At 37.5% G+C, this 288,358-nt stretch overlaps 12 protein-coding genes and 2 pseudogenes across 18 annotated transcripts in view; 6 read left to right on the plus strand and 8 right to left on the minus strand.

The window, feature by feature from the left end:
• Window positions 1–2,834: 2,834 nt before the first annotated feature.
• Window positions 2,835–4,814, minus strand: LOC149028236 (arogenate dehydratase 1 pseudogene; annotated as a pseudogene).
• Window positions 4,815–17,968: 13,154 nt separating this feature from the next.
• LOC149028237 (putative phytosulfokines 6) lies at window positions 17,969–18,800 on the plus strand. Its single transcript, XM_089148008.1, has 3 exons — window positions 17,969–18,200; window positions 18,310–18,389; window positions 18,503–18,800. The coding sequence occupies exons 1-3, from the start codon at window positions 18,098–18,100 to the stop codon at window positions 18,608–18,610; spliced, it is 291 nt and encodes a 96-aa protein (XP_089004134.1). The 5' UTR covers window positions 17,969–18,097; the 3' UTR covers window positions 18,611–18,800.
• Window positions 18,801–20,811: 2,011 nt separating this feature from the next.
• LOC149028238 (O-Glycosyl hydrolases family 17 protein) lies at window positions 20,812–23,374 on the plus strand. The gene is made up of 2 exons (XM_089148022.1): window positions 20,812–21,185; window positions 22,273–23,374. The coding sequence occupies exons 1-2, from the start codon at window positions 20,812–20,814 to the stop codon at window positions 23,372–23,374; spliced, it is 1,476 nt and encodes a 491-aa protein (XP_089004148.1).
• A 9,684-nt stretch (window positions 23,375–33,058) lies between these two features.
• On the minus strand, window positions 33,059–71,990 carry LOC149028239 (polyadenylation and cleavage factor homolog 4-like). Its single transcript, XM_089169528.1, has 6 exons — window positions 71,163–71,990; window positions 68,016–68,117; window positions 67,177–67,437; window positions 38,087–38,515; window positions 35,042–36,880; window positions 33,059–34,092 (listed from the first exon to the last, which is right to left on the minus strand). Exons 1-5 carry the CDS (start codon window positions 71,568–71,570, stop codon window positions 35,063–35,065), a joined length of 3,018 nt encoding a protein of 1,005 aa, XP_089025654.1. The 5' UTR covers window positions 71,571–71,990; the 3' UTR covers window positions 33,059–34,092; window positions 35,042–35,062.
• A 5,032-nt stretch (window positions 71,991–77,022) lies between these two features.
• Window positions 77,023–80,178, minus strand: LOC149028240 (heat stress transcription factor A-3-like). The gene is made up of 2 exons (XM_089148034.1): window positions 79,488–80,178; window positions 77,023–78,578 (listed from the first exon to the last, which is right to left on the minus strand). Exons 1-2 carry the CDS (start codon window positions 80,088–80,090, stop codon window positions 77,577–77,579), a joined length of 1,605 nt encoding a protein of 534 aa, XP_089004160.1. The 5' UTR covers window positions 80,091–80,178; the 3' UTR covers window positions 77,023–77,576.
• Window positions 80,179–89,747: 9,569 nt separating this feature from the next.
• LOC149028241 (serine/threonine-protein kinase CTR1-like) lies at window positions 89,748–127,575 on the minus strand. Of its 3 annotated transcripts, none has more exons than XR_016175693.1 (16): window positions 126,743–127,575; window positions 125,886–126,187; window positions 125,650–125,794; window positions 124,906–125,009; window positions 114,375–114,583; window positions 113,048–113,461; window positions 112,880–112,920; window positions 103,087–103,155; window positions 102,841–102,941; window positions 102,594–102,678; window positions 101,738–101,836; window positions 100,135–100,203; window positions 99,906–100,037; window positions 92,013–92,107; window positions 91,718–91,926; window positions 89,748–91,323 (listed from the first exon to the last, which is right to left on the minus strand). XR_016175693.1 is itself a non-coding variant. In XM_089169540.1 (15 exons), the coding sequence occupies exons 1-15, from the start codon at window positions 127,325–127,327 to the stop codon at window positions 91,818–91,820; spliced, it is 2,559 nt and encodes an 852-aa protein (XP_089025666.1). In that variant the 5' UTR covers window positions 127,328–127,575; the 3' UTR covers window positions 89,748–91,817. The 3 variants fall into 3 exon arrangements, 1 of the variants encoding a protein (XP_089025666.1); XR_016175691.1 differs by having other exon boundaries at window positions 89,750–91,379; XM_089169540.1 differs by having other exon boundaries at window positions 89,748–91,926.
• A 22,621-nt stretch (window positions 127,576–150,196) lies between these two features.
• Window positions 150,197–161,290, plus strand: LOC149028242 (transcriptional activator DEMETER-like). Of its 4 annotated transcripts, none has more exons than XM_089169561.1 (20): window positions 150,197–150,439; window positions 150,843–151,544; window positions 151,756–153,618; window positions 153,742–154,149; window positions 155,257–155,347; window positions 155,418–156,945; window positions 157,032–157,111; window positions 157,230–157,314; window positions 157,429–157,520; window positions 157,598–157,666; window positions 157,789–157,825; window positions 157,962–158,044; window positions 158,212–158,784; window positions 159,147–159,183; window positions 159,263–159,320; window positions 159,580–159,719; window positions 159,801–159,866; window positions 159,984–160,098; window positions 160,187–160,225; window positions 160,598–161,290. In XM_089169561.1, the coding sequence occupies exons 2-20, from the start codon at window positions 151,037–151,039 to the stop codon at window positions 160,720–160,722; spliced, it is 5,997 nt and encodes a 1,998-aa protein (XP_089025687.1). In that variant the 5' UTR covers window positions 150,197–150,439; window positions 150,843–151,036; the 3' UTR covers window positions 160,723–161,290. The 4 variants fall into 4 exon arrangements, with proteins under 4 accessions (XP_089025687.1, XP_089025692.1, XP_089025697.1 ...); XM_089169566.1 differs by having other exon boundaries at window positions 151,007–151,544; XM_089169571.1 differs by having other exon boundaries at window positions 151,052–151,544.
• Window positions 161,291–201,593: 40,303 nt separating this feature from the next.
• LOC149028243 (uncharacterized) lies at window positions 201,594–202,421 on the minus strand (annotated as a pseudogene).
• Window positions 202,422–207,212: 4,791 nt separating this feature from the next.
• LOC149028244 (large ribosomal subunit protein eL14z-like) lies at window positions 207,213–209,597 on the plus strand. The gene is made up of 5 exons (XM_089169581.1): window positions 207,213–207,313; window positions 207,410–207,511; window positions 208,541–208,670; window positions 208,876–208,988; window positions 209,245–209,597. Exons 1-5 carry the CDS (start codon window positions 207,311–207,313, stop codon window positions 209,296–209,298), a joined length of 402 nt encoding a protein of 133 aa, XP_089025707.1. The 5' UTR covers window positions 207,213–207,310; the 3' UTR covers window positions 209,299–209,597.
• Window positions 209,598–210,630: 1,033 nt separating this feature from the next.
• Window positions 210,631–221,138, minus strand: LOC149028245 (endoribonuclease). 2 transcript variants are annotated; one of them, XR_016175709.1, is made up of 13 exons: window positions 220,821–221,138; window positions 220,630–220,701; window positions 219,962–220,041; window positions 218,999–219,224; window positions 218,850–218,882; window positions 216,448–216,530; window positions 216,282–216,354; window positions 215,648–215,990; window positions 215,056–215,387; window positions 213,481–213,818; window positions 212,407–212,746; window positions 211,232–211,514; window positions 210,631–211,121 (listed from the first exon to the last, which is right to left on the minus strand). XR_016175709.1 is itself a non-coding variant. In XM_089169590.1 (12 exons), the coding sequence occupies exons 1-12, from the start codon at window positions 220,896–220,898 to the stop codon at window positions 211,299–211,301; spliced, it is 2,214 nt and encodes a 737-aa protein (XP_089025716.1). In that variant the 5' UTR covers window positions 220,899–221,138; the 3' UTR covers window positions 210,631–211,298. The 2 variants fall into 2 exon arrangements, 1 of the variants encoding a protein (XP_089025716.1); XM_089169590.1 differs by having other exon boundaries at window positions 210,631–211,514.
• A 1,871-nt stretch (window positions 221,139–223,009) lies between these two features.
• Window positions 223,010–225,815, plus strand: LOC149028246 (Protein phosphatase 2C family protein). The gene is made up of 6 exons (XM_089169615.1): window positions 223,010–223,282; window positions 223,477–223,587; window positions 223,982–224,260; window positions 224,375–224,636; window positions 224,980–225,128; window positions 225,607–225,815. The coding sequence occupies exons 2-6, from the start codon at window positions 223,549–223,551 to the stop codon at window positions 225,742–225,744; spliced, it is 867 nt and encodes a 288-aa protein (XP_089025741.1). The 5' UTR covers window positions 223,010–223,282; window positions 223,477–223,548; the 3' UTR covers window positions 225,745–225,815.
• Window positions 225,816–226,317: 502 nt separating this feature from the next.
• On the minus strand, window positions 226,318–237,567 carry LOC149028247 (COP1-interacting protein 7-like). The gene is given in 14 exon segments (XM_089169604.1): window positions 226,318–227,182; window positions 227,316–227,381; window positions 227,710–228,109; window positions 228,862–229,797; window positions 229,968–230,561; window positions 230,563–231,590; window positions 232,213–232,472; window positions 232,616–232,768; window positions 233,858–233,913; window positions 233,995–234,047; window positions 234,330–234,369; window positions 234,458–234,578; window positions 236,139–236,318; window positions 237,095–237,567. Coding segments are annotated over 14 exon segments (4,017 nt in total). The 5' UTR covers window positions 237,154–237,567; the 3' UTR covers window positions 226,318–227,111.
• Window positions 237,568–247,770: 10,203 nt separating this feature from the next.
• Window positions 247,771–273,417, minus strand: LOC149028248 (serine/threonine protein phosphatase 2A regulatory subunit B''beta-like). The gene is made up of 13 exons (XM_089169624.1): window positions 272,704–273,417; window positions 270,135–270,377; window positions 269,869–269,974; window positions 269,252–269,351; window positions 269,001–269,106; window positions 268,738–268,828; window positions 261,189–261,330; window positions 256,053–256,200; window positions 255,804–255,913; window positions 251,296–251,452; window positions 251,075–251,200; window positions 250,795–250,945; window positions 247,771–248,610 (listed from the first exon to the last, which is right to left on the minus strand). The coding sequence occupies exons 1-12, from the start codon at window positions 272,854–272,856 to the stop codon at window positions 250,805–250,807; spliced, it is 1,623 nt and encodes a 540-aa protein (XP_089025750.1). The 5' UTR covers window positions 272,857–273,417; the 3' UTR covers window positions 247,771–248,610; window positions 250,795–250,804.
• Window positions 273,418–282,203: 8,786 nt separating this feature from the next.
• LOC149028249 (vacuolar protein sorting-associated protein 2 homolog 3-like) overlaps window positions 282,204–288,358 on the plus strand; it is a 7,142-nt gene continuing 987 nt past the window's right edge. The window contains exons 1-10 of the mRNA XM_089169636.1: window positions 282,204–282,422; window positions 282,650–282,694; window positions 283,791–283,825; window positions 283,902–283,952; window positions 284,069–284,173; window positions 284,264–284,335; window positions 284,535–284,606; window positions 284,718–284,798; window positions 285,296–285,331; window positions 285,443–285,498. Of these exons, the coding sequence (XP_089025762.1) occupies window positions 282,389–282,422; window positions 282,650–282,694; window positions 283,791–283,825; window positions 283,902–283,952; window positions 284,069–284,173; window positions 284,264–284,335; window positions 284,535–284,606; window positions 284,718–284,798; window positions 285,296–285,331; window positions 285,443–285,498 (587 nt within the window). The 5' untranslated portion in view covers window positions 282,204–282,388. The remainder of the gene's footprint in view (window positions 282,423–282,649; window positions 282,695–283,790; window positions 283,826–283,901; window positions 283,953–284,068; window positions 284,174–284,263; window positions 284,336–284,534; window positions 284,607–284,717; window positions 284,799–285,295; window positions 285,332–285,442; window positions 285,499–288,358) is intronic.

The following is a 288,358-nucleotide window of genomic DNA, read 5'->3' on the forward strand; positions in this document are numbered from 1 at the left end:
TGAAGCAAGGTCCCATCCTCCCACTCTGGGTTTGACACAATGGGCAAGCTCACGTGTGAGAATGGGGGGATGAGAGTCCAGGTGGTTGGGTGGAGAGAATTTGAATTCAGATTTGCATAACGATGAGTGTAAATACCCGATTTATGAGGTAGAGATCTATATTTCCCTCACTTTTTTTATATTAAACAATACACATAGAAAACCCAAAGCCAACGGAAGAAATGAAACAACAACCTATGAATGAAAAGGTCAGTAAAGAGACTGGCAGAGGATGCTGACCACACAAACCCACCTACCCACCCAACCCCACCCCAGCTCACCTCACCTCAGTTCACCTCGTGCTCTCATACAGTCATGCTCATGCACCCACTCGGTCATACGCTACCCACACTTTTTTCCCTCTCACCAACCCCCTCATACACCTATATCTCTCAAGTCACTTTTTGATGACACACCATCATCAAAGTGTCAAAACCCATCCACCAGTCCTTCCAACACTAGCTAACTCGAGTCCGGATCCTCACCTCGTCGGGGGAGGACAGACTGCTCCCTGACGACCCCTGACGACTTCCCAACCACACAAACACGTGGGGCCCACAAGTGAAAATTTGAAGTTTTTTTTTTTAATTTTTTTCAAAAAGTATTTTTCATCTGTGGGCTCCACGTATTTGTTTGGTTGAAAAGCGATCGGAGAGCAGTCTGTACTCCCCCGACGGGATGAGGATCGGGACTCAGCTAACTCGGCTTCCTCCCCTTTCACCAACTTTCCACTCAAATCTTTTCCACTCAAATCTCTTTCTAATTTATTTTCTATACACTTTCAACTTAAATATTATTTTTAAATTATTTAGTTGCACGTAATCACCTACTTTTTTATTTTATTTTATATAAATGAGTATGATTAATTCTTTTTGTAAAAAAAATATTAAATTGTTTTTATATTTAAATATAAGAAAGTGCTTATTTAGGACCACAATGAGAGTACCTGTAATTTTCAAAATAATTCACGAAAAGGTCTGTATTTGGATACGTAAAGACGAGAATAGATCTTAACCATCGATGAAATGAAGATCTCATATTTCATATGTATATACGAGATCAATCACAACATATATTCATGTAGGTGATGACTCTAAGCTCATCCATCAACCTCTCCTCTCATGCATTATTTTCTTCTTTCACTCTTTTGGGCTTTTTAAAATGAAAAGTTAAAAATAATACTAATGCCATACATCATTCATAAAAGGCCTGATTTTGGTTATGTTAGTTGAGCTAATTGTGCTTCATGCCTATTTTATTTTTATTTTTATTTTTATCTAAGGTTTATCCGGGCCAGTTTACGCGCACCACGACTACATCCTTAAGGGAGCTTTTATATAATTAATATAGGCGACGCTTCTCCCCTAGCCCCGAGAGGATTCGAACTCTGACCTCCTATGTGGAAGCATTGGATTTTTGCCAACTGAGTCACTCCTCGGGGTTGCTTCATGCCTATTTTATACGGTTTCAAGATGCCAGGAGATTCACGTCTTCATCTATAGTTCTATACTATACTGTATTAATAAATATTGCAAAATTAACTCAAACTTATTCAGTAAAAAAGAAAAACTCAAAATTTTAATATATTAACTTGTTGCATTTATTTGAAAAAAGAAAATTTGTCGTATGGAGGAAAGCAGAATCCCATGAGAAGCTTGATTCCTAAATTATTTGAATCAAATTCAGTTTTATTTATTAAGTTAACGTGAAAATTGAATGAATAAAATCAAATAAATAAATGGTGGTTAAAGAAGTTAGATTGTATTTTATTTAATTTCCTAAAAAAACACGCTATTGCCTTTAGTTGAACATTTGTAAGCAGTAACATGTAAATTAATTTCGAGGGGTGGCTTAGTTGGTAAAAAACCAACGCTTTCACATGGGAGTTAGAGTTCAAATCCTCTCGAGGCCAAAGACAAAGCCTTTGTCTATATTAATTATATAAAAACTCCTCTAAGGATGTAATCGTGATGCGGACAAGCTGTCCCGGATGAACCTCAAATCAAAGCGCTATTTATTTATGTTCGATGATACCAGATTTGATTCCAAAGAGACGACTGACTAGACACACAATGAGCATTCAATCTCATTTTTCTATTTTTTTCTTTCTTGAAAGAGAGGATCCTCATTAGGTATCAGGTAGCTTTACATATAATTTAAATAAACAATAGAACTCCATCCAAACACGAAGAGATATAAACTCTAGTCTTATATTATGAGACCTTAGTCTTTGCCAGCTGACCCAACTCCTTGAGATTTATCAACCCATTCAACCCATTAAGTATGTATATTATCGTAGCTCATTGGCCGAACTTCTCATTGGGATCAAAAGGAAAGAACTTACAAAATTTATTTTAAAAAAAAGTTTTTATTTATACAATTTCTTGCACTCTTACAACACTAACTAATTATATAGTTATACTAATACCTTGTTCTAAAAATATTTTCATTAAACAAAAATAAATTTAAATAAATGATTTTTATTTTTTTTGTTTGCCAACCCCGGTTTTTTATAAACTGGTGTTCGATCCCGTGTCGCACACCTGGCTGTGGTGGGTGAGCCTCCCAGCGGGAATTTTTTGCATCCACAAGGATTCGATACCCGAACATTGCTTAAGCGAACCAAGCTACTTACCACTTGGACCAACCCCCATTAGTAAATAAATGATTTTTTGCTATCAATTCTTCATGTATAAATTAGAATTATTATTGTTAATTTTTTTTCTTCTTTCTTTTAGGATGTAATAGTGATCCATTTAATTTGAAAAAGAAATAAAAAGTTTCATTATCATCCATACAAAATTACAAATATATTTTTTTGGAAAATACAAAATATATAATACAACGTAGGGGATACAATAAGTTAGGTAAGCCCAAGTAGAAATGTTGATGTAAGAATATTTACATCTTCTACAAAGCTACTCAAGAGTAATAATAATATTTCTCCATTGATTCCCTTCTTTTTATTATAAATTTTTTTTAAACACAGAAAATAAAATAAATTAATAAAAAGAAAAGAATGTGAGAGAAAAGTACCACTCAGGTCCTCCCTCACCTCTCAAATCTAATCCCCCTGTTCCCCTGATTTCTGGAATCTGGAGGATAGATTGGTTTCCCATATTTTCTTTTCTAACTCTAACGTCTAAACATCGAAAAATATATATAAAGGATATTGAAAAAAAGAAAAAAAAAAAACATACAGAGAAGTAACTTCAATGCAATTGAACCCAATCCAATCTAGGCCACTCAAAGAGAATCCGAAGTAGAAGGGGTCCAAGGAGTCATATCCATGGGATAACTCCCCAGCACCCTAAGGAAGGACGTGAATTCCTGCACTTCCGCCAAAGCATTCTGGGCTCGCACGTCGGCCATTGACGCATCAAAATCAACGTAGAACATGTACTCAAAATGCTTTGCGGTCCCCACATTAGCAGAATCGACCAATCTAATCGGACGGTTACGATGTGGCCTGCTCTCAATCTTGGTCAAGCTGATGTTCCTGAAAGCAAACGCCGACAGCACCTTGAACAACACCGAGGTACCTTTATCATGAGCAAACACGATACTGGTCTTGAAAGGCCGGTCCGTCCGGGGAATGATCGGTTCACGAGCCAGCATCACGAACCGGGTCACGTTCCCCGAGTCATCTTGTATTCCATCCGCCAAGATCTGCATTCCGTAAAGCTCCGCCGCACGCGCACTCGCAATCGCCGCCGTATCTCTCAAGTTCTTGGCCGCCACGAACTCCGCCGCGCCTGCGGTGTCGTCGACGGCTTCACGCACCACCTTCAAACCCATCTTGGTGAGGGTGTGCTCGCACTGGGCCAAGGCCTGCGGGTGGCTGATGACACGTGTCAGGTACTCCTTCCTTACTCCGGGCAAGGCTAAGAGGCAGTGGTGAACTGGAAGCTGAACCTCTCCGACGATGTGGAGACGGTGGCGGAGGAGGAGGTCGTAGTTGCGGTGGATGCTACCACCGAGAGAGTTCTCGACGGGGAGAACAGCTCTATCTGCAATCCAAAGCTCGACTGCTTGGAAAGCAACTTCGAATTGATCACAAGGGATGGCCTCACAGTTTGGGTAGGCTTTACCGGCGGCGGCTTCGCTGTAAGCACCCGGAACACCCTGGTAAGCGACGCGGAGCGTGGAACCGTGCAAGGGTGCAGGAGAGAGATCGGTGATGGTCAAGGGCTTGGGGAGATTACCGAGAGGAACCAGATCTAAGCTGGTATGTCCGTTAACGGTGGTGATTTCGGTGGTGGTGGTAGTGGTGGTGGTGGTGGGGGTGTCGTCGTTGTTTTTCTGTTGAGAAACAACTTTGCTGGCGAGAATAGCGCAGGCGCTCTGCCAGTCGGCGCGTCTAGTTGGGGTAGTGGATGAACCATCAGTACTGCCGGAGAAGTTGTTGTGGTGGTGGATGCATTGGATGATATTGAAACGTGTTGCTGTTGATGTTGTTGTTGCAAAGAGCTTGATGGTGGGGGGTTGTGCCCTTAAAGACCTTAAGGGGTTGTTGTGATGATGATCCCCAAAGAGTGATTTGAGGGAAGTGCTGCTGGAAGATGGTGCAATTGTCGCCTGCATTCTTGCAATGATCCTTTTAATTTTTGTTGTTAATTTTGTGATTCTCTTCTTCCTTTCCTTTCCTTTCCTTTCCTTTGGAGTAGTAGGTGGTGGTGGTGGGTGGAAGGGGATGAAATGAAATAAAAGCGAAGAAGAAGAAAGCTTGTAGTTCGCCAAGAAAAGGGAACCGCAAGCTGAGAAGAATTGGTGGATTGAATGGGGTTTATATATGATTAGGTGAGAAGATGATTGGTGGGAGCTGAAGAGAAAGTTAAAAGTTATGACTCATAACGCCGTGAGTGCGGGTGGGAATGGTGCGGTGCGTGTGTGAGGGTTTGAGCAGGCATGGTTCAATCTCACACCTACCCCTTGTTTGGCTTCTCTCTCTCTCTCACGCGCGCTTGTAATTTTAGACAAATCCATGGAGTCTACGAGAGCCAAGAGGGTACCTTTCCTGTATTCTTGGTTGAAATCGTCACGAAAGAGAGATGTGGAAGAAAGAAACTCCTCTTGGTCCTGTAGACTCCCAAGTCCCAAGTCCACCCACAGAACACACATGTCCACCTACCTTATTTTATCTTATTTATTTATTTTAAGAATTAATATAAATTCATAAGATGTAATCAACATCAACATATTTATTTTATGTCCAAAGGCCTATCAAATGGTGGTCATAACCAAACTATTCAAATTCCTAGTCCTCAATAAGAAAATGGTGTGACCTCATCCACTCGCTTATCTTCACTACTTTTTTTCTCTATTAAGCTCAATGGCAGTCTGTACCTTTGGTTCTTTGGCTCCTGAGGACTACGACAAGGATGCCCTCTCAGCCTTTATCTCTTCATCCTAAGTATGGAGATCCTTTCTAGATTGCTAAATGAGTATAGATCCCTCAACCACGTCAAAGGGATTAAGGTTGCGAGAAGGGCCCTGAAATTTCCCACCTTTTTTTTTGTTGACGATATTCTCCTTTTTTGCCTTGTAGAAAAAGAAGACTCGCTGACCCTAAAAATAATTTTAGACTTATTTTTTGATACTACTGGTCAAGAAATAAACTTTGTCGAAAGCGAAGCCTTTTCCAGTAGAAATGTCTTGCAACAACATAAGCAATCTCTCCTTTCTATCCTTGGCATCAAGGAGATGAATAAAGATGCGACCTATTCCATCCAGATAATAATTTTGGAAAACTGGGCTATTTTTATAGTATGTCTCTTTAAAGTTAAAGTGGAATTCATCCTTTGTTTTTTTCGTTTCCATTCACTCGGATCTCTTCCATTTCATCTATTTTGTTCGGATCCTCATTTTCTTCAAAACAAAGGGGAGGGTAAGGGTCTTCTTCGATGGATCCCTCTTGTTCCTGTTTAGTCCCCTTCGTTTCGGAAGTTTTTTCTATTTCTACATTTGTTTCCTTATGCAACACGACTAGAGCAGTTGTGGTCGAACCCTTGTCAAATTAAAAGGTAACAACTTATCTATATTAACCAAACTTGTATGACCAACTGATAGGCAAGATTTATGAAGTTCTATCGGCAATCCAGTTGTATGTAGGTGGGTCGGCCCCAGTAAAGGCTTCTAGCCAAAGGAACAAATCTTTTTCCTGGAAGAGCAAAATCTAAATCCTTACAATTCATCCTCCATAAAATGCGGAAAAAATGGCTTCCTGAAAAGCGACAAATTTGTCATATGCCAGCAGGGGAGTACTAATTCAATCAGTTCTCCACTCAAAACCCCTTTACCATATGCAATTTTTAAATTTTCTCACTACGTTTTGCAGGAAAATTGACTCATTGTGTCAAAATATTTGGCTTAGGCATCCTAACAAGCAAAAACAACTCACACTCATATCATAGAACCAATGCTATCTCCCTAAAGAGCATGGAGGCCTGGGATTCAAAAGAATGGAAGATGTCAATACTGCACTTCTCCTGAAACAATGATGGAGAATTCTTACCAACCAAGAAGCAACGTGGGTCCAAACTCTCAAGGCTAGATACTCTCTGAATATCTCTTTATTCAACGCTAAAGCAAGGAAAGAAATCTCGCTGGGATTCACCAATTCACCACCTGGTGAACCAGGCGAATCGGCAAAATCTCGGCGAGATTTCGCCGATAAATACTTGGCTATCACCTCGTTTTCTCTTCCAACTACGGCGGTGCTATTGCTACTACTTCCTTGCAAGCAATATAAGCCCTTCTCTGGCATGGGAAAAGAAGCGAACTCTAGAAGCCCCCAACCGAAAGTAGCTTTTGGTTCTATTTCTTTCTCTTTCTCTCTTTCTTTCTTTCTTCTCCTTCAACGATCCGGTGACATTTCGCCGGAGTCGTGGATCTCTAGGTAGTCGTAAGCCTCCTTCTTCTTCTCTTCTTCTTCTTCTATGTATCTCCTCTTTCCTCTTTCATTCAAGAATTGGATTTTATAGAGATCTCTAGTTCAGTCAATCGAGTTTGATTCTAATTTCCCTTTCCCATGGCTTCCGCCGGGAATCCAAATCAACAACCTGCAAATGTCAACATGCAACAGTTCTTCAAACCCTCGATAAACCCTTCTTCCCCTAACCCTAGTAATCCAAACTTATCGCAATTCCCAACGTCTTCTTATCCTCCGCCTTCTTGTCCTTTCTCGTACCCACCTCAGAGCACAGAGTAATAAAGCATAAGAAGATAAAAGGGGTTTTGAAGTTTTTTTTCCAGAAAATCGAGATTTTTCGGCGAAGTTTTGAAGTTTCGCCGGAAAATTGACGATTTTCGGGCGAAGTTTTGAAATCTCAGTTTCGATTACTTTTTTATTTCACCCATTGGTGAAATTCGCTGATATGTTTCCATGCCCGGAAGTACAGTAAAAAAAAGGGTTTATGGACTTGGAACAACATCTACAGCATCTTACCATTCCTAAATAAAATGGTGGCAAGAAAAGTCGGCAATGGAAGAGAAACATCCTTTTGGTTTAACTCATGGATACAACCTCATAGCAATCAAGAAATCTTCACATCAATCCAGGAGCCACATGACTATGGTGACTGGGCAAGAAATGCTATGATTGCGCAAGTCACAAGTTCGGATCGACTAAGGGAGTATCTTCTTACCCATAATCAATCTTACCTAACTTTTCTTACATCTCTGCATCTTACTTTGAGAAATGATTTCCGCCTTCACTCCTTTCCTGCAATGGAAGCTTTTCTGCCAAATTAGTAGCAAAGGAGTTGGCAAAACAAAGAATCCTTGACCAAAATGGCTCCCTGTGCCCCTGGTGGAAATTCTTTTGGAAGTAACCCCTACACCCTAAATTTAAAAGCTTCTTTTGGTGGCTGTTACAAGAAGAACTTCCAACCAAATTGGTTCTTGCACAATGGAAATCATCACAACTTAAATGTGCCCTCTGTGAGAAGGATGTAGAAACACCTTGGCACTTCTTCATCTCCTATGAATGGGCCAAACAAATTTGGGCTGCTAGCTCGCTTGGGCTACGTTTGGATGAATTCATAAACAACCCTTTTCACAATTATGCATCTCTTTCCTTTCTATCCCTACCCTTGATAAGGGGTCTAAAAAGTGGTTAATATCTGTGTTTGTATGGCAGGAGAGGAATCAAAAAAATCTTTCAAAATCAACATCTCAACCCACAAAAAATCACACATAGCATCTCTTTCTGGATTGGAACCCTTCAAATGCCTTTATGAATCCTTGAAATACCCTTAAATAATGTTGGCATAATAGATGTAATGCCTGCGCTCACTTGTTTTTATCACAATATGTGCATCACTAATGAACTTCAATCGCCTCTTTTACTATGTGCAGGGGTAATTAACCCACAACTAAACACTGTTGAATGGAGTGTACGTATTTTTTTGGAAGAACAACTTAAATATGTTAGCACGGGAAGTATAGACAGAGGTGACATCCTTGAAGCTACTATGATTGGACTTCATACAAGAGTAGATCAAGCCCACTCTTCACTTGTCAAGCTTGCAAACATCTGGTGTAACTTACAACAAACAGTGGACCTTTTTCGACAACCAATGAAGCACAAGCAGTGGCCAATTGCTTATGTCCCCATTTTGGAACATCTAACTTCTTGTACTAACAATAGAAGTATTAGTATTTTCCAGAACCCCAATCTTGAACTATGGTTTACTACTTTAGCTTATAGGTCATCAATGGTCTTAAAAAACACTTGGACTACTATAGATGTATCTCAGCTGTGTAACTGTCATTTGAGTAATTTTTATAGACTTTATTTCTATTAAAAAAAAAAAAAGGAGGAAAAAAAAAGAAGAAAAAGAAGATGTAATTAGCTACTAAAATCTTCCCTATTACCACCTTTCTTCAAAAGAGGAAATTGTGGACTGTTGAAACGTTGTTGAGGAATCTGCAAATATACTTGAACGCTTGGACTACTATAGATGTATCTCAACTGTGTAACTGTCATTTGAGTAATTTTTATAGACTTTATTTCTATTAAAAAAAAAAAAGAAGAAAAAGAAGATGTAATTAGCTACTAAAATCTCCCCTATTACCACCTTTCTTCAAAAGAGGAATTTGTGAACTAGTATTTAGACACCCCGATTTGTGCAATACGGGTTCTACAGTGTCTTCACCCCAAGATCAGTCAGCACGTACCAGAGGTACTTTCTGTAAGGTATTTATACACCCCGATTTGTGCAATACGGGTTCTACAGTCAGCACGTACCAGATGTACTTTCTGTAAGGTATTTAGACACCTCGATTTGTGCAATACGGGTTCTACAGTTAGCAAGTACCAGAGGTACTTTCTGCAAGGTATTTAGACACCCCGATTTGTGCAATACGGGTTCTACAGTCAGCACGTAGCAGAGGTACTTTCTGTAAGGTATTTAGACACCCCGATTTGTGCAATACGGGTTCTACAGTGTCTTCACCCCAAGATCAGTCAGCCCAATCTTTAAGGTTGCACCCCAGAAAGGTTATTACCCCAAGATCAGTCAGCCCAATCTTTAAGGTTGCACCCCATAAAGGTTATTTCAGGTGTATCAGGTACTTAATGTCTTTAAGGTTGCACCCCAGAAAGGTTATTTCAGGTGTATCAGGTAATGTTCACTGCTTGACAGAACAACAGGGAGAGAGAGACATAAAGAGGAGGAAATTCACTACTTAGAATGAACTCGAAAAAGGCTTTATATAGAGCTCCAAAGGCTGTGGGTGAAAGAGTAAGGTCACTTCTCTTTGTTGAGGGTACCTATTCAGCTGATGACCTCCCTACTGGAGAGTGCCTCTCTAATGGCATCTCTACGTAATCACCCAGCAGCGGACTTTCCAGAATAGGGCCTTCCGGATCAAAGCCCACGACCCATGTCATATAGATATTATTAATTTATATATATATACATGGGCCCTTACTATATATAAACCATATAATAAGATCCTCTCAACCCGATGTGGGACTAAATAAAACAATGGATAAAAGACACAATTAAAACAAATATTTATATAAAATAAGTTTTAAACATATTTAGAACATGGACTACTTAAAAAATGGGAATCTTTTCTCTTTCTGAAATAAAACATTATTTATTAATTTTGTCTTATTCCGAGAATTGATTATGTTAAATTTTCCAAATCAATTGAAACCTATCAGTGTTTATACGGTGATCATCAAGCAAAAATCATGAGGGAAAATTTGGGAGGAGTGCTGGATTCCTTGATAGATTAGTCTCAATTGGTGCTTTTCTCAATTAAATTCAACATGAAAAAAACGTATGATCGAGTTAATTGGACATTTCTTGAGAAATTATTTTTGAAACTTGGTTTCAATGTTGCTTGGACCAATCTTATCATGTTAGGTATTGAATTGATCTCCTATGATATTCTCTCCAAACAAGGGAAAATCAAGTCTAGTATTAGAGGGTTCCACCAAGGAGACCTTTTGTCTAGGATAATTTTATTTATTTGTGTTCAAGTCCTTTCCTCTATAAATGAAGGTACCATTTTGATGAATGATATTTGAGGAATTAATAAAAAAAATAAAAAATAAAAAATAAAGAAAAAAAAGAAAAAGAAAAAGAGAGGAGATCAATTTATACATTTTCTCTTTGCAGATGATTGCCAAATTTTCTGTAGAACCCGTATTGATGAGTTTTTTTTTTTTTTAAGATAACTTCAATTAGATAAACGTATTGATGAGGTTGTAAATTGGAAAGCTTGCTTACATTGTAGGGCTTTAGGATAGGAAATAAGTTTGAAAAAATTGTACATATATACTCTAGTCCCAATACTCACCCTAAAATCAAGAGACGGCTTTCTAGGGTTTTAAAGATTTTCTTTGGTGAGGAGCTACCAAAGTATATGAACCTTCCACTAACTTTGAAATTTCAAAAAGGATCTTTTAAGTTTTTAACAATGTCAAAGAAAGAGAAGAAAGAAAATGACAAAGGTGGACAATGCTTTCCCTTCTTCAGCCAGAAAAGAAATCCTTTTGAAATCTTTGGCTTTATCTTCTTTGAATTATGAAACGGAGCTCTCACTCTAAATTGCCAAATCCCTATTGCTTCATAACAAAAGTGATATAGCCTCCTCCATCCCCCCTCCCCCACCATAAAACTAAATAAATAAATCTCATCCCTAACCCTAATCCATTCATGATTTAGTGGTTGAAACTTATTTACTAAGTATATATTGTCCTCATATTCTATAGTGTTGGCAACCAGATAAGTGGGGGATAATTAATTTTTAATTAGGTATTTGTCTTCTAATTAATGTTTAGCAACTTGACCTAAAATGCAAAATTTAATTATGTGATATATTGTTAAGTAATTGACTGAAGCCAACTAAAATCATAGCAACCATTTTCATATCACATGTAGAAGAATATAGATTGGAAATCTTGAATATTTATTCCTCTACTCCCCATCACAAACCCTAGATTCTTTTTTTCTTTTTTCTTTTTTTTCTTCCTTTCCAAGGAAAGGTCTCTTTGAAAAATATATCATGCCCTTGTTTCTAGAGGAGAAGAAGTTGACTTGAAGCCATGACCAATCATTCAACAACTGAATATTTGATTAATACATCAATCATATACTTAAATATGGGAGCTTTGAGCACTGGTAGGACCGTGTAGGAGTCTTTTATGATATACTTTTGTCAATTATTAATCACTTGATCTATTTCCTACGAAATGAAAGTCTCTAGCTTGAGCAGTTCCAAGGGTAACTAACCCCTTAGCTCCTATATATCCAACTCCAAGAAGGCAAAATTTGATCTCAAGTTTTGCTAAGACCAACACTTCCATCACAGAAATATATCTTGATGAATTAGGTGGGTCTTTTAACTTTTAAGACTTTTAAGGACAAGGTAACAACCGGTTACAGAAAGACTACTGCACCAACAGGTCTTCTGGAGCTTTCAATAATTCTGAAACTTTTCATCATCAGTTGATAAAAATTACAACCCTGCAATAATGTGTCATCTTCAAGCAAGAGCCAACTAAACTAGTAAACTCTTGTAGGAATTGTAGATAATTAAAGATATAATTAAAGTAGAGTTTCTAAATTAGTCATCATAGTTAGATTGAAGGGGTTGGGTAGGTAAGAAGATGCATGAAACTGCCATAGTTTTGACATATTCAAACCCAGTCGTCAAAGACGAAAAAAGAAATAGAAAATTTCTCTGAGGAACGAGAAAAAAATGTTAGTTAGCTAGCTAGCTTTGCTTGGATTATCATAAATATTTTCTTAATAACTAACCTCCATTTCTAAAGGTTTTCTCCGTATACGTATGTGTTGAAATCTGCTAGTCTTCTTCCAAGAACCCAACGCTAGCTTTTCAGACTCAACGCGCTATCGACTAAGCAAACCAACCTTCTAAAATAATATAAATTCCAGACAAACGAACCCAACCCATCCACCAAGAAATCTACACGATATCAACTCCAAGTCTCAAGAGTTAAGATTGAAAGAAATTCATTGAAGCAATCTAATTAAATATAATGAAAACTAGCTTTCAAATCTCACAATTCTCACCTACTCGTGTTAGAAACTAATATGTCATGTAGATTGCTTTCTGCATAAGGAAATTCAGATAAGAGATTTTCAACTGGAAAACTATTTACGATTCTCACCTACTCGTGTTAGAAACTAATATGGTATGTAGATTCCTTTCTGAATAAGGAAATTCAGATAAGAGATTATCAACTCGTTGTGCAAGTTTTATACAAATGTAGGGTCAATGATAATGCAACAAGGGGATCTTCTGTGAGTTTGTCACATATGATGGAGCAGAAAAGCTGTTGTTTATGATCATCAAAGGGTTGATGTAGTTGACAATGACCCACACTTCTAGCTAATGATCCCGTTTATGTTTGTGGGTACAAATTAAGCAATAAAATTCGAACTCTGATCTCATATTGTTCATCAACTCAATTTAAAAGAAACACAACTCAAAACTTGCCAATTGCCATTTGGTGACTAGGGCATCCCCTCTAGCTTTCCATAAAATGTTAATCCTCTGGCCTTTGTATGTTTGGGCCCAACCCAAGACATAAAATATATAATAAGCTATCTCTGGCTATGATTAAGCCCAACCCATTAACCTCAGTTTAGCTCATCAGGAAGCTAGAGCCACAAAAAAAAAAAAAAAAGCATGGGTTGGGCCAAAATTTTCACAATTTTATATAAAACTTCAACCTGCTAATGGGCTCACGAAGTCATCACTAAATGACACCTTTCAATAAAGCCCAAGCCCAAAACTCGAGCTTCCTTTGGTTTTCCAAATTCAAGTTGCAAGCCCTCCTAGCCCTCTTTCTTGGTAGTAGGGGTGTCAACGGTGTGGTTTGGGGCGGTTTCGGGCTGAAAAACACATAACCCAAACACGGGCCCATTAGCAAAATAACGGTTTCGGGCTAGTTTCGGTTTGGTGCGGTTTGGGTTCAGGCTAACTAACTGTTTGGGCTAACGGTTTAGATTCGGGTTGACTAACGGTTTATGGTGTGTAAGAAAAAAGAACAAGAATAAACAATTGAGCATCCTACAACAAAAGCGAAAATTATATGAAAAGCAAAGTTGCTATTGGTCAATTTCCATTAAAAAAAACCCATCCATTCTATAGAAATCAAGAACCTAGATATTAAGTAGTAAAATGACTATTTGATATTTGAATTCATGCTTAATATTTTTTAATTGTCTATGCCAACTACTTAGTGGTAATATGATGATTCAAATACTATTTAATGTAAAATTACAAAATGGGTTATAACGGGTTGCGGTTTGGTTTTGGGTTGGTGCGGGTTCCACAACCCTTAGTCCAATTACGGCCCATTAAGGTTCGGTTTTGGGACTGTTCAGGCTATAATAGGCCAGTGTGGTTCGGTTTTAACGGTTCGGGCTATAAATTGACACCCCCTACTTGGTTGTGTGGACTGTGGACTCAAGGTTTGAAGATAGCATCATTTTTTATTTTCTATTATTATTATTTTTTGTACGGGCTCTTTTTTTTAAATAATGGAATTGAAATGCCGTCTGCAAGGGTCGAACACAACCTCTTTATTGAGAAGTATGGATCTTACCACTCAACCAACCCTGTATTGAAGACAACATCATTGCTCCTCCAAAGAGATTCAAATCCTCTGCAGCCATAAACTCAGCGGCGATCCAGTGACATTCAACCTAGGAATGCCACATGTCCTCTTTTAATTTTAACCGTTAGATCTTTATAATCTCTAAGTAAGTTTTAAATTCACTTAACTAATGCTCATAACTCAGATCAAATCAGGCATCAAACCAACCCCTAAACCTTCTTGTTCTTGAAAGCTTTCATTTAGCGCATCCCACTTGCAGCGAGTTTTCTTAATAGTTTGCTTTTCCCGTTACAGATCTACAAGTTCTCTTGAGTTTTTGTCTTTGTGAAGTCTTCAAATCCGCTCCGATTTGGTGTTGTGGTTCTATTTTTTATATGCTCTGCTTGATCCTTCGTTTCTTTGTTTCAAAATTGGATCTCTTGTTCGATCTGTTTTTCTTGCTTCAGATGTTGAATTGTTATTCTATTTCTTGAAGAACTTTGTTTGATTCTTGATTCTTGTTCTTTTGTTTCTTGAAGGAACACGTATAAGTAAAAATAGTTAATTCTTTCAAACAAATAGTTGTAATCCATAAAAGCAACTTCTATTGGGAATCGAAAGCAGCTTCGGATACCAAAACAAGTATTCGAGATACCTGTTGAGAGAAAGAATGGGGACGAAGCGAGTGAAAAGTGAAAACCTATTTACGGTTTGGCTTGGTTTGATCTGAGTTATGAGCATTAGTTAAGCCGATTTAAAATTTAATTAGAGATTGTAAAGATCTAACAGTTAAAATTTAAAGAGGGCAAGTGACATACCTAGGTTGATTGTTGTTGGATCGTTGCTGAGTTCATGGCCGCAGAAGACTAGAACCCCCTGCGGAGACTATTGCACCTAAAACCGATCTCTTACCCTAATTATCAGTATTTATGATAAATTATCATCAAAGACTTGGCTTAGTTTGTAATGACCAACACCTCTTCCTCATGGTAAATGTAATAACCTTGACCCCTAATATATATATAAAATTGCGAAGTTTCATGATAAAAAGAAATAAGAGAAAATCTTATTTGCTGAATGACGTGAGACGATTTAGCTTAATTTGTAGCCACAATCTACTTTCTTTGGCAAGAGAGAAATAATCGTGTCTTTTGTCAATCAGTCAATCAATCCTCTCGAGTGAACATGATGTCTTTTGTATTGTGACCAAGATGACTCGCTTGCTTTTTCATTTCTCAAACTAGAAAGTAGCGGATTGCCCGGTATCGCCATTTCTTCTCAAACTAGGGTATTGGTATTGTCCTTCACCTATAGTAGGACCACCACCCACCATTGGCAACCTCCTCCATGGGGTCGGATTCTCCTCAACTGTGATAGATCATAGATCCCTACGTGGTAATATTGGTGGTTACAATGTTTTGATGCAAAACTGCAGCGGCAACATCGTCTTTGCCTGTGCCAGTGCATGCTCAAATGTTGGTGTTGTTCAGGTTGAATTCTTGGCCTTTCGGTGCGGCCTTCAACAAGCTCGGCAGCATGGTTGCACCAAAGTTTTGGTGCAATTGGTCTCTCAAGTGGCAATACAGACTCTTCTGGGTGTTTACCGTCCTCATTGGGGGACCTTGCACATCATAGAGGAAATCCTCGATTTGATGAACCTTTTTGTAGAATGCATTTTTTGTCGCAGTTAGGAAGGCAAATAGCTGTGTGGACTACTTAGCTAGTTTGGCTTTAATGGACCAAGAACTGATGTTGGACCCTCTGTCCTTACTTGATCAGCTCTTGCATTTTGTAGCTGAGGAGTGGCACGGTCCTAGGTTCGTTCTTTAGAAACTAATTTTGTAGCATATCTTATGTACCATATCCTTTACTATTAATACAAAGTCTCCCTTTATCAAAAAAAAAAAAAAAAGAAAGAAAGAGAGAGAGAGAGAAAATATTTATGATGAACCTAATTAACAATAATGCAAGATCAGAAGTTGCATTCCCTATTTTCTTTTGTGGAAAAGAAGTTGCCAAATTAAAGTAAACAGTGATGTGGAGGTGCAACCAACACCAAAGCACCCCATTATATTTATGGATGATGGATGACCCAGACCTGACCTTCAACCTAACCCTTACATTGTAAAATGCCATAATGTGTCAATTACTCCACAACCCACATAAAAGTAGGAAAACATTCATGAAATTCAAAACTAGTCCTACAGAAAAGACTGATTAAAAAGGGGAAGCTGAGACTATTGGAGTGGATTCGCATTGTTGTTAGAAGAGATTCCCTTAGATAAAGACTATATGGGTGGCAGAAATGACAAAACCCTAAAGCAAAATCAAAGGGTGCATGATGAGTTGGAAAGAGTGGTTCTTCTTTCCCTATTCTGGCCTGAAATCCCTTCCACTCATTCCCCCCCAAAATATCAAATCCCATTAAGGTGAAGTCCCCATCCCCAACTCAATGAGAATGAAGTAATGGTGTGAAAGATTCTTCATTCCTACATTTCTAAGCCCTATTAAATTCCTCTCAAACTCTTGGCTGATAAGACCAATTATTGAGTGTCAAATCTCTTCTGCAAGTGTTCTTCTTATTATTTTTTTTTATCTGTAATAACATGCATTAACCATTGTGACTTTGAAGCTTTGCTAAGAACTTTTATAGGCACAGCTTATAAGATCAGTAAATAGTGTATTTCCCTTTACCTTATCGGTCCCCCACCTCCTTTCCAAAACTAGCCCCAGAAAGAGAGAATCATTCAAATTTACTAGCCCCCAAAAGAGAAGTTCATCAGGGCTTTTTCAAAGCACTTTTAATGTTTTTGTTGACAAAAACATGGAGTAAAAGAAAGTTTCTACTTTCTACTGCAAAGTAGACTATTGAATAGTGTCACTGTTTACAAGTGATAAACCATAAGGAAAGCCCTGACAAAATTGAATTATTAAATAATGAGATTTGTCTATGATGAGCAGACATGACCTGCTGCCATTATTATTCCTTCCAAGCTCATCTCTTAAAGAGATTCAGAAAATATATTGTTGTAAGGACAGAATATTCTCCACAGAACCCAACTGAAAAAGGAGGGATTTTTATATTGATCAGTTAATGGAGGAGAATATATAAGTATAACCCAAGCACCCCTAAAGAGAAGCATGTGTTCAAATCTTTCTGGTTTATCTCAACAGATACCCTAATCTGTTCATAAATAACACCATTCTTGTTTTCCACTACAAGTTACGCAAAACACGAATTAAACATGGATGCATGAGAATGGAGAAAAGCAGAGGGTTCAAAACTGAGGAGATCGAAGCATATGATTCCTCCATGATGGATGTTGTACATTTCTTTATGTCTCTGTCGATGTTCGGGTTTCTATATACGTACGTATGCTCTTGGTGGGTATTTGACCATTGGTAAGAATTTGGTTAGTGGTGATCGGTATCTTTTCTGCTGTCTTGAGGTTCCTCCACAAGGGAAGGCCACTTTGGATCCGTGTTTGTGACTACAACCAAGAAAAACGCCTGTTGTTGGCAACAGCTGTCAGCACTAAGGTCATTCGGTTGACTACTGGGTACTGAACGCTGTTAAATAAGAACTACATAAGAAAGTCAGAAAACGCTCTCTCTTTATCTCTGTGACATTTCCTCAAACATAAAGTGGAGACCCGCGTTGGCAACACATTGTCCTTTTTCACATGCATAACAGCATAAGCAATGGTGGTCTGGTGGGTTTAGGTCATAGGGGGTGGTGGGTTAGGCCCATTATCACCATTACCTTTCAGTGGGCGTACCTCTAACCACCTCCTCTTCCTTCCTTCAGGGGTGCCTATCTCATTGCATGTATTTATATCTGCCACCTACACCCTCCACAATCACCATTATCTTTGCCATCCTCTCTCTCTCTCTCTCTCTCTCTCTCTCTCTCTTTGTTTCTCCATCCGTCTATCACTGAGAACTATCTCCTTGGAGGGTGAAGCTGAAACGATGGGGCAAAGGTCTAATTCTTATCTCCACCTCTCCCTCATCTTCCTATTTCTCCTTTTCTCCTACTCAACAGTAGCTACTCGCCTCTTGATAGCAAAAGAAGGTAACCAATTATCTGTCTCTGTCTACCACTCTACCCATCAATACATCTTCCTCCCTCTAGAAGTATTTATGTGGTTTTTCTTTTTATCTGGATTGATTTTGGTTAATAGGTGAGGAAGGGGTAAAGGTTGATAAGCTTGTTGAGAGTGGTCCTCTGAGAACAGAAGAAATGGATGATACATGGAATAAGGTCAGTTTAGAATTACCTATGCATCTACCATGTATATATATATATATATATATAATCTTTTCTGTTATTTTTTTGTCTGAATCTGTAACTCATGGGTTTGTGTAACTTCACAGGTAATGGGTATGGAACACTGTGGTAACGGAGATGAAGAATGCTTGAAGAGAAGAATGGTTTCAGAGGCCCACTTGGACTACATCTATACCCAGCACCATAAGCCTTAGGGTGTTTCAGAGCAAGAAATGTAGGCATAGTGATTTTATATAGTAGCATAGCATCTCTTACTACTAATCTCATGTCTCCTTGTAGTCTATGATTAAACTTGTGTGAAGCCCTAGAGACTTTCTTACTCTTGCTGTAAAAGAACAGACTAGTTCATCAAATAAAGAAGAACTCCGTTTGTCTTTTGGCTTCTTTTTACTTTTTCCACTCTTTTATGTATTGAAACGCACTGGCATGGACCTTAACTGCATTAATTTTCTGCATTAATACGAGAACAGGGGTGAAGACTTCAGAACCTTTAAGCTTGTAAACAGATATTTCTGATGCAAAGAAGTAAAGAGTCAGCCATGGAGTTCAGCATATAGCTGTCCATCTAGTTAAATTTAATGTATATTGGCACAGAAAAAGAAACCCAAGCAGGCAAATTCCTTACTCCTAAGACTCTCCGGAGAGAGAGAGAGAGAGAGAGAGAGAGAGAGAGAGAGAGAGAGAGAGAGAGAAGAAGAAGAAGAAGAATAGTCTCAAAACACACCAGAGTTCCTGCAACGCCTTGTACAGCTTCACCTCCTGACGAGCAGAGATGGATGGAGCAGGAAATTCTGTCGATCAATAAAAAGAAGAGAAAAGAAAGAAAGAGGGCAATAACCTCTGTCGATCAGTTTGAGTCATCCATGACTCTTTTGAGTAGGTGGTGACTAGGAATGGGGGACCGCCACCTTTGTGGCGCACTGGGTGGATCACCCAGAAGAGAGAGGAAGAATCTTGCCTGGGGTTTTCCCAATGGGTTTATCGGTTAATGGTCTCAGAAGGGTCAAATTCAGAACTGGTCCCAGAACAAGTATCCCTTCTTCTTCAATAACGGAATAATCTAGCTAGCTAGCTAGCTCCAATCCAGAATCATCTGGGCTATATCTTAAGAATTTTCACATCAGCTGTAATTCACTCTAATCATTCCAAACTATTTATGACACATAGGAACTTCTGGTTACGCCTCTCTATTTCATCCATTCCATTCATCTTTTTCTTTCTTCACTTCTATTTGAAGCATCGTTGTTTCTACTTTCTTTGTCTCTATTAGTCCCCAAACACTTAAAAAATAGTCATAGTGGGTATCTCTCTCCCCTCAATTGTCACTAATTCAATCATCTATCTGCGTGCTACAAGTTACGTATCTTTGCATCTTTTTTCAGTAATTCAATCATCTTTATCTTTTGCATCTTTATCAAATCGTTAATTCTTACTTCGTCTCATGCATCCACCAAAAGAGTAGTATATATAGACAGAGCATGCATACACAATCACAACCCCCTCCTTATAGTCAGTAAGCCACACAATCACACAATCCCCCAACTGAAGGCTTAGCTTCACATTCTCTTGTCCTCAAAGCCTGTAGAGGTCCACATGGTTTTTGGGTCTCAAAGTTTCTTCGCAGTTCAGACTTGGACTCATAAATAGCTGTTGTCGTTTGTCGTCTAAAATTGTAATTGTGAAACTTAATGCACTGATCAGGGAACCTTGACTAGTCCTGCCATGACCATTTTAACGTTAATTACTGCCCTTACTTAAATAAGTAAAACGTTTTGGATTAGCCTAAAATACTCAGATTTGACTTGTTTGACCGTTTTGCTTTTCCTCTTGACTTAGGTACATTTGTACGGGTAGGAGGAAATTAAGAGGGTGTTGGGACGGTGGAGTTCATTCTTCCAGCGAAGAAGAAGACAGGAGAAGGACGCGAGTACTGATCGAGTAGCATTTGTAAAATTAAATTGGAAAAAAAATGGAGAAAATAAGAGTCATGAACCTTAAATGTCGAGGAACTCTACATATATGTGGAGCTCATGATCTGGGCTAGTTTTTAAAGACCACGAGGCACTCTCCTTCCATCTCGTCCATTCAATATTGTTTGTGTGCGTGTGACTTTAATTTGTTATGTCCAGAAGATCCGGAGGATTGGTTGATAGAGATTATGAATTCGTTTCAGCTTGTCTTAATATGGAAATTGGATTAATGGGTCTCAGAAATCCTTCCTCTGTTTCTTGTAGAATATAGATTCTTCATGTGTGTGTGTTTTTTTATTTATATGACAGAAATAGATAACAGATAATAGAAACAGAAGAGAGAATTGAAAACTTTTGTGTTCTGTTTTTGCGTTCCATCCTCCAAATCGTACGTGTTCTCCATCTGTAAGGAACGAGCTCGAACCATGATTCGAGTTCGGACCATTAATTACAGGAATGAAGAACTGAGGAGATGGGTTGTGGTGGTGGTGGTGGCAATGGTGGTGGTTTGGGGTGGTGTTGCAGATGGTATAGGTGTGAACTGGGGAACGATGATGGCTCAACCTGTGGATCCTAAAGTGGTGGTTAACATGCTAAAGGACAATGGCATCAAACATGTGAAGCTGTTCGATGCAGATTCCTGGGTTTTGAATTCGTTAGCAGGTAGTGGGATTCAAGTCATGGTTGCCATACCAAACGGTGAGCTTTCGAGATTCAGCGATGATTATGGGAATGCTAAAGATTGGGTCAAGGAGAATATTACTGCATATTTGAGCGACAAGGGAGGGGTTGATATAAGGTAATTAATTCCATTATCAATTCTAACCCAAAAAAATTCCATTATCAAGACTCAATATTTTCTTCCCTTCTCCTACTGCATCACTTCGATTTGTTCGATTTATAATCATATGTATTCTTCTCTGTTATCTTTTTAGAAATGGGAAAAAGTGTTTTTTTTCTTCCACCCTATGACGTAGGAGAATGTAATCGCATGCATGAGAGATATAACAACAACAACGACAATAACAGCCCTGTCCCAATGAAATAGGGTTGGCTTCTGCTTTTCAATTAGCTTTGTTTGAGACCATGCTAAATACAATGCCTAAACTATACATATCTTCTTTCACCACTTCTTTTAAGGTTATCTTAGGTTTGTTCTTAGTTCTTGTACATCATTCAATATGAAGTATATTAGTTTTCTGTACAGGGGCAATTAAAAGGCTCTCTTGAATATGATCATACCACTTTAAATGATTTTCTCGTAACTTATCATTTATTGGAGTTACTCTCAGATTAACTCTAATATGCATGAAAGATACCTAATCTTATCTCCACCATTTGTTAAGGGTGGAGGAAAATTATGGAAACAAATGGAATGAGGGGCAATCATCTAACATGTCTGAGTAGTTCCATCTCACAGAATCTGGATCAGTGACCTGATGGGGAGCACTTTGAGCTCCTCGGACGCTTGCCGACCACGAATACGGGGAATACCATTGTGTTCCCATCTCTCTTAAATTGTTTTGTTATTTTTAATTTGTGAGTCTAACATAATTTTGTAGTCGAGAAGTGTAAAGAGTGGAGGAGGGGGAGATGATCCGGACTCCATCTCACAAATATACATTAAATGACCATTGCATACCTTTCAAACCTCATAACTGACCAAGTGTGTGAAAGTCCTTTTTTTGTTTTTCTTCCTATGGAGGGTGGCATTCTCAATATTGAAATGTACGTTTTTCGTATTTCCACTAATAAATAATGGCAAAAATAGCACAAGGTGAATTCCCTTTGATCACTGTTACATGCTGAAGAACTAGATCAGTTCATCTGCTTCAGCCTTTTTGAATGCATGCATATATGCTGAACAAAGGCAATGTGAAAAACAGGTATGTAGCAGTGGGGAATGAACCCTTCTTGAAGAGTTACAATGGAAGCAATATGAAGACCGTGTTTCCTACCCTAAAGAACATACAGAAGGCCCTTGATGAAGCTGGGGTTGGTGACAAGATCAAAGCCACCATCCCCTCCAATGCCGATGTCTATGAATCTTCTTCTTCCAAGCCTTCCACCGGCGACTTCCGTAAAGATATAAGAAAACTCATGGTTGATATTTCCAAGTTCCTTCATGCCAATAAAGCACCTTTCTTGGTAAATATCTACCCTTTCCTCAGTCTCTTCCAAGATCCAAATTTTCCGGTGGATTTCGCCTTTATGAATGGAGGTGGCAAGTCTATCCAAGACGGTAACCTCCAATACACCAATGTGTTCGACGCCAACTATGATACATTGGTTTGGTCCTTGAAGAAGCACGGCATGGGTGACATGAAGATAATCGTCGGAGAAATTGGATGGCCTACCGATTGCCACAAGCATGCCAATGTCAAGGAAGCACAGAAGTTCTACGACGGCTTCTTCAAGAAGAGGTCGAATGGTGAAGGTACACCCCTGAGAAAGAATGCTTATCAAGATGTCTTCCTCTTTGGCTTGTTCGATGAGAACACCAAGAGTGTGGCACCAGGTGCCTTTGAGAGGCATTGGGGTATATTCAAGGCTGATGGGCAACCCAAGTTTCCAATGGATATCACAGGTAAAGGGGCCGATAAAATGCCGAAGGGTGCTAAGGGTGTGGTGTACCTTGAGAAGCAATGGTGTGCCTATGACAAAACCATTAGCCAGGACAAGAAGAAACTGTTGCCTGACAATGTTGGTTTTGCTTGCGCCATGGCTGATTGCACTCCACTGGGTAATGGATCCTCATGCAGCGACTTGGATGCTGATGACCATATCTCTTATGCTTACAATATCTACTTCCAAATGCAAGCACAAGATGTGCGAGCTTGTGACTTCAAGGGAACAGCAAAGATCACCAAACACAATGCTTCTGTCGGTTCTTGCCTATTTCCAATACAAATTGATAGTAGCGGCCACAGGTTGCAGCTGTTGTTCCCTGTCGTGTTCTTCTTCTTTTTCCTCACTCTTATATTTTAATTTCTTACCTTTTTTTTTTTTTTGTTTTGTTTTTAAAATAATAAACCCTTTTGAAATCATAGAGTAGATATGAGGAAGTAGAATGAGATTCATTCTAGTTTTAATTCCTCGTGTGTGTGATTCAGAAAGTTGCAGAGGCTTTACATTAATGTATACTTGTCGAGTTCAGAACCAAAATCAACTACAAAGATACTCTTTAATGCAATTGCTTACTCTGTCATGTATGATCATGCACCTGGCCCCATTAAACTTCTGCATAACTTTTTGTAATCCAAGAGCTTTACGATTTGATTTTCCATTATCATTGGGAGAACTACCTCACATGTATGAAAATGCAATGTGCTATAGGCCGAACTGTAGGAAATCACAAGATGGGTAGAAAGTATTAAGAATATAGAATAATGACATAAAACTGATTTAGTGGAACACATATCTTCGTAGTAGTTAACGAGAAAATCGATAACATCACTATGCATCCGTATGTCGCAGAAGAAACAATACAATAGCAGCAACAAGGACTCAAACACAATGAGTTGAGGCGTACATATCAATACTTTTCCTTAAGGTATTTGAACGTCCCCTACAGTGCAGATTGGATTTGACCTTGACGTCCTCACCTCCAAAATACAACAACTCCTTAGTTCCAATGGCAAGCACTCCACAGGAATCCACTTGCAAAGAATGTCTGAAGGTAGTACTCACGAACCCATCGATAAAACACACTTCGAAAAAGAACAAGAGACTATTATCGTTTTTTTTAATTATTCGAGTATAGAAGAGGAAGAGACACCTATAAAGGGGCATCTCTACAAGGTACCTCCGAAACCATGTTTTTTCCCTTACATTTTGTTTGTTAGCCATTCAAACAAGACTTTCCATAAACTACTCATTGGCTATTTAGGTATCTAAAGGGAATAACATCACCTCTAACCCTTCATTATAAAATGCATAAAATATTTTGAATCACATAATTTAAAAATAAATTAAAATTCCAACAATTATTGTTAGAACCAGAATACCAGAGGGGACCTGTTTAGTACTACTATTATTTTGCTCGTTCTGGTTAGATGGTAAAGTAGTACCACTACAATGTAAGAGGTTGAGCAATGGGCTCTTAATTAGCCCAATCCTACGAAACATGGGGTGTGTTAACTATAGTGCACATCGGTTAACTTAAATGAGTGTAAAGGGTGTGGCTGCCCTTGAGAAGAGTCTTAAAGCGAACTCTTTAACACTCAAGTGACCAAGGGGATAGGACCTAGAATCTCACATTGATATAATTCAAGAGATGCGGACGTCTACTAGTGGGACATGGATAGTGAGCTAGCTGGCTACGATGAAGAGGAAAAGTTTAAGAAGTCTGACTTCACCCATATTTTGTAGTGTAATTCATCAGACCTAGTGTAGGTTTAAGTCCAGAAGAAAACTCCAACGATGTGTCTTGCTAAGTCAAAATTTATACAACACTCTTTCTCATTTTACTGATATTTTGAAACTTGTGGGGGATTGTTGGATTTTGGTTTTTAAAAAACAAAATAAAACAATTATATTATTTATATAAGTTTCAACAATGTTAAAATTCTATCTCCTTAGTGTTGTTTTAGGACTCTTGCTTGATACTTACCTCTATAGGACTTGTCTGGATGTGAAGATTCCGATTGTTGGATTTTGGCAATTCGGCATTTACAAGGTAACCTAATTTACCATATTTGTTTAGTCTCACATCGGATGGAGCTAATGATAGTTGAGATTCCCTTCCCTATTTTAGTGGTGAAACCAACACCTTTTAGTGAAGTGGTCATGGGTTCGACTCTTGCTAAGGTATATTTATATCCCCATCTCCAGCTTAATTAGCCCCTTTGTACAAAATTTTTTTTTACTCAATTGATAACCCACTATATTTCTATGTGGGTTAAGACAACTATGAAAACATAAAACTTTATGGATTCCCATGTAACAACTACACAAACCATGTAAGTATATTTCTATCACACATGTCATTCATGGCATTTATTCCAATGAATTAAACACATAAATCCCCTATCAATTCATTATGATTAACGAATCAGTTGATTAGTGGCCAATTAATCAAAAGCATTAAGAACAAAAGGAAAAACTCAATCAAAGAAAACAATAATCAAAATTATATTGATGAATTCAGGAGTGAAAATTCAAAGATAGGAGAATTAAATTAGTTTATTCTAAAAATTAAAAACATCATAGAAGAATCTAAGAACATTGAAAGAAGATGAAGAAAAACTTATTCTCAAGCTCCAAGTCTCCAAAGTCAACCAATGTCTCCAAAATTTGTCCTCTATCCTCCTCCAAAGCTCCAAAAATGTTTTTCCTACAGTCTTCTTTCCTATTTATAGGCTAGTCTCTGTTTGATACAATTCTAGTTTCCTAATCTGACTCAACCAAGGAGGGTTTTGGCGTACAAATCGTACTGACTTAGAGAGCTCAAATGCATAATTACACCATTGGATTTGAAGATCAAGAAGTCTTGAAGCTCTCCTCAAAAAATTAATTCGATTGGACACCGTAGGGTGCAACAGCGGTTGGAGCGGTCGAGCTGGGCTAAGGTCGGGCTGAAAACCCCCAGCCCAAACACACCCATTAAAAGATAACGGTCGGTGCGGTTTCAGTTGGTGCGGTTTGGGTTCGGGTTGGTTAGCGGTTTGGGCTAACGGTTTGGATTCGGTTTGGGCTAACGGTTTGGACCAAATTAAAAATCAATATTGAAACTTATTTTTATTTTTCCTCAACTCTTCACACAAAAAACTACGATAGAGAGAGGAAGAAGACTCCAAGTAAATCTAGTGATGGCATTAGCTGATGCCTTGATCCAAACACCCCCAACCCCAAAAAATAAAAAATTTAGATTCTTCTATCATGTGTAGGTCAACCCACAATCTTCACCCAATGAAATAGATTTATATGAAGGCTCAACTAAAATTACGTGATAAGAAATAGATTTGCAGAGTGGTAAAAGTGAAAGAGGAACAGATAAAGTAAAAGTGAAAACCACGAAACAGGAAAGAAACCGCAACAAAAGTGAAACCGAAGGCGAAACGGTAAGGATTAACCGATTAAGGAATTAAGGCATTAGGTTCTTTTTGTTTTTGGTAGAAAACTAAGGCGGTAGGTTTCAAAATTAAATGAAATAGCCAAATAGGGTTTGCTACCGTTTTGGTAAAATTTAAAAATTAAAATAAAGAAAATTATGAAATTTAAAATTTAAATTCTCAAGAATATGAAACGTGGGGTGGGTTGAAGTTGAACAATGAGTTAATGCGCCATAACCGTAAGGAATAAGGGTTTTTTAAAAAAAAAATTTTATTTATTCAAACGGATTAACAGGCTGGGGTTCGGGCTAGCGGGCCGCACACGCCCCGGCCCAGCCCGAAACCGTTCGGGCTGAGGGTCTTCAGCCCAAACACAGCCCATTAAGGTTCGGTTCGGTCCGGTTCGGACTATAACGGACCGGTTCGGTCCGGTTTCAACGGTTCGGGTTGAAAATTGACACCCCTAGGACACCGTATGACCATCTGATGAAGGGCTTGATCGAAACTGGATAAAGACACTCAAAAACAAGATTTTTCTCTCTTCCTTCTTTGAATATGATTATTTTTTTTCTCTTTTTCCTTCTTTGATCTAGTCCCAAATATGAAATAAAATCCTGAAGCATGCAAGGAATCCTTATCTTCATGTTTGTGACTTGATGAAGGTTTTAGAGTGCATTGTAACTTGATGAACAAGACTTTCCTTTCTGGAGTACAATAAAATCCAGCTTGGTTCCATTAAGACTCTCTCTCTTCACAAAATTTTCCAATAATACCCCTCCAGATTTGATTGATAATTTGTACAAACAAAAGTAATAAATCTTAATTAGGATTTGATAGGAAATATATAAAATCACCAAAATATAGAAATTAAAGGAAAGGGTGCAACATATTCATTTTCATATAATATTAGGGTAAATTGATATAAAACAAATATAAACACATGGGAATATAGCAATTAATCATTTAAAATAGGGATAATTACTATTGCCCCCTGTACTTTGATTTTATTACTAATGTATCCCCTGTATTTTGCAAAATTACTAATCCAACCTTTAACTTTGTCTATAATTACTAATGCCCCCCTTCTGTTAAGTTCCGTTAGTTTACTGATGATGTGGCATCTCCATATTTTTTAGAAATCCCAAAATACCCTTTTACTTATCTCTTTACTTATTTACCCTTTTGTCAAGTTACAGTAATACCCTTAATTAATTGTAGAGAAAAAAATAATCATAATCTGTTTTACTCTTAAAAAAAATCACCAAAATAAAGAAATAATAATTGAATAAAATTAAAATAGAAACCGAAGAGGAGGGAAGATAGAATTCAACTCAAATTTGGAAACTGAATATCACCTACTTCGTTAATTCCTTCTCTGGCAAGATTTTGTGGTTTCGTCAATGGTGGGTTAGTAAAGCGGTTAAAAGTCTAAACTCCCATGGGGAGGTGTTACGTTTCGCTTCCAATATTAAAAAGCACCAGTCCCAAAAAAAAAAAAAAATTGTGGTTTCCTTCCCTACGTATGCTAGAGGAGAAGGTGGGAAACCAAATCGAATGAATTTTGTCAATTTCTTTAATTCAAAATAACTATGTTTAGTGAAGGTGGAAAACCAATATTTTTAAATTCAAAATAAATGAAGTTAGGGTAAAATTGACATTTAATCTGGTTTATAAATGGGGTAGTATCGCTTGATTCGAATTTTAATGAAGGACAAAATGGACATACATATTCAAACTTAACGGCTACTTAACACCGTTATAAGGAAGGGGGAGAATTTTGTAAAGAGGGTCTTATTAGTAATAAAATCAAAGAGGGGGGGAAAATATTAATACTTAAAAAAAAAAAAAAGGAAAAAAAACAAATTATTAGTTGCTGTGGGGGGGGGGGTGGGGGGGAGAGAAAAAAAAAGGGTGGGGGGGGGGGGGGGGGGGGGGGGGGGGGGCTTGGCTAAGGCCATGGTCCCTGGATCTTAGTCCAACCAGGTCATGGGACATATATAATATTAATTAATTAATATTTTTTTTGGTAAACTTAATTAATTAATATTAAATGTTTATGATGGGACTTGGGACTTGGGACTTGGAGACGTAGGTTATGGTCTAGAAAACCCATTTTTGGGTTTTGCTGTGGGGATGTGACTGAATGATCAGTCACAACTCTTTCGCTTCAAAGATGACCTTACGAATAGATCCAACTCTCTTATATAGATGTCCATACTAGTTTAGGAGTATATATGAGAAATTAAAAACAAAAGTTTACTCTCTGCTTTTTGGAGTAGAAAAATTCGTGTTTTGAAAAGTGAAATTTCTTGTTTTTGCTTTCTTTCCTTCCTGTATTGTATACTATCTTTGTATCTCCTTTGCAATTAGAATCTGTTGGAGTGCTAGCTTTCATATCTAAAGGAAGTTGTTGTATCTTATAAGTTAGAAGTGAGGACGCCAAGGTCAAACCCGGTTTGCACTTAAAGAGGCGTTCAAATACCTTAAGGAAAAGTACTGTTTGTACGCCTCAACTCACCCTGTCAGAGTTTGTGTTGTTTTATTTTTGCTTCTTCTATTTCATACGGATAAGTGCTTTTGATATAAGATTATACTACTTTGCGATTCCGTGTCTTATTGTTTGATATTGGTCTGTCTATACAGTGCCTCTGGTATTTTGGTTCAATGCCACAAACCTGTATTTTTAATTCTTACCCAAAAAACACTTGTATCTTTAATTTTGCAACGGAAAATAAGAGAAGGAAAGAGATCGGTGACCAAATAATAAAAGCGTCTTTCTATCTCAGGCTCCACTTACATTAATTTTTTTTCATAGGATTTACAATCTAATGTTCTCAATACTGTAACTTAATTGTTACCTCATCTTTTATGCTCTTTTTTTTTTTTTTTTTTTTTTTTTTTTTGTCCAAAAGAAGATTTATATAAAGCTCCCCAAGTGAAAATCCCTAGAGGCAATAAAAGAGTTTTGTAACATAAAGTACGGGGGGTAGTTCCACCAGATTCTAGAGATTTTAAATGTTATAGCCCCATGAGCAATAAAATCTGCATGATATTGAATGTAATCTAGGTCAAGGCGCAAAGCTAGCTTGAGCCGCAGGAACTTTTGCAAAAATAATGAAGGAACCAACACCACAATGTCTTGTTTGGACCTACTGGTAAAAGTAAACAACACAGACTCAATAAAGTGAATCCTAAGTCTCAAAATCTCATCAACCATACAACATATCCAATCTAAGGAATGACTCCGGCCATTGAGGGCCTCAATTGCACCTTTGCAGTCTGAGAACATAACTAGCTTGGTAATGTGAAGTGATTGCGCCAATAAAATCCCATCCCGTATCGCCTCTAATTCCACTATAGCTACTGACATACTAAGACCAAAGTGTGCATTTGCTGTTAGGAAATCTCCATGCTAGTCCCAAATAATACAGCTTCGTCCTCCCTTCTTACTTTGATTGTCCCAAGAACCATCCACATAAATCTGAAAATGGTAATCAACATCTAGTGAGTTGGAGCCAGAAATTGTGTGGTTAATCCCTTAATGTACATGAGAGGTTCAAGTGTGCACAAAGCATTTTACTATATAATGCCCAAAAACAATTCATCAATCCTTCTAACGAAGGTTGTTTCCCTTCAAAAACAAATTCATTTCGAGCTTTCCATATAAGCCAACATAGTGTACTCCAAATCGTATCCACCAATTCATTCGTGTGTTTATATTTGGAGTGTATAAAGTTAATCCAGTCATGCATAGATAGCCCAAGAATTCAGATATATCAATTCTAAGGGGAGAAACCTCCCAACAAGTTTGTGCAAAAGGACAGAAAACAACAGCATGCTTTTTAAAATTACCAATTCAACCTTAAACTTCGTCTAAATTACTAATGATTTCTTCTGTTATGCTCCGTTAGCTAACTGATGACATGGTATTCTTATTATACTTTTCAAAAAACCCAAATTTATTTATCTCATTAAGATTCAACTCTTTAAATCCAAAATGATAAAGATATAAGAACAAAAATATTTATATTGAATATGATGTTTCTAAAGGTGAGTAATATTTAGACAAAATAAATATTACACATCTAACCTTAACACCTCCTTTAACACTGTTAAAACTAAAGAGAGTTCAATTGGGGTTGGTTTTTTTTTTTTTTTTTTTGGTAGAGTTCAATTGGTAATTACACTATATTATAAGGTGCAACTGTAGTTATTCTTTTTTCCATGTGTTTCTAACTCCCAAATTAATATCTTTGTAAGGATCTTTAAAGCCACCGTTAGAGAGCAATGACATTTCCCTCAGCGTGGGGTCACCCTCTAAGAACTCTCTCCTTGTCCCTTCTACTACATGATATCACTTGAGACAAGACCAAAGTAATGCACCAATGTATGTATCCACAAGGAATGGATCCGATGCTGGAATAAACACACAACTCAAAGGCAATTGACAAGAGTAGATTTTAAGAAATAAAACGAAATCATACATTGTTATGTTTCATCCCAAAAAAAGATAATGCGAATTATGTGGTTGACTTTCGACCAATTAGTCTGTGTAATGTCATTTATAAAGTTCTTGCTAAGCTTTAGCTCATAGACTCAAACCCTTGTTGGCAAAGTTTGTCTCACCTCTTCAGGGAGCTTTTGTTCCTAAAAGACAAATTACAAAAAATATTTTTATTGCTCATGAAATCTTCCATTTTATGGAGAAAAACAAAAGAGAGGAGAAAACGAGGGTTCATAGCTTTCAAATTGAATATGTCCAAAGCCTACAATAGAACAAAGTAGAAGGTAATCTCTAACATTTTTTTTTTAGGTTTCAACCAACATTGGTGAAATCTGATTTTAAAGCTTATTAGTTCTATTACCTATTCCATCGAAATGAATGGATGCCCTTTCAAATGGTTCTCGGGTTCATGTGGGTTGCGTCAAGGATGTCCCCTAAGTCCATTGATTTTTCTTCTTATCATGGAAGTCTTATCGAGACTTGTGGGAGTATAGACATTTGAACCTGTTTAAGGGCATAAAATTGCCCCCTTTACTCTTGAAATATTGCATCTATTTTTTGCGGATGACACTTTTCTCTTATGTCGAGTGAAAGTTGAGGATGTTCTCGTAATAAAGGTTGCATTGGAGTTGTTCTCCGATGTAATAAGGCAGAAAATTAATTTTGAAAAAAGTGGTGCTTTTTTCAGTTGAAACATGGATGCCTTTGCTAAAATCCTAATCATGTCGATCTTGAGTATTTTGGAAATGAAACAAGATGCTTTGTATTTGTGCACCAGTTTGTTTCACAACAACGCTAGGACTAAGAATTTAATTTTTTTATTACAAAAAGATCCGTATACATTTTGCTGGTTGGAAAGATTTTTCCCTTTCCTATGCAAGCCAAGAGGTTCTCATTTAATCTATTATGCCAACCTTTATCGGTTTATCATATGCAATGCTTCCACTACCCAAAAAGTTTCTGCAGAAAACTTGATTCTTTTTGCCAAAGATTTTGGCATGGTAATCCCCTTAAAGCTAAGCATCTTAATCTCATTAGCTGGGATAAATGTTGTCAACCCAAGTCTGCTGGAGGACTGGACCTTAAAAGAATGGAGGATGTTAATATGGCGTTGCTCCACAAACAGGGGTGGCGACTCCTCAATGAGTCCAACAGTCTCTGGGGATTGACTCTGAAGGCTAGATATTTTCGACTTCCCTGTTCAACCCCAAAGTGTGAAAGAAAGCAAGCTCTTGGCCTTGGTCCAATATCTGCAATATAATTCCTCAACTTGAGGAATGGTTCAAAAGCACATTGGGAATGGAACTAATTCTTCTTTTTGGTTTTGGAACATGGGCACCAAAAACCACGGTTGCACAAATGCTACAAAACATTGAATTTAACAGGGAATTTCTCTCAACTTTTAATTTTCCTTCTTCCGTTCTCTCTCATATTTCGCTAACATCCTCTAATGATAAGTGGGTATCAAAAGTCTCTTCCAATGGTGAGTTCTCTACTAAGTTGGGGTGGTGAGCATTGCAAAGACAAAAATACTCAATCAGTTGCAACACTTTAAACATTGGTGGAAATTCTATTGAAAGCTCCCGCTCCACCAAAAGTTTAAATATTTATTTTGGTGTCTATTGAATGCAGGATTGCCAATTAAGTCTATCTCATCCCAATGGCCGAACATGGACACTGTTTGTGAACTATGCGGAGATCAGGCAGAGACACTATGGCATAGTTTCTCACCTTGAGAATGGACCAAGAGGATATGGGTGGTAGGACTTTTGGGACTCAGAACTCAACACTTAACCAAAGAATCTCTCTTCCACTTCTGTGCTTCTTTCCTAGCTAATACACAGCTAGACAAAGAAGCTACTCGTTGGTTTTTTTCTTGTTTTAGGATCACTTGTTATTTCTTATTTAGAGAAAAGTTAATAAACAACTCCCCCACGAGATTAGAGTCCTAAATAATATTTGCTTTTGGGTAACTGAGCTTCACTTAGCATGTTCAAATTCTTACATGCGTGAAGAAACTCAACAATCGTTTACTAACCAGTTCACTTTGGAGCAACAAGTATACTTCATTTCCAAAGATTTATTCATGATTCACTCACCAGTTTTATTTTGTGCAAGGGTATTTAATGAATCTCTAACGATAACAGGATGAAGTGCAAGTGTAGGTGTAAATGGCAGATTAGTTACAGTGGAGGTATGATGTGTGGACGTACGTTACAGGACTAGAGTCGCGCTTTTTGCAATCAACATCGGACTAGAATTAGCAAAGAAGGAAAGCATACCCCTTACACAAATTTGGTGCAGCAATGACAGAATCACGTCTCTCTTACCAAAATCCTCGAAGACAGTGTGGCCTTTACAATACTTTGACAACTCTCCTAGATATAGTAACAAACTACATGCTCTACTTTTCAATCCCCCACTCATTTAACTTTTTTGTTAAATCGGCAGACATGGAAGTAAACAAAGCCAATGGACAAGTTAGGACTAACTTAGAATCTCCAGATATGAATTCTGGTAGAGTCATAGAGTAAATTCCCTAAGACTGGTAGATGTAATCCTTACGATGGCCTTTAATTTAACTTTTGTTTTCTTCTCATAAAAAAAATAATAATAAATAACACGAAATCATACTAGAAAAGACTTTCAATGAACCATGTGTGTATGGATTTTGTATTATATCTTTTAAGAATATGAGAATATAAAATGATGAACCAAGAAGAAAAGAGAGAAAAAGAGGGGAGGGAGGTGATGCAGCTCAGCTTGACCCCAATCCGATTTTCTAGCACTAGCCAAATTCTTTTTTTCTTTTTTTTCTTTTTGGGGTGGGGGAGGGGGGCTTGACTTCAGTGCTACGAACAGTTGAGAACGAGATCTCAACCAGTTGTTTCATGGAAGTGTGAAAACGTACTTTTTGAAAATAGACGGTTGAAATGTCGATCTCAACCGTTCGTTGTAGGTGCTGCACATTTATTGCGTAGCACCCAAGCAACGTCCCCTGAGGGTGGGAGGGGTGGTTAATTAAACACGAGCCAAATTGCTTGATGAACAAAGGGTAAAAAATGGATATCCTGCGACAATTTATTCACCATACCCTAGTTACAATGAATCGAATTCGTCACTTTGAAACATCATTCATCTGGCTGTTCCTGCAAGACAAAACCAAACACAAGACCATCAACATCTGGGATATAAGATTCGCCCAAGAAGCAAGCAGCTCATCCCCATGGGATGAAGAAATTGGAGGGACATGCATTACAACTACCCATGAAGTAAGAGAATACCAACACGAGTACCTATTGCAGCCAAAGCAGCATTACTTAATCTCTTGTTTTCAAGACCAACAAACAAAAATAGAAACAACTAGCTGGAACCTGATCAGTGTCCGTAGCAGTATTATTGTTCACAGCATTATAATGAAAATTTCTAGTTTATCACTCTTGGCACACGGTAATAATTTAGACAACAGTTCCATAAGAAAAGTATGAGCAACAGGAGAGAAAAAAATGACAACCATGAAGATTCTAACCATAACTGACTTTTAATGAAGCTTTATCCTGACTGGCTGACTGATTGGGTCGAAGGTAATGAGTCTTGTCCCCAATCTATTGAAGGCTTTCCCTGGACAGTATGGAAGCAATCTAAATTTCTATCCCTCCAAGGACCATAATCTAGCCTCCCAAAAATTAAACACGAGAGAATTGTCCACACATAGTAAGAGATTATCAAATAACAGCTACAACAATTTTATAGAAAGACATTCTGGGGCAGATGATGGGAATGGATTAATGAAAAAAGGGCATTTAACTAAGTTCATTACCCAAAAGAAAAGCAACATTGCACCCTCATCTGAACCGAGACCTACAGAGACTTAATGGTTAAGACAGATGATCAGGAACTTGAATACATGGGACCCAACAGAACAAGCTTGGTTAACTCCTAGGGATTAAAAAGTACAGGTAGATGGATTAAAATTATCCAGTAGGATGAGATATTCTTGTGCACCACTGAAAATGAAGTACACCACACCCATGAAACACAACTACATCAAGAAAGGTCAGATATATCGATACCTCTTTCCAAGGAATAGAACCTTACCAGTTTCACACGCTCAGTCCATCACAAATCATGTGCACTTTGTGAAATACAGTTCGCGTGCACAATGGGACACTGAGCAGAACTCTCATCAGTAGTTCCTCCTTCGGCCTTTGTAGCTGGGAGGGTCATATACACTGCTCCTTTGAACATCCATTCATCTCTTAAAAAATTGTAATAATCCTCAAAAGGCTCCCCACATAATACACACACACATTGGCTTTCATCAGCGGGGATTGCTTGTTCACTCTCCTCCAATGCCTTTGCTGAAACTTCAGTTGAAGCAGCTGATGTAGGTCCAGATGTTTCCCCTCTGTTCCTGGCAACCCAGTCACCCAAATTTGCATACCATTTCCTTGAAACCATGCCACAACTACCTAGTTCAGTTTTCTTTGACGCATGCCACTCCTTATGTTCATTGAATCTCTCCTGAAGTTTAATTTGAAGACCACAGATCTCACAATGGTAGGGGAAGTCATTGAAGAGGCCACTGATAACTGATGGATGTGATACTCGGAGAATCTCTGGCTTGAACTCAACACCTATAAGGCACTTGGACCCAGTTGTGGTGCCCTGAGACAAGCTAGTTGTGGTCTTCAAGCAAGATTCTGTAACAGGAAGCTCATTTCCAGTAGATGAAAGGATGTCTGCAGCAGCTGGACCCGAGGAAACGAGCATGGAGCTACTGATGATTGGGCCAGTGCTCAGGTTCTGAGTTTGCTTTTGACTCAGAGATTGGGTAGCAGAGACAGTTGGTGACTCTGTTGTTGCAGCAGATATTAATCCTTTGGAAACTAGTGAACTCAAAAGACATGAGAGAGACTTAGGAGCAGCATGAGTTACACTTGAAATCTGGACTAATGTGCTACCTCCAATAGATGAAGACAGAGATGGCTTTACAGTTGTCTTCTGAGGGTGTGTTGATATACTTGATGCATTCCCATGGGCAGCCGAAGCCAATAGAGAAGCTTCTGAGACCATGGGAATTGACGATGCAGCATGCTGTACAACGGGAGGTCCAACTGGATAAGATGGCTGTATATTCCTATTTAATGGCAATGATCCCAGCTCCTGCAAGTTAAGGTTGGGGAGCTCACAGGTACCTAAGTTCTTTGCGAGTAATCCATTTCTCAAAATTTCACTCAATAAACTGCTAGGGTCTAGTTCTCCAACTCGATCAGCAGTGCAAGACCCAGTTGTTAGAGTTTGGTCTTCATGCACTTGCTTGTGTGACTGACCAGAAAACTGAGACAGCATTGGACCTGCCTGTGGCTGCTGTAATGAAGGGGTAGGAGGCTTTAGTTGAGGAAAAGGAATCACAGAAGATGGCGTTCGTAGATCTTGGGGAGGAGTTGATTTATTTAACTGTAAGTTTAGAGAATTTCCGATCTGATTAATGGGTATATGGGAAGACTCTTGAGGTACTTGATTCAATAATCCTGCAAGCTGAGATAGTACCTGCAGACGGTCTTGCTCAGACAAATTACGTGATTGGGGATACTGGTGAATTGAAGACTGTCTGGAAGGGGATGCAGCACCTGGAGAAAGACGCTGTTGCTGCCCTAAAACTCCAGTAGATGCTGACAATGGAACCATCTGGGAACAAAGCCCGGCTCTGGTCAAAGATGAACTTATCTGAGAATCTGAAGCACCTGAAACCATTGAAAATTGGCTTGTATTGGTATCAAAGAGGTATGATTCTTGCAATGACCATGCTGGAGATTCTCGATGTCCTGATGTTGCTTGCCCTCTTTGTGTAACGGATTTTGAGTCCGAGGTAGCTTCTCTATTAACCCTAGACCCAATATCATGATCACGAGGTCGTGGAAGGTGTTCTGCCTCCTGCACATGGAAAGGGTGATTCAATAAGCAAGGTCATGTAAAGACATTCTGCACATGAAAATGTGATTCAATAAAGCAATACTATACAACGAAATAGCTAACAATCAATAACTATATCCTATTATCTCAAAATTTCAAGACATGGCAATGGCTGATCTATATTAAAGACGACATCACGGAGAAAAACAACATGCATGTCACTAGAATATTGCAATGGGTTCTTATTAATCCTTGGTATGTTTTTAGATACACCATTCAACATTGGCAGTAATCTACTAATGTTTACACAATTAGTGCTTCAAATGAAAAGATATATATATCTTAAAAATGGAATGGCTATATCCAGGTGTGTCAATTACGGGTGCACATCGACACTGATCCAATATGCATACCCATTTTTGTCATGTCAGCTGGGCTCAAGGTGTTTGCCAGGAGGCAAGCTAGGCAGGGACTAATTGGTCAAATGTGTATAAAACATGTTTAATTTAGGGATACCATACATTAAAACAGCTTATGATAATCTTTAGTCTACCAAGAGATCCGATACGATAGAGACTGAAAAGGAGAGATAAAGCCTTCACCAATCAACAAGAACGATACAACTCATTAAGACAAGCAAAACGTAATCAAAGAAGTATCCATTTCCAATTACAACAACTTTTGGGATTAACTACACTTAGTTTTTCAATTTTAACCACCTAATGGTAAAATAAACTGCAATAAATTGAACAATAATAGCATTAAAAAAAATTAAACACAACTGATGTGACTGCCAAGTGGAAAAAAAGTAGGTGAATGAACACCTTGCCCATTCTGGAAGGCCTCTAGGCTTAGGTACCTGTAACATCTATGTCATTGACATACTTACTCAAGGGATACATGAGTCCCATGTCATGCGCACTTCAGGCCCTTGTCCCAACAAGCACACCGTCTGGAACACAAGTTGGCACTATCACCAACCACCCCCACCCAAAAAAAAACCCAAAATAAATAAATAAATAAATAACAACTAACAAACAACAAAATAAATAAATAAGAGACTACAGGGTGGATGCAAAAGCAACAAGAGTTCAGCTCCAAAAGTGAGAATAACATATGACAACAGACATCAGAGGGTTATCATCAGCATCAACCCAGTTCCAAAGGTCCCCCCCCCCCTAAACCTCTTTTTTTTTCTTTTCCTTTTTCCAACCTTTGCAAGCTTACCAGCTTTTCTGAATCATTGGACGTATTATCACAGGCTCCATGATCCATTATTCTGAAGTTCATATCATCCCACGTGTATTCTTCTTCCTCAGAGCATTTCCAATTTCTAGCTACCCCTCTGCTATTTTTCTTTGCAGTGCTCAGTGTCGGTGGTAGCTGAGCAACAGCTTGAGCAGATTTAGATGCTCGGTAATTTGCAGATCCACGCTCTGCATCAGACCCACTTCTTTGGTCAACAACTGAGTCCATGCCAGTGCTTCCAACTCCATACCAAGTCTTGTCGAGTTCCAGCTCGCTAAGTTTATCACTCCCTGTTCCCATGTCTGAACTCTTCAAAATATCAGAACCATATTCATACTCTCCATTCACTGCACTAGTTTTCCTTTGAACAGGCTTACTTGACACTTCTCTTTGGGAACGCTGAGAGTTCTGCAAAAAAAGGGGGTCAGTTATTGTCAGGTAGAAAATATACAAAGCATTGCAACAATCATAATTAAGCATTGCATAAACCATAACAATCTCTCCATGGCCTTCCACTACCAACAGTATTCACATATAGCTATGCTACATCCCCAGCAGAGAAATCATCAGAAGTTTTGGCACAACATTATTATGCATCGCAGGCTTAGATCTCATCAGAATTCACAGCTCCAGACTGGACCAAAAGCTAGGTAGTACCGATCAATTGGTTTGTTAGACTCTCCATCTAGCTTGACTTGACAAATATAATAGCAAACATAATGACACAAAAGAATAAAAAAGTTATATCAGAAATACCCAGTTTTCAATCAACTCAAATCAGTGACTTCCCAGCTAACTGGGGTCACCTTCATGGATTTTTTCTTCTCCAACAGCTCTTTTTAAAGTAATACTTGTCACTCATTCTACGCGATGCAAGACTTCCTCACAACTTATCCCAGAGACATTTTAGGCTTATCCTTGACTCCTTTAGCTCCTTTCAATCTGAGTCAAATCACCCCTCAGCACTGGGGCATTGACAAGCCTCCATTGCACATGTCCGTGCGACCTCAATCGAAGTCCTCAGAACTTTTATCCTGTTTACAAGCTACTCTTATATTGACTCAAATTTGTGGATTCCATGTTTATCTTTTTCAGCTTAACCACATCCAATTCCACCATCATTATCTCGTCTACATTAACTTTGTATGATGTTTAGTCACTGCTAAACATTCAATTGTTGACTGTATAATTGCTCCATATAATTTCCTGAAGTTTTAAGTGAATAGACTGACAACACAACACCCCAAATGCAAGCTCCAGTTCACCCATCCTTTTATTCTTGTGCAATATCATCCTCTATTTCTCCTTCTTCATATATGATTAACTGAGGTGACTAGAAGTTTCACCTTGTGGTGTCTCTCATCAATTGTCACCTCACTTCCGATCCTATTATTACTAAAATTGCACATGTAATCTGTTTTTGTTCTACTAATCTTAAAACACTTCAATTCCAAAGTTGATCTCCATAATTCCAACTTTACTTCAGTAGTTCAGTCCCATCTCTTGTTTCATCCACCAAAACAATATCATCAACAAAACGCATACACATCGGGGTTTGTTCTTGAAAACCTCTAGTCAACTCATCTGTGATTAGTCTAAATAAAAATGAACTTAAAGCAGATCCTTGATATAATCCAAACAAAATAGAAAATTTACTACCTTGTCCCCCAACTAGTAACTACACCATTATATGTATATTTTTTTCCATATATTTACTGAAACACACTTTTTTCCTCTAATAATTGCCAAGCTAATTCTCTAAAGACTCAAATCATAAGGTTTAAGTCTATAAAAACCATATTATGATCCTTCTTACATACTAAATCTTCCCATTAATCTCCTAAGTGAATGACGAACTATTTGATTTGATCTTTTTGGCATAAAAACATTGGGTCTTAGTTACTCCTGCGACAAAACTTATTAAGAATGCTTATTTAATGTGTTTTTTTGCTGTATCCGGACGTTTTTTTTCAATAGTACATTCTATTGCTGCACACTACCATATAAAACGTTAAATGTTTGCTTTCTGTGATAACTGATTTTTAACTCGTATTAAATGCAAATTGTTTGCCAAGAATTCTTTTAGTAAGGGAATTTTTGTTAAACGGTAAAAAAAAACATAAAACTTGAAGGGAAATTTAATTTCAACTTCTTCATCTTCTCGAGCCACCGACTTTCATGGTTTCACCCCCCCCCCCCCAAAAAAAAAATGCTGCTGATGGATCTCTCATCCTTCTTCTCTATCTCTGATGATCTCGTCCACCGGAATCAGCTTGTTGCAGCTGTTGATCTCTTCTCCATCTTCTTTGGCTTGACAATTAGTCGTCTATTGGTGATGGGATTGTGAGATGCAATGCAATCAAGGCCAGGAAATTATTGGTTTTTTTCTTAGGTTTTCCTATGGTCATTATATTCCCTCTGTTTTCATCCTTTTCCCTGAATTTATCAGATGAGTGTTTCTCCTCATAGGGATTCATCTACATCATTATATATTTTTGTCTTACTCAATTGAAAATAATCAATCTCATCTTTGGGTACGTTAAAGACAGAGGACAAGCCTTTGCTTGTATCATTCCATCTAATATATATGAGAGAGAGGAGAGATGGGTATTTTCCAAATTCAGCGGCAGCCTTAGTGTTCTTCTAATTAGTAAAGGTGGGTGTTTTCTATTTTACTTCTTCAATTAGTTCTTATACGTGCAAATCCTGTTGCAATGTCAGAAATTTAGTAGAACCATGAGAACCTATGGCTTGAGCTTTGCCACATCAGTCCCAGCAAAAAAGGAAGCTTCACATCCCCTTTGTGCCATTGCTATTGATGAGCACATTTATGTGTGAAATCTTAGGGCATAAAGCATGCACTTTACACACTTAGAGTGGAGCTACCTTGGGTTTTATGTTGTTTTTGCAGATTTTTGGACTTTTCAAGATTTAAGCAAATATTTGGAGTTTTTGGTATGAATCATGCAATTTTACACGTCAAGAGGTCCATTCAAATTCTCAAATGCGAAAATAGGCCTAATCTGGAGCATGATGGACTAGAGGTGTGATTATGGGCCAACTCCGAAGTATTTAAGAGATAAAAAAGGCAAATTTGATCTACAGCTGAGATTACAAATTATCAATCAAATCTACAAAGATATTATTGAGAGAGTCCAAATGGAGAAAAGAGTCCTTGCATACTTCAATATCTTATTTCCTATTTGGGACTTTATCAAAGAAAAAAAAGAGGAAAAAGAATTATATTAAGAGAAGGAAGAGGGAAAAACCCCGTTTTTGAATGTCTCTGTTCAATTTCGATCAAGCCCTTCATCGAACGGTCATCCGGTGTCCGATCGAGATGCTTTTTGGAGGAGAGCTTCAGGACTTCTTGATCCTCAAATCCAACGGTGGAATTGTGCATTTGATCTCTCTAAGTCAGTCCGATTAGTACGCCAAAACCCTAATTGGTTAAGTCAGATAGGAACTCCGATTATGATTCAAATTCTATCAAAATTCATATCCCATGTAAACTCTATAAAAGGAGAGCATACTCCATCAAGGGAGAATGTGTTTTAGAGCTTAGTAGAAGCACTATTTCTTTTCTCTTTAGTTTATTTAGGCTTTCTCTAGTTTTCTTTGCTTGCTTTCGTGAGATTCTAATTTCTAGATTGAATGTTTAGGTTTAATTTTTCTATGTAATGTAATGCAATTTCAAGTTCAAGTTCAAGTTCAAGTTCAAGTTTCAAGATTCGTTTTTCTCTAGGTCTAGCAATTGCAGATCTAAGATCATTCTAGATCTAGATCTGGTTGTTAGGGTTGGTTGATATTCAAATCGTTTGTTCAATTCTTTTTTATTATTTGAAGTTCAAAGATGCGAGTAACATTCTTCAATAATCTTCTCTCCCCCCTCCATTCCCGCTTCTATCTACCCCTCCATATTCTTAATTTAGGATTTACTTTCAGCATTTATTTTTTGTTCTCCCTTCCCCTGGGTCCTTGATCAGAGATGCCTACAGTCGTGCCTCTCTTTGGCTAAGGTTTCCCTTTTCCTTTTATTACTCTATTATTTACTTTCTGCAATTTACTTTCAGCACTTATTTATTGTTCTCCCTTCCCCTGGGTCCTTGATCAGAGATGCATAAAGTCGTGCCTCTCTTTGGTTAAGGTTTTCCTTTTCCTTTTATTGCTTTGATTATTTCCTTTCTGCAATTTTTTTTTCTCTAATATTCGTTCCCCCGATCGGTGGATTGTAAGCTACGGCAAAGGGTCCACGGTCAAAGTCATTATATTTATACTCCCCTTCCCTAGATCCAGAGCTGACACTCTGATCACTTCCCTTTTATTTTTATTTATTATTGTTCGCATTTTTTTTCTGCCTTTTATTAATTATGCGTTGGTTATGTTTGCTTTATTTTTCGTCTCAATTCGATTGCATTAGATGTATGGATTAGGACTGCTCGTTTAATTTAATTAATAAGTTAAAATCTTTGAACCATTGCACTCTCGCATTATCATTAAGAGGTTAATTCTAAAGTGGCATATCTCTTTGAGATCGACCCGTTAGCTACACGATACCGTGCGCTTGCAGTTATTTTAATTTTACATAAACAATTATCTTCTAACATTTGTACTCATCATCAGTACCCACCAGAAGTGGTACAGGCTGTTAAACATTGTTGCAAATATTGATTTGAACAAAAGCTGCTTCTCAGTCAACTTGTTGGATCAAGTCGCAATTCTGTCATGTTACTGTTGGCTGCACCGCGAGTCTTGTAACTGTTGTTCTTAGCTGCTAGCACATTATAATACTCCGCAGAATCTGCCAGAGACTACTATTATTTTGTTTATTAGGTTGTGAATACCTGTTATATAGGTCCGTATTATTGTTTACAGAACAACCGTATCAAATTCATGTTAAACACATATGTATCATTGCCATACATAATGTAATTCTGCCACGTTTTTGTATAGGTATAACTGCCATCTAGCTGTTTAATTCCCTACATATCCATACCCATATTGTTGCCATTTCCAAACTTACTAAGTAACAAACCCAAGATCAATAAACAGTACCAGCAAGTAGTGAGAGAAACAAGAGAAGTTAGATCAATTGAACAAAGAATGGGATTGCACTAAAAACAGCAGCCGATGGGTTTAGCTTCCTCACTCCATTATGTATGTGTGTGCACAAGCCACAAGAGAGCAAGGGCCAGAAGCATTGCAAAAACAGGAAAGAGAAATATTCCTAGCAATAATAGGAAACAAAGATTTAAAATAATAAAGTAATTCTAGCCTACGCTAAACATAAGTTACACAACTACCATGTTAAGGACACCACCCCTATTGTGGTACACGTCTAAACAATGCCCCACCCCCCTTTCAAGCTGGAGCATACATCTATCAAAAGCAGGCTCAAATGTGGACCAATAAGAATAGATATTAAAAGTGACAACAGTCTTGAATAGTTGCAAATGCCAATTAGCACAGAGGGAGAGACAACCATCAGTTATGTAGCAATATCAATTATCAACTTAAGCTCAAAAATCTTCAGCAGCATCAATATTGATAACCATCATGTCAAACAAATCCAATCAGCAACAAGCAAAATAGGCAATAGTGAACATTAACAGCCAGTTCAGGAGAAGGCCAGTGATAATCTCATCTTCTCAAAGAAAGATAAAAAGTGCAACATCCAACATCTACATCGAAAGCCCTTCCCAAGAAAAGCAGGTACCAAATAGTATTCTGCTCAACAAAGGCAGAGATAAACCAACAAACAGACATCTCAGATAAAAAAAACAATGCTAGGTAGACAGTCAAGGTTACCACAGTTAGACTAGAGAATTTCAGGCTTGTAGAGAAGATAAACAGTATAGGTTACCACAGTTAGACTAGACAATTTCAGGGCTGTAGAAAAGATAAACAGTATAGGTTACTAACATAGAATCCCCCAAAAAAATGAAAAAAAAAAAAAGAAATGTCGCCCCACCAACCCCCCAAAAAGCCCCCCACGGGGCGGGGGGGGGGGGGGCCCCCCAAAAATCTTTTTGGAGGGGGAAAAAAAGAAGAACGCACTCTCTTTTCCTTTGCGGTCGGGCGGGGTGTGCGCCCCCCCCCCTTGTGGGTCGGGTTTTTCTTATAAAAAAAAGGGCGGGGGGGGCGCGGGGCGCGGGGGGGGGGGGAGGGGGGGGATCCAAATTTTTTTTTTTTTTGTTTTTTGTTTTTTTTTCTTCTTTTTTTTTTTTTTTCCTCCCCCCCCCCCCTATCAAGAGTCTATATTCGACAAGGAAAGCACTCCCAAGGAAACGATTGACAGTTTGAAGAGTGAAGAGAGTCCTGTCGTTTTCAGCGAGTCCTAGTGCATTCAGCGACGGGCAAATTTGAAGCATGAAGAGTCCTTCGCGTTAAGGTTATTAGAATTAGATTTAGAGAGTCAAGAGTCATAATACATCTAGGTTAGAGTTACATTACAGTTAGGTTTCTTTTGAAGAGTCCTACTCGAAGTAGGCTGATTTTGTTAATTAATTCGATAGGAATGTAATTGCTATAAATAGGGGGGAGGATGAGTAGAAAGGATATAGAGAGAAGTTTATGTGAGAGCCATTGCTCTTGGGTAGCCGTAGGAATCACCTACGCTGGTAGATTATATTGTTTCTTATTCAACTTTTATTCAAAGTCTCGTTTTTCTTCTTGAGTTATTCCACCTTGTTAAGTAACCTCATTCGGTAAAAAAGAGAGCAGATTCTAGGGGAAGGCAAGAGGAATGGAGCAGAGGGAGAGGAATTGGAAAGTATGTGAAAGAGATTCAAGGTCAAGTGGGACTCCAGCACAAAACATAGAGAAAGGAGAAAAGGAAGAGAGTTAGAGATGAATTAAGGTCATGTATGAAGGAAAAAGAGAGAGCAACAAGGGAGGGACAGAAGAGGAGTAGAACAGACAAGGAAAGAAGAGAAAAGAGACTCTCCAGACACGAGATGCAATTACGGGGAAGATCCGAGGGATGGAGAGAGCGAAAGGTACGAGACAAAGGAGAAGAGAAAGAAGAAGTGAAGGGAGATAGGATGGAAGGAGAAAGCGCATTGTCATCAGGAGAAACGAAAGAATCAATGATCATCGATTAACCAGACAGGAAGACTCAAGAAGAGAAACACAAGAAAGTGGAACGGAGCATATAGAGAAGGGGAGAAATTAGAGGAGGGAGCGGAGATGGAGAATGGATGAAGGGGGGGGGAAAGAAGAAGAAGGGCGAAGTGATTATTTGGGCCACCAATTTGGGCCAAAAAGGAGGCCCAAGGTGGAGGACAAAAATGGAGTGGGAAAATAAGAAACCTGGAAAAAGAAAACTAACCAGGTAAACCAGCCCACCAACACAATATAAAGGAACCAAAGGAGGGAACGGAATGAACAAAGCTAAGGAGGGCCAAACCAAATAAGGAAGCTCACAAGAGAAAAGGAGGGGAGGGAGCAGGGTTACGGAAGAAACAAAGATAAAAGGACAAAGGGGAGTTGGGGACGGCCCAACCCAAAGGAGAGCCCGAAGAACTAAGGGGAAGAGAGATAGGAAGGCAGCAGCGGAAGGAGTGATCAAGAGAGATAGGAGGGGGAGAGGAATCTGCATACCTCTTTGGTGGGGAGATCACCACACACAGAAAAACGGACAAATAAATGGCAGAAGTCACAGATGATGGGAGCAACGAAAGGCAAGAGTTGGGGAGCCGGGGATGGAAATCCAGAAAACAAAATTCAGGTGCTGGGGATGGGAGATAGCAAAGGAGGGGAGGAGAGAAGCTAGGGGGAGGGGAAAATTTTTACCTAATTTGGGAGCAGATATAATCTGGGCGAGAAGGGAGAACAGGGGAAGAGAGAAGGCGGAGAAAGAGCGAGGGGGGAGAGGAAAAAATGGGGAAAGGATTAGAAACAACAGAAGAGGGAAAGGCAAGCGGGGTGATGGATATAGGCTACAACCAGAGATCCGTCGGAGATGATATAGAGGTACAAGAGAGTACAAAGCAGTGTCAATTTATTAAGACGAATTATTTGTGAACCAAGAAGCCGCCAAGAAGGAAGCAAGACCAAGAAGGTAGGAGAGGAGAACCCACTAATAGACCCTATCGTTACACATTCTCAAAAGAACGAGGTGAAAGATGGTACAGAAATGTAACAGCAGGATTGGTACGACCTAGTGTGAGTCCTTACCCACAAGACGGGCGAAAGAAGGATGGGGATGGCGCGGGGACTAGTGGAATAAACTCACAGCGACAAGTTTCCATGCAAGAGAAGTTGGATGAGCTAGGCGGAGCCACGGTGTTTACCAAGCTGATTTGAAAGCAGGATACCACCAAATAGAATGACGGAAGGTGATGAAGAAAAGACGGTTTTCGACACATAATGGGCATTACGAGTTGGTGATGCCGTTGGGCTCTCGAATGCTCCAGCCACATTCAATCACTAATGCAGAGGTATTTGAGAACACTTGGAAAATATTTTGGTGTTCTGACGATATTTTGGTGTATAGCAAGACCATGGAGGAACATGTGGCATTGGAACCACCTATACTCTACACAGACCACCTGAGTCAACGAAAAAATGCATGTTTGGGGTTGTACACGGAGTATTAGGACATATCATATCTAAAGACGGAGTCACGGGACCCACGGAAGATTAAGTGCATGGTGGAGTGGAACTGAATCTTAAAGCCTTGCGAGGGTTTTTAGGATTAACCGGGTATTACGCAGATGCCGAAATATGGTAAAATTGCCGCTCCACTCACAAACTTATTGAAGAAAGATGCATTCGGGGGGAACGAGGCAACGGCGGGAATGCCCCAAGACAGCAGACAACGCTAGAGGGACGCGATTTCACGAAAGAGTTTTGTAGAGACGATGCTTCAGGTTTTGGGCGGGTGCGGTTGATGCAAGAGGGCCATCCCATTGCCTACCGGAGCCAAGTGTTGTCCTGCGAAAACCAAGTCTGAGAGAAAGAACTAATGGCAATAGTACTTGCCATTCAAAAATGGCGCATTACTTGATGGGGAGACATTTCAAAGTACGAACGGATCGAAAAGTCGAAATATGGGAACAGCAGGGCACCGATCAACAAAAGTGGGTCTTGAAACTTTTGGGATTTGATTTGAGATATGTATCGTCGGTAGGAAAACAAAGGGAGAGCCTCGCGAAGGTCGCAGGATGATAAGCAGCTTTATTGATGACAACAAGAACTGGCAGAAAGTGAGGGACTAGATACAGGGACACGCCGGAGCTACCGAAGATCGTCAAGCCCGAAGGGATCAGACACACTACCGCTCAAAAGGGCACCTTACTCTATAAGAATCGGTTAGTCATCCCCGATGGGTCACCATTAATTCCCAAATTACTTTCGAGTATCATTCTACCCCATTCGGTGGGCATTCGGGTTTTGAGGACTTACAAGGATTAGCACTGTGGTATACCGGGTAGGAATGAAGGTGCTGTCCCGAATTTGTGGCTAGTTGTGATGCTTGTGGCGAGTAAATATCAAGCCAGAAACCCAGGACTCCTTCAACCACTACCAATCCAGATCGCATTGGGAAGACATTAGCATGGATTTTATTGGTGGGTTACCCGGGACTAAGAGTGGAGATACCGTGCTTGTTGTAGTTGACCGGCTATCCAAGTACGCGCATTTCATCGCTCTTTCACACCCTTATTCCGCCAAGGATGTGGCTATCTCGCTCAGCAAGGAGGTTATCCGCTTGCATGGGTTCCCTCGAACCATCGTCTCCGATCGAGATCATGTCTTCCTTAGTAATTTTTGGATGGAGCTTTTTAAATTAGCGGGTACCAACCTCAAGTTCAGAGTGCCTACCATCCTCAAACGGATGGTCAAACAGAGGTGGTAAATCGCAGCCTTGAAATTTACCTACGATGTTTTTGCGCTCGCCAACCAAAGGACTGGATTAATTGGTTACCGTGGGCCGAATATTGGTTCAATACGACGTTTCATTCAGCCACAAAAATGACTCCCTTTCGGGTTGTGTATGGACGAGACCCCCCTCTCTTCGTGTTGGGAGGATGGTCGATCTAAAGTGGATGAGGTTGATGTGTTCCTCCGAAAGCGCAATCAGGTGTTGGAGGATCTCAAAACAAATCTGCGGGTGGCCCAAGATAGGATGTGCAATTCCGCGGATTCAAAGCGTAGGAAGTGCATTATCAAGTGGGGGATGAAGTTTTTCTTAAGCTACAACCTTATCGCTCTCGAAACTCGCCAAACGGCCCAATGAGAAACTCACCATCGCTACTATGGGCCGTACCGGATCATTGAGCCGGTGGGACCAGCCGCCTATCGTCTACGTTTACCCGATGATTCACGGATCCACCCGGTGTTTCACGCTTCACGTTGAAGGCGCACGGGGCAGCACATTAAGCCGCAGCCGCTTCCAACTTGTTTGCAGGAAAATGGCGAGTTGCAGCTCACACCCGAAGCCTTGCTCAACATTCGTTTCTCTACTCAAGGGTTGCTGGAGGTTTTGATTCAATGGAAAGGACTGCCGCCTTGTGAAAATACTTGGGAATCTTATGCTGAAATACAGCCCCACTTTCCAGATTTTCACCTCGAGGACAAGGTGAAACTTTTGGAGGGGAGTATTGATAAGCCCCTGATATCAAGAGTCTATATTCGACAAGGAAAGCACTCCCAAGGAAACGATTGACAGTTTGAAGAGTGAAGAGAGTCCTGTCGTTTTCAGCAGAGTCCTAGTGCATTCAGGCGACTGGCAAATTTGAAGCATGAAGAGTCCTTCTGCGTTAAGGTTATTAGAATTAGATTTAGAGAGTCAAGAGTCATAATACATCTAGGTTAGAGTTACATTACAGTTAGGTTTCTTTTGAAGAGTCCTACTCGAAGTAGGCTGATTTTGTTAATTAATTCGATAGGAATGTAATTGCTATAAATAGGGGGGAGGATGAGTAGAAAGGATATAGAGAGAAGTTTATGTGAGAGCCATTGCTCTTGGGTAGCCGTAGGAATCACCTACTGCTGGTAGATTATATTGTTTCTTATTCAACTTTTATTCAAAGTCTCGTTTTTCTTCTTGAGTTATTCCACCTTGTTAAGTAACCTCATTCAGGTACCTAACAGTTTCCAATTTTTTTTTTTGTTGGGGGAAAGAAAAAAAAACGGCGGGGGTTGGGGGGGGGGGGGGGTGGGGCAATCTCTGTGGGGGGGGGGGGGGGGGGGGGTGAGACTTTCAACAAAGTTCCTTCTCACTACCAACTACACTCACTCAGGACTGGGCACCATTCTGCTGGCTGGTCTTATTTTCTGAGTTACTAAATGTGAAGTTTGTTGCTATTTTGATATTCTTCCGCAACCTACCATTGATCCTACAGCAGAATAGTTCTTAGGTGATCCTCTTCTATTACAAACGATATAGGCAATACAGGTTATCACAGATCAAACGGGCAGTATAAGTTACTCTAAACCAGATAGCAGTATGGGTTAATGGGACCCAGACAACATCAGGTTGTTGTAGGCTAAATAAATACATCATCTTCATATAAAATTGTTGACGAGGATATGAACAAATGCACAATATTAATCCTCCTATAAAAGTAGTCTTTGAACTGATGACTTCAGCTGATAAGAAATAAGAATCTTCAATCTCCCAGACTTTTCCACACTTGTGGTGAATAATTTAGAAGCAAGTACCAGTCATCAAACCAACATCATACAAAATGAGCTTTCCTTTCTATATCCCCTGTTTCTCTCTGCTTTCCTTGATTTACCAGGCTCAATATCCCCTCCCTGCTTTTCTGTCTCTGGCCCTTATGAGCTAGACAGTGGCTAGGGAATGTCAGTAACGGAGATCCCAGAAGGGTAAGGTAACACACATACACACACGCTGCTGGGTTGAGAATTTCGGAAGAAGAACTGATTGAGCCTCTGATGGCCCCTAATGATGCCTTTCAGCTACAGTGACTACTAACGACCATATTAAATCTTCTGGTATTTTTTTCTGGTTTTCAAAGTTCTTCTGCAGGGCATTAACTTCTTCAGCCGAAAGTTTTCTGCAGAATAGCAGTATGAAGCCAGGATATACTTACCCAGATCTTTCAAAGTGCTGTTTGTCGGCTCGTTTTGAGGCCTTTACACACAATCCCTGTTTCCTTTCCTGGTGCAACCGTGACTGCTTGTTTTGGTCTCTTGCCTCTTTTGGCTTTCCTCTCCCAATCTCCATCTCACCTGGATCTGAGTTCCAATGGTGCACCTAGGCAGAAATATGAAAGTCAGAGGTCACCGTTCTCTGCACAACCCACCTGTGGGGCATAACCTCGGCATGGAAGGGAGCAACCGATCTCGGTTCATCGAAGAACACAGGGGAAATGCATCGTTTAAGGCCTTGAAGGAGTCGAGTCCTTCTCAGGTTATGCAACGAAGCACGGCTTCAAGAATGATATTCGGGAAGATTCTCGGGGACAAACCTGAACCTATCTCAGAGGTTTGCAGGTATCTGATGGAGTTATGGGTGCCGATAGGAGTCATAGACATTTCTCTTCATGGCAGGGACAGTTTCAGAGCAATTTTTGCGATGGAGAATGATAGAAACAAGGTAATATCGAGAGCTCCTTGGTGGGTTAGGAAGGGGGTGTTGCAGCTGGCTTTAAAGCCCTTCCCAGAGGCGAGAGGTGATGCCGGACCTCCGCTCCCTGTCTGGGTTCAGTTACAAGGAATAAGGTACGACTGCTTCGAGTATGGGCTGATTTTGAGAGCAGCAAGCGAACTGGGAAAGGTGATAGACGTTCAACTAGAAGTAGAAGGTATGAATCTACCGGAGGGTTCAGCAAGGGTGAAGGTTATGATAAATCTAATTCATCCGGTGAAGTTTTTCGCTCAAATTAAAAGTAGAGGAGACGAAAGGGTGCATGTCCAGGTAAAATACAAAGTGCTGATGTTTGCGAAAATTGTGGGAAGATAACACACTCGGCTGGTAGATGCTCTTTTTTCGGTGCTGCAGGTAACTCTACAGCGGGAACAGTGGAGAAGATTTACAGGAACCTCGTTACGCCTCCAATTCGGTATGGGAAAGGCCGATTGCTTTCTACAAAAACGCTGGAGGATCTTCTTACTCTTCCTTTGCTGGTGAGAAGATCCGGAACAGGGAGCCGTTGGTCTGTGAAGCTAGATGCCGATGGCAACCGACGGGAGGGCGATCCTACAAATATGGAAACGGTTACACTGGGAAAAAATCAAGGAAAAAATCAAGAAAGTCAAGAAAATCTTTATCTTCATAAAGGCGCGACAAAGATGGGAACCAGAAGTCATGAAAAGGATGAGAAGGGTTATAAACAGAAACTCAAGGGACAAGAGAATATGGAGAATATGGAGAAAGCTATGTGTCGTATCAAAAAAGAGAAAGAAATAACAAATTTTAACACAGGGGACAAGAGCCCTGCGTTGTTAAAAAAAACCGGTGAAGGGACCTTCCCTGGCGACCTACGCGACGAGAAGAGTGATGGGAACAGTGTCTCGAAGGAAGCGCAACCATGGTCGAAGGAAGTGCAGCCAGTTTTAGAGGGGGAGGGTAAGGTCTCAGATGAAGGAAAAGGCTTAGAAGAAGGAAAGGAAATTGATGATGCAGGTCGTGATCTCTCAGAAGTGGTTATTTCTGAAAAACAAAAACAAAAAATCAAATTGAAAGGAAAAAGTGTGATGTTGGCAGAACTACAGATAGAGAAAGGCTTTGAAAGTGGAAATAAAAGGGAAATTAAGATTCAAGGAGTCAGCAGGGAAATCGCAGAAGGGGTTGAAGAACTGAAGTAGGGTGAAGAGCTTGATGATTCTGAAATTTTAAAAAGGGTTCTCAAGGCTGTGGAGAGAATTGAAAATTTCGAACGGGTCACCATTAAAACTCTCCAAACCCAATCGGTATCCTTTGTGTCAAAATGCGATTGCCCAAAGATGGAAAAAAAAATTAAGCGACAATTTGTACATTCCCCCCGAAAACCCATGATGCCGGTACCCAGACCGAGGAGACTGCCCCACAGGAGGTGGAAGCAACGAATACTGATGAACTTATTATCTCTCCCTACAGAAAACGCCAAAGGAACTCACCCGATACCTCAAATCACAACTACAACCCATTGAGCGTTTCAACCCTTTTTTCGAGACTCTGTTAACGGATCATCAGGACCCTAAAAACTTGTTTGGGGAGGCATGGGGGTCCATGGAGACTCGCTATCTTCTCAATCCTCATTCAGGGATACCTATGCAGCAAATGGCACAGGATCAGCCGATGACACACGGTGTGTTTCCCAACCCGATGGAGGATCCGAACGCTGGCATTCCCCAGGGCTTCCCTCAGGTCTTTCCATATCACAAGTATTCTGAATTCTTCGATTTTTGCATAGTGTTATTTATTTAAATTCTTGCTGTGTTTAATCTTTGGAGGAAAATGCTTGATCCAAAATCTAGGAATAGATTCTTTGCCTAAATTTGATATCTTTATTATTATTCATGTGTAACTGCCCCATATGAGTGCCTAGCTGGAGGTTATTGTGCCTCTCTTCCTTTGTTTTGCCTTTCTGGTACTTTCTGCTTTATGCAATTTTAGACATTATATCTCTTTTTCAATGTGTTTTGTGGGGATATAGAAAGTGGGAACTTATTTGTGATCTCTGGGTTTTCGGTTTTCGGTTTCTTGATTTCATCATGAAGTTCTTGATTTGGAATGTTAGGGGTTTAAATGGATCCTTTACTCAGCAATGCCTTCAAAAAAATTTGAAAAAACATAAACCAGACATGGTTTTTCTGTGTGAAACAAAATGTCGGGATCACATCAGCTTGGTGGAGATGAAAAAGGGTTTGTTCAAACACTACTCAGTGATTGGCCATGAAGATAGTAAGGGCTCTAAAGGGTTGAAGGGTGGACTATTAGTCCTGAACTCCCTCAACCACAAAGCGGAAGTAATCTTTAGGGATAATTCTATGTTTTTTGTCCGATTTGGGTTGAGGGGAGGATCCATGTGGCATGTTTCATTTATGCTCCACTGAATTACTCGGATCAAAAAATGTTCTAGGAGACCCTGAGCGATAACTTGAAGGGTTTATTTGAACCCTTCGTTATCTTGGGAGACTTTAACGAACTCATGGATGCTAACGATAAGATTGGGGGGGTGTTTTGACCTTCTGGTGCTTTGCTAGGTCTGAAAAAGATTATCAACGATGAAAATCTAACGGAGATTCAGGCGCCTGGTTGCTCATTCACTTGGACGAAGAAGCAAAAACCACCCAACTTGATCAAGGAAAAATTTGATAGGATTTTTTCCTCCCCTAGGTGGTTAAGTCTTTTTCCAAAACCGCAGGTAGAAAAATTACCTGCCGCTAGCTCCGATCATAATCCATTGATTCTCAAACCCCTTGGAGCAACCAAATTTAATCGCAAGTTATTCCACTTTCAAAATGCTTGGTTCTCCCATCCCTTATTCCAAAAAGATTTACACAGTGTTTGGTTAGAAAATATGAACCTCCCTTTCAATGAAAAGCTAGCTTTGATGTCTAGATTTTTACAAAGTGGAACCAGTCTGTGTTTGGTTTAGTTGATAACATCTTCCATAGCTCGGCCAAGGAAATTGAATTGTTAGAGCAACAACAATGTTCAAATGGGAGATTATCCTGGACAAGAAAAAAAGGATGACTTGGGCTTTGGAGGCAGAAGAAATGTTTTGGTTTCAGAAGTCGAGGAGCTTGTACATCAAGGATGGGGATAAGATCACAAGGTTCTACCACTTAACCAACAAAATCAATCTGCACAAAAGGGGGTTGGCTGTTGTTTATGATGAAGGTCGTTGTTTTTCAAAGCTGGGAGATATCGCTGGAGTGTTTGCTAAATATATGCAAAAGCTCTACCAATCTCCGGAGACCCTTGACCCAGATTTCATCGAATGCCTATTCCCTAATGCAAACCTGGGCGGAATTTCTATTTCTGAGACACCCAACTTGATGGAAGTCAAAGAGGCGGTCTTTTCGATTGGACCACACAAAGCACCAGGGTTTGATGGCTTTAATGGGTATTTTTTTCAAAAAGCGTGGGATTTAGTAGTGAGGATGTTTTCAAATTTGTCACCAATTTCTTTGATAGAGAAACATTACCCTCGAGGGTCAACCATACCCTTTTGTGTTTCATCCCAAAGAAAGAAAATGCCAAGGTTGTCTTAGATTTTAGACCAATTAGCCTTTGTAACGTGTCCTACAAAATCATAGTCAAAATCCTGGCTAGAAGATTAAAAGGGCTATTACCTAGTCTCATTTCACCCTACCAAGGGGCCTTTGTGGCCCAAAGACAGATAACGGACAATATTATGGTGGCCCAAATCTTTCATTACATGCGTAAAACACATAGTAAGAAAGGTTTCATTGCCTTAAAATTGGATATGTCAAAAGCCTATGATAGAGTTGATAGAGGTATCTTAATTAAGCTCTTCCAATTCTTAGGGTTTGATGGAAAATGGTGCAGGCTCATTAACGAGTTAATCTCCTCCCCCACTTTTTCCGTCAAGGTTAGTGGCTCTCCTCACTCCTGGTTTGCGCGAGCGAGAGGATTGAGACATGGATGCCCACTCAACCCCTACCTTTTCTTATTCATAATGGAGATTTTGTCCCGTCTTCTAGATGAATATAAATCATTGAAATTGCTTAGTGGAATTAAGGTTGGAAGGGGGGCTCCAGAGATTTCTCACCTGTTTTTTGTTGATGACACTTTTTTATTCTGCAAAGCATATAGAGAAGAGGTCATGGCTCTTAAAGCAGTTCTAGAATTGTTTATGGACTTAACAGGGCAGGAGATAAACTTTGAGAAAAGTGGAGTCTTTTCCAGTCGTAATGTTCCGAAGGAAGAAAGAAATCTAATAATGTCAATTTTGAGGGTTTCTAAAATCAAGGGCGAAACAATGTACCTAGGATCCAATCTAATGCACGGAAAGGCGAAATCAAAAACATTGCAAACCGTGGTGGATCGAATGACGAAGAAAATGGCAATGTGAAGGCAACTAATTTGTCTTTTACAGGAAGGGGGGTACTAATGCAAGCATCAATCCAATCAATGACACTATATCAGATGCAATTCCTGAGATTCCCAAAGATCACGTGCAAAAAAATTGATGCTATCTGTCAAAGATTCTGGAATGGACAACCAAACAAAAGCAAGCAACTGAACTTGATAGCATGGGGAAGATTTTGTCAACCAAAAAATATAGGAGGTATGGGTTTCAAAAAAATGGAGGACTACAATACGACACTTTTACTGAAACAAGGATGGCGGATCCTCTCAAATCCAGAAGCGATTTGGGTAAAAGTTCACAGAGCCAAATATTTCAAAGACAAAAGTTTCTTTGATCCTAAGGTGACAAGGAAAAAAGGCTCATGGGTTTGGAACAGTATCACAAGCACTATCCCGATTCTAAAAACCATGGTGAGAAGAGAAGTCGGGAATGGACAAAGAAAGTCTTTCTGGTTTGACCCCTGGGAACGCGATCAAGAACAAAGCTTAACAAGAGAACACATCTTCACAAGATGGCCCCGACAGTCAACCGTGGCGTATGTGGTAAATGAATTACAGAATCAACAGGAGGAGAGTGGGCCAACAACAAACTTCCCAATACCGCTATCGGACCGCGAAGATTCCTGGTCCTCTTTTACATCACCAAATGGAGAATTTACGGTCAAGGGGGCGTTCCGGGAAATTCTGAAACAATGGTTCGCGAACCAAGATTACCAATATGCACAATGGTGGACCCAAATGTGGAAATTTCAAATTCGTCCAAAATTTAAAATTTTTTTCTAGCGTTTGTTAAATGCAGGTTTACCAGTACGTTAAAAAATAGCAGCATGGTCGCAATCTCAGCCAGAGTGTGCAATATGCGGGAAAGAAGAAGAAACTACGTGGCATATCTTCATTTCTTGCGAATGGGCAAAGAGAGTCCACGCAGCGGGACCATTGGGGCTACGCACAGAAAACTGGAGTGACACATCCTTTTTAAATTAGTGCCATAATATGTGTCTCCAATTAACAAAGGATAACTTTAGATGGTTTATGTCTATTTTCATTATAGCATGTTATTTCATATGGAAAGAAAGGAATGAAAAAGTGTTTAACCTAAGAACACCCAACCCCGTGACGGTGATAAGGAATACCCAGAAATGGGTGAATGACTTACACCTACAGAAAGGGGAAGAAAACCTTGTTCTACCTACACATATTAATAATGCAAATCATAGCAATATAAGTATGAATTGGTGTAGAATAATAGATCAACCTAACAAAAATATTTTCATGTGTGCAGGGGTACTTAACCAACAGTTAGGGGCTGTCGGATGGAGCACTAGAGCATACACAGATGGACATCTGCGGTTCATCAATTTTGGAAGAGAAAATAAATCAAAGATCCTGGAGGCCATGTTGAGGAGTCTACAATTGGGGATTGCAAAAGCGGAGGAAGAAGGGCTAAAGATACACGAAATTTGGACAAATAATCAACAGATTGCAAAAATTCTACCATGGCCATCAAGACAAAAATGGACTCTTCAGGGATTACCTATGCTAATGGAGTTAGCGAAATCAACAAAACTTATGGAATATAAAACATTTCAAAACCCAGTGCTCCGGAACTTTTTTGAGGGGCATGCCATTACGGCAGCCACTTCACAGGATGACTGTAATAGAACAATATCTAGTACCTATAGTTGTTTTGAATCTTAATTTTAATACTATTTTCTTTTCTATCAAAAAAAAAAAAAGTACCAGTCATCAAAATATCATAAATCCCGAACTGATGTGATCAAGATCGGAGCAAAGCAAGAATATAGCAAACGAGGACTCAAGGGAAATTACTGCATGCAATCCCCAAGTGAATCCAGACCCAGGCCAAAATACCCAATTGGTTTTGATGTGGACCCACCAAGTATGTAATAAACAATATAACAAGGGTTAGTGGTAGGATCAAAATTAGTAAGGAAGTCCAAGATGTACTAGTAGGTAAAGAGTGCAATCAGGTAAATAACAGCTATTCTGTGACATATCAAAAAGGCAGTAGTAAATGGCACTCCAATAATAAAGAAGCAATTGGATATGAAGGGGCATGGGGCCTTGTGTGGGGCTGCTTTTTCAAAAATCTTATGGATTCATCCGGTGGAGCAAGATTATCTCCCAATGCTGCTAGAGTTTAGTTTCTATTTTAGAATGTATATTTTATTTCAACCCCTTGGTTTTGCACCACCATCTTCACTTTTATTTTATAATTTTAAGGTTGTTTTCAACTTCCATCCCTTAGCATTTAAATAGTAAAACTATCTTCCTATCCATTTGCTTTCTTATTTTAAGTTGGTATCCAATTTACCCCTATTCTTTTATCATTGTTTTGCTTTTCGTTGTCTTACTAGTTACTACTACATCTACCCCTACCCAGCAGCTCAAAAATGCTTTGAATAAAATCTTCAAGATAGGGAACTTTCTATTCAAAAAATTCAGTTAGGATACCAAATATGTGGTCAACTTTGATATTATCAATTCTGTCCACTGGGTCATCTATAGTTGTGTCTACAACCTTCTCCACCTCCAACTGAAGCTCTTCAAGTTCTTCCTTATCTTTCATAGTCTCCTCAGTTATCTTCTTGTTGGGAACCATAATCTCATCCGCTGTCCATTCCTTGGTGTCTTCAATGTAGACCTCCTTGGTAGGATCCTTGATATGTTATCAGTCTAACATCTTCCATTAGCATAGTAGCTTTGAAAGGAAGTGAGTGGACATTTGAATAGCATCAGCCTTAAATCTTGGAATGTTCTTTTCATTAATGTAAACGTTTCAAACCATCTGCCATATACTTAAAACAAGATCATCATGGCTGCAATTAATCTCCCACTAATTTGCACAGTTTGAGATTGACTTTTGCATTATTTAACATCAGAGCTACAGAGGAGTGTCCTAACAACCCTTCTAAAGAATAACTGAACTTTTTCTTGCTTAATTCTCCTTATGTATGAAAGAAGAAACATAAAAGGATAAGAAAGAGAAAAGGGGATGGGAAAATAGGCTATCTCAATTCTCAGCATTGGGCCTCTCATTTACAACTATCTCAGCTGTTGAAAAAAAATCTTCCTCAGACCAAACACTTGCAAGCAAGCAACAAAAATTCGATTAATCAAGTCGTAATTTTAGAGCAGCTGATGGTGCCTATTAATAGCTTGGCCTAGGCTTCACAAAATAGAATTCTCAAAATTAGAAACCTCAAGAATACAGCTACTGAATAAAAGCTAAGCACTAAATTAGAAACTTCCTACAAGTCTAACTGTCAAATATAAAAATGGAAATCCTATGGAAACAAAAACAGTAACGAACTGAATGGAAACTACTTAAGATTCTATTACAATGATATAATTATACTTTCTAAAGCCATAGTTCAAAATCTCATTGCTATCTCAGTGAGCTCACCAAAAGATTCTATAAAAATCATAAAAATTTCAACACTCAACAATTCAATCAAGATCTCAACCAAGATTTAAAGATAACATCTCATCTCATGAGTTATCAAATTCAGTCAAAACCAGTATACAAAGGCTGAGACTTGAACTCGAGGTTCAAAGTTTCCACATCCTTGGCAGTGGAGTTGCTGTTTTGGTCTAGAGGAGGGGGGAAACTTACTTCTCACTTTTTGGCCACATTTCCACTCAAGGTAACTACATTCCTTTGAAAGGGTCAATTGCTACCTCTTCCTCAGGATTTGTATACATTCAACCACTTCAGTTAAGATTGCTATCCCCAAGGATTGGTTATATGCAGTATGTAGATGATACCATTCAAAAAGCAGCTATGGGGGAAAACCCTAGTTTCTTCTCTAATAGAATGGCATGGTGTTCATGTATCATTCACACAGAGAACAGTGCAGAGTACCTCCAGAGTGAACGTGATCCACACTCAATAGTTCAAACCAGTAGGAAGTTCCTTGTTCCGGAGTTGGAAACTTGAAAGACTTGGGACATTGAAGACTAGGGTTTCTATGACTTATGTACCACTGTTCACTATCCTCCAATGATTCAGTAGAATTGTGTCAATGACTATGAAAGTATAACATAACGTAATATTGACTTATAGTTCATTGTAGTTTCGCTTCGTTGTTTGTAATACAAACAAGGGTGGAGCCAGCATTAAACATTAGGGGGGGCGACTAATAAGTCCAAATCACCTCCCCGTCGGGCAAACATTAACAACACCACACATACTGTGTGGGCCCATGTGGGACCCACTACTGGATTATTTTTTCATTTTTTAGTTCAATTACTTCAATAAAAAAATTTAATAGAAGAATTACTTCAATAATTAGTTCAATACAACTATACAAATATATAATGCTAGAAAAAATAATTAATTCAATAATTAAATTAAAAAATTCAATTAGGTAGTTGTTTTCTAAAAAGAATAACAGAAAAAAATTATACATATATATGAGAGAGAGAGAGAGAGAATACCTATTACTTAAATAATTAGTTCAATATAATGTTAGAAAAAACAATTAGTTTAGCAATTAAACTGAAAAAAAAATTCAATTAGTTCATGCCTTCGTGGTTTTCTAAGGTTTTTTGAAAGAATGCTAAAAAAATTGAGAGAGAGGGAGAGAGAAAAAAAAATATTTGAGAAAGAGAGTGAATACTTGATAATTGTGGAGATGATTTAGGAAAACTCCAACCTCTGCTAGCTTTTTCAAATTTTCCCTAACTACCTAAGCTGTTTGTGAGAGGTGTGAGGAAAGGAGAGAAAAAATAGGGAATAAAAGAGGAAACTCAAGAGAGAATAAATAAGAATAGAAATACGAGAGAATAAATAGGGAGAAATTTATGGATAGTAAGTTAGTTTCTAATTAAGTGTTGGATTCTATTAGGAGTCTAATAAGAGTTTGTATAGGAGTTAAATTAGAGTTTGTATTCATGTAAAATTCTATTCCTTGTAATAGTATACTTTCCACTTAATTATAAATAGAGGGCTTGAGATCATTGATCAATAAGTCATTCTACCAATTTCATATTTCTCAACATGGCATTAGAGCATAAGTTCGATTAGGGAAGAAAAAGATAAAAAATTCTCGGTGAGGAAAACCTACCTCCATTACCAAGACGTCTCTCCAAGCAGCCATCGCCTTTTTTTTCATCTTTGAAAAAGAAAAAAAGAAGAGAAGAAGAACCATCACAGCTGCAATTATACCATCACCGCTGCATCTCTTGTCGAGCCTGAAGCCATCTCTGATTTTTTTTTCAAAAAAACCCATCGTTTTTTTCTGGCAGTTCTGTTTTTTTCAGTTCTTCAGTTCCGCTGCAAACCCTCGCAAACCCATCGCAACCCATCTCCTTTTTTCTCTGTTCTTCAGTTCCCACTGCACTACAGTGGGTTCGATTAGGAAAGACCAAGAAGAAAAGGAAAGCAGAAGAGAAGAAAGAGAAGAAACACCATCGCCGCTGCTCATCGTTACTTGCTGCATCTACCGCCTCAATTCAAGAAGAACAAAAAAAAAAAAAAAAAAAAAAAAAAGGTAGAAAAGAAACCTGCTGCACCAAGCCACCATCGCCTTCCTTTCTCGTCGTCATTCCGGCTTTTGGGAATTAAGGAAGAAGAAGAAGAGAAAACAAATCAGACAGCCCAATGGGTGAACCAGGTAGCCAATAAATCAGACAGCCCTTTTTGGTTTTCTCCAAATTTAGCAAACCGTATTTAAACCATCTTTTGGTTCTCTCCAAAATTTAGACAAAACCATATTTTGGTTCTCTCCATTTAAACCAAACCAGACCATTGCATATTTGGCCGAACCAATTTTTTTTTTTCTTTCTTTCTTCTAATCTACTATTCTATTAGAGAGAGAGAGAGAGAAAAGAAGAAGATCTGTTTGAGTTGTTTGGCTATTGCATTCTGCGACATTTCTGTTACTTCGAAAGGGTGAAGACTGAAGAACTGCAAATAATTTTGTCAACATGACAACTTTTGATGATACTCCTGCTTCCACTGGCTCCGAATTACCCCACTCTTCATCTCTTTCCGTGAGATTTGATGGAACAAATTATTTGACCTGGTCTCGCTCTGCTTACCTGACTATTGCTGGAAGAGGACTAGTTTGATACATTACGGGCACCACTATCAAACCCACTACCACAAGTGTTTTACAGGATAAATGGATATCAAATGACTCCCTTATTATGTCATTCCTTTTGAATTCCATGCATCCAAATATTGCCCAGGGTTACCTATTACTTGATACTGCAGCCCAAATCTGGAAAGCTACTACTGAAACCTATGGACAGTTGGGGAATGATGCACAGGTTTATGAGTTACGAAAGAAGCTTCATGAGACTACCCAAAAAGAACTGACTGTGGCCCACTATTATGCTGAGTTGCGCTCTCTTTGGCAGGAGTTGGATCATTATGGGGATTATCATCCCACTAACCCAGATGATGTGACTACTTATAAGAAGCACATTGATAAGATTCCGGTATATGACTTCTTAAATGTGGAGTACGATTAGATCAGAGTGCAAGTCTTAAGTTGTTCTCCCTTTCCTACACTAGAACAGTTTTATGGTCTTGTTCAGTGTGAGGAAAGTCGTCAATTAGCCATGCTTCATACTCCTATTATGGAGAAATCAGCCTTACAGTCTATTCACACTAAATCTGATCCGACTAAGGAGATTGTCAAGTGTGAGCACTGTCACAAACCATTTCATACCAAGGCAAATTGTTGGAAACTGCACGGAAAACCTGCTGATTTTGAGAAAAAACAAGCACAAAGAAAGGGAAAACCAAAGGCTAATCTCTCTGAGACAGTTTCCACCACACGCTCTGCAGACGTTGGTTTTTCACAAGAGGAGTTCGCTACTCTGCAACGTATTATGCAGTCTTCTACCGCCAGTACAGCTTCGAACACTGCTTCCTCTACTACCCATACCAACTCCTGCCTTGCTACTTCGGGTAAAACTTTTACAGGCTTTCAAGCTTCTTCGGTTTCTACTCCTTGGATCATTGATACAGGAGCCACAGATCATATGACAGGTTTATCCACCTCTTTCTTTCAATATTCTCCAACTTCTGAAAAGGATAAAGTTCGCATTGCTGATGGCTCCTATTCTTCCATTGCTGGAAAAGGGACCATTCAGCATTCTCCATCACTTTCTTTGTCTAAAGTTTTACATGCTCCCTCTTTCTCTACTAACTTGCTCTCTATCAGTAGTCTTACATATGACTTGAATTGTAAAGTGACATTTTTCCCATCTTACTATGTCTTCCAGGATCTGGTCACGGGGAAGGAGATTGGATGTGGTAAACTAAACAATGGACTTTATTTGCTCGAGCCGATTGGAGGATCTACTTTGCTTTGACAACATCTTCTAATCCGGTCCATTCGGTAATATCAGACCTTCATCAGTGGCATCGTAGGCTAGGTCATCCCCCTCTAGGAACTCTTAAGAAAATATTTCCTGATTTGGTTTCTTCTTGTAATAAGGATAATTTTTTTTGTGAAGCCTGCATTTTTGCGAAGCATACTCGTTCTACCTATTTGCCTTCTCTTCATAATAGAAAACCTGTTCGTTTTATGCTAATTCATACTGATGTGTGGGGTCCCTGTCGACGTGTGCCTATTACTGGCCATAGGTACTTTGTTACTTTTATTGATTGTCACTCTCATTCTACATGGATTTATCTTTTAAAACAAAAAAATGAGGTTTTCCGATGTTTTCGTGATTTTCATAATATGATTAAAACTCAGTTCAATGCCACTGTGAAGATCCTTCACAGTGACAATGGCACAGAGTATATTGAGGTGAATTTCAAAGATATCTCTTTGACTCTAGCATAATACATCAAACCAGTTGCGTTGATACGGCTGCGCAAAATGGGGTTGCCGAAAGGAAGAATCGGCATCTCTTAGAGATAGCTCGTTCCATTATGATTGCTATGAATGTACCTAACCAATACTGGAGTGATGCTATACTCACTGCTTCTTACCTTATGAATAGGATGCCCAGTAGGATACTTGGTTTTAAATGTCCTAATAAGATTCTTCAAGGAGCCTCTTCTTTTGTTATTCCCCCAAAGGTTTTTGGATGTGTGTGTTATGCCAGAATCACAGCCCACCAGAGTAAGCTGGCTCCCCGCAGCCTACGATGCATATTTTTGGGGTATTCTGCTACTCAAAAAGGGCACAAATGTTATCATCCTCTTTCCAGGAAAACCATTGTATCCATGGATGTAATTTTTCATGAGTTTTGCCCTTACTATACACCTCTCCAGGGGGAGAGTCCTAGAGGAGAGGTGTTCTTTCCAACTCTAGATCTTCCTATCACACGCCAACACAACTTAAGAGTCTCAGAAGAGTTTCCTGACCAGGGGGAGACTTTGGCCAGTATACCTGAGGACTCTAATCCTCCCCCTTCGATTTCTGAACCATGTGAAGAACCTAGCCAGGGGGAGACCACTCCTGTGAGACACAAAGTTGGGGTCTTTCAAAACCAAATTGACCAGAATAAGAAGGTACAGACTTATCAGAGGAAGAAATACAACCGGCTAAAGCAGGTGGAGAAAGGTGATACGTTACCACTTCAGTCTCTTGCTCCAGAATCAGATTCTACTGAGGTATCTTCTTCTGATCTTCCTATTGCTGTTAGAAAAGGGGTCAAATCTTGTACTCAACATCCCATAGCTAAATATGTTTCTTATAACTCTTTGTCTGACTCCTTCCGTGCTTTTATATCCTCTCTGTCATCTGTATCTGTTCCTAAAAGTTGGCAGGAAACCTATGCTGATAAGAGATGGAAGGCCTCTATGGTAAAGGAAATGCAGGCAATGAAGAAAAATGACACTTGGGAGCTGATTACACTTCCTCCAGAAAAAAACCAATGGGCTGCAAATGGGTATTTGTGGTTAAACAAAATATGGATGGATCAATCAACAAGTTGAAAGCTAGACTAGTTGCAAAGGGGTTTACCCAGACCTATGGGATTGATTATCAGGAGACCTTTGCCCCTGTTGCGAAACTAAACACTGTCAAAGTTCTGTTGTCTGTAGCTGTGAACAAAGACTGGAACTTGCACCAACTAGACGTAAAAATACCTTCTTACATAGGGAGTTAGCAGAAGAGGTCTATATGGAAATCCCACATGGTTTCTCCGATGACAATACTGCAGGGAAAGTTTGTCGATTGAAGAGGTCACTTTATGGGTTAAAACAGTCTCCTAGATGCTGGTTTGGACACCTCCTGAAGGCAATGACTTCTATTGGGTACAAGCAAAGCAATGCTAATCATACCTATTTGTCAAGAAGTCAAGTACTAACATCACATTTCTCATTGTCTATGTAGACGATATTGTCATCACAGGGAATGATGGTGAAGAAATTCAAAAGTTGAAGGACTTTCTTGGCAGAGAGTTTGAAATTAAAGATCTAGAGAAGTTACAGTATTTCTTAGGGATTGAGGTGGCTCGATCAAATAAAGGTATATTCCTATCCCAAAGAAAGTATGTCCTAGATCTATTATCAGAAGTGGGAATGTTGGGGTGTAAAGCAGTTGATACCCCTATTGAAGCTGGAGCTAAACTTAAAGAAAAAGAAGGAGAACCAATGGACAAAGGAAGATACCAAAGGCTAGTAGGGAAGCTTATTTACTTGTTCCACACCAGGCCAGACATCGCTTATGCTATAGGTATAGTGAGTCAATTCGTGCATGATCCATATTTAGCTCATATGAAGGCTGTTATCAGAATACTACAGTATTTGAAGGGAACTCCTAGAAAAGGAATACTTTTGTCACCCACTGATAATCTAAAAGTAGAAGCATACACTGATGCAGACTGGGCTGGATCTCCAGACAAGAAGTCAATTTCAGGTTATTGTACCTTTATTGGAGGTAATCTAGTTACTTGGAGGAATAAGAAACAGAATGTGGTAGCTTTATCTAGTACTGAAGCTGAATATAGAGCTATGGTTCGTGGAGTTTGTGAGCTGCTATGGTTGAAAGGCTTGCTACAAGATATTGGAGTCCAAGTTCCAAACCCTATGATGTTATATTGTGACAACAAGGCTGCTATTAGTATTGCTAATAATCCGGTGCAACATGATCGAACTAAGCACATTGAAATTGACAGATTCTTTGTCAAAGGAAAGTTGGAACAAGGGCTTATCTGCATGCCTTTTGTAATTTCTGGAGACCAAGTAGCAGATGTTTTCACTAAGGGTTTGAAAGAAAGAGATTTCCTTCCTATTGTAGGCAAGTTGGGCATGACTAATATCTATGCCTCAACTTGAGGGGGAGTGTTGGATTCTATTAGGAGTCTAATAAGAGTTTGTATAGGAGTTAAATTAAAGTTTGAATTCATGTCAAATTCTATTCCTTGTATTAGTATACTTTCCACTTAATTATAAATAGAGGGCTTGAGATCATTGATCAATAAGCCATTCTACCAATTTCATATTTCTCAACATTAAGATTTAACTTTTTGTTCCTTAAAAGTAGGGTTTTAATGGTAACCATTGGATAATGATTAAGAATGACATCTATGCCCGTCATCTTTATCTTAAAATTTTATTTTCAATATTGGGGTGGGGGCAAATAGTGGTATTTCACATGTGGAGCGAGAAAAATAAAGGAAGTAATCAAATCTTAAAAAAAGAGGGTGGGGAGGCATGCCCCAGCCCCCATGTGGCTCCGCCACTGAATACAAACTTCCACATCTTCAATTCATGTTTCACCTGTTATCAGTGCCTACTTTACAAGATATTATGTCCCATATCATTTACAAATTATTATGTATAAAATGTGCAATGTAACATATTAAGGGTTCAGTCCTGATTGCCAACAAAAGGTGCAAAACTCAAATAACTAAGTTGTGTGTGTTTTTCCAATTTCATAGGCTAGATATGTTTATTAATATTAGTACAAGCTTCCCTTAAAAGTTTCAGAGCTAATCATGTCCATTTGCTTTCCAAAACAGCAATTTGAAACACCACCCCAGGAAAGAAAAATCTTGCTAAGATCTCAAGATGGCAAATCAAGACTACTTTTTGAACCTTGTCTAAAACTGAAAATAGAAACTAAACTATGGCAGCATTAGTATGGAATCTTTTTCCACTTGATGGGCCCACAAGATATTTCAAAGGAAAGTATGAGGCTGTGACATTGTTTGCGTGAACAGTGTTTTGGGCTTTTTTCTTCACATCTCAATGTACATTACAAGGAAGACACTTACGTTCAATCATTAGAGTAAGAACTATCCAGTAGCCTAATATTGATAGAATCAGATAATTCACTGGCAAACTAACAGGGATTAGATTTTCATCTAGCAGCCAATGGTTCAAAAGTAATGCACTAGACAACGTAACTTTCACCTGATTATCAAAATGACACTCCAATCATGTGCTTGACAACAAATGACTACTGAAAAGCCTTGACAAAAATGCAGATGAAACAACAGCTAGTTTACTCGTGTTCCAAAGATTTACAATAAGCTAAGCATCATCCACTCTTCTCAACATAATTGGGTCTCATTACAAGCTGAATTAGACAACCCATAGAATAGCTTTCACTGCAGAGGGCCATCCTTTGGCAATGATTATAAAAGTTTAGGATCCAAGCATGCAGGGATGGATTCAAATCTTAGTAGCCATTTTGTGCAAAAAATGTCAAAGGTTAGGACGATCTCCAGACCGTTCCTACTACTTTTCTGGACTGGAACACTGAGAATCATGATTTGCATCAGATTGTGGCCCTTCTTTTAGAGCAAACGTACTCTCTTATTCTCAAACCAGGCATCACTTCAAGCTATGTGGGACCAGACAGACTAGTGAATGCTTCATACAACTACATGGCCCACTAAACCTGAGTATAATGCAGCTGAATGGCAGTTACCATAGGGCCAATCCTGAGGCACAAATGGAATACTGATTTGAGGCCAAAGGCATTTATATGAACCTGAATGTGGCAGTCAGTCTTCCAGCAAATAGTATACAGAAACAATCAGAACACAAAAGGATAAGCATGCAAAGACATACTCCAGAAAAGAAAAACGATTTAGTAGTTACTCAGCTCACCCTGTTTGACTGTTGAAGGCGCTGCCTCGCCTCTAGATACTTAGGATTAACATGAATGCTATGTGGTGGGTGTTGTGACTGAGAATCAGACTTGGATACTGGGGTACCAGAAGATGAACGATTCATGGCAGGGGGAAAACCAAGTTCTTTCTCTATTATTTGAAGAGTGGCAAGGGGAAATACACCTTTCCAAGTCCCAAAAAGATGCCGCATACCAGAATGAGTTGAAGAATCAACCTGTGTATAGGCCTTACAGAACACCTAGAAAAATAATCATGTTGGCAATTAGTTATGATAGTATATGGCCCATAAGAGACAGAAAACAGTTAGAAAAGAAGTTCAAAATAATTCTAGTAATGGTATGGTAAAGCTGCCTTCAGTAAAACTTCAATAAATCATCAGGCAGTTCATAAATCTAACCTCTTAGCTTTTTATTGATAAGAATATCATACCAATAAAGAACAATGTCTACAAGGGCAGTGTGAGGAGTTTACCTCTCTATGTCAGTAAGGATAAGAGCCTAGGAAATCAAATCATCCATATGGGTCCCACATGGTCAAAAATAGGAGAGAGTGCATTATGTGAAAAGGAATACGAGAGAATAAAGGTATCTGTGGACGGCACATGCTTCCTTTACCATCATTTTATAATTCCTTCCGAAACACACAAAATTGGTTATGACTTTTCTGAAAAATTAATACAAAGCTACAATACTTTTCTGAAAAATTAATACAAAGCTACAATACTTGGCGAATAGATGGAAGAATCTAACCTAGCATTTCGCTCGTGGGGATCATTAAACAAACTAAACAATAGACAAACAGACTGAAGAATCTAACCTCAGGTAGTCTGGTTGCGAAGTATCTGATGTAATCTTTTCCAATGTTCTTTACAATACTATCTAAAAGGTAGAGAGATGGCAGCTTTTTCTCAGCGGGTACCTGCAAATTATTCATATAATGAGATGATATGGAAGATCATCAAAATCCTCAAACCAACTAATGTGTCAAAAAATTCATAATGATGGATTTCATGGCAGGGTCAATAAGTGAAGATCTTAAGAAACAGCTACAGCATTAGTCATCTTTAGTCTACCAGCCTTTAAGCCCAATCAGAAAAATCACCAAAGCAACCATCACATTCAAGATATGATACTGTGAACTCAAGATATTACTCAGCTAGCATTGTGGGCTGGAAAAGGTGAGACTTGGATGCAAGGATGAAATAAAAGTTGCAGCAAGCAAAGAATCATTATTCAATTACATGAAGCAACCAATGCAAGCAGCAACATAATGTTGCAGCACTATCAAATACATGATTATGAATCCAATTCGTGCTATGCCATATATGAACATTAAGATGCATTGCAAATAAGGCACGTTTTACACGAGTACACTTCAAGATTGGACAGCTGACCCCTAGACATCTAAGAAAGAGTGAAAACCAGTTAAAATCCTAGTAAAATGGCATGTTCCTTGGGAAATACATAATCCAATATTTGTGGAAATTGGTGAACACTTGGACATTATAATCTCTAAAAGGGTTAATACCTCAATGAATATATCATTATTATTCAATCGAATCCCCAAGGTAACCCAAAAACAGGATTTATATACAATTTTCTGGGGGAGTAAACTATAGGGGGTCTAACAAGAACCTCAATCAAATACAGACAAATTGTCCTATTAAAAAAAAAGAAGAGCAAATTGCACTGGCACCCCAAAATGGAGGCATTAAAGCACTAACACCCCCACTTTATGTTTAAAAAACACAAAGACCCAAAATTGGATTTTTATTGATATATTTGTCCAATTTATCATTGAAAACAGTTAAATCAGTGTTTATTTTGTTTCAACTCCAAAAATATCCCTGTAATAAACAGTATCTGGACTGTTTTCAGTGATAAATTGGACAAATATATCCAATGAAAATCCAATTCTGGGGCCTTTGTGTTTTAACATAAAGTGGGGTGTCAGTGCTTTAAGGCCTCCATTTTGGGGTACCAGTGCAATTTGCTCAAAAAAGAATGAACAAAAGTGAGAAAAAATATGCAGCCCAATGAAGACAGAAAACACTTCAACTAGAAACTAATAGAATTTTGCAGTGAATCATTGGCCGCATCATTCTTAGGGGACTTCTGATGTAAACCCCCAGAAGCCCCCTAGTAGGAGCTGCAAGAAAAACTAGGGCAGCAGCTCTCTTCCCACAACTGCAGTAAGGATGCGCACCACCCAGGGGTAGTTTGGTCATTTCCCAAATGCCCCATCCAATTTTGTCTTACCCTAGGAGTCTTAATCTGAAAAGGACTCTTACAGTCAAAGAGTCCTAGTAGTCGTTAGCAGTGCTTATACTTGTTCAGTTGTAAGTAGTAGTTGCTAAGTCAAGCTGAGTAGGAGGGAAAGTTAGAATAGAAGTCTTAAAGAGTAACTCTCTTTTTAATTGAACTCCCTACGTGTCGAGTTCTAGAGGGAGTTCCTTTAGTTGGCTATAAATTCAAAGCCTGGGAATGTAACAAATCAGTTTTGATCATTCATAAAATTTGCTCAGAATTATAGCCAAGGTCCCAAGGAGATTCGGTGGGTTGAGGTAGGGCTTCCAAGGAGGAAACCCTGCAACAGCCCTTGTGTGACTGTTCTCTTCATATTTCCAGCACTCAAAGCAGCAGAAGCATTGTTCCTTGACTCCCTCTTCAAGACACAGCATGTAAGCACCAATCCCCATCCCCAAACCCTAACCCTAACCCTAACGCCAAGGCCTCCCCAGCCCTCGCTCTCTTCTCCCTTCCCTACGGCAAATTTCTGGAAGCTTGCCAACCCTAGAAAACCTAAAACCTTGCTGTCCTTCATTCTAAACCCTAAACTACAGTAGGAATAACTCCTAAACCACATCATTAACCTTCGGCTACAACCAGTAGCATTCCCCCACCCTTCTAAACCCTAGAAATTATTCCTTTCCCCTGCACAACCCTAACCCTAAGTTATGAAACAAAATTTGCAGAAAATAAATAAAGTACAGAATTGGATCAAAGCCCTAGACCTGTAAAATTCAATTGTTTGAACCTATTCCCTTTGACGCTACCTGAACCTAAGGCCAAGAAACCCTAGCCAATGTTATACCTCCCAATGAATAAATCACAGTCCAATCACCCCAAAAACACCACATTATATGGGTCGAATCAGATTAATTCTTACCAGCCAAAACAGTATATTTATTGTACGAGGCATGTCCAGAGGAAAAGCTCGCTTCGACAAGCTGATGCTATTTATTGATGTGTCAACTTCAAAATGCAGACTCTTGTAGCTCATCATCAGTGTGTACCCAGTGCAGGAAGCTCCTATCATCACCGGGGCTGCGGATGGTTACTATGTATACATCCTTTCAACCTCTGGTTTTAAAGAGGCTGTTTCTAGATTCAAACCCTTGCCCACTTAGTCATAATGGAATAACTTTACCAATACACCAACACCCACCCTAATATGTCAGTGCAAATCACATCAATACCCACACAGCAACTCGTTGCAGATTGCATCGTGTTCATAGATTACTCAACAAAGTACCAAATTTAGGTGGACTAGACCTTGCCAAAATCAAGAAACAAGAAAATGCAATCCTAAGAAACTAACATTTCAATATAACCAACGGGGTCTTGAGTTGATTCCTTCCTAATAGACCGTAATTAGTTTTAATTGCATTGGTTCATTACTTTAAAACCTAATTATGTGTAAGACAATATGGCCAAATTCCATTTGTTGGCTTTCTAGTATTTGTGAACTAGAAGTTATTGCTTGTACACATTCAAATGATCAGTAAAAGGCACACAGATCAGATAGTTTATTCTGTAAATAGTCTAGTTTTTTTTTTTTTTTTCGTTGTTTTATTTTAGAGCTCAAACATCGCCATGCACCAGAACCAGCAGACAATTCCATATTTAACAAAGAAATAGATACAGTCGTGACAGTAAGCAAGAACGTCATAAACCAGTTCACCTCAATAATGTTCGCGCAGATTACAGCAGCGATTCCCTTGGCAGCATGGACGTTCTCCCCCGCGATAATAGTCAGATTAGTGATGACAGGCTTAGAATTGAATATCAGTTCTGAAAGAGCTGTCTTATACTGACTGACAAGCTCTTGATGCTGCCTTTGTTGATAAACTCCTCGAACGGACTCGTCTCTCTCCGCATTCTTGTCCTTCTCGTTCGTTCTAAACCTTGAAAGTAAGGACCCAGCTCCACGGCCGCTTCCTACGGTAGAAACTCTCTGCTGAAACGATCGATCACGATTGACTACACCGTTCAATCCACGATCTTGTTCGACCTCTTCGGGCAACCTAGGTTTCTTCAAAATTGGTCCTCTAGACCTGTCAATGGACCTACGAGAACTCTCCATTTCCATATCCAAAACAAAGCCGAACAAGGAAAGACCAACGTAAAATTAAATAAGGAAAATCCCTAGTCCTAACCTTCCTTACGTACCCAGATTTATAAGAAAAAGGAAGAACGAAAAAATTGAACCTTTCTTCAATCTAAAGCCCATCGAGAATGAATTTCAGGAATCGAAAAGCCGGAATATCCAACTACAGAAGAGTTAAAAGAAAAACAAAAAAACATGGTTATGGAAACAAAGGCGATAGCTTCTCGAAAGAATGGTTAAGCTCCGTAATTTGCAGAGCAGAGGTACGGCATTTGATTCTAACAGAGCATAGAATGAGAGAGAAGAAAGAACTTCCGCGGACGAAGCTCGTTGGCTCCAATAAATGCATCTTTGAACCTGAAAGGAGAAAGGAAGATAGAGGATCAAGCGACGCTGCGTCTGAGTATTACGCAAGCGAAACGAAACCAAACGAAACGAAACGTGTTTACAAAAAAAAAAAGAAACGAAACGAGTTTCCGCTTTCTTTCTCGTTCTAAATTTTCACTCTCCTGTTTGGACCGCGAATGGTTCGGTTTGGTTTTTGCAATTGGTCCGGTTGGATCTCGTTTTTCTTTCAATTTCCTCTTATCAGGCCATTATCGGTTTGCTTGGGAAAATCCAGATCTGCTAACCCCATAGGGAAGAAGTTGAAGTCTTCTATGCACATGCGGAGGAAAATGAAATTTTCTTATATCACATGATTAAATCATTGACACATGTATGAACTCAAAACAGAATTTTCATCTTTTATGTTATGTTGATTAATAATGTAAGTGTTATAAAAATAAAAAAAATTTAATAATGTTAATTAATTTCTATTTTAACTAATTTATCAAAAAAATGTAATTTTCATGGACCCTGAGGTATGGTCCAAGTCACTTTTAGTCCATTTTAAGTTTCTTTTTGCATATGGCTTCCCAGTTGTTTCAAGAAATGATTAAATAAGGATAAGCTTAACTATTAATTTAATAAATTTTTTCACAAAATTTCCTTTGTATCCTTCGGATTTTTTTTAATTTTAGTTTTAATCTACTAAAAAGTCCAAAAGTCACAAGGGTATTTTTGTCACAAAATTTATTAATCTAACATTTTTGTTAAACTTGTCTTTATTTAATCATTTCTTAAAACCACAGGGGAGCGATCCATATGCAAAAGAAAATTTAAACTGGATTAAAAATGACTTAACCAAACCTTACGGGTCCAGATGAAAATTACCCAAAGAAAATTCATGCTTCAAAATTGAACACGTGTTAATAATTAAACTATATAGATCGAAAGTATCACTAAAATCAACCCTATACAAATTAAAATTTCTATGGACCTCTAAGAGGTAAGAGCTTTAAATACTATATTGACACTTGTCCAAACTCAAAAGCATAATCTGTTGTATTATTTTTAATATAATAAAATAATATATGTTTTAATATTATTGGATTTATAAGTGCGGAAGACTTTCATTTAATTTATTTTAGGAAAATGTCTTTTATATAGTCACACATTGGAAACCGAGATGTCGGAATCCAAGTTAATTAATAGGTATTGCCTATTAACTTTGATTAATAACAATGAGACACGCCATTGCGTGTGCAGTATACGAGCACGGCGTGGGCAGTGGGCGTTTTCTGGCGCATGCACTTAGCACTTAGCATGCTTCAAGCGAGATCAAATCTGAACCGTGCATTGTTTTAATCAACGGCAGATCTAAGGCGATGGAAGTAAATCCATAAATGTATATTCGATGGTTCAATATGGTTCGTCAGATCGTGCAACCAAACGATTTGACGGCACATATCTGAAAGCAGGCATTTGCAACCCTATAGAAAGGTGCACCCTTACGAACAGAGTCATGAACTGTTCAGTAGAGGTACCTCAAGGCTTACAAATAGCCTCAAGTTTCTTAACAACAATATATACGAAAATCACGAAGTCTTCTATGTTCTTGAGTTTTGTTAGTGCTTAGTAAAACTTGGGAGATTCAACTCAAGTTGTGATTCTTTGTATCCTAGGAGACGGTTCGCAGTACCTTATAGCATCTTGATGTGAGGGCGAATTACGTCTTAAAGATAACGACATTGTAACGCGCCTAGAAGTTCCTACTTCCATTATGTGATCTCTTGTTCTGTTTATTTTACAGGATCTTGCTTTTATGTTAGGTTGGTTAATATTATTAAGTTTTATTTTAACTAATTTATAATAAAAATATAAAAGTAAAATTAAAAAAAATATATATATATATATTTTGAGATTGAACACTCGTCAATAATCCAACTAATTGTATTGAAATTTTTTTGCTGAAATCAACCTAGTACAAGTTAAAATTCCTATGAACCTCTTAGAGGCAAGCATTTTTTTTAAATTTTTTTTGTACAAAGGGGCTTTATTGAGCCGAGGGATGGGAACATTAATATGCCTCATTGAAAGTCGAACCCATGTCATATTCATTAAGAGGTGTTGGTTTCAACCCACGTCCTCTCCATTAGAAGCAAGAGCTTTAAAATACTGTAGATATGTTTGTTTTTTTGTGTGAATGCTTTTTTTGTATGTATGTGTGAAAGCATTTCAAATATATCAACAGCACTTCTTGTTTCCCAGTTAGAAGTCACGAATAGTACTTAAAAACTTTTAAATTTTAAAATTTTCTAAAGTTAATAATTGTAAATTTTATTTTGACAGAAAAAAAAAAAGAAAAACTCAACACAGACCGAACCAAATTGATAAAAATAAAAAAATAAAACTAAATTGAATAGTTTACAAACCCTTTAATGAAAACCGGAACCAAATCAAAACCGAAACGGGAAAGAAATCCTATAATGGTTTGATTTGGATTCCTAGGAACTCACACTAAAATCAATGAGATTGCATTACACTGCTGACGGATTTTTATTTGCTAGGATTAAACCACATAAGAAAAAAGAAATCAGACGGTTGTAACTGTAAATGTAAATTTTGAATTTTACATTTAAAAGTTTAAAGGTTTTTGAATTTACAAAACACATCCCTGCCTCTATTCGACCCAATTGCTCTATACTCGTCCGCTTCATCTTCACGTCATTCCACCACCGTCACCTGCAAACCTTCGCTGCCAATTCCAACCAACCCTTTCTATGAGTTCGTCTCTTCACTCTTTTATGAATCAACAATGAAAAAGATAATAAAAATAATTGTCTAAGGTGAGGTTTGTACTTGCTACTGTACCGTGTCTAGTTGAGTTTCAAGCGCTTTCAAAGTTTGAAGCAAAGGTAACTACATGAATTCTTCGTCTCAGCTTTCCATCTTCTCAAGCAGGATTAAAGTTCTCAATGGCAATCGACGGGAGTTTTAGTCTGCAACACGAATTGGATAGATTTCTTGCTCGTTGTCCTAAGCTTCGATGCGTTCCCAGATTACAATCACTCTCAGAGAAAGTACTCTTCTTTCATTTTATTTTGGGTTTTAAATAAAAGTTTGTGGCTTTATTTCTAATTCATTCATTTTATGTACAAACTCAGGGAGAAAACTTGACGGAAGAAAATGTCGTGAACTCAGCCAAGCTGTTTCTGCAACACGAATTGGATGTGTTTTGTAAATTCGAAAACCTTTAAACTTTTAAATGTAAAAATCAAATTTTGCTTTTACAGTTATAACCTTCTGATTTTTTTTTCTTATGTGGCTTAATCATAGACATGTAAACGGATAGGATTAGGCTCGGATACACCAGTCTCCGAATCCGATTAGCAAATCCGCTATTCGAATCCGAAACTTTATTGGATATCCGATAATAATCCGATCCAATAAACTATCCGATTATTGATTGATAATTGTCACTTTTTTATATTTTTTATTATAAATTTCTAATTTCCAATTACCGAATACATCTATCCAAATTCAATTACCGGTATCCGAATCCGATTATCATCCATTTTTAAAGAAAAAATGTTAAATATTTTACTCTAATTGGATATTATCCGATCCGATAAGCAATTATTCGAATCCGAATCCGGTTGCTTAGCATATACGGATATTTTCAGGTAAAGAAAAATTATGGATACAGATACCCTTAAACGAATACGAATGTGAATTTGGAGGTGGATTTCAGCTATCCATTTGCAGGTCTCCTTAATCCTAGCCATCGGCAACAGCTGCTGCCGCAAATAAAAATCCCACCGCTGACATCTCTTTTAATTGGGCATGAAGAATCACTTGCATACCAATGACCATTAGTAGAGTTTGACTTAATTGCTGCGCAAACTATGCTGCGAACTCTCAACCATCTATTTCCCAAAAAATGTACATTTTTAAGGAACGGACGGTCGACCTGTAGATTTTGCCGCATTAATTGCACAACACCCAAGCAATCCTGAATAATATGAGATCATTTGTCAATGTTTCTTTCCCATGAACCATATTACTAAACAATTGCAATCAATAGACAAAGTCTAGAATTGTGCTCATCCAAACAGCCAATTCTTTACTAGGTTTCGCACTTTAGCTTTTAGGGATTAGCTACGTTCAGTTTATATGGGATTGGAGTTCGGTTTATGATTTGGTTCGGTTGGATTTGAACCTCTTTATGAGTTGGTTATCTGGAAACCCATTGGCTAAAACTAAACAGAACCGAACCCAATTGCTTGTAAAATCAAAACTGACCAAAATCAATGAGAACCTGGTTCGATTAGATTAAATATCTATGATCTGACTCGTATTCCCAGTAACAAATCAGAATTTGTCTACTGCAAACCAATGATCATCACTATTATCATGATTTTTTGCTATATAACAGCTCTAATATGAATGGTTGCAGTAAAAAGAGGTTGAGCTTCAAGCCCCTGGATCAAGCATTAAGGAGTTCCTTTTGGAATGTCTGGGTTTGAAACAGTTTATGACAGGTCAAGAAGGAAACCCATTAGAGACACTGCCTGTTCAAATCAGATGAATAATAATACATCGATTATACCTTACAAGAGCTCTCAGGGCTCAGGGGTTTGGGGGTGTCTCAAATTTATGTTCACTGGTATTTATTTTTCTATTTTCACCTTTTTCTTATTCCTAAGACCCAAAATAAGCTAGGCAAATCAATAAAAACCGCATTGCTTACCACCCTCACCAGGTTGATCTTCATTGGAGCCTCTAGTTTTAGCAACCAAAATCAGGTCAATGACATGAACTGTATGCCAATGATGTTGGTGCAGTAAGAGGTGTACAAGAAGAATGTAAGGTAGCATTAACATCTTTAAAAGCTGCCCTGCAGTGAGATTACATTTGCTCAATCCATTGAATAAACAGGACAGAGAAAACCATATGCAGTGTCTTCTTAGAGCAACAAGTACCTCATTCATCTAAGTAATACAAATGCCATACTATTTTGAATGGCTTTAAATATAAACCAGAAAATGAAATCAAGCATGTTCTCAGCTCATTGAATAAACAAGACTGTCAAAATCATATACACAACATCTTCTTAAAGCAACAAGTACCTCGCTCTTCGAAGCTAATACAAATGCCATATCTATCTTGAATGGCTTTAACTATATAAACCAGAAAGCAGAATCAATCACCTTTGCTTCATACAAGGAAAGAATCACATACAAATGCAAGATGTTTCTTTAAATCTCCAGCTTTCAGTTTTTTCTATGGATCAATGCTAATCATAAAACCTAGTCACACCCTGTTTTTGTTAGCAGATCAAAATCTACAAGAACCAAATCTTCCAATAAATTTATGGCAATAGCCACACTAGAATTTACCAACTTTTCGATCAGAGGCTGGCAGTTTGACACCTTAGGATTACACAATCTCTCTGTTAAGTATACCCCAGGTATCATACTGTTTTTATTGGCAGAATCCAAATCTACAACAATAAAATCTTCCAATAAATTATGGAAAGGGCCAGCACCAGGATTTACGGATTCCCTGATGTGAGGCCGACAGTACATCATCTTAGGAAAACAGATTTAATACCTGAGGCCCTATACTCTTATAGGGATAATCTTTAAGATGTTCATCTTCCTTTTAAAAATCATCCATTGCAGATTCATCATCCAGCAATTTGCCAATTCCTGAAAACCCCATGTCCCAAATATATGATGATCCAAAATTATCCAAGACATCTTGGCTAGAAGTATATGCATCAATGCTGGCATCAAAACCCATGCTCCACACATCCACTGGTTTTAACATGCTTTCAGTCTGTGGAAACATATAGTTTGGATATGTCTTTTCTCTAGCCAATACATGGTACTCGGTACCAACTTCTAGCGGGGGGCTCACCACATTCTTTCCTTTGATGAAGGCATCCTCAGAACCCATGAGTCCCAAGTCTAATGTTGCCACACCCATCTGTTCCGAAGACTGAACAGACTCTTGATACATTTCACTTGAAGGAATATTGCAACTTTGAACCTGTGTGTCTGATACACCAACACCAAGGTTCCCCTCGATACCTTCTAAGGGAGAATCAGGTTCCTGTTTTTCCACAACTGGCTCTAAATCTCGTGTTGCCAAATATTTTGGAGTGCTACTGCTATGAGGTCCGTATTTCAATACTTGACCTCCCGTGGATGAATCTACTTGAACCTGGTCTGATTGTTGCTGCTTGATGAACTTCCTCCTAACCCTTTGAGAACCACTCTCTTTGAGTTCGGCCTTTTGCTGAAGACGAGCCAAGAACACTGGATTCTGAAGCAGTTTTGCCAAAAATGAAACCATCTGCTTTTGTTTCTGTTCTGCTGACTGGATCTTCTGCTTCATAGCCTCTATTTTCTGAGCTGTTCCCTCATGCTCTTGCCGTATTCTCAGAACTTCTTGCACCATCAGAGTATTCTCATTCTTCAGCATCCCCATCTCACTTTCCAGCCCAGCATTCTTTGCTTCAATAGAAGATTCAGAATAGCTGCTAATCTGCTGCAGTTGGGTAGACTTGCGCCTATGGATGTTCCTTAATAAATGTTTCTTACCCCGTACAAATTCTTCATTGGCAAATTCCCAGCGATCAGTGTGAATCTTGCGGAACCCCTGGATTTATCAACCAAAGACATCAAAATGAATGGGAAGTAAAAAAGAATGGATTCTATGGAAGAACTTTACATGATAGGCAATTCCAATGATCCAAGACAAACTGAAATCCCCAGGATCACGCAAAAGGGCAAGTCAGAGATCCACACAGGAAATCTGTAAACCAGTAAAAAGCAGCTTCTTCCTCAAAAGAAAACACGAGTTAGACTAAACCGTGCAGTATATGTGGAAGGTTGATGATATTATAAATACACACAATCCTCTCATAACCTGAAAATACTACCTGTAAAGAGACTCCACAACTCATCAAATGAGGAAAGAAAAAGTCCCTGGTGGATATGAAGAAAATTCTCCTGAGGTAGCCTTTCAGGAAGAGGTTTCTACATTTTGTTATGACCCACAATACAATAACTAAATGCAGACAGAAGATGGCTAAAACAGAAACCGCAAAACAGCAGAACAAATTAGGTAGTTCCTTAGCAAGAAGAAATTACCAAATTCAATTGCGTACCTATATCCATCTCTGTACAATCAGAATTACCCAGAACTGCAGACAGGGTAACCAAACACAACCATTTTCTACGAAAAATAGCTCTAATTATACATTACCACAACCAACCACAAGTAGAAGCAAAAGCAGATTCAACAGCAAATCCTCCGACTTTCCACAAGGTTTGCATTACAAATCTCAGTTCTACAAACAGGTCTCAATGACAATCTACAGAAGATAAAAGGATACATCACACTGGGGCACCTACTTGTCCCTCATTCAAATAAAATTACAGTTCAGTGACAATAAATGAGTTAGTACAGAAGGACTTAAAAACAGAACAGAAGAGAAAGGACCCAAAAAATAAATTACATACAAAGAAAACCAGCCGACACAGGATGTGTATCAGCAATACCCACATAAGTATTTAGCTGTCGAACAAAACTGGAGAAATTGCTGTGCTTGAAATTCCGGGGAAGAACGACCCTTGCGAACTCTATGTGATCCCAAACCACGAAACTCTCACCACCAGATGCCCAAGATATAATCGGGTCCAGAGACCGATCTTCGACTAAATCGTAAGTCTTGGAGAGGAATGGAGGAACAGGATTCTCATGAAGACATTCAAGAGGCTGAGGAGTCCCAATAAACTCCCTCTCTCTCTCATCACCCTTTACCGATATAGAGTGTCCTCCCTGTCCTCCAAGCTCAGGACTCGAGCAAGGAGACAGTGAAAGCGAACCATTAGATTCCCTCTCCGTATGAAGAGAGGATTCCGTAACAGAACACCCCGTAATCTCTGTGGACGGAGAAACAGAAGAAAACCCTTGCAATTCCATAGAAGAAGAAGAAGAAGAGGAAGAAGAAGGCGAGGAAGACCAAAGCGAGCTTTGATTTAAGTGGAATCTCGAGCCAAATGCAGCGGAAGTAGTTTGGGTCGTAGATTGCCATGGCGGCGGTGGCAGAGCAGAAGATGGAGAAGATTTCGTCAGATAACGATTCTGATTCTCTCCTGAGTCCATTGATACAACAAGTGAAGAAGAAGGTGATTGTGAAAATGAAGAAGTGGCTTCGTGGGAGTGGGTATTTGTAGAGGAGGGAGGGTGATCATCACTGTGAGTGAGAGCGTTGATGGTTCGCCGACAAAGTGTTTGATATTATTACCAGAAAGGAAAGTCGGTGGAAGTTAGAGTTTGGATATTTTGGTGGCCTGGTGGGGTGTGTGGTGGTGTGGTCTCCTCCTGCCTCCCTGCTCGATATGGTTGGCAGGCAGTCGCTGTTGCAGTGGTGTTCGCGGACGCGGAGAAGAGGGCAGGTCCCCTACAAAAGGACAACTACACCATCCAAACGGCCAAACCGACCATTTTCGCACGATTCCTTTAGGATTTTTTATTTTTTATTTTTGAGCAAATTGCACTGGCACCCCAAAAAGGATGTTTAAAAGCACTGACACCCCACTTTATGTTTAAAAAACACTGACACCCCAATTCATTAAACATGTTAGTCTACTCTATTAGTGAAACCATTAGCCCACTGTTTATTTTTCCTTAAATCCAAAAATACCCTTATCAAAATCTGAGAATAAAAACAAAATAAACCATTAGATGTTTGACACATGTGTTATTCTAATCCTGTGCTCATTATTCTACCAATACTTAGCCATACTTTCATCCCCCAATCTATTCTCTCTCCTCACTCAGCTCTCCACCTTCAGCTCCGGCAGCACCCGTCGACACCGCCTCCGTCTTCCTCTTCCTGTTTTTTTTCCTCTTCTGTTCACACCGCCTTCGTTCCCTTTCCTAAATCTGATTTAGTTCCTGGTTTCCGTGGTTATCAAAGCTTACGAACTAAGATTTGAGAGCTCGATGGAGAAATGGAACTGAAAATTTACATTGATGATGGAAATATTAAGGAAACCAAATTAGAGAAGAGACTCCGATCACGAATCAACACAAATCTTGCACAAATCTGGGCGGAAATTTGGGCGGTACATTGATTCTTGCACAGATCTCGGTTGCTATCCCCTCAATCCCATTATGGTTACATCATCTATTAGGGCTACCTCCGAACTCCCATGAATCAACACCTCTGGGTTCTTACTTTTCAATTCTGAATCACTATCTCACAATGGTGTTGGTTTAGTTTTCTCTGGTTTCTTCTTTTTCGTTTACCATGATTTCTCCTTTTTTTCTTCTTTCTTTAATTCGGGAAAAGGGACATAAAACAAATAAAAAAAACAGGTGAACTACATTGCTGAATCAGTTCTATGTTGGGTTCACTTTGATGGTTTTATCCCCATAAATGAATGATGGATTTCCAGTAAGCTACTATTCTTCAAGCAACCACAGCAGGTGACGATGGTGACAGATTCAACTCTGGAGACCCTATTTTAGTGAGCAACTACCTTGAAAGAAATGCAGCAGAGCCTTAGTTTGATGAAACATTTTGTTCAGATTATTTTCCTTTGAATGAGCTGCTGGAGTTGAAGACGAAGAAGGTTGGTGGTCGGTGGTCGGTGCCGAAGATAGAGAAGGTGAAGGAGAGGAGGGCCGAGTGAGGAGAGAGAATCGGTAGAGGGATGAAATGGCTGAGAAGGGTATAATAGTCTTTAAGATTGTACAACTAACTATTTTAACGGAATAGGACCCGTATGTTTTTTAAACATAAAGTGGGGTGTCAGTGTTTTTAGGCCTCTATTTTGGGGTGCCAGTGCAATTTGCTCTTTATTTTTTTATTCTAGGACAGGGTGGCAATTGTTTACTGTTCAATCACACGTTTAAAATTCGTTACGGTATGTACCAAAATTGAATTAAAAATTTGAGTTCGGTACGGTACCGGTTTTGATGGAATCAATACCTCGGTATGTTTCGAAATCGTATCGAATTTGTATAAAATAGTATGGTACTGTATAAAATTGTATACCATATCAAAAAAGGCAAAAAAAAACGGGGAAAAGCGGACAAGCGGGACGGGGGCACGAGTGTTCCCCGACGGGTTTACCACCACAAATTCGGTGGGACCCAGCGGTTTGGGTGATGGGAGTGCTCCCCAACGGGTAGTTGATCCGGACTCTGTATGAAATGCGATTTTATGTTTTTACCCTTTATAAAATCATTTGAAAATCTTGTGTGAAATTATCAATATAGCATAACGTTATTCCTTTCACTTCTCTTTTCTTGTTTTCTTCCACATGACCACCACTAGTTTTGATTTTTTTTTCCTTCTTCCATTTCCATCTCCAACAATGACACCTATGAACTAAACCCCCACCTCCAGTCTCCCATGAGATCTCCCTAAAATATAATATAACACCTCTTCCTTCATTTTTCTAAGCCTCAAAGTCATGGTTACCGTTCTTCATGCTGTTTGCTTACACAGAATTACTAAGAAAATATTTAGGAAAGAATGCATGGTTCTCTGGAACAAAGTGGAGACTTCAATATCTGATCTTAGAAATTAAAAAGAAAACAACTGGTTAGATATCAATATTTTTGTAAAACTGCCGAGCACAGAAAACTATTTCTCAGTGTATCGAGAATAAAGTTGTTCATAGAATTAAAAAAATAATAATAAATAAATAAATAAAGTTGTTCATAGAATTCCATTTTAGAACCAAAAAGTGAAAATAAGCTAAATGATGAGGAACAAGTATCAAATCTGGTACCTAGATGGAAACTCTCATACAATAAATACACAAATCTCTTGTTAGTCATATTGCCATGTAAATGTAACTTATGCATTAACTAGGATCCTATGAAAGGAGAGATACAGTTCTTTTAATTTCTTTACATTAATATAAAAACCATATATATATATATATATATATATATATATATATATATATATATATATATATATATATATATATATATATATATATATATATATATATATATATACTAGTAAAGTAAGACACGTGCAAATCCACGTGGTCATATGAGAGAGAAAAGATATCGAGTCAAAAAAATAGAAAGAAAATTTTTATATTAAGAAAGAAGACAATTGAAATAAACAATCAAGTTTTGGGGTGAGGGAATAATCAGTGAAACTTTTGAGAGTGAGAGTAAGTATATGGAAAATAAGTACTGGAAATAGTATTCAAAATTTTAAAAACAAAAAGAGATAAAGATGATTATTATTAAAGTAAATATATCTCAATTTTGCACATAAATAGGATTCCAATTATTGTTTTTATTAGTTTTATGTTTTTTCTTTCCCCAAAACTATGTTATGCAATGAATGCCAATTTCTTTTGATTTAGAATATATTTAGCATCAAAGTTTTATACACAAATATTCATTTCGTGCAATTTTTAATTTAGTTGTTTGCTTATTTATGTCCTTATCAACTTTTATTATTTTATTTTTTGGGTCATTATCAACCAATTATAGTGACTGGCCCCATAGGTTCTCTGGGGGAAGGGAAAGATGTGATAGGGGCAGAAGTTTGAACTCAATTATAAGTTTAATATTATTTTTTTGGAATTTTACAGCATAAAGGCAAACTTCTTTTATGTTATTGTTTACTAATGTTTGAGAATGACAAAATCAGGGTATTTGGATTGGGATGATTTGTAGAACTGCAATGCAAACATTGGTATTGGCTATCATCACCATTTGTTGTAATTGGGATAATGAGGTGAGATCAAAATTAACCAATTTTTTCATAATTTAATTTCTTCAGGAAATTACTGAACTCTCTGTCCTTATTTTCTGGTTTGCCTTTTTTTCCTTCTCATAAATAGGCTAGGAAAGCAACCCAACAAGTAAAAAAAATGGCGATACCAGGAGGTGCTACAGATGGTGAAAACCAAATCACAGAAAAATGAGAGTTGATCGAAAGGGAAATCCATAACTTAAAAGCTTGATTATCTGGGAAACATCAGCCATTGATCGAAGTTGGAAGAAATGCCCTGCGTGGTTTCCCATCACTGATGATTCAAAGATTGATCCATTGATGTAGCACTTGATGAAGAAGTGTGCCAAATACTTATATCTGTCTACATTAGGAGACCCAGAAAAGACCAGAGGTCTAATTTGAGGGTTTAATTCTAATGCTAGCTCCTTACTATGGTTCTCCTGGAGGTTGGTAAAGCCTTAATCGGTTTGGCTTACCAAGATAAAGCATGATTCATAAAAAATGGAAGCTTCATTATTTGTTAATCGAATAATGTTATATTTACACTATTGGGTTTTTTCTTCAAAAAAAAAAAAAAAAAAAAAAAGAAAAAAAAGAGAAATGACATTATTGGTTTTTGTTTACAAGGATTTTAATTTCAATTTTCAAGTATGTTGCCTTGTTCTCTTTCTTTAACTTTACTATTTACTGGTAATATTCAATTGTGCAACAGTCAATTGTGTATATTTATTATGGTGTCTACAGCAGATAGCTCAGTTGTTGGCTCCCAAGAGACAAGCTAGGTCACCTCTTCAATTCCCACCTCACTACAATATTTTTAATGAAAGTTGCCTTCGTGCTATTCCTTTTATCTCCAAAGATGTATAATATGATCTTTAAATATACACTACTTAATTTTCGGTATTTGAAAGCTTGATAATTGGCACTAATTCTGCTGTCAAATGTTTATTTAATTGTTCCTGAGCGGTGCTAATCTTTGCAGAAAATGAGAGTAGCTTCTCCAAAGCTAGTACAACCACCACTTTCTTAAAATCAAACTACTCTTCCTGCATCACCACACCTATCACGAAAAAAATCAAAACAAAGTAAAAAATAAAAAATAAGTTGAATAATCCTAAAATATGTCAGATTTAAACTTTATTACCTTAAAAAAAAAAAACACCAAAATCTAAACTTAACCATACTCACTGTTAAGTCAATCCTTCAATGTTGGTTAACGCATTAGTCTATGACAAGAAACTTAACAGATTTGCACGTGACAATGATTTGATATATAAAGAAAATCATTGTCAAACTTTGATCATCAGTAGTATATAAAATACCTATGATGCATCTCTCAAACTTTGATCATCAGTTTTTTTTTTTTTTTTGGTAAAACTTTGATCATCAGTAGTATATGAAATACTTGTGAGGTAATGAAAATAGAATATATCAGAAAATGATATATGATCATGAGAAGTTAATACATCTTATGGTTTGGAAAATAGAAGGATTTGAAGCCGATAAGTCAGAACTAACACGTCCGCTGACAGTCAAGTAGAGTATATTCCCCATTTTGCTGATGAAAGCCATTGTCAAAACCTAGCCAAGAGCACCGAAGCAAATGGTTATTCTTTTTTCACAAATAAAATCGGGCAAAGGAGACGATGAAAAGTCAATAGTGTTGTCTTACTTTGAAACCACATAATGGAGACTTCAATGCAATAATAGATATAGAAAGACAAATGCACAAATATGGCACTACTATTCACCACCAAAATTATCTAGAGAATAAAAATTATTCCACTCAGAACCAGATGAACACAATCATAAATGAAACCATGGTTTGGCACAAAAATATTCGCATTAGAAAACCAAATCCTTGTTGCACATTAAGAACCTTTTTTCTTCTCTTAATTACTGAACCACACGAACGACAATACTTAGAAACAGAAAATTTTAAAGTCAAGGAAACCGTAGCAACTCTTATTAATCATGGCTGATAGGAAGGCAGCGACATCTCTTGGTATAAATCAAAAGAAACTATTAAATTATAAGAAGTGTGGGAGTAAAATTGCTTTCCCATTCATCCAGCCACCGAGTGAATAGATCCATTCACGCATACAGATGAATTATGCGATGGATAATCAACAAGGAAAGGAAAAGAATGAGGGATCCGTCTCCACCTATGAGAACCATCACCAACTGTATATATCATGACTGATGTTCCGCCCTTGAGACCGTAACTAATCATCACCACTTTATGTTCCTTGGTTATGGGATTAACGCCCATCCCGTAAACTGGAGAACGATTGAACAGGTATTGCTTGGGACCTTGTGGAAGTAGAAGGGATTCTCTGATAGCTGGATTGTATAATCGTATGCTGACATCATCACCTCTTCCCGGTGTAGAAGTCTCTAAGCATACGCAAACCAAGCCATTGCATGAAGCTTGGAAATCAATTTGAGCCCGTGGGATTTTCCATCCCTTGTCGTGTAATTGTCCTTTCATCTGTGTAGTTGTGCTGTTGAATTCAATTTTTGAGGAGTAAATACAACTGCAATGTACGTACTTCCAAGGATGTGAGTTGGGGGGTTGGGTTTTTCTCAGTTAATCGATACATGTGTTTAATAATGAAACCAATATCCCGTAAATAAATATACACCTGAATCGCATCTGGGACTTCACCGGTAGTCTCGAAAGGATTTCTTCAGTATATCAGTTGACAGTTCTGACGGGATCTCTTCCATCATAATGGTTGACTGTTCTTTCTTCCTCCTCATGTGTCTCCTCTAGTTTCTAAGCTTTCGTCTGGTTATCGATGATTCTTTCCTTCCTTATAAACAGAAAGAAGTAGGTTTAGGTTTTGGGAAGACCCCCCACGCCCAAACTCTTGATTGCGAGTCGTTTGTTTGTGAGTTGGTGATAGAGTTTGAGATGGATTAGACTACCTGAATGATAGGGGTTGTTACAGGTTTCGAATTCCCTGACGGATTGAAAATCGTGTATATATATAAAAAGTAATGGAATTAAAAAAAAAAAAAGATAAGAATAGAAAAGGACAAAAAGAAATTTGCGAAAAAACAAGAGTATATAAAAGTATTAGTAATATAATACTAATTACTAAAGTTGTTTCACAAAAAAGAAGATATCATAAAGGTTAAAAACTCTCAATTTATTTCAGCTGGAGGCTCAATGACAATAGAGTTCGTCTCATATTTCAAGACAATCCAATCGAACTATCACAATTTTGGAAAATCATCAACATAGACAGTACCAACCGTGGGTAGAGTTCAAATTTGCACAGAGCTAGAAACAAAATACGCATTTATTCAAGAGATCTAGCTGACTAACCTATTAGAGAGGAGAACAAATCCCTGATTTGTAGGATCCTTGAGAGCTGCTTCCAATAATAACCTCTCGGCCTCAATCATACTTGCCTCTCCCCACATTACCTACAGCACGACCACTTGGTTCATTAGCTGCGAAATATAAGACAACCCAAAAAGAAAGAAAGAAGCAAATTCTTCAATAAATAAGAAGCTTCCGTTCATCCGGGGTACCTCAACGCTATTGTTCAGTGTCGACCATAAAAGAAGGAACATCTCGTTGTTCATTCATTAACGACGAAATCAAGCTCTGAATGAACATATATTGAAAATTTCGCAGCGTCTGCATCCTGGAAACTCAAAAATCCAACCATCAAGGAAACATAAATAAATAAAGCTTCTACTCCCTACTCCTCCATTTTCACTATAAGGAGGATGAAACTCCAATTTCGAGAAGGAAATAAAAAACCTCAAAGAATCCACACCACATAAAATCCAGATTTTGAGAGAGATTCTGAGAGAGTTTGAGAGGGAGAGGGATATAGAGAGCGACAGACTTTGAGAGAGATTGAGAGAGTGTTCGAGAGCGAGAACAGAGGATTAGGCATGAGAGATCAAGAGACTTTGAGAGAGATTGAGGGGTTCGAGAGAGATCGAGCGAGAGATTCAGAGAGATTCAGAGAGATTTAGAGAGAGTGCAGATTTAGAGAGAGATTCAGAGAGAGTTTGAGAGGGAGAGGAATGCAGAGAGCGACAGACTTTGAGAGAGATTGAGAGAGGTTGAGAGATAAATCGAGAGAGAAATCAAGAGAGGGGTATTAAAATTAATGATAAATTAATAATAATTTATGATTAAAATGTCTAAATTATCCTTGAAAAAATAAGTAAAGAAATAACAAATAGTACAACATTATTGGTATTAGGAACAATGGTAAGGACAAAAAAGGACAGAAAAATATTTGCGGAAAAGGTAGAGTACATGCTTTTATAATAGTAGTATGTATATATATATATATATATTTTTGGTAAACAACACTTTTATTCAAAGCGGGCAAGGGGTGTTGGAAAACACAGTTCCACCAACCACCCAGTGGAAGACGGTCATTCTTTCGGGCCCGAAACCGAAAGGGCCTTCCTGGCAAAGAGATCTGCAACTACATTAGATCTCCTAGGAATAAAGGCAGGGATACAATGTATGAAGTTATCCATTAGATAGTGAATATCTTGGATTAGTGGTTCCACTACCATCGGGGGTTGAATCTCTCCTTCAAGGTACCTGATGAGTTGCTTACAATCTGACTCAACTAGAATTGACTCATACCTGCATGCAAGCGCCTCCAAGAGTCCCGCTCTGAAAGCAAGAATTTCACCTTCTTCAGCGAATTATAGCTTCTAGGTAATGACAAAGCACTCAAGATTTTCCCCTCTGCATCTCGTATAATAATGCCTGCACCACCCTGTTGTGTACTTGCAACCCATGAGGCGTCTGTATTCACTTTCACAAAACCTCTTGGAGGAAGTTTCCAATTCGACTCCTCATTTTCTTCATAGTCCATCCCCCTTACTGTAGTTGGTTTGGCTGACTTCTAATTGTCCCAAAACTCTTGCAATGAGTGGACTGCCATCTCCACTACTTAATGTGGTTTCCAACTTCGGTATCCCATGATTCGATCATTTCTAGCTTTCCATAACCACTGCGCTACAAAGGAACTCAGACTTTTCATAACTTCGGCATCTTGCTTGCTGAGCTTGCTAAATTCCCTCCAGATAGATATCCATTCTTGGAGCGATCTACATTTGTCATCTGAGATCCTCCAAGAGAGAGGAGAGCCAAACCATACACTCTTTGCAAACTGGCAATGTAGTAGGACATGTGGGGTTGTTTCCTCCTCCAAACCGCATTCTCCACATAATACATCTACTTCAATATTTTTGGAATTGAGGTTAGATGTAGTTGCTAGACATTCATTACAAGCCCTCCATAGAAAATTCCTGATTTTTGGCCATGTTTTACACTTCCATATCTCTTTCCAATGTGCTTCTGTGACCTCATTCCAACTATGAGTTTTGGATGTAGAAGGAGTCTTTCGTTACCTCCTCTTGGTGTTGTGCAAGAACTTTATAGGCACTTTTCACAGAAAATCTTCCATTTCTGCTGCAGCCCCACACTAGAGCATCTTCATTAGGGAACAATGCCAACTTGATGTTCAGAATTGCACTAGCCTCTTCCGGGGAAAACCATCTAATAATTTCTGTGCTGTTCCATGTTCTGGACTGTTGATCTATCAAGTCTGCCACTTTTGAAACCCCACATTCATTCGGCTTTATAGTAAAGACTTTGAACTTCTTTAGTGTAGGAATCCATGGTTCTTCCCAAACATCAATATGGTCTCCCCTGCCTATCCTCCAAATCAGCCCTTTTTTGAGTACTTCTCTTCCTTCAATGATACTTTTCCATGCCCATGATGGATTATTACCCAAGCGTGCTTCCAAGAAGGATGTATATGGGAAATAGATCTGCTTGAGGAATTGAGCCCAACATGCATCAGGTTAAGAGAGAAGCCTCCAAGCTACCTTGCTCAACATAGCTTTTGTTTTGCATTGATGGATCTTTGAACCCCACTCCCCCCTTGGCCTTTTCCTTGCACAATCTTTTCCAAGACATCCAATGTATTTTTGCTTTTTCCTTTGTCCCTCCTCAAAAGAATCTTGCAGCCCGGGATTTCACCTTATTGTGGATGGAGGTTGGAATTTTAAAGTGAGAAGTGGCATAGGTAGAAGATGGGAGAGCCACAGCTTTTAAAAGAACTTCCCTGCTGGTTTGATTTAATAGCTTGTGTGTCCATCATTGGAAACGACTCTCCACCTCATCACTAAGGGAGTGAAATAATGCCACTTTAGATAACCCGAAATCCATTGGTAAACCTAGATATTTGGTTGGCCCTTCACCATAGGATACCTTCAGAATTTTTTAGAACCACTTCTTCACTTTTTGCGAAGTATTTGGGCTAAAGCAGACATTGGATTTGTTGTAATTTATCAACTGGCCAGAAGCTTTGCAATAAGCATTGATTCCCTCTTTCAAAGCATGTACACTCTTCAAGTTTACTTTAACTATCAACTGTGAGATACTCTTTTTTGATCAATGGATCTGAGAGATTTACAATAAATCCGGAAATAGGCTTACGGCAAGGAGATCCATTATCACCCGCACTTTTCGTAATCTGTTCACAAGGCTTGACTCAGATGATCACACTTGGAGAGAGCAGAGGCGATATCAAAGGCATTAGCATCAAGGGAAGAACGGATCCACTCACGCATTTGATGTTTGCTGATGACACCATACTACTATTACAAAAATACAAACTAAAAAGTCATAGCTACATTTCTCTTTTTCTAAAATTCTCTTATTTATTCAATTCATTAAATCATTTAAAAAGATGTCCAAAATTGTAATCATCATTCACAAACACAATGTTAATTAAAAAAATAATATAATAATTATCGTTAATTGAGCACGAACTCGAAGGATATGATTATGTTTTTCTTTCCCAAAATACCCTTGCCTATTCAATTCATTAAAATTTAAAATTATTAAAAAATAATGTCTCAAATCATGATTATAAATCATAAACACAACATTTATTAATAAAATAATAATTAACATTACTTGAGCACAAACTCAAACGACATGATTACATTTCTCTTTCCCAAAATACCTTTGCTTATCAATTCGTTAAATCTTTAAATCATTTAAGAAGGATGTCCAAAAGTGTAATTATAATTCATACATGAATACAATATTTATTAATAGAATAATATAATAATTATTAATTGATCTAAAAATCAAGTCAAAGAAAAGAAAATACAAATTAGAAATAAAATAAATTACACAAAAATTTAAAAATTAAATTCAAGAACACATCACATGTACTTGAGCATGTGCATCATTCCTAATAATATAAAAAACAATATCAATCTCTTGTATTTCAGGCATGGTCAACTTATCTCCCACAAAGAACAATCAAAAAGAAATTACTACAAAATTTACAATTAAAGAAAAGAAAAAAATAAAAAAAAAAAAGATGGGTTAATCACATATATTTTTCCATTTAAATATACAAAAAAGAATACATATAAGATACAAAATTGTGTACAGAAATTATACACTTCTTTTTTTCCCTTCCATCTTTGTTGTTTTATCTGATGGCAAAGACCAAACACACCTGGGATTCAACAAAGTTGTGACGCCAACAGAGTAGGGATGGACTTCAAAATCAATAATCAATGATCCGTCGGATGAAATGGCTGCAAATTCCATGCACCCTCTTCAAATTATCAGTGACAGCAGCAATCAGTAACACCTTGCAGCAAACCATGTAGGAATTCAAACTCAATGACTGAATAACAAGAACATAATAAAGTGCTCCTTGATAAGTTCAGTGTTCTGCAATGGACTGCAGCCTTCCATCTAAACCTTCTATCAATGATCACTTCTGATTAAATTTTCCCAAACAATAGGCCAGCCATCCCTTATTTTGTATAAGCTAATTAACCATCATCTCAATCTATAACATCGAATTGGGGAGTGCTAAATTGGAAAGAAAGGTCAGGAATTCTTGTTAATGGACCGCAAAGTTGGATAAGCATAGGTACACACTGTCACTCAAATTGTTCAGATAAAATGATCAGACTGGCTTACCAGAAGGAATCCAGGCAAAATGTACTCCTCCAACACAGTAGATCACCAATAAGATTACAAACGTGCATTCATGACTTCTACTTGCAGGTACACCACCCCTTCAGGAAAGTCGTGACACGTCTGCACGAACTGGGGGAGCTGTTGGAGGCTTGACCAATGGCCTCAGAGATTCCATAACACCTAAAAAGGAAGGACGCTTCCATGGCTCACTGCAGTTCAATACACTTTCACTGTGAGAACAAAATAATCAAGGGATGCCAAAGACTTGATCAAGAAAATTGACCACTTTACTCACTCAGCCCAGCAAGCCTCAATTAAGGCAGTGACTTGAGGATTTACGTTGCTTGGGAATTCAAGCCTTTTTCCCTTAAAACCAACAGCCGCTACCACCTGCAAGAGGAGAATCGGTGTCTCACAGCAACTCTATAAATTAAGTGACTTACTATGTTCAATTTTTTTTTTTTTTGGTGTTGGGGGGGGGGGGAGAGGGAGAGCAATTAGAGGTGAACCTTCTGATAGGGGAGAAAAGAGTAAATAGAGGGTAAGCACAGGGGGAGAGAGAAATTTCCCCCTACTTGGTTCCACACTTCTGCACAACCCCCCCCCCCCCCCTCAGAAAAAAAAAAAAAAAAAAAAAACCAATAAAAAGAAGGGGATAAAAAACAACAATAAATATCATTTCTGTCTTTAAACTGAATTGGATTAGCAAATAATCTATTGTAGACCAAAAATGAAGCAAGGTAAGAATAAGAAAAAAGCAAAATACCAGAGACTATAGTACTCGTGCATCATATGCCAGAAATCAACTTCATCAATATCTATAATAGTTCATTTTTTAAAACCCTGCCCAATCCATTTCAGATCATCTCATTCATTTAGTAATGAAAGAAACGCCAAAAGAGGGAGCACAAAATTTTACTCCTCCATGACTAATGCACTAGTGTATAATGCCACCACAATATGGACAAGAAAATCTCTCAGCTTACTAGTGCCCCATATAAAAGAGAAAAAGGTAAAATGCCTATTCAACTAGATCCCAATCCAAGAAATCAACAAGGTCCACCATATCCAGAGTAGACCTATAAATGGATAGCCAAAATCCGCCTCCGAATTCGCATTCGTATTCATTTAAGGGTATCCGTATCCAGAATTTTTCTTACCGGAAAATATCCGTTTGCTAAGCAACTGGATTTGGATTCGGATAATTGCTTATCGGATCGGATAACATCCGGATAAAAAATTATCCATATAGAGTAAAGTATTTAACATATTTTTCTTTAAAAATGGATGATAATCGGATTCGGAAACCGGTAATCGGTAATTGGAAATTGTAAATTTAAAATAAAAAATATTAAAAAATGACAATCACCAATCAATAATCGGATAGTTTATCGGATTGGATTATTATCGGATATCCGATAAAGTTTCGGATCGAATGCCCTTTCTAAATTTTTGCCGGATTTGGATAGCAGTTTTGCTAATCGGATTTGGATTAGGATACTAGTGTATCCAAGCCGAATCCAATCCGTTTACAGGCCTAATCCAGAGCCTTCAAACCAATACAGTGCCATTTATGCTCTAAGAAATGGATTTGGGTATCTATGGACTATGAGACAATCTATCCTCGTGAAATCCACAATCCCGTAGCAGTCAACCGACTCAACCCATTGATGTGAGTGACGCACTTCTTCCCATTCAAGGTTCATCTCGGGAACCTGAAGAGATATTCGTGAAAGAGAGAGAGAGAGAGAGACTATGTTTATGAAACTTCCCCCAAAGGACTCATCAACAATAAAAAGTCAGCCTGCATAGACAGGATTCTAATTGCTATTGAATAAGTTCAAGTAATACTCCTTTGCGAGACGCTATTTTACAGGTTCCTGCTTATGATAAAGTGCTTAAAGACTTATTCACACAGAAGAGGACAGCCAATGTGCCTAAAAAGGCATTCTTGATGGCCAATGTGAGTTTTATTTTGTCCCACCAAGCTATGGTTAAGTACAAGGATCTTGGATCCCTACCATCTCACGTATAAAACGACTAAAATTGAACATGTAATTCTTGACCTAGATGCTAGTTTCAATCTATTACCCTTTTTAATGTACCAAAAATTAGAACTAGAAAAACTTAAACCGACTTCCCTCACACTCCAATTGTTGGATAGATCAGTCAAAATTCGTTAAGGGCATGATTAAGGATGTTTTGATTGAAGTGGGTAAGTTTGTCTTCCTTATAGACTTTACGATTATGGACATCCAACCTGCTTTTTAAGTTTAAAGACCAAATACCTGTGATAGTTGGTATGCCATCTCTTACAACTAGCAATGCATTGATTAATTGTAAGGATGGTCTAATGAAATTATCTTCTGGGACTACCTCTGTGGATTCCAATATTTTTAGATTGGGTAAGCAACCCAATTTGTATGAGAATGTTAACATGTTATATTGTTTTCCAGTATCTACTCATACTGATTTTGAAATTGATTTTGATGGAGGATTCATGGAATACAGGAAAGAGTTGGATGACAAAAAAGAGGAAAGTGATTTTTCCTTTAACATCGTAAAGCTCCACTCCTCAAAGCCAATTGAGAGACTAGTCTCTTTTCCGCGCCATGAATTGAGGCCCCACAGCTTAATTTGAAGCCCATGTCTTCAAATCTCAAGTACGCTTTTTAGGACACCAATGAAACCCTTCCTGTTATAATTGCAGCTGACTTAGATTTTAGTCAAGAGGATGAGTAACTTGCTTTGTAAAAGAGAACAAGGAAGCAATTGGTGAGACAATTCACAATGGCTAAGGGCTTTTGCTATAAGTTTTTATTTTCAAAGCTGTACCACCAGCAATAGCTACCCCTCATCCCTCGATTCGAGTCACACTGCCCCTAGTTCTTCTAACTCCTTCAATATGGATTAAATCACTTCTTCACACAAGGCATTTAAAGGCCTCCATTGAACATGGCCAAGACACCTCAATCGACTTTCACGTAGCCTATCATTTATTGGAGCTACTCACATTTCAGCTCCAATCCTACCTAGTTTTGCCACTCATCTATCTGAGCATCCTCATTTTTGCTACATTGATTCTATCCATATGATTCTTCTTAACAGCCCAACACTTTACACCTTACATCGTAGCTGGTTGTAAATAATTTTCCTTTGAGCTTTAAAAATATTGGTCGATCACATAGGACCCTGGACACAAGTCTCTTTCATTGACCAACCCACTATCATGCAAAGAAACTTGAGTTCCTTGCATTGGACTTTACTCGCGACATAGTATAGACTGTGAGTGATTCAAGGCGTGCCGGTGCGGGTGCAAACCTTCTACCCATTACTTTCAATCCTTTATCCCTTGTGGAGTCAAGTTCTAAAGGCTCCACTTGACAAGCTGGAAATGAGATAGAGAACTTCTAGGTGGCTCTCGCAAACCAAAAAATCAGTTTCTAAAAGGGTTAAAGACAAGTGGCCTTTTGTTTTGGATGCGATCCTCCCCCAAAAGATGTGAACATCAAGAGGAATGCTAACAAGGCAGCGCACCTATTTAGGGAGTGCAATAGAGAACCTGAGATCCTATGCAAATAATCAGTCGAAGGAGCGGAGCAACGAGCCGGCAGGCACTCACTCAAATGGCATACCTTTTGCATGATGGGTCAACGAAGAAATGGGAGCACCGGCTTAAGCCATTAGGTGTTCATGGCACTTTTATGCCCTCAACTATTGGTTGGTCAGTTCACGGGAACCGCAAGTGGTTTGATCTCCAAATATTGTAAACCTCATCCAATTTAGCATTGTTCTTGCCAATTACCCTTTAATCTGCTTAGTTGTAAAAACCAATATTATGTAGCTACATTTATATTGAATAATGAATCAAGATCAATAAATGAATAGCTAGAATGAACACCAAGAAAACTCAAATAGAAACAAAAAGAAAATAAAAAAACATAGGGATTTAACGTGGTTCACACACGAACACAATGTGCTACGTCCATGGACAAAAAACTTTCACTGTGTAGGAAAATAAAATAATGGAGATCTCTAACAAACCACTAGAGCAGCATTATAGAAACTCTCACCCAAAACCCTAAGGTGAAAATCCCAAATCTCACAAACCTATTACGACTATACGAGAACATAGGGTACATATTTATAGACCTTTAACAGGCCGTTTCCATCACAAATCTCACGGATCTGGTCATTCGGGTCTCCCAACAAAATATGTTGGTGATTTTAGAAGTCGGGTACAAGAACTTAGTCACAACATTACATAAATGACTATTACATGTATACATTGTTGTATAACAAGTGCCGACAATATTGACCATAATCTTTTTCTCATCCCTTCACCAACTCCATTTTATTAGAGCTTTAGCTTTCTATTTGGCTCCATAACAGGTCCCCCCCCCCCCCCCCCAACAATTTGATAGCAACTGGTATTAGCTGACCTCATTAGGTCCCTCTATTTTTTACACCATCAATAAACTTGTACTTGGTGTTGGACCCTCCCATATTTGGCATGAGTGTAAGCTTTGAAGATTATCGAATCAAATCCTCTCGATCAGTTTTGCAAAACCATCTTCAATGATGTTAGCTCCAAGCACCTTTTGGTCTCCAGTTAAACCTTTTGTAGAACCCGAGGAACAGACTAATTGTTGTTACCCAAGGCTTAGACATTTGCCTATAACTTCCTCCTTGACCTCTCTTCTCCTTGGAATTTTTGCTTTTTCTCCATCCTTTTGGTCCTCCCTTTAGGGATAAATAATTAATTACTACTTCCACAAAAGAATCTAATCAGACAATAAATAATGGAATACAGCAATCCAAATCAAGTATATCATGTAGTCTACCAAAAACTGCATATTCAGTGCAAGAGGCTTCTAACAATTCGTGGTTTAGGGAGGCTTAACATGTCTACAGCCTTGCCCTTGCTTTCGTAGGTAGGTTGTTTCCAAACTCAAACCTAAAACCAATTTGGAACAACAGAGCAACTTTAACATTGGACCAAGGCCCGCTTTGATCCTATATTCCAGCCCCCTACCCAAAATTTAGGCCTATTGTAGTAGCCTACCTCAAAGCGTGGTTCGAGAATATGCGAGAAATCTCACTTTTTCAGCAAAGAGAGATGATTATGACTTGCAAGAGGAAAATTTTACCAATTCTCGTTGAGAGCTCTCTCATATCTCGCATATTGGATTCCTCGACAATATCTCAGATACCTTAGTAAATCTTGGATATATCTTGGCCAAAACTCAATGAGAGCTGGCCAATATCTCAGATCTCTGTGACATCCTGGTTTATCTCAGAATTTTATTGTAATTTATGCTCATTGTGGCAATTTCAACATTGATAACGAACAAGTGTAATGTACAACATATTACAGTTTTTTGAGTTTTCAACATTAACGCGTTCATAAATAATAAGTATATGATGTGTACAACAGGTTTTGTAAGAGTGCTTTTCAACGTAGGGGTTTTAAACTTAGGGTTGAAAGGGAACTCAAATATATAATTGTTTGTTCATCAATCCATGGCCACCATTGTGTTTAGAAGGACTAAAATAGGTGAGAGATTACAAGTCTTAGCCCCAAAAGACCCTATAACCCACCGAATTAGGTCATCGAGTTACAAAAAGAAATCCCCCCAGCTTGCCAAGATCTCAATTTTTTGGCCCAGATAGCCTAAAATCTCATCAAGAAATACTCAGAAAATCCTAAATCTTAGTTGACTTGAGATGAGATCTCATACAAAACACAAGAATGTCATTTCTCACCTAGCCATGGCAACATGGCCTGCAGATTTGATTTCTTTAAAGTCCAGTCCTATATTGCAATTAAAGGGCCTATTTATAGCTTGGCTAAAACTTTACAATGAATACAAGCTAATAACTTAGTAATTAGTGACACTAGAATCTCATGGAGAATAGAAACTAGTAGAGTTTATATTAGTAATTAGTGACACTAGAATCTCTTGGAGAATGGAAACTAGTAGACTTTATTTCAGAAACATGCATAAATAATTAAAATAGAAACTACCAAAAAGAAACTAAATTAAGAAAACTAAACTAAGGTCCTAAATCTCCCAAGAATAAAATCTACATGTAATCTCATCTTAGGCCCCACAAAATCCTCCAAAATATTCTCAATATGACAAATAATAGGCTGTGACATTGTTCAGATAAGCAGTGTTTTTGCCTCCCATCTTCATGTTTTGTCCCATTGTAGCAGTCTAGGCTGACCGGTCAAAACTGTGGAGCATGATGGACCAGCTGGCTGGTATGAGCTGGCCTCCAATACTGGTTGGAATTGATCCTAGCTGATTTGTTCCTTGGCTGGTTCTAAAAGTGTCCCGGTTCTACATCATCTTCACTCATTGCTTGGCACTTGGTAGAATGGTGTCAATGACGATGAAAGTATAACATATGCAATAATATTTTGACTTAGCTACAGTTAGAGATGAATCTGCTTTTGTGAGTAGTTTGGACTAAAAGAAACATCCATGTCTTTATGTATGTTTACTTGTCACTTAGCACCAAATTTACTTGTCAATTATGCCTGAAAGTCAATTGAAGTTTCAAATTATGCGTGATATCTGCAATATTACAGGTTGACAATGAGGGTTCGGCCTTTATTGCCAACCAATGTTGCATTTTTTTGTTTTTCTTAGAATAAATAATTATTAATTTCATTACCTAAAGGAGAAGAAAGGAACAGGAGGGAAACAAACTCAATGGCACCACCAAAAGTGCGGTCAAGCTCAACAAATAAAGAGGCAGGCCATAAAAGACTAAAGCCACAAAACCAGGACAACAATGACAAAATGCACATGTTGGGGGTGGGGGGTGGGGAGGGCAGCCAATCAAAGCCAAAAAAAAGAACCCAAAATAGGGATCAGAAAACCACAATTTAGTGCCCAAGTCAGGATCAAGAGTGCCAGTCTGCCAGAGCAAAGAACACAACAACAAGACTTATCCCAACTAAATGGGGAGGCTACAAGGATTCTTGCTTTCCAATCAGTTCTGTTTGAGGCCATGCTAGATACAATGCCTAAACTATGCATATCCTTTCTCACCACTTCTCTTAAGGTTATCTTAGGTCTACCCCTAGCTCTTCTAGACCCTTCAATCTCGATTATATCACTTCTCCGTACAGGGGCATTTATAGATCTCCGTTGAAAGTGGTCGTGCTACCTCAAATGACTTTCTCAAAGCTTATCACTTGCGGGAGCAACTCCCAAACCAACTCTAATATGATCATTCCTTCTCTTATCTTTCCTAGTTTTGCCACTCATCCATCTTAGCATTCTAATTTTGCTACACTGAGTTTATCTATATGATTCTTTTTAACAGTCCAACACTCTGCACCGTACATCATAGCTGGTCGAACAACGGTCCTGTAAAATTTTTCTATAAGCTTTAATGGAATACGCTGTCACACAAGACCCCAGATGCACCTCTCCACTTCATCCACCCTATTTTAATTCTTTGGGAAACATCATCCTCTATCTCTGAACTCAAAGGTTGGATCTTTGCATGGTCAGAGAGTCAGTAAGCCAAATAGGAACAGTTTTAGGGTGGGATGCTAGAGTTGCACCTTCAGAATATGCATAGGGGGTTGGAAGGGTGGCTAATAAGGTCGGCCGTTGGGCAATCCAAAAGGGTAATACAAAGAGGAAGGCTAAGAAATGCTGAGGTGGGAAGAAGAGGGAATTGGTGCAATCAAACCGCTAAATTGTGTGTGTTTTCTCCCAATTTGAAAGCTTAAATATGTATATTAGTATTGGCATAGTCTCCCCTTAAAAACCAGCTATGCGCATTCACCCACCAAAACATTGATACACAAACCCCCCCCCACCCCCAAAAGAAAAAAAAGAACAAACTTTATGTAGCCGAGATCTCTCAAGAATGTTGACCTAGTTGAGATGGCAAATAGAGATGACCATCATATGTTGATAGGACCAAAGGCCAAACAGATACATAGCCCAACCATTTCCCATAAAACAAGCTCAATCATGTTTGTTATCTGCATCACCATTATATCAGTTCCTAATGATAAACCAAGTCCAGCTAGTTATCTAAACCCGAGAAACACACTTTCCCAATAGTCTTTCTTAACCAAGATGAAGTAGCTATTGTATATAGAATATTTTCCTACCATCTTTTCAAGTGTATCTGAATAAGGAATCAAAGAACAAACCTGTGCTGGATTTAAGTTACTCCAAGGTTGTTGCAATGTCACAAGTTCCCACAAGATTACTCCAAAGCTGTAAATATCCGACTTTTCATTTGATGGCTCATCACGAAGAACTTCAGGGGCCATCCACTCAGGCTAAATTAGCAGGAAAAGAAGCTAAGTTAACATCCAGTGTCCAGAAAATGCAAGTGACTAATAGGATACCAAGAAATATTAAATTTGAAGTACTTACTGTTCCTGCTGCTGATTTAGATGAGAGAAATGTGTTTGCCTTCAAACGAGAAAGACCAAAATCGCATACCTGGGTAAATAGTAAATACAATTAAGATGGTAACAGGAAACAAAAGAAGAAGAAAATTTTTGATGCAGAACAAAATTTTAAAACATATGGAGTAGAAGGGAAGAAATTTTGGAATTTTTGCGGACACATGGTCCTAGTGCAAGGGAATCCCCAAAGCAATCTGGATAAAGCTACCCTTTATTTATTCTTCACTTCTGTCAAACAAAAATTATTATTATTTTTTCTTTAAACATTAAATTTCACATTCCATTTGAGTCCCTTCTTCACCTCAACTTATCTCTCATACCTTAAACACACGGACCTTTTGTTCTCAAGACCATGACAACCCCCACCCCCCCCCCCCTCCTTCTTTAAACAAAAAGAAGGCCAATCCACAACTGTTTTGTCAATACACAGCTATTGAAACTTCATGGGATGTCCTCAATCAAAGAAGGATGAGAAATGGACAGTGTAAAACAACATCACAGCCTTATCCCAACTAAATGGGGCCGGCTACATTGATCCTTACCTTCCAATCAAATCTATTCAAGGCCACACTGGATCCAAAGCCTAAGCATGCATATCATTTCTCACCAATTTTCCTAAGGTTATCTTCAGTCTGCCCCTAGTTCTGTTAGTCCTTCAATCCAGATTAAATCACTCCTCCATATGTGGGCTGGGCATCTCTGTTGAACATGGGCGTGAGACCACAAATGACTTTTTCATAGTTTATCATCAATCAAGGACACGCTCAAACCAGCTCTAATATGAATATGATCAATTCTTAATTTATCCTCCCTAGTTTTTCCACTCATCTATCTTAACATCCTCATTTCCGCTACATTGAGCATATCTACATGATGCTTCTTGACAGCCCAACACACTGCACCATACATTCTAGCCGGTTATACAACCATCCTAGAAAATTCTCCTCGAGTTTTCAGGGAATGCATCGATCACATAAAACACCAGACACACCTCTTCACTTCATCCATCCTATTTTAATTCTCTGAGAAACATAACCAATACAAAATTTACACATTACATTTGGATATGGTTTTGGAGGAGAAATTATGCTCAATAGGCATCAAAACAATCGTATAAATCTTAGAACTTCAATGATAATATGCATTTAGCCTATCAATGTTTGGACTAACTTGGAGTTAACTAGAAATGCTGCTGGAACCGTAGGAACAGCTCCAGTTAGAAAGGTGCACAACTATGAATCAACAAAAAATGCTGATTGCCATACAAGAGGTGGATGCAACAAAATGATGTGCTATAAACTAGAACATGCTGGACTAGATTTTTGCATCAATTAAGGAATGAACTAGAAGAAAATAAAATTCTTAAGGAGGCATCCAAATATAAATCGGAAGCTAGCACAATCTTCAACAGAATCAGAAACGTAAACTTTCTCCAAATGGATCCAATAAGAAATTATTATGAGTGAATCCAACCAAACAGAAATTTAAGAATTCTCCAGCTTAATCCAATATCAGTGATCAAGCAGGGATAGCCAGCCTGTCAAGTAAAAGAGCAAACTAATTCTTACCTTGACAGTATATTTTCTGTCCACCAAAAGATTTGGAGACTTCAAATCTCTATGAACAATGGGGGGATTACGGCGGTGAAGATAATTCATTCCCTTTGCCTATAACACACAAATAGAATAATATAAAAATGAAACCCCAAAAAAATAAGCTGCGATTGTGAAAACGTCAACACTTAAACATATATAGGTCCAACTTACTAAGTATGCAACATTTTAATCAAATTTTTGACAGTTCCAGCAATTGTGAAAATGTCAACACTTAAACATATATAGGTCCAACTTACTAGTAGGTATGCAACGTTTCAATCAAATTTTTGGCAGCTCCAGCTGAAATTCTGGAGTAATAGTCACTTCAAACCAATGCATAGAAAACACTATTTCGGTAGACATCAACCCAATTTGCACATTTTGTTGGTTGTGACAATAAGAGGGGGAAGGTCAAAAAACCCCCAGGTTTGGTATTTTTGGCCAAATAACCTGTGGAAGAAAGTGTTTGGGACTATTACATGATTTCTTTTCATTCCTAATGCATATTTTAATTATTCTAATTGAATTTTGTGTGTTCTAGTTCTGAATTATTTGTAGAATAGATTATACTAGACAAAGTACACAGCATGGTATGCTGTACACTAGCAACCTTGGATCTGCAACAAAATAACCACTTCAGGTATGTGTTTTACAGTCTAAAGGATCAGAAATGTTAAGAGATGCTTAATTAGGGTTCCTTGAAGTTTCAGGCTAAAATGTAGTAATGTGACTACCGGACTACTGGAATAATCAATGAAAGAAGCAGCCAAAATCCAAAATATTCCACTTTCTACCACTATACACAAGATGGCACCTTACAAAGACATACCACATCATATGCCATATTCAACCGACGCCTTTCATCCAAAACTTCTCTTGCACCCGGTCTATGCAATAACCTGTATAAACTACCCCTGCAATTCAAAGCCAATAGTCATTATTATTTCGTCAAACAGAAACTATCCTTATATCTAAACTGATGACAGAAAATGTGCTATATTTTTCTCTCTCATTTTGGGCAGGAAAGGTTAGAGGAAGAAAGCAAAATATCTAAAAATAAAATCTCAGAGAGAAACCTTGACAAATATTCTGTGACTATGGACAAGTTCGGAGGCTGCGTAACAGCACCCATGAAAAGAACGATATTTGGATGTCGTAGTCGTTTCATTATTGCAACCTAATAAGAAAAAAAGAAAGAATGAGAAACTACAATTCAAAACCCATTATCAGCCGAAAAAACATAAAATGGAACCATAATTCGTCAAACTAAACGAACAAGAAACTGTCATTTACGTAAAGCATAACAGTAATCTCAGACATACCTCTCTTAAGAATTCTTTGAAGCGCTCTGCATGGAGATCTTGTTCCATAAGAATCTTCACAGCAACATCCTGACATTATAAAATGTTTATATAAATGCTACCACAATGTTTAGTGCCAAGACCATGGGATAACTACCCAACATGAAAAAGATCATGGAGCAAGCATTGAACCTTTTTATAAGTTTATGCACGACAGAGGATGTTTAGTGGTTTCTTGTATTTGTTTTACTTGAGGGACATATGAGTAATAACTCACACACTAAAGAGTTCATTGTAACTTGACTTTATTTTTACTTCATAGATATAACTCTTTGCTCTTTGTTCAGGGTTATGGAAGCCAAATCAATCAGCCTCTCTTTGTTCCTCTATTCTTTTCCATTTCTTCTCTTGATATGCACAGAACTGGTTAGTGCTTTTCCGTAATTTGCTCATTTTCTTGGCTTGAGCCTCTACAGGTAAAGTTGTAACATGAAGCAATTGTTCCTATTTATGATGCATTCCTTGTTCAGTGAAATAACATTCACGTTACTCTTGCATGGATGAAATATTTCTTCTGTGATAAAGTTTGAACCTTTCTGTGACGTGATCCAAAGAACAAACCTTTCTATGATATGATCCAGAGAATGAACCTTAAGGTGAATGAAAGGTATTTCCTTGTGTATTCTATTGGTGTAACTAACTGATCAGGTGCAGTATGATGTTCCTCTTCAAAAAGTCCAACAAATTATTTTGGGACATCGTTCGTAGCTGTATGACAAGAAAACCATGCATCATAGTTGCGAGAATATATATTACTTCCAATATGGTGGCTTGAAATGAAATTCCTCCCAGCAAAAGATCTTCAATCCATCAAGATCAATAGATTGCCAGTAGAACCTCCTATAGCAAATTGACTCATACAGCATTCTTGTACCTCATCTGAACTTGTCAGAATCTATTTTTATTCAGAGGAGTTGATGCAGAATCACTCCTTGTTATCAAGGCACCCAACAAGGTGGCCCCTAGGTGCTAAAGCGCTTTGTTGACATGCAAAAAATTGGTTCCTTTATCACCTAGGTAGTGCTGCCTTGTGAGCTTTATTGCCTCCTAGGTGCTAACACGGTCACTTTTACCATTTTGTAACTAGATTTTTTTTCTTTGGGATTTTTTTAAAACCATCAAATTATATACATAAAAATATATGGGTAATTTTCATCTGGACCCCATAAGGTTTGGTCTGTCATTTTTTGTCCAGAAAAAGCTGAGACTTTACATCTGCCTCCCCTTTGCTATAGAAAAAGTCAATTTAAGGACAAAGTATCGTTTCTATGACCAACTTGCCCTTATTCTTTTTTTTTTTGGGGTAATTTTCATCTGGACCCCCTGAGGTTTGGTTTATGTCATTTTTATTCCAAAAAAACTGAGACTTAGCATTTGCCTCCCCTGTGCTATAGAAAAAGTCAATTTAAGGACAAATTATCACTTTTGTGACCAATTTGCCCTTATTCTTTTTTTTAATTAAAATTTTTTACATACACACCCCCACCTGCCATGAAACTCGTGACTCCCCATTTTAGTCCAAAAATTATAGAAAAGTCCTAGAATTCAAATAAATTTTAAAATATGACCAAAATATCCTTATATGTTAAAATGCCTCAATTACCCCTTCCCTTAGCTTAAACCCTATTTACAAAGATTAATCTTAAATGGAGATGGGTGTTTGCTCCTTGGTTGAGTTGAGCAAATGGGAAATGAAGAAGATGGGTGAAGGGGGAATCTCTTCATCCATCTTGGCTAAGATTCTACTTTGCAAATAGGGTTTAAGCTAAGGGGTACTTGAGTCATTTTAACATATAAGGTAATTTTTTGTCATATTTTAAAATTTATTTGAATTTTAGGACTTTTCTATAATTTTTGAACTAAAAGGGGAGTCACGAGTTTCATGGCAGGTGGGGGTGTGTATGTAAAAAAATTTAATTAAAAAAAAAAGAAAGAATAAGGGCAAATTAGTCATAAAAGTGATAATTTGTCCTTATATTGACTTTTTCTATTGCACAGGGGAGGCAAATGCAAAGTCTCAATTTTTTTGGACTAAAAATGACAAACCAAACCTCAGGGGGTCAAAATGAAAATTACCCAAAAAATAAAAAGAATAAGGGTAAATTGGTCATGGAAACGATAAATTGTCCTTAAATTGACTTTTTCTATAGCACAAGGGAGGCAGATGCAAAGTCTCAATTTTTTGGACTAAAAATGATAGACCAAACCTCAAGGGGTCCAGATGAAAATTACCCAAAATATATTCTGGATTAAAAAACTCTGTAAATAAAGATATATAATATAGGTAATAATCCCATGTAAAGCATGTGATCATTGAGATTAAAAGGGGAAAAAAAAATATCAAAACCTAATTGAAAGAGGGCTTTCTTTCTCATTGAGTAGAGACTATTCGACTACCCTTTTCTCTAGAGTCCAAATTGCAGAACTGCAGAGGTGTTCTTCTCCATCCAGTCGACTCTTCTTCTATTCTTCAGTTAAGCAAAAGCAGCCCATGCGAGTAGCTGTTGGCCCCTGCAACCCTTTTTTGAATTCCTTCTCCATTCTCCAACGCTGTGATAGCAGCAACATGACACGGCCCAATTTATCATAGGCCCAATGGTATAATATTAATGGGCCACACATGGGCTAGCCCAACTTAGAAATGATACTAATGGGCTACACTTAGCCCACATTCTAGAAAGGAGGGAGATTCTAGAGGAATCTACATCTAGAAAATATTTTGTATCTAGAAATGTCCCTAGAAATATCTAAATCCACTAGAGTGTTCTTAACCATTAGATTATAGACACTTGTACAAAATCATAACAATTCATTGTATCCTACCTCACCTATAAATAGGGGAGGGCCTCATTTGTACAAAGCATCAAACAAGTGATCAATACAAGTTCTCTCAAGGTTCTCTTTGAGCTCTAAGCTTTCTTCTACTCTCTCTAGTTGGGTTTTAGGCTGACTTAGTGCAAGTAAGTGCTAAGTGTCGGCACGGTTGGTTTAGTCAAGAACTAAGGCTGTGACATTTGTGATATCAGAGCTTCGGTTGGGTGTGTCAAGCGTGTGGGAAGACACAATGACGAGCGAGTCCGAGACATTCAATGGTGCACAAGGCGAGCTAATCCATGGGAGGGAGACCCACACCACCAAGGATAGGCGTAAGGGCAAGGAGAGGTCCGTTGAATTTGGTGCTACTATGGAGCCACGTCTAACACGAGTAGAGTTGGCAATGGCCGAGGCAAGGGAACGCCTCGACGTTGGGGAGCAAAGGACCGAGGAGCTTGATGACTAGATGGACGAGCTCAAGGAGTTCCTATTGGGTGCTCTCAACACCATGGAGCACAAACAACAACAACAGTTTGAGGCCCTTCAAACCCAAGTGGTGGAAAGGATCGCCGCGGTGGAAGCTCGTGTGCACGAATTGAGTAGAGAGGTAGCAACGTGCAGGAGAACCACAACTGGAGGGAATGTGTGGCGTGAAGCACCAAGGGTGGAGGTGCCAAAGCCCAAAGCATTCGAGGGAACAAGAGATGCTCGGGAGGTTGACAACTTCCTATGGCACATGGAGCGGTATTTCGAAGCTACGTCGATGGAGGATGAGTTTACCAAGATCAAGACCGTGCAACTCTACCTCACCGAAACCGCAGCCCTATGGTGGAGACGAAGGTACAACGACATGCAAAGAGGTACGTGCACCATAGACACATGGGAAGACTTCAAGAAGGAGCTTAAGAAGCAATTTTACCCGGAGAATGCTGCATTCTTGGGCCGAAAGAGCATCAAAAGACTAAAGCACATAGGGTCGATTCGGGACTACGTGAAGGAGTTCTCGACGCTCATGTTGGAGGTCCTGAGTATGACCGAAGAAGAAATTCTCTTCGACTTCATGGATGGGCTCCAAAATTGGGCCTCGCAAGAGCTACAACGTCGAGGCGTGCAAGGTCTTGCGACGGCTATAGCAGCAGCGGAGTCCTTGATAGAGTTTAGAAGAGACGAGTTTAAGGCCAAGAAGAGCAATAATGGCAAAGGTGGGGGACAGAAGGGGTCGAAGATCGACAACACAAAGGAAGGCACGAATAAGTCCTCTCCGAACAAGGAAGGTGGCAAGCAAGAAAAGAAGAAGAAATTCCAACCCAAAGACAAGTGCTTCCTTTGTGATGGACCACATTGGGCTAGGGATTGTCCAAAACGGAAGGCCCTAAGTGCACTACTCGAAGACCAGGATGAAGAGGAGGTGCACGTGGGATCGTTGCGGCAGGTTGGCGCCATCAAGGCCAAGGAGTACAAAGCTCCTACATCGCCAAAAGGGTTGATGTACGTGGAGGCGCGTATCAACGGCAAGGTGGCAAGGGCCATGGTTGATACGGGGCAACACACAACTTTTGTCTCAACGTAGGAGGCAAAGCGTTTGGGGCTTAAAACGAGCAAGGAAAGAGGAAGCCTTAAAGCAGTCAACTCGAAGGCACGCCCTATCGAGGGAGTTGCCAAGGGAGTCAAGATGACGATTGGGGCATGGAAAGGCTCCGTGGATTTGTCAGTCGTGACAATGGATGACTTCGAATTGGTGCTTGGCATGGAATTCATGAGACGGGTCAAGGCCGTACCCATGCCATTCATAAGCAATGTGTGCATCATGGAGGAAGGAGCACCATGTATGGTCCCGACGGTACAAGGGACTAAGGAGGGGCCGAAACTTCTTTCGGCCATGCAACTGGAGAAGGGAGTCAAAAAGGGGCAAGTCACCTATTTGGCAGCACTCTTGGAAGGCAAGGAGGATGTCCCCAAGGCAGCCATACCAAGGGAGATCGAGAGAACTCTAGAAGAGTTCAAGGACGTGATGCCCCCGGAGCTACCCAAAAGACTACCACCAATGAGGGAGGTGGATCATGCAATCGAGTTGGAGCCGAGTGCCAAACCACCAACAATGGCACCTTATAAGATGTCCCCGCCGGAGTTGGAGGAACTAAGGAAGCAACTCAAGGAGCTATTGGATGCAGGCTACATCCGACCGTCGAAGGCACCATATAGCACCAGTGTAGTTCCAACGAAAGCATAACGGGTCGTTGAGGCTATGCATCGACTATAAGGCACTCAACAAGGTAACTATCAAAAACAAATATCCCATTCCTTTGATTAACGATCTCTTTGATAGGCTTGGCGGTGCAAGATACTTCACCAAGCTAGACTTGCGGTCCGGGTATTACCAAGTCCGCATCGCGAAGGGTGACGAACCGAAGACTACTTGCGTGACTCGATATGGGGCATACGAGTTCTTAGTAATGCCCTTTGGCCTCACCAATGCACCAGCCACATTTTGCACCCTCATGAACAAGATATTTCACCCTTACCTCAACAAGTTCGTGGTCGTGTACTTGGATGACATTGTCATCTATAGTAACACATTGGAGGAACATGTACAACATCTAAGGTTGGTTCTTCAAACCCTAAAGGAGAACCAACTATATGTGAAGAAGGAGAAGTGTGAATTCGCACAAGAAGAGGTGATGTTCCTAGGTCATAAGGTAGGGGGCGGAACGTTGAGAATGGACGGGAGCAAGGTGAAAGCAATTCGGGAATGGGAGGCACCTACTAAGGTTGGCGAGTTGAGGTCTTTTCTAGGCCTTATAAACTACTCATTGCGGGATACTCCAAGAGGGCAGCTCCACTCACAGATCTACTAAAGAACAAGGTGTGGGAGTGGTCCGACGCTTGCCAAGACGCCTTTGATGATTTAAAGAAGGAGGTAATGGAAGAATCAGTGCTTGCGTTGCCGGACTATGACAAGCCGTTCGAGGTACAAACGGATGCGTCCAACTTTTGCAATTAGAGGGGTATTAATGCAAGAAAGACACCCTATTGCATACGAGAGTCGCAAGCTCAATGAAACGGAGCGATGTTATACCATACACGAGAAGGAGATGACTGCAATTGTGCATTGCCTAAGAACATGGCGACACTACTTGTTGGGATCGAGGTTTGTGGTGAAGACGAATAATGTGGCTACGAGTTACTTCCAAACCCAAAAGAAGTTAAGTCCGAAGCAAGCTAGGTGGCAAGATTTCCTAGCGGAATTTGACTTCACCTTTGAGTATAAACCCGGAAAGGCAAATGAGGTGGCCGACGCACTAAGTCGAAAAGCGGAGTTGGCATCTCTTAGCCAACCGGAAGTAGAATTGTTGAGCCTTATCAAGGAGGGGTATGAGCACGACCATATGGCTAAGAGTTTGCTCACCCTAGCCAAGGAAGGCAAAACAAGGCGGTTTTGGGAGGAAGATGGTGTTCTTTATGCCAAGAAGAAGAGGATCTTTGTTCCTAAATGGAACAACCTAAGGAGGAACCTTATCCATGAATGCCACGACACCAAATGGGCCGGCCACCCAGGGCAAAGACGCACCCGTGCATTGTTGGAGGCGGCTTACTATTGGCCTCAGATGTGAGATGATGTTGAGGCTTATGTAAGGACTTGTCTTGTGTGCCAACAAGACAAGGTGGAGCAACAACCACCACGGGGATTGTTGGAACCATTGCCTACACCAAGTTGTGCTTGGGAGAGTGTATCTATGGACTTCATCAGCGCTCTACCTAAGTCCGAAGGATGTGGGTCAATCATGGTGGTGGTAGATCGGGTATCCAAATATGGCACATTTGTGGCAGCACCAAGGGATTGCACAGCGGAAGAAGCAGCTAGGCTATTCCTAAAGAATGTGGTCAAGTATTGGGGGGTGCCACAATCAATCATACGCGGCCCCAGAGGGGGCACCGGGCTCCAAGCTCATCCCCAAACGGAGGGGGGGGCCGGCAACCGGGCGGGCCTTGGAGTGCCAACCAGCGAGATTGGGCCAAGTTGCTTGATGTCGCTCAGATTTCATACAATCTCCAAAGAAGCGAGGTCACAAACCAAAGCCCATTCGAGATAGCCACGGGGCAACAACCGTTAACCCCGCACACTATAGTGACAGATTATACGGGAAAGAGCCCCTTAGCCTACAAGTTCGCCAAGGAGTGGCAAGAAAGGTTGGATGTGGCTAAGTCATACTTAGACAAAGCCACAAAGAAGATGAAGAAGTGGGCCGACAAGGATAGACGACCCGCAAACTTCGAAACAGGGGATATGGTTATGGTGAAGTTACTACCCCAACAATTCAAGTCCTTGCGAAAGGTGCACAAAGGACTGGTCCGTCGGTACGAAGGCCCGTTCAAAATCGTGAAGAAGGTGGGTAAGGTTTCCTACCAACTAGACCTCCCACCAAAGCTCAAGATCTATCATGTCTTCCATGCAAGTATGTTGAAGCCTTACCAAGGAGATGCGGAGGATCCTAGTCGTGGGACTTCTACAAGGGCACCTACGAGCATAACGACATCCTATGACAAGGAGGCAGAACATATAATAGCAGATCGAGTAATGCGCAAACGTGGGGTGCCTCCGAGTCGAGAGTATTTGGTGAAGTGGAAGGGATTGCCCGAGAGCGAAGCAAGTTGGGAACCAAAAAACGCATTGTGGCAGTTTCAAGATATAAGGAGGTTCCACAATGAAAACACGACGAGGACGTCGATGGAATAGGCGGGGGGAGAATGACACGGCCCAATTTATCATAGGCCCAATGGTATAATATTAATGGGCCACACATGGGCTAGCCCAACTTAGAAATGATACTAATGGGCTACACTTAGCCCAAATCCTAGAAAGGAGGGAAATTCTAGAGGAATCTACATCTAGAAAATATTTTGTATCTAGAAATGTCCCTAGAAATATCGAGATCCACTAGAGTGTTCTTAACCATTAGATTATAGACACTTGTACAAGATCATAACCATTCATTGTATCCTACCTCACCTATAAATAGGGGAGGGCCTCATTTGTACAAAGCATCAAACAAGTGATCAATACAAGTTCTCTCAAGGTTCTCTTTGAGCTCTAAGCTTTCTTCTACTCTCTCTAGTTGGGTTTTAGGCTGACTTAGTGCAAGTAAGTGCTCAGTGCCGGCACGGTTGGTTTAGTCAAGAACTAAGGCCGTGACAAGCAGCTTTGTTCTGTAGTTGTGTGAAAAACCAAGACTCAGCACCTCTGTTCTGTAGTAAACAGCTCAAGGTATTGTTTTTCCCTTCTTTTTTTGGGTTATTTTCTTGTTCTTCCTTCTTTACAGTACATTTGTAATGCTAGACAGCATCTCCTTTTCTTGTTCTTCATTCATTCATTCAGGTATGCATGCTTCCATTCGAGTATTATTAAACTGTTATTAAAATTCCAGTTAAACAGCCCTTCCATTCGAGTACGCATGTCAAACAGCAGCTCCCTTGGTTCTTTTCTTGTTATTCTTTATTGTTGATCTGTTATTAAATTTCCTGATTTCATTCCTCTTTTGATTTTTTTTTTTGGGGGTAAAATAGTGGCATTAGAAAACGTATACTAAAACACCCTGGTCGCCATGACACCGCCTTGGCAGCCTCCTTATTGCCAAGGCACAAAAGCAGTACCCCAACCACCTTGCTGCCTTGATAACCTTGGAATCCCAAGACTGGTTAAACGGCCCCAAAAAGAACCAGTCCATTGGGTTTTCGTCCAACAAGAGTTTATCTTTTAAAAATTATTTCAGTGTTTTAGTTTTAGTTTTTTGTTCAAGAGAGTTAAGAATCATAGTTGAGTTATTCAAGTTGTTATAGTCATAGTAGGAGTCTTATTATTTCCTTTATATATTGATTTGTAAGCTAGGAATTGCTAGAGTGAATTGAAATAGAAGTTTGAGAGTTATCTGAGAATTAGATTCTGCACTCTCCATCCCCCCCCCCTTTTTTTCTACTATGTGATCCCCTTCCCCTATCTTCTTGTTCCTAGTTCTCGTTGTGTGAAAGCCACCATAGAGCCTATCACCAAGTCTGCATTTCATGTTGACCTTATGTAGTCCAAGATCAATAGGAGATCAACTAGGATCCAATTCTCCCAGGATGTTATATGACAGGTAAGTCCAAACAGGTCAACATTGGGATAATCATCAATTTTTGGATTTCCCTGCGATGACCAAAATAACTAGTTGAGAAGGTTGGATTTGTTCGTAAGGAATTTGGGAATATAGGAATAAGCCAGCAGACATTTGGGATGAGTAGGCTATGTGTTGGGTAATTTGAGGTTTGGAAGAAGATTATTTTGTTTTGGGACATACAAGACCAAATTCTTGATTCAGGTTAAACTGGACACAGATGGCTGCATATTGATTGGGCAACAGGTCAAACTTACAGGGGAGGAAATCCGTGTTTGAATGTAGACGCTTGACAAACATTGAATCTTGATCTTAATAAAATTCAACTCAGTTGAAGGGCAGCTTTAAATCTTGAACAAGATCTTCAAGATCTTGAGAAAGAACTTAAAAGAAAGCTTAAATTTTTTACTACAAATGATCCTAGATCTCATCCAAGAATTATGCAGAAGTCAATAGCTTGCATAAGCCACTTAAGTTCACAGCTAAAAGTGCCATGGAAATATCCAGAGGGACTGGAAGTAAGTTTGGCCAGCAAACATCTCCAATCGTACAATAGCTACAATTCAAGATATCACATTTGTCACAGACTCACAATGTCTAGGTGACCTAAGGTAGAGTCAAAGAGGGCACCTCTTGAATTCGGTGATACCAGCAAGGCAACCAAGGCACCTGGATGCCTAGGCCACCTTGACAACCATGGCAATACTCGTCGACTATAGGTGCATAAAACACACTGAAGGGTTGATAAATTACAAATTATAACAGTTCAAGGCAAAGGACAGAAAGCTTACAGAACCATGCCAATCAGCACGATGGACAGTCCCAAAAGAACCTGAAATGTGTTTAGTCAGTCCCATATAAGTCGACCACTAGCACCATGGCATGCATGCGTAGCAATGGGAAATTAACTAATAGCCAAAAACTTAAATATGTTTTCAGTCCCATGTTCTGAAAAGTACCTGCTCCAATTCTCTCCTTTAAAACAAGCTCACTCCAGGGAATGTCCAAGTCTTCAACCTCAAGAGAAAGTTCAGTACTTGATTTACTTGCTACACTTCCCTCCATGAATCTTAAATCCTTACTAGTATCAGCCCATTGGACGTCTCCATGCCTGTTCGGTACAATACGTTTTAGTTGGACAGGATCTTTGACAAATTGTTTAGGAATCATAACATTCTCTGAAGGATTGCGTGAACTTTGCACTGGGGATTCTTTATCATGTGCATCCTGCCAGCCAGGTCTTTGGGACAGATGTGACAGAAAACCCTCATCATTGTCCTCTGTGACATGGAAAACGTTACCATCCATGTTTTGCCTGTCAAAATGTTTATGGGGCACTGACTCTGCAGCATCTTCTGGATTACTAGCAGAACCTGTCACGATGTATATAAATGATATCAAAGTTCAAATCCCTATACCAGGGCCACTATTTGTGACCGGTGCAATCAACACTAGTCCAGTGGCATTTTTTATAACACCAACTTAGAGAAATATTGTCTAACAGTTCAGAGGTTTGCAGCATTCAGGAATCTTGCCACAAACCAAAAAGAAGACTAGAACATTTTCACTAAGCGACTATTCTTTGTCACTGTTGCCCCACAAGATGGATTCAGAAAATTTTTCTTGACCTGTAGATGAGTGCAACAGCTCATATAGGTAACCTAGACAGATGAGCCTTGAGAAGGAATTTGTTTACAAGCTATTAAAATGTGCATTTAAAAGGGAAAAAAGAACAAGATTGCCTGTTAAGATAAGAAAAAGAAGATTATTAAAGATTGTTTTCTACTAGCAAAGAATCAAGTAAATGATACGTGAAAAGCTTAATCAGGAACCTAGTAATTTTTATCATAGATGAATTAAGGATGGTAAAAAATAAAAAATAAGACCTTAACAGGTATGATAGACACACCAAGAAGGTGACTGTTGGGCTAGACCAAACAAGCAATCCAATATCAGTGGAAGTCTAGACAAAAACACAAACAATTGAATGGGGGAGAGGAAAACAAGAAGGAGAAATCTTAAAATGATCAGGAATTAATTAAAAGAATAAACACAAAACAGTGTTCCTGGAATTGAAGCATGATTTTGACATCTACAAGGACCAGCTTCCACACAGGCTACCTAAAATATTTGTAACACTTCGGTGGAAATGATAGATAAGTTAGGTGGAAGTACATCTATAAAACTTGTATTTTGCAAGAAATTAAAACCCTCCCAAAGACAAAAAGAAGGCCCCTAAAAGTGGTCACTAAAATCAGTGCATGGAAGAAACAGAAAATGAACTACCTGCAGAAGCATCATCAAATACAAGATTTAGTGATTGACAATCTGAGAAGTACTGTCTGGCCAACTGTCTGAAATCCTGAGTAGCTCCAACTAGTTTGTACTTTGGAAGACGCAGTGGAGACGATATCAAGATTGTAGATGGACCATTAAGCAACGAATCAGGCTCACACAAGCATCCTGGCTTCTCGATCAAATCAATCAAATATTCTCTGCAAACAAACGATTGTAGTTGGTAGCACACCATGGAGGTTTCTGGCATATTTTAAGAATATTACTAGGCTTGCCATTAAGATTCTGTTATATGCAGCAGTGATTCAATCTCCAAATCAATTTAGAATGATATACACCCTAGAAACAGCATTTAACATCAATTCCTCAGTTTACATCTTTAGCAGTAAGATCCTCATAAGCATACGTCAAAACAGAACCTACCAGAATAATGCTGTAACAAAAACATAGTAAAACCATAGTCCATAGTTTTCAAGGCATCATTTAGGTGACGGTGACATCATGTAGCCTTGACATCCAAGTATAGTCGAATGCTCTGGGTTTCCTTGGCACTTTAACAACTATACAACAACAACAACAACAATAAGCCTTGTCCCAACTAAATGGGGTCGGCTACATGGATTCTTGCCCTCCAATCAGTTCTATTCGAGGCCATGCTAGATACAAGGCCTAAGCTATACATATCCTTTCTCACCACTTCTCCTAAGGTTATCTTAGGTCTACCCCTAGCTCTTCTAGTTCCTTCAATATGGATTATATCACTTCTCCGTACAAGAGCATTTATAGGTCTCCGTTGAACGTGGTCGTGCCACCTCAAACGACTTTCTCTAAGCTTATCACTTATGGGAGCAACTCCCAGCTCAACTCTAATATGATCGTTTCTTATCTTATCCATCCTAGTTTTGCCACTCATCCATCTTAGCATCCTCATTTCTGCTACACTGAGTTTATCTATATGATTCTTTTTAACAGCCCAACACTCTGCACCGTACATCATAGCTGGTCGAACAACGGTCCTATAAAATTTTCCTTTAAGCTTTAATGGAATACGCCGATCACATAAGACCCCGGACGCACCTCTCCACTTCATCCACCCTATTTTAATTCTTTGGGAAACCTCATCTTCCAAATCACCTCTTTTACTTATGATTGAACCTAGGTACCTAAAACAATCACTCTGAGAAATCTCTTTATCGTCAAGTATCACCACCTCATCATCGGCCGATCATGACTAAAGTTACAAACTAAATATTCTGTCTTCGATCTACTAAGTTTAAAGCCTTTTGATTCCAAAGCTAATCTCCATGATTCTAATTTGGTATTAATCCCCACTTGGGTCTCATCAATCAACACAATATCATCCGCAAAAAGCATACACCGGGGACCTCATCTTGAATGTCTTTGGTTAATTCATCCATTACCAATGCAAATAGATATGGGCTTAAAGTTGACCCTTGATGTAGCCCAACTGTTATCGGGAATTCATTACTTTGTCCCCCCACTTGTTCTAACACTAGTCACCGAACCATCATACATATCCTTAACTATATCTATATATTTACTTGCAACACTTCTTTTCTCTAGTACTTGCCAAATTAACGCTCTAGGGACTCTATCATAAGCTTTTCTAGGTCAATAAATACCATATGAAGATCTTTCCTACATTCTCTATACCTTTCCATAAGTCTCCTAATTAAGTAAATAGCCTCCGTTGTAGATCTTCCCGGCATAAACCCAAATTGGTTCTCCGTAATCGTAGTTAAGTGTCTCAAACGGGTTTCAATTATTCTCTCCCATAATTTCATCGTATGGCTCATCAATTTAATGCCCCTATAGTTATTACAACTTTGAATATCTCCTTTATTTTTGTAAATTGGAACCACAACACTTCTCCTCCAATCATCTGGCATTTTCCCTGTGCTCATAATCTTATTAAACAACTTAGTCAACCAAACTAGTGCATGGGTTCCTAAGCTCTTCCATACTTCAATTGGGATTTCATCAGGACCTTGTGTCTTGCCGAGTTTCATCCTCCTTAAAGCTTCTTTTACTTCGGACATCGAAATTCTACGTATATAAGTTCGGACCTTGGTGCCTTGGTGAAAAGTGTAATCGTCCGAAACATAAGTGCTTGAAGAATGCTCATTTAGTAAACTAGAGAAATAGGTTTCCCATCTTTTCTTAATATCCTCCTCACAAACTAATACTTTACCATCTCCATTTTTAATACATCTAACATGGTCAAGATCTCTACTCTTCCTATCCCTCATCTTAGCTATCTTATAAATAGATTTTTCCCCTTCCTTTGTGCCCAATTTATTATACAACTCTTCATATTTCCTTTCCCTTGCTTTTCCTGCAATTTTCTTAGCTTCATTTCTATCCAACCTATACCTATGAAGATCCTCAACATCTTTAGTTCTTTGCCATGCCTTAAAACTAGCTTTTTTATTCATAATGGCAACTTGAACCTCACTATCCCACCACCACGTCTCTCTATAAGAATGAGTCTTTCCTTTTGATTCACCTAGAACATCTTTAGCCACCTTCTTAATACACATAGCCATCTCATTCCACATTGCATTGGTATCCCCTTTAAAATCCCATTTTCCTTGTTTGACTACTTCATTAATGAAGGATTTAGAGTACTCTCCTTTCAAATTCCACCATCTTATTCTGGGAAAGTTTACCTTGGACCTTTTATGTGTTCTTGGGACTAAGCACATATCCAAGACCACAAGTCTATGTTGTGCAGTTAAGCTTTCCCCCGGTATCACCTTGCAATCCTTGCACAACAATCTATCAGTCCTTCTAGTTAGGAAGAAATCTATTTGGCTTCTATGCTGTCCACTTTTGAAAGTAATTAAATGTTCATCTCTCTTTTTGAAGTAAGTATTTAATATAGATAGATCAAAAGCAATAGCAAAATCCAAAATTGAAATCCCCTCCTCATTCCTTTCTCCAAAACCATATCCTCCATGAACACTCTCATATCCTCTTTGATCTTTTCCAATATGTCCATTTAAATCACCTCCTATGATAATCTTTTCTCCTTGACGAATTCCTTGCATTAATCCATCCATACTTTCCCAAAATTCTAGCTTTAGACTTTCATCTAATCCTACTTGAGGTGCATATGCACAAATTATATTTATGCATTCTTTCTCCATTACCAGCTTGATAGCAATAATCCTATCACCCACTCTTTTAACATCCACCACATCATTTTTTAAATCTTTATCCACTATTATACTTTAACAACTATGTTCATAATATATTAGAAGCCAATGCAAAACACAATTTTAGTTTTAACATGAAAATAGATTGCTCTTTTTGTTTTCCATTGACAGGAAACGAGTATACTATTGATCCAAGGCCAATTTCTTTGATCAATTAAATGATAATAGATTTGAGATACTTTATTGATCAATTATATACTGTGACAAAATACCAGATAAACAACACCAGAGACAACATGCAAAGACTAAGAAGAAGAGGAGGAGGAGATGGAGAAAAACGAACCATTTAGAGCAGCGGTTTCATTTAGACTCATAGAATTGACCAATTACAATAAAGAAAAACTCATAAATACAAAGCCACAGCCCATAAAACCATTAGGGCACTCAAACTCCTCTACTCCCCCATTCTACCCTCATTTTCATTTCAAGGAAACGAAAATCAATTCATTTACTTGCATCAGTTATATTTTGGTCTGTGACTCTGTAGTTCAAGGTCACTCTTCCTAATCCAGTTTGAGATGAGATAAGACCCAGAAGTAGAGTTCCATCGGCCAGGAGGGGATTTTTTTGATAGAGTTGGACTCCGTTTCCTCCTAGCATTACCTAATAGTAGTTCAGTCCACAGTAAGGGTGTAGAATGGTACGGAGAGAAACTCGGCACCTAAAACCAAAACTGTACTATATTGTTTTTGTATCTACATTTGCAAACCAGGTACAGTATGCTTTTGGGATGAAAACAGTATGGAAAGTTGGTATGTAAATGGTACACCATGTTTTCCATTACAAGACGGTACATACCATCCGTATGGCACCAAAAACCAATACCATATTGTGCCAAATTAGAAACCGTTCTTTGAAACAATTTGGTATGGTATGGTTTTACACGGTCGGTTTCAGTCTCGGTTCCAGATTGACAGCCTTAGTCCTGCGGAGGGGAAGCCCTTTCCAGATGGGAGTAGTTCTCTGTATCTTGAAAATCCCACCTGAAACCAAGCCTACAACAGCAGGGAAATTTAAATAAATAATTTAACCATCAATTTGCTTTAATTTAACTAGGTACTTGCCCCCATGAGGACCTATGTTATATAGTAATTTCAGTCCCAACAGATTTGTAGTTTGTAAGATTTAATTGTATAAAATTTCTTTCCTATTTCTCAGTTTGTAGGTTCACTGGAACTCGGGGTTTTCTGAGGTTTGCTAGTGTTTATTTGTTTCAGCCTAGCTTAACTCATCAGAAGAAATCGCAAAATAGTTGGATTTCACTCCTCCCACATAAGCACAAAATAGAGAGTAGCATAAGTCCCCAAGGAATTTGCCCCAAGTACCATCCAAAGCAACGTGACAACGCCACATTAATTTCTTTATCTTTGGTCAATCCAAAATCACAGTGAAAATCTCTAAGGTAAGGTACCAGAACTCTTTAGTGAAAGAAAAATAAAGGAAAGATGCAAAGCTGATTCAACATTCTCAAGCATATGAGACAATCAAAAGAAAATAAACATATCACCATTCTCTTTTTATATTTATAAAGGTCATCCCAATCTTTTCAGTAATCTTCCGAAGCACCTCTTTGCATTTGAAGCGACACTGATGTGAACACAAGGACACCCCCATAATTGGGTTCCAAAATAGAGATCCAAATGGCCAATCCAAGCTGGCTGAATGCCCCCCCCCCAAGGGTATTTTGGACATTTTCCAGCCCCTTTTTAGGACTCAATATGGGTCTGGACAGATTGTCCTCAATCCAAGGGTCATGGATCTACATTTGTTTTTCTGTTTGGGTTAGTCAATTTTGAATTATGAAGTGTCCAAGTCCTTTAGAAGTTAGTTGTGGATAAAATAAGGTTCCTTATTCGAAGGGGGTTCTTATGTTATTGAGTTTGTTTTTACTTGGAAGTGTTAGCTCGAGTCCCAAGTCAAGTGTCTTTACAAGATTTCAATCCTAGAGTTGTGATCTTGAAGTAATTTGATTCCTTTTTGTGTGTGGTAGTCTAGAGTTGGGAACTTTATCTATTAGGGATTTCCAACCCCAGTCAGAGTCTCTTATTTTAGGCTATAAATAGCCTCTTCTTGCATTGGAATATTCAGTTTTGATGAATAACAAATTTGGTTGAGTTGAGGACCAGGGCCTCCTTCTTGGGTAGGCTTTGGTTGGTGTTTTGTTCAAGTTTCTTCTTCATCTCCTTCAATCCAGAAGAGCAAACGTGATCATCAAAGCCTTCAAGCATTCAAACTCAGCAACCAAGTAATTACAGCATCATCCCCCACCCATTCCCTTCCCTGCCTTTTCCCCCTTGTCCACAGCCTTCCCCACTGCTTCCCTTGCTTGGGCATCCACAATATCCCCTCCCCCTTGTTGTTGTATCTTAACTGTAGCATTCCCCCTACCCTACAACTATCCTAAGACATTCCCCTAGGCCCCATGACTTTCCCAGCCCCCTTCCCTACTTCCCTTAACACCCGCAGGTCCCCCACATCTCTTCCCTTCCCCACAGCAACCTAGGTTTCTGTTCACTGCAAATCCTCCATTCCCAGCAGTTAAACCCACCCTTCATACCTCCATTAGGATTGTGATTCCCCTAAGAGTAAAGCCCACTGCTAATTCCCCCCCATTACAGCCCTGCTTTTCTGATTTTTAAAGATCCTGCACTTCATCTTCTTCCTTGAGAAGAATTGCAGAATTTTACATTTTTTTCATAAAAAACCTAACAACTCAGCCCTCACTCATTAAATTCAGCTTCTGAACTGCAGAACAGTAGCATCATTAGCTCTGAACTGCAGGACAGAAAGCCCATTCCCCTTCCCCAACCTATCCAAAACCCCAATTTGCCTTTGAATTGAAATTCAAATCTAAGATTCTGATTACAATAGGATTCAGATCTGGAATTTTGCTAAAGCAGGCTCTAAATCATCTTAGAAACCTTAAAATCTTTCCCCCTTTCGCTGGAACTTCCTGGGGAAACCCTAAGTCCGGGAATTTACTAAAATACCTCCAACCCTAGACCTGGTTTACATCAATTGGTGTCAGAGCTACAGTTTCCAGCAATCCCACAACTCTCTGATGAACCAGTAGTAGCCAGAAGCATGGAAGAATTGCCCGACAGCCTTCGCATTGGAGTTTAATTGGAGTATGGACCATCAGTAAACTTCCCCGCCGTACTCCTTGATTCTGAAGATGAAGATTGGAAGAGAAATTGTCCTTTCTACACCCAGGTGTAAGCAGGTAATCATACAGGCAAGGTACTCATTGAGAGTGATAGTAGTATTCAACTTGGTGTATGATGCGTTTGTAAAAAGCGCCAATCTAAAAATAAAAGGGCATCCCCTCCCCTAGCGGCCTAGAGTGTCTCCCTCATCGAATAATGAATGGACAGAAGTTTCTCAAAGGTGTTTAGTACCTAAGTCTTCATGCTTATTCTGATGAAATTTGGTGTGACGTAATGCCTATGAGGGTGAGTGACATTGTATTTGGGAGACCTTGGTTGTATGACAATGATGTAACCATTATGGGAAGAGAGAATGTCTATAAGTTTGTCCACAATGGTCATGTAATTATCCTATTACCACTAAACCTACCAGCAGAAATCAAGAAGATATGAGCCAGCCAAGCACATCAGCATAGTCTTAGTCCTGCACCTCAAACTGTAGATCAGCTTGAAGTCAAATCTCTTCCAGTCTAGGAAAAATTGAAGCCAGAACATGGTTATCAAAGCGGCCTCCTAGGCGGCAAAGCGGTTTTTGAACCGCTTAAATTGTTGCCACTTAACTAACGGTCTGATTTCTTGCCACTTTTTTGTTTAGGCACTACCGCTTTGCCGCCTTTTGCGCCGCCTAGATGTTAAAGTAACCATTTTTTTTACATTTTGTAATTCGTGCATATTATTTTTCTTTTTTTTAATCATAATTTATTCTACAATGCCGTATATAAATTTAAATATGTGAGCCATTTTGGAATCGAGGCCCAATTTGCAAATGAACTCCGAGGCCCAAAGTGTCTGTCGGCAACAGAATGTGAAGCATGAGCCATATTCAACATTGATAATCAATGAATCATTAAATAAACAATGACTTGGACATCGGAATAATGAGATCTATTAATTTATCATGTCGGCACTGTTTGGTTAAAAAAAGGGAAATGGATACATCAATTATAATTACTGATCTATGCACAAGAGTACAAAACACTTATTTGGCGTCACACTATCATAGAGGTAAGTAAGAATGTAAAATTATTACTTTCATTTTCATTTTTCACATTGATTACTGATATAGTACATACTACATAATTATTGTTATGAATCTTATGGTGCTTGATGAGATGAAGTTATGTTTTTAATCTTTTTTTCGATAATTTTTCATAATTGTGATTCTTGAATGTTTTTTTATTTTTATTTTTATGAATGTGATTGTTAAATGTTTGTTTAGTACTTTGGTTTATTATAAAAAGTATTTGTATTAAAAAGTAGTTTAAAAGTAGTTATATTAAAAATATTGACTAAACCGTTTTGGTCGCTTTATTGTCGCCTGATCGCCAAGATGGAGCCCCAATCGCTTTGGTCGCTTTACCGGTTTAATAACCTTGAGCCAGAAACCCCAACTCAGGAAGCTCTACACATAGAAGGCAGCACCTTGAGTGAATCTACAAACCATGCCACATCAGATAGAAGATCATTCCCACCCGGTTAGAAGCTTCCTCCAGAAGTTGTGCCAGAGAAGATTGATAAAATTGATTTTGGAGTAGAAGAACGCTTAGCCAAGGAGTCTCCTCAGAGAAGGGGAGTTGTGTCCCCAGCATGCACCAACCAATCCTGACACAGAGACCCCATGGCTACTACCAGAAGCAACCTTAGAAGGTTCTATCGAGGAGGGTCCTAGAGAGGTTACAAAAGAGATACAGCTACTGTCCATATATACTACAGCCAAATTAGGAGGATTCAATGGTGACCCTAAGGCTAGAACAGTAAAAGACCAAAAGGAGATTCAAGTCCTTGAAGTCCAGCACATGTTGATTGACAAAGATGCCCTCACAGAGCAGCAGCACCCATCAGAGATAAAGAGGTACCTACACGACTGAAGACCCCTTATGTTCCTCGCACCATGGAGAAGATGTTGCCCCCATACATCAGGGCTATCCAAGCCCCAATTCCTTGCGAGACAAGCCCTCCCTTGGGTCTCACACTTCTTCCAGGGAGGGAAACTACAAGAGCTATCCAAGCCCTAGCCATACTACTCACAAAGGTGGTGATAGAGAAGGACTCCAAAAGCTTCACCAACCACTTCCTTATGCCCTTCTGAGTTGTTGAAAAAGAAGCCCCTAGACTTGATGACCACATCCATCAATCCATCATTCTTCCAGAGTCCTAACTAGGAGCAATATTGGCTGCCCTGTACCTACTATTTCCTCCCGCCTGCAAGATGAGAGGTCGAATGCAAGCCCTCCAGAGAATTGACCCTGCGACACAAGACAAGCACATTCATCAGAAGATGAATGTCTTCAAGAAGGGGAGTAATGATGTGAAGATAAGGAACGCCCCCCCCCCAAAAAAAAAAAAGAAAAGGGTTCCAATATCTAGTCCAAATGGCCAATCCAAGCTGGCCAAATGCCCCCAAGGGTATTTTGGTAATTTTCAGCCCCTTTTTAGGACTCAATATGGGTCTAAATAGATTCCCCTTGATCCAGGGGTCATGGATCTACTTTTGTTTTCGATTTGGGTTAGTCGATTTTGAATTATGAACTATACAATCCTTTAAAAATTAGATAGTCTTCGATAAGATAAGGTTCCTTATCCAAAGGGGTTATGTTCTTATAGAGTTTGTTTTTCTTTGGAAGTGTTAGCTCGAGTCCCAAATCAAGTGTCTTTACGAGATTCCAATCCTAGAGTTGTGATCCTGTAGTAATTTAATTCCTTTCTGAGTGTGGTAATCTAGAGCTAGGAACCTTATCTATTTGGGATTCCCAACCCCAATAAAAGTTTTTTATTTTTGGCTAAAAGTAGCCTCTTCTTGCATTGTAATATTCAGTTTTGATGATTAATAAATTTGTTTGAGTTGAGGACCAGGATCTCTTTGTTGGGTAGGCCTTGGTTGAGTGTTCTGTTCAAGTTCCTTCTTCATCTCCTTCAATCCAGCAGAGCACATGTGATCATCAAAGCCTTCAAGCATTCAAACTCAGCAACCCAGTAAGTACAGCATCATCCCCCACCCATTCCCTGCCTTTCCCCCCTTGTCTGCAGCCTTCCCTACCGCTTCCCTTGCTTGGGCATTCCCAAAATCCCTCCCCCTTGCTGCTGCACCTTAACTGTAGCATTCCCCCTACCCCACGACTACCTTAAGACATTCCCTAAGCCCCACGTCTTTCCCAGCCCCATTCCCTCCCCTCCTTAGCACCCGCAGGTCCCCCACACCTCTTCCCTTCCCCACAGCACCCTAGGTTTCAGTTCCCTGAAAACCCTCCATTACCAGCCCTTAACCCACCCTTGTACCTCCATTAGGATCGCAATTCCCCTAGGAGTAAAACCCACTGCTAATTCCCCCATTACAGCCCTGCTTCTCTGATTTTTAAAAAACCCTGCACTTCATCTTCTTCCTCGAGAAGAATTGCAGAATTTCACATTTCAGAAAAAACCAAACAACTCAGCCCTCACTCATTAAATTCAGTCTCTGAACTGCAGAACAGTAGCATCATTACTTCTGAACTGCAGGACAGCAAGCCCCTTCCCCCTCCCCAAAACCCTAATTTGCCTTTGAATTCAAATTTCAAATCTGAGATTCTGATTACAATAGGATTCAGATCTGGATTTAGTTACAGCAGGCTCTAAATCACCTTAGAAACCCTAAAATTCTTCCCCCTTTCGCTGGAACTTCCTTGACAAACCCTAAGTCTAGGGAATTTACTAAAATACCCCTAACCCTAGACCTGGTTTACATCAGACACAGCTATCGAAAAACCTTAAAAGTTAAATGGGAACAAGCCAAGAGGATTTTCTGTGTAGTAGGGATAAACAGGTTCTATGGACCCACATATAGAGATTTGGAGGTAAAATAACCATTTTCTGTAAGAGTTCAGGCTCTTATCCTGAAAATTTCAGGAAAAGTAGACTGCTGGAAAATCATTACAAGTCAGGGATACTTCTGACCTCCAAGTACCAAAACCTTTCCAAGCACAAAGGTTCCAAATCCCTCACTACCAACACACTACACAGTAGTTTATTTACAAAATCAACATGGAGAAATCAAAGAACAACGTGAACTTAAATAAATTGAATTTGGTTAGCATGGTATACTTGTCAAGTCCAAAGCGCACAAGACAGGAGGAAGCATCATCTCTTTGACAATATTTGCAACCCTTAGCAATTCGGCATGGTAAATCAATACCGTCTGCTAACACCTGTGAAAAGTTTTGATTGAGCTATGAGAAATTACTTTTTAATTTCATTCACATATACAAGATAATAAGATGATTTGTTTAGTAGAAGGATGAAGAATTCAAAATAAGATTGGTAGCAGGCCTCATTAAGAGTAAGAAGACATCAACAAAATTATATGAACTTGTCCATCAACTATTATAAAATAACCAGCAGGGAAAACTGGAGGGGGGGGGAATCTTTCTAGTGATAAGAATATAATCAACAAAGAATGATTATTATTATTATTGGAATAAAACTTTAATGATGTAAATCTAAAATCAACCACTAGAAAACCATACAAAGGATACAGCAGCCTCAAGGGAAAATCAAACTATAACAAGTTGCTATGCCCAAAGCATAAAATCTGGAACACCGTCTTTGTTTTATAACCCTTTTATTCATATGCATCAAGGTGTCACATTGGTCACATAGGCAGGTATGATGGATGTGTTGGTAGCCTTGCATTAAGGCTCCTTCTGTCGCATTGGGCCACCAAGATATTTGACAAATATGCTTCCACTTGGGAAGCGTTAAGCACCAATCTAAGCACCTTCTAAGGAATTGAAAAAAAAAGAGAAGAAGAAGAAGTAAAAACAAGGACCTGGAAATAATTGAATTCACCTTGAACAGTAAAGCACGTTGTCTGCAGTGTCCAACAGACAGACTACCCATAGGAAGCACAACAGAGCCTAAGCAATCCTTCAGAATGGCACAGCAATCCTTCCAGCGGGAAGCCAAGTCATCTTCTCCAGAACAAGCTGCACCCCTTGTGACATCACAAAAGCACTATTACTAGAAGCACAGGACAACTATAGATATTATAGGCATTTCTAATCCAAGGTATGTAGACAACTCACCCCATTTGATTGCAGACAAGCATTGCAAGCTGATCGACCACTTCATTAGTGGTAATGCAGCCACTAGAAATGCTAAGTGCCCTATTTAGTAGCTCTTTCAAACCAGGATCACTATGTTTGTCAATCAAAACCACATCAATTGAGGAATCCTCATTAGGATTGACAGACCTAAGTGATTCGATTGATGGAACCCGACCACTGTCTTGCAGATCAGTGCATACAGTCCATACATATGGATCCATGCCACGGATCAAGTAGAATCCATCTGGAATCTTGTCAAAGTAAGACAGGCAGCCATTCACCTAATGCACAGGATACATAGGATAGAATATAAATATCAACTGAAAACACATAAACGTTCCATAAGCTAAACAAGAAGCAAACTATAATCAAGAACGAACATATGATGAATCTATAGCTGGCAATATGATACACTTACAGAAAGACTAGTAAAGACTGGAATCATGAAATCAATCTGATCATATTTAACAAAAAACCCTCAACAACCCGGACCCCAATTCTTCGTCACCTCGCCCCACCCCCCAAATGAAAAATTAATAATAACAAAACTAGCATTTTTCTGGGTGATTAATCTGGAATAAGTTACAATGTGCTTATATTACAGAAAATTTTCCCAACTGTTACGGCAATACTAGCAGAAAATGATATTACCATCGGCCAATATCATTTCGAGGTTTTGCAAATACAGAAGTTTCTTATTGTTCACAAAATCTGAATCAGGGACATGCATACGAACAACATTATTAAACCCAATTGAAGCCTACATGTCTACCCAAAGAAACAAGAGATCAAATTGGGGAGAATCAAAATTGGGAAAGAAAGTAGAAACAACAAACCCAGAAACGGTGAGACAAGGACTCAGCCGAAGCCGATGAGGATGACCTGCTAGCCGATTCATCGGGGACAGGATCCAAAAAATTAGGATCATCAGCACAAGTAGCCTCGGACGACAGACGAAGAGCCAAAGCAAGCTGCAACTGATAACTCTCTTCGGTCTGCTGAGCCCAACTCTTAGACGAAGAAGACCCCGGAGCATCAATTGCTTTTACCCTCAAATCTCCCCCACTATGCTTAAACCCGTCGTCCTGCGAGTGACTAAGCAACTCAGGATCAACTGCCGCCATCGAAAGTGTCGGGAGGTAGTAATCCCCAGACAAGGAACCATCTCCAAAGCTGCTCCCACTCGACTGCCTCTGCAATCCCATTGACGGAAATAAATTCCCGATCCGTCCTCCACCTTGTTGCAACCGATGATCCCCATCCCAATCGAAACCCCTGTCTGACCTTCCTTTATTCTTCTCCCCAGAATGACTCTCATAAGGCTGCCCAGGAGCTGCACCAGTAAATTTCGATGGTTGTTGCTGTTCTTCAGGGTATTGGCTCAGCAGCGTGTAATTCAATCGCCTCCCGCTTCCAGGCATCTCGATTGATAACCTTCAAACAACCCTAAAATTCTCCTTTTTCTGCATTCAATTTTCTTAATCTTCTTCGTCCTCTTCGATCCCTTGACCAACTCGTCGACTTTGGAGTCCTAGGGACTGGCTGCCGCCCTCCCTGCCCACACACCCTCTCCTCTCCGTGCAGGAACTGTATGTTGTACGTCACATCCAAGGAATCTGGTGACCCACCTCACTGTAACAGATGAATGGTGACATGGAAATTCTCCGTTTTCTGCATTCAATTTTGTTAATCCACTTTCGATTTTTATTTTTTTTTCTCTCTTTTCTTTTTAAGTAATCAGAAGGAAATTTTTTTTTTTCAAACACTCCAAATGAATAATCGGTAGAATTTGTCAGATGTACGGATTTTTAAAATATTTTATCCAAATGGATTCAATTAAGTAATTTTTTTTAAAGACCTAATGTTAAGTCCCTTACCCAGCAATCAGACTATTGCGCTTTACTTACTCTAAAGGGCGCGGCCAACAGCTGTAATAATTTTTCATTGCTTGGAGGAATAGATTTTTTTTTTTTTTGATATAAATGCGCTTTTTATATATAGGGATAGGGATATTACATATGCCGCCGGTAGGATTGGAGGAATAGATTTGTTAAAAGAAAAGCCACCCTTCTTCTCCTTATCCTAGCTAAGGATCCTTCTCCTGGCAAAGTTCAGTTTTTTATTCAATTTGTCTCATTGTCGCCCTTATCTATTAACCAAGAACTTCATTTTGTGAATCAATCGACTACAAAAATGAGTTTCAAATGTCTTCGTGCGTACTTTGTTCATAGGGTATCTAGTTGGTGTTTAGTTTATCGATTCTACCTCAACAAAGGAGGAATCGTTCGTCAGTGACGGAATGAAACTCGTGTAAATCGTACAGCAAATTGGGGCTATCACACCAAAAAGGCGATAGCAAGCACCTTCGGCGCCCTAATTTTCACACAAACTATTATTTTCTTTTTTATTTGGAAGTGCATCTTTTTTCATATATTAGACAGGCACTAAGCTCTTCAATCAATCAAAATCAAATCGAAAGGAGATTTTCATAGAATAAGAAAGAAGGCTCTAATGAAAATTCAGTAGAATAGACAGAAAAGCAGAGTGAGAGCTCTCGCCCGAAAAGCAAGTATCAATTTGAGGAGATTTTTTTACTTTGTTTATGGCTCTTATGGTCCGAGTTTCGATCGACATTATCTTAAGAAAGAGTCGTTCGTTCAAGGCAAAGTCCACTTTGCTTCTTTTTTCATAAATAGACCAAGTTCGAGATCTTCCTGAGAAGCTGCGGAAAGGAAACCCAGAAACCCAGCAACCAAGCAACTATGAGCTAGCTGATCGTAGACCACTCTCTCCCGTAGGGCTATATATTCATTTTCTTTTCTTCGCTGGCCTCTTCGCTTCCTCACATATAACAACATCTATTATGTATCTCTTTCTCATCAAATTGTTATTTCTATATTCCTGATTCATGTGGTCAAAGCAGCACTACACCATGTGGCAAATTGTCTCGTTCACAACCTTCATTCCTACCTGCTCACTTCCGCACACGCCTTTCATTCTGAATGGTTCCCTTCCTTCCTTACCAAAGAGGGGCCCCGCTCCCTGTTAGATAGAATAGGAGCCCTGCCAGAACTAGAACAGGTACAAGGGCGCCCATTTTATCACTTAGACAAAGCTTGACTGCCACAAATCCAGTCTTATACGCCCTATAGATATAGATCAGTAAAAGGGAGCACCCTGCTCTTTTTTTGTCGTCCATAGGAAGAGAGGGGTCAGCGAGCAGGTCTTCCCCATCTTTGCCAAAGGCAAACAGCCCCATGTTATTTAGCGTGGGGAGCTTGCATGATAATAGCAGACAGCAGGCATGGTGCATGGAACCAACCACTTCTTTTTCTTGCCACACCAGCCACTTCATTCAATCATATGTTCTATTCCGGGACATGGAAATAAAAAACCTTATTCTTTCTAGTTCAATTGGGGATTTTCTGACTTTCTTTCAACAATGGCCGGCTTATTACACCACTTACTTACTTAACGTATATGCTTCGCTACGCTTACTTACTTTCTTTCAAGACAAAGAGGATAGCACGCTTCTTACACTACCACTTCTAATAGACCACTCTTCTACTTTGAAAGCGCAACAACTAACCCTGGTACCAAGTGGTTGGTTGGATAAGAATAAGAAGCAAAAAGCAACATTGCTTTAGATTTGCTTTAGCTGCCGCTTTCTTTAATAACAGAGCTGGGAATAACGGCTTGCATAGAAGTCTCTTGCACACAAGGAGATGTTACATGTTGCTGGATGTCACGGTTCTAGGGCGCCATGATTCTTCTCTCTCTGAACAATCGAGGGCACTGACTGACTGCATCAATCCTCACTCAGCTCTAAAACAAATAAAACCATTAAATTTTTATCGAATTTGTAAACCTAGAAGTACCAAAATATCCCTTAAATGGTTTAACACATATGATATGACTAAAATATCTAATACCTTACTGTTATCAATCATATAGAAGACGAAGCAAAGTAGAAGATATCGGATCAGATGAATGCCATTAATCTCGTTAAAAGGTCCCCTGATGATGAAGCTGGAGCGTTTCATTGGCAACTCGATTGTTATGTTCGATCCTTCATTTTATTAGTACAGAGCCAAATATTTTAGATTGGAAAAATTTTGAAATTACCAAAAGACAATAGTCACCTTTCATTCAGAATAGCCAAACTGGGCGAGCCTATTCTTGTGTTGGATACGAATCATCGCTATTATTAAAGACTAAAATCCTGGATTAAGAAGAATTCTTTCAGCATTAAACTGATTCGCACCATTTGGAGCTATACTAAATTATTTACAAATCATAAAAATTACTTCAAAAGCTACCACGGTTAATCATAAATTACTTCAAAAGCTTCTACCGTTGCTTGCATCCTTCTACCACACCTATATCATACTCAGATTATCAAGTCATCGTTATTACAGTGAGTTCCTGCTTCAACATTCTTCGTTGTTGTTGCACCAGCTTCACTTTTCATATGATGCATGAAGCACAATAAAGAAGTAATATATTAGCATGATAACCGACCATATAGCAACTCTTACATAAGAATATAAGATGCCACATTGTTTCATCCGTCTTGTCTGATCTTCTGTTCTGCTTCGTCCTCTCCAGAGTGGGAACCCTTTACTTCAAAATCACATTGACCCGAGTAATGGTGGGTTTTTTTTTTTTGGGGAGAAAGGGTGGTTTGGGTTTCAGGCAATGGTTGAGGCAGTAGTTCACCCAGAATGAAAGAAGAAGATGGATTAAAGAAGCCCCTTCACCAACCTATATGTATTAAACAACTAGAGAGATATTTTAATCCCTCCAAAGTTTGAAATTTGAAATGGGGATATTACATATGCTGTCTGCAAGGGCAACTTTCTTATGTACGGCATTTGTTTGTCTTTTGTCCCTAGACCCAAAAAATATGGGTTGTTGATCCTCTTGGATGGACAACTTACTTTTCTTCAATTTTGTTCTATGCCACAAATGTTGGGTTTTTTAGTTAGTTTCCTGACAAGCAGATTGCAACTTGGTTACTTCTTGTTGTTTCAATTTGTTGCTACAGTTGGGGTATCCGAAAACAGTGTGTTATTCTATAATGGTAGACTCAATCATCATCGTAATTGGATAGATTTGTTTAGACTAAACCCTTTATGCTAGGAAGATCTAAATCAATCTCTAAGTCCTCTAGCTTAATTGTTTGGTTTCTCAGCCAAATTGGGGTTTGTTTGCTAATCCCACTCTAGGACACTAGTGGGCAATTTTGTCAAACCACAATAAATTATTTACTATTGTGAGTGAGTTTTATTCATGATCTCTTTTGCGGTTGTGCATCCATCCCCATCAAGTGGTATTTAGAGCGAGGTTTTGTAGATCATTGTATGTTGTGTGTGAATATTTCAAGAAGATATGAACATAAGACGAATGAAAAAGGCTTCAAGGTACCAATCAAATATGCAATCCTCAAGTACTCTTGTTTCATTGGTTATTTTTTTACTTTTTTCCCAACATACAATTGAGTTCTTGAATTCAAGGGGAAAAGGTTTGGTCAATCATGAAATAAAAAGAAGAGGAGGAGGTGGGAGACAATGACTTTGTGATCGTGAAAAGGAAAAAAGAAAATAAAATGATCTGGAGTTGGACTGTGGAAGAGAGAGAAAAAGAACTAAACAATTGGTTGCTGTTAAGAACATGAGAAAATAATAAGAACAAAGGGAAGATTTTTTGTAATGTAATTATGAGAAGGGGAACATCTTGAAGAGAGCATGGAACCCACAAAAACAAAATTAGTGGAGAAAAATACCACAAAAAAAAACCCCTCAAAACTGTAAGAATTTCAAATGTCTTTTTATACATTGTGTTTTTACGTGATCTATACTGTATCGATTGTTTTGCACAAAATTTTAAGTAAAGGTTTTGGTACAAGGGTTAAGTGCTCCATAGGTTTTAGCTGTTATCAACTCCATAGAATTGACGGATTGAGGAGATTTCGCTCTATTAGCACTGATCTTGTGGATTCGTACGGAGTCTAATAGAACAATTATTTAGGTTGATGATAGGTAAGAAGGGCAAAAATTAGGTAAACAGGATGGTGGTGAATGGTTAAAATTTCTCTGTAAAATTTTTCAATGGTCAGAATAATTTCACCTTTTAGAAACAATGGGTGAATAACATCCTTACATGGTAGATGACTATTAAGGCCCTCAAGAAAAAGCCATAAAGGCTAAAGCAATGAAGGAAGACAAGTGGAAAACATTGAGAGATAAGTCAAATAATACGATCCGGTTATGTCTTGTGGATAAGATTCTCCGTGGGATTACCATTGTCTTAGGTAGATGTTGACAATTTTGTTGAACCATGATAAATTCTTTGCTTTTGTATGTTTTGCTTATTTTTTTCTTTGTATTGTGCTTTTGTCCCCAACAAAACTCGTCAATCTTGGGTCTAAGTTTTGGATGGACCCTTTTTTTTGCTGTTTTTACTCAGTGTTTAGCTGAAGAGACTAGCTATATAAAGTGATTGATGGGATCTGATGTTGTTTTGCTTGAATTGAACAAGGCTCTAAAGTTGGGGCATTCCCATTTTGAGATCTGGATTGAAGATAAATATCTTCTTAGTTTTTCACTTTTTGGTTGGAATGCTATGAACTATACAACAAGCCCATGAATTTCTTACTTGAAAAAAAAAAAGTGAAAGGAGGACAAAAATAGAAACTAAGTTTAGTTTCAGTTCAAGGAAGGGAAGGACATTCTAGTCCATCTTCTTGGTGGTAGTCAAGCAAAAGAAGGCCAACAAACCTCAAATTCCATGGGCTGGAGTTGTATTATTGCCATTGTCATCTTCAATCCAATTTATTGGTCGACAGTTGGAATCAAAGTTTCACTATTCAATTTAAATCACAGACTCGTTTCTAAATAGGAAGAAGGATTACAAGGATGGGGACACTCATAGGTTGTGTCTAACACTTTGGATATGCAGATGAGAGATGATTTCGAACAATTGAAGGGGATTAAGTTAAAAAAATTCTATTTAGTTTGTATTGATTTTTCTTTGTTATGTAGAATTCTTGCACGACTGAATTGGGTTCGGTGTTGTAACACTGTTGAGGAATCTGCAAATATACCTAAACGTTTATTCTCAGTGTACTGTCAAAGTGAGCTGAAAAGTACCAGAGGGTACTTTCTTTAAGGTATTTAGACACCCCGATTTGTGCAACACGGGTTCTACAATGTCTTCACCCTAAGATCAGTCAACCCAACCTTTAAGGTTGCACCCCGAAAAGGTTACTTAAGGGTTACTTAAGGTGTATCATGTAATGTTCACTGCTAGACAGAACAACAATAGGGAGAGAGAGAAAGAAAGAGGAGAAGAAATTCAGGTGTTCGGAATGAACACAAACTGAGTTTATATAGAGCCCCAAAGGCTGTGGGTGAAAGGGTAAGATACCTCTCTTTGTGAGGGTACCTTTCAGCTCAGCTCAACTCCCTTAGGAAGGTACCTATCCAGCTGACCTCCCTGCAGGAGAGTGTCTCTCATGGCATCTCGTATTCACCCAACAGTGGGTTCTCCAGAATAGGGCTCATGACAAAATGGGCCTTCTGGATCAAAGCCCACGTCCCAAGTCCCAAGTCCCAAGTCATATAGATATATTAATATTTATATAATCATGGTAGGGTCCCAACAAGATTCAAACAAATTAATAATACATTGGCCCTTACTATATATAAACCATGAAATCAGATCATCTCAACCCGATGTGAGACTAAATAAAAACATAGATAAAAGACACAATTAAAATAAATATTTATATGAAATAAGTTTTAAACATACTTACAACATTCTGCTCCATGATTCTTAAAACTTACTATATTCACGGTGGTTTAATCTCCTTTTCTTTAACTCATGCCTCTAAGATCAAGTTTTGTTAGAAGCAGAATACTGAAGGCACTGTATATGACTGACCAAAATCAAGCAATAAGATAAAGAATCGCAACAAACAATTCAGTGAACGCTGAGAAGGTGAACATGATTGATACGGAACTGGCCAAGTTCAACATTTATGTCAACTGCTTTAATTGGATATTTCTCTACCCATCTTCCTGTCTGTATGCACCCAACTCCTGAATATGGAAATCTTATCGAAAACGCATCTCATAAAGGTGTTTATGTTAAATACACTGAATCAGGTTGATTATTGGTTCATTTCTTTTAGTTGGGTTTCGTGATTCTTTTTCATTTAAATTCAATTATAGCTCGTTTGTTCATAAAATCTCATATTTTTCACGATCATATAGCTTCATTTTTCTTGTGGGTAAACAAATTTTCATTCCATTGAACAGGGAAAAGTCTTCAAGTCAGACATACACAACTCTAACACCCATGCATCGGATACTGGTCAGCCAATTCTTCTTGTAAAAATGAGAGTCTTCCTTGGTAGAGAGTGTGGAGAACAAAAGAAAAACTACAACATTCCAACTTAAAAGAAAGAAACCCAGTGTCCTCCATATTTTTCAAAACCACATGTAGGGATGTCAATGGTGTGGTTTCGGGTTGGGCTTAATGGTTTTAGACTCAAATACACCCAGCCCAAACACGGCCCGTTAGAAAAATAACAGTTTCGGGTCGGTTTCAGTTTGGTGCGGTTTAAGTTCGGGTAACTAACGGTTTGGGCTAACGGTCTATACTCCGGGTTGACTAACGGTTTGGACTAACAATTTAATTACACCCACTTTAGAGAAATCAAGAACTTAGATAGTAAGTAGTAACATAGAAACTACAAGTTCATTCATCAAGCTCCACCGGATAGTCCTCTTAAAACAAATCTTCAAACTAAAAACTCTTTTAAATTTCAACTTGTGCTATAATTGATTGTTTTAAAATTGGGTTCTTGTTTTGTGAGAATGTTGATTTTTTTTTTTTTTCCTTTCTATGAAATCCGTCTATTTTTTTTATTGGTATTTAGCTTGATATGCAAAAAAATACCTTTGAATTGGATAAATATTTACTTAATTTAAACAAACTTTATACATTCAATTGGCATTCATTCTTAATCATTCTAATTGTACGTCATTTACAAGTAATAGAAGACTATTTGATCTTTGAATTCACACTCAGTTTTTATGATAGTCTATACCAACTACCTAATAGTAATATGATAATTCAAACAATATTTAATATTGTAAAACTATAAAGCGGGTTGTAAAACGGGTTGTGGTTTGGGTTCGGGTTGGTGCAGGCTCTGCCACCCTCAACCAAAACACGGCCCATTAAAGTTCGGTCCGCGCCGGTTTCGGCCTATAATGAGCCGGTGCTGTTCAGTTTTAACGATTCGGCTACAAATTAACACCCCTAACCACATGGGAAGAAACTTAAAAGAAAGAAACCAGTGTGTCCTCCACATTTTTCAAAACCCCATGGGAAGAAACACCCAATGTGCTCCACATTTTTCAAAACCATATGGGACAGCAGTAATAGAGAGAATCATTTGAATCAGGAACTATTTACCCTGCAAAAAAAAAAAAAAAAAAAAAATCATTTCAACCTGATAGATGAAGACGATTAACTCCTTCAGCAACAGCAACTAACAATCCCTCTCGAATAGCCATAGCCTCACCTTGTGAGGGAGAATTAAAGGGAGAGGATTGAAACAGCAGCAATAAAGCCCCCAAGCGTTTGGCGTCAGTGCTGTGTATAAACTACCCCTCAATTTCGTGTACTTAAAAACCTTCTTTTCACGGTGGAGAATATTTGGTGCTTTTTGTTGGAAGAAATTTTTATTAGTCCGTGAGATCTATCTTTTGTCCACTAGAAAAAATAAATTGGTTCTTAATAACAATTGAGAAATATATCTATCCTCTGTTGTTTGTTGCTTGAAGAAGGATGATACGTCACATTCAAATATGAGTCTGCAAACAGATCGAATCAGGTTTTGTTTGTTAGCCCCGGAATATTCAATAATGAAGTTGCTAACAAGAAAATAATTTTTTTTCTTTTTTGGTATAAAAAGAAGAAAATAATATCAATGAATTTGCAAGCCCGATAAAGGTCAAAGTTTATTTACGTTCCACCTAATAGTTTTAGTCAAATCCACGATCTCTTTACTAAGAAGTGTTGGTTTCAACCATTAGAACAGCTCTGCGTTAGCCCAAATAACGATTTTTCCTTTAAGAAAATATAACCTTTTTTTTTTAGCATCATCACGTTAATCACAAGGATTGGAGGCCCATAGGCCCAAGAGTATGCAACACCAACTTGAATCTCCTAAGTGCAACATGAATTTTCCATGCTAAAGCTTCCATTCTTTCAATTCTTCAATGAACTAAGGTTTTGCAAAACCCAAGCTCTCAAAGCTAGAGGAAAGAAAACTCTATTAAAGTAGAAAGAAAGAACACGAAAATTGCATAAAGGAGGAAGATGAGCCTAATCAAAGGTGAGCCCTTGAGTCCTGCTAAGAGATTGACCCTCGCTTGTATTTAGCCAGCTTATCTCTTGCTTATCATTAATAAAGAAGCCGCACATAAAAGGAAATTTTGATAATTATCTTATCTACAAAAGATAGTTGAGATGTCAATCTTTTCCTCAAATCCCATGTTGACACCCCTACCCCAAGTCACAAATAGATATATAGCCTTCTATTGGGAAAATGTCAAACCTATCACTCCATATTTTCATTTTTCCTCTAGTACATCTCCTCCAAGGCATGAAAATATGAAACTATACCTAGTGTAGCAAAACACCTCATTATCTTATTTAATTTAAATGGATAGCTATAATTGCACCTTATCCTTTAAAATTAATTAATTAATAATTATCATTCATTAAATCTTAGAAATACCCTTCGATAATATCATCTTATTACATACAAACCCTTCCATTATCATCATCATTGTTATGGAATATAGGACAGGTATTTAATACTATTAATACCCTTATTATAGAAGTATATATATATGTTTGTATCCTACTCTTGTGCATGACTAGAATCTATAAAACACAAGTAAACATTTTGAGTACATAATTGGCTATCTGTAGGGGATTTAACTCACATTTAAGGTGGGTTGGGAAGAGGGGAGGTAATATTTGTTCTGTATGGGAGAGGAGGGGATTTCAGAGTATGGTTGATCAGTGCAGCTGAGTTGGATCTTAAGAATCTCCCTATGGTTCTCCAGATGAAAGAACCTCTCAATCTCCTCCCTTCTCCAGGTCCTACTTAGAGGGTCATTAAGGCCTGATCAACCATCTCAATGCCACAAAAGAAATAAGACAAAATCAAGGTCAAGAATGAAAAATGGTTGTGAATTTTGTAAAAAGAAATTATGGAATGAAAATTAAATTTGGTATTAAAATAAAAAATTGAGTAAATAATAGTGAGCAAGAAAAAGAGGGAAAAAGTATGGTTTTTATTAAAAAAGTGATTGATTATTTTACCCATCACCATAAAATTTTAAGCAAACTAGACGAATGAATAAATGAAATTCCACCAAATCAAAATAGACAAAAAGTCATTATGGATTTTGAAAGTTTTTCTATTATTTTAAATAAAAATAAAACTGATAATAGATACCAAACAACTTAAAATAATGAAAAAACCTCATAATAGACAATCGATACCAAAAAGAGCTTAAGTTGAGAAACCCATTCTCCTCCATGTTGCCTAAATTCCAAATGCATCAAAAATGATATCCAGGTAGGCTGTCCCCTCATCCTCCCATCTTTTTCGTTCTTCGTCGGTTGCTTCGAGTGTTTAAACACATACTTCACAAGTGTCGAACTTTTCCTAGTCGCCTCGTTTTTAACATTTTTATGTTTGTAACGTTGAAAATATGAAGTCCCTAAAACACATACTTTAAAACTCTTTAATTTTGCCAACGCAGAGCTATTCTAGTGGTTGAAACCAACACCTCTTAGTGAAGAGGTCGTGGGGTCGACTCCGGGGGGGTTTATACATTTATCTCCCCCCCCCCCCCTCTTTAAAAATCTTTTTAAAAAAAAAAAAAAAAAAAAAAAAAAAATTATTTTTTTTGTGGTGTGGAGTTAGAATCTTAGACTCAACCTAAAGGCCACCATCATAGATATTTTCATTAAGTAGACAATACACATATTGGGCCAAAACACATTCCAATCGAGTGCATTGTTGGAATTGCCCGATCTTTTGTTACTTTTATTTTTATTTTTTACATGAAAACAAACAACTATGTTAGTCCAGTATTTGAGTGTTAAATCTGACATTTGACTCATTTGCTACAGTTGAAAAGGTTTAAGTTAAAATTTCACTTGAGAAAGAATTCTTTCATATTCAAATTAGTGAGTGGGAGATGTACATTAATATTATTTGAATTTTCAAATATTTGAATTTGAACTACAATTTGACTTGAATTTGAATTACAATTTGTTTACAATTAAACTCTACAACTTGTTAATACTTTTAACTATAGCTCAAACTCTTCTTGGTCGGTTGGAGATAAGATTGATCGAGGATAGAGTTAGTTATGGAGATTTGAATTTGAATTTGAATTTGAATATGAATTCAATTCAAAGTCTTATCATTTACAGTTTATTAATATTAAAATTAAAATAGTGGTTTCATTAGGTTGTATGAGCATGAATCTTAATACAAATTTTAATGGTCACACCATACAATGAGTGGTAGTCCCACCTCTAAGACTTGGGATCCATCATCTTAGGGTTTACATCCCCCGCTGATTATGTAGTACAAAATTATCTTTTAGTAGCAAATTTAGTTCTACTTTTGTGATAATGGCCTCTAATTCAATTTAAAAGCTATTTTAAATTACATTTGAGTCACTTGATTTCTTCCCTAATATGCCCAGAAATTACATTTGGACAAGGGAAACTAACACTATTAAGGCCCATTAACTTCATTGGTTAAATAATTAAAATAACTTCATATAAAATTAAAAGGGATAAAATTCCATTCAGAGTAATGTAATTTGAATACCAGCCTATTCCAACCCTTAAGTTGATGAAAAGGAAAAGCCTATGCGAACCCTTCATTAGGTGGGTGGAGGGATTTCCCCTTCATCCATCTTCTTCCTTTCACTTTGTCAGAAACCAATTAAAATTTCAAAGAGAAAAATTGTATTTTAGTAAGTTGACATGGTTGTCCATCAAAACTTGAAATCCACCATCTTTCACTTTGAATGATTAAGATTGATGGACTTTACCGACCGTGGTGGTGGGGTTTTATAATCTCAGGTTTGGGAATTTGGAACCTTATAGCAAATTCCAGCAATTTTTTTGTTGGAGGATAAACTGTTCCCCCTATGACCAAAGGTGGGGTGGTGATGGTCTGTGCTCCCCCCAATAGTCTTACAACTACAAATTATGTGGAGTTCACAAATAAAAAATAATAAAATATTAAAAAATCTCATCACCCTAACCATGTGGGCTCCTCTGTAATTTGTGGTCAACAGTCATTGAGGAGTACAGAGTGCTTTCTGTCGGGGAAAAGATGCAAACTCGATTTTTGCAAGGTATGATTGATGGTGACTAAGGTGTTTGGCAGAATAATGAAAATAAGACGTGTCATAAGGATTATTTTGGTCATTACATTGTTACAAGGGTGATTTTGTCCTAATAAGTTCAAAATTTGTAGAAATTCTACAAATTGTCACTTCAAACCAAATCTAATTTTAGACTAGCGAAGAAATACATTTCTTTTAAATACTAATGAGAGAATTCGAGTTCACAATAAGTGACTCAAACGTAAATTTTTCTTAATTTTATGCTGATCTATTAAAGCCCTTTAATTTTGCACTGAAATTTATGGAGTCAATGATTGGCCATACATAATCTCTTGTTGTCTCTCACCCTCCCCAACCCAATTCGCCTTTAATGTGAAAAAGTTACTCTTTACTTTTGTGTGCATTTTATAAATGTGATGAATTCTTTTGTATACAAGTTGATTTGACTATCACGTCTAAAAATTGGTGTCTTCCTAAAAATATATATATATACAAAATATAAGGTATTGTTTTATTATTAAAAAAATTTTAAAATTTTAAAAAATTAGGAAAAAAAGTTAGGAAAACTTGTTTCGATCGTCTCCTGAAATGATCTGTTTCAGTAATAGATCCTATTTCTTAAAATCAAGGACAGTTGGATTGACCTGTGATTATAGCCCGATAATTATTATTGAAAAAGAACAATCAAATCAAGCTACCACTTTATTAGTCCATGGGTTTTTGGGTTTTATTATCAGATTGTGAGGTTTTGAGCTTTGAGGGTTCTTGGTTGGACGAAAATCAGTTGTGATGGTGCTCTTCCCTTGGAGATTCAATTGGGTTCTGTAGGTTGTATCTTTCGGGACATTGAAGGCATTCATATCTAAGGTTTAAAGTATCGGTATCGAGTATAGTATCGTTGTTGCGTCTAGAACTTCTTCGAGGGCCGGATATTGAGATGACCACCTTAGAGCTCTCCGCCAAGTTAGAATAACGGGATGCCCCAAAAGAAAGCACGGCCGCCTAGTTTTGGTGGGGGACCCCCCAGCAGAAAAAAGAGGAGAGAGCCAAGAAGAGACAGAGGAGGGTATATAGAGGTACACGAAGCGACAAGGGATCCAAGTGAGGAGAGAGAGTAGTGAAAAGGAGGAGAAGGACGACGACACCAACGGAAAGAGGGAGGAACAACGACGGCAAGAGAGAGAGAAATGCTGAGTGAAAATCCGAGGAGCACGGACCAAGAAGAGAGAGCGCCAAGGGGGACGGAGAGCAAGGATTCCAAGGAGGAGATGCACGAGGAGGACGAGACCTATGAGGGGAGAGATGCACCAACCCGAGGGAGGTGTATCTCTCCCGAGGGGGAGGGGGGACTCGGGACCTTAGTTCCCCACAACATCGGTCAAGTGATCTTAAGAGATGTATCGTCGTGTATCGAGTATTTTATCGCTCTAGATAATGTATTTAAGCGTAATTCAATGGAGAGACGTATCGTATCGGTTTGATCAAATATAGATACGTATCGACTAGTATCTTATGGTGTTGTGGGACACTTTAAACCTTGCTCTTATCCTAGCATTCTCTATTCCTGAAAAGATTTGGAATTCACTAGTGGGAGAGGCCCTTGCAATCAGGTATGGTATGTTGGAGGTTGTTCACTTGGGTCTCGTCAATTGTGTGTTTAATCTTACTACAAGGACCTTATTTCTATGATCGAGTTGGAAGTGAAACTTCGACCTTGAGGTGGTCAACATTGTAGTTGATATTAGAAGCCCTCACTTTTCCTTTCAATCCTGTACTTTTTTTTGTATTTCTAGAGCTACAAATGTTATTGCAATTGCTCCAACTAAGAAAGTCTTGTCCTTGGCAAGTAGGATATTCTGACTTATTTCTGATCCTCGGCTCCAGGACTTTTGTTGTTTGGATGCCTTGTGTGTTTCTTCTCTTGATTTTGAATGAAGTTGCTTTCTACCCAAAAAAATTGATGAGATGCATATAAAATACTTTTAAAAAAAATAAAAATTAAACAAAATATTATAATAAAATAAAAATCATGATGATAGAATGATTGATTGCTCTTATATTATTATTATACAATTACATCATTCATAACACCAAAATTGGGGATAACTACTCTTCTCGAAAGAAGGCACTCTGACATAATTGTTGACTTGTTTAATTTTTTTATAGGGACTGAAATTTTATTTTCTAATTCTCGTAAAAGTAGAAGTTTGTTTTGCACCACTAAATAGTTTCTTTGATGCTAGAAAGGAAATTCTTCTGCTTCTTCTGTTGACAAATGCAGCTTTTGGTTTTAGATATAGATGTATTTTTGTTTCTTAGTCAAGAAAAGTTTAAATGAAAATAAAAAGAGTTTTTTATCGATATTTTACTTAATTGGTGGTGAAACTATGATCTACCCACTTAAGTGAAAAAAATTATTAAATGTATACTTTTTACAATTTTAAAATTACCTGTTATCCATAATTTTACATTTTTTGTTAAGTCTAAATTCAAAATGACAGATTTGCCCTTATATATGGTAAAAACATATTCAATTAATCAAAATAACAAAATAAATAAGTATGTTTATCAAAATAAAAAAACTAGTAAGTATAAGAAAAGAGTAAAAAAATTCTTTTATAGAAAATCCCTTCCAATAAAGAAAAAGTACAACTTTTGCAGTGTTTGACTCTCACATGCATCGAGGTGAGCTTTTTTTTTTTTTTTTTTTTTTTAAGTTAGCTTCCTAGCCTATGAGCCTCTCTATTTCTCTATCCACTCAAAAACAGTAAAAATTAAAACCTTCACATGATTCGTTAGGATGATGTCACTCTACCCGACGCCAAGAAAAAAAATCTCACTGAAAACGAATAAAACAAATTATTGGTTACGCATTAATATCTCGCTTTATCCGGTCTTCTTCGTCAATCCCCATCTGCTCCCCTTGGGAGACGTTCCATAAAATTAGAACGAATTTGTGAGGTATATTATTTTTTTAATCTCTATAAAATTGCAAAAAATATATAATTTAAATATATGACAAAGAATATATTTTTTAGTCGTTCATAAAAAAAATTGAACTTCTTTGCAATTCTTATCTAAAGACTTGCTCCACTTAGTTAACAATACCATACTTGGGCTTTGGTCCCTATTGTCAACTCCTTGGATGGTAATAGTTCCCAAACGTTTCTAAATTTTGTAGAAAAATGAGTAAGAACTTCAATGATTTTAATCAGTGATGCGTCCAGAAAATGTTAAACTTCCAGATTTTTTGACGATGGCCTGCAAAACAAAGTTAGATGTGGCTCGATCGTAGGATCAGGAGGACACCTCTGAAGCTTAAGTCAGTTAATGAACTAATCACCAAGGCTCTGGTAAGTTGCAGAGCATAATAATGAATACGTAATTGGGGAACGATTCATAATAATGTGGCGCCTTTATGATCATTAAATTAGGATTTGGTGGTTCCCCGGTTACGGTCTAACCTGGATGAAGATTATGAACCCGATCCACAGGTTCGGTGCAATTTTCCTCGTATCAGTCGAAAAATTTCAATCCTAACCCTAATTTGACACTTAAGATATGTTTGATAATGCTCTTAAAAAACATTTTCTTGTTTTCTTATGCTGTGAGAAGAAAAAATAGTAGCATCGTGTCTGATAAATCGTTCTAACCGACTGTAAATCTTACTAAAAATGAAATTTTACTGGACATTTCAAAGTTATTTTTTTGTTTCAAAAATGATTTTAATGAATGCTCGATAAGAGAGATCCTTCTGGTATTTTGTCTTTCTCGCGCTAAATGAAGGACTCCATTGTCTCTACATATTGTTGTGGAAGGATGTTCTCCATTGTAAGAAGAGTCTCCTGCAACTCTCCAACATCTGAAACTTGGGCATCTCTAGGTCTATGGGTTTCTCTCTATTTCAACTCCATGTAACCCCTTGCTCTATGGATACCAACCACCACACATCCGAATGAACATTTCATCATTCACTTATTATATTCAGGGAAGGAATTGGTTGTTTGAACAACTCTTCGAGATCTATCTAGCATATGCCACTATTTCTTTCTATGGATAAGGTAAATCAAACAGAAAATACGAAAAGGTGCATTTCGTAAAGAATGAACCTCCAACCAATCAACTAGTAGCAATGGCCTTTTCTTACTAATAATGATGGGCTAAGGGCAAGTCTAGTATTCCATCTTCATCGATTTCATGTAGCCATCTTCAATTCCTCCTGCTTTGGGGTCTTCTCATCCATTCCCTCTCGATCGTTCCAAAGCCAAACACGAGAGATAGCTACGAATTCATACACCAGGTGGAAACCCTAGCTCACTCCCTTCAAAACCAACTCGGTCTCTACAGAGGCAACACTGCCTTCATACTTTCTCTTGCATCCCTTGAGGTTCCAATCCTCTATTTCTTGCCCTTCTCCATCTAATTAGCTCTAAACACTGAGATTTTGCATCAAATCCAACTTTGCAAACCAGTTGTGATATTCGCCACCTTTGCAACTGCTCACAGACTTTTGTCCTTTCGCATCAAAATGATTCTCTTAGACGTACTTGAGTTTGACTCAATGGTGAATGTGGGGCCACCAAGCAAAGCCCAAGTCATGATTCAAGCGAGTTGTAGCGACTCAGTGCGATCCTTCAAATATTCTCTTCTCGTCTTGGATGATTGGGCCTGTCAAGGCCATAAAATTGACTCATCGCAAGGGGATAGGAATGGTTGCTAGAAACCACTCTATCTCTAGCCTCAGGGAGCATCACCATTCACCAATGGTTCAACTGCTTACTGTTTCGTACTTTTATGTTGGCTCATTACCAAACGCGCCCTAAGTGTGCGTTTGTCACATTTCTAGTATACTAGGAGCATTATCTTTTGCCCAAAAAAATAAAAAATGGTGTTGCACTACTCAAAAATTGTGTGTAAATGATAATGCTCTAAGTATAGAAACGTTATCAAACGCATACTTACGGAGAGTTTGGTAATGATCAAAGAATAGTTTTTTGCGTTCTTTCGTTTTTAGAACATCGAAGAACACCAAAAAACGTTTGGTAAATGGGTTGTTATTTTCTTAAAAAAACTATCTAATTTTATGTCATTACGGTTATTTTAACCTAATATCATCATTCTTAAAAACAAAAAACAAGTCTCAAAATTACGTAAAAAAAGAGATGTTCAACCCAAATATCGTTTACAAAGTTTTTAGCTCCTTCCCGCCATTATAAGAAATTTCTTCCGAAAAAAGTAATGTACATATGCAAAGCATAAATTTTACTAAATTTTTAAAATTGTTTTCAGATCATCATTTTTTTCTATAAACAATAGAAAACGATTTTCATATAAAAAAATTTGTTACCAAATACGCACTTATACGTCTACTTTTACATGATTAGTAAAGGCAAGAATTCGTACACCCAATGAAGACTTTGCTGTGGAAGACCTCACATTATGATTAGACACAAAATGCACCTGGTGAACAGATCCATAAGAAGAAGACCTCCCGGAAACGAAAAAGCAACAAACAAAGAAGGGAGCAACGCAAACCACGTTAACAAAAACGTGAAGAACGTGTTCAAAAAAATGCAATACGCTATAGTTTCTTTACGTGTAAAACAAAAATGCCCCCAAGAAGATTTGCGGGCCCTGTTTGTGTCACAGCACCTGGTGACGAATTTCCATCTCATTCACATCACGTGATTTTTCAGTGAAAGAATCATTAGGTAATGAATCACCAAAAGGAGACAATGATACCTAGTGATTACCTCCAAATCCCCTAATTAGTGATAAGAAAGATCACAGAATAAACAGAACACTAGGGAGATGCTAAATCAACGGTGTGATCCAATGCCCAAGAGACGCACAAGAAAATAACCCTCATCCAACTTTGTTATTTCCGCCCCTTACCTTTTCCATTCACGTGCCTCACCATCTGTCTAGCTACTTGTCCCATTCGAGAAACTTAACCAAAGGATAAGAGACTGGAACTGATTTTTCGAAAATATTAAGGTCAAAAGCGTAAAACCATATTTTATTCATCGGAGACTGCAAAGCATTAAATTCGGAAAGAAGCGACCCGTTTATGAAACCTTTCCAGCTTTCCTTATCTACTTGTCAGATACAGATGCTTTTAATCTCTTCCACATGATTACATCAGATAGGAATTTTTCTTTACGTCATATTCTAATTCAGATAAGTCTGACACGGTTTCAGTGATGGCTACTAATTCGGTTTGCTGCGTTTGAGGAGACTTTAAGAATCATTATTGAAAATAGTGAAAAAGTGAAAATTTTATTTTTTAAATAATCACGTATGAAAAAATTTTAGCCTGACCTGAATGTTGTATAATATATTAAATATTATTATCAGAGTCACGACAAATTACGCCTTTTCTTGTTTCCTCTACCAATACAAATTACCTTAGATCATGCTCACATCATACACTCACACATACACATATTTTATTAGAAATGACATGTGCCACACACATAAAGCCTTTTTTTTCTTTTGCTTTATGGCATCAACCGTTTTTAGGCTAAAGATTTGGTTAACTTTATTAGATCTGGCTTTTGGTCCCACTCAATATTGTATATATATCATCTAAAATCATGGAAAACAATAAAAAAAAATATATGTTTTTGTTGTATTGATTTCACTTGACTAGTCATCTAAAAACATAATCAATTGTTTGATAGATTTTTCCATGGTTGAAACAAACTTCATGCAATCCTTCTAGCAAAAGGCCAGTGGTTCGAAAATGGGAGCCCCAACGGCTATATTCCAACGGTCACATTTGCTAAAACAACTAGTTAGTTGTCCCAATGGCTAACCATTTCTACCGAAAAGTGACTTTATAGATCCATTAGGACTCAAACTCAAGGTAGTAATCCTCCCTATCAATACCCACACCCTTTGAGAGTAAGACCTTGACCAAGTACTCTTATTACGCACTTTTCTAAGTGATTAAAACTTTCATTTTACACTAATCATATTGTTCTAGCCACTCACTACCTTGATCACACCTTAAAGATTCTTTGCAAAGAAACAAGCCCATCAAGTAGATTGTGGCTGAAGTGATAGTAGGCTTATTGGGATCATCAACTCCCAATTGCTACAAGATCATTCATCTTGCATCACTGAGGGGATCCACACCCTTAGATAGGTAAATTCTTACCTTTATAACTTTGTTTCGTATTATAATTCTAGTTCCTAGTTGAATTAGAATTGTAAAGAGTAATCTGTCTTTGTAACAAAGATTTGTAAGATTTAATTCTCTACCGTATTGAAAGAGAATCATTGGTGGAATACTCTCTAGAGGCCAAGAGAGGAATGGTCATACAAAGTTGAACCACTATAAAAAATAACGTAAAGACACATGGACAAATATACTGGGAAAGGTATTCAGATTATAGGAGAGTAACCAGAAGTGATCGAAAACTGTCACTATGCATGACTGGTATACGGGGAAAAGTTATTTAAATTATTGTAGAGTAACTTGAGTGGTTAGAGACTATCATTGTGCAAGACTGAGTGTAATACAAATAACATAAGAAACTGCCACTGTGGTATGTATGACTAACAATCGTCCAAAACATAAAAACCCGCCAAGATGCATGATTATCAATGGTCAGAATAACGTAAATGTGCATGGACTAGTATATGGAGAAGGTTACTTAGATTATAAAAGAGTAACCAGAAGCGGTTGGAAACAATATCCAATTGAATGATCATACCAGAAATCAATATGAAAGATTGACAGCGGTCAAAATAACATAGACGTTCATGGCGTAATATACATGGAAACAGGGAACCCAAAAGACGTGACCAATAGTTGGTGAGAGAGTGGTGACCTAAACCCTAGCCACGATATGATATGACTTGACCTAATTGCCATAGGGAACCCAAAAGATGTGCTTGAGTCCCGTGAGGGAGAGTGACAAGATCACTCAAAGGAGACTGGTGTTATAATTTAACGTGTGTCTACCATAAGACTACATTCGTTAGAATTTAGGATCATATTTGCATCATCATCATCATTCACTATTTCATTATAGTTATATTATTTATAAATGCGTGTGAGTATTAGCAGTGTGTGATTATGTTGACCTTATTGAGTTTTGTCGAACTCATCCTTTTATATGTGTTTTCTTTTAGATTCTACTGTAGGTTATGAGGACTCCTGCTACCTGGAGGGTCCGCCGACAGAGTCCTTCGATGGACCGGCAAGAGAAGTCATAGAGATACATTAAGAGTCATGTTCCTGCGTCTATAGAGTCCATCCATTCTGAGGTTGTGGAGATATCATGGGAGAAAGTAGTCGCCTTAGTTGCCATTACTTTTGTCCTTTATTTATTCATTAGGCAGGGGCATTACTTAGATTTTTGACTTCTCCTCCATAACATTTAGACTTCCGTTGTTGAACAATTACTTCTTTTAAACTCTGATTATAATTCTAACTTTGAGATATGATTTGAGGAGAATTGTAATAACTTTTAATACCTTGACATTTGATACCTTATTTCGTTTCTTGTTTTTGGATTATGATATATTGTGTTATGTTGTTATTGATTGGGTATGAACCTGATCTCGTAGTGTTATCACCCCCCATGGGTATTCGAGTGTGTCTGGATCCATCTAGGTGGGGTGTGATAGAAACCGCAAATGTACATGATTGACAGTGGTAAAAATTACGTAAATGTACATGAATTGGTATACTGGAAAAGGTTATTCAAATTATACAAAAGTAAACTTTGACTCAGTGGTCAAAATTACGTAAATGCACATGAACTGGTATACTAGGAAAGGTTATTCAAATTATGCGAAAGTAAACTTTGACCACTTGTCAAAGTTTTCGATTGAACGATTATTTGAAACCTTCAGTATGCATGACTGACACTGGTCATAAAAACCTAAATGTGTGTATCATTGGTAATGTATGGAAAGGTTTTCAATTGAACGATTATGGAAAACTAATCAATAATAGTCAAAAACTACAACATGCATGATTGACAGTTGTCCAAAGAACATCAAGAATTTCCAGTAAGTATGACTGATAGCGGTCAGAAAAACGTGAATGTATATGCATTGATATTTTTTGAAAAGATATCCAATTGAATGATCATGCCGGAAAACACTGCACCAATACTGCATAAACATGCCACTGGCATGATTGATAGCAGTCAGAAAAATGTGAATGTATATGCAATGATATTTTGGGAAAAGATATCCAATTGAATGATCATGCCGGAAAACACTGCGCCAATACTGCATAAATCATGCCGGAAAACACTGCGCCAATACTGCATAAATCATGCCGGAAAACACTACACTAATACTGTGTAAATCATGCCGGAAAACACTGTACTAATGTTGCATAACCACACCACTGGCATCACCGATAGCAGTCAGAAAACATGAATGTATATGCATTGATCTTTTTAGAAAAGATATCCAATTGAATGATCACGCCGGAAAACACTGCAGTAATACTGCATAAATCATGCCGGAAAACACTGCATAAATCATGCCGGAAATCACTGCACTAATACTGCATAAATCATGCCAGAAAACACTACACTAATACTGCATAAACACGCCAATGGCGTGACTGATACCATCCAGAAAAACGTGAATGTATATGCATTGATATTTTTGGAAAAGATATCGAATTGAATGGTCATGCCGGAAAAACTACACTAATAAATGCGCCGTCAATTTTGGCAAACCACGTAAATAAGCAATCAAATTTTCAAAATCAATATCAGTGGAGATACGTAAGAAAAAAAATTAAAAGGTTACAAAAATTATGAAAACAAGGATAAAATTGTCACATTTGGTTTGAATTTGGTCCATCCCGGTCCACACGAAACTGACCCGGTTGGTCCTACTTCTACTGTTCTACATGTGACGCTTTACACACGATTTACGCGGGGTTTGTTAGCAAGCTGATGGCTTTACGTCATTAAAAGAAAAAATAGCGATTTCATTTAAGCAGATAGATTACCGGAGCATCTATCAAGCGCTGCACATGCAGATGTCAGATTGGTATCTTTATAATTGTCCACAGAATCCGAATCCAACTGCTACAAGTGAGACAAAATTCAGAAGTCCGACGACGCAGTTACAAGTTACAACGTCGTTTAAACTGACGTTAGATACAATGTTATTGTAACGGGATTCGCCGTTAGTAGTCCCTGGAAATGGTGTAATGCCTCACGATGCACACATTCCCAACCGCTGCTTTATAATATATTTTGGTGGATAATATTGTATTTGCTATGTATTTTTTATTTGTTACTGCTAGTTACACAGTAAGCGTGACTGAAATCTTCACTGTTAGATGGGAATCAATCAGAACTCTTGGCTTTGGAAGATCGCTCTTTGCTTTGGAATATGCGATCTGAACGACTTTAACATTACCTCTTAAATCGAGTGTGGATCATCTCCGCCTGACGGCAAGCACTCTGGGTTCTTCCAAACTATGTGGGTCTTATAAATAAAAAATAATAAAATATATATTTCAAATTCATCATTCTAATCTTGTGGACTCTTTGTAGTATATCCAACAGAAATTTAAGATCATGCACGTGAGGTTTCCTTCCCACCAATCTCTTTATATCATAGTTATCAGTTCGGTTCGGCGGCTCGACCACCGTGTTTTAAGTTTTACGTACTCTCAATCCTGCCCCTATGTATTTAGAAATTTCCAATAATACCCACAAAATTACAAGAAAAAAAATTAAATAAAAAATCTCAATATTATTTTTCGTTTTCTTTCTCGTTATATTAAACTAACTTTGCAGTCCTCTCAATACGTAAAAGTAGTTACAGGGTTTGGGTTTGGTCTCTGACACGTTAACCATCAGAGGTTAAATGGTTCCCCTACTTCCATTCGATTCATTTTTTAACAACTTCATGTCTCTCTCTTTCTCAATTTATCTGTTCGGCGTTTACTGAAGAAGACCAGGCAAGAAGTCCGGCATTAGTTTGGCTACCGCCGTCGGTATAGTAACTAAGAGATCTGCTGTTCGTAGTTTTGGAAAAGCTTTGAAAACATTTTCATGTTGCAAGGCTGGAGAGGTAGTGTCTATCTTCAGATATTTACAGTAAGAGATTTTCTTGACATTTTAGTAGTTGCTGATGGGTCTTCGTCCAATGTCTCTAATCAAGAGATTTATCAAAAATTAAAGAGTGCTTGAATTTTCTTACCTTCCAAATTGAGCTCTTACTTTCCTCTTTTATTCTGGTTCATTGTACCTTTCGCCTGCCAAAAACTGAGAACAGAGAGTTCTGTTACCTGTATTTTGAGGGAGATCTATTAGTTTTTCCGGCAGTCAGCATTTAGAACTCTCTCTGTTTTCCAAGGGATTTTTTTTTTCTGGTTTTTTTTTTATTTTTTTTCTGCAGTTCTTAAACCCTCTTCTAAGATTTTTTTTTTTTTTTTACCCTTTTCAATTATGGGTATGGGTTACGGCGGCTGTAGTTTGTGAACTCCTGGAATTTCTGTTGGAGAAAAGTAAGGAGAAATATTTGATAATGGGATTTGAAAAAGAGGAAGATAAATGAAAAAATTGGTAATTTACATTCAATTCAGGAGTTTTGTTCAGAGAAATTCATAGATCAGACTGACACTACATCGTTGTTCAGAAACCTGAAAAGAAGAAATTCAGTCTCCGGATGGATTTTCTGCAGATGGACTCCAACAGAGGGTTTTCAACTGAAGGGGAGAAAGAAGAAGTGTTAAGATGGTTTCCGGAAACACCAGAGAAGTCGATTCAGATGAGACAAATGAGTCAGGGCAGCCAATTTAATTGGCTGGAATCTCTGGGTTTCTCACCTGGACTGCATCAACAAACTCCCTCTGAAAATGGAGCTTCTGCATGCATCAATTCCATGGACTTGGCAGGAAGTAGGAGAGGGCTAGGTCCTTTTAAGGAATTCCAGACTCATGATAGGATGAATACCACCACAGGGGTTTCGAACAACATTTCTTTTCTGAACCTTCTGGCTTTGTCGAGTGGAACTTCAAGTGCTGATGTCAATCTACAAGGTACCCATAATGCAGCAACTAATTTTTTCTTCCCAGTCGATTCTGGGAGCAATTTTAGCATGAATGAACACCAGTCGCTCAGCCCCGTAGAGTTCTGGAATAACAAATCCGAGTATCTGAATGCGATAACAGATGGTATTCTCTCACTACTCCAGTTTTATTTCATTCCTATGGTTGTCCTATTGTTCTTCTATACTGTTCTTCTTGTTTTCTAAAATTACTGTCTATCCAATTAAATGGGCAAAATATTCAGTAAACTAGAATAAAGATTTTGGAATTTTGTAAACTATGAAATGTTGTGTAGATAATCCCAAAAAGATACTGAAAGTGATCGAATGGCTTACAGGAGGATTACCACCAGTAGATCATCGCATTTATGATCTCAATTCACCACAAAAAACAATAGCTGACTGTCTCTGGGATGGAGCTCAGTCCACAGAGTCTTTGCCAGTGACACCCGACAAGAGTCAGCTTTCTAATAGAACATATTCAACTTCAGATGAGGGATCTTGCAGAGAACAGGAGCAGGAGCTTTCGACTAATCCCAACATGGATGAAGTTGTTGAGATCAACACTGGTGGATCCACACAGCCCATGAGACACATGCATGATCTTACACAGCTTCAACCTGAAAACTCACATCCCCTAGTGAACAAATCTGCTGCTGTCCTTTCAAACCATGACATTGATCTAAACGAGGCACCACAGCAAAAACCAAGAAGGAAGAAGCACAGGCCAAAAGTCGTCATACAAGGGAAACCCAAAAGGACTCGAAAGCAGACAAATGATAAACAAAATACGGCAGTGAAGAGGAAGTATGTGAGGAAAAAGGGAGTCGCAAACTCAGAAACTCCATCCGCACAAATTGTAGGAGAGGTCCCATCACAGAATTCCACAATGAAGTCGAGAAAGCGAGTGTTGGATTTCAACTTGGAAGACCAGAGAAGAGAGGAAAACCAGCAGACTTCACTCAATGACCATGAGGGATTTCTATACAACAGTGGTAAAAGCTCTTCTGCAAAGCAATTGGTTAGTTTGAATTCAAAATTGCACAGTGAAGGCTTGTGCAATGCAATTGGATATGGCCCTGGAACCAAATCAACTCTGCAGCTAGGACAAGGCATTGAAGTGACAGTAAGCAACACATCAGCTGGGTTTGCTTATGACCTTAACTGCTCCCTGAACCAGATGATCAACGACTACATATCCTTGCCTGAAACAACAGGCTCTGCTCCACAATCCACTCAGCGAGACCCACCAGTAAAGAATTCATATTGCATCCCAACGAACAAAAATGACATTAAGAAACCAACTTCCAGCCTAAACAATTGCGGAAGGATCACCGTTGTCCCCAGTGGAAAGGAAATGCAATCATTATCGCAATGTGGCTTACAATCTATGTCAATTGATCAATTTTACCCTGATTGCAATCTCTGTATACCATTTGTTGGCAATGAACAAGCAAGGGGATCAAAAAGAAAATATTCTCGTACAATTGACAAGACAGATAAGAATACCATGAATCTCAGGGGAGGCACCCAACACAATTCTTTGCAGGCCTACCAGGAGCTGCCTCAAGGTTTTCCAGAAATTTGTAAGAAAAGGAGGACAGCAAAGGCCCAACATATCTCTACTACGGCAGCAAACAGAGTTCGTTGGGGCCAATCATTGCAGAGTTACCATGGAACAGTGAACTCACAGTCCAAGAATATGCTAGGCACAAATATGCTGAAGTATACGATCAAAAAATCTGTACAAGATGTGTTTGCTCGCCCTATGAACACAAAAAATTGCCTGGCCCAAGATAATACTACTGATCCACTTTCTTTCAACAGGGCAACCTTTGCTGAATTGCAAGCCTCTGGATTTTTTATCAATTTTTGCCTCACTAGGAGAATGACAAAGAAGAGATCGAAGGGATCTAAACGGGCACGGGACTGGGCATCCCTAACTGCAATACCACAGTGTACCCAGTTGCCATCAAGATCTCTGAAAACAGTACCAACAAGAGGTGAAAGGCCAGGAACAGATACCACCCAAAGACCTCTGATTCGCCTAGAAGCCCTTGTTCCAGAAAATCATGCAAAGAAGAAGAGGACAAGAAAAGTTTACCCACCCATCAATTCAATGTACCCTGATGACAACCAACTCCATGTAAGAGCAAAGGGTTCTATGGATGATCAACACCAGTCCTTGGCAACAACAAGAGGTAAAGCCATCAAGCAGAACTTTTGACTTTAGTAAATTTAGGAGCAACTATGTTCTTCACACCCATTTTTTATTCAATTTTTCATTTCAATGACATGAGCTTCCATGGGCACATTTACTGCAGGTCGATCAAGAGTGAAAAGGCCAAACTTTGCTACCATAGATGAGATTGTTCATAGACTGAAGCACCTAGACATCAACAGAGAAACCAGACAAACCCATGACCTAGGGAAAAATGGCTCAATGGTTCTTTATAATGGTAATGGCACAATGGTTCCTTACAATGATAATGGCACAATGGTTCCTTACAATGATAATGGCACAATGGTTCCTTATGAAAGAAAACGGCGGCCACGGCCCAAAGTTGATCTTGACCCAGAGACAGAAAAAGTTTGGAAGCTGCTGATGGGGAAGCCGAGCAGCGAACCGATGGAGCAGACAAATGAGGAAAAGGAGAAATGGTGGGAAGAAGAACGCAGAGTATTCCAAGGAAGAGCAGACTCATTCATTGCCCGCATGCACCTTGTCCAAGGTACCAAAATGAAGCCTATTAGAGTCTCAATCAGTCTAAATTTCTAGTACTTGAAAAATGTTCCCCATGTTGCAAGTTTCTTCAATCTAGGTTGGGGGCAATTTGATTTTTTTTTGCTAGTGCACATGTTGGGAGAGTCACTTTTGCCTGAACCAGCAAGTAAAGCTGGATTTAGATGCTCACATTGGTAATGACCTCTATTGAAGTAATTAACAACAATCAATTTACTATATTACTAAGGGAGAGGTAATCAACATACTAGATGAAAATCTATTATGATAAGAATGTCTAAAGTGGAAAAATTAAGAGAAAACCCATATATATTACATAAGTACAAGAACTATTATTAAAAGACCACCATTTCAACTACTACAATTTTTAGTGCTAGCAGGTTGGGATCCAACAAATCTCATACAAGTATATGCCCTTTTTTCATCATTGCATGTTTAACAGTCTCTGCTAAAGGCCCCATGACCCAGTTCTGGCCCTGACCTTGGAAGGTCCTGGGAGGGATGAGTTTAATGTCGTTCCTAGTCTTTGACATTTGTGTGACAAGTAGTCACCCTCAAGGCTTAAAGCTGCCCTGGCAACCTAAATGTCAAAAACTGAGTCTGACCATCCAGTCACAAGTGGTTACAAGAAGATTTGGAAGGAATAGAGACAAGGAAATGAGTTATATTGCAAACTGTATCACTGTCACATTGCTCAAGCTGTTATGAACCCGGAAAAAAAAAAACAATTTTCCATACACAGTGATGTAAACAATCATCCAATGCCCAACATCATGGACTCATAAGGCATAAAACTCAACCATGCTGGTTACATCTGACCCAGCTATTCTGTGGTTGGCACTTTGCAAGTAGACATTTTCAGAGACTCTTCTGGGCTTCAGCTTAGACCTAGATGTTTTCCCTTTTGTCATTTGAAGCTATACAGACAACAGGACATTGAGACACCCATGCATGACTTTCTTAAGTTACCAATCTATGAGAGTCAAACGTAACAATTAGCCTGCTCCCTCAACATAAATACCAAACTTGCACGTACAGCACATAGATATGCTTGATTATGTTTCTATGTTTAACAGGAAATTAATATTCTTCACAGGGGATAGACGCTTCTCAAAGTGGAAAGGATCAGTTGTGGACTCTGTGGTAGGGGTCTTCCTTACGCAGAATGTGTCTGACCATCTGTCCAGGTAAACCTACTGCCAAAAACTAGACTCCAGAATAATGACCACCAGTAATCCCTTTCTTTTCTCTTTTCAGCTCTGCCTTCATGTCCCTTGCTGCAAGATTTCCTCTCCAGTCAAAGTGCAACAAGCAAGCATGCTGTGGAGAAGGAATAGTTGCACCACTGGAAGAGCTTGGAGTGTGTACACCAGACACAGAGGACACCATCACATGGCATGAAAATATGCCAAATCAGGGAGTCCATCACCAGGACTCCATGACACTACATGAAGCTGCACACTTTGAAGGACAGGAAGTGGCCAACAGCAATGAATCATTTGGGAGCAATTTGGGATATGGAAGTTACACTGACATCACAAGACACAATGAGTCGTTACCTGTTTGTGACAGTCCAGGGTTGTCCCCTGGTTTGCTCCCAAATATAACAGACAATCTGAAAAAGAATGTAGGAATGGTAGATTTTATAAGAGAGGATAGGAAAACACTTGAAGATGCAGTTTCATCTCAAAACTCAACAGCATCTTCTACTTTCCAGATCACCGAAAGGAACGGATCATGCTCATCAGACTCCACCTCAGAAGCAGAAGATCCAGTAACACAGAGTCCATCTAAATCATCATCAGATGGTCTTGGTGGCACTTTTATGGAGCTAATACAGATGGGAAAGAATGTCATGTTGCAAGAGGAAATTTACAACTATGGAAGTGTGAGCTCTACATTCAATCAGAGCCCGCACAGTGAACAAAACCAGTCAAAAGGTTTAGACTCTGACAAGCATAGGTCAAGCACAGTCAATATGGACTGCTTACAAGATTCATTTGCTTATGCGTATCCACCCAGTTCACATCTTCCCCATAAACAAGAGCATAGCATCCATTCCAGTACATACAGTTTGCGAATAACCCCCAACTCAGGAGTACTGGAAGTCCCATGCCCAAGGATGTTAGGAGAAGAGACCAGTTCTCCCTTGCCTTCAAGTGCTTCTGAAATCAAACATGCCAATTCCAATTGCAAACAAGATGCTCTGTTGCAAGAGTGTGCAAGTGTTCTAGGAAAACCATCAGCTGGTAGTGAATCTCCAAACAAGCACCACACTCTGAGATTGGATAATTTGCAACTGGAAACTTGTAGAGAGAGGAACCCAAAATCCTTCAATCAACAACAGAAGAGAGTGGAAGCACTCCAGTCAGAAAACACGGCAAACAAAGAGCCTATAAACCTTGATCATAAACTAGCTGGACACCAAAACAGTGGAATGCACCAAGTACCAAGTTCAATGAATTTTTCAGAAGTCTTAGCAGATCAAGAAAACCACAAAGATGACAAAACGATTCAATCAGACTTGGAAGAGCAAGTTTATGTAGCTGATGGTTCAGCAACTGGCAGTACGAAAAATTTGAAAGCAAAGGAGGCAGCCAAAAAGAAAGAATTTGATTGGGACAGTTTACGAAAGCACGTGTATGCAAAAGGAGGGAAAAAAGAAAGAAATAGCAATACAATGGACTCAGTGGACTGGGAAGCAGTGAGATGTGCAGATGTTAATGAGATTGCTAGTGCCATCAAAGAACGAGGAATGAACAATATGCTTGCTGAGAGAATCAAGGTATGCAAACATTCCCTCTACTTCGACAGTAAGTCGAGATGGAAAGGCCCCAAGAAAGGCGAAGTACTTACATAATCTCCTTGCAGGCTTTCCTCAACCGACTTGTTAGGGAACATGAAAGCATTGATCTTGAATGGTTGAGGGATGCTCCACCTGACCAAGTAAAGTAAGCCCTCTATACAAGTACACCACTTCCTTACAAAGACACATTCAAACACATACATACACATGCCCCATTAACATTGTAGCATTTATTGCTTTCTAAAGTGTTTTGCTGCTTGTAGGGAATACCTGCTGAGTGTAAGGGGACTGGGTCTGAAGAGTGTGGAGTGTGTGCGGCTTCTGACACTTCACCAACTTGCTTTTCCAGTAAGTCTAGATGGCAAGCCAATTTCTTTTATTAAATAAATAGGATGAAGACCAACTAACAAATACTCTATTCTTGTGACTTATGGTATGTTTTTCAACATTTCTTTTCACAAGGTTGACACAAATGTCGGCCGCATAGCCGTCAGGTTGGGATGGGTTCCACTGCAACCTCTGCCTGAGTCACTTCAATTGCATCTTCTAGAAATGTGAGTATGATATGCCACAAAACTAACAGTATGAACTTTCCCCATGACATGGAAGTGCTAACCCTTAAGTAATATAGGTACCCAGTGCAGGAGACAATTCAGAAATACCTTTGGCCACGGCTCTGCAAACTAGATCAAAGGACACTGTAACCCCCGAAATCTTATTCAGTAGATTTGATGTTCATTTAAAGTTGCATGAACTCAGGTTGGCAACAGAAGTAGCATTTTAATCATCAAAAGCTAATACTGTTTTATATTTGAAAAACAGGTACGAATTGCATTATCAGATGATTACCTTCGGAAAGGTACATTGTTGCACTTATTCGAAATATCGATTAAGTTTGTACCCCCAAAAAACAAAAACATATCAATTAGGTTCTGTCATTTGTTGTTGCACATGTACAAAAGCTAATTACAGAGCCACTTTTGAGTCTAATGCAGGTTTTCTGTACAAAAAGCAAACCAAATTGCAATGCATGTCCAATGAGAGGAGAGTGCAAACACTTTGCAAGTGCATTTGCAAGGTATCATAGTATTTGTTCTCCTAGCTTTTTATGTATATCCAAACCAGATAATTAAGCATCACTGACAAAGTCAGAAATTCTTTATTTAGGAAAATATGATAAGACTTGCATAAACACTATTCAATGTTTTCAGAAATGAAGCTACTAACGAATATGTTTGGATGCAGTGCAAGATTTGCCCTGCCAGCTCCAGAAGAGAAGAGTATGGTATCTTCGACTGCTCCAGTTGTAGGTGAACACAACCCAACTGTAAGCATCTACAACCAAATAGGGAGCACCAACACAATGCTACTGCGTCTACCAGAGGCAGCAAAGGCACACCCACTAATAGAAGCACCAGAAAATGAGGAAAACAGGTTTGAACATATTGTTGACGTTCCACCAATGCCACTACCGTTACCAGAGGCAACTGAGGGGTGCACACTAATAGAAGCACCAGAAAATAAGGAAAAAAGGTGTGAACCTATTGTTGAAGTCCCGGCAACACCAGAGCCTGAATGCACAGAAATATCAGAAAATGATATCGAAGATAGTTTTTATGACGATCCTGATGAAATCCCAACAATCAAGCTTAATATTGAAGAGTTCACGGTGAATTTAGAGAATGTATTGAATGGGTATGGCATGGAACTTCAAGAGGGAGGCATGTCTCAGGCTTTAGTTGCCATGAATCCAGAAGCTGCTTCTATCCCTGTGCCGAAGCTGAAAAATGTGAGCAGGCTACGGACTGAGCATCAAGTGTAAGTTGGCAACATCTTCCCCTTGGTTTCCTATCTTCTTCATCCCCTAGCCCTGTTGTTAGGTGGCAATAAAGAATCACCATGTTTTGTCCCTCTAATTTGTGGAGCTGAAGTGAAAATGAGGAAAGGTTATCTAAGCAAGCAAAGAAGGTTTCCACACACATGGCTTTATCACAGTCAGTTATCTGCATCTTGGCCCACCAAGGGGGTGAGCTGTTGCAGCGACACTCACTTCACAGCAGCTTCTCAAGCCCCACTTATTTGGCATATGCTTTTCTAATTTAATCTATGAAAACAATAGGGTTGATTCAAATCATGCAAGATCTGCACTACACTAACTCCTTATTTCTCCCTGAATGCAGTTATGAACTCCCTAATTCGCATCCACTTCTGGAAGGGGTCAGTTACTATCCACTACTATGTGAAATTGTACTGGGTGATCTATCAAACTTCCTTGCTAACCACATACACTTTACAGGTGGACGAGCGAGAAGAAGATGATCCATCTACTTATCTCCTTGCCATATGGACCCCAGGTACATAACACAATACCAAGGTGTGAAATGGCTGCGTTGTTTGTGTCAAAAATACATATTCAAAATCTACATTTCTGACAAAAACATTGCACTTGACTAGCTACAAAAAACATCATTGCTTAGCAATTTAGCAGTAATATGAGGTGTTCTTATTACTGGTACAAAAGAATTCTCTTTAACCCTAAGCTATCTGACCCAAATGAAGAGGGAGCTTTTTTAGCAGTTTGTTCATTTGTTGTACCCTTTGTATTTACATCAGGTGAAACCCCAGAATCAGTCCAACCACGAGAAAGCAGTTGTGGTGCTCAAGAATCAGGCCAATTATGCAACGAGGAGACTTGCTTTTCATGCAACAATATACGAGAATCAACTTCGCAAACAGTCCGAGGGACTCTCTTGGTAAGAAAGAGCAACAAGACAACAAAAGACAATTCACTATGCTACTTTTAGATCACTGATATCTGACATTACAATAAACAGATACCATGCCGAACAGCAATGAGAGGTAGCTTTCCGCTTAATGGCACATACTTTCAAGTAAATGAGGTAAGAAAAAAAAAACCCGGTATTCCAAGTCTACTATACCTAATAGTTATAGGGTATGTTTTAGACATTGGATTTTGAATCGAGAACCAATAACAAAAATGTCTGATTCACATTCAGGTATTTGCTGATCATGATTCCAGCATTAAGCCAATCGATGTTCCAAGGGCATGGTTATGGAATTTACCAAGAAGGACTGTTTACTTTGGTACTTCCACATCATCAATATTTAGAGGTAAATATGCAGAATAAAGACTTAAATCATATAATCATTTAATGCATGTCTTGGTAACTGAAATTTGAAATATTGACTGTATTGCTAGGTCTAACAACAGAAGAAGTTCAGCAGTGCTTCTGGAGAGGTACGTTAATGGCAATACATTATAATATCAGAATCAGTTATGTGAACAGATTCAAGTAAGAAAAGTAATGCCCGGCTGAAGCACAGAGAAGTGGTGGGGAAGAACAAAACCCGGCAAACCAAATCAAGGCAGAATATTGTGTTTACCTGCAAGTGCAGGCACCAATAAATTGATGAGAACATAGACGATTCAGTCTGCAAAATTGGCAAAATTGTGGCAGAAGATCCAACATAAAGAATTGACATGTCACAGGATATGTCACAGGATCACGAATACTTTCTTGAATTTTATGACTCTTTTTGTAATTTGCCTCGGATACTTCTCACAGAAAACACTGACACTCCAGTCTCAAATTTGCTTAAATCTTTGCAGGATGTATCTGTGTAAGGGGGTTTGACCAGAAAAACCGAGCACCACGTCCACTGATGGCCAGATTCCACTTTCCAGCAAGCAGGTTGACCAAGACAAAGATCAATGGAATACAAAATCAAAACTAGCATCTGTCCGTCTGAAAAGCACATTGTTGACCAAACTTGTTGATGCACTCTAAATGTCACTCCTCCAACATGAGGGCACTCATGAGCAGGGGCCTATGCCGGTCAATTTAGAATGCAAAGAAAGGGTGGATCAGGTTAAATTTGTAAAACCCCATTTTAAATGGGCTTGTATCTTGTACATGATTAACATTATGATGATTATTTCATTCCATATGCTCCAAATCGAGCCATTCTTCTTAAAGCAGTCAATGTCTACAAAATAAAGATCGAGCATACTTACCCTACTTTATTTGGAGTATAAAGGCGTCTGCACTATGCATAATAAAATGCAGCTGTTCTTTTTTGTTATTAATCCTATGTTCTAGCAAAGGAAAGCTTAAAAAGACTTTTGAGTTGTAAACTAACAAACAAAGTAAGGGCCTAACAGTCCCACAGTGTGCCATTCGCAAGGGCTCTCATAAAATAAAGCACACAAGCAAATCTAGTTCTGCCATAAATAGCCGCATGATAATAATAATAATACCAGTACTACATGAAAAAAGATGTCAGTGCTAAATACAAATTCACTCCAACAAACTTGAGCATAATTCCACGATTATCTACTCTTAGTTCTGCTGAAGCCTAGTCTTAATTCCACGGTTGCCTACTCCCAGTCCTGCTGATATTTTCAGCTCCTCCACAAGCCAATACATACAAGTCCTCAAAATGAAAATGAAAATGCTAATGCTAATGCTAATTTAAAAGGCCATTTTTTTTCAATCCTCAAAGTTACTAAAGTTTATCTGTAGGATTTTCTTGGCACAGAATTATCAACACAGCCAAGCAACCCAGTGCTGCAAAGAGGAGGCAGAAATTGATAGCACCAAACAAGACAGTCAAAGCAGCAAGCTAGCAGACGAAATGCCAGTAGAGTCAGAAAACGGTAGCAGAGACCAGGAGCAGAATAAGGAACAACAAAGCAAGATCAAGAATAAGAAAGGCAATGGGAGAAGAAGCGCCCCCCCCCAATAACGCCAAACGAGCGCCCCCCACCCAAAACAACCCGGAGAGGGAAAATGACAGGAGCACACCCGGAAACAGGCCAGCGCCCGCCGGCGGCCACCGGAAGGAACGCCCAAAAAGGAGATCGGGTGGCGGGGAACCATTTTGGTCACTGTGTGATGTGTTTTGAGTCTTTTGACAACCAAACTATCCATTATAGTCCAAATTAGAAAAGCCAAAACTGAACCCATTAATTTACCTTCAACGAAATTTACAAAATGGAGGAAAGGATGATCAAGCCATCAATAGGATATACATGATGAATCAAATGCTGAAGGGTTAGAATTAAGGTACAGATAAAAACTTTTTGATAGCACAAGTGATACAGTTAAAGGCTACAACTAATCATGATGAAAAAATAAATTAATGCACTGGCACCATATGTTGAACAACATTAATTTACAAATTGGAAAAAGATACTATCTAGTTGCACGAATCAAAAAAGAACATGAATGAAATTTTTCAAAGAAATAAACTTCAGTAGTTAATAATTAACATGATTGTATCACTAACTCCAAAATTTGGCTACTGCATCTGAACAGTATACCTGCTACATATCATCAGCAATTTAAGTCAATTATGCAATCCTTTTAGAAAACAATATAAAAATTTTCCATTCTTTTCTCAGGGTGAAGGTTCCTCACCCAGGTGAATCTCCTACAACACCAATCACAGCACAGAAAAATGGTTTTTAGGAACCCAGGTGAATCACTTAATGATGTAGTTTTGAATAAGAACATTTACAAATTAAAACTAAAAATGCATTGGCCTTCAATGTACCTACTGAAATCTATCATTGTAACTTTTTAATCCTCCAATCTTCATCCATTCAGCACTGTTCCCTCTCTAAGTTCTTGATTATGTAAACACAAACTTTACTGTAGTACACAGCATCATAAGCACACTTGTGCATAACTTCAATTCAATTAAATATACAATTAAAGCAAATATATGAAGAAGAAGAAAAAAAAAAGCCAATTGTGTATGAAATAAACTAGTCTGGTACTATTCCTCATTTTTTTACATTATGTACCTCACATGAGTACATCTTCAGTTTTGACTTCAATGAAAGATGTAACGGGATCAAATCTATGAAACGATTGAAGTTGTTTATAAGACCAGCATTTCTGAACAGATGTATTCTTACGGTTGCATTACATTTTTTTACTTCATTATGTAGTAGCATGGTTACCATGCTTATTACCTGTATTTCAAATAGTACTTCCCAGTCTTATCTCATTCAGTTCAATGGTAAATGTCTCTCTTTTTTTGTCTACCCTAAATCAACTTATAAGATCAACTCAACCTTTCTCAACACCATATACCAGCATGGAGTATATACACAAACAGAATATTATGACATTTCATTAAATCTATGTATGACATAATGTGGAAACATATTGAAAGGTAATAGACCACCAAGTCATCAAAAGCATGAAGATGAGAAGTCAAATTGATGTTTTAAGCTTACTTGAATAAGATCAATTTAAGAATGCATCAACAGGTCAACTGAGCATGTTACTTGGTATCTTGAAAACCTAGAAATTAAAATTTCACATTGTAAATTCTTCAATTCATTCCTAAGTAGTGAACTGGATAAGGCATCAGTTCTCCTTACTCCAATCACAGAACAATCAAGCAAAGTACAGTGTCTTAATTGATTATGACTATGATGAAGTGATGAAGCCACAAAACTCTAAGTGGTGATACTGGACTCGTTCAATTTTACCGAATGTATTCAAAATGGAGGTGATCAACAAGAAAAATAAAGTAAGGCGTCAAAGCTAATCTTCTAATTTGAGACTTGAGACACCCAATCTTACCCAGCATAGGAAAGCTTGCCAACAACGATTACCTACAATCAAAATTAGAAATTGACAACATAAATCAACATATTTCCATCTGTACCAACTAAAGTACGCAAAAGCCAGAGAAGATGTGTTGTGAATGTAGCATCTAAAAGCAGACATTGAAATTTTAACACCTCTGATCAATTTTACAACCTAAACTAGATAACGAGACGCTAAAGAATCACAATAAAGTCACTTGGGCTCTATACCCACATTCAACCAATCATCTTATTTCCTGCAGAGAAAAATTCTATGCCCGCCAAAGGAACAAATAATCTGAGTAAAATCAGAACACGATTATACGAGTCACAAAGCAAAATAACAAGCCTTAACTAAAGGAGCCAAGGAAAAGTAAGCAATCAGTGCTCCACCCATCCAATCTTCTACGATAATCTTCCGTTTCTGAATGAACAACCGTTTGCAACATCAACAAACACCAAAAATAAAATCGAAAACAAAAGTTGAAACTCTAGAAAATACAAGTACAGGATGCACACTACCTGCTCGAATTCAAAACTCTTCTTCCATCTCTTTCTAGATGAAGACGTGGGATAGTTGTTGAGTTACATGTAAGAACGAACATCTTTGCCGCCCTTTGCCTCTTTTTCTTCTTTTGCCCGCCAAATTTTTGTTTACCGCCATAATTTTGTTTGTCAGATTTTCCCTCCTTTTTTAATTATTCTTTTGTTTTCCCTCTCTTTTTTTTCCTTTTTTTTTTTTTTTTATGTTTTCTTTTTTGTAAGAACGATATTTTTGCCACACGTGTCTGAGTCCGAATCCCTTTCCAATGCTTTTTTCACCCGTACATTATGTATAGGGTTTACATTTAAATACTAATAAAACAATTCAAAATTTTTCTTTTACAAAAATAAAATAATTCAAGAATGAGACAAGAACAACGTGCTTCTCTATTATTATATATTATGACTTATTTGAAAAATATTAAAAATAAAATCTCAATGAATCTCAAGTAAACCTTAACTTTTATCGTGTGGCTATTGGTCTCCCTGCAACACAGAACACGTCTCTTAATTAGTGACTAACACAAGAGTATGGTCCATATTAAGAGTCTGGATCCTCAACCCGTCGGGGGAGCCCCGACAGCTTTACCACCACAAATTACAGGAGTCCCAGTAGTTGGTTGATGGGAGTTTTTCTTTCTTTCATTTTTTTACCTATGGGGCCCGCTGATTTTGTGGTGGTAAAACCGTCGGAGAGCACTCTGTGCTTCCTTGACAAGGTGATGATCCAGATTCCCATATTAATACATATATCAAACATTAACATGTTAACATAAACCTGACATATTTCTTAAATAAATAAATTAAAAAAAATCAAAACATACTCATAAAATCCAGCCATGTGTTTTTTTTTTTGTCATTTACTTGAAAATCTGTTTAAAAAAATTGCCCAAAGAAGATAATCTTTTGGGTAATTGTAAGATCCAAATCCTAGTATTAAGATTGCGGTTTGTATATATGGGGGTTTTAGCTTATGGGTCCCGTAAAATCTTGATAGGATTCTCATTCCCAATTACCCACAAGAGCCCAGATTATTAAGATTGTGTTTTGTACATATCGGATGAGCTTAAAGTATTATGTGTGATTTTTTATTTTTAACTTAAGAGGGTAAAAGCGAGATAAAAAAAAATTACATGTATATTCTCATTGGGGTCAGAGAATCTCTTCACTTTAATTAAGTAATAAAATTCATTTAAACCTAATCCTAAGGGGTGACTCCGTTGGTCAGATCTTTGACCAACGCTTCCACGTAGGAGATCAGAGTTCGAATCACCTTGGGACCAGGAGCGAACTCAAGCCTCTTTCCATCATTTGGTTGTGATCTTCTACAAAAATCATCGGTTGCAGTAGAACCAAGTTTGGATCTGGTTCATCACGACTTATTTTCTATGTCATGGAGTTACAATTTTGGGTGAGTTCAACTCCTACCGGTGACATATGTAATATCTCTATCCCTATATATAAAAAGCGTTTTTGTACAAAAAAAACAAAAAGATTGTGATTGAATCAAACTCTCATTCTTCAATAATCCTATGTCTCCAGAATTCCTCATCAATCGTGTATATGTAGGCCCCACAAACTTCTTTTTAGATAAGTATTCATTTGAATTTAAACCATGAATTTCAAAATCCTCAATTTGCTATGGGTTTGGAGTCTTTTTCTCAACCAACAACTCGTTTGAATTTAAATTTTAAAATTCAAATTCATCCACCACTCTATTTTCTCTCGCCTCATTGGGCCCCACATCCTCAATGTTAAAGACTGAATCTGAACTTTGAAACACCACCTCTTTGCTTTCTCTCTCCTCACTGGGCCCTACCTCTATCATATATATATAATAACTTTTTTTTTTTTATAATACTTGTATCACATTTTGAGAATTTCTTTTTATAAGAAGAATAGATCTTTCATTCAAAGAAACTGAAAAAGATATTAAAACACACAAAAGAAGAAAAATACAAAAATACACAAATCTTTCGAGAGGTTGAGCGTATTTATAAGACTGGACTCGTTGCGTTTTCTAAGAGCCTGTTTGGTTACATGAATCCAGAGATTTGAAATCTCTGGATTTACAAATGGGAGATTTATACCTGTTTGGTTGTGTGAATCACTTAATTTAAGAAACCTAGAGATTTACAGGTATAAAGTGAAATCTAGAGATTTCATCTCTACCATAAAAGCGTCAAGCATTTGAACCATGACTCTATAAATTATTTTTATAAAGAATCTACAGATTTCATTCAAAAAATTTAGGCTAACTATTTTAAAACCCATAGATTTGAAATCTCTATTTAAAAAATTTCCAAACTCAAATAACCAAACAGGTTCTATACTATTATGTGATAGGTAGCCATGTACTCTTTAAAATCTTGTTGGGATTTCCATTCCCAATTACCCACTAAAGCCCATATTTTAAGTGTTTCTTTTCCTTCTATTATTCCCTCCTCCAGTCCAATTTGAAGTATTTGATCCATTTAGGAAACCCGTGTTAATGTGTTAGCTTCTCTATAAAAATGACCAAGTTAGACGTGTAAAAAGAAAAGTCATGCATGGATTCCATCTGAATTTCTTTTGTTTTTTGGTAAACGGATATTTAATTAGAAGACAGGCAAGAAAAGTCCAATACATCCTGATTACAAAGACCAATAAGCCAAGGAGTGGAACTAGACCATACAGTCCAACTTGCCACAGACTGGGCTTTCCTAGCTAGGAAATCTACTACACAATTAATCCACCTAGAAACAAACCGAACCGACCAAGAGGGTCCAAGAACGAGCAAACACCTAATATCCTCTACCACACGCCTAGCACCCAATTCAATAGGAAAAAAGGGGTCTTCAAAGCAGTGGATAAGATTGTTGGACTCCATTTGAATTTCCAATAGTGCGTTTAGGGTAAATGATTGTATGAATTTCAATTGTGTTAGAATAATGAATTCGATGTTTAATAATCGTTTAGTTACTTTTGTTAATCTAAGAAGATTAATGTACAAATGCACATTGCAGGGTCCATTATTTGATTTTTACATGTAATATTGTCTACTCCTATTATCTATAATTCTGAGATCGTTTTTAGATAGGTTAAGGATTGTATGAGATCAATTGTTGCTCCAAAGTGGATTCTAAGACAAAATAAATTACTTTAGATGGAAAATAATCAATAGTGCCCAAAATAGTGAACCTCATATATTGAAATGGATTTTTCCTAAGGTATGGGATATATTCAAAACTCTATGAGTGAGCTCACTGACTTATAAAATCGCATTTGCATTGTAATTGATTCAAGAAAATCAGAGGTAGATATTGTTGTATCTGTTATCTCGGTCAATAAACATCTCAAGCATTGAAATTTTTCTAGAAAAGCATATATATTGTGTTTTCTTTTCTTTCCGGTCAAACATAATGTAATTAAAAATATTTTATAATTTTAATCATAAAAAATAATCTAAAGGACTTATAATCTAACATAATACTGTGATTTGGAAATGAAAAATATTATAAGAATTATATGATCAATATTTACATACCAAAATAGTTTTCTCCAATGTCGCAGTCTTTACATTAGAAAGTTCATCAGTGAAATTCCTTTGTATATTATTTTCACAACTTACATTTAAAATGAGAGATTGAAGCAAAGAGGACTTGTAGGGCAATTAATTAAATTTAATTTCTAGTTATATTTTAGGTTAATAATACATGTAAAGTTACATGACTATTGGTCATAGCTAAAGTGTTTTATAGTTGTCGTTTTAACAACACTTAACTTGCATGTCGTGAAAGTAAAATAATAAATATTTTTTGTAATAACTTGAGAGAAATTATGAATTTGAGTGGATAAAGGCTTTTTAGGTAAAAGAAATATAGCAACCACCTTTAAGGAGTACATGCTTTTATGATAGCTAGTAATGGCATACGTGCAAATACCATGTTTTGTATTTTTGAACATAAATTTGAAATTTGAAATTTTTTTTTCATCTTTGAAATATCAATTTAAATTTATTGGCAATAGATGGATTTGAACTCATAAACAGTTTGATATTGAGAATTAAGAATTGGTTTCCATTCAAAACGAGAAGAGTTTTTGTCAGCTAGGTGGATTAGGTAGAAGTGATAGGAGTTTAGTTTTGGCTTTTTGTTATTGATTGTAGGTAGATTTTTTTTTTTTTTTTTTTTTAGATAATAAGATTGTAGGTAGATCATACGAGAAGGAAAGTGGTGTTGAGAATGTGGCTAAAATAAAGATTGAGATGCATATTTTGATCAAATATTCCACTAAATAGGACATAGGGCAATTGATCCATAGGGAATTCAGAAGACGTTCTTGAGTGTCGCAAGGGAGAGGACGAGATCACTAAGTGGAGACTAGTGTTATCACTTAATACGTGTCTACCATAAAGACTACATTCAATAGAGTTTAGGATCATATTTGCATCATCATCATCATTCATTATTTCATTATAACTATATTATCTATAAATGCGTGTGACTGTTGGCAGTGTATGATTATGTTGACTTTATTGAGTTATGTTGAACTCATCCTTTTATATGTATTTTCATTTAAATTCTACTGCAGGTTATAAGGACTCCTTCTACCAGGAGGGTCTGCTGCCGACAGAGTCCTTTGATGGACCGGCGGGAGAGGTCACAGAAATACATTAAGAATCATGTTCCTGCACCTACAAAGTCCAGCCATTATGAGGTTGTGGAGATAGCATGGGAGAAAGTAGTCACCTTAATTGCCATTACTTTTGTTATTTATTTATTCATTAGGCAGGGGTATTACTTAGATTCTTGATTTCTCCTAAGCAACATTTAGGCTTCCTTTGTTGGACAATTATTTATTTTCTAACTCTGATTATAATTCTAGCCAACTTTGAGATATGATTTGAGGAGAATTTGTAATAACTTTTAATACCTTGACATTTGATACCTTATTTCGTTTTTTGTTTTTGGATTATATTATATTGTATTATTGTATTATGTTGTTATGATCGGCTTAGCTAGATCCTGTAGTTTTATCATCCCACGAGTATTCGGGTGTATCCAGAGATCCATCTAGGTGGGGTGTGATAGAAACTGCCAATAAACATGATTGACAGTGGTCAAAATTACGTAAATGCACATGAACTAATATACTAGGAAAGGTTATTTAGATTATATGAGAGTAAACTTTGATTCAATGGTCAAAGTTTTTCAGTTGAACGATTATTTGAAACCTTCGGTATGCATGACTGACACTGGTAAGAAAAACCTAAATGTGCGTTTCGATTGAACAATTATGGAAAACTAATCAATAAAAGTAAAAAACTACAACATGCATGATTGACAGGTCTAAAGAACATCAAGAATTTACAACATGCATGACTGAGAGTGGTCAGAAGAACGTGAATGTATATGCATTGATATTTTTGAAAAGATATCCAATTGAATGATCATTCTAACATTGAGAGCCATTGTAATTTGTAGTCAATATCCGACGGGAACACAGATCAAGAATCCTTAAAAGTCCCTTTTATTGAAACTGCCAATTGCACTAGTTGCTGCTAACATTGGAGCCATCTCGGTGCCTTCCACACGCCAAGTGTCATGCACGTGAGGTTTTTTTTCCGCCAATTAATCTCTCTACATCGCAGCTATTAGTTCCGGTTAGGCGGCTCGACCGCCATGTTTTAAGTTTTACGTACCGCCAATCCCGGCCCCTATGTATTTAAAATTTCCAATAATACACACAAAATTACAAGAAGAAAAAATTAAATAAAAAAATGTCAATATTATTTTTTCTTTTTATCATTACACCAAAACGCAAAATTAAACTTGCAATTAGCACAATTCATAAAACTAGTTACATGGTTCTACCCAAAAAAAAAACTAGTTACTGGTTTAAATAGTTACCCTATTCCCAATTGATTCATTTTTGTAACAACTTCACGTCTTTTAAAACATATTTATGTTTTGGAAAACCTTTCGTCTGCCAAAACTGAGAACAGAGAGTTCTGTTACCTGTATTTCGAGGGAGATCTGTTAGTTTTTATGGCAGACAGTTTTTCCGGCCATAAGCATTTAGAACTCTCTCTGTTCCCCTTAAGAAAATAATTTTTTCTTTGTTTTTTTCCTTTACTTCTGCATTGCTTAAACCATCTTCTAAGATATTTTTTGTGAGTACCTTTTTCAATTATGGGTTGCTGCTGCTGTAGTTTGTGAGTACTGCTGGAGTTTCTGAACTGTGGGAGGAAAGTGAGAGAATATTTGACAATGGAATTTAAAAAAGAGGGAGATAAATGAAAAAAATTGGACAGTTCCTGAAAAGATAGAACGACAGAAGCAGAAACAGAAGGACAGAAACAAGAGAATTCAAAAAAAGACAGTTCCTGAAAAGAGGACTCCAGCAGAGGGTTTTCAACTGAAGGGGAAGAGGAAGTGTTAAGGTTTCAGGGAGGATGGATTCCTGAAACACCATGGAAGTCGATTCTAGAATCTCTGGGTTTCCTATCTGAACTGCATCAACAAACTCCCTCCGATAATGGAGCTACTGCATCCATGGATTCCTCCATTTAAGTGTTTATTTTTCTTGAATTATTCCCATCCTCCAGTCCAATATGAAGGATTTGATCCATCTAGGAAACCCGTGTTTGGAACGTGTAAGCTTCTCTGTGAAAATAGCCTAGTTAGAAGTGTAAAAATAAAAGTTGTGCATGAACTACTCCATCTGAATTTCCAATAGTGTGTTTAGGTTAAATGATTGTATGAATTTCAAATATGTTACAGTAATGAATTCGATGTTTAATAATCGTTTAGTTACTTTTGTTAATCTAAGAAGATTAATGTACGTTTATCGAAAAAAAAATAAAATAAATAATGTACAAATGCACATGACTGGTCGATTATTTGATTTTTACATGTAATATTGTCTACTTCTTTTATCTATAATTTTTAGATCGTTTTTAGATAGGTTAAGGATTGTATGAGATCAATTGTTGCTCCAAAGTGGATTCTAAGACAGAATAGGTTAGGATGGAAAATAATCAGAAGGGCCAAAAAAGGGAACCCCAAAATTGAAAGGCCGGGGATTACCAAACCGGGGCCCGAAACGCAGAGATCAAGAAACCAAAGTTAGATATGGCGCCCGGCACCCAAGCATTGAATAGAAAAGCGTATATATATATATATATATATATATATATATATATATAAAAAAAAAAAAAAAGTGTCCAAAATAGTGAACCTCAGGGGCGGTGGAAAGTGCATATATTGAAATGGATAATTTTCCTAAGGAAGGCTGAATCATAGTGTAAAGGATATACTCAAAACTCTATGAGTGAGCTCACTGACTTGTAAAATCGCTATTGATGATTCAAGAAAACCAAATTTACTTGAAGGCAAGCATCAACACTGCAATGCGAAATTCTTAGAATCTACAATCTTTGCAGATTACCAGCCACAGTTATTCATTGAAAGAAAAGCTCAGAAAGACTAATTACCATTACATTAATATCTAAAACATTGTGTGCAATTAATGGATATGTACAATTAATGTGTTTTATTAAGTTGCTTTGAACCGGTAAAACCCATCTCATCATTAAAATGGAGAACACATCCAGCATGATTTTAAACTCCAGCTCCAGCTCTTTATTCAGTATGAACTCCAATGGTGGTCTTGTCCTGCTACATCAACCATATTTTATTGCACATCCACAATATATTTGAACTATTTTACAATTTTAAATGAAATTAAACAATGTAAGACTTGATTTTAAACCAATTAAGCAGCCCTGATCTATCCTGCAACCTCAAATTGTTTCCCTGAAAAGAAAATAAAATAGAAGGCCATTAGAATTATCTAATATAATCATACAACAAATATCTGTGATAGGTAAATCTGAAAATTTAAAACCATGATCTTTATATATATATATATATATATATATATATATATATATATATATATATATATATATATATATATATATATATATATTGTGTTGTTTTTTTTCCTGGTTAAACCTATTATAATTAAAAAAAACTATAATTTTAAATCATAAAAAATAATCGAAAGGACATATAATCAACATAGTATTATGATTTGGAAATGAAAAATATTCTAAAAATTATATGATGAACATTTACATACCAAATTAGTTTTCTCCAATGTCGCAGTTTTTACGTTAGAAAGTTCATCAATGAAATTCCTTTGTATAATATTTTCACAACTTACATTTAGAATGAGAGATTGAAGAAATGCATAATTTTCAGAGGACATTGTAGAGGGCAAAGAGACGTTATATATAGGTTTCGGCAAACCATTATAATTAAAAAAATATAATTTTCAAACCAAAAAACGATATTTTAGGTCAATAATACATAGCAACAAGTTATTGGAAATGAAAATATCTAAAATTATATGGTCATATACTAAAGTGTTTTATCAATTGTTGAAAATTCTAACAACACTTGAAGGGATTGGCAAAGAGGACGGAATAATTTCTTTTTTTTGAAAGCAAAATAATAATTATTTTTTGTAAAAACTTGAGAGAAATTATGAGTTTGAGTAGATAAAGGCTTTTTAGGTAAAAGATATACAGCAAACATCTTTGAAAAAACAATGCTTTTATGATAGCTAGTAATAATATATATATATATACACACACACAAACTTATACACGCGCAAATGCACTTGACCATGTATGAAGGATTAAGAGAGTGAAATTTTGAAAATTGTTTTATGAGATATCTTGATATGCAATAAAATAAAAGTAACTACAAGTGAAGAAACGATAATTTTCTAAGGAAAATGGCATGCATCCTAATTAAAGGAAAGATAGAACCGTGCCTTCTATAATCTCTAATACTTAATTCTAATCGAATATTGGGAATACAATTTTTAAGTTCAATATTCTAACTAAAAATGTAGGAACAATATTGTGACATGTTTTTTCTCTGTCTCTAAATAATTAACAAAGTGAATAAAAACAAAGAATAATCCACCAATAGAAACATAAATCATAAAACCTAGATCTACGATGCAATAGATGAAGAAGCAAAGAACATGAGGGTCGTTAGATTCATTAGAGTAACCGGTATCTATATCAACCGATGCCCCACTCTCATCATCATCATCACTCAGGCCAAGAGTAAATATAGTCTTAGTTGTTAACAATCCAAATGGAATTTCAATCGAGTCAAAATTGGTGAAGAGAGATAATTCTTGTTATATGCAACGGATGTGGCTTTCTCAAAAGTAAATTTCTTGGCTAAGGGAGACTGAAGCGTCTTGTCTTCATCTAATCCCTGCAAGATTCAACAAGTACTATATCAAAGCACCAATAAAGTTTCAGATTAAAATTCTACTTTGGAAACATCTCGGTTGAGTTTATTAACGATACTGAACAGGGTTTTATTCTCCTTCAACAAGCATTCCTGCAACAATTATAATAGAAGCCAGAGCATCTCCGAGTGAAGGAAGAGGGGAGAAGAAGAAGAAGAAGGAAGAAGAAGAAGAAGAAGAAGAAGAGGAGAAGCAGAATTTTACCTTTTTCCCGATCGGAGGCCATTCGGAAAAAAGGTTGAGAAGGACTTTTCGAGAATCTTCAAGATCGAGTCTGAATCTTGCGGATTTAAAAGAAAAAGAGTCCATATCTAGAAACATAAATTCTTGACATCGGACACCAACGGTGAATATTCTTTTTCTTAGTGGACCCCGCCAGCCAACTCACCTTCAGCTTCCATGGAACGTCCGTCCATCTGCTTTAAAACCACCACTGAAGAAGCTCTATCGTTCTTTCTCATTTCAATTTCTTCAGTTTGCTGGTTCATTTCTTATTAAATTCCATGCGATGTGGATTCCTTTCTTTCTCTTCTCATGAATCTCTTTGACACTAGCTTAATTTTGGTGTCTTTGAATTCATTGGTGACCAGAGTCTTACCGTGATACAAAGCAGAGCTGTTGCTGCTGCTACCCAACAATGGGGATCGAAGCCCTGGCTGCGACTCATCATCAGCAACAGCAGGCCTCCTCTTCTGATTCTTCGAGAGCGCTTATTCTGTTAATAACTGAGATTTCCAGTCCTTCCATAGAAACCTGTTGCAGAGAGAAAAACACTATTATGAAGAGATCTACCTAGCTTCTAAATTGGCCTGATGTTGAAGATTGAGAAATGTAGAATTGATTTGAAATAGGAAGATTAGGAGAGAAATTGAAGGAAATGACAGGGGTTTTTTATAAGCAAAAGAGGGAGAGATGGTATAATGCTGAGATGGTGGATAACGCAAGGCGGAGATGTCAAAAGCTAATGAGAATTAACAAAGAAGAACTTCACGAGTTTTGGCTACAGATATCGGAGCAGAACTGGAGACGGTGAGGGGAGAGAACAAATTGGGGTTAGGGCTTTAAGTGTTGGTAAGGGCATTTTTGAAATAAAAAAAAATTGTGGGTTAATGGTTTTACTAAGATTTAGATGCGTATTTTGATCAAATATTCCACTAAAGATGACGATGCGCAATTGATCCTTAGGGAACACAAAAGACGTGCTTGAGTGTTGTGAGGGAAAGTGACGAGATCACTCAGAGGAGACTGGTGTTATAACTTAACGCTATCTACCATAAAGACTACATTCGTTATAGTTAGGATCATATTTGTATCATCATCATCATTCACTATTTCATTATAACTATATAATTTATAAATGCGTGTGACGGTTGACAGTGTGTGATTATGTTCACCTCACTGAGTTCTGTTGAACGTATTTTTTTATATGTATTTTCTTTTAGATTCTATTGCAGATTATGAAAACTCTTTCTACCTGGAGGGTCCGCTTCTGACAGAGTCCTTCGATGGACCGGCGGGAGAGGTCACAAAAATACATTAAGAGTCGTATTCCTGTGCCTACAAAGTCCAACGATTATGAGGTTGTGGAGATACATGGGAGAAAGTAGTCGCCTTAGTTGCCATTACTTTTGTTATTTATTTATTCATTAGGCAAGGGCATCACTTAGATTCTTGACTTCTCCTCTGTAACATTTAGAATTGAACAATTATTTATTTTAAACTCGATTATAATTTTAACTAACTTTGAGATATGATTTGAGGAGAATTGTAATAACTTTTAATACTTGACATTTGATACCTTATTTCGTTTCTTGTTTTTGGATTATGTTATATTGTGTTATGTTTTTATGGATTGGCTATGAATCTGATTCTGTAATGTTATTATCCCCACGGGTATTCGGGTGTGTCCATATCCATCTAGGTGGGGTGTGATAAAAACGGCCAATGAACATGGTTGACAATGGTAAAAATTACGTAAATGCACATGAACTGGTATACTGGGAAAGGTTATTCAAATTATACGAAAGTAACTTTGACTTAGTGGTCAAAGTTTTTTAGTTGAACTATTATTTGAAACCTTCAGTATGCATGATTGACATTGGTCAGAAAAACATAAATGTGTGTTTCGGTTTAACAATTATGGAAAACTAATCAATAATAGTCAAAAACTATAACATGCATGATTGATAGCAGTCTGAAAAACGTGAATATATATTCATTGATATTTTTGGGAAAGATATCCAATTGAATGATCATGCTGGAAAAAACTGCACTAATACTAGATAAACACGCCACTAGCGTGACTGATATCAGTCATAAAAATGTGAGTATATATATGCATTGATATTTTTGGAAAACATATCCAATTGAATGATCACTCTAATCTTGTGAGCCCCTGTAATTTGTAGTCAATATTTGACGGGAACACAGATAAGGACTCCTTAAAACAGTCCCTTTTATCGAAACTGCCAACTGCACCAGTTGTTGCTAACATTGGAGCCATCTCGGTGTTTTTCACACGTCAAGTGTCATGCACGTCTTTCACACGCCAAATGTCATCAACGTAAGGTTTCCTTCCTGCCAATCTCTCTACATCGCAGCTATCGGTTCCGGTTGGGCGACTCGACCGCCGTGACCGCCGTGTCTTAAGCTTTACGTACTGCCAACCCCGATCCCTATGTATTTATAAATTTTTAATAATGCCCACAAAATTACAAGAAGAAAAAGTTAAATACAAGTATGTCAATATTATTTTTTCTTTCCCATTTACACCAAAACGCAAGATTGAACTTGCAAACTGCACAATACATAAAAGTAGTTGATAAGTTGATTTCATGCATATTATTTTATATGATTAATTTATTATATTTTCATGTATTTACAATTGTTTTATATCAATTTACCCTAATATGATATGAAAATGAATACGTTGCATCCTTTCCTTTAATTTCTATAATTTTGGTGATTTTATATATTTCCTAACAAATTCTAATAAAGATTTATTACTTTTACATGTAGGAAATTATCAGTCAAATCTGGGTATTATTGCAAGAGTCCTACTTCAAGTAAAAAACATAAAGAGAATGAATCCTTGCATGCTTCTACGTTTTATTTCCTATTTAGGATTTGATCAAAGAAGGGAAAAGAGGAAGAAGAATCCAATTCAAATAAGAAGGATAGAAGAATCCCGATTTTGAGTGTCTCTGTCCAGTTTTGATCAAGACATTCATCGGATGGTCATATGATGTCCGATCGAGCTGATTTTTGGAGGAGAGCTTCACGATGTCTTGGTCTTCAAATCCAACGGTGGGATTATGCATTGGAGATCTCTAAGTTAGTCCGATTTATACATCAAAACACTCATTGGTTAAGTCAGATAAGAACTCTGAGTTTGATTCAAACTCTTTGTTTAAGTAATCTATAAAAGGATAGCAAAGCCAAGGAACTGGAGGAAGACGTTTTTGGGAGCTTTGGAAGAGCGTGGAGGTTGAACCAGAAGACGTTGGATGGCTTTGGAGATCTAAAGCTTGGGAATAAGTTTTTCTTCATCTTCTTTCAATGTTCTTGAACTCCTCTGTAATGTTTTTAGTTTCGAGTATGAACTAATTTAGTTTTTCTAGGGATCAAATGTAGCTATCTTTGAATTCCCACTCTTGACTTCATCAATATAATTTTGAATATTGTTTCTCTTGATTGAGTTTTTACTTCTATTCTTCATGCTTTTGATTAATTGGCCACTAATCAACTGATTTGTTAATCATAATGAACTGAGAGGGGATTTATGTGTTTAGTTCCTTGGAGTAAAAGCCATGAATTACATGTAAGATAGAGATATACTTACATGGTTTTGTGTAGTTGTTACATGGGAATCCACATAATTTAATGATTTTTCAGTTGTTGTAACCCACATAGAAATATAGTGGGTTAGCAATTGAGGAATTCTATTAGTACCGAGAGAGACTAATAGATAGGAAAGGAATCTCGACTATCAATCGGAAAATATTTCTCAAATTATAAAGAAGGAGAAAAGGGTGGGAATGCTTAGTTATGGTGAAATCTGACCCCTAGGTCTTTAGCAATTAATAATCTCAATTTAACTTTCAATTTGCAATATAGTCTAGAATAATTATCTTCCTTATTATTTGTTCAAATAAAATTGGTATAATTAATTTGGTACTTAATATATAGTCTTCGAGGGATCGATCTTTTATCATTATATTACTTGTTACTACAGCGTACACTTGTGTTGTACTTTTTCACAACAGTAGTTACAAACTTACAAGTCTTTGACACGTTAACTATCACTGAGGTTAAATAGTTCCCCTCCTCCCACTCGATTCATTTTTTAACAACTTCATGTATCTCTCTTTCTCAATTTTTGTATTCTGCATTTACTGAAGAAGACCAGGCAACAAGTCCGGCGTTAGTTTGGCTACCACCGGTATAGTAACTAAGAGATCGGCGGTTCTTAGTTTTGGAAAATCTTTGAAAACATATTCATGTTGCAAGGCTGGAGAGGTAGTGTCTATCTTCTGATATTTACAGCAAGAGATTTTCTTGACATTTTAGTAGTTGCTGATGGGTCTTCATCCAAGGTCTCTAATCAAGAGATTTTTCAAAAATTAAAGAGCCCTTGAATTTTCTTACCTTCCAAATTGAGCTCTTACTTTCCTCTTTTATTTTGGTTCATTGTACCTTTCGCCAGCCAAAAATCGAGAACAAGAGTTCTGTTACTTGTATTTTGAGGGAGATCTGTTAGTTTTTATGGCAGGCGATTTTTCCCGGCAGTCAGCATTTAGAACTCTCTCTGCTTTTCTTAAGAGGAATTTTTTTACCCTTTCTGAAGTGCTTAAACCCTCTTCTGCAAGGAGTCCCAAACCAACAAACGCCGCGACCATATTGACCCAACCGCGAACATCTGATCGGCTCCATTGAATCACTAAATACTTAGCAAGAGTGATACAATACCGAGGATGATCGCTCTTAAACCACCTAACCGATTCGATACTCAATACCGATACTTTAAACCTTGCTTCTAAGATTTATTTTATTTTATTATATATATATATATTTTATATATATTTTACCCTTTTCAATTATGGGTTGGGCATAGTTTGTGAGTACTCCTGGATTTCTGTTCGAGGAAAATAAGGAGAAATATTTGATAATGGGATTTGAAAAAGAAGACGATAAATGAAAAAATTGGTAATTTACATTCAATTCAAGAATTTTGTTCCGATAAATTCATAGATCAGACTTATACTACATCATTGCACAGAAACCTGAAAAGAGTGAATTCCTTTCCAGATGGACTCCAGCAATGGTTTTCAACTGAAGGGGAAGAGGAAGTGTTACTGATTTCAGGAAGGATGGTTTCCGGAAACACCAGAGAAGTCGATTCAGATGAGGCAAATGAGTCAGGGCAGCCAATTAAATTTACTGGAATCTCTGGGTTTCCCACCTGGACTGCATCAACAAACTCTCTCTAAGAATGGAGCTACTGCATGCATCAATTCCATGGATTTGGCAGGAAGTAGGAGAGGGCGAGGTCCTTCTGAGAATGGAGGAAGCATTAAAGAGCTAAGTCCCTTAAAGGAATTCCAGACTCATGATATGATGAATACCACCAAGGGGTTTCGAACAACATTTCTTTTCTGAGCCTTCTGGCTTTGTCTAGTGGAACTTCAAGTGTTGATGCCAATCTACAAGGTACCCATAATGCAGCAACTAATTTTTTCTTCCATGCCTTTTATCCTGAGAGCAATTTTAGCATGAATGAACACCAATCCCTCAACTGCTAATCCGAGCATTTGAATGTGATAACAGATGTTATTCTCTCACTACTCCAGTTGTTACTTCATTCCTATGGAACAATACTGTTCCTTCCTATTTTTTAAAATTACCTGTCTATCCAAAGAAATGGGCAAATATTCAGTAAACTAGAATAAAGATTTGGGTTTCCCATATTTTAAGAAAAGTCATGTATGGACTCCATCTGAATTTCCAATAATGTGTTTAGGGTAAATGATTGTATGAATTTCAAATATGTTAGAATAATGAATTTAATGTTTAATAATCGTTTAGTTACTTTTCTTAAGCTAGCAAGATTAATGTACAATTGCAGAGGGGCAGGGTCCATTAGTTGATTTTTACATGATATACTGTCTACATAATTTTGAGATCTTTATTAGATAGGTTAAGGATTGTATGAGATCGATTGTTGCTCCAAAGTGGATTCTAAGACAGAATAGGTTACTTTATATGGAAAATAACAATAGTGAACCTCATATATTGAAATAGATTTCTCCTAAAGTATGTGATATACTCAAAACTCTATGAGTGAGCTTACTGATTTATAATATCGCATTTGCATTGTAATTGATTCAAGAAAATCAAATGTAGATATTGTAGTATCTGTTACTTCGGTCAATAAACATCTCAAACATTGAAATTTTTTTAGAAAAGCATATTGTGTTTTTTTCTTTTCCAACCTAATATAATTAAAAATATTTTATAATTTTAATAATAAAAAATAATCTAAAGGGCCTATAATCAACATAGTATTTTGATTTGGAAATGAAAAATATTCTAAAAATTATATAATGAACATTGACATACCAAATTAGTTTTCTCCAATGTCACAATCTTTACAGTAGAAAGTTCATCAGTGAAATTCCTTTGTTTATTACTTTCACAACTTACATTTAGAATGAGAGATTGAAGCAACTAATTAAATTTAATTTCTACTTGTATTTTAGGTCAATAATACATGCAAAGTTACATGACTACTGGTCATAACTAAAGCATTTTATAGTTGTTGTTTTAACAACACTTAACTTGCATGTCGTGAAAGCAAAATAATAATTATTTTTTGTAAAAAATTGAGAGAAATTATGAGTTTGAGTGGATAAAGGAGTTTTAGGTAAAAGAAATACAACCATCTTTGAGGAGTACATGCTTTTATGGTAGCTAGTAATGGTATGCGTGCAAATGCACGTGTTTCATATTTTTGAACATAAATTTATAATTTGAAATATTCTATTTTTTTTCATCTTTGAAATATTAATTTAAATTTATTGGCAATGTATGGATTTGAACTCATAAAACAGATTGATATTGAGAATTTGGAATTGGTTTCCATTCAAAATGAGAAGAGTTTTTGGCAGCTAGGTGGATTATGTAGAAGTGATTGGGGTTTAGTTTTGACTTTTTGTTCCTGATTGTAGGTAGATTCTTTTTTCTTTTCTTTTTTGGATAATAAGATTGTAGGTAGATCATATGAGAAGGAAAGTGATGTTGAGAATGTGGCTAAAATAAAGATTTAGATGCGTATTTTGACAAAATATTCCACTAAATAGGACACTGGACAATTGATCCATATCTTGGACACTGATCTATTCGCTAAAGAGCAAACAATATCATTCTATTGTAGAAGTTCAATACTCATCCATCTCAAATTTTCAGAAACAAATTAATGGAAGAAGAGCAAGTCTCAAAACTAAGTATTTATGTCCAAATGTCTTCTAGTTCATTATAATACTATTTTGTAGTTTTGGCATTGGTCTTTCGTAGTTCTTTTGATATCTCAGTCAATGGATATGCGGTAAATCAGGAGTACATTTCTCTTACTACCATAAAGTTAATTACTTTCACTTCTGCCACTAAATTATATGATTCTCTTGTCTTGAGGGCATACTTCTTTAGGAAAGTTTGGAAATGTTATAAAAGATTATTTTGTCTTGGACCTCTAGAGCAGAAGGATGTATATAATATTCGATCAGTGTATTTCTCTTTCCATACGGAGAAGTTTGAAGTGATTTTCTATAATGTGGCAGAAGAATTTGATGTGAGATCTAACCAGGATTTTTGGATGAAATTAGAAAAAGCTTGGTAATCCTCTTTTGTGGCACATCTTTTTTTTTGAAGTACCTTAATATTTCTATTGTTTATTATTTTTTAAACTATTTTTTTCTTTTGTACAGAACGAGGTGCCCAAGAAAAAAAAACTTAAATCAAAGAAATCTCTAAATCTGCCTTAAGCAAATCTTCCAATTCCGGTGGGGAAACTTGATAAAATGCCCACAGTTGAGATGAAAACATCTTGGTCTTAACCATAGAATCAGCAACTCTATTGGCTTCCCTTCCAACGTGTTGGAACTGAATCTGACTATTTTAAACGATTTTTTATCAAATAGTTTTATCACTTTCGTTGCTCATAATGAGACACACACTTAAAAAATATATATATATATATAATCCAAAATTTGAACCCTATCTCTACAAATTCCTTTCCGTTTTTTCTATCAGAGTCTAATCATCTCTCTAAACCATTGGCCGAAAAAGCTTCCTTTACTTTTATTATCTTATTGGTGTTTTTTTCTTCTAAATGATAATGGAATATGATGCACCTCTACCATGTAAGTCACAACTAAAATGAAATTTACAACATAAATTTAGTACAAAGTAAAAACACCTAATTTCTTTTACAAACTGCTTAAATATCCCACTTTAGGCCTTAGAAGTGACCCATTATGATAAATAGCTCTTAGGATCAAAGCCCTAACATTTGTAGAACCCAACCCGAGGCTTATTATTATTAAATAAGAACTCCAATACCTTCCCTTTGTTTATTCATCTTAATTTCTTCTCACTTTATTCCACCTAAAAGCTGAAACTCTAACCTAACCCCCAGTGCAGGTTATTCTTCTAAACATATTGAAGACGTGAAGAAATAGAGTGAATCTCCAAACAGCCAGCCAAAAAGGGGAATATGTAGAATACACCAGAAATTTACTCGAGAAAATTTCGAGCCAAAAAGCATAAAACAAACGTTTTGGGTTATTATCAGATAAAAGAAAGCAAAGAGTAACTACAAAAAATTCTTCTTGTCTATCAGAATTCATCACTAATGTGTTGAGATGGCTTTAATGACCACAAAGGATTCATCTGAAACAAGTCATACATAGATATTGTAGCTTCAATGGTGTGAGGGAAAAAAAGGAGTTTCATGCAACACTTGGTTTGTATAAAACACTTGCTTGTTAGATTTTTAATTTTAGACTTCGTATTCCACAGGATGATTATATATATTATGCAACTTCGTACTATGAAACTCGTAGCTCCCTTCTCCCCGCCTTTCCTTGCTAGTTATCTAGCTTTTAAAATGACAATGGATTGTATTTCTGTACTTCTAATTTATGTGATTTTTCTTCCTACTTAGGAAATGTTGTTTAGGTAATCTATAGATTTTGACATTTTTTTATTGTTAGAATAAATTTTACATTTTAGACCGTACCCTTTAAACTCAACTCAATTAACCAAGTACTTTACAAATTATGCCATAATGAAGTATCTATTCTCAAAATTAACCTCCAAAATGCAAAATTGTGCATCCTGAATAAAGCTTAATTGCAACATTAATTGGCAAAATACCTTTTACTGAAAAATGATTGGCATCAATTGAATAAAATAAGAAAATCTATTCTCAAGATATCAACTACGTATCTTTTCCATAAATTGAGCTCCAACGAAAGATACGAAGGAGTCATCTAATTCAATTACTCATAGTCCTCAACAATCCACCTAAAATTAAATTGAAATTTGGACAGATGAAATAATGAAAGCGAACCATTTCACATTAGTAGGAAAGGCAGAAGAAGACAGTACCCAAAAAGTGGCCCTGCTATCGGCAACGAGAGCCTTAAACTTCTCAACAAGTGTCTACTCATCTCAAACCGATTCAAGAGCAAAAAATTATTAGAAACTGCGGAAAATTCTCAATTTGCACCGCAAGTTGAGATCCTTGGCAGCCTCTTTAGGTCCTTGGAAATAACCCCAATCAAGTATAGTTGTATAGAAAATGTAAGACTCGAGCAGAAACCTAGCCTCACGACAAAGTTAATGAAATGCAGATATAGAAAATTATGAAAATACTAAATAACCATTCATGGTGCTAGAATATCGATATTAATCACTAAACTTCAAACGAAAAGTAACAGAAGAGGAACTTACAATGTCAATGATCCAAATCCAATCCCATAAAGAGAAGCAATGATGTTCTACTATTTTATAGGGTCAGACAAAATGTAAATGAGAGAAAAAGGAAAAAACTTCAAACGAAAAGTAACAGAAGAGGAACTTACAACGTCAATGATCCAAAATCCAATCCCAAAAAGAGAAGCAACGATGGTTCTACTATTTTATAGGGTCAGAGAAAATGTAAATGAGAAAAAGGAAAAAAACAAAACCCTATTAAAGTTCCAAACTTAGTCTATAGAAATACACAGGAGAAGGGGGAAAACTTGAATAAACTTGGAGAAGCCTGTTCGAGAAAGATGCACTGAGGGTGTTGTTAGCTCAAGAGTTTGTCTAGTCCGAAACTTAGAGTGGGAGATGCATTTGTGAAAGCGAGTCTTCTCCCTCAGTCGTAACACTCCAGCAGATGGAGAGATAAAATGACCTCTATTAGATGGATCTCTTTCATCTAATAGTGGTCCTTTTATACATTCAAAAAGACAAGAGAGATAAAAGTTGGATCATATACATTCCTTGTTGAGATCAATAGGGTACGAAGCTTAACCACAATGCATATTATCTTTGGTTTTGGCTCAGCAAATGCCAAAATATTTAACATCTTCAGTGTTTTAAACGGAGTCATCTTGAGGTGACTAAGTCTTGAGATGTCTAGAGCATATTAGCAATGATGCATGCAATAAAGAAAATATTGTGTTTGACCAAAATATATCTCCATCTTATTAAAATGTTAGTAGACTTGGTGATTGCTTTCGCTTTTACTTGCTGTGAGATTTAGAAGTCAAAAAGGTTTTAGTCATAGAAGTTGCTTCTTATTAATGTCTAGACCAAGAGGTTGAAGAGTCTCTAGCATTGGGTGGATAAGCTCCCAATCTTTGATTATTTGGTGAAATAGGTCGAATCAAAGAACTCTAAAGGCATTGATCCAAATGAAGCTTTTGGAGGAAATTGATTATCAAATAGAACAAACCTTTTTTGCGATGGAAGAAATGTGAGTATTGAAGGTGCAGCTAGTTCAAAGAGGATTGGATTACTCTTGGAGGTGGAAGTAATGGCTTATGGTATTCACAACATTTGGTTTTTGTGGTTAAGGTAGACTGGCAGAGGACTCATACCTGAAAAATAAGTAACAAGTTTCTGATAAGAAGTAGGAAGACATTCCGAAATTCATGTTGAAATAGCTTCACAAATATTCACTTGAGAACAGAGAAACTTAATGTGACAAGCCACGTAGACAACATGATTAATTAACTCAAAAACAACCACCACCATTAGCCACCTAAAATAGAAGTGCATGAATATCAATATATCTACAGATTTTATATTAATAAATAATTAAATAAAGTAATTTACATCAACAAAGATAAATGACAAATTAAGATGAAAGTGCAGGTTAGTCAAATATAAACCCAAAAGGGTAAAATTGAAGGGAAACTCACAGGTTGAGGATGTTAGGAATTATGTCATTGAAAGTCCCATAAAGTTTTTCTGGTTAATTGGTTGATTCATTCATTTGTTGGCTGATTTCATCCGTCTTCTTTGGTTTTTTAAATCAACCTAGCAGACATAAAATTCCTGCAAATAATAAAGAGAATAATTGAAGGTTAGGAGATAATATGATTCCATAGAGAAATAAAATAGATAGAGAAGTTATAGAGTATACAACCTTACAAAATGACCCTGCTTTAATAATGGTGTTTGGAACAACTAAGCTCAAACAACTGGGATAGTATTACTAGCGCTTGGTATTTGCTTTCCATGGTAAAGAAGAGGAAGAGGTTTCTTAAGCTTCTTGGGATCATAGTCATAGATTTGATGGAGTTTCTTCGATTATATTCAAATCAATTCCCAACAGTTTGAAACAGATATCTAAAACTAGAGGAATTTTCCAAGACAGGCACGAGAAAAATAAAAATTGAAATACATTTGAATATTCTTAAAGAAAATAAGGAAAAAAAAAAAAAAAAAAAAAAAGAAAGAAAGAAAAGAAAAGAAAGAAAAAGAAAGAAAAAGAAAGCAACAACAAGAAGCTCTGTCCCAACTAAATGGGGTCGGTTAATGAAAAAGGTTTAGCTAGATTTTTTCAGGTGTGGGCTGCCTACCTAATGCATCAACCCTCCTCTTTTACCCGGGCAAAAGAAGGATTTTTTTTTTTTTGAGAAATGAAAATTTATTGAATAACATCGAATAAGGTCATGATTTTAGTTTTATATACACATTTTTAATTTAATTTAATTGATTGACTTGAAGATTGGATCATTTAATGGATAAGAGCATTTTAGGTAAGAAAAATGTGGCCATTTCTTTTGAGTTCATGCTTTTATAATAGTAGTATGACTAGATGGCCAGGAAACCATGATAAGATTATCTATGACTTTCAAAAATCAATTAGAAAGAATTTACAAGTGCTAGAGGAGTTATATTACTTGATACAACCCCCCTTCCCTTGACTTTCCTAATACTAACTTTTATTTTCAGGTTTATGTAGATGGAGCTTGAGATAGACATAGTAGAGAGAATGGACGAGGCTGTATTATTTGGGATTTCTATGGGAGTTTTTTGACAGCAAAATCATGTCATGGTTCAGGTCTCTCGGTTGCAATGGTGGAGTTGAAAAGGGTTTGGGAGGCTTATTGTTGCTTGCTAGAGATTTGCAAATCACTAAGTTAGTTCTATATTCAGACAGCAAGAGTGTGATTGATACTATAAATGGTAGTAGCCACTCTTTGGACTAGATATGTTGTTGCCTGATAGATGGAATTCTAAGACTTTAGAACTCATTTAATTTAGTCTTTTTTAGCTATGTTAGTAGAGATTGTAATATTTATGCAGATTATATAGTCCCGTGGAGCTAAAACTTTTAACTTATTTAGTGTTTAGTGGAATCGTCCACCCTTGTTCTTGTTGGACCATAACTCTGCTGCCTCTAAGTCATTTTCTTGGAGAGCCTAATATGAATATTCTTTTGGACGAAAAAAAAATAAAATGTAAGAATAGGTACTAGAATCTTTAATAGTACGAATTGTTCTTGAAACTACCACTTAGTTAACAAAATAATTATTTATATACTGTGAAACCACGGTTGATTTGGTTTGCTGATGCTATCGAATTTGACATGCCTGTGTTTTATGAAATTAGCCGAAACATTAATCAGATAATCTATTATTTACAAGAATGAATAAACCATTTAGAACTTGTTTCAGCCCAGTGACTAGTGCTAAGATAATCAAATTAACCAACTGCCTTGAAGAAGAAGAAGAAGAAGAAGAAGAAGAAGAAGAAGAAGAAGAATAATCACTTTTGGTGAAGAAGAAGAAGATAATCCTGTTTGGTCATGTTTTGCTCTCTTCGTTGGTCTTCCAAGTTGAAATTTATCACCGCTTGCTTGCATGATTCAATGTGGAATTCGGTTGATGGGTCCTCTCGTACAAAGACAATCTGTCCTGATGGGTCTAGTTCCGCCAAACTCTTCACCACGAACCCTCTGCATGTACTTCAATTTGGCATTAATTCCTACCACGAGAGAGAGAGAGAGAGAGAGAGAGAGAGAGAGAGAGCCATGTTCCACCCTACCTGCTGCAACGCCTCGTTGTTGGCCGGCTGAGGTGGGCCGCCGGTTCTGGGATATATTTGCTGGAAAAAGGCAGAGAGTTCATGTCATCGATTCCAGCATGCATGAAGACAAGTGCATGCCTCACCTCAGCTAGATGCCATGATCGAGCTTATCTTGTTAGCATCAAAGTCTGACGGCTCAACATAGATTCGAGGGGTTTAATGAACAGTCTCAGAAGCCAGAACAGCAAGACGCATGCCAGAGTGAATGAAATACTTCTAACCGAACGTTATAGGTTACAAGCAGTAGGTGAAGATAGCAGCATCTTCCATCTAGCTTCTGAGACTGTTCATTACAACCCTTCGGACCAGTACTGCTCAGCCACTATCTCTTGTATCTATTCTCTTCATGTTCACACACTACTACTTACCTTATATAAGAATGACACGACCAACAAGATTTTTATTGGGAGCAGTAACTAATGCACGACTCAGTACAATTCGCAATCCAGATTCATTGTTCGGTTCAGATTAAATTTAAACCATTTAACGAACCCACATGTAAATTGTTAAAACTTAATTGAACCACACAATTAAACAGTCCATATTTAATGCACCGAACAACGCATTAATTACACTCCTCACAAGCAAAATCTGAGCAACAGTTGGAGATGGAGATGGAGGAAAGGTACTTTCAAGTACTAACAACATATACTTAAAATAAGTTTACCCCACTCCAACTATGATGGTGGTGGAGACGGAATAAAGCAAAGACCCCCATCTTTTGGGATTATGTTGGTGTCATTGTTAAGGAATAATGATGATGTACATGTTATGAAGCCAACCAAGTGTGAAGGATGTATAATTATTGTCTCACTGTGCAATTACTTAACCATTTCTGAGCTATATATTTATGGTATTTAAGTAGCTATCTATCTCTGTACAGAAGACCTTTTCATTTGAGTTTTTCTTCAAGGAAAAGAAGTTAAAAAACTTGAGAGCATAGACATGTTCTACTATTGGCATCTCCATTATTTGATACATTGGATGGTTATTTTATGTAATTTAAATAACCCCCATGTGTCCTTTCTGATCTTGTAACCATTTTCAGGCATGAGTCATGACTAATGTAAAGGAGGACTCATCCAGTCAAAATGCATACAATTTGGTTGCCCCAGGCCAAACTGGCTAGACCAGTTGATTGAACCAATAAAAAACCCATCATCTTACCTTGGAAATTTGATTAAAAACAAACTAAGCTAAGCCCCATATACAAGATGAGAATGAACCAGACTGGCCGGGTCACAATTGGTTCATTGCTCTCTCTTCTTGAAATGCCCATTTATCTGCAAAAGTTGAGAATGAGAACCCATTTCACTCTTTCATTTCTTTTCTTTTTTTTTGAATCTGAGAACTTATACCAAACGATGAAGAAGACAAAGAGTTCCATTTTGGTTTGTCCCTTATATATATGGAAATGGAAAGAGAAAAGAACCATACCATTCAATTTGGCATTTGTGGTTGTGTGTGCTTGAGTGAAGAACTAAAGGGACTTGTGTGATGGGGAATAGATGACTTCCAAAAATGCGTAAATAAAAGTTGGTCAGTTAACACGTTAAAAGACAAAGAAACAACACATGATGCGTCAGTAGTCTATATTCACATTTCAAACATTTAAAACGTGTGAAAATAAAACAAGAAAAGCCAAAATCATATGTCATAACGTTTTGATGTTGTGATATTGAAGCTTGAGGCTTGACAGTCGATAATTACTAAGTGATTCGAGTTGTTTCACTTATTTGGGTCATTTTTGGTTGGCCACATGAAAGACAAAGAAACAATACATGATAGATCAACAATATATATATTGATATTGGAGTTTGAACTTTGAAGTTTGGCAGTTGGTAATTAATGAGTGATTCAAGTTGTTTCACTCATTTGCGTTTGTTTTTGGTTGGGTGATACTTGATATGATCCACGTGTAAGACAAATAAACAATACAACATATTCTTCACATTTCAAACATTTTAAACGTGTGGAAATAAAACAAGAAGAGCACGTTGAATGTTGAGATGTTGGAGGTTTGAGGTTTGGCAGTTGATATTTAATAATTGAATCACTTAGTTGGGTCATTTTTGGCTGATTGACGCATGATATGATCTCATTTTTTTCATAACTACTGAGGACCATTTGCCAAACCTTTTCCCATCAATACCAAATATCTATTAGGGTTTAGTTTAAGTACAATGTTACTTAAAGCATCACACCTTAAGTATCTAGTTTGTAATACTCTAATTGTTGCTTCCAGCTATTATTTATATACAACACTAGGTTTTACCGTTAATTGGACTTTCTTGTAAAGTCCATTACATTGTTGGATCGTAACTAATCTAATGGTCTATATTATAACATAAGTTGGGTATAACTCAAATACTTCAACCATAAGTTGAATATGATTCAAATACCTCAACAATCTTCTCCTATGTTCTACATATGGCTCTAGCATTAGTTCTAAAAATGTAATTTTCAAACTCCATACAAAATCATTCGCAATTTTCCAAAAAAAAATAGTATCCGATTAAGTATATATGAACACTTCAAACCAAAACATGAGTTTTAAAACAAATATAAACCCAATCTAATTAGAAGTTCTTTTTGGAAGTAAATTACCTATCATCACAAAGAACAAATACAATAGTTCCATGTAGCAGTGAACAAATTTATTCATAAAGTAATTCATCCTCATCAAGATCCGTCCTTACAACTTCGATTGATTTTACTTATTAAGTAAAATTTTCCACCAAGCCCTAGTATTGGGTTTGCTCCTCCATTTTCATCATCTATTGTAAATTTGTCAAATATGAATTTCATAATATATGATTTCAATTATTTGCATAAGTATCTTATTCAACCAAAAGAATTTAGTACAATCCACATGATGGCTAAAAAATTATTCGCACATAGAGCTTTTGGATCCATGTTGTGTAGATCGTGGGAGGTTTGATCGTTTAGTTGAGCGAATTGGTGTTTTGTTGCATGAGATGGTGAGTACGCGATGCGTATATGTTGGACGTGTTGCTAATAAGGCTGCTGATTGGATGTTTAAGTTTCCACTCGATTTGGAGTGCTCTTGGATGTTCTTTCAGGATGTTCCCCACGGGTTGGAGGAGATCCTTCAGGCGGATTGTGATGCTGCTTCCTTGTAGTTTCTCTTTGAGTCCTTGACTTCGTTGTTTTATTATCGGAAAAAAAAAAATTATTCGCATTCTCATTAATAATTTATTCAAGAACATGATCTAAATGGTTTATTTTATAAATAATCATTCCATATTTCTATTTGGAATGTTATAGTTATCATGTCTAATATAAATAGTTGTCAATTTTATCATCAAATTTGGAATGATATAAAGATAACAATAACATCATTAAAACATGTGTAACAATTTTATATACCTTATTTAGAATAATAAGATAATTAGGTCTCATACAAAGTTGTTACATCATCAATCACCAAAACTCTATACTCCACAATCCTACCAAATTATTTGAAATATGTAAATTATCATGAATGTTAACTATGGCTAGATGAAATTCGAATAATTCAAAATAACTTAGAATTGGATTAAGACCTGTCTATGTGGTCTTTAACCCCATATCATATATATCCCTATAGGACCTACTATACTACATTTTCTAATGCTATATAGTTGCCAGTCTACCTATGAAGTACTATTGTAATATAAACCAAACCTGTTGTATTATATCTAAAGGTGTCAATTGTGTACCGATTTCATTTTACAGTACCAAACCGCACCTTTTAAACTGTCCCATACCGTACTGAATTTGAAAATTCGGTACGGTATGTATCGAAACCATCGGAATTTGATACGGTACAGTTTCGATTTTAGGTAGCATACCGTTAGGATGTACCAAATACTTACGTACCAAATTACCATATACTGAATCCATGCCATATACTGAATTATTGTACTGATTTCACACCCTTAATTCTAAGTTGGATTGGGCCCAATTTAAGCTCAGTCCATTTTGACATTTTGACATTTTTCTTACCCAACAAAAAGAAAGAATGTGTCCTACCACCATTTTCCTCTCTTATCAGATTTGTAGTTTTTGGTTCTTAGGAATGAAAAAATGTTTTAGGAAATAATTAGAAGGCGAAAGGAAAGGGAATTGAAAAATAATGATGTTAATATGTTCTAGTCAATACGTTAGTTATTGTGGCAACATTACAAATCAAAAGATTAGAAAATGAGTTTTTCATACCGAAATTATACCGTATCATATATCGAACTATGGCGTTTTTCTCGTACCGATTTTATACCAAATTGTTTTTAAAAATATCAGTTTTATATTATACCATATAAATCGGTACGGAATGATTTCGGTATGAGATTTTAAAGTTCAGTATGGTATAATACCGAACCGAATTGACACCCTCAATTGAGTCTCTTTAGCTTATTATCCCAGTAGAAGAAACTTTATTATTATTTTTTCAAGGGGAAATAAATAAATAAAAAAAACCTAAAACACTTTATTATTACATAGATTCATAGTTAATTATTACTATTGCTTTCACGACATGCAAGTTAAGTGTTGTTAAAACAACTATAAAACACTTTAGTTATGACTAGTAGTCATGTAACTTTGCATGTATTATTGACCTAAAATACAAGTAAAAATAAATTTAATTAGTCGCCCTACAAGTCCTCTTTGCTTCAATATCTAATTCTAAATGTAAGTTGTGAAAATAATATACAAAGGAATTTCACTGATGAACTTTCTACTGTAAAGACTGCGACATTGGAGAAAACTAATTTGGTATGTAAATGTTGATCATATAAATTTTAGAATATTTTTCATTCCTAAATCAATTGATTATAGGCCCTTTAGATTATTTTTTATTATTAAATTATAAAATATTTTTAATTATATTAGGTTGGACAAGAGAAAAAAAACACAATATGCTTTTCTAAAATTTTTTTAATGCTTGAGATGTTTATTGACCGAGGTAAGAGATACTACAATATCTACCTTTGGTTTTCTTGAATCAATTACTTTACAAATGCGATATTATAAATCAGTAAGCTCACTCATAGAGTTTTGAGTATATCATGTACTTTAGGCAAAATCCATTTCAATATATGAGGTTCACTATTGTTTATTTACCATCTAAAGTAACCTATTTTGTCTTAGACAGGCGGGCCCACTCAAGGGCCGAGGGGCCATGCCCCCTAGATTTTCAAATTTTTTAAATAATTTATTAACTTTTTTATTTTTTATATTAATTTCCTTTATTTTTTCGATTTTTTCTCTCTCACATTTGAAATATCACTATTTGGCCTCCTCAAAAATTGAAAACAAAATTTAAAGGTAAAATAATAGGTATAAATGTCATTCCAAGTTAAAAAATAACTCTTCAATCCCTATTTATTCTCCCCTCTCTTCTCTCTCACCTCTTTTCTTCTTATTTGTTCTCCTTCTATAAACGTGGGTTAAGATAAATTTTTAGAAAAAATATATTATTAAATATTCAATTTATTTTATAAACGATTAAGGAAAATTGGGGAAAGTTTTTTCTCCACAATTAGGTTCTCTCTTTCTCAATTTATTTATTATTTCTATTTTATTCATTTTTTTTTGTTATTCTTTTTTATAAACGATTAAGGAAAATTGGGGGATTTTTTTCCCCCCCATTTTTTTCCCCCTTCCCCCTTTATTTATGATTTCTATTTTATTCATTTTTTTTTATTTTTTTTTTAATTTTTTTCTTTTGTAATTTTTATTATTTGATTTTATATTGTAAATAAAATGTCTATAGTTAGTAAGATAACTAACTACCATTGGTTTGCATTTTTTATCTAAAAAAAAATAAATTTGATTTGCAACTAACTTTCTAGAGTTGAAGTTTTTATTTATTTATTTATTATTATTTTTTTAATTGATGCTTTAATTTATCTATATCTAGTTGGAAAAAAATATCATTACTAATAATTTATTTATTTTTGTCAAATATATATGGGCCCCACAAAACATATTGGAACGTATTTTTTAATATAATAAAATAATTCATAGGTGAGACCTCCAATGGGTCTTATAAGGGCCCTCACAATATGTGTCGCGAAAAAGCATTGGTGCTTCTCCAATCTAGACTTCCATTATTCGGTCCTCCATATTGAATTCTGGTTCTGCCCCTGGTCGTTGGGTAATTTATTTGATTCGATAGGTCATATAGTTCTAGGGTGTCCTTGTGTAATTTATTTGTTTCGGTTTGTCATGTAATTCTAGGATGTCGTTGGGTTAATTTATGCTACCATTTAGTTGTGGGGTTGTCTGACGTTTTGCTCATGAACTCTGGAAGAAGCTCCAAAGTCAAACAGTAAGAAGAAGCAGCCCTGTGTGTAGATGCACCCAGGATCACCCAGGATCTTGGCACTCCTGAACTCTTCTGGATTTCCCGGCTTCATTCTCTCTCCCCTTGGAACTCGCTCACCCATTAGTAGTTCTAGTTGTATATTTCATTTTTATATAGTTTCCATTAATTTAGGTTACCATCCAAGAACCCAAGAAATTAACGGTTCTTGATCAACAAAATCAAGAACAGGTTTGTTAGTAATAGGGTTTTGTCAGTTTCAGTTTCTCAGCATCTATATTTGAAATTAGTTACTTCTTGTATAGATATTTCATTTTCTGTTGTTCATCTTCTGTTTGTCTTATGATCACATAAAAATAATTATGCAGGACACTATGGAGGGAATAAATGGAGTCTTTGAGGATATTTCTTCTCCCATCAAAATATAAGAAACCCTAACCACAGACCAGCTGACAGTAGCGCATCCATGGAGTTTGGAAGACCACTGGTAAAGATGAGGAAGTCAAACTCAGTAAATCCAATGTTATTATCGGATACAGAAGATCTCTTGTCTTCTACGATGATAAATCAGGTCCTTTTACCAAAACAAAATGGCAAATGAAAGAATATGCAGTCAAAACTGAATCCAATATGAACGAGCAATGTATGCGAACAAATTGCATTTATTCCATAGATTTCCTATCTTTTCTTAATCACTTTTCTTTCACTATAATAATTCTGCACATTTATTTGGTTATGCATCTCATTACTTATATAGGTACTTTTCTCCCCACTTATTTTCAGTTTACAGAGTGGGTGCTATGCGAAATTTACTACTTAACTCATAAAAGAGGAAGAGATGAAGGAGAATACGAGGAGGTGATCCATGTTGAGCCTCCACAACAAAAGAGGATATTGGAGAAAGTGAAAGAGCATCGGGATGAGGTGATCCATGTTGAGCCTCCACAACAAAAGAGGATATTGGAGAAAGTGAAAGAGCATCGGGATGCTCTTTACTCTGAGGAAGTTTCAAGAATACATGCCAAGGTTTGAGGTTTGAGAAAGTTCAAGAATACATGCGGATTTTTATTTGCGGCAGCAAGCACGCTCCAGATTTACCCACGCGTTCAATAAAAAATCCAACGATGAGGGTTCAATCGGTGAGGTTAAATATGTAAATATTAAAATTTATTTTTACATTAAAGGATTTATCATTTTACAAATTTACAAAACCACTCCCTAACTCTACCCGATTCATTCAATCCCAGATTTCCCAAACCCTATGGCCTCTGCTCCACCTCTTCGTCCCGGTCGGCGAAATTGTCAGGGATCCATTGCCGAAGATGATGACCGAGTTTTCGAAACACAAAAGAAAGAGGAAGGTACCGTCCGGCAAATGATTGTCGGCCGCCGCAAATATAGTGTCATTCAAAACCGGAGGATAAAGGGCATCTCTCTCCTCTCCTCTTCTCTCTTCCCTCATCCTCCTCTGTTCTTCTCTTTCTCTCCAGGTTTACTCCATCACTCTCAAGATTTTCCATAGACTTCCTCCACTCTTTCTATAACAACCTCTCTCTCTCAGGATTTTATCAATTTACAACTTCAAATCCTCGGATGCCAACTCCGACGCCCACGCGATTTGAGAGCAGTATTCCGGGAAGCCAGAGCCACTCCGGTGAAATAACCCCCATCATCTTCGTCCAGCATCTGTTGCAGAGTTGAGAATAGAGGACCATTCCTTTCTCTGGTTTGATAGAAAGCAAAAGATGGTCCATCTGCGAAAGGTCTGTTGGGTTCTCTTTTTCTCCTTTTCCTTACTGATATATTACAGTCTCTCCAACGATGATGGGATTATTTCACGGAAAATCGCAACTGATAATGGGTTATTTCACGGAAAATCGCAACTGATAATGGGTTATTTCACCGGAGCGGCTCGGAATCCTGCTCCCAAATCGCAACCTGGGTTATTTCACCGGAGTGGCTCTAGCTTCTCGGAAACCTGCTTCCAAATGGCATCGGCGTCCGTGTGAAAAGGCAAAATGAGAGAGTTTTGGAGGTCGGGTAACTGAGGGATTTGAAGTTGTAAATTGATAAGATTTAAGTATTTAAAATGTAAAAATAAAAATTCATATTTACACGTAAACCCTCAACATCTGAATCTTAACCGTTGGATCAAAATTTGTTGATGTGGCACAATCTAAACCGTCGGCGGCAGCGGTTGCAAATAAAAATCCAATACATGCCAGGGTTTGAGAAAGTTCTAATAGCAGATATGACAGAATTTGAAAAAGATGATCATTTGTATCTAGAGAAAATGAAGAATATGAGGAGGTGATCCCTGCAAAGCCTCTAGAGGAAGTCACTACCCCTGAATCTGAAGAAGATTATCATTTGCTTCCATACAACATCTCAACGGTGGTATCAAGAGAAACAGAATCGGTATTCCCTAGTGTTATTGATGATGCTAATTGCAGTGCTTCCCATAACCCTCCATTCATGAACGATGCTTGGGAAATCAAAAGTTTATATCAACCATTCTCGGATTTGAAACACCCAATTGTCCATAATTATTTCATGCATTCGGTCTTAGGTCAAGCACCATTGGGCCTAGGTTTGCCAAACTATTCACACTACGAACCCTCTGTACTAGAGTTTGCTTCTGTAACACCCGCAACTAAAATATAGGGGTAGTCTTGGCATTTGGTATTGATATTCAAATAATTACTGTTAAAAGCTGAACTAGTATGGGATTAAAATAGTTACTACGATTTATTTGCTAAATTCAATCATAGGTTGAGAATTAGCTAGACAGTTAACAAGCTCCTTGAATAAAGAATGAGGTTCGGGGTTCAATGCAATGCCTCATAGCTACATAAATTATATTACACATTTTGATATTGTTTTAACCCCATCCGGATCTACTTTAGAATCTTGGGGATTTCATGCGTGGAAGTCAAAAACATTGCATAAATAAAAGAATGATTAAATGATAAAGAAAATATTGCATAAATAAGAAGATATGCATAAATAGGGAATAAAAGACAAATCAAATATTGCATGAGAGATAAAGTATGTAATCAAATAAAAAGAGGAATCCAATATTGAGGGAATCAAGTATTGAGAGAAACTAAGTATGGGAATATAAGGAAAACGTGGGAATTCAGGAGGAGAGAATATTGAGGAGAGAGAAATGGATGGTAAGAGGAGGGAATATTGAGAGGAGAGAGAAATTGATGGTGAAAGAAACGTGGAGTTTAGGAGGATTTAGGTGTAGTTTAGGAAGAGACAATATTAAGGAATATTGAGGGGAGAGAAGAAAGATGATGAGAACGTAGTATATTAAAGAAGAGAATAGAGAGCCTTTATTGATTAAGCAAGAATAGAAAAGAAAGACAAGGGTGCAAAGAAAAGAAGATAATTTAGAGCGTTGAAGGCCCTCTATCGAAGGGTGATATTCTTTTTGTGATTTCTCCACTGTAAGTACAATCTTCATACTTTCAACATGTTATTGTCTTATTTTTCTATGATCAGCTTTAAAGTTTTACATGACTTCTTAGTAATTGATTATTTTCTTGAATTTATAACTTATTTTGAATACGAATACATTTTAGATTTTGTCTATCTTGATTTATTAGTATTTTGTCTTTGAGTATATAAATATGTATTCTTTTAGATTATGTTTTATGAAATTATTATGATCTACCAATAACTAATCTCTTCCTTGAATTTATTAATCTTTTCTATAAACATGAATGTATCTTTAGATTTGTATTTTATTGAATTATTTATTATTGTATTATGCATCGATTTTATAATGGACTATATCCAAAATTCATCATTTTCATATGATCTTGCATTGTTTGCATATGATTCATCAAGACATGTCATGATCATATTAGCATTATGTGTGATGTTGAATTAATAGATGTTTTGGATGAGAATGTATGTTAAGGCTGTGTAACGCGCGCAGGCCATGTAACGGCATGGGACATCCGATCTATCTTAGACCATGTATGCATGTGAGATGGTAGTTGTGTTTTTGAATATGAATGTATGTTAAGGCTGTGTAATGCGCACATGCCATGTAACAGCATTGAACATACATTTAGTTTGGAAACATTTTGGTTAGGGTAGATGGATGTTGGGCTGTGTAACGCGCGCAGGCCATGTAAAGGCATGGGGCATCCTATCGACCCTAGATTAGTGAGGGTGTGGTTTATTTCTTTCTTCTTGGCATCATTGAGTCTCATTCATATCATTGGGCATGTCATGACTTTATTCTCTCATTTATACATGTTAGTTAATTTTATTTGTATAAGATTCTATTTAATTAAATATTATTTATAAAAAGAAAGGAAACTGTTGATATGTATTAGGTTATACTTGCTAAGTTTCTTCCCGAAACTTACCCCTTACTTTTACAGATGATGGACTTGATCAGAGGGATGATGGATATTCAGAGGATGAAGATCAAGATCATGTCTACTACATCTCTTAGGATAGATAAATATTGAAATTTCCTATTAGTTGTAAATCTTGAATTCTAGACCTTTACTTGGATTTCATTAAAATTATGAGACAATTCATGGAAGCATTTTGATTTATATTTGAATATTTTCAACTGCGATCATTTGTAGTTTTGGTGGATTTTATTATTCACATTGTCTGTGGAAACCCTCTTAGTGTATTTTGGTTCACTACCTAAGTAACGTCGATCCTTGATCGATGACGACTTTCTCCTTACATGGAGATTGGGGCGTTACAGCTTCCGTCTGTGCACTGAGAGCACACTCTCAAGCCGCATTTTAAGATGCTATGTTTCAGTTCACTGTCGATTAACATTCACAATTGCTCAAGCAACTGAGCTACTTGTGCCATGTCTGATAGCTTCACCTTGTAAACCACAATGGCTTCAAGTTCATCCACTCCTGCATCATACCCACCAAGACCCAGTACTGCTTGCGTTACTCTCTTGACGTTCTCACTTCATATTTCCTTCGAGTTCGACTTCAGTGCTGTGCATTAATTGCGTAGCATGATCTTGATCGTTCGTTGCAGGTGCAGGTGCAGCGCATTAATTAACGCAGTACTCAAGCAATTTCCATTTCCTTCTCCCAATAAAAAAATAAACCTTAAAAAAAAGCTAGAAATAAAAATGAATACAAAAGTCACTGCTCACTAGTTACATTGTATTACAAGGATCAGACCGAAGATTATCCTCAAGGCTTAGCAACAAAAATAATCAAATTCAGAAAATTAAGAAATGCAAAGATGCTTACCATAATTTGCCGATTCTACCCAATCCAATGAATGTGCAACGCACGGTCTCAAGATCGAGATCTTGACTGAGATTTTGATCTCGGTTGTTTGTTTCACAAAAAGTGTGTTTCAACACTTACGAAAACAAATGCTCGAGATCAAAATTTCGATCGAGATTTTCAACCATACATTGCACATGTTGCGCGTTAATTACCCATCAAGGAAATGACATGGTCGATTCTTCATTACCTCTTTTCTAGCCGCTAGTTGAAGACTCATCACCACTCGAACAACTCTCGAGTCAATAGAATTAAAATTTATGGAATGATGAGGATCTCTGGTCTATCAGTTACTCAACAACAATTGAGCTTTTGGCCAAACAAAAGTTAAAACAACCATTGAGCTAAATTTATAGCATTTACATAGCGATATCGTATCTATCCCTGTAGGACCTACTATACTGATTTTTTTTTTTTTTTTGTCAACCCCGATTTTCAAGGCTTTGCCCTGACTAATCCGGTGTTCGACCCGGGTCGCACACATGGCTGTGGTGGGTGAGTCTCTCAGCAGAGATTTTTTGCATCCACAAGGTTTCGATACTGGAACCTTGCTTAAGCAGACCAAGCTGCTTACCACTTGGACCAACCCCCGTGGGTCTATACTGCATTTTCTAATGTTGTATAGTTGCTAGTCTACCTATGAAGTACTATTGTAATATAAAACAAACCTGGCGTATTATATCTAAGGGTGTCAATTGTATATCGATTCCATTTTACCATACCAAACCGTGCCTTTTAAACCATCCCATATCGCATAGTTTCTAAATTCGGTACCATATGTATTGAAACCATTTTTGAAATTCAATATAGTACAGTTTCCATTTTAGGTAGCATACTGTCAGTATGTACCAAATATTGCACCGAATTACCATACACTGAATCGTGCCATATACTGAATTATTGTACCGATTTGATACCCTTAATCTAGGTTGGGTTGGGCCCAATTTAACGCCCAGTCCATCTTGACATTATTCCTGGGTTGGTCCCAATTTAAGGTCCAGTCCATTTTGACATTATTCTTGAAAAATACAAATCTAGTGTAGTCCATGAGCTAAAAGTCAGTATTTCAACTACGAAATTTTTTTCTTACCCAAACAAAAAGAAAGAATGTCTCTAGCCACCATTTTCCTCTTTTACTAGATTTCAGTTTCTGGTTCTTAGGAATGAAAAAATGTTTCAGGAAATAATCGGAAGGCGAAAGGAAAAGGAATTGAAAAATAATGATGTTAATATGTTCTAGTCAATACGTTAGTTATTGTGGCAACATTACAAATTAAAATATTAGAAAATGAGTTTTTCATACCGAAATTATACCGTCTCATATATCGAACTGTGTCGTTTTTCTCGTACCGATTTTATACCAAATTGTTTTTAAAATTATCAGTTTTATACTGTACCATATAAATATGTATGGAATGGTTTCGGTATGAAATTTTAAAGTTCAGTATGGTACAATACCGAACCGAATTACTGGTACTGTACCGAATTAACACCCTTAATGAGTCTCTAGCTTATTATCCCAGTAGAGGAAATTTTATTATTATTTTTTCAAGGAAAAAAAATAAATAAAAATAAAAAACCTAAAACACTTTATTATTACATAGATTCATAGTTAATTATTACTATACATAATTATGAGTTATTCATTCGAATGCACACTATTTGGATGTCTCTAATTAATTGACTGGACCAAACGATTGAACCAATGGGATTTTCTGTATAAAGTTAGGCATTCAAAGTTAAATTCTTTATCAGCATAGAAAATTACTAAAGTATTTTTATTTGACTAAATGTCTCTTCATGTATTTTCTGCAAGGCGCGATAGGTGGGTGATTTCTTGCTGGGTGAAGAAAGGAGATGACCAAAGAGAGGATTCCTTCACTCACATATATGAATGGGTATTTAGTCAAACAAGGATACTTCTTTCATCGTCCCTCTGTTGTCGATATTTGTAGACTATGCTTTCAGCCATATCCTTCAATCAGAAAATAAAGAAGCCGAGGTGTGGTGGTTACAACACCACCACCGTTTATTGTGAACTCGTCCATGTGTAGCTCAGGCTAAGTGCTTGGTGCTTTTGTTGAATAAATTAATAAAGCTATTTCTTGACAACAACAAAAAAAAAGAGTGAAACAATGATAATTTAGTAAATTTTTTTCCTTAGATTTCATGGGAGGATATTTTGATTATGAAATTGGGAGTTAACTGGACACTAACCCCAAACGTTAAGCTGTAAACCATTTATAATTTATTCCACATAAGTGAGTCAACTAGAATTTGTCCATTTTAAGTGATCGAAATTATGCTTTCATCCTCAAAGTTTGCTTGACCCAAAGAACCCCGCCCCAAACAAGAGAGAGCCCGAACCCCTTCTTATAAACGAAGGGGAAAGCGACGAGGCAGGAAGCCAAGGCAGCGAAAGGGGGGCCAAGTTGGACGACAAGGCCAACAGCCCGACAGCGCCCCAGGTCAAAACACCAGTTGTGAAAAGTGGCGCTCACGCCTCGGACTCCAGGTGAATAGGGGAGTTTTTCGCTCACTATCTTTGCAAACTTGCGTCATAAGAGGTGCTCGGATTCTGATTACCACCGCCACCATTTGCATATAAACTAAAATATGAGAAGAATGTTCCTTGACAAAGCATCATTCTCTAGTTTGCTATATATTTAGAATCTTTGAAAGTTGTCCATTGAAAGTCAAAGAATACTCAATCATGAAGAAAAATATTCCAAGTAAATAATCATATCAGAAAATTCAATATTTTAGTATTTTATTAAAAAACTCCATACACCACCCTTCTTGTGATAAAATGTTTATCTTTGGTTGTTCATACTTGGAAACCATGGTAATAGCAACCTTAAAGGCTTTAAGAGCTCTTAGGGAGTGGATATTTGATGGCATTCTTGACAATTTTCTTCAACGCAGCTTCTCCAAGATCAATACCACACATATCAGACAACCTAATGAGGTAAAGCAGCACATCAGATAACTCCTCTCCAAGATGCTCTTTATCAGATTCCTCCCAATCTGGCAAGCCTTTTGCAACTTCTCCTCGCCATTGGAATATCTCTGATAGTTCTCCAACCTCACCAATCTATGCATTGTTAAATAACAAAACTGTCAACATCAACATTAACAAACTCTCTCTCTATCTTTCTTGACTCGAAATAAGATCCTCTCTAATTAGATCAAATCTTAATTCTCTATCCGTAGAGATAAAGGATTGTACTTCTCTAACACCTAACCAACACATATTGTGCTTATTTCTTAAATATATGATGGAGGGGTGTGAGGAAAGGACAGTCCTCTATCTGCATATCTAAACCGATTGAGACCCGGATAAAAAATGTCACTCAATCTTCAAATCATAACCCTAATCTCTTCACACAAAACCCAAAATGAAAAAAGAAAAGAAAATAACAAAAACACAGACAAACCTTATGGTGGGGAATTTTCTACCCACAAAGGAAAAAAAAAAAAAAAAAGATCAAGGAGAAATTGTTTGACCACTTACCATTGCAAGGAGTAAGTTTCTGGGGTTTTGATGGTATTGTTCCCAATCTCTTGCTTTTGCGAATTCTTCCATCTTCCTTGAGAGATCTTTCAGGCTCACCATCTCCACTCCTTGCTCTTTTCCTTCTCCTCCTGCAACTTTTTCATCCATGACTGTCTGGGTTTCATTCAACTTTGGCATCGCTTCCTTTTAATGGATATTCTTCTGCTTTAATGGCCAAAATCGGATATTTTGGAAAGAATATCTACATTGATTTCCCAGAAAAAGGCAATAAATAAGAACTACCCGTTATTTTTCTTCCTCAATTTAGGCATCTTGAGGTGTTTCAGTTCAATAATTGTTTTAATTCAACAGTATTTAAGGTAAGAATACTAACAGCGTAGAAAACCCTTTTAGTACACTGAACATGAATCAATTCCATTAATTCACCCACTACCGACCTAACTATCTTTAGTTTGTTAAATTCCAAGTACAATCTAATTAGATTCTAAATTCTGAAGTATTTGCAGCAAATATTTAAAAATAGGAATAATTATTTTTATTTCCATACTATAGTTTAATTATAAAAGAATCATATTCTATATCAAATTATTATTATATTTCTCAATTCTAACCATGGTCCAACATGTCGGTCCGTGTCGGACCATGGCAACATGGCGACTTGGGCAACATGTCACCAGATGTCGGCCGACTTTTAAATTTCAAAACATGTCGCCAAATGTCGCCAGATGTCGGCCTATAATTCAACTTAAAAAATCGAACCCCTGTTTCGAAGGGTATTTCAAGTCATTTTGACCTGAAATTTGACGTGTAATCTAATTTGAGGCCAATAAACACATTGGGAGTGTTATTTTGACCTAAAACATCACATAATCTAAATTTTATAATTAGCATCTGTCCGGCTATATGCGGGCAAAACGGGAAGTTTGAAAAATTCATATAAACTAATGTAAATATGTAAACAGAACACAAATACATAAATGTACTAAAGTTTACAATTCATTATACAATTATGTTGAGTATGGCTCATGTTTCACATATTGTTGTCGACGGACATGGGTCCCGCTATATGCGAATGTAGCGATATATCGCCGATATATTGTAAATATCGTGTCGCTAGGGGGAGTCATGTCGCCCCCCAGCGACACGGCAATGTATCGCCCTGTGTTGGCGATATAATATATCGCCGACATAGTGTACCATGGTTCTAACAGTGTTAAAGAGTGTTACAGTTGAATGTTTAATGCCTATTTTATCATTCTAAAATTAAGAAGTCAAAACATAAAACTATTCTCATTTAGATAAAAATAACTATATAAGTACCAAGTTGTTTTCTTATTATTTTGAATTCCAAAAATAGATTATCAAAATTATTTTTTAAATAGCTAAGAAAACGAACTTTTTAAAGTTGACGAGGCTAAATTAGATGATAAATAAATGAAAACCTAGTGGAAGTATGAACTTCTTAAAATTGATAACATCAAACTAAAAAGTAAATAATTAAAAAAAAAAAAAAAGAGCTACCAAATTAGGGTTAACTTTTTATTAATTGTTAAGGTAATATTATAATTTAAAACAAATTGCACTGACACCTTAAAATGGAGGCATTAAAGCACTGACACCCCCACTTTATTTTTAAAAAGCACATAAGTCTTATTTTGTTAGAATGGTTAATTATATTATTGCAAAGACTACTATACCCTTGACTTATTCTCCAAGAAATCTTATTTTCATTTACTAAAAAAAATAAAATAATAATTAGGGTTGTCGTTTTCTCCCCCCACGCACATTTGAAGAGTAGAAAATTTTCTTATAACCGTTGTCTCTCTGCACTGTCACATGATAGGTTTTCTATTTTGAAGAAATTGATGATTTTATTGCTCTTCTTGTTTGTGAATTGAAACAACCATTACGAATTAAAATCCATCATTCGATGAATAACAAACAACCCTTTTTGCTTGTTCAAAGAGAACCATCGGTCAAAGACTGCGAACTCACGAACTAGAGATTCATAGATAGGTATCGATTTAGGATTGAAGCCGTTCATCACTGCATCGGAGAGGTTAGGGGAGATGATTATAGCTTGTTCGATGAAACCAGACATTGAAGGAACGAGACTAGAGCCAAAGACCTGCTGCTTAACAGCCTCAAAAGAGTGGCCTGGATTAGGGTCGATTAATTCGGTGCCGTCACTGAAGCAGATGAATTGGGAACCTGGGGTTTTTGTAGAAACAGGGTTGCATACCTTGCCTGTGACCCCATTAATACTTGGGTTTCCAGATTTTTCATCCATCCTAGCTAGCATGTGATCGAAGGATTGATTCTCCATGACAAGGACTACAATGGTTTTAGTGGGTTGCTGAACGGAAGAAATATTGAGTAGAGGAGACTAGGAAAACAAGAAGAGCAGATAGAAGAAGGGATGGTTTGGACTTAAAACTTTTCGTGTTCTTCTTTGCTGCAACAAAAACATGTTGTTCTTTGGGATGGAGAAGTAAAGGTGGAGTTATATTTGTGTGTGAGTGAGGACAATAGTTCGATGAATAACAACCATCGATGAAGACATTGTTATTGGATTTTTTTTCTTTCTTTTTCTCCTCAATTTTTCTTCAAATTTTGGTAAGGGCATTTTTTGAATTAAAAAAATAAATAAACAATGGGTTAACAATTTTCTTAACAAAATAGACTAATGTGTTTAATGAATTGGGGTGTCTGTGTTTTTTAAATATAAAATGGGGTGTCAGTGCTTTACAGCCTCCATTTTAGGGTGTCAGTGCAATTTGTTCTATAATTTAATATAAAATATAAATAAGTAAAATAAAATCTTAGAATTATTTTAAAAAATTTAAATAAATAAAAATTGTCACATCATCACTTAAGTAACGGATTTAATGGTAGGGGGCAACAATAATTACAAGTAAAGTTCAATATTGGATTAGTAATTTCACGAAACTTAGGGGATAAAGTAGTAATTAAGTTATAATACTGCGTGACAACAGTAATTATCCCTTAAAAATGAAACAATTTAGAAAACCAAACCCCGACTGTTTGGTTATATGAATCCAGAGATTTCAAATCTCTAGATTCCTTAGGCCCTGTTTGGTTACAGGAATCCAGAGATTTCAAATCTCTGGATCCATGAATTTGAGAATTATACCCGTTTGGTTGTAAAAATCTCTAGATTCATGAAATTTAGAGATTCACATTTTTACACCGTCAATAAAATGGGTCCTATGGAAAGTCCATCAATTCCTAATCTCCAGTGAAAATTAAAAATATTTATCCATTTAGAATCCTCCTCGAGTTGGATTAATGGATCGTCGAATTTGAAATGATAACAGAATGCATAGGTCATTAGAAGGAGTTCTAATAAACATATACATAAAGTATACCAGCGAATCACCTTGTTTCCTCTATGAGGAAGAAAGAAAATTAAAGAACCCACGGATATCGGAAAAACTACAATTATTGTTAACCAAGGAAAATAATTCGTGGTAAAAACAAGATATGCTTTGACCAGAAAAACCCGTACTCGAAATAGAAATAATAAAAAATAGAATATTTCGAGTACGGGTTTTGTCGGTAAAGAGAAATCAAATGGATTCAATTAGATAGAGTTTTTCTAGAACATATCAATAAGCTAGACCCATTGAATCTGTAGATTTATGAGTAAAGGGTGAAATCCAGAGATTTCAAAAAAACTATACATTTGCACATTCACAAAAATCACGTCGATCAAATGGTTTTTAGGATGAATCCACTGATTTCATTCTACAACAAAACATTTAATTTTATAAATTATGACTCCATAGATTTGAAATCTCTAGATATTTAAAATCTCCAGACTCATGTAACCAAACAGGCCCTTTATAGTGCACTGGACATGAATCAATTCCAACTTAGCCACTATCGACATAACTAGCTTTAGTTTGTTTAATTCTTCTTCTTCTTCTTGTTACTACTCTATAAAATTAAATGTTGGTAAAAAAAATCCCAAAATATCTTTTACCATTAATAATATGATCCTTGGGAGAAATTCTCTTCCGTGTTTTTCTTTTCAATGACCTATTTCCTATTTGATTTTACAAATTTAAGAAAAAGAAAAAGAAAATTTTAAAATTGTTTTGTATAGATGTAAAATAAAAAATTATATTACAATATTAATAAAATTAGAAAAAAAATAAAGAAAAAAATTTTACAAGGAAAAAAATCTCTTGAAATATCATTTGAGAGAAGATCTTGAAATATCTACTACCATCATTATGATCTTAGAATGTCAAAATCCATGAAAAAAAAATTATATTTAAGATTTTTCAATTCAAATAGGAAAGAGAGCTATGTTAAAACCCCAATACTCATAAAAATAATTTGAGGCATTTGGTAAAACTTGCTTATGAAAGTAGAAGTACCTATGGGGGTTTGATAAAATTTGTTTCTTGAAACAAATTTGGAAATTGTTACGAAATGTGCGATTGTTACATTTTGAATGCCAAATTCCATCTATACCCCTTCTAAAACTAAACCTAATATGTGTTCAATTTATGTTGCAAAAAATTATGCGAAATAAAATGGTTTTCGGCTGGTTTTTCTACTTTTCGAAGCAAGAAGCACCAAAAAAAAATTTTCACTAGATTATAGAGGTCCTTACTTTTTTTAATTTCCAAAATAACCAGGAAAAAAAAAACGCATGTTTAATTGTTTACCAAAAAGATTTTAACCAAAATTTATGTTTTTCCGGAACAAAGAAACACTGAAAACAGCTTCTGAGTGGGTTATCAAATGGGTCTGCGATTTTTGGCGGATTGATCCGATTCAAGGTGATCTGGCTTTGGGCCACTACAATTTTATTCCAGGTCAGCCAATTTCGAACCAAATCGGCCGATTCACTGAACACATATCCGGTTCTGTGTTTTCAAAGTCCAGCTGAGCTGAGCCAAAGCCAAGGAATCGCCATGTCCACGTTTTCTATTTAAAGTTGTAGAAACCCTACCTGAAATTCTTCTGAATCCGAAGAAGTGGAAAAACCCTAGTCTCTCTCAACACTTCGTCTCTCGAACACAGCTTCGATAATGGTAATCGGCGGAGCAGATTCTTTAATCTCGTTTACGTTCACTGTTTCTCATGAATTTCCCTTTTTAACGCCCTTCGTTTCTGGTTTGATTCTGCAGCCTTTCAAGCGGTATGTAGAGATTGGGAGAGTTGCACTTGTAAACTACGGCAAGGATTATGGGCGACTAGTCGTCATAGTAGATGTCATCGACCAGAATCGTGTATGTATTTTTTGATTCTCAATGTCATGTCCTGCTCAGATCTGCAGCCATTCTCCTATCATGTGCATTTTCTTTTGTTACTGAATCATTCATTGCTTTTAAAGTAGAATCAACTTAATCATGTTTAGTTTGAAAATCTGTAAGGAAGATGAGAAATCCAGAAATGCTAACTTAATCAGTGCTGTGCTCAATCGGCCACTATCGTGCCTTAGTCCTTTTTACTGGATGGGCGTGGGGATAATATTGGGTTGCTTCTGATACATCACTTATCCCGTGAAGCGACATTTTGATTCAATTGTTCTGTTTAACGTATGTGTAGATTTACCTGAGCTAGTGGCATAGGGAACCAACCAATCCGATTGTGGGTTATAGTTCGTCGATTGGAGAGATTCAGGTTACAGTTCCTCGAGATGGTAATCAAATTACCTACTCCTAATGTCAAAATCAGTATTTTCATTCTGAATTAAATGAATTCAGAATGCATCAGATCTTTCCTAGTAGGATTGGAACCTAAACTAGTCAGTTAACAGTCCACTGCTCCACCACTTAGCTGCTGAGAACAATGGGAGATCATGTTTAATTGAGTTTGACTGACAGCCTTAACTAATGACCGATATGAACTTGGAGCTTCCTTTGTAACTTCTGGAATTTCTTCAATTTCCATGCCTCATCTAATTGCTTGGGTTATCTGGACATCCTAAACGGTGTCATAGATTGGATTAAGTGCGTGTCAGAAACAAAAGAGGTTTAGCCCATGAATGGCATTTCTGTATCAGCACAAGTATTTCACTTGATGATTTTATTTTAAGCTACAGAGCTTTGGAACATGGCTTTGAATGTCTTTCAGTGTTGTACTTGTATGGAATACTGCAATTGGTCCTTGTGACCATGTTGGTCTTATGTAGAAAGGCTCTTTTGGTTTAATACTGTACATCTCAAATATGTAGCCAGATTACCCTTCCTGTAATCAATGGTCTCTGAGAAGTACAGTAACCCATATCTCAATGCTGTCTTGCATAAATTTGGCAGGCTCTCGTTGATGCTCCTGACATGGTAAGAAGCCAAATGAATTTCAAGAGGCTCTCACTGACAGATATCAACATTGACATCAAGAGAGTACCAAAGAAGAAAACTCTTATTGCGGCTATGGAGTCAGGAGGTGAGGGGAAATTTTGTTTCCAATACATAAGAATTGAAAAAAATAATTATCCTACATGACAGATTAAATCTCTAAAAGTACCTACGGTTCAGTTTATTATTCATTAATTAGATTATAGAACAGATGTGTATCTGTAATATTGTTAAATCATTTCGTTTGCTTTCTCATATTAACATGAGTAGAAAATTCACTACTGTACTTGCAGATGTTAAGAACAAGTGGGAGAACAGTTCTTGGGGTAGGAAATTGATTGTTCAAAAGAGAAGGGCCTCTCTAAATGATTTTGACAGGTTCAAAATCATGCTAGCAAAGATCAAGGTTGGTTAAAGTGATCATTTTGATTTTTGGAATGTGGTATTTCCGTTGCATTTTATTTGGAAATTGCTATTAGCTTGAAATTCCTCTAGGACTGTTGATGAAGATTCCTGGAAGAGTAGCACTTCGTGGAATCCTTGTATTTGGAAACTCAATTTGTTTTGAGTCTCTCTTAGTCTGTTGGCGAGGATCAGATTTACAGAGAGTAGCATTATAGCATGGATTTTGCACTGCTTGAAATGTTATTGTGTTTGTGCAGAGGGGTGGAGCTATGAGGCAAGAGCTTGCAAAGCTGAAGAAGGAGAGCGCTTGACCGGAATCGTAAACAAATCAATTTTTACATTGTTTTTCTGAAATCAGCAGTGCCTAGTGGTTTTGTTTTTGTTGCCCCTCCCCCGCCTCTTTCTTTTCCTGCTTCTTTTTAGAGTGGTGTAAGAGAAACTACTACCAGCCATTCTATCATATATGATTAGTTTTGATGAGACTTAATTATTCTCCATGAGTACTACCAACAAAAATTATTCTTCAAAGAGTTCTTGGCTATTGCCTGTTTCTTGCCTTAAACATGTAAGGGATCTTGTTCTTGCCACTGGTATTCGTTCCAGCCTGACAGATAATGGTGTGCTGGTATTATCAATTCTGAATTCCCTTTTCCCGGAATATTATCAGTTATTCCAATTGCAATTTGCAAGGCACTTCCCTCTGCCACAATATTTTGTTGGCGCCTCTGGCCTTGGTAAATAGCCACTGGCTTTTTGAAGGTGCCTACCATGTCTGGATGTGGTTGAAAAAGTTTTAAAAAAAAATGCAAATCGGGTGATCGAGATTTTACCGAAGACCATCCATTCCATCTGGACCATACGCAGCTCAATGCTGTGCATTAATTGTGTAGCACTGAAGTTGCGCATCCCTGGACAAGATGGGTTGAAAATTTTGTTCCAGTCACAGCAAAATCATGTTGTGACCACTTAGAGAGTTGTTAGCTCCTCGTCGGCGGAAGAACATCACAGAGGCCTGTCGAATGTATATCATGAATTAGGTGCACAAAGAAAGTAAGCCTCTCTCTAAATGTTTAGAATGCTCATCAAAATTTGATCAAACCCAGCAGTCTCCTTTCCATCCTGTCACTTGAATTCTTGCAGGTTTTATTTTGTTCACCATTTTTCTTGATGGATGGATTAGGTACCGTGAACTAAAGCTGGCTATCTTCTTCTCATTCATAGAAATCCATAGATCTGTCATATAGCTTAGTTCTTGTTTTCTCAGTACCTGCGGTGTTCTCAGATGTGCTGGTTGGTAAGCTCTGGCGATGCATTTGGTTCTGATGCATGCGATCGGGGAAAGCTGAGACCGTGTGAAAGTGGAATACATATTTACAATTTAACCCTGCCACTTGATTCTGTTCCGTTCAATTTTATTTTGATTACGTGACATAATCTACACCATCGACTACATGCAGAAGCAACCGATATTTTGGCCGTTATCCTCACCTTGGATCCAGGACCTCCAAACTAACAATAAGTGAGAGAGCAATTCCGTTCAGTTTCCACATAGAATGGAAAAGATAAAAGAGTTGGCATTCTTTCTCCCTTCACTTACTATACTAGTATGAATTCAAACTTGAAGAACAAAGAACATTAGAATACTATGAATTCTGGTTGACACTTGATGTTACAATCTTTTCCGTGTTTCTTCAGGTAAGGTAAAGATATTTTTTATTATTGAATCCAACAATAATAAATCATTGCGTCACTAGCTAAAAAGAGGACATGCAATAATACTGCTATTTTGTGATCATTCGATTTCTAATTTGAGTTGTATACAATATCCTGACATAGAGAAGGCTGGATAAATTATCCTTCAATTAAACCATGAGGTCACAGTGGTAGTTTTTCAGGAGTGTAGCAGCAGGCAATGCATTGTCACCATGCTAGGTTCCCATAGTTCTTCAATCTTTGTGCATTAATCTGACGATTTTGAACACACCAAGGCGTGGAATATCAAATATGCTGGTGAGATGCTTCAAGTGCTTCTTTAGGAAACTGTTCAAACAGTGAGCCCATTGACTGAAGCACTTAGATTGTCTTTGTTGCAGAACACTGGTTGGTATCTTAAAACATCCATCCATCATCACCACTGTCAAAAACTCACCAAATTTTGGTTTGATAGATGTGAAACAAGTACTTCATATAAGAACAAAGTAATTATAAAGAGCACAAGGAAATAATATTTCAAAATAAGAAAACCTGATTGTCACAGCAAATTACACCGGAGATCAGCTCAGAAACCATCTTCACTCAAATGACATTAAGTTCAGGGTTTCAGGGCAAACACTTCGCAAGTGATTACATCATCCATGGATGTCACAGATTGACCAGCACCCAAGACAGGAACAACATTAAAGACGGGCACATCACTCACACTGATTCTTTGACTCACTTTGGCAAATTCAGAGAAGGCATCTGTGATTATCAGGGACAACATGTCTGCAGACATACAGAGGCTCGTTGGAAAGTAAAACCTCATGTTCTGCAAACGAAAAGGAAACAGGTTATGAAAAAAGGGCAACAGAAAAAAGAAAACAAAGATAATGTAGAACAAAACCTTAGAGGATCCAATGCTTAATAATAGGCAAATGCATATCAAGAAATCTACTACGCCTAGTTAAAGATTGATTATACAAACCCAATTAATCTAAAAAAGTAAACAGTAACAGCAGATCATTATAGTCCCCCATGAATGAAATGCCAATCAGCCACAAGTATCAATGAATAAATGACAGACCAAAAACAAATGGTAATATGTACCAAATGTTACCCTGCCAAAATCCAAGCAGGCTGGTCTACAGCAGAGAGCAGACCATGAGCAGTGGTAGTCATTTTCAATTCTGTCAGCCATCAAATACCACAAAGAAATACACTGACAAACAAGCCAATTTTCAGCAGCCAGATGATCACTGCATACAAAAAAATGAATCGAGCTCTCCCACATTCTGATTGTGTGCTCCCAATTCCGAATTTTAGGTTGGCTGTGGACAACTATATTAGCATATCTGTTGATGTGGCACACCCACATCCGTAGGGTCCAAGATGCAGCCATGTATTTAATTATTTGATTCATGAGATATATTACCAAACACAGCATAGTAGGGAATTCACTTTCTTTTGATTGCCTTTGTCCTATCCCAAAAATTCTTTGTTGGGCAAAAATAAACTGCTCAGCAAAAGAGGCTCATCATTGTTCTACTTCTTTTCACATTTCCAGGCTGTATGTATGTTCAGACAAACAAAATCTGCTAGCATGTTAACGAACTAGAGACATCAAGCAGATCTCTAACAAGCTGTAAGTATAAAAATAGCAGTGCCACATAATGAAGTATCCTTATTGGAACATGAGATTTCTGTAAAGGAGAGAAACAAACCGTAATGTCTTCCCAGGAGAAGCTATCCTCCAGAAATACTTTATCAATAAGATAAAGACAAAACCTCGTTATCCTCTGCATATCTTTCTCTTTGGCTGAATACTGGCAATCAAGAGAATCAGAGCAGATCTTTGTGACAAGTTCATTCGTAATGCAGAGGATAACTGAACATATTTTTCCATGAATAACGCATTTCCTGTAACAAGATTCATGCCAGCATGAGTGCTGAAAGCCCCAGTGATTAGGTGAAGTGAAGCAAGATGGGCCCTGCACGTCAGTGTGTAGCCGGGTTTCCTTATCTTCTTGAGCATAAAGGACAGGTTTTATTTCCACTAGTGCCCTGGAAATGTAACACATCCACTATTAATGAGTACTAAAAAAGACAATATTTATTCATCCAAAAAAAAAAAAGACAATATAAACCAATAGACGACATGAGTAGAATACAAAGGCTATAATGACCACAGGAAAAGAAAATCCAAAGCAGGTACATTAGGCTGAATGATGCATCAATTGTTAAAGAATTAGTGCTAATGTTATTGCTTTTTACTACAGCTAATTAAGGCAAACACTACATGGCAATGTCGAAGATGTCTGGTCTGTTTTCTTGCAGCCAACAGAAAACAGACTTCCAGTACAGCCCTAGTATCAGCCATGTGGCAGATCAAGTAAGGCCCAAATTTCACTGGCAGCTAGTACCAAGGGTACCCAATGCAGAGTTAACTGCATGGTAAGTAAAAGCTTTTAAAAGTGAAGAAAAGGTCAAGCTGTTGGAAAATGATCAAAAGCATGATTAAATTGGGACAAAGTCAAATCCAGTCTGTAGTTATTCAATAGTTGGTATTGCTTTCTCATATTTCCATGTGGCAAAACCAAGGTGGGTCAAAACCATTCTATTGGAAAAATTAACCCCTTAAGTCCCTACATGAAAATTTAGCTGGCATAGATCAACAGGTTAGCCCTTGAAGACAAAAAGGAAGTATCAGACACCAAAACAAAACAAAAGCAGGCTTTTGTCTTGAAGCCTAATGATGACATATCAAAATCATACAATCAACAGAAAGAAAGAAATACCTCTTTGGCAGGTCAGGAACAAGAATGTAAAGAATAACTGAATTTGACACCTTAGAGACACTCCCATCATCTAACTCATCTAGTTTTCTCTCTCTTATATATGTTTCCAGCCTCTCTTGAATATTGATTCTCTGATCAGAAGCAATGGATGCTGAGCAGTAAATAATAAGGGTAATTGCAGAATAAGCTATAGAACAGTTGAAACACTCAGCGACTGCTTCACAGTTGTTTAGTGCTTGTTCCAGTTCAGCAGTGGGGCCTCCACTGCAAAGTGTCATTGTGGGAGGGTCAAGTCCCAACTGCCCAGCCATATGAAGTATTTCATTATGCAAGGTTGCCTGAAAGGCAAAAAGCAAGCATTAGATAGCAGAAACTGAAGGATCATATTAGCTGCTACTTAATGTATAGAAGCAATTAAGGATGGATGTGAAGGACATGCACTGGTGTACCCAAGCCCTACCCATACAAGGAAAGATCAGGAGGGGAATGTTGGGTGGGAACACCAAACCATTATATTGTTCCCTTAAGAAGAGGTACCATTCCAAAACAGATCCTACCAGACAATTTCAAGGAAATCATCTTCAATTTCCATTATGGTGTTGATTTGTGCCCAAATCTAATTAGCCAAACCATCCAACCAACTGATTCATGTTTGTTTTGGTTTTGGTTTGGTCCCCCGAGAAAATTTAAAAGAACTGTTTAGTCCTAGGTTGGACTGACTACAATGATGGGAACCGACTGGTAAAACTAGAAATTGACCAAAGCCCGTCTAAACCCAACTGAAACTGATTAAACACCCTTTTTTAAGAACAATATTTCAGGTCACAAGGATAACTGAAGAGTTCTACCCAAAAAAAAAAAAAAAGAGAACTGAAGAGGATTTCATCGTTCATCCACTCCATCCTACTTCTGATGGCATAAAGATCCCCCTCTATCTCCACAAATGACCAGATGCAGGTACTGATTCTCATCCTCTCTCTCTCTCTCTCTCTCTCTCAACCCCTTTCCCTCCGTTTCAGTTTCTCCTCTATTTGAACCTTTTTCAGTGCAATAAGCAATAAGCACACGGGTATCTTTGTTTGAAACAGGAAACCTGTGAAGGCAAGTTAAGTGGTAGATCAATTGCAGCCTGAAAGGATAACACATCAAAGGACACAGACCGTTTAATATTTGGCCTTGATCTTGGCTATAGGGGATCCATTATGCTCTAGATCCAGACATATAGATCCAAGGTCAAACCATCCAAAATAACTCTACCCACTGGATTGATACTCCTAGATTTCAAAGCAATCTGTTACAGAATGAAGAAGAGAAACTGAGAAAGGAATTGATGAGACGGTATCAGTAGTTACAACATGATAAGGTTTTCACTAATGCAGCACTTTTCTGTTTAAAAAAAAATTCTAAAAGAGGTCACTGCATTGGATTAAAGGGGGGAGGGATCTTAAATTAACATAAGCAAAATGCAGTGCATTGGAAAGGTGTTCATAGAAACTGCTAATCTGATATAACAAATGTTTGTAACCAGTGCACGAGCAACTAAAGAAGTGACTGCAGATTTGTAATTCATCTTACCTGACTGTATGGTCCAATGCAACTAGGCGCCCAGCTTGAAATACTTTGTACATGCAAAACTTTTTTCTTGATGTCATTTGCCACTAATACTTCAATGTATGCTGTTCCTAGACCCACTTCAGCTAAGGGCAGTTCAATAGTACTGCGGGATGGAACACCAATGCGGCACTTTTCCTCTGTAATAAACCTCACATATGTTTCATTCGCAAGAGAAAATTCGTCCATATTGGCAATGTAGAGATGAATATATAGAACATTCACCCATCCAAAACCATCTACTGCAAGTTGTGATTCAATTCTATGAAGAACAGCAGTCAGATCCTTTTGCAAACCTGCCAGTTATAAACTTTTATGTCACTGGACAAAAAATTCATTTAAAATGCAAAAATAAGGCTCTCCTCCTCTGAAGATAAACAGTTGGAAGTAAAATAAAGAATGGCTTTCTCTAGAGAAATTATCTCATCAATATTAGTATATGGAATGTGCAGTTCTATAGCACGATCCACAATTTTATGTACCAAAACTGTTGCTAATGAATGAGAAATCATCACCTTATCTCATGAATAAGATATCAGACAAACAAAATCTTTACCTTCAGACATTCTGGAAGAACCTTCTATCCAGCAACCAATAGAAAATGTATCATCTCTTTTACTTTTTGAAATGTGAAGCCCAATCTCAGCAGTTTCACCAAAATCAACTACTGAATCTGTAGACAAGAATTTTGGTTCGCATTCAGGGACACAGTCTCCTTCAACTTCACATACAGAACCCACTTTCTCCAAGCAGGTATTCGTCCCCTTACAGTCGCTGAAAGAAGTGTGCTCCCTTTTATATTCCAAATGGTAAGCTGAGGGATGAAGGACCCCTACAGGAGCTATTGAGTCCAACGAGTGCAGTATAATTTGAAATTCATCAAGGACAATTCGAGCATTCTGGAAACTCCATATGTTAAATCCTGATAAATATTTAAAAAGAAGACTAGAACCTTTTCCAAATTTCTTACAAAACCAAGGTGAAAAATAATTATGTTAAAGTTGCAAAAAAACCAAGTTACAAACAACAAAACAGTTATGTAAATCTCTGTCACTCTCTCCAGAAAAGAAAATCCAGGAGGGAAATATGTTGAAAGTTGAAACCAATAGGTAAATTTGCAGCTCTGAAGGATCTGCAAGATCAATCTCATTAACAAATGAGAAGAGACAAGCAATGGAGGACAAGCTTACCTTAAAAAGAGGGCAGTCAAGTGTAAGTGTTTCATATTCCCCACCTTCACCACACACATTTATTCCATATGACCTGCCTCAACAAAAGTTTCAGCATCAACTTCCTACTTTTTTTTTTTTTTTGGGGGGGGGGGTCAAAGAAGTAAATGACATATGCCAGACATACTCTTTCAATCGAAGCAGATGAGGTTGCAAATAGGAGATCTCCTTACCCAAATGCTTTGCGGGGTCCAATCCCATGGCTGCAACCTATGAGTTATAATTAACAATTCTAAGCACAAACTATCAAAGAAAATGAACCACCACATTTGTGAAAATGAAAAACAGATCCAGAAGCACTTAGATGAAATTCCTGTGTTATTTGCTGAAAGTGGTATAACTTGATAGGAAATGATACAGTCAACATCAGACATTTTCTGTTACAGCACTCCATGTACTCTGCATATAAAAGAGTGCACCTTTGCAGGTGGGGACCAATAGAAGCCAAGATTACCCATGAATATCATGAAATTATTGGTTATAACACTGTAGCCTTACATAGATATGGAAGGGGGATTATGTAGATATCAACCAAAATCTTATAATCCTTAAGTGAACAGGAAGTAGTGTTCTGTCTGCCATTAATCACATATCAGAATTCAGAATATACGAAGCTTTGTTTTCAATGTAAAGCAGTTAAGGGCATAACACCCCCATTAGTTTTTATAAAAGTAGAATAATAGAATTTTAAAGATTCATAATTACCAGGTAGAGAAAAGGTAGGGGTTTTCATAAGAGCACCTCCAGGGCCTCCAGGTGCCCCGGGGGGCATCTAAGGGAGAGAAGTCTGTCACAAGTTAATTCTATATGGAAAATGGAATAAAGCACCACTCTCAGCTTTATTTGTGCATGAGCGGGACTCCAACACAAACTTTCAACATTTTGTTATTAGATAGTAGATATTCAATTTAACTCAGCTTGATGTTTTGGTATCGGATTTCATAAAGTTTTTTTTGAGTCACTGCTCCATCTTTCCAGGAGTTTAATTCATGAAGGATCTTTGTTGGAACCAATCTTCTGTGAAGGTGTCTGTTCTTCACAACCCCACCTCCTCCCTTCCCTCCCCCCCCCCAAAAAAAAAAAAAAAAAAAAAAAAAAGAGAAGAAGAAGAAGAAGAAGAAGAAATGCTTGAAAGTATTGCCATAGCTGTTTTATGCTGTTGAGAGTGCATGGATCTTTGATTAATGTTCGATGAAGATCTAGTTGTTGTGAATAACAGTTGAAATTAATTGGCAATCTGTGAGGGCTCTGCTATCACTAAAATACATTTAATTTCAGCAGAAATAAATTTCAGCAGAAATAACCTAAATTTCGCAGAATATTTCAGTTTCAAGATCACTCAAAAAGATATAGGGGGCATACCAGATTCAAATTTCAGTCTCTTTCTGAAGATTAGGATCAAGCCAAAACCAGCCAGACAGGAGAAGGCTAGATTTCTGTTAACTTTGGTTTTGGTTAGATTTATGTCGGTTTCCTCTTAGTGTGCACGGTCCAGTTTGGTTTACCATATATATATATATATATATATACAAGAAAGGGAATAAAAAATAAATAAATAAAAAGGCAAAAGGCTATAGTTTTTTCTTGTTTCAATATTATCAGTTTTGGTCTGGTACTAAGTGGTTTATAACCAATGACATAATTCATAATACCCCAAGAAACCAGCTTGAAAGAAAAATGTTGGTTCAGTCAGTTTGATCACTCGTATAGGGTTTGACACTCTCTTTTATGTGTCCAATGTCAAGTAAAATTACAATGGAAAGAAGACCATGGGAGTGAAGCCACTTGAATGTAAGTGCCATCTAGTGGATGTGTAAAGAGTACGTGGCCAAATGCCTAAGGTATGAACTCAAACTATTATTTTGGATGTGGATTTTTACAATCTAAATATTCAATATGTCTAGCAATGCTTCATTAGGGTCTTCTCAAGTCTCGGTCCAAACTATGGCATTTGACTTCTGAAAGTGGTCAATCAAAATTCACAACTGAAATATACTAGCTTTTTGTCATTTTTCAAGTTTCAACCAAACCCAAAATAGTTTGGTTTCTGCCGGAGAACAAAGGCTTCACAAAAGCTGCTAAAAAAACTCTCTAAGGGTGCCCACTTTGTCCGAAAATGACAAACGTATGGATCAACTCGAACCCTGTGAAAGCAAGGGTTGCACCAGGTTACAGGCCCTAGTGGTAAACTTGACTTAGCACCTAGACTTCCTGTTTATATTAAGACAACTTCCGTACCACGACTCAACATAAACTTCTAAGCCCATGCTCCCCAAACCTACTCATTTGGGCTCTAACTCTCTCTGTGTCTTTAACTCATTCACTAACTCTATGGCTTATGCCTCTTAAAATAATATCAACCACCCCTATTTCATACACAAGCCATGATACCTTATGTAAGAATAAGCTTATACTTCTGAGAAACATTCAAGTGAGACAACTGCATTGCACTGATGATAACACATCCATGGAGAACAGCATCAACAAAATTTCATAATACGATTAAAATAAAAAAAAATAAAAATTTACCTTTACAGTGATAGCAGCAATTTCCATTGTTATCTATCAAAGAAAGAATCAGGTTAACACTATTTTCCAACCTGAAAATAATATTCTCATTCTTAAAATTTAGAAAGAAAAGAAAAGACCACCCTTCATATTACTACAAAAGAAATTACCATTTCTTGAAGGAGCAAAGATTGATCTTGTTTCCATAAATATGCCAGAGAAACAAGCCCTAACCTTGAACATATACTTTCCACCCGTAACCTTTGATAGTCAGAAGCAATAGCACCTGAAGACACAGCTGTAATCGAAGGTATTTGCTTTTTGACTTCTTTCAGCAAAATAAGCATATCTTCAACTTCATCACCTGGGGTCATTTTGTAGCTAAGGTTCTGATACCTATGTAAAACAGCACCAGAAAAGCAACAAAAACACACGAGGGAAAAGATGAAGAGCCATCAACTAAAACCAAAAATTGTAAGGGAAACTGAAACAACACAGTGATTATATTATTCAATTAGACAAACAGATTAATGAAGAACATCTCTCGATGTTAATGTTCAAATTTCTAATTTGAGGGATAGTGGGTCCAAAAAGCAATTCAAACTTTAATTGAGGAATGTTAAATAATTTTAATGGCAGCTCCACATACATCATATGCTGTCTTTGGACTTTGGAGGACATCTAACAGCATGCATCTAGTCAATTGCAGCTCCTAAGCATATATGTCATACAGGATATCCTCCATTAAGAGGGAGAATTAATTAGTAGGTTGAAAGCAAAAATAGAGTGGCACAGATGATGCAGAGGGAACACATACTCAAGCAATAAAACAGGGCTGATGCCAGGATATGTGGAACGAAATCAGAACTATTTTGACTGTAAGTAGCAGTAGTGAAAAGATGATAGGAAGTTTACGGAAAGAATCTATCCATGTGCAATGGAGACCCGCATTTATACTGGTGAGTGATGTGTTGCAAATAGAGGATCCACAAGCAAAATGACTACGAATATACATGGTGGTGAGTGGTCTGTTGAATGTGGACGCTGAAAAAAACAGAAGAATTTCTCTAGGAGGTTCCTCCCTGCACACACCCCCCCCCCCAAAAAAAAAAAAAAAAAAAAAAAGGCCCTACCTCATAGATCCTTTTATTCGCCTTCGAAACAATGGCAAACCCATGCACTCAGCATAACTAACCACTATCTGGTGTCCAACCTGAGAAACAGAAAAAATAAATACTAAATACATAATATAAAAATAAAATAAATGCACAAGCTCTGAAAGACAGTATTAGAAACAATACTCAAACACAAGTCCCTTATAATCATTATCTAGACAGAAAAACAAGCCTAAGCAAATTCCCCGTCAAAATCAATTTGCTGCCCTTTATTCTCAGCGAATAGACCCAAGAACAAGCACCACAGTTACCAGTCACTACCCCACTAGCCATGAACCCACCTGCCCATTGATCACTGAAAGCGCTACTGGATCAATAAATGAGCTAAGCCAAAGTAATTCTCAGTATAAATCTCACAAATTGGAAAATCCAAGCAAACTGAACTTATTCCTACTTAATAACACAGCTTCATAGCAGAAAGTTCGAATTTTTCTTTTCTCTTTCTCCTTTGGGTTGTAAAGACAGTGTGCTTATGACAATTATCCCATTTCTAGGTGACACATTTTTTTGTATAGCTACAGCAATGCAGTGGATTCCTCGTTTAGTTATCAATAGTTTTAAGTTCATTCCACATGTGTGTATGTAAACAAATATAGTTTTAGAGGGAGAAGAGAGAGGAGACTCACAGTCTGGTACATGTAACTATCCAACTCATCGACCGATTCATCGATAGGCATTAAATTTGCCAACGCCACAATCTGAAACCAAACAAAATACTTGCTTTTTAAGTTAGAAAATAGAACCCTCACACTGAAGAGTTGGAAACGATACTCAGAAATTACCCAACAAAATAGAAAACCAAGAAGAAGAGCATAACCTCGTGGCCATATTCGATACATTTCATCATAGCATAGCAGCTGTCTTTCCCTCCACTAACTAACCCAACCACCTTCATCTCCCCAGTGCAACAAGCAAAACTCAGCAAAAGAGAAAGGGAAATAACACAGCTCAGATAATAGGAACAGATAAAAAACTCTTCTTGACTTTGTCTCTGATTGATTCCCAATCGATCGAGATGGAAGATTTTGGAACACAGTTGTGACGCAGTCGAGCTGAAAGGATTTTGTATGAAGCAGCCAGCACGGTTATAGAACCAGCAATCTGTCCAAGACGATTCCGACTCACAACCCCAGAAATTGGAGTCAGTCTCAGCCAATTCCCCGCCGATTCGCTCATTTTTGAAACCCTAGTAAGTGAACCGGTTACACCCTGAGGCTCAACTATGCTTGCTTGACCAAGCCCCCTGTGCGGGCGTTGGACGAGGGAGATCAAACGAGATTCAAATTTATAGATTTCAAATCTCTGGAGTTATAATTTATAAAATTAGATGTTTGGGTGGAATGAAATAGAGGATCATCTAAAAACTATTGATCGACGGATTTTGTGAATGTTCAAATATAAGCTTTCGAAACTCGGTTTCATCCCTTACCCATAAATCTACAAATTCACGTTTTTAGTGTAAAAAAGTGAATCTCTAAATTTCATGAATTTAGAGATTTTTACAACCAAACGGGTATAATTCTCAGATTCATGATTCCAGAGATTTGAAATCTCTGGATTCATGTAACCAAACAGGCCCTAAATGCATTTTAGGCCTAAAATGCGAGCCAAACACTAATGAAGTTTTAGGAATGATTTTTGCCAGTTGTACATAAATACATTGAGTATGGAGGATTGGACTTGAACCATATAAACCCTTGAAGCAAACCTGAACCAACTCCAAGCAGCTCAACCAGATTAAGATTATGTCGAGTGATTTGGCTGGCCTCGAACAATTTTGAACATTTCTTCCTCTATCTTACTTGTGATTTTGCTTGGGATCAATGCTGCTCCCAGTAGTCAAAGGCCCAAATCCATTTTGGAGCCGAGAGAAAATCTGGATCATTGAATGAAGTGTTCATTCAATGGTCCATATTTACTATGGACCTCAAAATAAATCTAGGCCTTTGATTGCTGGGAGTAGCACTGGCACGATCCTCTTTCTTGAGATGCATGAACCCACTTTGTTTGCCTAAAGAGGCATTAAGTAGTCAAGTCCAGCCTTTGAAGCCATGCCTATTGTCAAGCATTCAATGGGACGCTATGAAACTTCCATTTTCGTAATGTGGCACCTCAAGCAAGAAATCACCCCGCATGAATAATCCGATAGTGTTATCAAATGTCATGTTTAGGTGTATAAACTTTCTACCTACGACCAACGCAAGGTTGGTAGAATGGTAGAGATCTATGCTTATCAGTGGAGAGGTCGTAGATTCAATGCTTGCAGACAGCGTCTCTCCTCCTAAGGATGTAATCAAGGTGTGCACAAGCTGGCCCGAATGAACCTTAGCTTCCAAAAAAAAATAACTTTCTACCTACAACATTTAATGATAATGCTCATTTACTTTCATAACTTCCTTTAAGTTGCATTGCTTGAACAGTTTTCAGGCCCTATCACACAATGTTGTTGTAATCGGATATAAATTAACCTTCTGAGGTGGCTTCCTAATCACTAGAGCCTGGCTTGCACTCACCTTTATTTGTTCCAAGGAAATCAAAACTAATTGGAGTCATGCATGGATTGTTGGAGATGTTAGATTTGCGTGCAACATTTATCGTGTCCATTTCTAACATGGAGACAAAAAAAGAAAAACATGATTGTTAGATTTTTTTTTTTATTTTTTTTTGGACATGCCTCACAAATCGGAAGGAAAATGGATGAAAATGGACCATGTCAGAAATAGACAAGATACAAATCCTTAATTCCAATTATAGTGTCGAATCCTTAATGAAGAAGAAATGCCATTTTAGCAGTTTTGAGAAATCTTTAAACTGAAATCAGAGATGGATCCAGGTTGGTTCATTCTCACGTGGTGCCCCGGTCACATGCATGAACGGATCCAAGTATCCATGTGCTGAAGCAGAAAGTAAACGCCATTAAGAGTAGCCATTACGTCTAGTTACACTTTTTTCTGGATTCAAATCCAAATCCAAATCCAGAAGAGAACGAGTCATCCATGCCAGCGTTTCAATCAGTTGGTTAATTAGTTCAAGTCACAAGGCGTCAGTTTAGTTCAGATTGTTGGAAACTGATTTGGTAAAAGTAAACCTCCTTTATCCTTGGGATTGATTAACACCAAGTCATCAACAATCCTAACAGAAACGGATACTAATTTCCAGATCAGAGAATTATCCTTTTTCTTGTTATTATTGATGATGAATCTTCCAATGGTTGTTAAAACACTAATTAAATCTAATTCGGATTGGCTATTCTCCATTTAGTGGATCACCCAAAAATAGGTGAGACAGACGTTTTGTTTAGCTTTTGAGTTTCAGAGTTGGAAAAAGTTCATTATTTCAGAGGGACCAAAGCAGAGAGACAACAGGGGAACGAACCCATTTCGATTCTCCCTCTCTTTGGTTCATTGATTTTCCTTCCCTTCCTTTGTAAAAAGTACTGACTAGGTTTGGACCCTTAAATCTCTCTTATGTAGGTTACTTCTCATTGTTTTGAGGGAATCTGATCATATTTTCAGATAGATTGCAAGCTCTGGTAAATTCATAACATGGGTTCGAAGTTAAAAGATCTCCAAAACAAGTTCAAGGTAACTGTATATTTGTTACTTAGGTTTCTAGTTTGTTTTCGGTTCTTGGTTTATGGGTTCCTAAAAAACTTCTGATTGTGTAATCTTCATGTCTGCTAGGAACAGTTTACATGTAAACCAGAGCCAGGAATCAATATAACCCATAAGTCATTCACCTTTGTGGAGATGACCTGAACTCTCTAATCTATTATATTATCATCACTTGACAAATTAAGAATAAGAATTCTGTTTTATTCCAATTTTTGCATATGTTAATGTGCTTTATTGTTTGCATCATCTTCATTGTCTGTGAATGGCAAAGTCTAAATAAAATCATAGCAGATAGACTGTCGACATTCACATTATTCATGATTTACTAATGTTGTTGCAATGGCGTATGTGGTCTATGGTGTAGGCCTTCACGGTGACTCGGTTTCTTCATGTGGAGAAAAGTAAAAGGAAGGCTTCACAGAAGAATCATTCATGGATGACACCCATCTCACATGGGTTCCATGTGATTGAGGATAGATCAATAAGAGAAGAATCAGGATACTTGGATTCTGAATCTGTTTTGATACGAAGGGAGGAAATCCAGGATCAAGAGGTATGGATGTTTGGGGTCTTCAATCCTCAAACGGGTGATGCAGTTACTGGTTACTTGCAGTCCCATCTGTTTGACAAGAAGCTGAACGAGGTACTTATGATTAAAGAAGAATGATTTTTAACTAAATGTCCTTTCTTCTTCTATTACTGTTATCCCTTTCCCTGTAAACATGGGTCACCAATTTTTCAGTATTTGTTTTTCTAGAATCAGTTTAGAAGCAAGACCAAGGAAACATTAAGAAAAGCATATTCTTCAACAAGAACAAAATTACATGAGGGAGAGCGTGAGAATGAGACAAGAACAACAATGGGTTCCACATATGCCATTGTGATAAACGGAGAGAAGGTGGTAGCAGCATACATGGCTGACTATAGAGCCATTATATGTAGAGATGGTGTGGCTCATTTGGTAGGGAAAAGGCACAGTCGCAGGGCTAAGAGACAGTGGTCTTTTGGTCTAGTTCAAGGTACTTCTTCACTGTCTTTGGCCTCCTCTATTTTTCATATATTTCCCCTTCTTCCAAAGAAAGTGTTAATGGAGTTGAGCAGGAATTAATATTGGGACTCAGGACAAAGCCATTATTAGACCTTTTAATTGTTATGAAACCTAGTTTATTGAACATCTGGCATCTAAAGGCTCTTCTGCTTCCATGTCATCTTGCATACAAGGTGCTCCATAAACAGCTTCTTTGTTCTGTTATCAAGAAAGAACATTTACTAAATCTGTTTTCTCTGTTTCATTTTAGTTGAGTATTTATGATCTTCTTTACTTGTTGATCACTGTCTTTGAGCATGATATACTTTGTGTAGGCGCATGGCATATGCCAAAGGTGCGTGTATTGGCATATGAAAATGGCAACACTGGCAGCAAACCTTCCACCTCAGGAGCAGTTGTTGGTGTTGAGAACATTAACTCTGATGCTGAGTTTCTTATTCTGGCAAGCAATGGCATATGGGAGGTACAAGCAGAACAGTAATTTAATTGGCATTATTAAATCAGGCATTGTTTCCAAACACCATAATTAATTACAGTTGATCTAGTAGTTAGTATGAAAATATAATTGTGATCCATAGTTGTATTTGTTTTGGGGGTGGGGGAGGTTCAAGGTCGTTTTGTTTACATGGAAATGCAACATTTTCTGATAACTGAATTCCCACACCAAGGATGTGAGATTGCCTTTGCTCATTATGATGAATTCCCCAGTTCACCTGAACTAGCATATTTTCAGCTTCAAACTGAAACATGCATTCTTAGAAAGTAGAATGAGAATGCCGTGGGGAAGCGGGCTACTCTCGTTCCCAGCCATGTTGCAGAATGAGCTAGTTAGTGTGTTTCATTAATGGGTAACAATTGTAAAGAATCTTCACATTTTTTTTCATTAACTTCAGTTGCAGAACCTTTGTTTTTCTGATATATTTGTGGGTTGTTGCCTCCAGGTTATGAATAACCAGGAAGCAGTGAATCTCATCAGGCATATTGATGATCCACAGGAAGCTGCAGAGTGCTTGGCAAAGGAAGCTTCAACAAGGATGAGCAGAAGCCAAATTTCTTGTCTAGTCATACGCTTTGATTGAAATAACAGGTAATTATTATGATACCTTATACAGGATTTTTGTTGTTACTTTGGTTGGCTGAGCATGAGGTTGCCTTACCTTAATTTTGTATTATCAACCTAATCTGTCAAGTAGCAGTTCAGATAATGCTAAATTTTGGCAGGAGGCCAGGCTGATCTTCCCATTCTGATGTGTTAAGTTTGAAGCAACTCCAACTTGGACAAATTCCCAACCCCCAAAGAAAAACACAAGATGAACAAATATAAGAATTTACTTAATACAAGATGGAACATATGATCAGGTTTGGGCCAAATTTCAGACATGAGCAATATGTGAAGCTTTGACATTCTCTTTACTTATTTCCCAACAAAAAAAAGACATTGTCTTTGTTGAAAAGAAAAAAAGTCAAGCGTGGTTGAGGAGCTACGTACCACTTCAGAGAAATTGAGATGCAGCAACTACCCTCTCTATCTGATATCCAGACCAGCATCTTCCCTACCTCCTTTTCTTTCTCTTTAAATTTCTTTTTGGAGAGGTGTTAGCAACCAGAATCTAAATTTTAGGGTATTTGGAACACCTACAGTTGTTCTGGTTCTAAAAAGAGTGTTTTCCTGATTATTGGAATTCCCGGTGAAAACTTTGTGCCCTGAACCTTGCAGAGGACAGAAGAAACCTGTGATTGTTAAAATGTTGTGTTCCCTGCTTTTCAAATTTTTACCTTTCTTCTTTGGCGGTGCCATATCCTAATTTGGTTGGTCGGAACATTAATTTGATTTTGCATATAGCAACATTTGGCTTTAATTGGCTTTATTGTTTCCATTAAAGGAAAATTAACGAATTTCAAAGACAACCTAGACATCACTGGATTGGAATCCTTCATCGTCAGACTCACACAATTGACTCCGGTTCAATGGCACAACCCTATGCAAATGCTACAGCTCAGAAACATTTCTCTGTCCATACAATCAAGCATGCAGAACCTTGATCCGTTCAACCAAAAGAATTTCATTCAATTGTTTTTTCTGATGGTGATTTACATTTACCTGAACAGGCAGGAGGTCGATTCACTGGAACCAATCCCTAATGCGTGAGCAACATTATCTGCCAGAGTAATTAGCAATTATAAAAGATGAGATTCGCAGACCAAGTACAAAGTACTGTTCATAGAAGCAAGACACACCAATAGACAAGCAGCAGAACAATTCACACTCGGGCATTCATGAAATTGAATGGACAAAATACCCAGTTTTTCAGCAATACATGTGGAAAGCAATCAACTAAAAACATCTATAGCTACATTTTTCTCCTGGGCAGATGCAATTTAACAAAATGGGGAAGAACCAGAATCAATCCACTTCGCCACCTACATAACTTCCGGCATCTTATCATCATGTTGTCAGCTTCTTTTCACGGTTCTTGCTGCTCCGAAATGGTGACAGCAAAGAGAATGGTCTAGAAACTGTTGCAAGGAAATAAAAAAAATTGTAATGTCAAACCCCAAATTAACACCAAAATCTATTTGTTTTTCTTTCTGCTACATATAAACACATGGACCAATTGTCCAGGCATAGAAAATGCAAAACAGTTCTCACCCTTCTGTGGAGTAGTGAGTGCCTTTGGTGTTTCGTCTTGAGAGATGAGGTTCTTCAGCATATTGGCTAAAAATTTAGAAGATAGAAAATGTCAGCCCATGGATTGCACTGATGAGAGAGTATAAACTAATTTAACTTTTTAAATGTCATCTTACTCATTTCTAATTCAGTCTCCCCAGTTTCATTTAGCCAAGTCAGTTTTACTAACTAGCTAACTGGGTACTTCAAATTGATGAATAAGCCTAAAGTTCAAAGCTCAGAAAGAGGGGTCATGAGTTTTAGGACTAACTAAAGTTGAATAAGCCAAGATAGACATCAACTGGCACCATTTTGCTAAAGTTTGAAAGTGGAAAAATCAACAATACTGTTCTCCACTCCAATGAAGTTTATGTACCTTCATCAGAAGCAGCATTTGTTGGATCATGGTCCACCTCAGAGCCATCTGTGCTAAATTTATCTGATTCAACATTGCACTCAGCTGCAGTTGAACTGTGGTTTTTCCTCCCAAACATCAACAGCCTTTTAAACCCTTTAGATTCCTTTCTCCGAGGCTTCTCCAAGGCTTCTGGGTTCGTCTCTGAAGAGTTTAGGACTGTCAAACCAGACACCAGGGCCTCGGTAGTCTCCATGCTTGTCGCTTCCATTGCTGAAGTTGTTGCTGGATCCTTGCTGAACTCCAAATTTGTAGTGCATGGATCTTCCAATGATAAAGCTTGATCACACGGGACCTGGTATGGCTTTTCAGCAATACAGATACTCAAAACCTTTGGTAATTCCTCCATTCCATTTGTCACCTGAGCATCAAATAGTATGACTTGGTTCAGACAACAGAGAATATTACAGGTAATACCAAGCTAAAGTAATTTATAGAGTGGTTGCCAAACTTCCTCAAACAAGGTTCAATAGGTACATACAAATATATCATCTGACTAGGATTTGGCACACAGACTCTGATTTAATCTTCAAATAACAAATATAGGACTTCAAAAACAGCACAGCATGAATAGGAGTATAGGACACAGGCTCATTTGGGCAAATATCATTGATTCATACCAAGCTTAAAAACATACATAACACCAATCTTAGTAAGAGATAGTAATTCTCTTTTCCATGTGAAAAATCCAAACGTAAGCAGGGAATTAAGAAAACATAATACCTAAACTAGATTTGCATATAACACTGAATCTCCCTCTGCCCACCTCTTCGGAAAGTAAATAATAATTAAGGGACCCCACACACAAACAAAACTCATTGTCATGGCAAAGAGAAATTTTGTTTGGAGAAATGGCATGACTGTGGAACGAGTAGGACAGCATTACAGATCCTTGCGGCCAACAGAAAAGTTAGGTTATGATTTCAAGTATGATATCATCTGTTGAACGTACCCAAGTCAGGAATAGAAAATCCTGTGACCTCACTATGGGAATATTTTTAAATATAAATATGCCACGACATAAAAAATTAGGTGATTGTTATGCAACAGAGAGATGCTTTTAAAAGAGTATATAGACTTTGAAACAGTAATATAAATAAAGCACGAGCTTACCCCAGAAAAATCTGACCTCTCGCCTAAGTAACATTCATTGGAATCTTCATTAAGTGGCAAAACTGGAGCATGGATGGCAGCATACTCTGAAACCACCTCTGTCTTTTCTCCAGCTTTATCTTCAGCATATGTTCCTGTTTTCATTTCCATCCTCTCTATGGATGAAGGTGCCACAGGATTGGGGAGTACCTCAGGTTCAAGCATCACAACAGTCTTCTCAATAATTGGATTTTCGTCTACGCTGCTACGATGGACAGTTTTATTATTGCTCTTTGGTATGGTGTCTTCTGAAGATGCAGAAGACTTGTTTAGATTACCTTTCTGTTTTGTTTCTTTTGCTGCTGATTTATTCTGGTCTACTTCTGGAGGGCCTTTTGAGGTTCGAGTCTTAAGTCCTGGAAGAGTAGCAGCCTTAGTTTTGTCAAGGCTCATAATTGCAGAGATCTTCTTTATCTCAGGCCCATTAGATGATTTTGGCTTTGATACTGGCTCAGCACTTCGTGACTTTACTGAAGGAACATGACCATTGCTTGTTTTGTGGTCTGATAATCTCCTTGATTTCATTGTAGTGGTCTTTGATTCAGAGGTGCTGCCATCTATCTCTTTTTTCAGCTCAGGTAGTGATGACAATGATTGGCTTAACCCATTTCCCCCTAGAGGACCACTACTTAATCTGCTAATTTTAGTGATTTTCTGCAAATCACTGGAACCAACAGAAGCAGTTCTGATAGGCAACCTTTGAAGAGGTGATACTGGTGCAGGGTCAGAGTCGCTAAACTTTGATCTCTGAGCACTTGGGGAGAGCATCATTGGCAACCCTGATCTGGATGGCTGAGAAGATAATGGTGTTGAAGCAGGGCCAGAACTTCCTCGTGCTGCAATCCTCTTTTGCCTTTCTCTCTTCAAAGCTTCCAATCTCCGTACCTCTTCCTCTTGCTGAAATTTCACAACAATGAAGCACCATAGTCAACAAAATGGCCAAAGGCAATAAACAGGATGATAACCACTTATTTGGGTAAATAAGCAATTGGGAATGGTAGCATACATTCTGGAAAACATAGGCACTTTGTTCAGCGTTGGTTGAAAATGAACAAGGAGAAAAATACCTTTGCTTTCTTCTCTTTCTGAAGGTCAGCTTTGAAGGCCCGTAGTCTTTCAGCTCGTGCTTGTGCTTCAATCAAAGGACTAGATTTTGATGGCTTCCCTTTTCTAATTGCTGCATCCATCTTCCTCCTCTCCAAACCATCTCTTGTAACTTTGGAATTTTTATCCTTGTCCGACTTTTTTGAACCAACCTTAGTCACATTCTCTTCCTTCTTTCTGTTCTTTAAAGTATCTTCAGTATGCACTTGCATTTCATAATCCATTGCAGGGTCATAACCAATAGTTTCCCTCTCTGTGCTGCGCTCAGGCATCAAGCTTAAATCATCTGGCTCATATCTGAGTTGGTCCACAATCCTACCAGACAAGTCTTCTGTCTTCTGCAGTGCAGACGGTAGCTCAGAATCAATATCGATGGCCATTCTGCTATTGGTTCCAACCTGATCTGCTGAGTTTGCCCTGAGAGGAACTATAAAAGATTCATCAGTTACCATATGTGATGAGCTCCTCTCCAAGTTATTTGCTGGATGCCCAAATCCATTTCCAGACAGTGGATCTGAGAAAGAATTTGTAACCCCTGATTGATTTTCTCGTGCATAATATCATAAAATCATCATCAGAAGTCCTATGTGGTCGCCTTCCACCTTCTATCTCCGTCAACTGTACGTCAACTTTCCCATCTCTGACTCCTCCATCAGGTAACTGTCCTTTAGAAAGTAGCAACTCCTCATTTTCTAGCTCCAACAGACGTGTCAGCTTGGCACTGATTGTATCAATTTCAGTCATCCTTCCTTCTTGAACTTCTCCAGAATCTTGTCCACCAGGAACTATAGGATCTGCAACTGTAGATTGCCTTCTCCTAACTTGAGACTCTTTTTCCATTGCAAACATGCCTTCATTGACCACACTTTTATGTGTATTTTCATCATCATCTCTCAGTAAACAGTTCTGAAATGCTTGCCAGTGTCCCCCATCTGCTCCCTGTCCATACTGTATCTCATCTTTATCACATGAATCCTGGGTATCAATCGACTTTGTGTGGCTTCCTTTACTTTTTGAAGATCTTGTATGATTCTTATGCTTCTCATACACAGCATCAATCTGTACATCCCCAAGTTCCTCATCACTTTCAGGCTCAGAAGCTGAATTCAATTCACTTCCTGATGAATTCTTCCTGTTTGATGTAACATAATTGATGTTCCGAATGACAACCATGCCTGATTGTCTTTTACCTGATCGACCAGCCTTTCTGCGTGACTCGAGAAATTGAGAACCTTCCTTCTCCAATTCAGAGCCATCCAGTGATTGTTTATGGGAACCACTCATCTCCCTCTCTGATTCAGTTTTGCTGTCTTTACTGTCCATGGAATGCCTTTCCTGTCCGTTCCTTCGGGCAGCACTGAATCTAGGATCTTCCCCTGGAGAAGGATAGGGTGGTGGGAAGAATGGGCCATTTCCTGGATAATTCTGATAGTAAGGCATGCCTTGCATGGGATATCCTTGGAAGACTGGTGGTGCACCAGCTGGAGAATGAATAGGCCAGTGAGGAAACATAGGCTGCTGGAATTGTCCTTGAAAATATTCATGCTGAGGCAATGGAAATTGTGGATCCATGAGAGGCTTCTTATCTGTGCTTGATGAAAGGGTGAAGAAATACTTAAATTCAGTCCACAGAAACAAAGGTACTGATCATTTATAAGAACACAAAAAATAAAAAGGTTCATGTGCAAAGTTTGTTACAGAACTATTGCATTAGAACCAGCTTATACTTTGCTTAAACAAAAGAGCTTTAGTTTGCATTTAGAAAATATAACTGATAGAAAACTGGGAATGATTTTAGGACTCCCAGATTCCCAAGTGGTGGAAGCCTCATGCACTGAGTACGTGCCCACCTCTTTCTCTCTGTCTCTCTCAAATAGTTTTATAACTTTCCCAAGACCGCACAGTGGCAGGACCCTTGTGCATTGGGTATGTTCTCTCTCTCTGAGGAACTCCTTTTCTTCTTTCTGATCTATCCTCGGTTGCTTTGAGCCATGGAGTGAAGTGTTTCATGGTCACCTAACTAGTACAAATAGATCATCCTCCTACTGGTTGGTGGTTTTGGCAATGATAATTGCTTAAGACTGGCATACTCTGTAGAATTGGGATTTACTTCTTTGTTCCTTATGCTTGATTAAGCAGAATACACACTTGTATTCTATCCATAAGCTGTATTGTAAAGAAAAATCCTTGGGCATAAACTAAACCTACCTCCATTTTGATGTGAACTCATATCTGCATCAGCACTATTTACTTTTCCATTGCTTTCTCCGCCCAACATGCCACAGGATTCATGCCATGCTTCACTAAATTCCTTTTGTTTCTTGATCTCACTGGGAAGCATAATGCCAGATGTATTCATGGAAGACAGATCTGATTGGCTAGACATTGTTTCAGCTGCTTCAATATCAAGCCATTGACCAGTTTCATGCTTCTCCTTCCACAGCTCCATAAACCTTATGCATGCTTCCCTATTGCAAGGAAAAACTGGAATTCATCAGGACAAACTTCAAAACAAATTATTATCAGTAATTGTTAATCAGCCAACCGTATCACTATCTGACATTAGCAAGACTTCCTAATGAAATGGCCATTGCCATTGAATATTACTCACCTCAGACGTGATGCCCCAAAGGACTCTGCAAATGATACCAAAGGTGCCATGTTGTCCATTTCAAAACCTGCAGCTGCAGCACGTGCAAAAGCCATTCCTTGTTCTTTCTGCAGCACAGTTTTGCGAGTCTCCAGTACTTTCAGGAGCTTGACTCTGAAAAGAATTACTAAATCAAATTACATGATCCCCAAAGAATGTGTGGATGGCAGCCACAATAGGTGAAAAGTATCTTAATGCCTAATAATTATCAAAGAATACAACTATGACAGTTGTTAAGGTGTTGCCTAGGCAACTAGTCATCATACTGTTCAAGGTAACCAGACAGAAAACAGGGGAAAATGAAGGGAATAAAATTGAGGAAATGAGGAGAAAAAGCAAAAGGACGGAAAAATGAGAGGAAAAATAGGGTGAAGAAGCAGTAGCTGCTACACTAGTGCCAGAAAGTTTGCAGTGGCAGCCATTATCACCACCACTAGCAAGAAGAACTAGAAGACCCTCTCATCTTCATAGACAAAGGGAAAATAGTTCATTATTTTACACAAAGTCTGCCTATCAAATCAAAAGTAACCCTATTTACACAACATGAATTTACTGCGTAGGTACTACAGCAACAAAGCACCTGACCACCATCCATTCTGTAAACATTGCACACTCTCACCCCCCCCCCCAAAAAAAAAAAAAAAAGAAAGAGAAATCTCTCTCCCTCTTTTGGATAAGGTTTCTACTCTGGCACTATTATTGGCCACATTGCAGCAATTTTTAGGACATGTAGTCCCCATATGCCCCTGCTCACCTGTCAAGTTTCAGTTAAAATAGTGTTGGCTAAGCGGTGGAATAATTATCACTTCTCAGAAAATTCCATTGAAAAATTGAAGCTTTTCTAAAAAGAAATTTACAAATGAAATTAAAAGGAAGTATGCCAATAAATGGGATGCTACATGGTCAAAAGTAATATTTGGCATGTGTTCAAGACTAAAGCATAGAAACAGTCGTGTGATATTGTTTTTTTCCTTTAAACAATTGCATCTCATATTAGGATGGAGTGTAGAGAGAAAGAGGAAAACAAAAAGGATCATGCAACTCCAGAAGGTTTAGTTACCAAATCATTTATACTCAAATGTGGCCTATATTAATGACATAAAACTACCACTATTTACAACTCAGCAAATTCAATAAATTGGAGTGTGAAAAAGTTTCTTTAGGTGAAATTGCAAGCACCACATAAGACCCAGGGTGCCATACTTGGAACTTTCCTCCTGCACTGTGGTTCCATTTGATTCAGGTGGAAGCGATCCTGGCTGCCATAGCACGCAGAAAACTAGCTTCAGTAAATTTCCAAGAATTCCCTTGTATCATGAGGCACATAGAATGAAAAATACCTGGTAAAGGACTATCGCTTTCTCTGCATTGACATCAGGTACGAACTTGCTACCTGTTCAGAAGCACACAATATGGCAATGAATGATAGGGTGAAGGAAATCCATAAGAAACATTGAAAATATAAGGCTATTCTTGTGAACTACATACAGTTGAAAACAGGAACTGTGAAACAAAATGGCAAATGTAAGAAGCTTCAGAATAATCTCAGCCATAGACAGATGAAAGAATGAGTCCAATTTAACATTCCAACTCCAACCCCCCCCCCCCCCCAAAAAAAAAAAAAAAAGAAGGAAAAGGAAAAGGAATATCATAAATCTAGAAACATATAGAATACCTTCAATTTGTTCTGCAGACCTGATTTGATGGTCTTCTGCCTGCAGCACAAGGAAAAGAGAAAATTTTACTAAAGCACTAAAGCATATTGATCATGCAATAATGAAACGTGCATTAGAATTTACTTACACTGCTCAATCCCAGATTTTCATTACTCTGAATGGCAATACCCTCCTCAATCTGTAGGATTTCTGATTCTATAGTATTCACTCGTTCCAAGACTTCCGGATTGCTCACAAACCGGACAAACCTGAGTTACAACATACATTAGTTGATATGTCACGCTCTGGTTAGAAGAATCAGTTAAGTAATTCAATTTATGCACAAGCGTTATTAAATGGCAAATTGGCAACTCTATTAGTTGCAACCAGGAATACCCACCTGATGGAGCAGCAAGCTCAACATTGGATCAATAATCAACAAAAACATGAAAGAAACACAAAAGTATACCCAGCAGCTAATGATCAGATATTTGCTGCAACCTGCAAATATACAGCACCAGCAACCAACCAAGCCACAAAGCTTATAATATTTGAACTTCCTGGGAGATCTAATGATGTACTGGAGGGCAGGAACAACAGACTACGAGTTCAAGCATGAGCCAGCTTTTAATCTTCTCCCTCTAAACTTTTTGGCATTTTCAAGACAAGGATAAAATGGTGGCAAACAAATACATTTTTGCATCCATAATATCACCAAATCAAAAAAATTTCTTAAAAGATATTCAATGGTGTTTCCATCTAAAGGGTAAAAAGGTGACAAGTGGAAGCAGGAACCTGTCAACCTATTTGAATTTTCACAGATGATTTTCATACTACTGAAATCCCAAACTACGGATATAGGCTTTGGCAAATGGTGCTGTTTAAAGCTTTCTTTCTAAGGCACCAAGGGAACTTGCTTTTCCAGATTTCCATCAGACCACACACACACATATATATAAAATTAAAAAAATCTAAATTTTAAAAAAAAAAAAGAAGAAAAGAAAAAACAACAACAAAAAAAAAATTTGAGTCTAAAAAGTGAGTGGTGCCCGGAAAGTAACTCGGCTATTACTTAACAGATCCTAAAGAAACCCCATAAACATTATTTTAATTGTCATACTGGAATAGGTTCCTTTTTTATCCTGGGGGATTCTTTATTCTTCCACAACTCTTTTAAGCATTCTCAAATCCTACAAAAAGTCCAAACCACTACGATGAAAGAGCCAATTACTAACTACTACACTCATGTCAGATTCACTTAAACTAGGGACAAATCAAAAATAACCTTAGGAAAAGCAGTGAGAAAGGATATGCATAGCTTATGCCTTGTATCTACGACAGCCTCAGATAGAATTGATTGGAAAGTAATGATCCACATAGCTGACCCCACTTAGTTGGGACAACACTTCTTCTTGTCGTTGTAGATTCACTTAAAGGCAAAGTTCAGTACAATCAATTCCAAATAAACATCCATCTCAAATCAACTCGACCAAAAGATACCCAAATAAACATAATTAATGCATCCTTCCTAAACCACCATCATCCCCCCCCCCAACCCAAAGGAAAAAAATCCCTGCTCAACTTCTTAGAAATTTTTTCCCTGCAATATGCATTGGAAGAGAACTAGAAACAAAATGCAACTGGATTGGTCAGCAATCCCTACATATCTGCTTAAACTTGGCTGAGTTTTGACAAAAATCACCAATAATTCCATTACCAATCCTCAGTCAAATCAATTTAGTGGTTCAGTTGTTAATTCCAATTATGAGTTACAGAAATATGTAAAAGAAGAAATGATTGCATTGCTAATGAAACACCATCTGACTCACCTCTCCATGGTGCCCTTTGAGAACCATGTTGTATCACTTCCAGACTTTGGTTCAAGAGTAATAGAATAACCTCCCTTAGCTATCTGTTCCCGGGCTATCTTTAAGTGGTCAATAAATGGGTTCAGCAATCCTGACGCAATTTTCTCTGTCTTGCCATTGGCAATGATGACCAAATCAAACCTGGTAAAAAGGGGAAAAGCAGTCCTTCATTAGAACTTACAATAGCGGATAAAATATAAAAAAAAAAAAAAAAAGCATGCTGATAAATTTGACGTTGCTGACAGCTAAAGACTATCTGAAAGTGTATTTTTTTCATTTGCAAAATTGAAAAGGCCGTTCAGAGCAGGCACATTGAGACACACAATTCATTATACGTGCAAAACCAAAACCAAAAACATTTCAAAACATACTTCAGATCCAAAAGGTTCAAGATCACCTGCAGTCTAAAAGTCAAATGCAAATCTCAACCAAGAATTCTGTTTTGTAGCTAGCTAAAATTAAAATTTTGACAAGCATTTCAAAGTTCATGATGTTCCCTTTTTATCTTACACGTTCCTACCCTCTGGAAGAGAGCTGTGACTTGAAGGGCGGATAAACACCACAAAAGAAAAGTACAAGGAGAAATAGACATTTAGGACATCAAAACCTATGATTCACTCGAAATTGAATAACAATAAATTAATACGAAGTAAGATTTTTTGTTTTTAAAAAAATACATTCAAGAATTAGAACTAAAAGTGACGGTGTACATATTATTGATTCAGTTTACACAACTTCACTACATCTCAAATATCAAACCAACAAACAGGGGAGGGCAAAACTGAGCATTTTCCGATCAAACGCAGAGTAGGCAGACACAATAATGATTTTTAAACCTCGAAGCTTCCTGGTTTCTCCAATGACTGTTTAAAACAAATCAAGAGAAGGAGGAGTAATCACTGATCAAAATAAATTACCTGGTTCGAGTAGGAGTGAGCTGAAACACCACAGAATCAAGCAGAGTTGTCGACTTCATCGTGTCAAACACCGCCGAAACAGCTCAGAAGGCGTGAAAAAACAACTAGATTTATTTACAAAGAAATACACGAAACATAAATGGGATCCAAAAAGATAAAGAGAAAGAAAGGGGGGAAAATAAAGAAGAAAGAAGAAGAAGAACTTTTAATCTTCTAACTCTACAATTAATAGATCCAAAAGCTGGAAATGTTGCTTTTCCAGAAGCAAGTCCGGAAGAGTTGCCTTTTCCTCCAGTAAGGAAAAGTGAGTAGCAGAACCTGAACTAAGGCTTCAAATACCAGTGAAAGTTCCTTTAATGGCGGACGAAAATATAATAAACAAATTCACATAAAAAAATTTGGCAGAGAGAGAGAGAGGGGTTTTCTTGGATTCCGATTTCTGACCAGAAACCTGGAGACAAAAGTCAGTGTGGCTCAATAGTTCCACTTCACTGAAATCGACAAAGACAGGGAGAAGGGTAGTTTGGGCAAGTAAAAATCCCATTCGCCGATAAAAGCCCGTGAAGGGCTCAGGGTCTTGAGAGTCCAAACGTATATTGGCTGTACAAGTAATCGTATCGTTGTATTTCTTTGTATTACCACAAATGTCCCTAAAAGTTCAACTGTATTGCATGGCATGCCACGAAAGAAGGTAGTTGGGAAATTGAAGAAAAGGAAAAAACAATCCTCAGGTAGTTACAGTGTCACTACAGAATGTATTTTAGTAGCCAAATACACTAACCGCTAACGTACTCAACAAATTGGGGCTTCCCACCTAAGTCCTTTAAGGTCTGTTTGGCTATTTGTTCACACGCCAATGAAGAACTTTGAAAGAACCAACTTATCCAAAAAGGCTACCCAATCTAGCGTCAATACGTATTAGTCACATAACATATGTACCACGATGCCTTTGTAGTGGTCCTTGAATATTATGTTAGAACCTCTGAAGCTGATAGAATTAGTTGAGTCAAACATTTTAACTTATGGGTTGATTCAATTTGATATCCATACATCGGAGTGCACCTTTTTATGCACATATTAAGATTGAGGGAGTTCAGATCCTCTCCAACTAGTCACGTTATCTCTTAACCTCCTACTCTCATAGTGTTGGGTTTAGGTGTCTTGTATTCTGTAGGTCTATGTAATTATAGTTTTGGTTGTATTTGTAACTGAAACAGGGTTTGAGTCAATTACTAATACTGGAGTAAAATTATAATTACATTGTGATTAGAGTTTTAGGTTTCCCTATAAATAGTCTCTTTGGGATAACCTATAGACATCAATCTTTGTAGGAGATTGGAGAATCAATCCCTATAGGGGATTGAAGAATCCATCCTTAGGATAAGGATGGGGGACAAGCAAAGGTTAACACTTTTTAGGTGTGAGAGTGGTGTATAGTTTCCTGAAAATAGTGGAACTCATTTTCTCTCTGGTGGATGTAGGCATGATTTTGTAAAATCACATTAAATTCCTCTTGTGTGCTTTGCTTGTATTCTTCTCTGTGTTCGTAGTTGTGCATCCATTATCCCTAACACATAGTTGGTCTGACACAAATTTGTCGATATAGATGAGTGTATGAATGGAAGGACTGGCAATTGGTAGAGAGGATCTACACTACGATTAAGAGTGGGAGTTTTTTAAAGAAATTTTGTTTGATTTACATGGATATTTTAATATATATATATAGTAAATATAAAATTAATTTAAATATTATCATAATGAGCTTTGGTTCTATGAATAATGGCAATCTTTATTCTCTATTTTTATAAAGTCATCTTTATTCTCCAATAACACTAAAGCAAGCAATATTCATCTACTATGAAAATTAATAATTCTGTTGAAGAATGTAGATATTTGTATGTACTAAATGTGATTGTTTGCTAGTAAATTCTATAAGTAAATATGGTACCAAAGGCTTTTTCGAAAGTTAAATTCAGAGTGGAGAAGAGAGCGAGGGGCATTTTTTCTATGCAACCATATTCCAACATGTTTTTGTTGAGAGATAGTTTTAATGCCTTGCAAATTATAAATCATTTATGTACCCTTTTATCTATGGAAAGGATTTTTAACTATCAAATTAGAATCCGGACACACATTAACACATGCATTCTATGTATTACTGATCAACCAACAACTTAAATATTAAAATCAAACAATTGAATTGATCAATATAGATGTTAATTCTAGCCTATTTTGAATAGCCACGCGTAGGCACGAGATTCAATGAATACTATTGATGAAAATAATTTCTGAGTTATTTAATAAAGAAGAGAAGTTTTAGTTTTAAGCTAAAAAAATTAAAAAAATGTTTGTCTATGAAAATGACAAAAATGTCATTTTTGGTTTTTCTCTGACGTTCACTCCTCAGCGAAACAGGGATTTCCTTTCATTGGACGTGAGAGAAAAGAGAGAATACACTTAAATTCATAGAATTACACCGACACCCTCAGATTTGTTTGATATTTACAATAATATCTCTACTGTAATTCTTTGAAAATGACAAACATGGCAAGAGGGAATCTATTATAACATATTTTGTCGGTGATCTCTGGAGTTTTCCATTTTCCAACCATATGCTCGTTAACTTGAGGTCCCCACCAGACCTCTCTTCCAAATCGGACCGTTTACGTTCAATGGTCTTAATTGGTCCACCTCAGATTATTGGATCGGAGTGGGCCCACCCGTCAATAAAAAAATCTTAAATTTTTTAAAACAAAATAACTATAAAGATATTTGAATTAAATGTTGGTGTTTGCTAATTGAACTAATCCTTAGATTTTTTTGTGTTTGATAGCAAAGTTTATTTATTAAAAGGCAAAGTTATTGATGTAGTTAAGTCTCTTTATTAAAAGGGCTTAGCTACCCAGGTAGTTGAAATGCATATAAATTAATTCGGATAAACTTCAAAATGAAAAAATAATAAAATTGAAAATTTTGTTCTTTTTTACATAAAAGATTTATTGGATAAGCACTGAAACCCATAAGGGCCTGTTTGGTTACATGAATCTAGAGATTTGAAATCTCTGGATTCACAAATGAGAGATTTATACTCCGTTTGGTTGTGAGAATTTCTGGATTCATAAAATCTAGGGATTCACTTTTTTACACTAAAAACGTGAATCTGTAGATTTATGGGTAATCTATAAAAGTATTAAACATTTGAACCATGACTCCAGAGATGTTTTTTCATGATAAATCTAATTTCATTCCAAAAATTTAGGTTAATCAAACAATTAATTTTAGGAACCATGACTCCATAAATTTGAAATCTATAGATTTGAAATGTCTACAATTTTAAAATCTCCAGACTCAAGTATCCAAACAACCCTAAATTTATAGGTATGAGGTGAAATATTTAAACCATGACTCCATAAATGTTTTTTAGGATAAATCTATAGATTTCATTTCAAAGATTCAAACTAACCAAATAGTTAATTTTATGAAGCATGACTCCATAGATTTGAAATCTCCAGATTTTTTAAATCTCCAAATTCAAGTAACCAAACAGGCCCTAAGAGAATCAATTACACTTGGATGCTTTATGTATATATGACCCTCTCATAAGTATCATTAGTTGAAAATAGAAAAAGAAAAAGATAATATAAAATAGATGCAATTTGTTGTCGCCAAAGAAGTGAATTAAAAGGTAATAATTTTATAACACTTTAATTTTAATATCACCTATTATTATTATTATTATATATTTTTTAATTAATATACTTTAATTGGTTGGCTCAATATAAATTTCTTATATTCATGAATTAGCACAACACCAAACCATGTTTTTTTTAAATCAGACCATCTGTATTTTCAGCATTTTATATGCTTTTCTCAATAAGCACCGAAACTACATGTTTTATTCTCTCTATCTCTCTCTGGGATTTTTTATTTTATTTAATTTAATTTTTGGTTTTTTAAAATCACATTCTCCATGCAAGTTCATCTGCAATTAGTTAGCATGTTACTTATATCATCCGTGATTCCATCAAATGGGTGAGCCATCCCTTGTTTGACTTCGACAAAAAAAGAGAGCCTTTCAACAATTCTTTAATAATTTGGAATTTTGAATTGAAGATCACTTAATTTTGAAATATTTCTTCTCATCTGTGATTCTTTCTTTTGGTTATGGTTCAAAAAAATCAAAATCAGACCGATTAAATTGGACAATTTGGTTGAGAACAAATAGCGATCAATCTTGATTCCAAACATTTTAGAGATAGAGATTCTAAGAGACAAGTTTTGATTATAGATCTTTGTTTTCACAATCTCACCACCAGCAGACATCAAGACAAGGAAGACAAGATAAGAAAGATGAAAGAAAACAAAGGTTGCAACGAAGATGAAGAAAATTAATCTATTCTAAGACATGATGAAGTAATGGAGGCCAGAGTTAGCTTTGCAAATGAGATTGAGAGAACCCTAAATGTGGCCTACAGAGTTAGATCGAGAGAACCCTAACCGTGGCCTATAGATTGGCTTCAATTAAAAATTTCAATGCCAAATGATCATCAATTTATAAACAAAACAATTTCGACAAACAATCGAATAAGTTAGGCACAAAACATATCAACAAAAAGGATTTTCTTCACCCTTTCCATTCAAGCAAAATAAGCAATTCATCAAATTGATTGAAGATACATTGATAGACACATAATGCAACTCAAAGCTTTTTCTTGGTCTTTGTTCAACTAGAACAAAATGTTATACTTGTTATCTTCCCTATCTCCGTCCTTGTTATTCTTCTCCAACAATACATCATCCTTATTCTCCAGCAACAAGTAACACACGCGATCTGCATTTAGTTAGGGTTAGCTTTGCAACTAAGACACAAAAGCATCAAGATTTACCCCCCCCCCAAAAGTTTGGATATGTTTTGTAGATTTAGAAACTTCAAGTATTTGAAATTGTAATTTGCAAATATTTTTTTCACTTTGATTGTCTAACTGTTAAATTAAACATTCATTGTGTCCATTTTTTGTGCTTGTGTGGCGGATATCTGCACAGCCGCGAACAAAAATCCTCCTGCCTGCTGGGTTGAAAGTTGAAACCCTTACTTTGGATTTTGTTGTGGGGTAAAGAAAAGTTTGTTCGATGGAAAGTAGTCAAGATTTGCCAGTAAACAACATTCATTCCTGTGAAAAAGAATCCAAAACAAAAAAAAAAACTCATGATAGTGACATAACAACAGGCTTAAAAACACAAAACATACTAAGAAACTTATCTAATAGAAAGTCACATAGAAACATACAAGAATATTAACTAGAATATGCTAATTTAATCAGTAGTAGGTCCTGATAGTTGAAGGTGGATAGGAACATATGAAGTGAAGGTCAGAAGAAAGGATGACACGTAAGGGTTAACCTAGTCACCAACTCTACTTGTATGGATTATATAACTTCTTGTCTGGCTGGTTGAAAACATTTTCTGAATTTATTTCACCCCTACATTTCAATCAGATGTACCAAGAAAAGTTAATATATGGTAAGCAAATTTTGTAATGAAACAAACAAAGTTTAATTAGTGCAAACAAAGACAAAACTGATGAGATTATTTGTCATTTGCTAGATGAACAAAAAATGCTCACTCATTTTTTCTGAGTTACTAGAAGTAATATTTGCTTTGTATACTATGCTAATGTTAAATTTGACCAAGAAGATCAAGTAAACATTCTTCTAACACGCTATACAGAGATAGTAAGATCAAGGAGATTTCAGGTTTAAATTTTCATTATTCCACACCTTTCCCCCCCTTCCTTCTCTTCCCATCTCCTGTGTTACCAGATGATAATCTAAAAGAGAAAACCACCCTATTTAACTACATAGTTTTCACAGATGGGTTGTGCTTAGGCCAACCAAGAGCACTATTACAGGTCCTTTCTGGATTAAATGAGTTCCTTATATATATTAACTGTTTAAAATGTCCATATCAGATATTAGAATGATCTGAATTGCCTATTTATTTGAATTGAAATGCTTATCAAATAAAATATTGCATTGTTTCCTAGTTTGAAAACTTGACAGCTAACATCCTTTTAACAATCAGAATATTCCAAGATCCTGTTAATGTGTGACCAAACATCATATCCGGTGCATTATTGAAATCATGGTCAAATGCACTAATAAATGAGATCATAGCTTCACTGATAAAGACTACATATAAAGATACCAAATTCAATCAATTCAAAATTAATACTAAATTATTCACATAATTATTTAATGTTAGTTGTTTGTTAGAGAACAAGAATGTATGGTATTGCCAAATAATCTTATTAATTGAAAGTCACACTATTTTTGTTAGTCCACTATTGTCAAGACTTCCATTATGAATATTGAAATTCTAGTGAATGATTTATTATGCTGTGGAAGATAGACATCAATGATTTTCAATATTTAACTTCTGTACCTAGAAGAGCATGTAAAAGTGCCCTTGAAATGCATGCTATGAAGCATCATCAGTCATTTCCAAGGACACAAGAATAGAACAATCAACCTGTTGCATAGCTAACCACAGAGACAAGAGAAGTTTATTCTGATTATCAGATGATGTACTAATTATAGAATAAAGCATTGCATCATTGCATATACATATTCACATTAGAAGTAACATATGCAGCAGAATTACCATTGAACACAAAGGGTTACCTAGCCACATGATACCCAAAACCTTTGATCTCTTCAGTCACCTTGAGAGCTTTGTAATGGGTTTCTTTCAGTACCTCTCCTCCTTGTAAGAGGTTACAGTAATCTCTCCAATTTCTTTTGCATGTAGGAAGCCTAATTTAACCTGAAGTGAGTCAGAAATGGAAGACCAATGAAGGAAAGAAAATCAAGAACAATGAGAATAATTTGCTCAAGCTTGAGGGCCAGGGAAGTGACTTAAGGCCGAAGGTTAGATCTAGACGATCTCATTAGACTTGGGTCTTTGGGTGTTCAACTCAACTAGAAATAAGTGAAGATCAAAGAACAACCCTCTTTCATCAATGTGTATGAATGTTCCAAGCTCTTTAATGATTTCCTTTGTAGCGTGGAGTTCTTCAACAAAGTCTTCAGGACCATGGGTGAGTAAGAAATCCCTTCAAATTAGATTTACCAAAAAGCAACCATTATCTTACTGTCAACCAATTATGCTTTGAAATTTTGAGTATCAACCCATTTCAAATTCTGTATAACTCAATTTTATGGTGAAATTTCATTCTATTTCACCAATTTCAATCCATATCGATTGAAACAAAAGTAATTGACAAAAATTCAAATGAAAATGACAAAACGAAGAACAATTACAACAATAGACATAATTCATCACTAAAACAGCACCTAACTCAATTATTTCCACCAGGAGTTGAATAGCACCAGATAAAACCTGGGAAAGTATAGAAATGGATAGCATCAGGACCCCATGAATCACTGTTTATTGCTTTCTCTGCCAACAAATTCTCCATTTCTGTGGTGGGGCTGCGGAAATGGAATACTAACAGTTTCTGCAGGAGTAACGTCAGTCAAGGCAAGCCTAACAGTTCCCATTATGCTCAAAAGTCAAAAAGAGAATCCCAGAAACACAGCTAATACATTCAGGAATATCTCCAAGTTTAACCCGAGAAATTAAAATTCTAAACTTTCCCTTCAAAGAACAGAGTGACATTGTCAAGAACACACAATAAATCAACTTGAACATCAAAACCCAAATCTTTGAGCAGATTAAAAAAAACTCAATATTTTAACCCAAAGAACATGAATAATCTGATGCGAAGAAAACCAAAACCATTGTGTGAAGGGAAGCAGAGGTTTGAGTGGGCACCCATTGATTTTCGCCTCACAAATGCAATGAAAAGCTTCAGCAAGCTAAGGCATGAAAATGTTTCAAGGAATCCCAAGAAACCCTTATTGAGGTTTATGGGTTTTGGACTTGCAGAGACATAAAAAGGCTAAACCTATGACCTAATATAGTAATACCACTATTCATCATTCTTGAGGGGGCCGTTTCAAAATCTAATAAAATTAGGACTCAGGATCATTTTTATTTTTTGGGTAAGCAGATCTTTAATTAGAAGAAAGGCAAGAAAAAGCTAAGACATTCTGAGTACAAGTTTCAAGAAGCCAAGGAATGGAATTAGATCAGACCGTCCTACTTGTCAAGGACAGGGCTTTCCTAGTTAGAATATCGGCTATCGAATTAGCCCATCTAGACACAAAATGAACCGACTAAGTGGGTTCACTAGCAAGAAGCTGACGAATATCCTCCATCACCCTAAAAGCATCTGATTCGACAGGGAGAAGGGGTTACATAGCAGCGAATCACATTCAGACAGCAATTCTTTTAAGCCTTCATTCTTGCTCCATATAAGCACCTCCCTTAAAGTTGACTTAGGATCCATTTGATAACTTACCAAGTTGTTCTACTTCAAGAGACCTAGAAATTGTGTTCAGAGTTTCTAGAAGTATAAGTATTTTTCTATGCATTTAATAAAATTTATTTTGAATACAAAAACAGTACCAACAAGTGTTCTATTGTAGTAATAGGAGATAGATAAGATAAAAAAAATAAAAATAAATTAAATTAAAAAAAAAAAAAAAAAAAAAGAACCCTTTCACGAAATAGTATTAAGAAACAACTTAATGGGAAAAATGAAAAACCAAATGATCCCTATCATTGGGTGTTGAAGAAGCAACCAATGAAAAAGTTTCTATTGCACTATAAGTCTATAGGGCCCTTATGTTTAGGATGCCAAATTTTATAAATACCTATTTTTAAAAGTGTCACTCAAACCCAATCCAAGTTTAACTTGTATGTAAGACCTGTACCTCGGAGTAAAAATTTTCATAAATTTTAATTTATGTTGCAAAAATCTTCAGAAACAAAAATTTTATTAAATGGTTTTTGATCCATTTTTCCTTTTTGGTTATTGAAATAAAAAATATCAGTCAATTATCAAACGGTTCCTTAATTTTTTTTTTTTTTTTTTTTTTGTAAAACGGTTCCTTAATTTTCTCAGTTGAATGGATTTCGAATCAATGAAGACCAATCATGAACCTTTCTTGATATTTTCCAACCCTGGACAAGACTGTCTGCATTGTAACAGAGATTGTCCTATCAAGAGTGATTATTTTATCTTAAAAGGTGGTGCTAACTTCTTACATATTATTCTCTTGGATGGATCAGTAGAGGTTTTTGCACTTCAGAGGAATTTTGGCTCGTTCTACCCACCTGAATTCCTTCTGCTAAGCTGCTGGATCAAATGTGGCCTAGAGGGTGCACTGTTTTTAGGGCTTCTTATGCACATTTCACCAATCAGATCTGTCTCTCTAAACCAAACCAAATGGAAGCAGACTGGGGGCGTCAACCCAGACTCTTCGGGTAGATCGGGAGTTGACTTGAGATAGGGGCCCAGAAACATTATAGGGCCAAACCCATTTCTAGCGGTTCAACTTCAGTGCTGCCTCATGACCATCTATCCCACTTTTAACTACTTGTGATACAGATGGTCGAGATCAAAATCTTGATCGATATTTCGATCTCAACCGTTGATAGCAAGTGTTGTGCAAGTCTCACCCCATTTCTAGACATTTGAATTTCAAGAGCAGATTGGGTTTGAGCCACACATTCAAGCAGAGGCAGCATGAGTTCTTACAAGTTTTGTTTTGAACAGATGTAGAACTTACGACCTCCACCCTCCACCCCCGCCCAAAAAAAAAAAAAAGAGTAAGGTCAGGCTTGTCTGGATATCATCCGCGCTCGCATGACCTTTTAGCATGATTTAGTTCGTCAGCATTGGAGGTTGAGGCACTAGCGATGAGATCGGACCGAAGACGGAAACGATAAAGGAGATGAGAGAGGGGGACTTAGAAATGTGTATTTTTACAGATGGATTTATGTTCATCCGATTCGAATGATCCACGTGTCTAAAATCTAACGGTCAACTGGAGGCAATGGGAGGGTGTCAGATACGATAGAATAGATGTGAGGGTATTTTTGTCATAAAAATCACAAATTGTCCTTAATTGATCTTATTGAATACTTCAGGGAGGCAAATGGCAGATGCAAAGTGTTCATTTTTTTTTTAAGCTAAAAATAACATGAACCAAACCTCAGGGGTCCACATGAAAATTACCCTTTAATTTATTTAAAATTCAAAAATACAAATTACCTAAATGTCTTTTAAACAGTAAAATAACATTATTGCCTCCAATTACTCACTAAATACCTAAATGTCCTTGTCCCCATTAAACCACAAGAAGGGTTGACTCCGTTAACTCTCTGCCTCTCTACAACTCAGTCATTTAAGAGGAAATGGTACTAACCCGAAAAGCATAGAAAAAAAAATGATGAACAAGCTTGAAAGGCCAAAAGAAGCGAAGTAACACAAAAAGACAATTTAAGGGAAAAGAAACCAAGGTAATGAACGCAAAGAAATGCCTTGTATGGATGATAATGGAGTGCCAGGACGAAAAACTCAAGCTCCAATTGAACCCCCAACCATCCCCATCCCATTGATTCCTATGGAGGATGTTCGGGTATGGGGAGAAGATAAGAATGGCAATTTTTCTGTTAGATGAGCATATCATCTACTCAAGAATATCCAAGAGGAACAGGATAGAGTGCAGCCATTATTATCTAACGAAGCAATAATTGGAATGCCACTCCAAAGGAGGTATGGAAGAAATTTTGAAAAATGTCATGGCGTGCTACAGCTAATGGTATTGCATGAGGCGAGGCTTTTAGGAGGAATATGAGGATTGAAGCCCAGTAAGATGGTTCAAATACTTAGCTCTCAGCATGGCAACGATACAAAACAAGAGTTGGGTGACAATGAAGCCGGAGAGATCATACGTTCACTATTATCATAGAAGTGGTTTTTGATCAAAAAATGAATTTTATTAGATAACTGCAAAATGAAATAGCATTCCAAGAAGAGAGAATCTGAATACGAAACATCAAGGCTTCTTCCACCGTTTATTCGGTAAAAGAAAGATAACACATAAGGTGAAGAAACATCCAAGAGAGAAAGGACCAAAGACGCACCCATCACATCAGGCCCAAATTGCCCATCAAAGCTACACGCCAGCTCATCAAACTTCCCAGAAGACTAAATTGAACAGACTTCCTCTACAAAGGAAGAATAAATCTGACTGATAATATTCTCAAATTATAGGTACCTCAACGATGATTACATCACTTGTAAGCAACCACGCCTCCTTCCCAAGGGAAGCAGCAGCAGCAGCAGCAGCTGGCATTCCAAACGGATTCCAATCCCTGAAGGTGCCTGCTCACTTCATTTGCAATATGGCCAAACTGTTGTCAGCCAGAAAAGTTAGCTCGTCTGGGACATATTTCACATGGCCAGGCAGAAAATTTAATGCTTATAAGGGTGGATGTGGTGGCGTCTAAGTCGGTTCAAAGAGGATGGATTCTCCTGTGACGATTGTGTCTTCATTCAATGGCCCAGCTTCACACAAAAGCATCCAGAGCTTTCTCATATGCAACTGCAGTAAAAGCATTTCCAAAAGATTCACAGCTTGGGACATATTAACTGATGCATATTGAAACAATGCATTTGGACACATATCACCAACTTGATTGTTGGAGTTGACAGCAAAATAAGCTTTATGCAAGACAACATTTCTCACAATAAGAAATTCAACCTCAATATGCTTCACTTGATAGATTCCGGCCCGATTATCACAAATGAACTAAGAACCCCACCTCTTGTAGCGAAGACCTTAACCATACCATATCAGCTGTGCATGAGCTATGTCTCCAATCTAAATTTCTGCACTTAACTTACCCATTATAGTAGCTCCTTATTCCAAGAAGCAAGATTACCACCAAAAGAGGAGTGATTTCAAGTGGTTGACCTACATTTATTCCTTTTTCTACTTGTTCTTACAGGCATATAATAACCTCAAGCAAATGTGTGTTTTTTATGCACAACCAAAAATTGACACCATTGGCTAAATCTCCTGAAACTAGTTCATAAAAACTCCAATGAGCATACTTATGATTTCTGCATAAATTAACTGATGACTCCAACAAAGGATATATATGGATGGAAAACAGTTTCTCACCTGCCTTTTTCCAAACAAGATAGTATCTGGGATTATCAAGAGTGGTATTGATTCTATCTTTTTTTTTTTTTGGGGGGTGAATTTGAGTGAACTAGGTTTTGGTTGGGTTGATAAATTCAATCCAGGCTGTGTGTTAGATTGCTTCCTTTTGGTGGCCTTTGTGCTCTGCTTGCTGCAATAATGCTGATGGAGTCACAGGACACATCTGAATCATCCTATTCTGGAGTGCCTGGAAGCTATATCCTGTGGACAATTTGATATCATTATACTTATTGTAACCATTGGCAGAAAATAAGAAGTTGTGATTCTTCTTCTGTCTTTTATTTTTTATTTTCTAAACTACTAAGTCAGGTTCTTCATATGCTCTGGTAGTCTTCTACAAATTTGTAGTCTAATACAAATTTCTCAAGGCATTTAACTATTTGAGTTGTAAGATGACCAGATTTTCACAATTACTTCTACAACACAGATTCCATCAAGCAACATGTAATTCCTCAATAAAAGACCTTCCACCACATCACAAGAACCATAGCATATTTGTTTCTGTCGTCAAAATCAGGCGTAAAGAAAGTTCAAAACCTACACCTAACAAAATCATTGTAAATTTATAGGAACTAGCGTCTCTCTGTCTGCTTAGCCTCATACTCTATATTGCTTACTCATAAGTCATAATTCCATCTGGTGAAATATTAAACAACCTCGGGTGTTCTTCATATTGCTGCACCTACACTAAGAGTTGTTCTTCATATTGCTGCACCTAAACTAAGAAGAATACTACTTGTAGCTATCAGGAATCGATCCATCTCACTCAGCCTCGTACCCTCAATTGCTTGATGAATCCTTCTAAATTTTGAAGTGGCAAAATTTCAACAGGGCAACAACTTATGATCCAAAATCCTAAAAATTACTGATTTAACTGTCGTCTGCAGAGAACTATCATATATAATATCCACAAGCCTGGTTTAAGAATGTTGGATACTCATACAACAACAGCTAGCACTATATTTCTTTTTTTGCTACTGCATGACTTAAATAAGTTATATAACACATGCTAAGACAATAGTTCTAGGACAGTGCAAAACAAAGGTCCTGCAGGACTCTAAAGACTTTGTATAGCCCTCCTTATCAAACTCTTATGATTTTCCAATCATAAAATTAGATCCCGGTTGATACTGACTGAAAACTCCAAGTTGTCCCAGTTTCAGGCCTTGCCAAAATTTTAATGGACAAGAAGTACCAACTTGGTTGCAATAAAATTTAATTCCTTGGCTTATAATTGACTTAAACAAACTCTCAGACATGATACAGCCTAATAGTAATTTTAGCTATCATGTCCATGTGTGTGATTAAAGATGTCAAATCACATCTTAAGAACAACAGCTACTTCAAACATGGGGGGCTCTAGATGAAAAGACAGCCAGACCAATGAACACTCACTGTAATACAACACTCTGACACTACAAAGTTTCCACCAATAGTCATGGGAAAACAAAGACAACAAAGAATTTGAAAATTAACTCTGGAAAAAAACCAACTGTCAAGAAAAGTAGCAAGGAAGCAACACTGAACATCAATATATAACAGCGCAGGGAACCCACTGACCTAGTTGCACTCAGAAGGGAGCTTCAAGCGACTCATCCCAAACTTCTGCACTTCCATTGGAGGCATCCTCACCATCTTCTTCCATTGAAAGCCTTATATATTCCCTATGAGCAAAGCGGTCCCACTCTGTCAAAGTTGGATCTTCACGTTCCTGTGGACAACAGAACCGCACTAAGGAGGTCATTGAAACCAATCAACCAATATCCCATAGCTCACACGACTACTGAATCTCAGATTTTGATCATACGATGCATGGTAATAAAGGAAGCATTGCACACACCTGACGAATAAGAAATGGATCACGAGTTTCGAAGGCCACAAACTTATTAAGATTGAAAAGGATGTTAAAAATGTTTCCAGAAAGTTTGCAGCGCTTCAAGTCCCGCAATGTAAAATAACTCTCATTCTGCAAACAAACATTCTTTTTATTAAAAAGCCCATCTCTATCTAAAACAAAAGAAAGGAAGACCAAAAACAAGAAGTTAAGAAACAAAATGCAACCTCTGGCCCAATCATGTCGACCATTTGGCACAAAATATCCTCAAAAAGCACAGGCTCTTGGGCCATGCATTCCATCCTATGCAACTGCTCCTCGTAAAAGAACTGCATTTCATTGGGAGTGAGAATTCCATTTCCATCCAAATCTATACACTTGAACCTGAAATAAATCCAAATAATATATTTATTTTACAAAGTGAATGAAAAAAAAGGATGCAATATTTAAAAAGAAATTTGTAAAACAGAAACCAATTTGACAGTTTTGAAGTGAATCCCTATGAAAAATGAAGAAATAAGATAAGAAAGGCGAGAAATGATTCCCCCCCCCCCCCACCCCACCCCCAAACAAAAGAAACAAAAAAAATGTGAGAAACGGAATTGAAATATGAAAGCAACAGAAACTCTCTACCAAAACATGGTTGTTAAGTTGTCCAACAGATTTTTGGAGGTCTAGGCAGTGGCCACCTTCTTGGTATTGAATGCCTTGACCCTTATTTATGCCTAATACAGTAAAAATTCTATATTTGTTATAAACATTTACTGGAGATATCATTCATAAATAAGTAAATTCTCCCTATTTAAATCCAACAAAAGAAAACCCATAAGGATAAAAAGTTAACACCTATCAGAGTCGTTGTGGAAGCAGGAATAGGGGTAGCCATGCCCTATCAGTACAGGGGGTGAAACTGCAGGTGCTGGAGTCAATGAAGCGAGAGCTGGAGTTGGTAGAGGATTTTTTTTTTTTGGGGGGGGGGGGGGGGACAAGGGCTCGACCTTGGGTGCTGCTCCTGGAGCCTAGGCAATAGACAACCCCATCAACAAATCGAACATCAGAACAACAGCCACCCGCCTCTGCTTCTACTACCCTACCCTGCCCTAGTGTCTTGCAGACCTCCACAATGGCCGAAGCTGGCCAGGGGCAAATTGGTCATTCCCCTCTCCCCCCCTTTTTTTTGGAGGGGGGGGGGTTGGGGTTGTCTTATGGGGCTTATTTGATGCAGAGTACTCTTAGGTGTCCATATATCTACTCTTATTTTTGAATTTGAGTTAGTCGTTGATTAGTTATGGAAGAGCCCCAATTAGAGAGGGATCTCCTCAATTGCACTCCACTTTCTACAAGGAGTCTAGATATACTCTTGCTTCGTAATTCAGATCAACCTAGGATGAGTTATATGAGAGTCCTTAGTAGAGTAGAAGTCCTTTTCTATTTTGGTTTCTAAGCTGGAGTCCAATCTTAAAAGGGATTTTTCCTTCTTAAATAGTAGTCCTTGTGTGCTTGCACTTTTATTTAAGAGTCCCAGTTTGTTTTGTTTTTCAATTTGAGTCAAAGTAGAAGTCCTAGTTTGAGTCACCTTCTAATGTTGAGACCCAGAAAGAGTCTATTGATGTAAGGCTATAAATATAGCCCAAAAGTAAGTAAAGAGGCAGGCTTCATGATTAATACAATTTGAAGATCTGAAGGTGACTTGAGAGAAGTCGTGGGTTTCCCAAGGTGAGAGGCCTGCAGCCGAGTTGTGCTCCTATTTTCCTGCAAAATTCTGCAATTGTGTGATTGATCTCCTCCTACATCAAGTACAACCCCAGCTCCAATGCTACCCTCCTCCCCTTTCCTTCTTCCTTGCACACCCACTCCCCCTAACCCTAGGAAGACTGAAACCCTTCTTCCCCTAAAACCCTAAGCCCCAGATGCTTATTTTCTTTTCTGGAATTTTCCAACTTTTTCTATGACCAAAAATCAAGTTCAGATCTATGACATCTAACTGCTAGATCTGTCTCATTAGAAAATTGAAATACGGGTTGGGTGCTTGAGTTACTCTTCAAACTCTGAGGAATGGAAAGTTCAAGACCTCCATATCATTGATCATTTAATCCAATTGGGCTTTTGAAACATTGTTTTTATAAGTAGAGCATGATCCTTTATCAATCAATAGTAGCTACCCCTTTCTGAGGATGTAGATTTTAAATTTATTTTTATTACAATTCAATCCACGAGTTTTGTTATGGAACTTGAATTATCATTCGTTATGTAACTTATGTTAGCTCAGTATTGATAGCTAGAATTTTATTGGTGGTGTTCAATGCCTATGTTTTGAAGTTTAGGTGGATAATTGTTGGGTGTACTTTTGGTAATGCCTTACAATAGCACAAGCAAGATCAACACCAAACTGTTGATTAGAATAAGTTCACCTGTTGTCCTTTTCCAAGGGTAGCAATAGTTTTAATAATCTCTATAGCTTAGTTTGATGATGCACCCTTCAAATAGTGAATCCCCCGAAAAAGAATACCTTGGAACTCAATAAGGGATTTACTTGTCTATGTATAGTTCCGTTTGATCTTTTAGGTCCCTACTTTGCCTCTCGGAAGCTAAGGGAACCTGAGTTATGATTTCCAAGCCTGGCTCAAAAGCGAAGCGATTGGATTCCACCTACAATCAGATCAATGGGCAACCATATTTCTTTCTTCTTACCCACCATAAGTTTGATCGGGAGCATGCCTCTTGCCTTTGTAACTTCTCTTGCAAAGATTGTGACTGTCTGAATGGTCGGAAGCAAGTTTCCTTCTGTCCTTCGAAGTTTGGCCAACATCCTAGGTGGGCAAGATGTTCACCACAACCCCATCATCAATCAGAACCTGGCTAAAAGGCTGCCCTTCTAAGTGGGCTTTGATGAATCTGTTCTAAATCTTATTATGAGCAGAGTGCAAGGAGGCTTCCCAAGTCAATGAGTTCTTCATTCAATTTATAGGTTGCTAAACAATGGTGGCTGATGGTATTGCTTGGCAACACAGAGTCCCCATGGATGTAAGAAGACAGAGGACAACATATAACTACTACGATTAAGTCCTCAACGAAGGTAAATTAAGGTTCATGAGACACTTGGTGTGATATTATATGGGTACACCCAAGTGCCAGTCATTAATTTCATTTCACTGTTGTACTCTCTTGGTGAATCTTATAAGTTCACCAATGTTGTAATGTCATGATGTGGAATTGTGAACAATTGAACATGTTTGATGTACAATTGACTTGAAACCTTTATGTTTTCATTTATATCAAATAATGGTTGGGTATTTCATGTTTTGTGAGTTTGTGTTCTCATTCCTTCAATATTTTGATTTCTGAAATAGGCTCAAGTTGGAACTCACATATACACTTGTTTTCTCTCAAATCTAAGGCCACCACTATATTTAGAAAGCCTAAAGTAAGTTAAATACCAAATTTCAGCCCAACCCAAGCCCTAAAACCCACCAAGATGGGCCCTCGAGTTCACTTGAGTCGAGCAGGAATCTTTTATGAGATCTCAGCTTCTTGGCTGCCTGGGATCTAAGTTGGGACCAAGAGTCCGAGATCTCAAACCATGGTATAAACCAAATGTGAGACTAGATATATCATACCATCCAAGAACAGCATAACCCACTATCTTTCTTAATTGTTTCGAACTTCCAATAGCTTGCATACATGTTCAGTTCTACTCTTTCCTAGTTCCATGCTGATTTTTTAAGACTTGTAAAGAGAAGTTATAAAAACAGGCATTCCACTTGCTACTATTCGGATCCAAAAAGTAACACCATAATAAAGGAATAATTCCTTTCCTCAATAAATAAATAGACTACTATATCCCCTCCCCCACCCCCCACCCCCCAAAAATAATAATAATAATAATAAATTGAGAACTGGTTTCCTTGTCTGACTGAAAAGGAAGGGGATTCATCATATGGTGGCATACTTGCAAGATGGAGGTGTGGAACAACATTGAAACCAGTGGTAAATCCTGGCTAACCTAATTGCTTGACAAGATATTAAGCTACAAAGCAAGAAGATCATGCTTGGCACGTTGGTTAAACTATAAGGCTAGAACCTCTCCCCCCCCCCTGCGGCAGACAGTTTTAGCACAAAAGCATTTCAGGACCTAAAAGCATAGTTATAACAATGCCAAGGTAAACCAAGGAAAGCAATTAATTAGGCAAGCAAGGCATCCAAGCATCCGCCTACGCAACCAAAGCACCCAGGTCAAACAAAGCACCTGGAAGCTAGGTGACGTTTTCACAATTATATGTATAGAAGCATAAAAGAACCCAAAAAATACACACATACACACATATATCAGACCCAAAGACACCCAAAATACACAGAAGCATTGCCACAAGGAGCCTTGATGTCTGGATACTTGAGCTTGCAGATTTAACTTACACGTGAAAATATCCAAGTCCAGACCTCCTGATTCCACAAGAGAACTTTCTTAACTATCAACTTACGGTAACCACAACACTTGCATGCACAAGTTCTAGCACTGAAAACATGTAAAATTCCATTTAAGAGAGCAAAAATTTACAAGCTAGCTGCCCTCCACATCACACTCTCTTTCATTTTGAGATTAATGCACATCAAGCATGAAGCCTAACATATACCAACCAATAAAGCCCCAACAACTACAAAGTTGGCTATCATAACAGAACGAAGGAAAAACCATTCTTTATTTTCACAAAAGGAAACTGGTGGTATCTTAACTTACCAATATTCAAGACTAGGCTCAGATGATTTATCTTCCTCTGCCAGCATAAAGTAAACAAAATCTTCATAAGCCATTTTCCCCTCAACCTTGCTTGTGAACTTTCTTGGAATCTTGGATAAGATGAACATAGGCAGGTCCAACCAGAAAATGGAAGCAAAGAAAACATTAGTTGATGCTATGCAAAATCCTCAGTCAATGCAACAAAGAATGTCCATCCTGGACAGACGAAAGAAAATGACAGATACAAACCTGTGAAAATACTCGATCAACAATCCTGTAGGTAAGAGAATGGTTGCCATATCTAATAAGATTATCTTTGTCAATCAAGAAATCATGATCTGTATCCAGCTCCCAGAACTTGCAATAAATCACATAGAAGTGTTCATATGAGAAGTACCTGCAAAAGAAAGAAAAGAATAAAAAAAAGGCATGCATCAAAAAAACCCTTTACAAAGTCTGTACATGGAAGGATAGTACAATTTCCAAAACAGGAAATTAGTTTTACTTTCAGATAATTAAGCTCTACCAAATGGGAGAAAGGACCATCGTAACCAGGCAGAATTCCTCCTTTCACAGTGTCACAGGAGGAGCAGGTTGCAATGGTCCTAAACCCTATAGAGAAGCATAGCAAGCACAGTATATGTCCACAACCAACATATTTCCTCCTTCCAGTCAACAGGGAATATTTAAGTTGAGTACACAGGGCATCAAAAATATTTCAGCTCATTGATGTACCATGAGACCAATAAGTTGGTTCGAGATCTCGCTATTAGTCTGTTGTCCTAAAAAAAGTAGCGTTTCGCAATGAACTTGGTTGATTAGGACAAATAGAGTATCCTTTAGGAACCATACATGCACCTTTGGATGCATACGGTTCCCCCCAAAATATAAAAATTGCAAAAAATAAATCCAGAAAAACGGTAAAACATAGAGGATGGAAGACGCAAAAAACAGTGTTCTAAAAGTTGAGTTGGACAAGCAAGTCATACCATCATGCCAGCTAAATCAACATCAGTGACCTTCCAAGTTCAATTTCACATTTATGATACAACCTGTGGCTTTACTGGCTGATCCCAGAAGAAAACCATTCCATTTAAATGGTCCAATTAAAAGTTATTCTACTGCAATTACTCCCCCACACAGCCTTTTCAACACATGAAGGTTGGAAATTCATCTGCGACACTGAAAATTACTGTTTCCAACTACCCCCGCTCAATTACTTGAGTACTTAAAACATAATCTAAGAGACTCCTAACCCAAACAACCTTAATCCTTAATTAAAGCGCTCAGAATTCTAAATAAAAATTACAAACAAACTCAAAAGTATAAAACTAGAATAATCAAATATCCTATTAAACCCAAAATTTAATTGGGTAAGGTCCTTCTCCATTTGAAAATGAGTTTGGGTCAGGCCAAAGTTGAGCTGCATCAATTCCCAACATTCAGAAGAACTTGTCTGCAAGTTCTGTGAAATGCATGAACTAAAAACTCCTAAAGAGGGGCATTCAGTTCCATGTCTACAAATTGAACAAATTGGAAATATGAAGCTTTGGGTTTGCATCCATGTCACGGAAATCATGGAGAAGAAAACTACCAATGATGAGGAATAGCCGTCATCACTCTGGATTTCACTGCTACCTGATCCACAATCTTCTCGTCTTCCATTGCAACTATTAGTTTCTGGTTGAGGCTGTATCCCTGGTGCTGCTTTTTTATGGCTTGGAACAAATGTCTTCAACAGCTTGAAGGTTAGAAACCTATGCTACCACTCTGTCTACTGTTATCCATATCCATATGAGCAGCTACAAGCAATTAATGATTAGCTTGGAGAGACTTCAAGGATCTCTTTTTTTTTTTTTTTTTATTTTATTTATTTATTATTATAATTATTTAGTTTAAGTAATCCAACTCATTGCCCAAGCAAAATTTGGGCCTAAGGTGGGATAACACGTGTTTTAATAAGCAATAAGATTAATAAGGCTGCTGGAGGACTTGTAAGGGAATCTTGTAGGGTTACAAAGGAATACCAAAGATAGGGTATGATATGTAATAAAGTAGAATACTAGGGATCTATTTGTGCAAAAGAAAATTAAAGGGCATGAGGTGATAAGAGAAGTACACCAGAGTATTATGGGGAACTAAAAGACAAAATAGGAAACATATAAGGGAAATCTGAGAGGGAATGGTGTATTTGGAAGATAAGCATATGCTGATACGCGTACTATATAAGTTTCAAGCGCGTAAAGGAAGAGAGCGGCATTATGGTAATCCACAGAAAACTATTGGTACTGGGGTCAAATCAGATAAGAGTCTGCAACTACAGGGAAGCTTCTGAAGAGAAGGCAGAGACCTCAGGACAGAAGATCAAGTCAGACCAGCGGCATTATGGTAATCCACAGAAAATTATTGGTACTGGGGTCAATCAGATCAGATAAGAGTCTGCAACTACAGGGAAGCTCCTCAAGAGAAGGCAGAGACCTCAGGACAGGAGATCAAGTAAGACCAGGGAGAGGAGTTCAAAGAGGATCTCAATTTCTAAAGAGCATGGTTCGGTGATGCAGATTTATCACTAGGCTAGTAGTTTCCAATTTCATGCATTTTAGAATCAGTGCACATGTTATGGTCTTATGAGCTAAGCCTACACCTAAGTCCAGTCCACGTGTTCATGGGGGAAATGTCTCAGAAGTCGATAAAAGGGGTTGCAGTGCGAAAATAAGAAACTCTGATGTCAAAGGAGCTTTCCTTTGCATAGCATCTCTGCCAAATTACCGTTCACTTGCTTATCCATTAATACATGTGTTACAAACATCGACCTTCATTAACTAGGAAGTATTAACAAGAAATGCTTACATGTTGTCGATTGCCACTACATATCCAATCAGTATCTTACCATATCTTTGTAGCAACATTCAGTTAAAATTTGAAAATGGATTAACAAGAGCTCCTTCCCCGCATAAAAGTAACATTCTATTTTTGGGTAACATAAGGGAACAAATTTGTTCTGCTTCTGTTTCCAAATTCTTCTTTCTTGATGAGAAGATCTTTTTCCCATGTGTCCATGCATATAAATGACAGGTGAAGGAATAAAATATTTAAATATTTCGGTCACTATCATTACGTCTATCATGTCTATAGGTAAAATGGTAGGAGCGACCAAATATTTAACTAATGAGGGGATTCTCATAACACAACCCAAAAGCTCCACAAAATGCATGTCAACAAATAACTTACACCCTTGAATGTCTAGACAGACTTACGGTAACCACAAAGCTCATATATCACTCACTCCAACCTTCCAATCAGATGAAACATAAGTCAAATGAGGCTTGCTCAAGGTATCATCCAACATAAGGCCTTAGTTATATAGTCCTTTGTGTTCTTCTCTACATCTTCTAATGATATATTCTTGTCGTATAAAAATGTTAAACAAAGGTTATATCCTACTTGTACAGGTGTTATTTGTACCATTGATGTAAATAAGATGGATGCTATAACCAGGGTCACCAGGCCTGAGACAGCACAAAAATTGGGCCCCAAACAGCACCCAGGCCGTGCGGCATCCCAGGCTGGCTGAATGCCCCAAGGGTCGGTCATTTTCACACCCACCCTTGGGGTCTCGTCAGTCCAGTCAGTTTCCTTGTGATGTCAGGGGTTAGAATCTAATTTTAGTTTTGAAGTTGATTATGTCATGGACAAGTTATTCAAGAGTCTTAGTCTATGTGGGAGTTCCTTCTGAATATTTGTTATTTTATTTGGTTATTTTGTGGTCCTTAAGAGACACCTTTTTTCAAGTTGTTAGTTAAGTTGTTAAGGGATTCCCCATCCTAATTGGGTTCTAAATTAGAGTCCAAGTTGTCAGTCATAATTTAAGTCCAAGTGTCCTTCATTGTAAGAGGCTATATAAAGGTGTGGAATTAAACGGGATTAATACAACTGAGTATTGAAGGAATCGAGTCGTAGGTTCCAAGAAGGATACCCACAGCTAAGTGTGAGTTTTCTGCAACTTGTCTTCAATCTCAAGAGCCTGCAACAGCCTAGCAACATTCTCTACAGCAGCCTAAGAGCGTACCGGTTTACTCCCATCGAGTAAGTGCAACCCCAGCCCCTTTCCTAACCCATCCATCCCCTAAACCCTGCACAACCCAACCCACCCCTCTTTTTCCCTTGCAGCAACAAAGCCCCCACCCTGCCTCTTTTCCTCTTCCACCCACAACCCTATCCCAGCCTTTCCCCCTCTTCCTTCATTCCTTTTTCCTTCTTGATCTTGCAGGAGTTAGGAAATTCAAGAAAAGAAAGAAAGAAAAGAATAGAGAGAAAGAAAGCAGAAAAGAAAAAAGAAAGATCAAGAAGAAGAAAGAGAATTCAAGAATCAATCATGATCAACCCAAGACCCACCCGCGAGCTTCCCAATCCCCATTCCACTAACCGCAAACTTCCCACTTCCATCCCATATCACCTAGGGAGTTGTCTAGATATCCCAAAACCAAAATTTCGCAAAACCCATCCCATATTGACTTTGTTAAAACCCTATCTTCCCTAATTCTTTCAATACCCCAGACACAATCTTCTCAAGATCTAACCCATCTAAGGATCTTTGTTAACCTAAGCTTTCCCATTTTCTTCACCAAAACCATCCAATCTTGGGTATCATTAAAAACCCTAACTTCCCAATCCTAAGACTAAGAGACCTTAAACTTTCCTACTCCATCACATAGCTACTTTGTCCCAATTTTATCCCATTACCTTTTCCTTTCTTCAATTCCTTTCCCGTGGGTTACCAAAATATGAAATAAACTTCCTCGGGATTGATTATTCTTAGCTGGTTCAATTTGAGAGGATCTTGAAGGTTGGCCCATAAACTGGGTTACATCAATGGAGGATATGCTCGTGGTGGCATTCAGAAAGAAGAATAGAAGGAGACAGGAAAAAAGGGAAAGAAATTGTGGCTGATGATGTACCTCCCCCTCCCCCCCCGCCCAAAAAAAAAAAAGGGAACTCTATTTTCTTAATTCTAAATTGTGGGTGAGGTCTAGCCACTTACATGTATCTATAAAACAGAGAGGGGGGGGGGGGGAAGGACATAAGCTAAAAGTCCAACCAATCTAAGCTTCCTACATGACTCAAAGCATGAAATAATAACAGAAATCATAGCTCAAATGGATAAAAAAAACACTTATGTTCGCCACTGAATAAAAAATTATATCCCAAGACCAGGTTAGGGTGGGAAAGCTTCCAAAATGCAACTTAAAGTGACTTTGAATTCACTCCATAGTAGATAATAAGGAAAACCAGAAACAAAGAGTGACATTAAAAGAGATCTACAATCTACATAGTGAATTCTTTTCTAGTAGAAATCAATACCAACTCTTTAGATTGCATGCCTACCTCAAAACTTTGTTAATATCCTCTTCCTCATCAGCATGTTGCATTGCAGCAATTAGATTTCCACGTTTCAGTTCCCTGAGAGTAAGACGGCCATTTCCTGATCTGTTCACATAATAGAAGATTCTGTATATGACAGTTTCAGCTGGTCCATTGACAAAACAAATTCAGGTTTAGTCCATCAAACATAGTAAATTCATGTTTAATATCAAGAACAAATAAATCTCTATGTAAAAGCTAACAAGAGAGTCAAGACAGTAGTATATTATATATAAAAGTCATAAAAAAAACTCACCAACTGCCTTGAGTATGTCAGAACTCAGAAGCAACGGTCAAGGTACCCAAAAACTCAAAGAATGCAACCCATTCTAGTTAAACTTTCTTTGGACAAACTGTAGTTAAGGTCTCATCAAAAACTGGATTTTGTGTTTTAAGAGACCCATTATTCACATGTTTGAAACTTAACAAGAAGGGGAGAGGGAGGAGATAAAACCTAAAAAGAATTTGAACTAAATGTCCCCACTTCCTAGTCGAACCAAATACAATCTATCTGCTACCACACCTGTGAGTTTACGGTTCATCACCATCCGCAGATAAGAATTCAGTGACAAGGCACCTAAATTCTATCTTCAAATGCACACAATATAATGAAAGAAAAAGAAGAAGTTTTCTCACCTAGCCACGCTTGGCTAATGCACCCTTGAGTCGATGAGACATTCCAGATGTTGCACAGACATGGAAGTCTATAGATTCATTTTAGTGAAAGGCTGACGAACAATAAAAGATGTTGCATAGATGTGGAAGTCAATGGATTCAACAAATTTCAGGATTTGAAGCTCACTATATATGAAAAAGGAAACAATACTCTTAAATGAAGACTGGAAAAGTTTTGTGTGATTGTTTTCCTACATAGTCCTGTTTCTGGGACAGTAAATGGATATCAATTTCTATTAAGGTGAATCGATGGGTATCAAATTGACTGATAAAAACTGGAATTGATAGGGTATCTGAAGGGTGTCTAGGAATTTGCCGTATTGAAGATGTCGATATAGCCTGTCTCCTTAAACTCATCTAGAAAATCGCCTCCTAGCATGATTCAATTTGGGTAAATTGGGGTCTATTCCTACCTTCTCAAATCTGACTCCTATTGGACTGTTGTCCTTCCTCCTAACCCTTCTTGCGTCTAGCTTCCTCCTTTTGAGACCACATGCTCTATCTGCCATCTCCATTAAAATGTCCAATGGCTCCTCTACCTCTTTCTGGCATGATCCGTGGCATCCTATGGGTATTCTTTTCACTCTCCTTGGTCCCCACACAGTTTATGAGGCCCGCATCCCTAAAGCAACCCCTCTCTCCAATTTTATCACCGATGGCTCCTAGTCCCCTCCTCCCCACCCCAATCTCACACAAGTTTGGGATTCCCCCCCCCCCCCCCCCCCCATTGACTCCCCTCATGACCTCACTGTTTGGCCCCTCCAAATCATTTTTCACCACCTCAGCTGGAGCTTGCTCCACTCACCCTCCCCCAAGTTCCTTAGCCTCCATTGGTTTGGTTTAAAGGTCACATTCCCAGCCACTCTCTCACCCTTTGGAGAGCTCTTAACCTTGCCCTCCCCATCCAATCTTTCCTCATCAGCTGCCATATTCCAGTTAGCCAAAAGTGCACCCTTTGTTGGAATGGTTCAGATGACCTTGGCCACCTCTTCTTCACCTGTCCCTTCTCCCTCTCCCTTTGGGAGAAAGCCCTTGCTTCCATTTGGCCCCATTCAAGGCGATCTCTTGGTTTTGCTCGAGATTGGTGGGATTTTGAGAAAATTTTCAGGTTGCTCCATTTACGATCAGATTGGTAAGCTAGTTTTTAGTGCCACTATCCACCATCTGTGGTGGTAGTGCAATCTTAGACGATGGACCTCCAACCCTGTTCACTAAATATGTTATGAAAAGCCATCTGTTTCAATGTTTCTGCAAAAATTATTTCTATTCCCCATCCCCCGGTTGTAGATAACCCAAGGAACATGCTCATTGTTGTCTCCTAGGATCTTAATTCTCTTCAGCCTCTTGCTTGAAGGTTGTTCTCTCCCTCCCCATTGTTTTCCTTGTATTCTTTTAGTTTCATTTTGCTGTTTAATATATTTCTTTGTTCATCAAAAAAAAAAAGGGAAACACCCAGTCAGCAGACAAATGAGAGACAAGAAACAACACATTGGCAACACGACATCCCCAAGCTTATTATAATGAACACGCAGACACAGACTTAAAACTCATCCAACTTAAGTCTTTACACCCAACTACGTAGAACCAAAGTACACAAAGGAGAAAGCAAGCAACTGTGAGAACCATAATATAAGCCTATTAATATCAATGGCATTAAGTCAAGATCCTTACGCTTTAAAGCTTCATTCGCACCATGTTAAGCTGTCCGGTATAAGCTTTGCCTTCATACAACCACTGAACTCCTACCTTTAGTTACTGATGTTTTCACATTAAGCCTTTCAGGCTTCAGAAACAGACTGGTAATATTCAGCATATCACTTCACATGGCAAGAGAAAACGGAAATAATCCTTCTTCTAAGATGCCAAAATTTATAATTGAAAAATATGATGCACTACAACATAGATTTGTAGGGAAATGGGTCAAAAATCAAAAGGAATGTCTTAAAAAGGAAAGGACAAGAAGGGTCATCAGATCTAAAGAAGGCAGCCATCCTGGAAGGCTGGAACAGAATGAAAATAGAAGGATAAGAGGGAAAAAGAAAGAATGCCTAGGAACAACTTGTGAATATGAAATAATATAAGAAAATAATAGAGCAACTGAGAGGTGGTTTCAGACCTCTTGATAGAAGATGATTAGAGATAAATGAGAACTCTAAAAAATTCATCTCCATCAACAGAACTCCTACAGACCTAAACTTTTGGCACCCCTATGAATCCAAAGTCTGCGAAACAGAGAGAGAATTCAAGTGATTCGAATAAACCAGTCTCAAGTTGTTTCTGGAAGTAGAAAGGAACCACACTCAATTGCAAGTATAATAATTAAGATCATAGGGCTCTCAGGTTTGGGTCTTAGGAGATCTGAATCAAAAGGGACATACTTCACATACCTAAATCTGAGAATGGAAAAGTAAGACTGCTGATAGGGAGAAGGTCCCACACAGAAGCATGATTGTCACGGTGTCTAGGCAATCCTGACAGTATTAGAGGCAGCTCCAGACACTAGGCAATTTGATGCCCTAGCATTTTCCAGGGCGCTAGGCGATGCCATGACAACTATGTGAGGAACATACGGATGAGAGAGAAGGATCACAAGGAAGAAAGGCAGAAGTTCGCACGGGCCACAAGGTGCTCAAACAAAACCAAGATAGTTCATTATCAGATCTCCATCATCCAACACAGCTTGCAAATATAAAGAAAATTATATTTTTAAAAAATCCTAATCCCAATCTAAAACCATAATGGTATCAAACTCTAGATTTAAATAATAGAATGGAACCCTACATCTAAGTAGCCTTAATATAAACAAACAATAAGAAATAAAATCCAAATTATGAACTGCTAGAATCCTCCTAAACCCAAATCCCAGTTCAGGACCCATTCTAGCCTTCTACGTTGGACAAGGGGCTCCCAAACAGTTCGGCCCAGTCCAAGGAAGTCCGCATATATCGATTCCCCCTATGGTTGAAAACTCACACAGAGTTTTGTAGAACAATAGAAATAAAAGCATACAAACAGAGCCATCTGCTCCTTGTTTGCAACACAAACAAAATCCAAATAACTGAGGCTTTGCAGTGGCAACTTTAGAGAGGAAAACAAAATCATGATACACAAAGAAAGCTCTAGCTTGGACAAATAAGAATAAACTTGAAAGGCAGCATTAGTCTTGAACCATGTAGCAATCAGACACCAACACACTTGAATCAACACCCCAATCTATGTCTTCACAACAACCAATGAGAACATCAAACACCCTTCCCAATGAAGGTCTCAAAACACAACTTGTAAGGGCAATAGAGAAGTCCATCAAATGTAGCTCCTAACAGCTACAAAAATTCCACTAAATGTAGCACCCTAACAGTTACGTAAAAGTCCATAAAATTGTAGCTCCCATTGCTACACAAAAACTCCATAAAAGTGTAGCTTCAGTGACTACACAAAAAGCCCATTCCAAGGAAGGCACTCCAACAATTAGACTCACTTGTCGGTCCCCATTAAAATCCAGAAAAAAGTTTTTTGTAGTCGACATCTTCAATCTCCCACTCATGTAACACATGATCAAAAGTAACTAATAATCACCACAAATTTCATAACAGAAGATTCCATAAATAAAACTCCAATGTCTTCAATCACAACGACAAGTAAGATCCCAAATGGACGTGAATGGCGATTAAAGGAAAAATGGCAAATCTGTAAATATCACAAAATTGAAACGGGAATGGCATGAATGTAATTAGAGAATTCCCAAAAGGAAACACAAACAAAAGCCAAAGAGTAAACTTGGAAGCCTAATTTTAAGGAAACACTGTGGGAATCAGTCCTAATTAAATATGGAACAAACAAATGAACAATAATGGAAATGCAAAATAAAGCAAGTGTAGGAATCAGGAAACTGAATCAGAAACCAGAATCAGGAACAGAACCATAAAAGAGAATCAAGAGCAGAACCGGAAAACAGAATCAGAAACCAGAATTAGGAACAGAACCAGGAAATAGAATTAAGAAAAGAAGAACTAGGAACAGAACACAAACTGAACTTAAAACCGAACCAGAATCTGAACCAAAACCAAATTGAAATAGCTTCTTCCTCAACAAGACCTTCCTGAAACTTGAGAATCAAACCCATGAGACGATAGCCAGAAGGTAATCTAGAATGATTCAGGAATGCGCGAAAGTCCGAAAACTCAATCTGGACAACTTCCACAGAAGATCAGATATTGGAATCGACTTGGCAGGAAGTAGATGACGTCAACAATAAAAGAGAAGTGGTCAAAGAAATCTAAAAGACCGCCGTGATTAATCCAATTCCCATATCCTGACAGAAAAATATTTGCCACAAGTTTGAGCAATACAAATCACGAAGAGTCCAAGATCCAACGGGAAGAAGATCAAGAAAATATGATCTAATCAAAGCGAATGGAAGCACGCAGCCGTTAATGTAAATTTCAACAATCTGATATTGAATATCAATTCGCTCTTTGACCTAGTCTGGGAGGTAAATTGCTACTTGCAAAGAAAAAAGAAACGGCAAACGTCAATATCTTTATTTTGTGTTTCCTGCCTTCAATCTTGAAACCTTCCGATGGATTAGAGATGTAGAGATCTGTTGAAGAGAGATTCAGATCCTCTGACATATGATCGATTGGAGTTTCTTGAATCCTAGGAAGCATGGGTCTCAATATTACCTAGATCAATCTCAGTATTCTCCATTGAAGAAAATCACCTGAAAACTTCTCATCGCCTCCTATTCACAGATCAACCGAGAACGACTCTTAACATCACCAATTGAAGAACACAACAGCTGTTTTTTTCTTTTCTTTTCACAACTGAATATCGCAGAACTCACTAGAGAACTGAAATTCAGATTGCAGCAAATTATTTAAACCAGAAAACAGATTGCCTGAAAACTCAAGAATGCAGATCAGTTGTAGAGCACCGGAACTTCCAAGAAACCTTCAATCGAAGGTCAGAAAGTTGAGAATGAAGTACTGAAAAATTTTCTTTCATGTTAAATCTTCATGGGAACCCTAGTTCAATGAATAGTTTATCATCTTCATTGAACCAGGGTTCCGTTCTTCAAACTGGAAACGAATAAGAAAGAGAGATTGAGGGAGAAGAAGAGAGAATAATTGGAGAATAGGACTGGGCGGTAGGATCGGTGTGTTCTACCGTACCAACAAGCACATATTTATAATAAAATGAAAAGAGAATTACAAAAGGAAACTCAAATATAACTCTTAACACTTACCTAATTAAACCTAAAACTAAATAGGAAACTCACCCCCAATCGTGGTTTCCTTATTGGGATTATAGTTGTTAGTGTCCTAATCTAAGTCAGTTTCCTATTTAGTTTTAGGTTTAATTAGGTAAAGAGCTATATTTGAGTTTCCTTTTGTAATTCTCTTTTCAATTTATTGTAAATATGTGCTTGCTGTACGGTAGAACAAACAGATTCCATTGCCCAGTCCTGTTCTCCAATTATTCTCTCTTCTTTTCCCTCAATCCCTCTTTCTTATTCTCTCTACCTAGTACTTGTTACAAGTCCTGGGATTGTTCACAGCAATCAATGCCACCTTCTTGTTCTTCCAACCAATGATGACCAATTTGACGATATGTTTATCAACAACTCCTAATAAACATCAACATATGGAGAGATAGAAAATTACAACAAAAAGATTGGCTTCAAATTCAATGAACTTGAAAGAGATTCACTAGTCTTTGACAACATCTCTATCCTTGTCTCTCACTCATCCCATGGGCCTCTCTGCTCCTACGTGTCTCACCACACTGCACCTCACAGCATTGTATTTCACAAAGGAAAACATCATAGATCTTCATTAAATAGTTTGCAAGGACCTAGGGACAGTGCATTATACAGGACAAACTTGCCTAAGATATTTTTAAAAGAAGTCCAGCAACAGGAATAAGAACATATTCTTCCCCAAGCAGCAACTTAAAAACAACATAAAAAGAGAGAGAAGACTGGAATAGAAAATTTGTGAATAAAAGATGAAGCAGACTTCAAAAGTTGAATTAGAAACTAAGAAAAAATAAAAGGTAGATGATATGTTGGGTCACTTCTTCTCCATGCAAACTTGTCTTAGGACCCATAGGAGCATTCCTGCACAAGTCACCACGATAGAAACACCATCCACATGAACTGTATGGTAACAGTATTTTGGGTCTTCAATTCAATCTTCAGCAGCTGCCAGGGGCCATCTCAAAATCTAAGAATATCTAATTCAGCCACTGGCTTGATATCGGAGAAATATGAGCAAATTTACGCTGCTCAATAGCCCAATTTACGGGTCAATTACAAACAGTTATGGAGCTCCAATCCTCAACTTGGACTACATCAGTCTCAGATCTTATGGCTTATTGGAACATTTTAGAACCTAAATTCAACTCTCACACCTGCAAAAACTATGCCAATGAGCTGTTCACAAGTAACTACCAGAAATTCTGTGAGGACAGCCATATTATAGCAAAGCTAATAACCATCAACCCCAGAAATAGAGGGCAAACCTCTGGTTTATTCGACAGACTTAATATAATGTGAATAGATTTTCTCCCCGAATTACTGGAATGGACAAACTGGATACCTAATCAATCACCGTAGTCACAGGTTCCAGCACTTCTTTTAGTATTATTATTATTGTTGTGCAGTAGTAGTTGTTCTTGTTCATATTCTTCCTATTCTCGTTGTTCGCTTGTTAGAACAAAAGAACATTTTGATAATATACCATTCTTTACTCTTGGATTATCATTACAGCATAAAATAAAATTCAAGGAACCTATCACAAATGCTTTATAATGAGCAGCCGGCTGTTTTATAACATACCATATCTTTCCTGAAACTCAGGAGTGCTTTGTAAGAATTCCAACCCTGGATGAGTTGACAAAAGTTCACGAAGAACGGGTTTGAAATCATCCTACAGCCAACATATAAAAATTTCAAGAGAGTCAAAAACATAAATGTTTGCATCAATGGTAATTAAATTTCAACTAACCTCATCGTGACCCAGATCATGATGCTAATCAAATTAATAAGAGATTGCTCAAAATCACAAGTATGTAAGGATCTAAGAGAACCCAGGGACAGACCTGAGTGAGGTATTTATGATATGGTTGCTTTAAAATTGTAAATATTTGTGTTGCTATATCCATTGTCATCCTGTTACTATTGACCCAATAATCAACAAACGCATCCCTACAGATATATTAGGATATGAGAGAAGCATTATTAGCATCTTTAATCATCTGAATCAAAATTAAGAGTTAATTAATCGGAAATTTTAAGTAATATTGATCATCTCACGAACTTCAAGCAGAACATTTAAAAATTTCAGGAATACCTCTTCACAACTCCTGTGCCGTTAACATCAATCTTTCTGAAAAGAGCAGTGGAGAAAAATGATGGAATCTTGCAGATTTCTTTCGTAACTGCCTTAAATTCTGGCATTATGAAACAGACGTACCAGACAGCAAGAATTATTCACCCAAAATAAAATATAAAAAATAAGAATATGACTAAAACCCTAATCAGCATACCAGTAAACAAGTTCTCCCCCCCCCCCCCCCCAATGAACTTAAACAGAAGATGGTAACTATAAATTGGCTTTCAATATAGAAGTCACTTCAAAGCTCATGCATTTGGTCTGAAGCCAAGACTCCTATGCAGTCATTCTCATCTTATTGACAACCTAGTGGTAACTCCTTGACAGATGCTCTAGATAAAAATGGGGGGTGGAAGGGTTTTAAATATATCAGGCAAAAACTAGCATCATGGCATGTTAGGAAAATAGTGAAAATAGAAGGCTTCTCATTGGTGGAAATTATGTATAGCTTCTTGTGCATTTTAAGGTTATTCCACTTTGGGCCACAAAAAAAGAGGGGGGGAAGACAAAGAAATGCACTCCAGCAAATGTAGGGAAAAGGAGGAGTCACAACATGATCATCAAATGTATCTCACCTTCACTTTGCAGTCCATCCATGTGACCGTAGAAGAGTTGATCAATTCTAGACAATATCTGCTTTTTCAGTTCAAGTGGTGGAGGACGCCCATTTTGAAAGTAAAACTACACGAATTTAAGGTACTGTATGTGAATGTCTACATAAAAATACCATGCTACATAATCTTCATAGACGTCATAGTAACAGCTGATATTCTCAGGTGAAAAGTAATGAAACACAAATCTTTTGTTAATAATTTAAAATCAATATGAAGCTAATCATTACCTGAGGAATGACTTCCTTCACTGGCTCACTGACTAGTTTTAGAGGAGAACCTAAAGAAGAAGGACCTGCTCTCTGTTTCATAAAACGAGGAGAACCAGAAGTGCTTCTGGGTGAAAGTGGAGGTGCACTGCCAGCAGGAAACATTGAAGGCAATGAATTGCCGGCCACAGCATTGGTAGCAGTAGAGCTACCAGGGACATTTATAAGACCACCTGACTTTGCATCAGCAAGCAAAGATTTTACCTGCGTATAAGTTGAAAAATAGAGAAAATTGCTCTTTAGAAATCCCGAAATTAAAACCAACCTATGCCTATTATCTTATGGTTCATCTTCAACCAGTAACATTATAATGAGAAACCATGAGTCTATGCTGTCAAATCCAATATAATACTTTTTAAAAAATGAGATACAGATATTTTCTTTGACAATAATTCAATATCTATTGTATTCTATGATAATTTAATACTGAAACCACTGATTTTATCTTTCAAGTTTCTACCCATATCACCCAGCACTCAAACTTTGACAAGGAGAAATTGAAATATGCATGAAGGAGATTGAATTCAAACAGTGACATGGAAATAGACATAACTTAGGCCCTAGAAGGAAAAATGAAAATGTGAATACAGAAGAAAGAGATGGAAGGAAAATCCAGATGTGTGGACGAATTACAACATTTCAAAATCACAGAATGAATGGAACCAGTGTAAATGGATGACTGAATCCACTACTGACTCCAAATTCTTATATGTTTAGGAGAAACCAAACCTGTCCAAAAAACAATTGCATGCGGATATGAGAATACCCCATACCCCTATCCAACTAATTACTAATCAGATTATCTCGTTGGATATATTTTCTTATTTTTATTTACAACTTAAGATAATGTAGTTTTTTTCTTGATTTTCTATTAAATTAAAAACAAAAAGAAAGTCAATAAAAAATCAAAGACTAACATGAGTAGAAGAAACAGAAGTTGCCAAATTTTCAATTCTCCACCCTAATGCTCACCAATAAAATGGGAAAAATGTCATTAGGTATTAGGAAATATGAATTCAATCTGCATTCATACCCATTTAGGAGAATCTATGTCAAAAATTAATTATCTGGATCTGATTGAATCAATCCTCAAAATACAGTATATATCTGAATCTATCCGAATATAATAAGATGCAGTATGTTAATGTCACTATGAGAGTACGAATCCATTTGCAACCTTACCTCTAACCTCTTGATAAGGAAGGGGGAAAAATACAGCAGGGTAGTTTGATTCCATATACGACCATTAAATAACTATTCCTGCCCCCATTTGAAAAATAAATCAAAATATTGAAAAATAAAATTAAGAAAAAAATAACCAACAAACTTAATCTCTCCATTGAAGCACACGGAGAAAGTAAATATTTTATCTTCTAATAAGCACTACATGACACATTGCGTTCAAAATTCAGAAAAGACTTCCAGGCCTGGGAACACTTTCATGATAGTATTTCACCTTATAAACCAGACCCCTACTTTTCTGCACATAAATGCACTGCCGCAAAATAATCCCATGGTTGATCAACAAAACTCACCATCCAAATAAATAGGTGACAGTATTGCACCAGGCCAAAGGTCATATCTATGAACTCCAGCGGATCAGAAATAGAAGGTTTTCCTCCAACATGAAAATTCCCTCTTCTATTAAGTAATTTTCTACACAGCCGTAAACCAAAAGGGAGTTGAATGAAGTCTAAGATTCTTAACACCTCAAACTAGATAATCAAAAATAATAAACCTTACATCCTCACACCAATGGGTCAATACACTACCAGCAATTGTACTTTTTCAGATCCTTTGAATGGAAAACTTAGCTTCAACCAACAAAACCATTCACCTACACACAGCCAGAATATTTTCCAAACTGCAACAGCCATGAGAGCTTTCAGAACAGTCCCCTACAATGAATTTTTCAACAGTCTCCAGTGAGAGTGATTAAGACAGGTGTTTGCTCTCAAATGAAACATCAGACATCTCCAAGCGGAGTAAGCCATTGTAATTCCTTCATACAAACAGAAAAAGGGAAGCGGAGAGGCCTATGTGTCACTAGTAGCAGCTCAGGAGAAATATGTACAGAATTAGTAAAATCCAGGAAATGACAGGAGGAGCAATCAAAGAACAAATTAAAATTTATAAAAAACCCAACCGAATATCGCATACAGCAATCCTTCAACTTGTGGTATTTCAAGCAGCCTCCTAACGATAGGAACAACGAAAGAAAATTTTCTAGGATGTAATTACAAGGCTCAAATTTGTTTCGCATAGTCATAGTGTTCGCCTACTCATTGCCGTGTCATTGCAGTGCTCTTCAATTCAATTCATCCCACCCCCAACACTGATCAATATTGAATAAATTGATTTAAGTAGAGATAGAAAGACACGTAGGAGGGAAGAGAGAACAGAAATTATCCTAATTGCATAACAAACACGAAATATAAAAAAATTAAGGCCTTGCACAAAGCACCCTAAATTAACCAAAACTAGGAATATGTTTTGAATTCGTTTGCCACAAAATATGCCAGGGAAATACCAGTCGGCTGCTGTCTGGAAGTGAAAGCCACTGAGAGAACAACTCCTCAGCAATGTGAGGGTTCGATTTAAGCGCCAAAGGTGACACTTCCGGGAGCTGTAACAATTCGGGGTCGAGGGAAGCAACATCCCCAACAGGTTCCATATCCATCATCACAAAATCCTATATCTCAAACACATCAAAACGAAGAATCCAAACCCTAGATCTCACCACCACCTTTATGAAAATCACAAACGTTGCACTTTACACCTCAATAACAGCTAAACTCAACCCTCAACCTCAGCAACTATGAATCACCATTCATATCAATATATCTCCCGATAATTCAAACAGTTTTGCTTGACCATCCGTAAGATATCAGCATCCATTTCTAGAATTCTAACCGTAGCAAAAACCTGCCAAGAACGATAGACAACCAGCTCCACAGCTACAGAGAAACTTAGATCATCACCACGCTACGCTCAAATTTCCTGTTATTCTACTACGAAGCTTCGTATATAAAGACCGGGCTAACTCCAATCCTTCGTCTGAAACACCGAGGATGATTAACAGAGACGGATCGATGTAGAGAGAAGAATAAAAAGTAAAATTTTCTCAAAGATCGGATGCGATATCACAGGACCCTTTTAGCCGTTAATTTGCAGAGACTAAGGACCTTGGAACCCTTGTGAGAACAGGGAGCAGGAGAGATAGAAATGAAAAAACCATTAGAACAGGCGACGCTAACGCACTCCTTTTATAACAACTACTGAAACTGCTCAAGAAAGGGGTCATACACTTATGTATTTGTGTACGATTGACGACGTATAATTATACGGTCTTTGGCCACGTGGATATCTTCGAAAGGCCAACTCTTACTTTTCCAACGGCGCATTTTAGACGTCCGTTTTCTCGTCTTTGTTTTATTTGTTTATATATAATATAATATAATATAATATACAATCCATCTCCACTTTTGGCCTTTCCTTTTTAGAATGCCTTCCCCCTCTCCTCATTTGAAACTTTTGAGATACACAGGTTTTCAAAATGGGCGTTGTCAATGTTGCTGGTTTTAGCTTCTATAACTTTTTCGGTTTAGGTTTATTTGTTTTAAAAATTGATTATGGAAACAATGCTTGATTTTCGGGTGATCGGAGCGAACCACTAAACTGGAATGGGTCAGTTAAAACGGTTCATGGGCTCCAAAATCCATGTGAGCCAGACTTGCCAGCCGGGCAGAGGCACTTCTCAAACGGCAGCAGGCAAAGCAAGTGAAGCAGAGCTCGATGACAAGCACTGCTGCCCAATAGCTTTTCAACTAAGCCAATTGCAAATAGAGGATTTAAAATATCTCCTCTCGGACGTTGTCCCTTAGCATTAAATTCAGCAATAAATGCCTTGAGCCTCATTTAATGATCAAGACAGCTTGCAAGCTTCTCATTCGCCTTGAAGTTGCCTCTAGTACCGCAGGTCACTCTTTGTCCCCCCAGCCAAGGAGATCAACAGCTGTCCAGGAAATTGCTCCTGCCAGAGAGCAACATCATTCTTGCTCATAAGCTATCTCCACTGTCAAATCTTTCCTTAAGAAATCAACTCACCATGGCAGACAAATAAGGGTCACAGGTTCGTTATAAATAGCAATGAGTCACCCAGGTAAAAACACACTCTCCAACCATTACTCTCCTTAACTCCACCAAGAACATTCATTCCATTAATCTCCTGCATCGTCTTTGAGCATTAATTCTTCTAAGAGTGATTCTCAATGTCTTCTTCGAGGATTGACTTAATCATTGGAGGTGGCTTCCTATCTCCAGAAGTGGCCCACTTTCACTTATGCTTTGGTTTCAAGATAACCGAACTCAAGGAGGACTCGAATCAAACAAATAAATAGATCCTCCCACAACACCAAGCCCCTTTTCAAGTTTCCTTAAGATTTTTTTATAGATTGGGATGGATATTACATAATATACCATCATCCAAATGGAACCCAAGATCTATCACATAGTGAGAGGTGTTGGTTTTCTAGTTTCCTTTTCTATTACTTAATTTTAAGAGTCTGGATGAGAGGGCAACATAGTATAAGGTGGGGTCCACATGAGATTTACTGAGATTTTTATTTTTTATTTTTGTTAATCTTTATAAATGGGCCCCTACCACACTGTGGGGTTCAAAAGCGTCAAGGGAGCATATTATTTTCCCCTAATGGGAAGGTGATTCAAGCTCTAATTTTAATCCTCACAATAGCCATGCCGTTGCTCTGTGTGACAACTTCATTGAATATCACTCCGTAGTTAGATGTATCTACTCATGCACTAATGTATTAGCATATCTCTTCCTCTCCAAAAGCCCCGACTGAGGCCACTGGTAAGACGTGGCAGTCTGCCACCAAACCTTCCCCCATCGAAGACGCCGTTGGCCGACCCGAAGATGGAGACGGTGAAGGAGAGGAGAGATAATTGGGAACTTAGAAAGGTGTGTGTTTTCAGATGAATTTTTATTCATCTGATTTGAATGATCCACGTGTCTAAAATCTAACAACAAACTGGAGGTAATGGGAGGGTGTCAGTACTGGAGCGGATAAAAATCCCTCTAGTTGTGCTATGTTTGCTCTGTCAAGTCTAATACTTATTCCGCTTACCAAAAATAAAATAAAATAAAATAAATGAGTTTGATCATTTTCCACGATATTTTAAATGATGAATGCATAGATGGTCGGGTGGCCTTATTGGAGTTGCTTGGCCAAAGGTACCGTCGGATTGTCTTGAAGACAAAACTTTCAAAGTTTATACTCTTTCATTAGTGGCTCAGTAGGAAGCCCACTTGAGATTCGATGTATTGTGAAGGATATAAATGAACTCGATGACAATTTTGAAGAATTTGTGTTTACTTTTATACCAAGGAATTTAAATTTGTGGTCAATTTCTCGGCTCGGAGGTTCGTATCTATTACATGCATGATATTATGGCTCAATTTCACTCATTAGTTACAGGATCTCTTGGATCATCATGTACCTTATGCTTAACATGTTCATTTTCTTATGAATTACATTTCAGTACCCAAACACCCCCCCGCCAAAAAAGAAGAAGAAGAAGGATCGTTGTATATGTGTTTAAATGATAACTTTTTCTAGGTATAGCTTTCTGAGCCTTGTACACAAATTTGTGATTTTTGTAAGGTAAAAAGATCCATGAATGATCCTGGTGTGCGCAAGCTGGCCCAGATGAACCTCATATCAAAAAAAAAAAAAAAAAATCCATGAATGAAAGTCGAATGACACACCTTTAGAGTCCAGCAACAACCCCATTCTACATTTAGAAGTCTCCAATAAATAGACTTACTAGTTAAAATTGAAACCTTAACGAAAGAAAAGGAAAAATATTGGCACCAGTGATCCATAATTGATTAGTTGCTGGCAGGAGACAATAAACTACTTATTTTCACTCAACCACAATGCAGAGGAGGCAGAGCAATGGCTGAAAACTAGCACAAGGCAATGGCTTACTAAAGAAGTGGATATCATAGATGAAATTTGGTTATATTTCTCAAATTTATTTAATACGTCTTACCCTTAACCCCCAACACATATTCTTTCTAGTTTAATTCCATGATAATTCTTTGGATAATAGTGTGTTCTATACAATCTTTTGGAGGGAAGATATAAAACATGCTCTAATCCAAAAGGAAAGGAAACAAAGCCCCAAGGTATGACGGTCTTCCAAGTTATTTCCAAGTTATTTCACAAGAACTAGGAGATTATTGGGAATGATATGATCTTAGCAGTTCAATACTTTTTCAACAGAGGCTACCTTCTAAAAAGCCTCAACAAGACTCTTATAAGCTTATCCCATAAAGAAAAAACCCATAGGAGGTAAGTCATTTGAGACCAACTAGTTTATGCTTAGTGCCCTACAAAGTTGTTGCTAAATGCATAGCTAACAGACTGAAGCCCCTTTTGCATGCAATTGTTAGCAATACACAGAGTGCATTATTTCCAAGTAGATCAATTTCTAACAACATATATCTTGTTCATGAATGCCTCTACTTCATGAAGAATTCAAAATTCAAAACCGATCCATACCCTTTAAGTTAGATCTATGTAGGCCCTATGATAAGTTAGAATGGTAATTTATTAAGGAAACTCTTAGATTTGTCATATTTATTGAAAAGTGGACTTGTTGGATAATAGAGTGCATAACTATAGTAGAATATCATATCAAGGAGAATGGGCAGTTGATACATAAAATTATTATTCATAAGGAGCTAAGGTAGGGGTGTGCCTTAAGCCCATGCTTTTTTATTTGGTGTCAAGAGGCCCTTTCCAAAGGACTCATCTCTCAAATGAGGTTAGGAATTAAACTTTCTAGAAGGGATCCAAAAATAAATCACTTAATTTTTGCAGATTGCATGATTTTCACTCTTGCTAATTATGATAATGCTGCACTTATTGCTCACATACTCTAGGAGTACTATTATGTTTTTGGTCAGCACTTGAACAATTCAAAGTCTTCCATTCTTTTTAGTAGAGGTCCCCCATCAACAACTAGAAGATATAATTATTCTCTTCATGACATACATGAGGTCTCCTCTTTTGGAATTTAGTTGGGTCTTCCATCCATTTTTGGTAAGTCCAAATCACAGTCTCTTGCTTTATTGCATGATAGACTAGCTTTAAAGTAAACAAGGTGAAAACAGAAGTTGTTATCCCAGGTAGGGAGGGTCATTCTCATAAAGGCAATGGCCACAACCCTACCCACTTATGCTATGTCAATTTTTTTCTACCAAAAGAAGTGGCTAATAGATTAGCATAACTCATTAGAGATTTTTTTGTGGAAAAATGACAAACAAATGGGTATTATCTAGATTAAGTGGGAGACTTCATGCCAAACTAAAAAGGTAGGAGGGCTAGAATTTAAAGACTTATATTTGTTTAACAAAGATGGCGTATGCTAGCTGTTGATGCAACATATAGAGGGGTGAATGGGTTGCAATTAGTGGATTAGCTTGATTTCTTCAATTAATTCCGAGACAAATTTAAATATAATTGAATAAATGAAGATAAACTCAGACAAACTTGTAAAATACAAATCACAACACAAGGACTTTATAGTTAATTGATTTTCCAAGTATACGTCTACTCATTTCTTAGCCTCAAGATATATTTATATTGGTGATTATCTATCAATGTGGTGAGTAGATAATCAAAATCTTTGTTACGAGGCAAGAGCACCCTTTTATAATCTTTGTTTATGGGCAAGAGCATCTTCTTACAATCTTGGTCCACGGACAAGAGTACCCGCAACCAATTATAATCTACCTGGATTAGATTATAATTGAAAATAACCAATTACAATTACATGCAATAGTCTGGTTAGAGATTACCTAATAAGGACTAAGGAGTATGACACTTTACCCCTTATGTGTCAATGATGCAATGAAAATGAATGCTTAAGTTGAATGCATGCACCACATAGAAATTCCCCACAAAGCCTTCTATCACCATAGCCTTGCTTCTACAAGTTTGCTTATCTTCCTTGGAATGTACCTCAAGAGATGGGTATGGGTGAGAGGCGAGAACACAAGTTGGTCTTCAAGAATTTGAGAGTTTGAGAGTGACTAGAGTGTGTGTGGTTAATGTGCAATGTGGAAGCTCTCAAATGGAGTGAGTTTGACTCATATAGATGGCTTTCAAGTGCATTAGCCCAACCCCCAATGAATAAATTTAACAATCATATTTTGATTGAGAAGGTGCGACGTTTGCCTAGACATACTAGATTGTCTAAGCTTCTCTGATGCATTAATTTTCTCATAGTGCACCGATTGAGTTTAGATGGTGCACCGTTATCAGACGGTGCACTTTTTAATTGAGTAGTGCACTGTCTAGAACAACATGTGGATTTAAGTGGTTTTTAGTCATCCTAGCCAACCCTAAGTCCACATATAAACTCTCAACATGTCCTAGGTCATTCCAAATGCACATGATTCCATTATTTAGATGCAATTACAAGTATGAATGTGTATGAGTGTATCCTAGGGTCTAAGTATACTAAGTATGCATCTTGAACTTTATTTGATCTTTATTCCTGTTTTTTAGTTTTCTTGTACTCTATGCTCAATTTGAGCCTTCATATCCATATTGACTCCATTCTTCACTTGGACTTGGACATCTTCTTCTGAGTTGGGCTTCTGTCATTGTACTTTGGCTTGGTATAAAGCACACACAACTCAAATTGCATATTAGTATCTTGTGTTTGTCATCATTAAAACCAATGGAAGTTGACGTGGCATTGATGTGGTAGTGCTTACATGCCATTTCCTCAACATTTGCCAACCCTAATTCTCTATGGGCTTCTACAATGAAAGCAAAATATTTCCCTCACCAATCTTTCCTCTAATCTCCTCTTCTTAGAGGAGCATAATGGGTGTCATTCCCCACCCGACGGTATTGGATTTGCCCCAACAACTCGTGGGTCTGATCCACAGCCATAGGATCACAGTTACACTGTCAATAATAAATAAGACACACAAACCCATAATAAAGAGCAAAAAAATATTTCAATAATTAATTGAAGAAATAAAATTCCAAAATTAAGAATAAATACTGAATGAATCGAACGCATAATCCAAAATGAAGAAAAACGCAAGTCTTCTTCTTCCTTGGTTTGATTTTGCTTAATTTCAGACTCTTGACCATCCATTTACAATGGTATTTGGGTTGTGGATTGCATTCTCTATCCCCGAGATTGAAGATTTACCGGTGACAGATTGCGTGGAGGAATTAGTATGTAGATCCTTTCTATTATTCTGTTGTATTTTCTTATTTTAGGATTAGATTCTATCATTTTTCTCTATAGAATAATTAATGTGGAATATCATGCTATCTCCCATGTTAGATAGAGAACCAACAAGGTTAATAAATCAGTCATGGTGCTAAGTGTGGAGGAGGTATTTTTCTACCAAAATAAGCATGGGTCTTCATAATGTTTTTGTCTTGAGGGAGGTTTGCCATGTTGCCTTTGGAAAGAAAGGGGGCTCATGTGAAAACTTTCACTAAAAAAAGAGTTTTTTAAGTGCGCATCCCTGAGTTGGTTGAGATACTCTTGATGTTCCCCCTAGTGTTTTGGTTGTAGAGAACAAAATTATGAAAATCTAAAAATTAGATGATTTTATTATCAGTTTGCAAATCATCAAATGATTAAATATGAAAACCAAAGGAGGAAGAGAAACAGGGGTGAAGGGATTAGTTTCGATTGTAATGGAAGAAGGCAAACAAAAGGATTTTTGTAGTTCTTTTGTTAATGACTTGATGAAAAGCCCCAATAGGAAGAAGCACCAAATTGAGAAATCGAACTAGATCTCTTCGTCCCTTCTCTACTCGTGTCTTGCTTCCTTCATTTTTGTTTTTCCTTTTCTTTTTTTTTTTTTTTTTGGTAGATGGTTTTCAATGGTGGTGGATGATCCTTTTGGGCAGGATGAAGGAAGAAGATGGTGAATAAACCAACCTTGAGAGGTGGCTCGGTTGGCAAAAGACCAACGCTTCCACGTAGCCATATTAATTAAAAGCTCACTTGAGGATGTAATCAAAGTGTGTGTAAGCTGGCTCCAATGAACCTCAAACCCAAAAACATAAGGAAAAATGGTGAAGAAACGTATATGGTTATGTGGAAATAGAGTATAGAAGTACATCTGTAATTTTAATATTAATAGTACAGATAAAGGTAGAATTATAATTTCATATTAAGTTTTTTACGTGAGTCCCTTTAGTAGACCATAAACTAATGTTGAGTCCCCTTAATGCAATATATTACGTGTGGATCCCAAGTAGACTAATACCGTTAACAACAGTTAAGTATATTTAAATTTCAAATATACAAGGACCAAAGTGTCATTCAGGTTATTTAATACATTGTATTAATATATGGTTTTAAAAAGAGATAATTAGTCATTAAACATTAATTATATGGTTAAAAAAAAATAGAATCCATTGTTACCTAAAAAATATATATATAATTCAAAAAAAGAAAAAAATTATAATAACACAATGTATTAAATAACCTAAGGGGTATTTTAGTCCCTCAACGTTCGAAATTTGAATATATTTAATGGCGATTAACGGTGTTAATTTGGTTAGCACCCACATGTAATATATTGCACTAAGGAGACCTAACATTAGTTTGTGGTAAAACTGTTTCATATTTTATTTTTTATTTTTTATAGGATTGCCCCCTTGATCTATGATTTTATTACTACTTTATCCCCTATACTTTTTAAGATTGCCAATCCAACCTTTAACTTTGTCTACAATTACTAATGCTCCTACCGTTAAGCTCTTTTAGTTTACTGATGATGTGTCATTTAAATATATTTTTTAAAACTTCAAAAATAGCACTGCAATTATCTTTTTACTTATTTACTCTTTTGTCAATTATCTTTTGAAAAGAAACCACCAAATAAAGGAAATATTTGATTTTTCTCCTCTAAGAAGAAATCATGAAATAAAGGAAAAATGTAATTAAATAAAACTTAAATATTAAGAAATATTAAATTTAATTCAAAGTTGGAAATCTAAAGATTACCTAATATATGCTGACTATTATGCATGTTATTAAATTTTATATCAATTAGCATCTTATATGCTAATTTGTTTGTAAAACTTTCATTATTGTGATTATGAAAAATTTGAGTGGAATGTGAGAGTTTCAACAGTCATAAGTATGTGGTCCCACCAAATCCAAAATTATTTATAAAATATAAGATTTGAAGGATATTGTTGGAATTTATTAATATAATTAATAAATTAAATGCTTTAGGGCAAATCTGGAAACTCACTATTAGGGCGGTTACAAAATAGAGTTATATATTTTGGTAACCACCGCATAGTTGAGTGTGATTGCATTACGTAAGTTTTCCAGAAACGGCGTCTCCCATCTCTCTCTCCCTTTCTCCAAGAAACAAGAAACCTCATTTTCTTTAGATCACTATCCCATCCTTTTCCACACGGCATTTGAGTTGTGGAAATACTTCAATTTCCTTGTGATTGTGGAATCATCCCGGTAGAGATTTGGTGGTGGAACGAGGACGTGGATCCAAATTTACTTTCGCTGCGAATACTTTACAAAAGGGAAAGCAAATCCAAGGTAAAAAATATTTCCCCATAAATTAATTGAATTGAACTATTTTTGGAATATTACCAACAGATATAATTGACATTCAATATAGTTTCTACAAATAAGGGTAATGCTATATTTTTGATTTCTTAATTTTAGTGAATGGCAAAATAGACATTTCATATTTGATGTTAACATTCACTTAACACAGTTAGAAGTGAGGGGACAATAATAATTTCATAAAGAATTATATTTGATTGGTAATAAAACCAAAATACTAGGGGACAAGGGTAATTATCCATTTTCTATACGTTGGAACGGTTTTAACTTTTTAGGCCCTGTAGTTTTTGGCAATCCCAATCTGGTTCAAAGTAAAACCCAAAAATTAAATAATGCTAGCGTGGCATCCTAGCGGCTCTTTGAACCTTTTGCGTAATGAAGGACGGCGCTATCGGTTGCCATCGTGGTTCATGGTTTTCTTCTGCTTGCAGGCTTAGGATATTGGCGGAACAGTTGAGTTGACAATCTCCTAAATTCTGTAACATTCGATTTTTCTCTTCCACTTGTGGTTCTTCATCTATTGCAGAGGTTCCTGGTCGAGAATGAACATCTTTGCTAAAAAACCCACAGCGAAAGGTTTTTTTGTGCCCTAGTTATCTCTACTCTTTTATCTATTAGTCCTGCAGTTTTTGAAGTTTCACATTTTAAACTTTTTGGCTTATTGATTCCATTTACTTTTCATGGATATTGTTGTAGATTTAATTTTAAAATTTGCCTAAATGCTCTGATTGGGTTTCCGATGCCTATCTGATCACGTTTGTATCCGAATTTGATTTCGTCTTTTTTTCTCTATTTGGTCGCAGATGCGCTTCGCGAGAGTAAGAGAGAAATGGCTCACGCGACAAGGGGTAAGACTTTGCCTCCTGAGCTATTGTACTGCATTAGAAATTAATGAGAAAACTGAATCTCTTCGATGCAACATATTATTATTTGTTTATGTTTAGGACTCGCTTCAAAACAGCCATCCTTCTTTTTTTTTCTTAATTGGTTCAGAATTTTAATTCCTGTTAGAACTCTGCAGTATCTAGCTTATAAAAGAGAACGATTTCAACCAGTGCAGTAATTATGAGAGGAAATGTCTGCATTGGATGACAATGGGATTGGAGTTTGATTTGGGATGCATGGTTTCTTTGATTGATTGATATTAGGAACTGGCTGCTAGAAGAGTCTTGACTTAAGTTGCAACAATTTAAAGTTAATTCCATTTTTGTGCACCAGGTATGAAAATCCAGAAAGGGAATGGCTTTTCTAAAAGGAATTTCTGCAGTCATTTGTTGTTTTATGGAGTGCGTAAAATTATAACACTGAGGGATTTCTTGTTTCTTTTAATGCACCAGCTAATTGTTTAGATGAATTCTGGATTAATTATTTGAAACATTTCTGTTTAGTATATTTCATCTCGGTCACTGTTTTGCAGATTAATTTTTGATTCCTGTCATGTTCATTATCTCATTCTTAGAGATCCTTTATGGCCCCTTTGATGAATAATCTTTTTCTTTAAACGATAAATATGTTCTTTTTTATGTGTATTTATGTATTACCATTTGTTAGCTGATTGCTTCCTCATTGAAGATAACTCAGTTGTTCAACTTTCAGAATTGTGCTTGCATGCCTAAAAATCAATAGCATAGTGTTTGTGGAAAAACAGAACAGTGTGAACTATTTGTGGAAAAACAGAACAGTGTGAACTATTTGTGGAAAAACAGAACAGTGTGAACTATGTATTATCTGAAAGGCCTTGAGGGAGGCTTTTTAGTGTCATCTGTGTCTTTAATGTTGTTTTAGATTTGTCGTATGTATCGACACTTTCTTGAGAAAGTCTAATGCTGGTGTCCTTATATGTTAGTGACCTATTAAAATCTTATCTGTGTCATTGAAGTTTTATGTTGAACAAACTTAACATTCATATCAACTTCCTTATTTTTACACTTATCTTGCTTTCAGGTATTGAGAAGGAGATCACTGCATTGCAATTAGAAGTATGTGAAGAACTTTCAAATGAGTTTTTGATTCTAGACTTGCTGTTAGATCTAACATAAGGCACCATTGTGACAGGAAAAAAAACTTCTCCTGGAGATTAAGAAGACTGCCAAAACAGGAAATGAGGTAGCTTTGTAGTGTTAATTTTCTCATTTGTTTTCAACCAAATGGGGACTGCAGCGCTGAGATGATATGAGAAACTATCTGATGCTATTAAACTCCAATTTCGACTTATTTTGTAGGCAGCAACTAAAATTCTTGCCCGCCAGCTTGTCAGGCTGAGGCAGCAAATTGCTAAATTACAAGGTAATCGAGCCCAAATGCGTGGAATAGCAACTCATACACAGGTGCGTTACTAGTCAATCTTATTGGATCTGTTTTGATATTGCTTGGTCTTTTGCTCATTCGTTGTTAACTGTTTTTATCCCCATTTGCAGGCTATGTGTGCCAATACTTCAGTTGCCAACGGCTTGAAGGGTGCAAGTACGGCAATGGCAGCTATGAATAAGGTCAGACAAAGACATGCTTCTTTTTTTTTTTTGGGGGTAAAACAAAGACACGCTTCTTGATGCTGTGCAATTATCATTTTTTGAGCTTCCATATAATTATTATGTTCTATGAAAGCTAAGATTGTTTATTGATTACCTTTTTCTTTTGCTTCTTTTATCTGTTTAGTTTGTTTGCTGAATTTGCTAATTCCACTTGCAGCAACTCACACCTGCAAAGCAGATGAAAGTGATGCAAGAATTCCAGAGGCAATCTGCACAAATGGACATGACGGTAAGATTTTTTTCTGTATCATCTATAAGTTTAGTTTGTGTACAATTATATCTTACTTCTTGGCTTCCAACTTATATTTCCCACTCATGCGGTCATGCCTTCCATCTGCAGACTGAGATGATGTCAGATACCATAGATGATGCCTTGGACAATGACGAGGCTGAAGATGAAACTGATGAGCTAACAAATCAGGTAGGCCTCCCAAATGGCCTTTGCTTATGCGAACAAACTATGGGGGAAGATCTTTAGATATGTTGGCAATATTGCTTGAGCTGTGCTTTGTAATTCCAAATAAATATCACCTAGCTGTCTTCTTAATCTGGAGATAACCTCCTGGATGTCAGGCATGGTTTAAAACTTGGATTAAGTACGACATCTAACTTCTTGCTTAGTGCTCAGACAGATGAGAAAAAAAGAAAAGGTTGAAGGTTTGTAAAAGAGTTAAACATTTCCATCCATCTAGCTTTAGGTCAGTAACAACTTAGATATGATGGATATGGTTATCAAGCAGTTACCTATGAGTTTTCGTGCATGAGCATCAGAAAACAGTTTAGTGTGCTATTCTAGAAAAGAACGGATTCTATTGAAGTGCTTTTTATCAGTATTTTTTGTTAATTTTCTGTGTGTGCATCTGCTTTTGATTCTCATGTCTGATTTTTTCTTTGCATTTCCCCCACTTTGCCCCTCAGGTGCTAGATGAAATTGGTGTTGATGTTGCATCTCAGGTTAGGAGTATTAACATCGCATATTATGTGCTGTTTTGCTATTGTTTTCTGTCTGCACGTTGTCGTATTTTTAACTGCAAAGCTGATTTGGGCTGTTCTGGAACTCAACAGTTGTCTGCTGCTCCCCGAGGGAGAGTTGCCGGAAAGAAGAGTGAGGATGTTGGAAGGTATGTTGAGTTTATACATTTCCTCCATCTTCTGCCTATCAGTCTCTGATTACAAGGACTGAATAATGATTTTCATCACTGCTAGTTAAACCAAAGGTTTCTAAGACTGATGGATTGAAAAATAATGTGTTGACAAGTGCAGGAAAAGATACGAGTACTCAGTAGTCAAACATAATCTGTCACTGGTAGCATGCTAAAATCTGAGTAAATTTGAGTTCTCATTAATCAACCACAAGAATGCCTGACTAGCCTGGTAGCGTATAGAAGATTTCTGTGGTTTAAGATTCTTGGAGTGGATAAGGTGGATTTCAACATGAACCTAATGGTTGAGTTGCAGTAAATGGGCTGCTTGATCCATAGGTTGCATGTTGAAGATTAGATACTAATTAGAGAAATTACTAACTAGGACTTTGGGGTCTATCTTGAGTCTTAGTCTTACTGTTGTCTGTTGCACACCAGGCTTATGACTCAACCATGCAAACAAGTTTTCATGCATCTTTTATTTTCCCGTAACTCATGCAAATATGGGATCCCTTAATTTTTGACATGTACTAGGCAAACTTGTTGAAGAAACATGTTCAATGTTTCTGTGCATCCAGTTTACTTATCCATCATTAGACCCATGAAGGTGCAAGATGTGAATAAATGAATCGTCAGGTAGTGAAAGGAATATGCAAATATGGGATCCCCCAATTTTTGACATGTACTAGGCAAAGTTGTTGAAGAAACATGTTCAATGTTTCTGTGCATCCAGTTTACTTATCCATCATTAGACCCATGAAGGTGCAAGATGTGAATAAATGAATCGTCAAATAGTGTAAGGAATTTGGGTGAATTTTTGGTACTTTAGCAAGTCTGGAGATACACAGTGCACATATCTGTCTTGATAGAATTTAAACCTGATAGTCATGTTAAGTTTCAGCAAGAGTGGAATCGGTCAAGTGATAAAATGAAGCCTTGAAAAGGCAGTTAAAAAAATATGTAACTACTCTAATAGGAATGGACAGTTGATGATACAAGAGAAAATGGCTATATGTGGGAGAGTTTATAGTGAAATGTGAGTCTGATATTTGACATGGCGCTGGGGGGTGTCAATTTAGAGCTGAAACCCATTTAATGGGAGTGGGCCAACCAATTAAACTGAGACCTGACCAGACTGCTTATTAATTGGTTGGTTTTGGTCATGCCATTAAGTCCATTCATATTTTGGAACTGAAATCAACTTCAAACAAAAAGCTGGTTAGGATTGATTGGTGTCACTTACTAATTGTGTCACTAACCATTCACTCTCTTGGGCCAAGCCTATTCATGTTATGTTGGGTCCCTTGAGGCCACCCGACTTAAGACTCTCATCAGAATTTTGTCTAATTTTAGCATTTCTTACTGGGATATATTCAAGCTCAAAAACCACCTCTGGGCTTCATTAATTGGCCTTTGGGTCTTGAGACAGTTTGCTGGAACTGAATAAAATTTTTATAGGGTATTTTATCTTTAGTTCCTTCGGTTTTGATTGTAATCAAGTAATGATCCGAACTGTAAGGTCCAAAAAGTGAGGGTTTAAAGAAGTGCACAAATTATTATTTGAGTTTAGTAGGTTCCGTGCTAATATCAGCAGTGGTTACAAGTGTTTTTGTAGTAGAAGGTATGGTCAATTTTGTGACTCTTTCCAGAGCATAGAGTAGACTTCCGTGCTTAGGTTTCTTTATTGAGTTTTTTTCCATTCAGTCAGAGATGCTTTTCTTATCATGCACAAGGGAAGAGATACCAATTCCATTTGGTCTTCTTTCCAGAGTTTTAAGTCGATTTAGAACTCAATCCATGCAGACTGATCAATGGAAGGAGATTGAGTAATGTTTTGTTTCTGATCTTCATAGTTTTTCATAGTTTTATAATAATATATAGTTGCACGGCTTAACAATTAGAGCATCCTTGATTTAATCAACGGATAAAGTTTTATTACCGGGTGAGGAAAACTGAATTCTCTCTCCCTTGATCATATTGATTTTCCTTCTCTCCCCTCACTACTGTTTATCTCCTCCTCTCCTCTTTCTTTTCCTCCTGGATTTTGTTTTCTTCCTTCCTCCTTTCTTTGATATCATTATTCAGTTTTAACAAGGTGGTACTCCTTAGAAACAGCAGTAGATTTTCTTCCTTTGGTGAATACCTTGTGCTGCTGCAGAAGCATCTCTGCCATCAGATACTGATCACAGCTTATCACTAGCTTGTTTGCTTCTGAGATCCATAACCCTTTAGATGTTTTGACTGCATCAGCCCTAGGCCTAAGAGTCTAAGACATGGTACTTATTACTGGATTTCAGCATTTGGTAGAAATGGAATCCTTTGATATGGTATGGTATTCTAGAATGCCTTTACTTGTCAATATATGCGTTCCAACTGGTATGCTGAAGCATCTTGTCAGACTCCTTACTAGGAAAACAAAGGCTAGTTAAAACTCCTAAGCTTGGATGGTTTACAGAGGTAACTCATTTTCAACTATTTTTAAGTGGTGTTTGAGCATTCTGTTATTTGCTTGTACGTGTCTGGGGAGTTTCTTAGTAAAAAGTGATAATTGCAAGATACCTTTTCTGTTGATTGTTAATAATTTCATGGAGAGAAATAGGTATGGTGGCACTATATGTGTCTTATCTCTCTCTTCACTCCTTTGAAATGACTCTCTTACCCCTCAATGTGAGGAAGCAAGAGACAAACCCATAGAATTCTAGCAGCTAGCATAACCTGCCTTTTCCCATATCTCATTTTTGAAATTTGAAGCCAAGATACATGCAAAAGATACAACAACATAACAACTTTATACAACCAACTTTGTAAAATCAGATAGTTTGATGACACCCAACGTCTC

This window comes from Hakea prostrata, chromosome 1 (genome assembly GCF_041222555.1).
Source record: "Hakea prostrata isolate BN-2017 chromosome 1, UWA_Hpros_2, whole genome shotgun sequence".
NCBI lineage: Eukaryota > Viridiplantae > Streptophyta > Magnoliopsida > Proteales > Proteaceae > Hakea > Hakea prostrata.

Bases quoted from the DNA above. Each gene is read 5' to 3' on its own strand.
- LOC149028246 (XM_089169615.1), top strand. From the start codon at position 223,549: ATGGGTTCGAAGTTAAAAGATCTCCAAAACAAGTTCAAG. The intron at 223,588-223,981 runs GTAACTGTATAT...TCTATGGTGTAG, and splicing joins ATCTCCAAAACAAGTTCAAG to GCCTTCACGGTGACTCGGTT. The intron at 225,129-225,606 runs GTACAAGCAGAA...TGTTGCCTCCAG, and splicing joins CAAGCAATGGCATATGGGAG to GTTATGAATAACCAGGAAGC.
- LOC149028242 (XM_089169561.1), top strand. From the start codon at position 151,037: ATGGATTTTCTGCAGATGGACTCCAACAGAGGGTTTTCAACTGAAGGG. The intron at 157,315-157,428 runs GTAAGTCTAGAT...TCTTTTCACAAG, and splicing joins TTCACCAACTTGCTTTTCCA to GTTGACACAAATGTCGGCCG. The intron at 158,045-158,211 runs GTATCATAGTAT...GTTTGGATGCAG, and splicing joins TTTGCAAGTGCATTTGCAAG to TGCAAGATTTGCCCTGCCAG.
- LOC149028244 (XM_089169581.1), top strand. The intron at 207,512-208,540 runs GTATGTATTTTT...TAAATTTGGCAG, and splicing joins ATGTCATCGACCAGAATCGT to GCTCTCGTTGATGCTCCTGA. The intron at 208,989-209,244 runs GTTGGTTAAAGT...GTGTTTGTGCAG, and splicing joins TCATGCTAGCAAAGATCAAG to AGGGGTGGAGCTATGAGGCA.
- LOC149028245 (XM_089169590.1), bottom strand. From the start codon at position 220,898: ATGAAGGTGGTTGGGTTAGTTAGTGGAGGGAAAGACAGCTGCTATGCT. The intron at 219,225-219,961 runs GTAGGGCCTTTT...TGTTTTACATAG, and splicing joins CGAATAAAAGGATCTATGAG to GTATCAGAACCTTAGCTACA. The intron at 218,883-218,998 runs GTAATTTCTTTT...TTTCTTTGATAG, and splicing joins CTTTGCTCCTTCAAGAAATG to ATAACAATGGAAATTGCTGC.
- LOC149028240 (XM_089148034.1), bottom strand. From the start codon at position 80,090: ATGGACTCAGGAGAGAATCAGAATCGTTATCTGACGAAATCTTCTCCA. The intron at 78,579-79,487 runs GTGGGTATTGCT...TGATAAATCCAG, and splicing joins TTCGACAGCTAAATACTTAT to GGGTTCCGCAAGATTCACAC.
- LOC149028248 (XM_089169624.1), bottom strand. From the start codon at position 272,856: ATGATGGATATGGAACCTGTTGGGGATGTTGCTTCCCTCGACCCCGAA. The intron at 261,331-268,737 runs GTATGTTATAAA...TCAATGGACCAG, and splicing joins TGAGTTTCAGGAAAGATATG to CTGAAACTGTCATATACAGA. The intron at 256,201-261,188 runs GTAGGCATGCAA...TTTCTTTTGCAG, and splicing joins GATATTAACAAAGTTTTGAG to GTACTTCTCATATGAACACT.
- LOC149028239 (XM_089169528.1), bottom strand. From the start codon at position 71,570: ATGGAAATGGAGAGTTCTCGTAGGTCCATTGACAGGTCTAGAGGACCA. The intron at 67,438-68,015 runs GTTAGATTCTTC...TTATTTTTCTAG, and splicing joins TCGCAACCAGACTACCTGAG to GTGTTCTGTAAGGCCTATAC. The intron at 36,881-38,086 runs GTAAGCTTGCAA...TTCCATGTGCAG, and splicing joins CCAATGATTCAGAAAAGCTG to GAGGCAGAACACCTTCCACG.
- LOC149028237 (XM_089148008.1), top strand. From the start codon at position 18,098: ATGGGGCAAAGGTCTAATTCTTATCTCCACCTCTCCCTCATCTTCCTA. The intron at 18,201-18,309 runs GTAACCAATTAT...TTTGGTTAATAG, and splicing joins CCTCTTGATAGCAAAAGAAG to GTGAGGAAGGGGTAAAGGTT. The intron at 18,390-18,502 runs GTCAGTTTAGAA...GTAACTTCACAG, and splicing joins TGGATGATACATGGAATAAG to GTAATGGGTATGGAACACTG.
- LOC149028238 (XM_089148022.1), top strand. From the start codon at position 20,812: ATGATTCGAGTTCGGACCATTAATTACAGGAATGAAGAACTGAGGAGA. The intron at 21,186-22,272 runs GTAATTAATTCC...TGTGAAAAACAG, and splicing joins AAGGGAGGGGTTGATATAAG to GTATGTAGCAGTGGGGAATG.
- LOC149028241 (XM_089169540.1), bottom strand. From the start codon at position 127,327: ATGCCTGGAAGCGGGAGGCGATTGAATTACACGCTGCTGAGCCAATAC. The intron at 125,795-125,885 runs GTGAGTTGTCTA...TGATGTCACAAG, and splicing joins CTTGTCTGCAATCAAATGGG to GGGTGCAGCTTGTTCTGGAG. The intron at 100,038-100,134 runs GTAAGTACTTCA...CTGCTAATTTAG, and splicing joins CTAAATCAGCAGCAGGAACA to CCTGAGTGGATGGCCCCTGA.